Source organism: Dermacentor variabilis, chromosome 4, assembly GCF_050947875.1.
Source record: "Dermacentor variabilis isolate Ectoservices chromosome 4, ASM5094787v1, whole genome shotgun sequence".
Lineage (NCBI taxonomy): Eukaryota > Metazoa > Arthropoda > Arachnida > Ixodida > Ixodidae > Dermacentor > Dermacentor variabilis.
In genome coordinates this window covers 32,483,664-32,772,021 of record NC_134571.1, presented here as the reverse complement: position 1 = coordinate 32,772,021, position 288,358 = coordinate 32,483,664, and the positions used below count along the sequence as shown (strand labels likewise).

The window sequence follows — 288,358 nt, the reverse complement described above, 5'->3', positions numbered from 1 at the left end:
AAAATATGAATAAATACGAAACATAAATAAAACGAAATGTATCTCAAGAGATCCATGCAACGATGCTCTCTTTCTTACCCTAAACGGAAGTTCGAAGCACGGCGAACAGACAAACCAACGTGCCGTGGATCGTGAGCGAAGGAAAAATGGCGGCTCCGTCTCGTGAACCAGCGCCACCGTTTCGGCGCCAGACGAAGCCGCGTTCTTTTGCAGCAGTGGTCTAAGCACGGCTCGTATGCAAGGCTCGTCGAACACGTATGCAAGCTATAGCTAGCGGCGGCTTCAAGCCTACTTCTTTTTCCTGCCCACGCCTTGCCATGCGATGGCCCTTTCTTCAACACCAAGGGCGGGCATTGGCCCTGGTCCAACTCGACCAGTTCCTATTTTGTAGGCCCGCGCAACAATCAACTTTGGCCACTTTCGCCCGCACGTGGCTCACTATGAAAGGCTATCGCGCTTTTGCCATGTCAGTACTCTTCATCTGTCACTTTGGATCTGCCAATTTGTATCTGTGAGCTAACCTCCTGGACGGTGCCCAGAAGTGTGTGAATATTAGAAATGTCGCATTGTAATCGAATGCCTTTGCTTCTAATCTAAATTTCCGATGCGAAAATTTGATAATATTTTTATTGAAGTAATACATTGTCGCCTAATCTGTGGAATTTTACTACTATTCGAAGTATGGCTGCCATGGAAAAAGCTTCATGCATATTGTGCACAAGCCATTTAAAAGGCCTGAATAAGGCAGCTTGGAACAACGCTAAACAAAGTTTTCGATCCTACGTCAAGTGCGCAATCGAACGGACTTCCAGATAGGATTACTTCGATGAAATTAAATCATAATGAAATTTTACATTTACATTGTGAACTATGCCTCATTTTTTGTATTAAGAGCAAGAAATGTGAAGTCTTACATTTCGCGGGCACTTGAAATTTTTGTTGGGTTTACGAGAACCAGGGTTTTACCCTCGTTATAATGTGTTTATGAGCGCTTAAATCTTTCACTATCGCACTGCGGTTCACTGCCCGATAAAAAAGAACCGCAAGCTTTTCAACTGCCCTGGAGGCATGTCGAGAACTGAAACAAAACCATCAAGCACAAGCTAACTACAACCGGCCTACAAGTCTGTGCGATAGTGTTGCGAAAAAATCATAGCTTAAACAAAATGAAATGAAAATACGGTATCTTCGGCTCTTACAGTTGGTCTACAATTCACTTTCACGTAATCTGCGATTTCCTTTCGAAAAGAATCGTTTCAATTCACCGGCGCTTCTTCGTGTTTAGTTAAAGCTGGCAACTAAGGACTGCAGCTTGCATTGGTGGCGAGCCATTTGCGTTCTAATCAGGGCTCTTCAAGGCGTAGCCGCGTCCTCCCGTCTAGACAGAAGTGTCTCCGCCAAGAGCACACTCTAAGTTCTCTCTCTCTCCCTCTTTCACTCCCCATTCCCCTCCCCACGTGTAGGGTAGCAAACTGGACTCAGTCTGGTTAACCTCCCTGCCTTTCCGTCTTCCCTTCTCTCTCTCTTCTCTCTCTGCGTTCTTGTCTTTCGCCTCGGGAAGATCTATGGATATACTGCTACGTCACTGTAATAAAACTGGGTGGGCGAAGGGAGGGAAGGGTGCACTTTAGGCATGTCCGGAAGACCACTTAGGCGCATTATGTGCACGCTGGCAAGCGTCATTGACTATATATACAGCGGCGCTTCGACTGATCGAGTAAGCCGGCGCATCCTGCCTCACGCGCCCATGCTCACAGTGCAATTCCTGTAAAAATATTGTACGGCACCCTCTGGACTCGCACGTGAGCACTTCAAAGGGCGCCCGTCATTCGAGGGGGCGTGACGTGATGGTCGCACAATAGATATTACTCTGACGTTGCATAAGTACCCCCTAAAGCTGAACGACGCGTATTGTGGAATCTCAAGCCCTGCACAAGGGACCGTGGGCGAGGGTGGCGGACCTACAGAGAACAAGCGACACTGACACTGGCAGTAATGATACTATACGCGAACAAAATACAAATAGTATCTTATCAGAATCCAAAAGATTTAAATATTGCGCCCCATCGAGTACTTTGCAACGCCTCTATAGCCTATAAGGTTATCTGTTCACCACGGTTAATCTTGCACTCAAATGGCAGACATTAGTCCACTTTTTTATTACCGATGGTATAACTCTATGCGCATTAATGAAGCGATTCTGTCAACAAAACTTAAGTTTTTGCTTTGAGTGTTATAAGGCTACTTATGGCACATTCGGCTGGTAGCTTTTGAGCGCTCTAGAGTGCTGTCGTTGGGCGGTATGCATTCGCTGGTCAAAATCAACACCAAAAAACAGATTATACTGTTTCATTCAGAGCGCCACGACTCAGCTCAGAGTGCCTCGAAAGCGCTGTGCACTTTCAAGCTGGCCCCTTCAAGCTCTCTCCTTTGAATACCGATTTGTAATTTCTACAGTGGAAGACGCCAAGTGATGCGCATTGCTTGACGGCCCGCTGTTGAGCTATTTTTGCTTCTTTCTTAGTAAGAGGGGTATCCTGCGTTCTCGAAATGAAGAGCTATTACCAGCTTGCCCAAATTTCAGCACACAATATGCAATATCCGCGGAGCGGGAACCAACACCATACCGGATGAAGGATTTCATAAACTTGGAACACGTGTGGCCCGACGTGTTCTTCATGGCACAATGCTGTCAAGAAGCGTGTTGCACGTATACATGCACGAAAGGAGAACTTCATTGATTTTCTTGAAGTCAAGGGAGGTCAGCTTTCCTATAAAACTACAGACTATTACTTTTATCACAGGCAGTAACACGACGCCACGTGGAAGGGTCATGCATGCAAACTGCCTCCTAAAACGCTCACTAGTTTACCCGGCCTGCTCTAGAGGCTTGACAGCTCCGGTCAGCCACCTCGGAATACTTACGTTGCCGTAACAGGGTTCCCAGGAGGAGAGCTTCAGTGAATATGCAGGCTGCACGCTGCAAGCGAAGCCCCTTTACGTCCGCTCCTCCTTTTTGCTTCTTCTCTATCTTGCGTAAGCGCAATAAACGATCATGTAAATCCGGGTGTTCGCTGGCGCCCCTGCAGCTGTCCCGGGGTGAGATCGAATTCAACAGGCTGGGTACAGAGTGCAATAAAAGAGCGAAGCGATGTCCAATGGGGAGCAATAACGAGATGCGCTGACGCCAAAGCAAACATCCTAGCTTTAAAACGGCGAAAGGAGCGAACGTAAAAGGTGCAATACGCGCTATGCTACCGTTCTTTAAGCGTTCCCGGGCGACAGCCCCAAGCGCCATATTCTTTTTGATGTCCCACCGAGACGATGAATCCTGCTCACAGCGCCTGCTTTTGCGGCAACTGCCGCTGCTACTCGATACGTCTGAGCGTTACACGTGTTGGCCGGGCTCCGAGTTCCTCCGGCTTCGCCTTTAGATGGAGTTCTTTAGGAAATGGTTACTGTCGTACCGTTAACCGATACCACCTGCTGCAGAATGCGCAGGCGCGGCGCCTACTACGCACGCACGTGCAGTTGGGGGGAATCGATAACGGTAACGTTAGATAGAGGAGCATCTTCATCCTAAACGATGAGAAACGGAACTCTAAGAGAGAAAGCGAAAGGCAGAAAGGGTAACCAAGGTCACGCTTGGTTGATTACACGTGCGGAAGTCCGGGGTAAGAAAAATAAGAAGGAAGAAAGAGCGTCACTGTGCCCACAGCCGCGGGTTAATGTAACTGGAATTCCCAGCAGAGGGAGGTGTTTGTTATGACATCAAAACATGACTCTCACCTACCACCAACATTGATCACGCAGAAGGGAATGAAGAGTACACGTAAGAACAAAAAAAAAGAACAAGAACGACACATCGGATGAGATAAGGGCATCAGAACTTCGAAAGGGCACACATCGCAACAAAGAAAAAAAGAAAATAATATAACAGCCCCACAATTACGCTAGAGGGCACCCCCTCTAGCATAACCTTTCGGACTTCCTCAGTAAACTATGCAGAGTAACTATAAGGGACCCGTGGCTGGCACGCATTTGATAGGCATCAGCTGAAAAATATTTCGTGCTCATAAAGTTAAAGGTAGGTTACTAGACGGAAATACAAGAAGGATGCTGTCGATGAAGGAGAAGCGGTGGCATGAAAGACGAAAAACGTATCGAAAATTTCAGGTCTTTCAATCGATAATAGTAATGGACAAACCAGACATACAGCATATGAATAATTTTTACAGGGTGTCCCAACTGTCATGCACGAAGATTTATAAACATGTAAATGCCACGTAGCCGGAGAAAACCAAGGTATTGCTGTTTGCCGCGCAACTTCCGTGTGACTGGCCACTCGAGGCACTTTGCGTGTATTCGCGGGCTTCTTTCACGTTCGAAACACACTTTCAATTAGCACTTATTGAGCAACAAAAAGGTGTTTCGGGAGTTTTTCTAGTTGCTCTACAATTTTTCCATCGACACTTTTCATCTAGCTATGATATTTGAGCAGTTGATTAAGTAATTGAAACTAATTATGTAATTTGGTGGAATGCAAAGTTTCTTCTGAGTACCTCCAGGCGACGGCAAACAGCATTACCTTGGTTCAGTCCAGCTACGTGGCATTTGCATATTTTCAAATGTTTGTGCATGATTGTTTGGACACCCTGTATATTTGCCTATGTTTCTCGCTCTGCATACATTTATGTGACATGGTTCAACATAAATTATGTTTCGGCATTCCAGTTCAACGTAGGCGCCCTTTATTGGACAGGTCAATGAGAAATGGCGATAATATTACGGGTGTAAAATTAAATTTTTGAACACTAAACAAAAGAATGTGTAAATTGTAATTTGGGAAAAAATATGCAAAATAAACCTTTTATTCTGTAAGAACAAAAACAATCTTGCACCAGGCAAACGCGTCCCGACATATTGAGATATCTGACAGGCAACTGAGAATAAGCATTCCGTACTTTCTTATTTTCGGGTTTCTATTCTTGCGTTTTCCTCGCTGCGTACCATAGTGACGTCACGCATTGATTGAAATGTTCTGTCCCGTGCTGCAGCTGTCGCCACGGTTCTCCGACATCGCGCATCCCTCTCAATATTGCCGGCTGGTGTCGCTCGCGTCCAGGGTGCGCCCGGCTTGTGCGCGGCACATGCGCCTTGTGCACGGATTTGCATATTGTACGAGCGGTGCATCTTTCTATCGAAAACTAGAAGCGTGCATAATGCATCTCGTTGGCGCGAGACCACGTGACACGCACAGACTGCCAGGGTAGCTTGACTTGGGTTTCCTCAACAGCACGTGCAGCGCGCGTGTCCTGTTTAGCGTGCCTGAGTGCAAGACATGGCGGATTCCGAAATATCCGCTCAATCTGGAACCGTCTTCAACTAATTGCCTAATGGTGTAGAATGCAGAAACGCTTGTGTACTGCACCCTGAGTGTGCACTTTAGTGAACACCGAGTGGTCGGAAATTAACCGAGATCCCTTCGCGATATTGCGTCCGTCGTAGCCTAATGTGCACGTGTGAGACATTAAAACTACAAAGGTATAATGGGAACTGAAATAATGGTGGCGTTTGAAAATTTTGTGTGCTTTTGCTTCTTCATTTTCTTTCTTTCTTTCTTTCTTCCTTTCTTACTTTCTCTCTTTCTTTCTTTCTTTCTTTCTTTCTTTCTTTCTTTCTTTCTTTTCCAATAATAAAAGATAATTTCTAAGCTTGAGCTTTTTTCAATATATAAGCTCTCCGCTTTTACGGTAATGTTGAATGCGCAACACTGATCTACGTATAGTACGCACCGTAGAGTACGCACCGTATAGAATTTTACACACCGTATAGGATATTACACACGGTATAGGATTTTTCAATGTTTCCCCCATCGACAATCAGTTTAACTTCACCGCAATATACCAGCGTAGCTCGAAGAGCAGGATTTTTTTTAATGCGCTTCAAAAGATTGGCCGTCTTTCAACAAGTTTAAGTTAGCAATGTCGAGAAGGTAACCCCTTCTAATAACATACACATGTGCACCACTCAGTCGGCACTTAGTCCTGCGCTATTGCATTGTTTTGTAAGTCTCAATGCGACTCTGCTTTGTACTTGTGCAGGTAACGCTGCCGAAGTTGCTGCGCGCTTCGTTGTGCAGTTGCATTTGACCTTAGACGCTTTCTACGTAATCCCAACTTCATATATCAAAACCAAAATTTCAAATCACGTATTTCTGCACCTCTACCCTTCCAACATGGGAGGTACTATGTCTTAGTAGCGAGCACAGGAGGTGTGACGTGGCCGCTGGTCACACCAACATGTCCATGCAATAATTCGGGGGTAAATAGGTTCAGATCTGCGAGTTCTTGTGTAGTAATTACGCCATATTTTAAGACATAAGAGTATAAAACATTATAATGACATCAAATTACATGACGCATACCTGTATCTTTCTTTGACTTCTTCTGGTCTTTTGGGTAGCGAAGATGAACCATGATGGAAGTATCCCTATAGATACCCTTTGTAGCATTGCTTACTATGCATGAAACCGAGTGTTATCAAAAGAAAGTTATGCGTTGTACGTAAATTATGGACATATAAAATACCTTGCAGTATTGGAGCTTACTCAACCACTAAAGGTACAAGGCAGGTAGGCTTGTTTCTGAGTACTGCGTTGACTCGGCATATGCATATGTAGAGAAACTGTAGTGACGGAATGGACTCTGTGTTAACCGAGAGATCGATTAAGTTCAGGTAACGCCCTGGAAACAGGAAGCCGTTTTCTGAACAAATCATTCAGCATTCTCGCGCGGAAAAATTTATTCCTGGGGTAATCTTCGTTATACTTGCCGGAGCCTTGCCAATAGTAAAAGTTCAATTACGAGGCTCGCTGTTATCCACTATGGTTCACGGAGAGGTAAATAATCATCTACCCGAGAGTACCACAAGAATTATTAAAGTGTTGCACCGTCTCGGAACAGGGGGAGCAGTGAGCGACACCTTGGCAGTAGACACCGCGTTAATTTTAACCCCCTGGGTTTTTTAACGTACGCTTTTAACATTATTTTCTTTTCCTTTTTCTTTTTTTTTTTGCATTCTGTCCACAATGGAGTGCGCCACACTTCGGCCAAGAACCGAACACGTTCCCTGGTACTCTGCAGCGCAGCACCGCATATCCACTAAGCCACCATGTGTTGCCACTTTACGACTTGAAGTTAAGCGCAAGAGGGCACATAAGACAACAGAATGCGACGAGGACACAGTGGTACTAACAACTGTTAGTTCTTAGTAGCGCTGTGTCTTCGTCACCTTCTGTTGTCATAGCTGGGTCATTCCACGCCAAATCAACGAGCGTTTTTTTCGACCGTCTCAGACAAAGTAAACAAAATTTTGACGTGTTCGTTTTAAAGTTTAAAATTTATTTTTCCCGTTTATTTTTCTTCTGAAAACTTTTCTAGCATTACGGTGAAAATTTATTTTTCTTGTCCAGCTGAGCCAAAAGGCATCAATTAACATTTTTTTTTCAAAGGCACATTGTATGATTCAGCCGTTCAAATGGTGTGTCAAGGCAATGAAGTGATGTTACGGTCAATATAACCAATGTTTCAAATATTTGAATACTTCTGGGTGATTTTGGCACCCGAAAAAGCCGGAAAAAGTGCAAAGTTCAAATTTTTTTTTTCGGAAAGCGGGTAAATTCAGAAATAACGAAAAAAAAATGTAGAATGGTAGCCCGGTTGACACAATGTTGGAGAAAAACATTTGTACCTTTGAAGGATCAGCCAACCACCTGGAAAATACTTGTAAAGGTATTTTTTTAAAGCTTCGTGTTCAGGGTCAAGAAAGTACCTTTGTTGGTCGGTTTGAAAATATATGTGACATATTATTAGATAGCTCTACATGTGTGCTATTCATGTGAGAATTCACAGAAAGTTAGTATTTGTAAAAAGCGAAAAATAGATCTCTCGGAACGGTGCACTCGCGATCAGTGAGCTTGCCAAAGAAGTCGCATAGTCTTAGCTTGAATGAGCCCCAGTTGGTCAACCCTTCTTCGTTTGTGTCACACCAGGTCCGTGCTGGTCCCTTGGAGGTAAAAGACTAGATCTACGAGCATCACTGTCGGGTCCCATTGGTTGTGTGCAGCGACGGGTTCGCATAGGCCAAGCCATGCATTCTTCGACGTCCACGTCCTGGGTGCCTTTACCAGAGAATGTACCACGCAGGGTCGCGTGGATGGGTCAAGGCGACTGACGGTTGCGGCGTCGCGCACGCTGGCGACCCGGATGCACCGCGTGCTGACGCCGTGCTTGACCCAGAGGCCTGGTCATATGTCTGCATGGTAGGATGGCCGAAGACGAGCTCACTGCGGAGTTCCGTCTTGTGCTATACCCGGCACCTCCACCAAAAAATGAAGCGGGAAGAGATAAAAGGTTAAATGAGACAGTGTGCATACTCCGCAGAAGATATGGCCGGTGAAACCAGTATGGCGGAACCTTAGCCTAGCCCCACTACGTCTTCTCTTTCGTTCCGTTGGGTGATCGTCTTCTTTGTCGCCCCCGTGGCACCATGACAGTATCGGTGAGACGGGACAATAGGTGAACGTCAGGTTAAACGGACATCGCGCGGACACAGCTAAAATGTTTCCCAAAACCGTTGCCGAGCATTTCAACCAACCAGGTCATAACATTGATGAAATTAAACTCTACATCCTGCAGTCAAATTTACGCTCGGCGCAAGACAGAAAATAAAGAGAATCATACTTCATCCATAGGTCCAAAGTCATATAGGTTGAAGTCAGGCGTAAACATTTCAAAGTTAGCTTTAGAATCTATTCGCTATGTGCGAAATTTCAAGCTATAGCCAACAGCACTTAGCTATTTTTCATCGGGTTGCTTAGTGGTTTGTTTTTTTCTTTGCTTTCCTCCCTTCCTTTCGTGCTTTTATTTATTTATTTATTTATTCATTTACTTATTTATTTATTTATTTATTTCATTTTATTATTCTTTTTTCCACATGCACCATTTTCTGCCACGTCTTCTATTTTCCCTTGTAGAGAGACGATAGTTCCCTGGCCTCAAGGCAAGCGGATAATCCCCATAAGACCCCCGTCCTCCCCCCCCCCCCCTTCGTAAAGGCCCCTTCAACAAAAAAAAAGGAATCTATAATGGCACGTCAACCGACTGACACATGGTGCTACCTCACATTCATTCACCGACGTTGAACAGCACACCTTTCTTTTCAATTCTGTACCCTCGCCGCTAACACACCCTCGGTCGTTGCCTCGCCGACCCACATTACCGCCTCTTCGATTTAGAAGAACCCTGCCTATATATACTGTGCCGAGGAAAGCATATGTCACCTTGGAAAAAAGTCTTCTTGTCGTGACATTGGCTCCCGTTTTTACCTTCTTCTCATTTTGCTCATCGCCTTCAATTTCCGTCTCCCGCCTTTTTCGTGTTTTCCCTGGATCATACAATGTATTTGCGCAAAAAAAAAAAATGTTGCTTCATGCTTTTTGACGCAGCTGGGCAAAAACAATAAATTTTGGCCAAAATGCCAGAAAAATTTTGCGAACAAAAAATAGACGGGGAGAATGAATTTTGTACTCCAACAGGCACGTGGAAATTTTTTCGACTATATCTGCCACGGTCAAAAAAACGCTGGTTGATTTTGCGTGGAACGACCCACGTGGTCCCATGCGCTTAACTTCAAGCTATTCAGTACCATGGCCGCTGGATAAAAAACAAAGATGCGGACAGCCATCTCAGGCGGGCTGCAATTGAAGCGAATGTGTCAGCCGTAGTGGCATTCTCGGCCACATGGCTAGGCCCAACGGCGCTAGCTGTCGCGGGCGGGACGCGTCGATTTCCGCGGGCGACGGCGTTCGAAACGCGTTCCTCACGCATTTTCTATTCAGCGACCGTGGTGGTACCAACCAACCCACCAGTCTATTCTTTTGCAGCCATTGTAGTGTAGCCACGCAGCTACACAGGGAACTCAGACGTGTTCCCCAGGAAGGAAGCCTCGATGTTAAAGAAAAATTTGGCCTGGTGCGGGGTATGTAATGTGAGCGCTTTTCCGGAGCGGTCTCTCTGCCATCTCAACTAGAGAGGATGTCAGCAAATCCCAGGCCAGGCCAAATTAATGGACAACTAGACGCCCGGAAACATGGAATGCGGCAAGGCAGCTGTTCTGAGGGAATCCGTCCCTTTTAGTTAGTCTTGTTCAACCTTTCATTGTAGATTTCCGCTGAACTGACTTGTCATATTGGCTATGATTGCGGCGAAATTCATCCCGGCTCAACTTCGAGCACAGTTCACTGCTTCGAGCTTCTCTCAACATTGCATCCCCTCGCGTACGTTCGATCTCCCAACACGTTGGGTGCCTGACCATAAAAAAACAAGAAACAAGAAGATTAGGGGAAAATACGAGAAACGGCAATGGAATCGTTGTAGAAAAAAAGTAAAATTGGAGGTGGGCATAACGAGAAATTGGTACGGCCCTTTGGAAGCTTCGGTGTGCAAGGATTGTGGAGAAGAACACGACAATAGAAAGAAAAAAAAAAGGGAGCAACGCATTACGAGAGTGAAATGACGCACCGTTATTACTTATGGAAGCACGCGACGTGGTTTCTTAGCGGCTACGGTGTTGGGCTGCGAAGCACGAGGCCACGGGATTGAATCCCGCCCACGGCGGCCGTATTTCGATGGGGGCGAAATGGGAAAGCACCCCTGTACTTAGATTTACTACTGCGCGCTGACGAAACCCTGGTCGTCCAAATTATTCCGGAGTCCCCCACTACGCCGTGCCTCATAACCGAATCCTGGTATGGCACGTAAAACCCCTTAATTTATTTATTGATGGAAGCAGGTGGGGGGGTCCTGTTTTTTAAGTGGAACACGCTTTTCCAGCGAAGCTTTTGTTTCCATTTAAACAACCTGCTGTGGATAAAAAGCGTTGTGCCGATAAATGATGCCAAGTTTTAACTTGTCTGTTCTTTGATTTATTTCCACATTCCGCTATACTTCATCTTTCTGCGGGGTCGTCAATTAGGTGATATTGTGAGAGCGAAACTTGCCTTCCAAGAAGTAGTAAACTAGCTCGCCTACAGTCCAGTACAAACGTCTCTGGCTCTACAGAAGAAAGCTTTCGGGCTTACCGATCTTACATTATTTCAATAAATATTGATAAAAAGTTGTACTAAAATTTACTGAAAGTAGATATAACCAAAACAGACGATCAACAGCGATTTTCTCCGAATAAATAAATAATTTGTTGAAGAAACTGGCGTTCTAATCGAAAAACAGCAAACGTGATCTTTACTTGTTTCGCTATTTTACAACCAATAACCAAGAGTAATTGCTTCGATACGCTCTCTGGGAGATATTTAAGCAAAACAAAAACTCAAGATTGATTGCGTCTTGGGAAACGCTACGTGTCGAAAGAAATAATTGCGTTCTCAAGATGTATGGCAACACTACCGAGACAATTAACTTTTTTTTCTCTTTATGTTTCCTATTCTGGGCGCAGCATGACAGCGCCACGGTGGCATTAATTTGCAGGGACACCTCTGATATTTACCGGGTGTCGGAACATGAAGGACGAACCAATCCACTGAAGCGCGAAAAAAAAAAAAGCCATCGTTCTTCTAAAATTGCACATATCAATCATATTATTGGCCTGGAAATTGTGCACAGCTGCAAGTGATGTCATTCGGTTGGATCCCTAGCGCAGCATAAAAACGGGAAAATAAAGAAAAAGACAACGCGTTTAAATTGAGAAACGGCGGCGCAGAAACAAAAGACGAAGAAAATCAATTATCTAACGACATTTTGCGCGCCATACGGGGACACAAATTTGCATGTTCGACATATTATAACCGAAAAAGTTAAAGCCGAATAGCAAAACCAGTCAAATAAAAAATATTAACGAATAGAAACCTCTTTTGAAGGTGGTTTATGACACACTGTTATCTTATGCTCTCTGTTTTAAACTTTTTTTCAATATACAATGTTCAGGAGATGTTGGCGCCTTTGAGTGGTGCTGAAAACTTTCTTTCCATATAGCAACGTATGTCATAAAGGCCACAGGAATAGCAAAATCACATAAAACACACGGAAACCAAAAGTCAGAACATATATGTAAATCAAACACCCTTAATCTTAAAGTAAAAAAATTAAATTATGTGGTTTTACGTGCCAAAACCACGACCTGATTATGAGGTACGCGTTAATCTTAGTTACATACAAACTAAATCAACTAAATTCTAGAGCCAAGTCTCATAATTACGCCGTATTTTTTAACTATATATTCGCTGACTTGGTAAAATGCAACAATGTAAGTCAAGTCTGTTGACAACTTTACACTACAATGAATTCGGTGCAACATGACGTCGAGTAGTGCCTATTGAAATTTGCATAGATCCAAAATTTTCTTCAATCGCGCAAATCTAAGTACAACTTTCTCTTAAACGTAAGGGCCTCAGCGGACGCTGAAGAGTCGTATCTGCTGCACTTAAATTTAAATGGCAGCGAATCCGGAAGAAGTGCCAAAGGATGGGTTAACACGCGCCACTGACGTAGTAGCCATGTGGAACTCGCATCGTGGTACAAGCAGGCTGAGAAAAAGGAAACATTGGTGACTGCTGCCATCGTGCCTGGAACTGACGCCACCGGGACAGTTTAAGGCTTTGACCTGGACCCGCTAACGACCAATTTAATGCTCGACGTATTTTTTCTTCCTTTTGTAGCAGGGAAGCAAATACAAAGCGGGTTCGTTGGCACAAAATACGCCGAGACGTCTTTCGTCAGAACAGTATAATAAAAATTGACTCCCTCTACAAAAATAACAATAACTCACATCCAAGCAAGAAGCATCGCTTCAGCAGTCCTATATCACCTGTATGGGAATTATCTGCGTCGTTAGCGGTGGATTGGTTTGTTTGTTACTCATTTTTGTTCTTCAAGGAAGGTGTAGGTACATAGAAAAAACATTGTCTGTCTCTGTCTCTAGTTTCATAAGGGAATAATGACATTGACTAAAGTAATATTGAAGTCATTTTTCAAACTCCGCTGCAGAATATCCCCTCACCCTTCCCTCCTCTCCTTTCAAGAAAAATAAGTATCCTGCGTCCCAACAATCCTTCAACCAATCATCAGTGGTCTCCTGTCATGCCTTCGGGTGGCATCTAAAGCATATTATTTAGTAAATAAACGTTTTGCTCGCTGATACTCATAAATCTTGGTAAAAAAGACTGAAAAGAACTGCGCAACTGACAATTATCGAATGTAAATCATTTTACAGCCACGTGAAAATTCACATCAATGTAACACCTCACCAACGTGAAACTTTATTATATGCAGTTGAGTGCGCGACGCAGAGTGAAAGACTTGTGGCGTTCGTGCTTGTATTTCGGAGGCAACAGCAGTCAACACGCTCATGCGGTAAAACTGTTTAAAACTTGCAAAATAGGAATTCCCGACAAGCGATGGCGCAGATGACGAAGGAAAGAGCTGTAGTGCGAATGAGGAAGTGCGTGCCACGAACGAACGCGAACGCAGGGTCAATATGAGCAATGGTAAGGAAGGGAATTTGCCAATCAGACGATGGCCTGTGGAGGCATTGTGTAAGAGTCCACCTACTGGACTGTCCATTTCGGTCGTTCCTGATTGGATAGGGTCGCTCGTCTCCTCCTCGCTCGTACAGCTACATCCAATCAGCAGCGGCAAATACAATACAGCAAATACAATAGTTCCCCATTATCACATATGACAATATGGTGGCATACGTGATTTTATGCATTGTTCCTTATGATAATAAGGTATAATTAAAATCGCGTATAAGGTTCATATGCATATTTTCTTATGGAACACGCTCAAAGAAAAATAAACGACTGAAGAAGCAATCGAAATAAGCGTAATAAAGATGATTTTCTAGTAGAAATCTCGAAATGCACAGTTCAGATTTCTTTAAATGACTGTAAAGAATTCTCTAGCGCGATGTTATATTACGTCTTCACCACAGTCTTAGGCACTCATCCGCTCTGTCACTTTATCTTGCCACCGATTGAGATGCTGTTCGGTCCACTTCAATTATTGCTTACCAATTGACTTTTTATTAACTAATGCTCCTTGTGATGCTGCCTTTCTTATTTATCTTTTCAGCACAGTTTTCTTTGATTACGCTTCCCGGTTTGACTTGGTTGCTGCATTATACTGCTGCGCAGGTTATATCTCAGCGGATATATGCGTGGATATACGTGGTGATCATTTTTCTGTTCTACAGAAATTTAAAAAAACAATTGTGGCCGATAAGCATAATTTCATTCTTTGAGCGGGAATATTCAAAGAGGCGCACATTACTTGCAGGAGAAATGGAAACACATAATGAAATTAGTGACGAAAATTCACTAATAACTTATTGATTGAGTACGTTAGGGCACATGTTGCAATTTGCGAATTGTAGCCGGTTGAGTTGCAAGGCATATTCACTAGGAACAAATTTTGGAGATGACAGCGGTTTCAAGACCGGCGCTGTTAAACTCGCGGTAAGAATGCGCTATTGTTCCACATACTTTTTTATCAAAACGCTCTTTTATGCATTGAAGCACGAAAGCAACTGGAACGCCTATGCATTTCGTTGCACACTTTGGAAATGAGCATCCTGAAACTGTCATCATTCAAATTAATTCTAAAAGGATATGCCTTGCAAACTCTATGGCTACAATGTGTAAGTTGTAGTATGTGCCGTAGAGTATTTAATTAGGATGTCGATTAGTACTATTTTGGTAAATAATTGTAGATGTGCTTTTATTTCTCATGCAACTAATGTCCCCCTCCTTGAATATTCCAGCTCAAGGAATGCAATTATGCGACCTGCCGCCGGAGATTTATAAAAGCTCTGTAAAACGAAAATTGATCACCCCGTATTTAGAAAGGTTGTGTGTGCGATGAATGCAAGTATGAAAAAACTGACTTAGGCAAACTCTTTATGCTTGCGAACGTATTTTTGTCGGACATAGTACTGACCACAATAGCGCCTCTGTTCCGTGCAATGAAAAAAAAATCCGGACAGAACTTTAACATAATATTTCGGCCCAGCGGCATCTCCAAAACACACGGATTTATTAAAGAATCACGCACGTTAAATTAGACGGATTGCTTGATCCGTCTAATTTCATTTCATTTCATTTTCATTGCCATACCGTTAGGTTTCTGTTTCTGCCTCACATATACATTCGAGCTACAAATTCTACTGTGTTCGTCACGTCATCTACGCAGTTACTTTATCAGTTGTCAACGAGATTGTGTTACAGTGCTTTTTTTCATGACATTTATGCATATGTAATTCTTCAATCATGGTATTCATACTAAAACTTGTAATTTTTCTATGTCAACAATTTATTGAAAACTGCTGTACTTTTGTTTTATTACGTTTACCTTGTAAAGGAGGTTCCATTGCAGTCTTTGACTCCGGGACCTCCTCCTGAATATTAACAACTTGTAATCATTCTAATGATCTCAATAAAAACCGATTCTGATTCTGATTCTGATACATTGTTTTCTTTGATTTAGCCATTCGGTATGTACCACTGGGTGTGTATCCATTATTTGCGAATCTTCCAAAATGGGCATGTTCCACTGTGACGCAATAGGTATAGACAATCCCTGAATCCTGCTTGATACGTGTCGTAATTCGCTGCGCACACAGCTGTCATCACCAATTTTTCGTCGACAAGCGTCCGGAGTCTCGACCGGTTAACCTACGAGCCTTTCAAATCCCGTTTCTCTCTCGCTCTCTCTCACGCATAGCCTTCGTTCTCGCGATACTGCTGCGCAAGTGTCTCACACCGTGCACGCAGCTGATTTAGTATATACGTTTCGGCATGGCTTGCGATCGGCGTAACGCATAAACATAAAAATTGCACGAGCATAAAGTCGTGACCTGTAAGGTGCATAACCACAAACACTGCGTGAGGCTACACGCTGCATATGATGAAAGTAGACACGATCCTACGTATCACTGTTAGTTGTACGGGATTTAATACACATGGCTCGACTAAAGTCTTCTTTTTACAAAGATTACAATATGTTCGTATACGGTCTGCAAAACCTTTTCTAATTATTTAACCACGACGCCAGCTTCTTCTCCATCCATCCCAATTCAATGTGGTAGTGTATGCCTAAAGTCGCGTGTAAATCTTATCGGCCCTCCTGCTTATCTAGAGAGGAAGGTGTTTTGAGAGGAAGGTGTTTAGAGAGGAAGAAGTTTTGAGAAGTGATAAGATTGGAGAAAGTACGCTATTATAGTAGCTCGCTCACCGTGTCTTAACGGGATGCTATAACTGCCTGATCAAAACAGCGTTTGCGCTGATGTCCAATGTTTGTTTTATATTTTTTATTGTTTTGATGAGAAAAGGGAAGAGGGAAGTGCAAGTTACGTGCACACTACTGTGTACGGAAATTCGCCCAACTACCGACAAAATAAGATAAATATATTTATATATTACAGAATAATAGGCGTAAGACCCACGTGAAAATATGCACGGCCAGATGAAGCGTCTTGACTGAGCACTGCCCTAAGAAATAAGAAGAGCGCTTCTGCCTGCGGGACGGCTGCTACACAAAAAACGTATTTTTTGGTATTACCTTGATATTTCAATACTACACACCGCCGATATATCTGCGTTCTCCAGAAAGAAGGGACATTCGAAAACATAGACCCTGCATTGGCTTTTTACGCGCTCTGCTTTCTCAATGCAGCCGTCACCGTAATCCGGTTAGCTTGTTTTTGTTCTTTCTTTTTTTCCTTTTTTCCCCGTACAGTCACACCTCGCATCTACGTTTACAAAACGTTTTAAGTTCCACTTCCCTCATACGACGCGCGCTGGATTTTTAGTGTTGCGTCGCCAGAGAATCCGTCTCTTGTCACAAGAAACCGGCGTTTGGTAAGACCAGTTCGAGTAACGAATTTTTTTTTTTCAGCGACAATTCTTCGTGTCTCCCTCAGTGCTCCGATATTGCTCGCGTTTGTTCTGCTTTTGCACGCCGCCCGTAAGCCCGCTTAACGTACTGCCCAAACGTGACCCAGATTCACCTCCATTTCGTCTCCACCCTCTCCTCTTTCTACTACCCTTTCCATATTTCTGCGTTTTGTGACACTTGTGTCAATATGAGCGACAGTAGATGGTCATGTTTTCATGAAGGATACGTATTCGCGCTCACACGTGTAGGTGGGAATTTTAATTCTCTGTACACTGTCAGGAAGCGGTGCGCAAGCGGCAGCAAGGCTGCAACGCAGTCCTCCGAGCCAGAATGATCTTCTGAAAAAGCAAAAACAAACACAATAATAATATAATAAGAACTGCTACAGAGAAATGGAAACGAGATTTTTTTTTTTTTTTTTGTAACGTAGGGTCTGAATGGTCTTGTAATATATATCTGTACACTTATAGTACAGAAGGTACTATAAATAGCCTTTATTATTCGTTCCCGCGCTTCTGGTTCCTTTTGTTTCTCTCGTATTTCGTACCCCATTTCTTTCATCTCAGTAGAGGCTAGCCAACCGGAGATATTCTTTGATCAACCTCCCTGTCTTACCTCCCTGTGGCTCAGGTAACAGAAATGGGCGTGTTCTTTACCATGGAAGAACTCGAAGCTGCCCTGGCCGTTTCTAAACGATCATCCTCTCCAGGCCGTGACGGCGTCACCTATGTGGCCCTGGGACACCTTAGACAAGAGGCAAGAATAACGCTTCGGAGCAGTTTCAACAACTCATGGCATAAAGGTACAGTTTCCCGGCAATGGAAGTTAAGTCGGCTGCTACCTTTGCTAAGGCTGGGAAAATCTCCGTTGAACTTGGCGGCATATCGCCCTATCGCTCTTACCAACTGCATCGGGAAAGTGATGGAAAGGATGGTCCTTGCACGTCTAGAATTCTACCTCGAGCGTTACAATATCTACCCCGCTTCCATGGCAGACTTTGGTCGAGGTCGTTCCTCAATTGATAACGTCATTGACCTGACAACGTTTGTGCAACAGGAGAAAAGTTGTAAGCACATATCAGGTGCGCTCTTTCTTGACGTCAAAGGCGCGTATGATAACATTGTACACGACACCGTCATCAACTCCCTGGAGACTATTGTAATCGGCGGCCGCATGCTTGGCTGGTAATCCGACTACGTAACTCGCCGGTCATTTTTGTACAAACAGAATATGGCCCCAGAGCTGAATATTACACTTACTGCGGCGTGCCTCAAGGAGAAGTATCGAGTCCCACGTTGTTCAATGTGACAATAGTTGGAGTAACTGAAGTTTTGCTTAAAACAATCTACCTCTCGATATACGCAGATGACGTCTCCGTCTGGACGTCTGCGGTCATTCGCAGCAACTTTGACATCAGCATACCTTCATACACAAGGCTTAGATATATCGACCGAGAAATGTGCATTGATTCCATTCACACGTTAACCTATCACACCATACCCAGTCTCCTATAAAAGACACTATCACCTATGGAAAGACCCATCGATTCTCGGGTGTAATAATTGAGCGAAATCTTTCCTGGAGCCCTCATTGCGCGTACCTGAATAAAAGAACTGCATGCTGCATGCTTCAGTTGTACGGAGCTTCATTCCTAGGCTATTTACGCTGCAGTCTTCCAGTGTCGTCTAGTACGTGCAAGTCAAATATTCACTCATTGGTGTATCGTGGACAGTGGCACAGCAGGTGGTCGATGTTTTCTTCGGTGCCACAGACCTCGCATGCTGCACTGTCAGTCACTCCAATTAGTGTAGAGTATGCCTTTGTGAAGGCAACTCCTAACCAAAGGCGACAGAGAAGCGTAGCTTCACGTCGAGGAAGTCCGAGTGGAGATCGGAGTTGCAGGGAGTGGTTTAGTCGATGCAGTCGTGTAAGTCGTAAGTTTGGCGAGTTCCACTCGGTCAGTGTGAGACTGCCTGCTAGGTGTCGAAGCGGAATTGGAACGCTGTGCTCTTCTTGATGTGCTGTGCGAGCCGCGTTCTCGGCGGAATCATTTCCACTGATTCCACAATGGCCAGATACCCATTGAAAGACGACCTCGTCACCTTTTTGTTGGACGTGGTGGCAAAGTTTCGCGATTTCGTATGTCAATTGGTCATGTCATCCGTGTCGGAGAACTGACTGCGTGCACTGTAATGCCGGTTTTGAATCACAGAACACAACCTATTTTCTAGGTCTTTCAGAATCAATGAATTCCAGTGCTCGACGCAGGGCCCTTAGTTCTGCCGCCGTTGAGGTCGTGAAATGCAATGTCTTGAACCGCAGTGTCATTCCTCGCGTTGGTATAACCACGGAACCACCAGAACTGCACGATGTAGTCGATCCACCGGTATAGATGTGCACGCGGTTGCTGTACTTTTCTTGCAAAAGAGGTAAGCTCAGCTGTTTTAAAGCAGGAGCCGGTAGATCTGTGTTCTTCTGTAGTCCTGGGGCCCTATAACGTAAGACTATTCCAATATGTTTTTATTCAAATTTTCTGACGTCGAATTTGCGTAACTGCCGACGCAAGGCTCGGGCGGTCACCCGCAGGGTTGTCTCAACAGACCAATCAAACGCTCTTCTCGCTCATAGGAGGTCACTTTTGTTTGCTTGAAAAAGGAATAACATTGCCTACACTGAGCGGCTTGTCTTATCTAATTGGCTCAGAAGAGGCGAAGAGCACGCTCAATCGGAGAGGAACTCAATGGGGCCGAGCCGCTGCACTGAAAATCGATAACCGGATGAAGAGAGTGGTGCCAGCATCTGCGATTGGTCCGCTTCCCCTTACTTAGCTTAGGGTGGCTCGTCGACAATCGCGGCGGCATGCAACGGAAGCTTAAGAATGACGCTAAAATGGATCCTCAGCAATGAAGAGTTGGCAGGATGAGGTCGTAAACACGCCGAAAGTGCTGGAAAACTTTAGACGGCCACGCAAAATGCGGTATTACGCGCAAATAAACCTACGCTCTCCGGCAGGTGCGAGTAGCCAGTGCCTGTGCGAAAGGCGGCAGCCATCTTTTATTCCTTTATGAACGGGGCAGCCTGCAGCTATTCAGAAGAAAATTCAGTTTTGTTCGGCATATTATTGCATTTTTAATACGTGCACGTCACGTTGCCGCGGTGAATTTTCGCGGTTTTATGACATCGCGTGACGGGCAGGTGATGCGGGTGCAGCCGGAAAACTTTTGACCAATAGCCGAGGGTTAATGGCGAAAAGGCGTCGAATCAGAAATAACTATTTTTCTTTTGTTCAGTCAAATCATGCATAATCAGTGTGTACACGTCATATCAGATGGAGAGCTATCACGCTTTTCTTGACGTCGCGTGACTGACAGGTGAAGTGGGGGTGGTCCAAAAAAGTTTTTGACCAATCGCAGAGGGCTGATTGCAGAATTGGAATAGAAAATTTGGAATAGTTTTACGTTATAGCGCCCCTGGAATCATTATATGTACTTGTGGACGGCTCAAACACCACGGAGGAAACACTGGCTTAGTCGCAGGTGCGTACCCTGAAGTAAACGACGCACGATGTGCACTGACAATGCCGCTAAATGTCGAGCAGGGCCTCGTAGCAGTAAGGCTCGCCAAGTGGTGGCAAGGGGTCCTAGCATAATGCCTGAGATGCATACGTTGCAAGAAAGCTTCATACTGTGGCTAAAGCTATGAAACACAAATACTGGTCTTCTCCCAACCTCCCGAAGTGACATCTTCATACGCTAGATCGATCCTTAAAGCTACAAGTGCCATCAAAAACTTCCCGCTCTGAAGCGACAGTATTTTGCCGTCTCTAGCTCGGAGTGGCATTTACGAAGGCCTGCTCGTTCCGGATTGGAATGGGGGATACGTCCATGTGCGACTCTTGTGGAATCACAGAAATGATTGAACAGATCCTATGTATCTGTCCCCAATACGACGTCAAGCGTGAAGCTCTCCGGACAGCATTGAGCCAGCTGGACTCTAGACCATTTTCGGTAATAAAAATCCTTGGACCATGGCCGTACGCGTCGATGGCATAGAAAGCCATGAAAGCGCTGTTGAAATACCTCAAGTCGACAGGTCTTGGCAACCATGTGTAGACTCGGTGCGAACTTTCAAGTGTGCGCGAAACTGTGCGCTCGAATTCTCCTCTCTCTTTCTTCATCCCCATACCCCTTCTCCCAGTGCAGGGTAGCAAACCGTACGTGCGTCTGGTTAACCTCACTGCCTTTCCTGTCTGCTATTTCTCTCTCTCTCTCTCGATACCCTTTTTCGGTTATACGCACAAACTTGTACTGCCTCCATTGTAACTCCGGTGAAGAATACTTCAACAACGCCAATACTGCTAAAAATGTAACAATTTTTAATCGGTAAACTTCTGCAACAAAATAGATAGAATCAACGGTCAACTAACAGTGATAGTGGCAAGCACAGTAGTCAGTCATTGAATCTTAACTGGCGGATTAGGATCGTCTCCTGTAGTATGCATACATGCACGTATCATCGTACAGTCCAGCCGAATTGTAGATGCTACGGTACACTCGGGAATGTGCAACGCTATTCGTATCGCGGGTGCAGTCTGATCAGACAAGATCTGCCACGGCATAAAAATCGCCAATAACACTAAAGAAGTTTTGAATGCAGCACGTACGACTTTCATCGAGTGACAAGTACTATACGGATGTGCCAGCTACACAGCACGTAGCTTTAAGGAAGACGGATCACTCTACACGAATTAGACCAAGAGCACATTGTTCGGAGTCCATTTGAGAAACTGGCAATACAACTTTACTCTCTGACATATCCAATTAGGCGATTAAATGTAGTTAGCAAATTTTTTTAATTATGTTCTAATTTGTCAATATGTAAAATGGCTAGTTGTAGAGAGTCGCAAGAGACATAAAATTTAGGTGTTTCTAACAAAGTACACAAAGCTTGTTCGGTCGTTTTGTTCTTGTTTTCTTGTTCTTGTTTTTCTGCCATAGAAAAAGCTCGGGAAATTTGAAATATACCATCTAAATACCAATAAAGCAACGCCATTGACAACTCTCAGTGCCAAAGCACCATGTTCATTTTAGATTGTTTCTATTTTTTTATTCGATTAACGTATAACCATTCATAATTTTAGCGTTTAATCGATTAATTGCTTTTGATACATGTTTTTTCATCGATTGATTGATTCATTGAATTTTTTTGCCATGCACTCTTAAAAAGGTTTAAACGCAGTTACCGGCTATTGTGGGACTCTATCTAAATGTTTGAGAGGTAGAACCAAGTGTAAAACACAAGTGCATACACATTTGATAAAATATAATCTTTAACTTTTTGAAGACTAAATATAGGTGGTTTTTCTAAAAGATAAACAGTACATGTGACACAATGGCACTACTGAATCCCTGTATGGCACAGTTAAGCAACAGATAAGAAAAATGACAAAAGTGAAAGGTGATGTCCAAGTTAAATATGTGAGAAATTGCAATAGGCAAAGGGGAAAAGAAAATTACTGGTTTAGCACTTTAAACCGCACGTGAAGGAATGTCAATTGTCTAGGATGTTTGGGTGAAACCGACACATTCCTTGAATGGTCACACGAGCAGCATGCGAGCATAGACGCCCCGAAGCTATGTATTTGCTGGAATCAACAAACTCCATCGCTGCATCAAATACATGCTGCAAACTGGCGCGCGTGCTGTGCCACGTCTTTGGGGGACTGGCAGTGACACGACGATAAGCGACTGGGTTGCTATAGTTTGCCTTGAATTGCAAGGGCATTTCAAGCCTCCGGTTTCGGGGGGCGTGGTGGCCTGTGCGGTTTCAGGGAAGGTAAGGGAAGCGCTCGGCTCGGAATCACTCGGCACTACGAAAAACTGTCGACGCACAGTCTCCACAACACCAGCACTAAGTGACATCTTGATCATTAGAAGAATAATTGAATAGTCAATTACTTTATATAACTAATTGGATGCGGTGTACCTGAATATTGCTGGCGGCTTCTCAAATGATGGCGGTGTATCAAATCATCGACGCTTTTCACCTTCACTGAAATTCCTCTTGCATGTCAGCTGAGGGCTCTTTTAACAACGTTTCAGCCGGTTAACCTGCAATTCGGCGCCAAAATGTGTACGAACACTGGTTCTGATGCGTGTATGTGCGTACGCGTGTACGCGTGCTGTTTGGCCGCTGCTTGCATGGACAGACGGACAGACAGACAGACAGACAGACAGACAGACAGACAGACAGACAGACAGACAGACAGACAGACAGACAGACAGACAGACAGACAGACAGACAGACAGACAGACAGACAGACACCTACAGACACAGACAGACAAACACATACACACACATACAGACATAGACAAACACAGACAAACACCGACAGATGGACACAGACAGACCGAGACAGACACAGACAAACACAGACAAACACCGACAGATGGACACAGACAGACAGAGACAGACACAGACAGACACAAACAGACAGACACAGACAGATGGACACAGACAGAAACAGACACAGAGAAACACGAACAGACAGACGGACAAACAGACAGACATATGGACAGACAGAGACAGACACAAACAAACACAAACAGATGCCCAGACAGGCACAGACAGACAGAAAGACAGACACAGACAGACTAACTTTGATTTCCTCACGGCAAGCATAACCGTAAACCATCGAAAAGGTGCATCAAACAACCTGATCATCGTGAAAACAACTAACCGCACCCCAAATGTCATTTGAATATGACCGAAATATACGATAGTCCGACAGCCATTAGTAAAAGAAAAAAATAAAGAAGTGAGACAAAAAGTAGCCGTAAAAATGCAGTTTGTCAGCAGTTCTGCATGTGCCTGCCTGCGCAATAATCTTCTAAGCGGCAGGCGAAAGAAGACACATCAGAAGAGGGGTTTGGCAGCATTTCAAGGGATTACAAAATTTTTTGCACAGAAGTTAAGCGGAAGACAACATATTTGGCGTCAGCGAATGCCGGATTCGGAGGATTATTTCCTGAGGCACGCTCTTGGCTTGGTAGAAGAGTACTTATCGTTTTAGCCCTTACTTTTATGTTTCGTTCGAACAATTTCCTCCCCGTGGCTGAGTGCGCCTTTGGTAAACGGTCACACACACACAAAAAGAAAGAAATGTTACACAGCGCTCGGAGAAAAATAACGTGAGTTCGCGACAATGATAAACTACATTAGAACTATTAGAACATTAGAACTATTTTATTTCTGAACCAACGTAGGTTACCGCAGAAGCTGTGGGCGCTGAATGCTACAGGAACATTGAAAGTAGTCAAAAAATGGTTTGGAAGTATGTGGCATTGAAATGTTTATTAGGGCGTGCTCAACGATCTGTATAGGTTGAGCCACTAACCTGGTTCCGGCGTAGCTTGTCCGTTTGGGAAGTACTACTAGATCGTCAGTTACATACTTTCTTTGGCAGTGCTACCTATAGCGTTCTGTTGAGTTGAAATCTTTGCCCTCAGTGCAGCCATTGCTCCGGACAAAGGCATGTATTTATATAACGAAATATTTATAAAACCATTTGAACGTTTGCAATCGTTCATACATGAGCGAGAGGAGAACATATGCTGGCATATGTTGCCTGAAGCAACGCCAGTTCAAAGCAATGACAAGTGAGAGTATAGTGCTTCTACAATTTCTCTGCAACGGACCGGTTGTGTCATCTTTAACCGCATGACGCGTTTCGCTATGCTTTGCCAAAGCGGTCACGATAGCGTAACCATTCATTTGCAGCGATGTCGTGAGCTCTCTGTATGTGACCACAGGCTAGGCCTTTGACCCTATATATCGAGGACCAGTGTCATGAGGACCGCCAAATAACGCTCGAGCTTTGCTGCCAGTGTGTGATAACAACCAAGGCGATCTACTTTTCTGGAAGGTGGCATACAAACTAGAAACGGCTGCCTGTTCCGTCTAAATGGGCAGACCTAGGCAGCTCGGGGCCTTCCATGCCATGCTTTGACGTAATTTCTGTTGTATCCGGAAGTCAGAAGGAGACCTAGAGAAAAATCACGACTGTGGTATAAGCGAGGCAGAACTCCTGCGTCACTCTATCAAATTGTTATCGAATTATTGAGCCATTACTTTCTTTTTACTACGATGAGCAGTTAACTGCTTGAAACTTGGCCTGCTTGTGTCCTACCATCCGACCTTTCCTTTACGCTGTTGATGCCGTGTAGTGTTGACGTCAGGCCATCTTGTCCTCATCGTCAGCTTCGCCCACATCGTGAAGCAACGAAAGACAAATGCACCCCTAGTCGGCGTCTCAACGTTTATATTTTAAATATTTACGTTTAAAAACGTTTAAATATTTTTAAAAATTCGAAACTCTACCCGAAAAAAAGTAGAAGCACGAAGTTTACAAATTAATAGCTCTGCATGAAAAACAGATATCGCGGTTCTGTAAACGCATCCGTTCGATCATTGAAAGCAGTTAAATTTCATATGTCATCTTATATCTTACGTGAATTCGTTAGGTTATTAACAAGGGTTCTGCAGAAGCTGCATTTACATATTACCGAATTTTTTTTCAGATTCATATGTAATACATCAATTTTGTTCGCTTTAGGCGTATTATCAGATGCAGTTCACAGAATTGTGTAATCATCTTTCCTTAGCAAGTTACATAGTTGTATATTTGATAGTTTCTTTTACTGAAAATTTTCGATTTTCGCAAATTTTAATAAAGAATTAGAAAACAGCAGTCACTAGATTTAAAAACTTTATTTTAACTGCAACAAACCTCGTCAAATTTGGTGCAGTGGTTGCCGAGAAAAACGAATTCTCATTTTACATGTATTTAGATAGGAGCACCTGAGCTAAAGCTTCCTCTTAAACCTTATATACCTTAAACCTTAAACCTTATAATAACGGTGCTTGTAGCTGCAGCGTTTCTTGCGGTCAAAAACAGCGGGTCTTCGCAAAGCGCAGCTAAGCACGTCCTCCCGATCTTGCCTTAAATAAAGAAAAAGAAAAGCTGGTGACTGTGCTCCAGTAATATTACGCCGCTGAAAAAAAAAAGATGAAAGCAATACGACTGTTTCTTATTTTCATTTCAATATGAACGCATATATTCATTGCCCCTTCTTTTCGCCACGCTGTTTCAGCGTGCTTTGTATTTTTCCTCCAGTAAAATAAATTATCTTCACTGTTGGACCAAAGGGTGGCCCCTGAACAAGAACAAAATCAGTACCGCAATCTGTGCGCGGCGCGATCTCCTTGATTGGGGCTCCACCCACAGAATGTCACAGCACAGCCTTACCTTGTCCGACAAAACATGAATGACAAAAAAAAAATGAAGAGAAAAAACTCTGCTCAGCACAAAAAGAGGAAGCTAACTGCAACGCTCGCGTTGAGCGGTTCCAAAGCAAAGAGATAAGATGACATTTCAGCGCAGCAGGTTGCTTTCTTCTAGAGGAAGCTTCTCAAGTGAAGTGGATAACAACGGAAGCCGAAAGGCCTCTGGGGAGGTACGGTGCCCTTATTTATTGGCTGGGGACCATTGCCGACGAAAATCGCAGTCCTCGCCACGCAATTCAATTGAACTTGAGATCTCAGGCTTGCAAAAAAGTAAACGTTAGCTATGCTTCAGTGTACAATGAAGGAAAGCCCCTTCTTTCTTCCCTGGCTCCAGCGCTGTGATTGCAGATTGCCAGCTTGTGGTGATGTATGTCAGGGAGTTGCAGAAAATAACGCTGGGGAATTTTGAGCACCTTCGTTTCTTCGACGGGCACTGATATCTCCGCACATTAACCTTTCTTCAGTTTGAACAACCGTGAAATGCATAATTGCAGCTAATATGTATAGTTCCGCTTGTCCATGAGCCCTTGGTGTAGTGATTTCAATGCCGCGCTTCGATGCTAGAGGTCTTACGTTTCAGTTTTGCCGTTTCGCAATTTTAATAGCGTTTATGTAATTATTTTATAGCGCAATACTTTCTTAAAGACGGTCAGTTTGTAAAGTCACGAAGCCGTTTAAAGCCAGAAGGACGAAGTTTCGGCAAATGTACGCCCTAACAATCATTGCCACGCTTGCTCAACCGCCCTGTTTGCAGTTCCTGTAGACAGTAGTGCCGCAGTTACCTTTATTAATTGTTTGAAACTCTATGCTTGGAATGAATGGCCTTCATAACGATTGCCTTGCATGTGTTAATGTTCTCACGAAATAGTTATCTTCGCCAACTGAAAGACTGCAATGCATGCCGCTTCTTCGTTTGAAATTAAAAGCCACCGCAGCTGAATGCCCCTACAATATGGGAGAGTTGTCACCATGTTGGGTTTTGTAGAAACTTCTCGTTCCTTCCTGCCAACACTTGTCGTAATACTTGACAGATCACTTTTGTGGAATGCTTACATATATTATCTTGAAGGGCACGCTAACCGCATCTTTAGTATGCTTATATGCATAAGCAGCATTAAATGTGGAGGCAGGTCCGAATCTCTGACGAGATGACACATTGCACTTATTCGCCAAGCTATTACTTACCCCTTGTCTGTGATGCATAATTGTATTCAAGTATAATGAACTAAGACTAGCAAACATAATAGCCAGAAGTCTCAGAATATGACTGTGAGTCTCTCGTTTGACGTTGAGCAATAGCAGAGGTATCCAGACTCTTCTCGCACCGGTAATGTGCCGCCGTTTTTTTTCCGTCTGCCATCGCCACCCAGCAATCATTCGTTAGGAAGCAAGCTAATGCAGAGGAGTGCGCTATGGGGTGAGCACTACGGAGCTCATTTCCTCAAGAATACCGTACCATACTGGCCGAGTTTAATCATCCTCCTTGGAGGTTGACGACACTTTCAGTGATACTGATGGAACGTTTTGATTTTCGGCTCATCCATTGCAGGCAAAATGTTTTACTTTGCAGAAAATCACATATTTGTCTTTTAAGATGCAGTAACGACAGATGTCAGTTCTACTGCTGCATTTTACATCCCAGCATGTGAAGCCAGGAAAAATTACTGTCTTTCTCACAAAACAGTGTATTCCATTCGGACTTCAAAGCAGCCTTGCAGGCACTATTTCAATGCTATTTTCGTAGTGAAAACTCCTCGCTCTGCTACAAAATTAAGAATTTATGAATCCCGGCTTCTTATTCTGGTCATCACAACGGCTTACAATGGGTCCCAGGCCTCACTGGAATAACGGGAAATGAAATCGCGGACAATATAGCTGCTGTGGCGCATGATTTGATTGGACTTCGTGTTTATACTTGATAGCCAAAATAATCCACACATCTAAACTATTCACTTCACTCCTGCTCATTTCCTTTCCGTTTTTTTCCTTTTTATTTAGTTTTTTTCCTGATTTGTACTCTATATAAGTATTTTTGGTTTGTTCTGTTGCGAATGCCTTTAGCTACGGTTTTAATTCTACAACTACCTATTGACTTTATAATATTTTCCAGTTTACTACATTTACTTTGTATAATCTTCAACCTAGTGACTGCTGTATTGCTGTTTTATGCTGTGTATTTCCTTTCATGTGTATATTTTCTGACAGGAGGCCCCCTTTGAACCACATGCTCTGGGACCTCCTTCTGTATACTTGTGTAAGTATGTATATCTCCTCCTTATTCAAGAAATAAACTGAAACTGAAACTGAAACTCACACCTTTACCATTCGCTGGAACCGACGCCAAAGCAACACTTCAGTGACTGAGACACGGATTATCAAAGGCCATGCGGTTCGTTGAATGGACAAAATAATCTTTCTCGTACCCTATCGACCTTTTATTACACTTTTCGCGAAACTTCAAAATAGAATTAGCTTTACACACACCTTTTTATCATTTACGCCTCGATGTAGTGTACACACCCCACTTTTTGTGCCGTATGCGGGAAAGACCCTGTTCAGACCATGTAAACTGTGGCACCCCGCAAGCCTGTGTAGAACACATCCTTATTGAGTGTCCACAATTCGACCAACATGGGCAAACACTTTGAAATCGTCTGGACGCCTTCGACAGAGGTCCATTTTCTGTTAAAAAAGATTGCTCGTCCCCTGGTCCTGTCCCTATAAACAAAGAGAAGCTGTTGAAGCCTTGCTTTATGTTCTTGTAGGTGGCAACTTCATTAGTACTTGGTCAATAGCGTAATTTAGTGACAAATTTTACCTCGCAACAATTCCATGATGAGTGACATTGTCGTATCTCATTTGACATTTTGTATACTTAGGGGCTCTCTTATCCCACACCACACTTCATGAACGCTCTGCTTTTAACTAGTGTATTTAACCATGTGCAGAGTAATTGCGCTTTTCACAGGTCATACGCTGACTCTGTACAATGCATGCACAGATTTAAAGTTATCATGAAGACCTTGCTATAGTTATAGAGTGAGGCTAGGGAGTACCACTCTGCGTGATTGTGAAAGCTTCTAACCATTTTTTTATGGCTCTACTATTCTCTAACGTGGCTTTTATTAAGTGCGCGCGTGCGTGCGTGCGTGCGTGCGTGCGTGCGTGCGTGTGTGTGTGTGTGTGTGTGTGTGTGTGTGTGTGTGTGTGTGTGTGTGTGTGTGTGTGTGTGTGTGTGTGTGTGTGTGTGTGTGTGTGTGTGTGCGTGCGTGCGTGCGTGCGTGCGTGCGTGCGTGCGTGCGTGCGTGCGTGCGTGCGTGCGTGCGTGCGCGCCCACTAAATTTCTCAATTCAGTCAGGCGCTGATCAGCAACGCCCGTTCTGCCTTGTCGAGTCACACGTCTAACCTTGTGGGCTCTTAGGTTGGGCACAATGTGGGTGGAAATGCTAAAAAATCAAGTGGCTTCCTCTATTGTCGCCCGTCTTTGAATTTTAATTCGTATAATATATCAGGCCCAGGCCCGTGCGTTTACCACCAACCGACTTTTATCACGGCACCGTGGACGTTTCTTCGCACCTACAATTATACACTACAAAATATTTCACGAACAAAGAAACATGTGTTCTTGGCATACAATCCCGAATTACTTGTTCAAAGAATGTAAACGCCCTGCAGTTTCACATATTGAACCTCACCGCACGTCTACATACACAAAAAAATGAAGGGTTCGCTAACGAACGCATAAAAAAACCGACTGCTCCGGGACAGTCATTGCCGCCTGTCTGGATGCTCTCACAAAGAAACCAGGTAACATGAAATAACTAATGAGTGAAGCCGGTGCAAACATCGATTCCCACTTTGCAAGTGCGCCTCGTGTGCAGTAAACTATACCGACTGTAGAAGGGGGAACATACCGTGAATGCAGACCCCTTTGTGAGTCATACTGCAAGCCAGAAACGGCAGCCATAGTACAAAGGGAAGGGGCTTGAAAGCACATGAGCTAAAATTTCGGAGTGTGGATAACTAATGCCTAACTGAATTGGCTAATGGCTAACAGAAGCCTGCACAGTAGGCCAGCGCAGAGTGGGTCTGCTTGAAAGCCATCAACCATGCGAGTTGCTTCAGTATCTGCCTGTGCAGCTCTGTCATACTGCCACTTTTGTTTCCAAACTCGAACGCACGTGTCTACTGAACCATGAAAGCAAACGCATGCATAGTGTTTGCTGTGGGAATCGATGGCGGCGCCCCTTGAGGGCTTAGACCGTAGTGCGAACTCGCAATAGCACTGCTCACTGCACCATGAGCTATGCGCCGAGCTCCTGACAAAGTGTTCGCCTCTTCAGCTTTGAGCAATTGAGCAATAAGTCTTCTTGGAGCTACGAGAAATTGTCCTTGACTTTTGAAAAGCCCGAAGACAAAGAAAAAAGACAAAAAGAAATTGACTCACGCCTTGACTGGCCTCAAAAACGTATTATGTTACTCATCAGACGTGCAGTGGCCCACCATAATGAAAATATGAGTCGATAGCGTTTAATTTCATGGCAAAGCTTGAATTAGAGCGGGGGTGATTCTGATGCTTCCTGTTTACACTTCTAATTCGTTGGATCCCTTCATGTGTGTTCAGTTAAACCCTATGTTTTTCGGTCTTTGGTCATAGAAGTATACGTTATGGTAACAGTATATACAGTATCAATGCATAAAACTTACCCAAAACCGGGATTGGTCTTATTATAAAGATGATAAGGGCTCTCCCCCAGCAAGTAAGAAACAAACAAACAAAAATAAGCAAGACTAGCAAAATTTGGTGATTACTCCGATTCTGAACTCGTTTGCGGCGACAGGAACGCGTCATCGCAGCGGACACCATTATCTTCCTTCATTTTATTTGCTTCTTAAATAATGACGCCACTTTCCCCAAAACATTTTTTTTATTTGCAATGCGCACAATGCCATAGTCGTCGGCTGCAGTAGTGCTTGATGTTCCCTCCAAAATGCATGTGCAAACCTCACCACTTTCAAAGTCTGCTCGGTACACAAAGTCCCACACAAATTACCAAGCTCTAATTTTGCGCTATAGCTGAGGTTTCCTTACGAACGACTAATCGTTCGCATGCCTATGCCTCGATTTACTTTTGCGGGAAATCTTCCCACAGTAGTGTAACGGTGCTGAAACTTTAGTTTGTGCGCGAAGCTCGCGCTTTAGTACACGTCGTCATGTACCAGTGCTTGTTAAAAAGGCATTGTTGAAAACATTGCCAACAAATGGCGAAAGCGTGTTTGAAATATAAGGAAGGGGAGCCAAGGAGTGCCAACTTAGACCAAGAAAATTCCTCCACGCGTCTTCAGACGATTGGTCAATTTCAGTCGGAAAAGCAGAACAGGAGAGCAAGAGGCAGTCTGCATTCCTCGTGGCTCTCAAAACTTTATCTTACTTGGAGGAACTCTGTCACTAAGTCGGGAGTGCTTCCAATCGATACGCATCCACCTAATGCAGCTTGATCCGCCACCTCAAAGCGCCAAGGTTGTGCACTTCGAAAGCGCAATACAGCAGAATCAATTCAGAATCACCTTTTCCTTCACTTCAGTATGGTAAAAATAAAACTGCTATCACACTGCAGGTGCCTTGAACCTGTGGTAAAAAGCATTGCCAAGGACGGAACCTTTGGCTCGAATCTCCGGATTCACGACACGGCTGCGGTAAAACACGGCTATGAATAAAACAAGCTGCTGCGGCGATACGGATATAGACTTTTTCCGACTCGTCTGCTTTCTTGTATATCACTTATATCCCCCTATTCTCAAGCATCGACTCCACTGAATGGAGCACAGCGGCGATCCTCGAATGAACGAAACACCGCGCTTACTAAACGCTCCTCGGTGATCTCTACAAAAGCGGTTGCTCGCAGAACAAGCTTTCAGTACGGTGTATGCTTGCAATTGCTGTGAAAGGCCTGGCTACAAAGTTGTCGCTCAAGAATCACCATGCAGGGCATTGTGTGTGCGCACACACACACACACGCACACACGCACACACACAATTCCATAAGTAGGACAGAATCATTGCAAACTGTAAAATATTACTCGTCTTCTAAAGTCACGAAGTTAAAGGTCGTATATAGATTATGGGAAAATGCATTTGAAAGTATATCGATACATTTAGAAAGGAAAATTACTCAATGTCCTACGACAGAATTACCTATAAGTCATACTCAATGCTGGACAACGCGTAAGAACGGTCGCCTAAAATGCTCATAGTGGTATAAGCGCTTAAAGTCTATTCAGTGGCCGTTATCGTCGTCGAGTGTGCTGTATCGTCAGTATTTTTTATAATGATGCTCTGGCCACCACTGATAACTTGGCTTTTCCTAAAGAAAAGGCGGCTTGAAATTTTTTCGGTGTAATTTATTTTCATTATTATAAAACGTTAGTTTCGCATCACGGTAAACCTCTACAGTGGTTTCCCTCGTTCGTTGATCGGATCCACCACACATAGTGTTCGGCAATTCAGAGAACCAACTGTGGATTGATGAAGTGTTTCACACTTCCTGCAGTTACTACAGTCCTTTATTTCAAGTTCACGCTACTAGCCTACTCGTTAGTTAAAGTTATAGAACGACGTTACATGAACACGCGGTGATGTTAGCTTGGATTTACAATTTAGGCATTGCGAATTGGGGATTGTGCTGCACTGCCAGAACAGCCTGATAAACTTTTAGAGCTTGCGTGACTAGTAAGGCACGGCCATTCTTGCGAGTAGTTTCCTCCCACTCAATTGTTATCTAATGTAATGATGATATCACGGTTTTGTTGCATCGAAATATCACATTCAGAAAGCTTTCTTTTTACACGCCTTGGCTCTCATCATCATATTTGTCACACGTTCGTTCGAAGCGGTATTGCGTAAATAGTTGATTTATGGTCTCAAACATTCGCCACTAGCACATCTCTGCGTAATATTTTATTGTGATAACAATTATATGGACACGTGGGACGCGTTTGTGCCGTTGGCGCCGTCGTTGTTGTCGTCGTCGTGCTGTCACGACGTCGATGGCGCTTGTATGACCGTGCGCAGGGCCACAACGTCTCCAGAAAGGCGAGAGACCCGCAGCGCGTTTGGCTGCCTAAGCGAAGAAGTGGACGCGTCGTAATGCTCCATTCAGCCTGATCCGAAGCCGTACCAGGGCAGCCTCGATATCCTCCTCGCCCGCCGCTCCGTACCGAGTGGAGACAACCGCGGCGTCTGCTATGGCGTCAGCCACGCGAACCGCGGACGCCGTAGTACACGTCTTTCGCGGACTCCGTAGGGACGCGTTGCCGGCGCTCGTGTGTCTTGAAAGCGATTTGCGACGTGGCCAAAATGTGCGCCGGCGCGGGCCTCATCTTAAAAGCGATCTGCGGTGGTTTCAGGGTGCGCGTAGTGCTTCGTGTGAGCTGGGCTTTGGATGTTTCGTTCGCGTTGAAGCGAGAGATGCATGAAGGTCAATTCGGGCTTTGCTGCTACCGCGATTCCTCACTCTAGAATTTCGCTAGCGAGTTTCCGCGCTCATCGAACAAGATGTATTCATGTTTGCCTGTGCCCGTGTGACACCGTGCTGGCTAACTTAGTTAAAACACTTTGACTGGCTAGTTGGTTTGAATCCATGATAAAATGTGCAAGCGCGACAGAACAGGGACGTAGAAACAAGCAGACACACAAGGACAGCGCTATCTCTTTGTGTCTGTTTCTTTCTATGTCCTCGTTGAGTCACTCTTACACATTCTATCATTGCAAATTTAGTTAGTAAGCGAATGTTTCTAAGTATATACGGCCGATAACACTACCATCCTTACTTCGTACAGCTATCTACTAATTTACTATCGCAATCGATGCCTCGCCTTTCGAGCGGAACTGAGGATTTTTTCTTCTACAGCGATGCCTTTAGCCTCCTGATGTTCGAGATTTTAACGCGATTGCGTTAAGGGCCCCGTGTCGCAGAAAATCGGGCATCGGCGTCCCGTGTACGGCGCTGGACGTCGCTTCGGGAAAAAAATTTTCGGACCAAATTCCGAATCACGCATACCCAACCACTCTTCTGCCACCGAAGTTGCTCACACCGTGGACGCTATTATGGAGCGCTGTGCCAAACTTTTCTATTTCAATTATGCAATCAGCCCTCCACAATTGGTCAAAAAATGTTGCAGCCAGCACCCATGCACCTATCTGTCACGCTACATCACGAAAACCGCGAGAACGCCCTATCTGATATGGCATGTGCACGTTGTTTACGCATGATTAGAGACTAACGAAAGATAAATAATAATTTCGGATTCGATGCCTTTCTCACCATTAGCGAAAAAGGCTTTGTTTGACCAATTTCAGTTGATCAAATTTTTTCTTGCTGCACCCACTTTGCCTGTCTATAACGCGACGTCATAAAACCGTGAAAACTCACCGCGTCAAAGTGACGTGTACGCGTTAAAAACGCATTAATATGCCGAACAAAATTGAAAGTTTTTCTGAATAACCGGGCATTGCCTCGTTCCGAAAGGAATAGAAGATGGCTGCCGGCCGATCGCTGTGGCACTGGGTTCTCGGAGCTGCCGGGGAGTATGGACTTTTTTGGGTATAATAAAAGATTTTGCGAGACCCTATAACGTTATCGAGACCTTTCAGCACGTATATGACATTTTTCTACCAAGTCTAATTTGCTCAGTATCCGTTTGAGCGGAATTTTTAACCTTCCGTTGTGCGCCGGCGCGATTTTCGATCAGCCACCTCAAGTTAAGTAATCGGGAACGGACCAATCGCAGATGCCGGCACCACACCCCTCATCCGGTTACCTGCTTTCACTGTGCTGGCTTCGCCCCGTCAAAATTATCTCCTCTTGAGCGCGCTCCTCGCCTCTTCTCAGCCATTTAGATAAGAAAAATTGCTCAATGTAGGCAATGTTATTCGCTTTAAAAGTAAAAGAAGGTGACATCCAATAAACAAGAAGCGTGTTTTATTGGGCTTTTCAAACAACGCTGCTGGTTACCACCCGATGCTTGCGTCGGTGGTTACCTAAGTTTGACGTCAGGAGATTGGAATAAAAACGGATTGGAATAGCTTTACATTATATAGGGCCCCTTGTCTTTCATTCCTTACAGACTTATTCCTCGGAATTTCGAGAACGGCAGCCCAGAAACAAATGCAATGGAATAAACACCGACAGTGCATATATTTTATGTAATGTCTTCTCAGAGTGAAATATTGAAAGTGCGAAAAGAACAGGAGATCGAACCAAGCAAGAGGCCGTGTTTCTACCAGAAAGCTTGCCTTCGTGCATAGCGCTCGCTGCCAGTGTTTCCCCCTAAATGTTACGATTACAGTAGCTGCAGTTGCCGGGAAGCATGAAAAGCAGTGAGGGGTCTTTGAACGCTATCACGTTCCACTCTTAAAGGCGAAGCTTAAGCGTCCTCCAAATTTTTTTGTAACCTCTTGCTCACCCAAAAACAATACCACCACCTAGCGGCCGCAGCCACTAAGACAGACCTCAAACGGGAGCTGAAAAGGGGCTTTGTCTTTCAGTTTCCGCGTAACACAATGTTGTCTGCTATATTCGAATTACAATCTGAAGCTATCATGGCCGCAGCTTGTGTGCAAGTTGTACTTCACGAATTTCTTGCCCAATTTACTTTCAAACGATTCAATTAGTTCAAAAAGGAACTTGCGATTGGCGGAGTGCCTAGAAGAATGAGAATGTATGCTGCACTTCCGCACACCTGCGTGCGCGCGCGACGTACGTGGCTAGTGGTGGTGATGCTTGTCTAACGTCAGCTGGGGTGGTGGCACCTGTCTAACGCCGGTTGTGCTTGTCTAACGTCGGCAACGGTTTCGCTGTAGATCTACTTTCACAGCGTGGAATGGAGGGGGATTTTTACAATGGTCACTCGTGCAGCCCATCGCCCACCCCACGTATTATGCGCCATCGCTCAGCGCTAGCTGCACTGTGCTCTCTTCTAGATGATCGAGGTCCATATTACAGCACTGTGCTTTGTCGTTGCTCAAACGTCTACGCGCTCAAACGTCTACAGCTCAAGTCCCGCTCTTCCTCCACACCACGCTCTCTCCAAGGCCTTTTTATAACGAGATCCACGTCTTAATAAACAGCAACGAAATTTTGGAGCATGTACGAAGCCTAGTTATAAATATCGAAGATATAGAGAGGCCTACGTGCAAATTCGACGTTTGAAATACGAGCAGCAGCGTCACGACAAAATCTCAAAAAATAGCCGTTTTTTCATAGCGAATCTGAAAGAAAACCCCGCAATTTCCGCTCTCCGGAAGTGACGCATGTCCCAGGACGTGTGCCTTCTCAGCATGACCCCCGAGATAAATAGGCGCCCTCAGCTGCCCACAGCGAGCTGTAATATCTCGGAGGTAGAGGCCTGGGGCTTACGTCATAGCGACAACCGCCAGGTGCATGCGTCGTCTGCATAGGTGCTGTTTAAAGGCTGCCAACAAGCAAACTACACAATTACTAGCCCTGCGATATTTCAAGATTGCTTCAGTGGTATAGTACACTATACATTCGTACCAAATTTAGTCAAAGTGTAATTTCGCAGCAGTTGATCTTTGATCAAAATATCAGGAGGAAGACGAAGCAGTGATAAGAGAAATGCAGGCAGGTCAGCCCTGCTGAGCCCGGTTGGTTACTATGCCCAAACAAGGAAGAGAAAGAAGACAGAAAAGATGATGATCATTGAGCAAGAGTTAATGCACACACAACACATACGCTTAAAAGTTTGTAACATGGTTAAAACCGGTCATAAAGGTCGGGAGGTCTGAAGAAACCCAGCACTATTTTTGTGACTTTTGTGACATTGTGACATTGGATTGCAGGAGATTATGGTTGTGAGGGACTTCGTTCTTTGTTAAAACGTTGTCGTCTAAGTGCACCAAGATAGTACGGATGGCGAGCCTGTTATAGAAAAGGAAAGGATTGTCAAATAAATCATGCTTCAAGGTACTTTCAGGAGCACATGACTTGCAGTTATTGTAAGCAAGAGGACAGCGACGGACAATACCGAAGTAGCAAGGTAAAACACGGTTTTCCACCTAGATGCCCAACACTTTTAATGCGAATAACACTTTTAGCATACTTCAGACACTTTGGGTGCATCTATCTAGCCCCTTTGCGCCGCTCTTCAATAAAAAAAAATCCTTCAATATAGTGCTGGGACGATTAGAAACCCTGTCGCGACGGTTCGTCAAGTACAGCAGCCCAACACTTTAGCGCCGTGCGACGAATGCACGCTGGCAGCGACTCAATAATGCTGAGCATTAGCGCGCATCGTCACATCACACATCTGTGAAACCAAGCAAAAAGAGGTGGGCTTCCCGCGGACTTAGCCTGCCTGCCGCTAGATGGCACAATGTGGCTAGAGGGAAGCGTGAGAGAGGAGCCGGGCTGCAGTGCATGACGCGTTTGGCGGTGACGATTAGGTGTGTCACTTTCTTTTTCAGTTTCGCTATCGAAAACGAGTAATCCTGCGAGCTCGTCATGTCGCTTTATTGCTTGAATGCTAATCGCTTTAACACCGACAGTCATCATGAGGTGGGTTCTGCCGGAATTTCTTAGTGGTGGCTTAAGCAGGAGTTCCACGAGTACGGGGCCTTAATAAAGCTATTGAAATTATTATAACTTCACCGGCTAAACAGGTAGCGGTGTAACGATGTGACAATTGCACATGATGTTGTTACGCCAATGCAAGTGCCCATCTCATTTACAACTCAAAAAAAAAGTTCACTTTTTTCAGCTGCTGGCTCTGCTCTGGATCCTTTGTCTCGCGACGGTACCAGTGCTCCATACTCAATACAAGCAGTCAGTGATTCTATCCTCTTCTATATTTGCCCATATCCGGTTTTGAATGATCGGCCTCTGTTTGCCACTAAAATGATGCACCGCCTCTAAAATCCTTCAACAACAGAATTTAGCACAATCAATTTTGCCTTACATTTTAATCTTGCTCATTTCTTACTGAATAGATGAATTTTCCACAATAGAAAAGAAATGTTCAAGCGCCAGCAAAAAAAAAAGGAATATTATCCGAGTAAATACGAAATTCTTAGGCGGAATAAAAGCACGGAAAATAACCCGTATGTGTATTACCTTGCTACAAGAAATCGCCTCCCGAACCATAGCGATAGAGTTCGGTGTCAGAGTACGTTGAAGAAGTCAAAACAGTAAAATAAGCATGTACTTTAGTTGAGAGAGAAGGGGCTGGTGGGTATCTCATATATATAGGGGCTGTTTCTTCTTAGCAGGAAAAACAAATGTCAGAAGGCGCGAACAAAAACAGCAAAAATGCCGCATACAATCACGCCCACGTCGCTATATCTCCGAGCTACGTGACAATGGTGCTGGCGGGTGCACCGACCATGGCTACAGTAAGCAAAAAGTATGCGCTGGTTTGTCTTGGGATACTGCCGGCTATTCTGCTGGCGTGGCTCGAATGTCCAGGCACCAACGCGTTCGCTTTCCTGTTCGTGTATGTTCTCCGCACCATAGAAGATATGGATTCTTCAACTCCAACGTACCGCACGTAACACAGCACGTGCGCAGCGTAGAATGAATCTGCACACGCGTCTTCCTTAGGCGTGTAGGAAAGAAACAAAATGGGAGAGGCCCTGACGTCGTGTTTTTGAAGCCGGAGTTGCAGCCATGTTGGTGTGCCATCTCCCTTTGCGTCTCCAATCACTTCGCCGGTGCAGATACGCGCGAGCTTTGGACTTGCATTACTACGAGCTTTCGGAAGTGTGTGCTGCCGACGCGCGTCAGAACAAAGCCTTCAAAACTTCTGTAACAATTCTTACTGATGTAGACGGGCTCCTGTGCTTTTCCGTGGCACGTTGAAGAAGGCGCTTAAGACCGGCGCCGTGATTACCAGAGTGTCTCTGTTGCTGGCTAACACTCGCGCTCATAGACCCTAAACACAACTTTCAAGCTTACACACCACGCTCCAAAGTCAGCTTGTCTCTCGAACACAATGCTCCGCTAGAAATACGCGGACCGGAAAATCTTATCTCACTTTTCAGAGGCCAAAAGCAGCAGCCAGAGCTTCACGAGCACGGTTGCTCGTTGACGTTTGGGTACTAGGGATGGTGGATTATTTTTTTATGCTATTAACGATTAACCATTCATCATTTTCGCCTTTAATCTAATAATCGATTTAGATGCAGGTTATTCATCGTATAATTTATTATTGGAAAATTTCGCCGGGCACTTTAAAAAGGTTGAAACGCAGTTATCTACTTTTGTAGGACCCTATATTATGTTACAGATGTGGAACCAATATATATATATATATATATATATATATATATATATATATATATATATATATATATAATCACCCTCATGCAGAATTAAACAAAATACATGACACCAGTGAATCAGCATACAGTACATTCGAACAAGAAATTAGAAACCTTGCGCCCGGCCAGAGGTACGGCCGAACATCTTCTGTGGCGCTGCTCTGCCTTTGACACGGTCCGAGAAAGGGCACTACGCTCCCTGGGCGGGAACCGACCTGGAACCCTGCAGGAGTGGCTCGACCCGCCATCGCACATCGGGCTCAAGGACTCAGTCCAACTTTGGAGTGCTTTTTTGGACTTTTTCAGCGACAAGGAAGGGCCTGGCCGCCTCTTCGCAGAGCCGACCTCGGGACCACTCCACCTCGAGGAAGAAGAGAGCACCGGTCCCCCTCTCCCATAGAGCACCCCTTTTCTGCCGCAAGGCTTGGCCTATTAAACGCAGAAATAAAGACGCATTTAAAAAAAAAACCTAGCAAAAGTGAAGGGTGAAGTCGTACTAAAATGTGCAAGCAATTGCAATATGCACAGGGGAAAAGAAAATTATTGACTTAGGATATTAAGCCTCAAGTTCTTTTCTACAGAGCGAACGAATGTCATTTTGCTGTTTGAGTGAAACCGACACCTTCGTTGAATGGCCACACAACCAGCATGCGATAATAGACGCTCCGAAGCTATAGATTTGCTGCAATCAACCTGAACTCCATCGCTGCGTCAAATACATGCTACAAGCCGGCGCGAATGCTGTGCCACGTCTTTGGGGGACTGGCAGTGACACGACGATCCGCGACTGGGTTGCTATAACATGACTTGAATTGCGAGGCCACTTCAAGCCTCCGGCGTCGGGTGGTGTGGTGGCGCGCGCGGTATTGGGAAATAGAGGGGAAGCGCTAGGCCCGGCTTCGGTAGGGATTCGGAAAATGAGTTGACTGTCGCTTTACCACAGTCGCACAGTCACTGTTCGCGCGCCACCATTGTAGTAAAGCTTAAAAATGTCAAACCCTCGAAAACGATTAATCGAACATGTCTACTCGGTTAAGTCATTTAAATGAGAGGCGGACAGCGATGAATATTAGTCGTTTTGCGGGATACTTTTAATCGAGTAATCGATTAATCGTTCATGCGTATTACCAACCCTCCATTGGGTACCAGTCCCAGTGCTCCTTTGCGAAAAAGAGCCCGTAACTTCGGCCACTCTTTCTACAACACGTCCGTGTTGGCCGAGCCTTTCCTAAGCTTTTCTTCCTCCATGCCTTTAGGCCACCTTTCTTTAATTCCTTTAATTGTTTATCTTTTAGACGAATCGCTGTACTTCCTCCGGAGAAAATTAATGCAATGTAGAAGTTGCTGGAAAGATTGAATGCGTGGTCAGGCCATGCTTTATTTCGATCTTCCTTCTCTGTTTCATCTCGTCTCTCACTCTTGTCTCACCCTTCCCTAGTGCAGCACAGCCAGCCAGGCTCGGTCTAGTTAACGTCCCTGCCTTTTCCTTATCACTCCTCTCTGCCTCAATTATGGTTGCCAACCATTACGAATTTAGCGGGACAGTCCCAACTATTGAGCAAGTGTCCCCTGTCCCGCGTCCCAACTTAACCCAGTCGAGACGGTCAAATATCCCGACCTTTAATTTTTTATACTGGATGACAATTAGCAAACCACATTTCATTATTTTAATGCCAGGCAGCTTGTTAACACATTCTTCTTTCTTGCCTTCTGTTGCATCGTCGTAAATATAAAAACGATTTTATTATAGTCATGGCTCTAGTTCTGTCGTAGGCACGGCACCTAAATCCGTATTTGTAGCCATAGGTTAGCAAGGGAAATACACTTCACCTTTCTTGTTGTAAATCGCGACACGGTAGGACAAAAAAAAAATAATTTTTCACTTTGTTGAAGGTGCAGACTGCCGACTCCTGGCACTGACATTGTCGGTCGTCGACAGCCGACAACGCCCCCCCCCCCCCCCCGCCTTTATATTTCCCGACTTCGTTCACCCGAGAGTTGACAAGCCATGTTTCAATGCCTTTCCGATTTCGCCGTGCTGAACATGTCATTATTCAAAAATAATAATTATAACAAAGTGTTGCCTCTTGAAAATAGTCCATGCAGAAATTTAGAGGTGATTGATCCCTACATGCATTATAAACGTTTCCTTTTTTTTTTTAGCTTATCACTAATGCTGCCATCCGAAGCTTCAATCAGGTATGGAGAGGCTGTTGAAAATACATCAAAAGTTCAAAATGTGAGGTAATGAGCTACTCCATTTGCAAAAGAAAGGAAATAAAAAACGGCACAAGGGTCTACTTCTCAGGATTGTATACTAACACCGAAAAAGCACGTTTGCTTCCTGTTGGAGGGTAAAGCATGGGTGCAGGAGGGGGGAGTTCTTAAATCTAAATCACCGAGCAATGCAAGTGTTACGCAAGGTAATTTGTTGAATGTGAGAAAAAATGAAAAACTCTGAAAAGCACCTCTGCGCATTCCACAATTTCATCTGACGAAAGGACGACGGCATATGATCCGAGTAAATTGGTACGTTTTCCATCCTTGTTCAACGCATAGTTGTTCATTCCAGAGCGTGATGAAGGCTTCTTAATTTATTTATGTTTTTTTTTTGGGGGGGGGGAGGTAGGAAGGGGAGTGGGTTCTATCCAGCAACCCGTTCGTCCTTTCTCTCCATGTATAGGCACACATTAGAGAAAAGTTTATGCTGATATCTGGAGAGAGGAAGGCTGGCGAAACGACCTTTCTTAAAGAGCTGTATTTACGTGTGTTTTTGCTGCTTGTGGTACCAAACAATATGATGTGTCCCCTTGACGTACACGTAACGTATACGAGTGAACTGCTGTTTTAAAGTTTAGTATCCTTTGATTACTTATAAAGTCGTGGTTATGGCGATGGTTTAATATTACTTTAGATTATCTCCTTTTCATCGCCTTGAAAAGGCGATGGAAAGGAGATAAAAAGGAGCTGAAAAGGAGATAAAAGGAGATAAAAGGAGTTGAAAAGGCGATGAAAAGGAGCAAACCGTGGATAAAGGGGCTTGTTTTCCGACACCCGCCTCCAGAATAGCAAATAACCCTGCGAAGCTTACGGGGCCGTGCTTCAAACCGAGGTCTAGAGCTCAATGAAGCAATGAACGTTCAGACTTGTGCTACATAATCTCACAAATATTAGGATGAAAAGAGCAATATTTGCGAAGTAGGGCTTGATGGCACTATAATGCACCCATTTGCCTTTCGGCTTTGACCGCAAGAAAGCGTGACGAACCATATAATTAATTCCTTGTGTGAATCTTTTAGTTTTTCTATTGCTCTTGAATGAAGGTAATAAAATAAACTGAAACCAAATGACAGCAGTTTAAAGGTCAGGAAGTTGCGTGACCAAGCCTGCGGAAGAACTAATAGGGTACAATCGCCACATGCGATTTCCCTAGGTCAGGCAGTCATCTTTATGCGGCCAACATTTATAACGGCTGCTTGCATAGCTGGGAATGAACCAAGCCTGTCAACGTATCGCTGCTGCAATGAACATATTGAAGGACCCCAAGTAGCCAACGTTGGGCCAGCGCCGTCTTGAACCACTACAGTATTGCCTATTGTGGCCTTCGAAAAACACGCACAGATGCCACCATTCTTGAGCCTGCGCGACGCACAAAACAAGCGCAAAAACTGCCGTGTGCAAAATTTGTGCGATGGTAGAGTGATTAGCTCGTCTTGGGGCCCTACAACGTAAAACTATTCCAATGTGTTTTTATTCCAATCTCCTGACGTAAAATTTGCGTAAAAGCCGACGCAAGCATCGGGCAGTGACCCGCAGGTTCGTCTCAACAGCCCAATCAAACGCCTTTGGTTAGGAGTTGCCTTCACAATAGCATACTCTACATTAATTGGAGTGACTGACAGTGCAGCATGCGAGGTCTGTGGCACCGAAGAAAACATCGACCACCTGCTGTGCCACTGTCCACGATACACCCCAGAGAGACAAGAACTTGCCAAAGCTTTCTAAAAACTGTACAATTGGCCGCTTTCTGTGAAGGTGCTACTGGAACACTGCCCCCATCGTCCATCGGCCCATAAAGCGGTCAAGGCGCTTTTATGCTTGTTGAGAACGACGGGTTTGTGCGACCATCTGTGACTATTAGCAGCTTCTGTAAGACCACACGCGTCAGTCAACTCACCGCCATTTCCTTCTTTCCTTCCCTCCTCTCTCTCCCTGTGACCATTGTTTCCCCTTTCCCATTCCCCTGGTGTAGGGTAGCCAACCGGACGTTATTGGGGTTAACCTCCATGCCTTCCACTTTTCTCTTTCCTCCTCCCAATCAAAGGCACACTATTTTATAGGAGGTCACTTTTCTTTTCTTTCAAAACGATTAACATTGCCTACATTGAGCAATTTCTAGTTTTTAATTGGCTACCAGGAGGAGGGGAGAACGCTCAAGTGGAGAGGGTTTCTATGGGGCCGATCCAGTGCACTGAAAATAGATAACCGGATGAAAAGAGTGGTGCCCGCATCTGCGATTGCTCCTCTTTCCCCTACTTAGGTTGCCGTGGCTGGTCCAAAATTGCGGCGGCGTGCAACGGAAGCTTAAGAGGAAGCTTTAGCTCGGGCCCAACTCCGACGCGGCCTATTCAAATACATGTAAAACGCAAAAACGTTTTTATGAGGTAACCCCTAGACCGATTTTGATGAAATTTGTTGCATTTGATAGAGAAAGTTAAATTCTAGTGACTGTTGGAAGCGGAATTTCGATTTAGGGCTTCAAGTTTCTTAAAACGTTTTTCAAATATTTGACCGTTTGAAAAAAATAGAAGCACGAAGTTTACAAATTCATAGCTCTGCATCAAGAACTGATATCGCGCTTCTGTAAACGGCATCCATTAAAACATTCAAAGCGGACAAATTCAATATGTCATTTTACATCTTACGTGAATGTGTTACGTTGGTTACAATGGTTTTGCAAAAGTTGTATTTCCCTATGATTCATTTTTTTTATATTTATGTGTAGCATATCAATTTTGTCCGCTTTAGATGTACTATTAGATACAATTCACGGAATTGTATTATCATTTTTAGTGGTTGAGTTACGGAGTTGTAAACTTGATAGTTTCGTTTTTTGAAAATTTTCGATTTCTGTCAATTTTTAATAAAAAATTGACGACCTAACTCAAAAATTCGAAACCAACAGTCACTAGATTTTAAGTTTGTCTTTTAAATGCAACAAACCTCGTCAAATTTGATGCAGTGGTTGCCGAGAAAAATGAATTCTCTTTTTACATGTATTTAGATAGGAGCACTTGAGGTAAAGCTTCCTCTTAAGAATGCCGCTAAAACGGATCCGCAGCAAGGATGAATTGGCAGAGCGAGGTCGTAAACGTGTCGAAAGTGCTTGAAAACGTCACATGCCCACGCGGAAAGTATTTTTATACGCAAATGCTCTCCGGCAGGTGCGAGTAGCCAGCGCCTGAGCCAGTGCCTGAGCGATCGGTGGCAGCCATATTTTATTCCTTCCGGAACGAGGCAGCCTGCGACTATTCAGAAAACATTCAGTTTTGTGCGGCATATTAGTGCATCTCTGACGGGTGCACCTTACTCTGACGAGGTGAGATTTCGCGATTTTGTGATGTCGCGTGACAGGCAGGTGAAGTGGGTGCAGTCCGATATCTTTTGACCAATAGCCGAGAGCTAATGGCGAAAATGCGTCGAATGAGAAATAACTATTTTCCTTTCGTTCGGTCTAATCATGCATAACCAGTGTGTACACGTCATATAAGACGGGGGGGGGGGGGGGGGGCTATCGCGGTTCGGGCTATCGCGTCGCATGACAGACAGGCGAAGTAGGATTGGTCCAAAAAAGTTTTTGACCCATTGCGGAGGGCTGATTGCAGAATTGGAATAGAAAAGCTTGGAATAGCTTTACGTTATAGCACCCCTGCTCCCAACTGCACAGTGTAACTTCGGCCGTGGAGTCAGAATCCGATTATTTGTACGTCGTAACGGCCAAAGTTGTACTATTTTTTTCGCCCTATGGCAAGGGTGAATGTCGGTGCCAGGAGGTTGGTTGACAGCGGTGACGACAGTCGGCATGCTTGATGCAAAGAACGGATGTTCGTACCAAATCCGGTTTCGAGCTCTAGACTGCTATTGCCGTCAAATTCAGACAAAAAAGGGCCAGCTTGGATTGCGAATGGACGAGGATCACAGAAGCACAGCCTAGAAGGCGTGCGACTAGAAAGCCAAAATCAGTACTATTTCGCGCGAAGTATCTTGCTGCGGAGAACCCGAGCTCGCCTTGTACTCGTATACAACCGCTCGCCCTGAGCAAACGCACACGCGAGCTGCGGGTTCTGTGCGTTCCAGCCCCGGATGGCAAATGAAGCCGGTCCCGATGGCACAGCCTCTAAATGTGTTCAACATCCCTCATCCACCGGGCTTCGTCCCCATGGGTCACGAGCGTGCGCACCGAAGGCCAGCTCACAGCCGGTAGCTCTCCTCGGACGTGAGCGTCCTTACCGCTTGCCTTGTTGTTACCTCGCCAAAGTCTGTCTGTCTGTTCGTGCGCCCGATCGTGCCTCGAATTTCTTCTTCTCTCGGCAGCCAACTGGCTGGGTCCCGTTCCCTCATAGCCCCGAGGCACGCCACGATCCTGGCAATATTTCATTTTTGCCACTACTTACCACTCTCCTACTTCCTTCCCGGCCTCTCTTTCTTGTTACTCGTGTAGCGCGCTTACTTCTCATGTCGCAGCCGTGCCACCTTTTTCAGACCCTGTCTTGCTGCTCCTCGCCAGGGGACCCCGCCTATATTTGTGCCGCGCTTGCTCTTCATTGAATTCCTAGCGGGAAAACAATAACGCGACGATTTCTGGGCCCTGCCGGCAATGAACGCGTTTCGGGCAAACAAGTGGGAATCTTGGCATTATTTGTTTTTCTGTTATTTTGTGAAACATTGACTACTAGTGGCCGCAGGTCGATTTGTTGACCGTAACTTTCTCGGCGTGTTTGTCGTCATGTTGGGCGGTTTTATTCCGCGTTAACTGCGCTTTTGATCGTCTTGTGCTGGGGATGCTCACCCACGTTTATTTTTCATTTTGCGGCCGTCTTTATCGAAGTTAGGCCGCGATTCTTGCCTCGTCCTTATATCGCTCAATGAATTTGGATATTCCTCTTTCTACTTCAATTTCTCACTCTAAGGGTCTGACCTGTATAATTTGCTCTGAACACCGTTTGTGTCTTACAACGACAGATGGTGGTAGGACTGATGTTGCTATAGCTGGGGTTAGCTTAGGTAGTTGTTGACAATTCGTGTTTTTCTGAAAAGGCAGGAGCGGAGCTCGCAAACACAGAAGGAGCGAAAAGGACGACACAAACGCCCGAGACAATGTCACAGAAAACAACAACCTCGTAAATAAAACACAGTGACAACCGTATTCCTTCTTTCTCGGTGGCAGCTGAGGCAGTGGGCTGATTTTCGTTTTTTTTTTCGAGATGAAGAGTTACTTTCTCATCATTGGCGTTATTTTTATACTAGTTGAGGCACTTATTTCACTCACCCTCCCGGTAGCCAAGTATAGCTATAGCATTGCGCTGCTGAGTGCGAGGTCGTGGGTTCGTTACCGGCCGCGGCGTTCTCATTCAGGTGGGACCTGTTGCGTTTCGAAACGGCAAGGACATTCTTGGTGTGCTTCCAACGATGCGACCTACTTCACTAGCGTACGCCTAGACGGCGACGACTACGGGACCCGGCGCTGACAATTGACAAGTCAACAAAGAAGCGCCCTTCAAGGGGACAGTCGCCGCCGCATTCTGTGAAAGCGGTAGCAACCGTCATGACCAGGCTCCCGAAATTGCTACAAGCTGACCACCACGGAGAACCCGCTAATTGATGCAAGCTGGTCAACGTCGACGACTTCCGTGGGAAAGCGTCGACTTGAGATTCCCAATTGTCTTGTGGTTGCGTCCTATGTGGAGGCGATTGCGCAACATCGGAGACGGAGTCCAGCAAGCTGATGCGACATCATTAGATGAGTATTGCGAGCACTTCGGCCCGTAATTATGATTGGCCGGGACAGAGTAACTGTATAAAAAACATAAAAGTGTTTTTTCTAACGTGAAAGGAGGCCGCGTATACACAAAAAATTGTCGCGCGACTGGCGGCTCGAGGCAGCTTACGTGAAATCGCGGGCTTCTTTCACGCTCGAAAAAACACTTTTATGCAGCACGCATTGAGCAACAGAAAGCTGTATGGGCAGGATTTCATGTTGCCCTACAATTTTCTATTTGATACTTTTCACCTAATTATAATATTTGACAAGTTATTTCAGTAATTAGGACGAATTATGTGATTAGGCAGAATGCACAAAAAATATCTATCTCCAAGCGACGGCAAATGACATTACCTTGTTTCCGTGCAGCTATGTGGCATTTCCGTATATTAAAATCTTGGTACAGGATAGTTAGGGCACCCTATATGTACTTCATGTCAGCAAATATTTATCTTTACGTGAGGAATGGCGTGCCTGACAGTTTGGCTGAAAGCCAAGCTTCAACCGATTGCTGCTAGCGACTTCGACGTCAGCACAAACTGCTGAAATATCAAGAGAAAACCTGAAACTTTGTCAAACACAGCTCCGTTTACTGGATGCACCTTAGTGTCCTATCATTTCGGGGGTAAACTGCCGGCGCTTCAAACTGCACCAAATCGGATTGCGCAAGAAACTTCACTTTGCTGGTTGGTGGTGTAGGCTACTTCGATTGTATATTTAGATATATTTATACATAGTAAGCCAGTGATAAAACGCCCGCTAGGCTATTCACTATTGGGAGTGAATAAGATGTTCTTGCTATCCCTCAAGGAAGCCCGCGTTCCCTCGGATTAATACGTTTAGAGAAGTACTTCACGACGCGTTTACATATGGTGCATTGAAACCATATTAGGACATCTCTATAGACGGTTCATTCCGTGACATACCCCATGAAAAAGTGCTTCAGCGTTACCATAGCATATAAGAAATACTATCGAGCATAACGTTTCAGAACTTGAAACGCCATATTATAATACTCCGTGAAGGAGGCGGAAAATAGCGCGTCACATTGCTTCGGCGCGTGTTCGTTGAACCAATAAACATTTATCTACTGTTTCGCCAATTAAACAGAACGGCCATAGTGGCTTGGTTACACGATGGGGCCGTATTTTCTAAAAAGCCACTCGATCTTCTGTTCGTTTATTGGTTAGCTTGGACGAAGCCGCGCCCCTATTATCGCCTGGATCGACCATGCCGTGCTGCTTGTGGCGAGATAGAGAGAACGACAAATTCAATAGATTGCTAGAAAATAAGAACCCTAGCGCGTGACAGTTCATTTGTTAGTTGCCCCGCCGCGATAATTTTACAGACAATTGTCTCCTGTATTTGAAGACAAACTGAAACCATCGACCATGAATGATATCTAGCATAGACTTGAACGGCGACAGTAACAGACGGGGCACCGACACTTGCCAGAGATTTCGATCTATAAAGAGAAAGAGAGCAAGAACAGGAAACGCAGGCAGTCAACAAGACGAGCATCCGGTTTTCTACCCTGCAATGGGGGTGGGGAAATGGGAATAGAAAGAGGAAAAAGAGAAACAATAAGCACTGAGTGCGTGTGGGATGATGCACAGGGACACTATAAACGTTCTCTCAGGGCGGTGCACTTGAAGTATTGTACTAGTGCACGAATCGCTTTTCGTGCCAGTGACGTGTGCGGCCGCGGTCCGAGTATCTTTGACTCGGAGAGCGGTTTCGTGTCCAGTTGGTTTAAAGTTGCTCGCTGTGAGAGGTGTTGTACATCGTAGCAAGGGCAGGTACACAATAGGTGCTCGATGGCTTCCTCGCATCCACAGGAATCGCACCCCGGGCTCCCGGTTATTCCCATGCGATATAGGAGTAGGCGTTCGTGAATGCCACTCCTATCAGCGAGAATTACGAGCAGGTAACGCGCTCTCATCACCTATATTCTGACTTCACTCTCACAGTGACATATACAATGACCTGAGTGGGACGAAGCGGAAACCAATCAGCATGTGTGACTTCTCAATAACGGCTATCGCGGAGGCTTAATTGCCCCTTGTTATATATAATGATTCCATATAAAAGCAGCATACTGCGCAAGGCGCGTACCTGTACATAGTTCGCTTGACTACGATTAGGGCAGCGATCACGTACATCGCTGAAATCATAGATAACAAGGGCTCATTTTTGGCCAGAGAGCTACTGAAGCTGCAGGCCCGCACACATAGCGCGAAGAAAGCGAGTGGGCCGTAGAAGGGCGCATATTATTATTATTATTATTATTATTATTATTATTATTATTATTATTATTATTAGTAGTAGTAGTAGTAGTAGTAGTAGTAGTAGTAGTAGTAGTAGTAGTAGTAGTAGTAGATTTGAAAACATATATGCACTTGACAGGAAACGGAAAGCGAGGAGCAGGCTGCCTTCTGCCACCGGAAGGGGCGCAACGCCTGGCCACTCTTAAGAAACGAGGAGACAGAAACATGGAAATGGCAGTTAGGCAGAAGGGGACGGAAGAGGAAAGATAGAGCAAGATGAAGAGAGAGAGAATGAAGAGGAAAGGCAGGGAGGTTAACCAGATATAAGTCTCCGGTTTGCTACCCTATACTGGGGATAGGGGTTAGAAAGATGACATAGATGAAAACGCTAAAGAAAAAGAAAAAATAAAGAAACACGCACACATGGAGACACACACACAAAACGCGTTCCAGTTAAAGGCACTCGCAAAGGCCGGTAGAGCGCAAAAAGCGCAATAGCGCTTGCACGGCCTTCTTCTGTGACGTTAGCTCCCTTCGATGTTGTAGAATTCTTTTTTTCGGATAGCGGTTGGTCGTCCAGCTGGTCAAGTCCTCAAAGAATAAACTAGAACGCACACAGTACACATCACACGAAGTAGGAACGGTCACTGCAGGTTACGCTACTAAATAATGTTAAATAGAAGAAATAGTGGCTCACTTACAAACGTGAACCTAAGTTAGTTCATTTTAGAAAAGTAAGAAGAGCGCAATGAGTTTGATCACGTCGAGATGCACAGCCACTGGGTTACAGACACTCGTCGAGTGTCGTACATCGCAGACCAAATAAGGGGATGATAATCCCTAACTAGCGACATGCGCTGCACACTGAAAGCGGGACACTCCAATATCAGGTGCTGAAGGGTTTCGCAGCAACCTAAAGACGTACGCGATGGACTGGCCACACGTACTTGACTGCATATATAAACGTTCTCACTCGTTCACATAGCGTCAGCAAAGTGGCGCTCTAGCACGACGAGGCAAGCCTCGACCATGAACACGGGGCGGGAACATTCCATTTGCGACGCGCTGGTCTGGATGCTGCTTGAGTAGGGCGCGACGAATCAGCAGACGAGCGTCATCAAGCTTGCACAAAATTTGAAGGCAGACACAGATATGAGCGCAAGTTGAAGTCAGCCGATCAGCCTCTTCATTTCCTATGACGCCCACGTGTGAAGGTATTCATTGAGCAATGAGAGATACCCCACGTGATCAAATTTCATTTGCAGAGTCAGTAATGAGGCACACAACTGGACGATCAATCTGACTGTGTCGTAAACTGCTAAGGGCAGCGCGCGAGTCCGTAAAGATGGCAATCTTTGATGCGGTTAACTTCTCTTGCACGTATTTCAGTGCAACATTAATCGCTGCTAGCTCCGCTGTTGATGAGGTTGGATGGGTTATATGAATTATACATCGTACATGAGTCGATTTGCAGGAAAAAGCTGCAGAGGCGCCTTGACCATCACTGTGTACAGGTGCCCCCCCCCCATCTCTGAATACTTGAATATAATCTGGAAATCTTTCGAACTTATGCTACTGAGTCAAATGGAATATTGCCGAAACAGGCATATATATGTAAGGGACTGTCAGGCAAATGGCGAATACATGTTTGGCAATATCTTTCGGAGGTGGAGGCGTAACTGAAGCAGCACGTTCAAAAATGTCAGCAATGTTCATAAACAATGCTGCCATTTTTCCCATGTGAGAAAACGGACGGTGAATGAGGCAATCAAAGAGCGATTGACCATTCGATGCGCGGTGCAGACGCTCAGTATGATATAGGGTTCCTTGGACCGCTTGCATCCTCAGGGTTAACTGATGCGCTTTAGTGAGCAATGCAGCAGATTGTGCCTCACGAGGTAATCCAAGCATTAGTCGAGGGGCAACGCGATGATATGGTCGGCGCATAAAGAGGAACCCATAAAAACGGACGCAGCTACTTGCCTTCCGACCTCACACCAGAGGCAACTCCCTTCTGCTTGGACTTGCGTGATCAAGCCCAGTAGTTCAGAGAAGCATGACTGTCTCTCTCCTTATCTGTGTTCCATTGACTCCACTTCTCCGAGAGCTTTTCCCAAACGGTTTCGCTTCGAGGATTAAGGCCAAAGAGCTTCGTTGACGGGTGCTCCAATGAACGCGATTCTCTGCTCGGTCGGTCGTTGTGTGCATGGATGGGCGGTCACGGTATTGGCGTGGGCGAACCACGGTAGCAAACGACCATCCTCTTTCCGTTATCGATTCATTTCCCCTTGGTTCACGACAGTTCAGAGATTCTTCGAGACTGGTAACCTCCCCATTGGAACTAGCATGCGATAGAGAACGCTCGCTTTCTTTCTTTAATGCGAGAAACTGCATAGGTATCGCACTCCGGTTTGCAAAGAGGGCTGATACTGAAGGCAGCGTAAAAATCGTGAGTAGGCCGAAACTGGCACATATGCATGATGGGGGCTATGGTGTGTTTTTCTTCCACTAAAATTATGGGGTTTTACGTGCCAAAACCACTTTTTGATTATGAGGCATGTCGTAGTGGAGTACTCCGTAAATTTGAACCACCTGAGGTTCTTTACCGTGCGCCTAAATTTAAGCGCACGGGTGCTTTCGCATTTTGCCCCAATCGAAATGCAGCCGCCGTGGCCGAGATTCGATCCCACGACCTCGATCGTGCTCTTTTGTTGCAATACCATCTTACAAATCAGAACTTAGGCCATTAGCGATGTTCAACTTGCTCTCAGGTCCCACCTGGACAACAAAAGAGTGCTCCTATCCGAATGTCATGGAACTAACAACACGACAACAGGCTTCAGTGAAGTCTAACGAACGTGTAATAGGGTCAGGAGCCATTTAATATGGGGACTGCTAACAGACCTCTTACATGTATAGAAACACTGCAACGGGCATGCTAACACTACACTTATTCTTTGAGAATTCAGACCTTGAATGTCATCACTCGCTTGCAGAGCCAAGCACAGACTGCCCTCCCCCCTCCATCCCCAACCGCCTTCCGTATGCTTTACTGCGGTAACTACCACTGCTGACCAACCGTACCTGGCCACTTCATTAAAACCATTTGGCGGTGCGAGCGCACAGCAAGCCAGTGGACTTAATGTATTAATGACCAAGTATATATATAATATTTTTCGCTATACACACCATATAATGAGGGTATACCACTGCTGGCACATATGTGCGAGCAGAATATTTTCCGAAAGCTAAGAAATGATGCTGCGTAAGAAATGACGTTTCACGTAATTTTGGTCATGGTTTCTTAAAGCCGCATGCACAACATGAAATCGTGTATTTGCCAGCGTGAACCGTGCTCATGAATGTACGCAAGTGCAGTCGGCGTCAAGATATTTTATGTATTAGAGCCTTTTGCATGCGAAAAAGCAACCTGTTGCTCCTATTGATTTATTTGTACCTTTAATAGACAACGCTTCCTAATGTAATAATATAAATGTGCTAACCTTAGGAAAACTGGGATGTGAACAACGTTTTTTATTCAATTCGCTTTCCGCACTATTCGTATTCCAGTCGCTCTCAAAAAATCACTGTTCCCACACCCATAGAAGACGACGACCTAACCAAATATTTGCAGTTTCCAGTCGTGTTCCCGAGAGGAATTCCGGACCTCGCTTACCTTGCCAGGGCCCCTACTTTTTGTAATGTATTGGCTAACCAAACCCTCATTATACAGCGCCAAGCAATTTATCGGAAACTGCGCTTTTTCCCATTGTTTTCCGCTTTTACGTCTCAAGTTTTACCAAAGCTGTGCTTGGCCTTGAGAACGACAGGTGCTATAGAAGCGCGTTTCTTCTCAATTCTTTTTTTTTAAGATTTGATTACCAGCTTTGTTGCTTCATGCTTTATTCTAATTTAGATTCACGCAAATATTCGAAATATTAAATACGAATTGAATAACTATTGGATCAGCATTTAATACAACAATTTATTCTTTGAAATTGTCGAGTGTTTCTTGCTGTTCGAATATAATGGATAGCAACTTATTGAAGCCTCGAGGGAGAAATAGGTTTGCAACTGAGGACAATCGCAGTTGTTGGGCAGAGGCGCCAGTTCTTGAGCGATGCCTTGAGGCAGCATACTTATGCTTCATACGTTACAGTCGTTCAATAAGAATAACTTCTACTAACGCCATATCATACGCGCTTGTGGTGATATTAAACTGTCCCCACAATTTATTGCTCTCAGTACCATGAAGCGCCAGGCAGGGGAAAGCAGTGCTTTCTCGCACACGTGCTCCTCATTGGACTGGATGTCCAGTTGCGAACGGCAACGCTTGCGTTCATCAAACATTTTAAACAAGCCTCATATTGAACGATACAAAAACCTTGCGTGACACTTTGGTCAGAATTGTGAAAATGTTCAATATTCAATACGATAGTCGAAGGTCGTTTTTCTCGAATGTCCGCATTTCATTCGACTCGGAAACGTTGCTATTTGTACACCTCTAATATTCTTGCGTTTTCGTCTTCGCCGTCTTTACGACATGTTATTCGGGTGAAATAGCGCAAGCGACAGAAAATACAAGGCGCTGTTGCCAGAGGGAGGAAAACCTGAATAGCGACCAACATTTCGGGACATTGTTAATTCTGAGGCATTACGGGCACATAATCTTGAATAAGAGTGCTGCAACTAGCCTTAATTTTAGTGCACCCGACACCCTTATGATATTAAATAAACGTATTGTATTGTATTGTATTGTACTTTACATTTATTAGCGATAAACGCTCGTTATAGGGTTTTTTTTAATCAACTTACCCGTCACACGCAGTACACCAAGCAGAGTTTCGGTATCCTGCCATCTGTAATTGGCACTGAACAAGCGTGGGACCAAATTTTTTTGTATTTTCTAATGACCGTGAGGAATCAACGATGGACGAATATTGACCGTCATGGACAACGCACTACGCACAATCGCTAAATACCATGGACTACATATGTGCCACTACTACAAAGGCACGTTTCTACATGAATGTTTAAAACCACCTCGTTTCTAAGAACTAAATGTTTGGAGAAAGAGAAAGGAGTCGCATAAAAAAGAAGCCGAAAATCACACATAACGAAAATGGAACATAGACATACAACCAGCCTTCCGGTGGGTACCGTGCGTGCAGAGCAATATTACCTTGTCAGTATTTGTCGCCAGCCATTTATTTCGCTACACTAGTTTCCGCTGCCGCGTATTTGCCAGCTTCGATGGCCTTGATTGCTTTTTCTAGTCCAGCTTTAGAGTTTTCCCCTCCAAAAAAATAAAGAAGTATTTTCTTTCCCTTACTCCCGTCTTTCCCACGTCCTCATCGCCTTACTTTGCCCTAAAGTCGATAAAATGGGGCCCTCACTTTGCTCCAGCACGCGTGCGCGCTCGTGTGCGAAAGCTTTATGCGGATCTGTGAGCGCTTGGACGCTTAACACCTCACGGCTTGCTCTTTTTGTGCGCCCCTCATTTCTCACCGTGGGAAGAGCCGTATCGTTTACGCGGCATGTTTCAAAGGCGAACGACTTTCTGAAAAAAAAGAACGAATCGGATTCGCGAGAAAAAAAAACTAACGCATCTCGACTGAGTCACAAGAGTATAAGCACAGCGTGTCAACATTGTGCTTTTTTACAACGGACCTTCGCAAACAGCAACATAAGGAAAAAGCGAGAGGAACGTGCTTACCAAGGAGACGGTAAGAAGCGACAGTCGCCTGGTTAAAGAGAAAGTACAAAAAACAACTAAATATAACGGGGAGTCAATGTAAAAAAAAAAATGCTCTCTCCCGGGACATTCAATACGGCGCGCTCGAGTTTACTCTGCGCGACGAAGGAGGTCGTGCAGGAAAACCTGTCCAAATGGATGCAACGAGCGTTTGTGTTCATTTCCTCCCAATAATTTAATGCTCCTTTCGCAGTCGTATTTTTCTTTCTTCTTTCTTTTTTCGACGAAGTTGCATTGATTTCGTTTGCATTGGAAAGGCATTGAGATCTCTGAAAGGCGTGCGTATCGGGAACGTTATTCTGTTACTCGTTTTAAACATTTCCTGGAAAATGTGAGTTAAAAAATCGACGTGATTTACAAAAGGACACGAGGCAACGGCGAAGTGGAACGCCAAGAAAAGTCACGATGGCGCGTTGCGAAGCTCCGTACAAGTCGTTCAATGTAGAATAGCGTGTCAATGAGGATCGTATTAAATTAAGAATTCTCGAAAAATTTTTTGTCACTTACTTTAAGAGTCGCACCAATGATTCAACAGTTTTTTTTTATTTAAACAATATTCTCACAAAGCGACTGTCCGAGGATGTGTAAATTTGTGTAATCAGATGGAATGCATCAAAGGTGGACACAATCTGGTGTATATTTAATAAAATAAATGCTAGGGCTGCGCTTTGAATTTTCTGTTTAGGGCGCAGGTTGCAATCCCAAATTGAAGGTAGTCAGTGCTCGAGCAATGGCGTTTTTGCTAAAATCCCAGAAACCGACAACACTTTCAGGACATTTTCTTTTTTCTTTTTTTAATACACTTCCGATACATTGGCGTTCGACGTGGTATTTTCCCAGAAGACTTTCCTAATCCTTGCGCACTGTAAAGTAAGCCGGCGCAGAATATTGATGCATTTCGTGGCACCTTTTGAGGCATGAGAAGGGCCAGCTCGACGACAAAGCGTTGATAACAAAATGGCGCTTCAAGAGATTGAGAAAGCACTGGCTTGCTTTGACAGTGCTTTTGCAGCGCGTGCCATGAAGTAAATTATAATAAATATAGGGAAATGTTGTTTCTTAGTTCACTTGTTGTAATTAAGCTGGTTATGTAAGTTATTTCTGCCTCTCCAATATATTCAGCCGAAAAAGCCACGCAGTTACGTTGCCACCACCAGCAATTTCTCACGTCTTCAAAAGGTTCAAAAGTGCCGTGGTAGATTAGTTGCTATGGCGTTGCGTTGCGGAGATAGAGGTCACGTGTTCAAAACCGGTCACGGCGGCCTCATTTCGATAAGAGCGAAACGCAAAAAAAAAAAGAGCTCTCAGGAACTTAGATTTATGCGAACCTGAAAAAGTGCCAGGTGATTAAATGTAACCTGGAGTCCCCCACTACGGCGTTCCACATAACCAGGTCATGATCTTGGCTTGCGAAATCCCGGAATTCGTTTTTGCGACAGTTTCACAAATGCACAACTACAGTTTTCAAAACTTAGGTCGGCCAGCGTGAAAAAAAGAAACATCAAGGATAATATTGTATTAATATTTTCTTTTTTATTTTATATTGGCAGAGCATTACCTAAGGCCGTTTCAAGTTGATCGGCTTTACGGCAGCGCCGAGCATATATCCGAAAAAGGTGGTGCGCCGCGGAAAGTTTTAAGTGTCTTAATTAAGAGTCAAATCCCACAGTGGACATTGTAAGCAAGACAAGAAACTGACTGAAAAACCCCAGTAGTACCCATTGAAACGGTCATATTTTTCATGCACTTATGCGCGCAAGTAATCCTTGATTCAGAAAAAAGAAAAGACAAGCACCAATCGCGTTGTATATTGCCACGTTGTCAAGTGCACGTGCCAATATCTTGCTGTAAATGGATGCATGGACACCGAATAACAACAACACGTGCAGAAACGCAGTTGTTCCAATACCGTAAACTTTATTTAGGCTCGAGCGGGGTCACTTTGTTGCCGAGCAGACGGCAACATTCAACCAGAGCTTCTGTTCTCGGCGGGCGTCGGGTGATAAAGTATTCGGCAATCGCTTGGGACATGCGCAGTTTTCGCTGACTGGCTTGAAACTGGGCATTCCTTTCTTTTTTTTTTTTTTTGCTTGGTATGAAAGAAAAATTTGTAATGTGAAATATTCATTGATTCCCACTACATTTCTTCCACGGGGCCCAGGCGTCTGCCGGCAAGCAGCGTGTACCGAATTTTCTTTTCAATTCCAGTAATCGACCTTGTTTACAGAAACATGCCTGACGAATCTGACGGTCAGTTCGAGAAATCTTTATTTGTTCTTACTCTTCACCGTCACTCATTTTTGGCACCGTCTTTCGGTCACGCCGCCGTCGACAACGCCGGATTCTCGCGTGATGGGACAGATAATGCTTTCGCTATAAAAGATGTAAATGTAGATTAGTTTAGCCAAAAGTAATAGCTACGTTATTTGCGTAGTCAACGCGAGATGAACAGTAAGTAGCTTGCGTGATAAGAGCCTGATGCAGTGCTTGATATGGTAAAAAATTAGGAAAATGTAAAAGGCGAGAATTTCTTCTAAGTACCAAGTGTGGGGGCGAAGACAATTTTTCTGAACGGGACGCTAGCCGTGCCGTGCATCATTGGTTGCAAAATTCGTTGTACGGCGTTATCGAAAAATTGACCGCCGATGTTATGGCACCAAAATTCAGTGGCACCAAAATTGATGGTGCCACTCACGACCATTGATGGACTCGAACCCACGACCTTTGCTGTTAAGGCAAATTAAGGCACTCGAACCCTCGACCATTGGCGGAACAAAAATTCAATGGCACTAAAATTGATAGGGCCACCATTGATGGTTGATCCAAGGACAATTAGTGGGAGGCGTACCCACGACCTTTGGTGTTAATAAAGCCGAAGTTAAGCCACAGTTAAATAAGATAGAGGTAGTCAAGGCGCTATAACCCAAGACATTTAGTGGGAGTTGAACCCGCGACCTTTGGTGTTGATTAAAGCGAAGGTAATTAGGATAGAGTTAAGGCACTCGAATCCAAGACGTGCGGTGAGAGTCGAACCCATGACCTTTGGTTTTAATTAAGGCACACGAACCCACGACCTTTGGAGGGAATCAAAACCTAGACCTGTGGCTGGACCAAAATTCAATGGCACCAAAATTGATGGTGCCGCCTTTGATTTTCGAACCCGGGACCATTGGTGGGAGGCGAATCCACGACCTTTGGCGTTAAACAAGGCGAAGTTGAGGCAGAGTTAATTGAGATAGTGTTAATTAGGACACCTGCAGTCATTACCTTTGGTGGGATTCGAACCGCTGACCATAGGTGGGACAAAAATTCTATGACGCCAAAACTGATGGTCGAACCCAGGACCATTGCTAGGAAGCCAACCCACCACCTTTGGTGTAAAGGCGAAGTTAATGCACAGTTGATTAGAGTTTATCAAGGAGCTAAAACCCAAGGCGATTGGTGGGAGTCGAACCCGCGACACAGTATGTCTGTGTAATTTGTCAAAAAAGATAAGAAAATGACTGAGAGAAAAAAGCAAAAGGAGGCACAAGACACCAATTTAATATGCGTACAAACAATACAGTGAAAGAAGCGAGCGTGCATTGGATTTGAAATGTGTCATATTAGTTCTATATTTAATGTTTCTGGGAAGAGAGTTCCCGAAGGAAGTGGCAGCAAATATAGGTATGAATTTACCATAGTTGGTTTTGGGCATAGGCAGCAACAAGTTGCTTTGCGTCGCAAAACGCGTTGAACTATTAATAGCAAACTGACATCTGCTATTACGAGTACAGGAAGTTGAACAAAAAATTCAAGGCCATTCCGCCCTGCGAAGGTGGTTGACCACCGGAGCTGTAAACATCGCAGTAAAAAACTTGTGGTAAAGACTTTATTGGCATCACTCATTGTCACTAAGTAACGGCTGTCGCAATGGCTTTGTGGTCACCATGATATACGCTGATCAGCATACTCGCTACTGGAGACACATTCTTTGTTAATGTCAAATCGATGCACGTACGCCGCTGGGTAGTCGATTGGGCCGAATCGGTGTGGCACCGCAAGCGAAATGTCTCTAACACGAAACGCGTAAACCACTCCCTTTTCAATGCCGACACATCCACATTGAAATCACCGACAACGCATGTTGTACGCGTGATTCCAAAGAATGTATGCACTGTTCGCTGCACTTTGGGTGGTCGGCTGGGCCGGATCGGTGTGAAATCGCAAGGGAAAGATTTCCAACACGAAACGTGTAAACCACTCCCTTTTCAGTCCCGTCATATTCGCATTCAAATCACGGACAACGCATGTTGTATGCGTGATTTTAAAGAATCTATGCACTGTTCGCTGCACTCTGGGTGGTCGGCTGGGCCGGATCGGTGTGGCATCGCAAGCGAACTGTCTCCAACACGAAACGCGTATACCACTCCCTTTTCTGTCCCGACACATCCACATTTATTCACCGACAACGGATGTTGTATCCGTGGTTCCAAAGAATACTATGTGCACTGTTAGCTGCAGTTTTATAAGTGCTTGTAGCCTCTGATTCACAGGGCAATGAGCCACTGCATTTTATACTTGCGTACGGAGGATATGAGTTCTTACAGGGGTATGAGTCATCGATGATGCTGATTTTGTGTGTGGACACGAAAATTTTATTATACCCTAGCCATCTACAGCTCCGCTGGAAAATAGATCTGTGTGCAAGAATACCAAGGGAATGGTTGTTAAGTTTGGTAGCTGACAACATGTTATGACAGCGTAACAAAGACGAAACAGTGCATCGAAAGCTACTGAACGTTATCATTCGTATGGCCTGATTTTGAACATGCTGCAAAGGAGCGTAATGGGTTGAGTATGCATGGCTCCATTATGAAGCACAGTAATTGATATGACTCTGATTGAACCCATAATAAATGGTCATGAGGGCGTCTGTATAAGAAACGAACAAACTTTCATTAGAACCCTTACCATACGCCACTTGTTTTTTGACTAAGTTAACATGTTTGTCAAATTTTGAGTGCTTATCTAGTTCTACACCAAGGACTGGGAATCTAGTTCGTTTAGAACTATGTATTTCCGTTGACTCGAATAATACCGAGGGTAAGGTGCAGGAATTTTTTGCGACGAAGAAAAAGTTAAAAATTTTGTTTTAGCGTTAATAAATTTTAGAAAATGTTTCTTTTACCAGCTTACAACCTTATCAGCATCCCTGTTAAGTGTCATTAAATCATTGATATATTTGTCAGAACAGTAAACAGTGCAGTAACACAGAACAGTAAACATCACGTAATTGTTAACAAAAATCAGATACTGCACTGGGCACTCACATCAGGGAGCACTTTGATGCCCTAGTCAGAGGCGCACACAGATTTTAAGGCGGTATTACCTGGAACCATATTCGACGTCAGTTATTCGGCCATAACAATAGAAACACGATAATTATGAACAATATAACTATGTAAAGTAAACGCTGGTAATAGAAGTTCGAAGCTGAAGAATGTGTGTTAAGTACCGATCCTGTGCTACATGTTCAGTTAATATAACGCAGGTAACATTACAAAATTATTTTGCATTACACTGTGTGTAATGCTTACTTATTCGCTTCCTTATACATGCCAATATTGATATAGAAAGCACAGGTTGCGTTAAAGGCCCTTTTCGAGCTTTTACTCTCGGAGCATAGCTTGTTACATTCTCACTGCGTTGATATATCCCGCACGAGCGGGTGAAAAATCGCTTCGTGAACCTACAAACTTAGAGATTGCACACGTTGTAACGATGCGTGTCTCCGTCGCTTTTTCGACTCATAAAACCGCTCGTGAGGAAAGATAAAAATGCACGCTTCAAAAGTGAGGCAATCAGTACAAATGCAGCAGCTGGAGGAGAAGTATTTTTTTTCCCGTCTTCCCTGTCTGTGTCTAATCTCAAGGCGTTCATTTCTGCAGTGCATGGGTTAAGAGGAAAGAGCAGTCACAATGAATCAAGTTATCCGCTCGCCGTTTCCCCGACGAACTCACAGACGGCAGTCGGAGATGTAGAACGAAGCCGCTGGTGTGAAGGCCGTTCGTTTACGCTTTTATTTTTTGCTTTGTTGGGTCTTTTGTAGTGGGGCGAAGTAATAAGTGCGCTGACGGTGCCGAGAACGTATCATCGCTCTAGTAATCACGTGTATATTTATCTGGCACCCTTAGCGTCGACTATAGCTCGTTTCTGAGACCGAGAACTGTTCACGCGTAGCCAGCTGCTCTAGGCTCCGTAACGCTGGCGACAGAGGATACAGTTGCTCGGTCGTTAAGAGGACTTACCGACTTTCCTTCGTTCTCTGGTTCTCCTCACGTTGCGTCGCGACTTCCCTGTTATTATTTTTTCTCTGCTTTTCCCCGTTCTGGTTGGTTGTGTTCAGCCTCGGGAGAGAATATAAACGCCCCCACCGGTAGAGTGCGCCACATGGCGAGAGCATTTATACGAACCCAGAGTCCATTACACGCTTGTACTTTGTGGCTTGCGTCTCTTTGTCGTCGACTAAAGCCCGCTCCGCTTAGCGAGTCGTTGGTGCACCTTCGTCAGTGTACTAACTTTTCTAGAACGGCGTGTTGTATTCTATTTGCCGGTTTAGCGACCACAGCTGCTTTCTTTCCTGTCGCCGTCCTGTCTTTGCTTGCAATCGCCCGGGTCGACACAACCTCTTAATCACGTGTCCCTTTTACGTGCTGTAAAAATATACACGAATTTACTCATGAAACCATGCGAGTTCGCTCGGGGTATTCGAAGTAGGGTGCAATTGCTTCTAAAATAATGATTCATTAATTTTAAAAGCAGTCAATACAGTAAACAAATTTTCCGAACAACATACGGGCCACTTACATGTCATTACAGAATGAGGTTCGGCGGTTAGGAATCGTAACTGGGATTTCTAATAGCTTATTTCAAAACTTCTTTATCAAGTGCGAACGGAAAGAAAAGGAACTGTTTCTGGTTTTGTGAGGTGCCATTTGCAGTATATTGCGCTCGCATAATAAAGCGAGGTTCCACTTTCAAACATCCTTATTTCAAGCCCACCACGCGTTTCTCGAGCGCAGTCGACCTGATTCAAGCACTATACGCACTTTAGAGGCAAACACCGATAATAGCAACATTCCAGAAAAACAGAATGGCTGTGAGCGCCCAGCAATGCTCCTTTCTTTCCTTCTTTCTTTCTTTCTTTCTTTCTTTCTTTCTTTCTTTCTTTCTTTTTCTATTTCTCTTTCATTGCGATATCTATCGCTCATATTTCCTACCTCAATGATTCTTCACCCTCCTTTTAATATCCCTCCTGAGAATAATAAAGATCAGAGAAGGGAGGTGGATGACTGGAGTTGGAAAGTCAAACCAACCGAGATTCGCATGGTTGTTGGATGAGAGAAGCGCAAAAAAAAATCGCAGCCACGCTGAGAATTCGCTCGGCCAGAGCACTGGAAGGATAAAAGAAAAAAGAGAAAAAAAGCTGTTTTTATAGATTACAAGACAAACCACAACGTGCGTTTATAAAGCTTCCGGCTGACAGCCCCATTATTCTTCGGGTATGCCTTCTATCGCGTTCCTTGGTGAAACTGTAGCTTTACTCTGCCGTCGCTGGCAACTACAGCGCCAGTAATCACCTCGGAAACACGCAATGCTGCTGTCTTTCTTTTTTTAAGCAGTGTTTCGTACTGCTACCTCTGCAGGTATTATTTTGTGACCGAACAGGACTTTTAAAGCATTTGACTCGGTTAATCTTAGAGGGGAGACAAGTTATTCTGTGCAGGTTTGAAGAAGACCACTTCAGCTTGTCCAGTGCTCCAACATTACTGTATTAAAGAAATTAAAATTTATCAGCCACAATATGCCGAAGATATTGTTGCAGGAATAGTCGGTAGCAGGTCATACTGAGTACAGGAGGAAATCAGAGGGATGCGCATGAAATATTTTAAAAGTTTGTTCCTTCTTTGTGACGTTAGTAGTTGTGTTGATTTCTATTCTATGGCTTTATTGTCAAAATAAGGTCAAGAAATTAACAAAGGCTGCGTAGGCCTGCCACATTCAAGTATCGCAGGCAGGGAATATGATAACAAATGATTGGTACAAAAAATAAAATAAAAATTCAGCAGACTTCAGTGATTCTTGCGGCTGAGAACTCATTTACTGCTATATAGAGCATCAGGCTCTCGTAGCGAGCAGCGCCATCTTCCGAAGAACAAGTTCTTTGCAATGCACGCTACGTCTTCGAGGTCGACGTATTCGCGCTCTATGGGACATTGCCCACTGTGGCCTCCGAAATGCATGCGCAGACGCCTCCATTATCGGAGTCCATGTACAGCGCATTGGCTACCCTCCAAACTACCAAGCTCTAAAGATGTCCGATAGCGCATAGGTTAGCTCATGCGTCTCCCAACTCTAAGCGGTGGGGAGCAAAATCTTCATTTCGTTCGCCGTATAGCAAAGAAGAGGTTGTGGAGGTGACCTGACGTTACCTACAACCACGTCGCCGGAAGAACTGATGGACGAAGCCACTTTCAAGCTTTTAACAGACGTTGCAATGCAGTAGGTGAACTGAGTTAGAGCAGCACATCCTGCCTCACTATGAGATTAATTATTTACTTTTGACCACCAAAATGATGATATTGGGCGCTTGTTCTTGAGGTGACATGTTGAAAAGGGCTCAACGCTAACAACGTAGCGTTCGGTGCTGCTACCTCATCCCGTTATTACTTTCGTAGGCCTTTGGGAAGCAAGTGTGCAGCAAGAGTACAGGAGCGCTGTCACGTTGTCGTGCCATTCTTTTAGTGCAAACAAAACTACAAATCCATTCCGCACTATTTGCTTCACATATTAATTTTTGCAGTTTGATATGTTTGACTACTACACAACGGAGTGTTGTAAAGATTTCTTTATTACAAAAGAAAGATATTCGCAACATCGGTAGTATTGATTATTTATCTTCGACATAACATTATTTCCAGTCATACAACATTATGAAGACACAGCATATATATAAATGTCGTGTTTTGAGCTCATTCTATGTAGCTTCACCCAATTTGACGCATTTCATTGCATCAGTTGCATTGCTTCAACAGTATAGTTACATTCGCACATGTAGCACTGACGTATGGTTGATACCACGTTTCCATACTATTTATAAGTTGCAATCCTGTTGTTGTTTATCTAACGCACTTCTGTTGATGTGTTATTTTAATGCTCTGTTACCAGCTGATACGTTTCCTGTGCTCTATGTGTTACTATTTATGCAAACTTGAGGCAAAGCGCAAAAAGCACGTAGGACAACCGAAGGGAATGAAGTCCTTGAAACATAACCTTCAGTTATTCCTTAATAGATACAAGCATATGGCGACATGCACATTAACATTACTGCATTAACTATTATTTGATTAAATTATTTTCGCGTACGTTCATTTATGTTCTTATTCAGTTGCGTCGTTGGAGCACGGGCAAACTTATCCTGTTGTTATTTGTGCTTCCCGTTGTTGTGTTTTATATAATGAATAATTTCATGTTGAGTCGTATAATGTTTAATGTTTATCTAAAGCAGTTCTGTTAATCTGTTACTTTAATACTGTGTTACCAACTGATGCGCTTCCTGTACTCTCTGTGTTACCGTTTATGCTAACTTTAGGCAAAGCGCAAAAAAGCATGTCGGACAACAAAAGGGAATGAAGTTCTACGTGTTATATTGCGCTTTGCCTCACGTTATGCAGTACCAATTAGCACACCAGTCTGTATCATTGAACTTCATTTATGCTAGCATTTTTTTCACAATACGCTTACCTAGATTAGATCTAATCTTGCATACTTTATTACTCTAACACCTTTACTCTATTCTTTGTGTTATCATTTCTTCTTAGTATTTCGTACGACGTATTACACAATTCTAATTCCTGATGATTTGCCACGTTTAATTCTCTTTTTACCCATTTATATGTATCTGCTCATGATTTGGCATCCGCATCAAAGTCGGACACCAAGAGTGCATGAAGTCCTATCTGGTATCCGGTTTCTGGGCCTCTGTTAAACTACTAACCGCAGCTTTTAGCCCCGGAAACCATTCCAAACACGTTCGAAATAATAAAGAATTTTACATGTTGACGTTTTCAATTTTGGAATTTTCAAATTTTTGAAGTCTTAGGTGTTTATACGCACTTTTCGCTTAACCTACATTGGTCTGCCATTTACCATAAGCCAGAATTCAAGAAACAAATAAAGACTTGTTAAACATGTATACAGTAACGTTAATAATAATAATATTTGGGGTTTTACGTGCCAAAACCACTTTCTGATTATGAGGCACGCCGTAGTGGAGGACTCCGGAAATTTTGACCACCTGGGGTTCTTTAACGTGCACCTAAATCTAGGCACACGGGTGTTTTCGCATTTCGCCCCCATCGAAATGCGGCCGCCGTGGCCGGGATTCGATCCCGCGACCTCGTGCTCAGCAGCCCAACACCATAGCCACTGAGCAACCACGGCGGGTTACAGTAACGTTGAGACCCGGCTTATTAATCGTGTTCGGGCTGCCTGCAAATTCCCCCCACTCCGGGCTCCCGATACTACGATTAAAGACATGTCTCTCCGGACCCAAATGTGTCGCTCGTTCTTATAGATCACAGCCCTCGCCTCCCTCCCGAAGATGGAAATGAGCACCATACGCATCGCCTACGTACGTCAAGCTGACGGCGAACCACGCCACCCTGACTGTGTCGAGAAAGAGTGCCGCTGTATTTGCAAGAAAACGGAGGAGCGAGATCGGCGTGTGTGGTGATTCGAATAATGCAGAACTCATTACTGACACCCATTTAGGCCACGCACCACAGTCACAAAACTACTCTTCTCGGTAGCGCGCAGGCGAGAGGAGGAGGGGAAAGCGGGCTCATCAACTCTGCCCGGCTGATAGTGCAGGAAAGCCCGACTTCGCGGTGACGCCATGCGATCCCAATAACGAGGCGCTTTAATCGCCTCTGGCTCGCTCGAAGGAGTCGTCCGGCACTTTGATTTTTATACCCGAGCGTTTCTAAAGGAGACTCTGGATGGTTTAATGCATGCATTTAAGGGCTAAGTTTCTGAGGAGGCGGTTTTTGAACGGCTCGTCGAAAGAACTTTAGACTTAAGCAATCAGATCTTGTCCCCCCCCCACCCCCCCCCCCCCCCTGGAAACCCGCTCTAAGCGGAGTTCGCAAGTGCATAGCACAGCGTAGTACATCGCGATAAGCTCATCGGCTGCAGGCCAACATCTGTGCTTTTGCGACTATCCTTTTGATCATTGTGGCTTTGTTTGAAATGTTTCAATGAGGACTTCACTCAGAACATTGTGTAGTCACTAAGAAAAGCGTTTAAGTACTTCGAGGTTCCCGTGGGTTGAGAGATTAGGAAATGTTTGCCTCTGTGCTCATGACCTCTTATCGATTCATGAGCACTGGTTGAAGGGAACGACAGTGTTTTGTGCGTATAACAAAGAGAAATAAATATAAAAATGAACTGTTACTGCTGTGTAACAGCTTCACTACTGCCATACCAGTTCACGGGTGTTCGAAAGATCGAGCTAGTACGGATCATATATTTTATAATAAGGAAAGTCAATGCTCAGATATGCAAAGCACTCTGCAGAAGAATGCGTATAAACCATATATGCACTCTAGATATGTTCCGGACATAAGCGTTGTCTAGCACTCAATAGAAGCGGTTACAAGTAAAAAAAAAATAGAAATGGCGTCCGGCTAAGCGAGACGAAACGGGAAGGACAGGCAGCAGCCCCATGAGGAGTGCCCCATGGGGAGTGATTCTGACGTCAGTTGTGCTGCCATTCGTAGACAGGCAGTGTGCTAGAGCAGTCCTCACTCTTGCGACCGCCATCTTTGTGCTCCTCTCTGCCACATATCGCCGCGCTGGCTACTTTAGCAACCACTCTGTGTTTGGCAGGCAAGGAATATACGACTTCAGTTGAGTGCAGGGTAATCACGGCGCCATTTTCTTCTGGCGTTTGCCCGCGAATAGACGTGACGCTGCAATATGGGTTTTCGAGCTGCTCATTATGCCGCCTACATGGCTCACTGACGATGCTCGTTTTCCAAAATGGAGGTTGGGTGGTAGGGGGAATGGAGGGGGGGGGGGGGGGGGGGGGGGAGGTGCGTTGTTTACTGACGGCTACTGCCACAGTCGATCTTACTGCAGTTGCGGGTTTTAGCCAGGATTGAGTGGTAGGTAAGTTTAGTTGGGGCGTCAGGTGGACAGGTTGAAAGCCCATTTGCTTCCTGATGCTCCATCTCACTTCTAATTGCGCCAAGCTGCAATGCGTCATAAAGTTATTTGAAATAAAATTTAAAAAAAAAACTAGGTAAAAAAAACTAGGAAAAAACGAAAAGTAACCAATTGGGCAGGATGAAATTTCATGCTTAGGTGCAAGGTCGAAGAAATGAAAAAGGGGATATTAATTAAGTTCAAACACGTGTTCAATGTCAGAATTCTGAGGCTAGGTCACACGTAACAACTTATTTCTCTGCGTTTGATGACTCACACCTGGAGCAGGTCTGTGTGCCCGTGTGCTCGTGAACTCGGTGTTCCGCTTAGTCTTCTTGTTTACCGATCTTATTTAAATGTCCAACAACTGCATTTGGAATACACCGTGCGTTGTCTGTGAATTCATGTTACCTAATTCGTCGTTCGCGAAGAGCTCCAAAAATAAATGGGGTTGCACAATTCACTAATTCAAAGCTTCAGCTCACGATGCCTCTGGGAACTAGGTTTGATACGAGTTTTCCCCACAGGGATCCTTTGCATCTGACACCACTCCGAAAATTACTTCCACCTCAAACCACGCGCCTATGGTTTTACAATTATCAAGCCCGACTTCAAGTTTGCTTGACCAACTAGTCCTTCTTCAGGTGATTCTTCTCAAAACAACTGTCATTCATTGTTCCATTGTAGATAAATATCATCGAAGACATATTGCGGCAGCCGACGAAGTAGCGACGGAAGTCTGTTTCCCGCACTTATAGACTGCGCCTCGAAGAAATTGCCAGATTCGGCTTCTATTCGTACATAGCGCTACTCGAGGCAAGTTCCTTGCGGCGGCCGTCAAATATGCTTTTATTGTGCCCTTCTGGCGCCTGTATATTGTCGCACGTCTTCACCATCAATTACCTCGTCTTTGTTCTGCAGTCTTTCCCTATTAAGAATGTTTGTACCTTATATAATAATAGATACAGATTTGATCTCAAATGCGGTTGTTTGCAGGCAGCCTGTATAAGAGCAGCGCAATATTTTTTGTGACTGTCAAAAAAGAAATATGTAGATCGAACGCTCATGTTGTAATCTAAGTAAGGCGGAATGCTATCATGGTACATGCAAACGGCACAATTGTCTTTATTGTCATCCTATTCAACGTCTAATCCCACAGAATCTTCGAACTCCGATACTTGGGATCCACTGGCCTTGTGTTAACGACTGTAATAAAAACGCCCTTCCCGCTTGGTTTTCCTACCTCCTTTTCTTTATTTTTTGGGATGTTCATTGTTTCATATGCAAGAAAGATGACAAGGTAGGTATTTAATGAGGTAGTGCTGTTTGACTGTTGGATATGCTTCAACGTACAATTTAGAAAAAGAGCGCCCATTCATCTTCAACGAATACGCGTTTTCAGAGTTGAATCCGATTATATTACTTTTTGTTTAAATCTTAATGTACGAATATACAACTTACGGAAATGCACACTGGCTATTAGATGCGGATATTCACGTACGCGCAGCACGGGAGTATTTCAAAGAAAGCATCAAAATTAGGCTTTTGCAACTCTAAAAAACACGGAAATACATAACGTAATAGTCGCCAAGCATCAGAGAATTAGCTGCCCTAAAATAGTTTTAATGTGGTGATGCCAACTGAGCCATGGCTGACGTTTTTAAAACCTGATTCCTTGCCTTTTTTTTCTAATTCGATTTTGTTTGATCTTTTAAAGTCATAGTATACTGTTATTAATGGCCTAAAACAATAATTCTGACCAACTGGTTAAAGCATCCAGCTCGTACAACCATCGGAAAACTTATTATTTTATTTTTGCTGTGAGTTATTTAGCAAGGCGGCGGATGCGGAAGGTCGTGGGTACAAAAGCGCGTTGCCTCCAGTTAGCCACTGGTTATCCAAATGGTTACCACCACGAAACACAAAATCACCAAAGTCACCAAAATCAACACAAATTTGTATTCAGTGCTTAGGCGGAACAGAAGTAGAGAAAGAGGGAAAAATATACCATTCACTAAACTGAACAAGAAAATATTACCATATTGTCGACTCATGAGCAATGAAACATGAGTACAGCGTATCCACTACGGGTACTTACAGTTCCGAATACTGATTTTCCTGGGAAAGGCATAATTAAAAAAAAAGCTAAATATGTTCCCGGTCGCCGCCCAACAAATGGCGCTATATCAGATATATAAGCGATACCCTGGACAAACTCATGTATGAACCGATAGCTCCAGTTTGTCCGATTCACCGACATCCGCGTTCGTCATCCCTCACTTAGGTATACAAACAGTTGTTCGATTATCCCGAGCAACGTCTTCGACTGCGGCTAAACTGTTTGCCATCCTGTCTGCAGTCCGGTTTGTAACTTCGGCAGAAAACAAACTAAAATAGTTTAGTTTCAATGACTCGCAGGCAGCGCTCACGTTCATTAGCAACTTAAATGCATTAGATATGAAGGAACCAGCTGCGGTAATAAACGCTAAAAGAAATGACCAAAGCATATCAGGTCTTTCAGTTCATACCGGGACCCTGTAACAGAAACGGAAATAGTGCAGCTCATGCAGCAGCGCGGGATGGACGTCAAGAGAACAAGACCACCACACTTTCTATAAATACATCTTAAATGCGTTACATTTTGAGAGACGCATCAGCATGCAATAGCAAAAGAACATGGCTCGATTCAAGAGATAAGACTGCACATCTTTATAATATTGATTCCCCGTTGAATTTACCGATAGAGTGCAACAGGCGTCTCCAAAATAGTTCAAGAACACTCACTGCAAATGTGACTGTGTCACTCGATGTTGAACGTATACTTTTACAATGCAACAAATAATTTGAGCCAAGAGATTGACTGATGTCAACATTTGTGCTGCTCGAGCGAAGGCTAATGAGCCTAGAGAAGCTGCTGGGACCATGCCTAACAAGTATTCATAAAAATCGTGCCCTTACGGCTCTTAGAGAGTTCTTGGAGGTAACAGACACAGCAATGAAATAGTGAATTTCGCCCAAGATAGTGAAACATTCACTGCATGTATGCGCGTTGTATTTATGTGTAATGTATGCAATTTTCTCTCTGTATCTTTATCTCTATTCATTGTAGCGTTTGTTTGAAACAATTATAATGGTTAATTTTACTCTGACATTTCTTATGTCATTCGTGCATTGTACTGTACCTGCGGTGTCTCTGACACTTAACATCAGTCAGCATAAAGTCTGTTATTCTTAATACACTTTCTCTTAACTTTTGGGATGTATCATATTTTGTGAATTTGTTACACTATGTGATAATATGTGATGCATATCACCCATGTAGAAAGGAGTAGTCGGCACCCTGTTTTATTTATTTACACTCTTTATTTATTTACACCCTCTTTATTTATAATATCTATAAATAAGTTTTAAGAAAGCTGTGAGGTAACAGCCAGGGGGTGCAAATAAATTTAAGATGACGTCGTTACAGGCTTTCGCTGTAGCGACATTTATAACGTTCATCTTGAACAATATCTTGAGACCAAGGGATCGCTTAGCGCAGCTACACATGGCCACAAAAGCGCTGTTGCGATTTTTGAAAGCTGCAGGATCGAGTTACCGTCTGTGATATAGAGCAGAAAAGTGTTACCACGTTGGCGATATCCACAGTGTACTTTCTCTCTTTTTCTTAATTTTTCCCTCCTCTTTTCCCTGCCCCCAGTGTAGGGTAGCCAAGCGCGCTCAATCCTAGTTAACCTCCCTGCTTTTCATTTACCATTTCCTCTATCTCTTTCTATCTTTTTTATAACTTACCAAGCATCCATGTATGATAGGACGGACCAATCCGGTATTCTGGAAGTGTAATGTACCAACTTTTCATTTGTTTAACGGCCTCCTTTAAAGGATTTGCGCATGACTTGGACACGCATATTATGCCCTCCTTTCTGGACTACCTTCTGTACTCCCATAACACTACGCGAAACCAGCAACAACCTCGGCCATGCGAGCGAAACCTTACCGCCCCTTCTCCTATCTATTTGTTTCCCACATCTCTGCAAACGAGCGCAGCCAGAACCACTGTCCCAGCGGAGAATCATGATTGATGCCGGGCGGCCATGCAGCGCCAGCACATGGATGACCCGCCGTCATTTGTCTGCGTGATGTTCATGGGCGCTTCTATAACGGGGCTTTTTACGTATAAATCCACATTCCTTTTGCGTGGGTGATTTATATCTGCACATTTTGCTTTATTTCAGGGAACGTGTGCCGATTTGCGACCCATGTGCTCCATCAATGTATCTTGTTTACAGCAACATTCGTTTTCGTGCGCAATATTCTGGAACCTTACCGCTTGTTTTCATGAACACGGCTGCAGAAAAATATCTCGCTTTTTTTATGTTCTGCCTTTCCGTAAGAGATAACATTCGTCTTAGCTGTACATGTGCAAACTCCAGACTTCTCGTTGCACTCTGAACTATTTGTAACTTCAAAGTATAGAAGCAACGAAGAAGACCGAGCAAGTAAAAAGTTTACCGCAAGCACGTTAAAAATACGCATCACCGAAAAAAAAACGCAGTTCATCTACAATTTGAGAAGTATGAAGGAACAGAATGAAAAATATGGAGTAGTGTGAAGTGCGCAAGTATGTTTCTTTACTTGTGTCACAACTGAACCACGCACCAACTCGAAAAACTGTTCAACTCCAAGCGGACGTCTTTTTTATTCTTCCCGGAAGTAATCTTCAAGCGACGCTGATACATCGCACGTGTCAAGCCCTCCTCGTTGAGTTTTCCTGAGGGCGGCAAAAAAAAAAAAAAAAAAAACTGCCGCTATGGAAGGGAGTCATTCAGAGCATCTTGGCGGCTCATAACACAACCACAACTGGGGGGACGGGGGGAACTGCGATGGCCCATCACAGCTAGGCTAGCGTTATCTCGGGGGCGACGTCGCCATGGCAACAAAGATTTGTGACCTAAGTAGACACTCAGGTACGGATAGCGGATGCGTACGTATCCGAGAGCGCAGACGTGGTGATTTCGGAGCGCTCAACCGAAGCGTGGAGAAAAGGGGGAGGGGGGGCGGTATAATGTGGAATCGCGCCACGCCCGACCCCTGCCTGGATGCCGTGCACCGGTTCGTGGGAATTACCAGCTGTGAGATTCCCAAACCTGGGCGCACCCTTGAACGCAACAACTCTTACCCCTCCCCCACGCGTCTCCTTCCTTCCGAGTCCGCGAATCGAGGCGTTCGCAGAGGCAAAGAGTCTCGCGAGAGCGTCGTGCCGCACGGTCTAAGCCGAGCCAACCGGGAAATGCTTTATTTCTCTTGATCTCCGACTGTGTTTGCCTTTCCACCCTACGGCGCAACACGTGCTCCCCACGCTCTGTTCGTAAACGTCCAACCGTAGCGATACCGTGCACGTCGTCATCTGTTTACTCTGACACGCAAATACTACGGAGATTTGTTGGCGCCGAGCAATATTGGTGCGAGGCCAGCCTTTCTTCCCTCCTCCGTTCACTCCATTTATGTGCGCCTGCTTACGCTCGATGCTCGGAGCTTCCGCCATTCTTCTCGGGCCCAACAGCTGAAACACGAAATACTTACAACGCAATACTGCCCTGCCTGTAGAACACACGTGTTTTAGCCATATTTGTTTCGGTCGTGGGTTGCCGGGGAAGCACAATTTCTTTTTGTCACTCATCCCTACACAGTAAATACGTGTAAGGACGAAATAATTCTTTTTCTGAAGATCATCAGCGTACGCGTTTCTTTCCACGTCCCCACTAACAGGTACACCCATGAGCAAAAGCATACGGACTACAGGGTCGCCGAAAAAAACGTAATATTCTTCGTAATTGCCAGGCACCAACGGAAACTGGCGAGTGCACTAGAAATTCCGCAACGCCGAGTTAGGACTGCAGTCTTCAATATTAAGTTGCACTCACTGGCAAAGGAGAAAATTAGTTCTTTGGTCCATGTGATTTCGCTCACGGGTGTAAGTAATGGTTCGCACGCACGTGCGCTTCGAGGTGTTCGTGAAACAACGTTGTTACGTGGGAAACACAATAGCGTTCTCAGTCCGGCCTCCAAGCGCAAAGCTACAGATGTTCGTAGGTGTTATTCCATCTATCATCAAGAAAAAAAAAGGCGAGTGTTTAATACTGCGCCGTAGTTGTTCTCAAGCGCAGGCCTCAATGAGTTCTAATCGGCTTGGCGAGCTGCTATAATATCTTTAGTTGTGGTAGGAGGTCCACTCGGCGCAACAGAAAGCTCTTTAATTTTAAACTTTTGAGTTTTAGGTACATATGTAAGAGCCGAGAAAAGCGCCGGAAAAATTCAGAAAAGAAAGACGTTCTTTTTTCATTTTACATTTGAGAAAGTGGGGGAAAACACTAATAGTTTCACATACAGTTACGCTTTCCATTCACTGCTGTACAGCATACGATTCCAGAAACGATGACAGAAAAAATGGCAGCACAGTTTTCAAGTGTCCTCATTATATGCTTTCAGTTCAGCTTTTAAAACGCAGCGGAATACAAGACGCCATCTGGGTCTTGGTCCGGGACTGGCGTCTGAGACTCCGCAAAGCACCTGGCGACAAGGCCTCAAGGCATTTGCACCAACAACCACTGACACCTATAGTTTCTAGGCTGCTAGTTGCCAAGCCTTTGTTTAGGAATGTTCATAACAAGTTTCAGGATAGGCACGTACATAAGCAGGCACGTACCCAAGGGGGTGGCCCGGGGGGGCCCGGGCCCCTTCCTCCCCCGAACTTAAGCGGCATAACCCCCCTCCCATCCGCCCACGCCACCACTCCTCACACACATCCCTAAAGCGTCGACAAATCAATCTACTCGGTGGTCAACATTTTGCTGCTTTTTACAGCGAAAGCAGTCTACGACTAACTTCCGTAGTTAGTCTTCCACATTGTCATGTGGGCCTATCTTGGTGATAGTGCAAGAAGGGTCTAAGATCGATGGCACATATGCCTGTGGACTCGGGAAACTATAACACGCCCTTCGGAACCTTCGGGATGGACCCACGTATGGGGAGTGCTTAACGCCTGTTTAACCTCCACCGCGGGTCGGCCCGGTATTGCGCTACCTTCGGCACGGACCCACGTATGGGAAGAGCTTAACGCCTGCTTCACCTCCACCGGGGGTCGGCCTGGCATTTCACTACCATCGGGATGGGCCCACGTATGCGGAGTGCTTAACGCCTGCTTCACTTCCGCCGCGGGTGGGTCCGGTATCGCAATATCTTCGGCACGGACCCGCGTATGGGGAGTGCTTAACGCCTGCTTCACCTCTACCGCGGGTTGGCCCGGCATTGCACTGCCTTCGCAATGGAGCCACGTATAGGGAGTGCTTGACGCCTGCTTCACCTCCGCCGCGGATGGGCCCGGTATTGAAATATTTTCGGTACGGACCCACGTATGGGGAGAGCTTAACGCCTGCTGCACCTCCGGCGCAGGTGGGCCCGGCATTACACTACCTTCGGGATGGGCCTACGTATGGGTACTGCTTAACGCCTGCTTCACCTCCACCGCGGGTCAGCCCGGCATTGCACTACCTTCGGGATGTGCTCACGTATGGGTACTGCTTAACGCCTGCTTCACCTCCGCCGCGGGTGGGCCCGGTATTGCAATATCTTCGGCACGGACCCACGTATGGGGAGAGCTTAACGCCTGCTTCATCTCCGGCGCGGGTGGGCCTGGTATTGCAATATCTTCGGCACGGACCCACGTATGGGGAATGCTTAACGCCTGCTTCACCTCCGCCGCGGGTGGGCCCGGTATTGCAATAACTTCGGCACGGACCCACAGCACTTCTCGTGCAAAATTTGCAACTGGAAACAAGAGTCGCAAGGAGATGAGAACTTAAGCGATCTACTAAGGGAGAAAGCCAAGGCAACAGCCAAACAGGGAGGAAAAGCGAAAATTCTTTGTGAAAATAATTCTGAATGAACGTCTTTTTATTTAAAAAGGAAGTAGAGAAAACGCCGCCGTAAGTGGAGAGTAATTCCGTGTGTTTTGAATGACTATTCTACAGTTATAAATCGAGCCGCCTGACGTAGCCGGAGCCTGCTGTGTTAATTGGGGGTTTTTCTAACCTTTCGCGGTGGCCGCAGTACGTCTAGAACCGCTGCTTCCTGCGCTCTACGCGGTTGTACGGGACTGGTGACCACGCATCGTTACGCAACTTCCCAAATAACAACACGAGTCGGTTTTGGCACTTGGTAGAGCAGTAAAGGAGGGATCCAAAAGAACTGCGGTTGTTCCGCAAATATACATTTCTCGATAATTCTTCCAGAGATAATTCGAAAAACACTACTACTAATCTTTATTTTGCACTTTCGCTGATGAACTTGTTCTTGGCAAGGTTCTTCCTGCGCATCTTTCATGCGTGAGTCCATTTGATGTGGTTCTTTGTTTGCCAAGTAAAGAAGAGGTGTATCTCACAGGCGTATACCTGTGAGATACGCGTTATTTCAACTCTCTTTTGCGGGTTTGCGCGTCTTTATGGCGAATGGTGGGCATTATTCACATTTGTGCTAGTAATAGTACCCTCCCCCTCATTTGCATAGAAAAGTTAACTTGAAATAGCCCCCCCCCCCCCTGAAAGAAAATCCTGCGTACGTGCCTGCACATATGTAAATGCGTTCGAAACATGTTCGAAACGGCTCTACGTACAATCAAATATGCACGTTAAAGCTGCCGTAATCGATACTAGCGCGAGTATGTCATGCGAGAGAAACTCGGACACATAGTGACCTTTTCCCCAGCTATCAAATTGGCAGTCTTTCGTTGAACAGAACAAGGCATTCATTCTATTGTCGCGTTCGTTGCGCAAATATTGCATGTACTTCAGGATATTTATTTTTATTGCTTGTATTATGAATAAAAGCTATTTTTGCTTGAGTTTCAAATTTTGTCGAAAGTGCCGAAATTTCCTGAAAAAGGAAACACAGGAACAAATTCGTCTTTTTCCTCCTGCAGAAAATTTTCGGAAATATTGTATTCGTGTATTTCACCTCCCAAAACCGCAATCTTATGCCGAGGCGCGCATTTGTAGCGACTGCCGAATAACTTAATTGACCCTTTCGGGTTCTTTAACGTGTACCTCAATCAAAATATATGAGCCTTTTTGCATTCTGCCTCCATCAACACGCGGCCTCCACTGTAAAGATCGAACCCACGGCCTCGAGCTGAGCAGTGTGAAGCAATAGCCACTAAGCTACCGCGGTAGATTACAAGAAGATCGAGCTTTCCTTTCAGTCATGTTTCAGCTTTTTCCTTTTACACAACTGCCTGAGCAGTGCTACAGGAATACAGTTATTGTGTGCATTTAGTGACTTTGTACCATTCCCAGATATCTGCGAAACCACGCTTGTTCATCTAAATAGAAAGAAACAGTGCTGTAAAGCACATCTAATAGAAACTGACGCGACGCATGAAGCAATGATTCTCCGGCTTTTCTATGTAAATAAGCGCTTAGAACCACATTTCCGTGTCAAACAGGCTCTGTCATTATCTGACGGCTTCGACCACATCGCTAATGATTTGTCCAGATATTTAGGCGACCCTGAAGTTATTTTTTTTTATTATTTGGGGTTTTACGTGCCAAAACCACTTTCTGATTATGAGGCACGCCGTAGTGGAGGACTCCGGAAATTTTGACCACCTGGGGTTCTTTAACGTGCACCTAAATCTAAGCACACGGGTGTTTTCGCATTTCGCCCCCATCGAAATGCGGCCGCCGTGGCCGGGATTCGATCCCGCGACCTCGTGCTCAGCAGCCCAACACGACCCTAAAGTTAATCGTTGAAGACAATAACGAAATTCTTCAGCAGAAGCCTCAACACACGAATAATAAATGCCTCCCCTGCTGAAAGTAATTGCACGATGGCAACTTCTAGGCATGGCTGCAAAATTCAACTACATATTTGCAGCCGAAAGGTTGCTTCGACATGGCAACAGGCCACCTAAAAAACCACATTCACTGTGAAGTTTATTTTTTACCTTCTCGCCAGCATCATGCCAAGTTCAGTTCGTCCCTCCTCAGGCTAGACTAAGTTCAACTCAGTACAAGACATCCTTCCGTGATTCACAGATTGCTTACCCCACTTGCCAATCTATTAACAGGCGCACCGAATCACTGATGAAGCTGACCCGCTCTATCTTGGCGCCCATGCATCAATGTCAGTGAACGGCGACACAGGTCGACCCGTGAGCTAACAAGAAATGTCTGAACCTCGTTTCTTTCGTAACTTACTTGAAAATGTATGGTTTCCTATTGTGTCTACTCCTGTACGCAGAGATCCTTCTTCTTGCTCAAGCTGGAGTTTAGGAAGCTGCATGCAGGCGGCAAGTACCAATAGCGACATGTATACTGGCCTGCCTCCTTTTCTCCTTGATGTGATGCCACTTTCGGCTACGCTGATCGTAACTTTGATGTCACATAGATATCGACGTTGTAGAAAGATCATCCGATGCAGGTGAAAACATGGTAATGCCGATGAAGCAAACAGCAAATGTGCGTGTATAGGTGACTTTATTCTCTGTCTGCTGGGTGGGTAGGTCAGTGAGAGGAGAGTATCGTGAGAGAGAGAGAAACTGCGCGTCAGATTTTACTGCAGCCATGGGCTCGTGGTTCATCTCGACTGTGGCAGGTCGTGGACTGGAAGTCCACTGCCGCCAATTAGTCACTGGTGAAAGTGGGTGCAGGTGTCCTTCGGCCGGACATCCGGCTTTCATTTAAGGGTCCGAACAGCCTGAGAGTGGAGCCCGCACCATAAAAAATGTATAAAATTGATACGACTTCTCTACACATCTGAAATGCGGAGACACCTTCTTGTATGGGAGTATGTCTCCCTCTTCAAAGATTAAGGTACCGCATTGGCCAGAGCATTTTACATCTTTCTACCACCACGTACTACGTTCTTTTTCAATGAGAAGTGGAGAGGTTTGGCTGGTGGCACGCTGCCTGACACTCCCTCTGAATGCAATAATAAATGCTATAAATAAATAAATAAATAAATAAATAAATAAATAAATAAATAAATAAATAAATAAATAAATAAATCCAGACAAGTAACACGACATTCAACCCACACACATCATACCCAATTTAAGTATATCGTTGAGATTAATTTGTAAACAAGGATAAGGTGCTTCAGAAAGGCTGCCCAACTTTTCGATAGGAGGACCTGTCTTCTTCAAAGGGGGCCTCGTCATCCTCGGGAGGATAGTTCTGACGGGTTAGTGGAGTGACGTCACGTGCCGTCGTTGTCCGTGGTAGCTGGCTACAAAGGAAGAGACTGGAGGGAAAATTAGCGATGTCGTTTGACGTCTCTAGGCGTGGTTTCTTAGACCAGGTGACAAGAGCGGGAGAGTGGGAAGGCGGCAAAAAAAAAGGAAAAGGAAATAAATAGAGAAAGAGAAGGACATAGGACGGTCGTGTGTTGGGGGAGCGAGAGCGTAGGGAGCCTTCAGAGGTGTCGTGGGCTGCGTGCATTTGTGGTTTTGAGGCTAAACCCCATGGGCGCGATTTTGTGCGCGACGGCGACGAGCGACGGCTTCGAGCGACGGATCGTGCCGTCGCTTGAACAGATCGCTCGGTCTTGTCGCGCTGTCGCTCGGTTCTGCAAATCTAGAATTTGTCGCTCGTTGCCCGGAAGTGCTATGAGCAACTAGCCAATAGTAAGCAGCCGGAACGGGATGTACATTAGTGACGTGCTACCGGTTTGCGCACGTGCGCGCTTCTCAGTATACAACCGGAACGAGCAAACTACCAAATTTTGATATGTAAACAAAATAAACCTATTGCAAGACCTTCAGAAATGCTTTATGTTGCTTTGTACGGCTAAACAAATCAACTTAAATAATTATAGCAAGTGACACGCCAGGTTTGGCGCTAACTCGATTCCCTAATACCAGCAACACTGGAGAGCTGTCGCGCGAAGCGGTCGCTCGCTTGGAGTTTGACTTCTGGGCGACGAGAGAACGCGACAGCCATCTCCATCGCGTAGCTTGTCGCTGTTGCGCAAGAAATCGCTTGCATAGGGTTTATACTTTAGAAGCGCCGGTCAGCCGGTCAGTGTGCGAGTAACAAAAGACATGAGTTGAAAGAATGACTTGAGTAACGTAACATCAATGCGTACGGTAATTTTGAAGGTGTTAAGATGGCGACACGGAGCCTCAGGGCAATGGCTAGTGTAGTTGGAAGGCAGCAGTTTGGTGTTACGAACGATGTTAGCCTCAGAAGTTCGGCGTAGGCTTCGTCGCAGTGGCTTACAGAAGTGGCGCGACCTTGTGCGGTCGAGGTGCCGAAGAGGTATCCTGGCGTCTGGGACTTTAGAATGTGTCGATGTGGATCGTTAAACAAAAGTAAAAACATCAAGTAAAAACCTAAAGTAAAAGAAAAAGCCGGAGGAAAAAAAACGGAAGAACAAATAAGAGGGTGACAGCAGAAAAAACGGGAGGGGTGTACATGGGAAAAAGGATCGTATGGTTGATATATGCGTTATAAGCGAGGTTACATATACGCGTATGCGATATATGCGTGATTATTGATTGATCCCCATCGAGTGTAGGCATTTAAACTTGTGTACGAGGTATGATTCCGTACATTTCCTTTCGCGAAATCAACGGAAATTTGTTTGTAGCATACAGAGCCTTGCTTTATCGAATATATGGCCAAATTTATTGAAGTGGCTGGCTACTGCTTTAGTTAAACTGTGTTTTCTATCTGGGAAATGGCCATTGAATCTTGTATGAATTTGTTGTCCAGTCACACCTATGTATTCTTTGTTACAAGCGGCACATTCTAGACATTAGACTACGTTTCTTGACGTGCAGGTGAAACTCGAAGTCACCTTTTGAAGGTAATCCGACGCTGTACTTTTTTTACTGTAGTAGTAGAATGCATATGGGTTTGCATGAAGGGCACCTGGGGCGGCCACAGGGACTGCATGTTGGCTTCGTCTTTGTCTTTAGCTTGGTATGTACAAGAACGTCCTTGAATTTAGTGTTGCGTCTCTAAGCTACTCTGAGCGCGTCGGGAAAGATATTATTAATTTCTGGTTGCTGCTGAGAATAGGGTAGTATTTGTTGTTTATGTTTGGAAGTGCATTTGAGAATTTAGTAGTAAGAAGAGGCGTTGTTCTTTCTGTTTGTGACCTTAGGGAGGAGTTTGAGGACTTCAGCTTCATCAAGTTTGGTTACATCGGTGTAGGCTTTTTGAAGGGCAGTGTTCGGGTGGTTCCTGTTTAATAATAAGCCAACTGATTTTACCGCGCCGAGTGGCACAAGCTATAGAATATACATGACAGCACACATTCGCTTTTTTCCACCAATATCAAGGCACATCTGTGAAGGCAGGTATTTGCGTGGATTATAAGACCATAGCACAACCACGTCATCTCTAAAGGAACAGGCCAGTCAGCACGTGACCACCGGCCCGTTAACAAAAATTATGCCCAAGTCTGAAGTACCATGTGTATCTCTAGCAAACACCCCTCCAACTCACTTACTTTGCATTTTTCCATACAGCTATTTGTAGTCGTCAGACTTTTCATTTACGCTCTTTGTCAGAAAAGTCAGGCGTACAGACATGGGCACAAGAAGAAGGAAACGTACAACCCACATGCCGACTATCAACCGAAGGGTCGCACAGCGGCGAAAATGATGTCACACACAAAGTGTATCTGCACGTGCTCAGGAAATGTAATCACGATTTCTACTATCGCCCCTGTGCGACCTTCAGTTGATAGCGTCTGGGTTGTACATTTTCGCCTTCTTGTGTCCATGTCAGTACGACCGACTTTTTACAGCGAAAACTGTATATGACTAAACTTCCGTAATTTTCTCAGCATCGCAGGCAACACAAACGATCTTACCTATTTCTAACAAACCCATACACAGTAGGTTTCATTGTTTGCTTTGTATATGATTACGTACGGGTGCAGTGCGGCGGCGCAGGTGTCGATATGTGGAACAGATTAGAACGGTTGCCGTAAAAAATAGCGGGACGTTAAGCTTATCGCAGTATATAAGCAGGAGAGGTATGGCCGCTAAAAACATCTGCGCCCTCGATGTGGCGGACACGTAAAGTTCGCACACCCGAAGAACAACATGCGTACGAGGAGCGCCGTCGGGAACAGCAAGGAGATTGTAAGTGGCGCCGGAGCGAAACGACCACTGACGAGGAATGTTCCCGTGATGCTGAACGAACAAATGACAACCATTCCACTCTGTGAAGATAAAATGGCAGCGAAAGCACTCTGCTTTTCGTTTGAGAGCTTTGACTGTCGTCAGCTTTCTCTGCCGTTCCATCATCACAGAGTGGAATGGTTGCCATTTCTTTTTTCCTAACATGAAGCTGCACCGATTAGCTCAATTTCCTGTTCTAAGCTCTCTCCGCGTTTCATTCCCAAAGAACAACAAAACCACAAGACACCTTGTAAAATATTTTATTAAATTTTATTTTCGCGTATGTACAAATTTACAAAGTCGCGAAAACAGCCGGCGCCATCGCGCACATTGCCGCTGCTTCAACGTAAGGTGGTGGCCGTTTCGTGGAAATTACCGATAAGCAGTGTCATAACGTCAATGTACTCAACCAGTTTGCCATATTACAACGCCTGAACGTTGTGCACGTGGCAGTGAGTGCGTCAGTGACTTGTCTTTAGTCATACAAAGTACAATAGCAATTTTATTTTTTCAGTGCGCATCCTCGTCGTCGTTGTCGCTCTCTTGGGAATGTCCTACCGCAGCCTTTTTGTGCAAGGAAACAATATTTGTAAGCAAATATCACAGTACATCAACACTCTTAAGTGTGGATGTTCGAAGATAGTACCATCATACGTAAAACCGCAATATGTTCTCGTAACACCAATTGTTCATCGCGTGACATCCTGCTGGTGTTGGCGATCTCTTGCCCTCCCGTCGATGCAACAGTGTCAATTGGCTCTTATGGCATGTCGTCCTGAAGGGCAACACGGTGTTAACAAAGACGTATACATGAGCAGCTGGGCTGGTGGCGCCACCTAGTGACGTTGAGTTGAACCACAGCACATAAAACTACCACTTCAATATCGGTATAAATGATACCTAGCTGCTGGCGAAAAGGTCATAACCAACAACATAACGAATACATACAGTGGCTCTTTTTCTTTGCCTTCGACGAAAACAGAGGAAATGACTAAAGCCTTTGTCATACATTTTGGCTAAACAAAACGCCACACGATGTCGCTACTGTGGCTGCCATCCACTGCATCCGGTGTTCAAGTCGACCCCGTGAACCGCCATGCAACCCTGCCCCCCTCCCCCTTCCACCTTAACACAAACAGAGTAAACCTCTCCATTATAAATTGACTGTAGCTTACCACCGCACCCCCCTGACCCCACCTGCATCAGCTATAGGTCCTATTACGTAGTTAGAGAACCGGTTACGGTATAAGGTCCTATTAGCTTTGTTTTGTATTGCAGTTTCCAACAAAATTAGAACAATCAACAACAGGCATGGTACCGAGGCGCTCGGCCTAAGCGGCTCCTTTTTGGCAGTCGCATCCAAAAGTCGGTCGTCTTGAACGCCATGTTCGACAACCGTTGAGGGTGGGATGATGGAGCGCTGAGGATGGTTGCAGTGTACACTTGGTTCCGAATGTATCAATCTAGAAAGAAAAAAGAAACGGTAAAGCCATATTTGAATACCTAAGTGGTCTAAGAAGTTGCAGTATTCGTCAGTGGTTTCGAATATACCGGGTGCGGAACCGAACCGCACGTTGGGATAGGAATAAACTTTATTTGTCCAACGGTTGTTGATGTTGGTGCCCGGGTCTAGGCTGCCAGGGGTCCATCGCCCGCGGAAAATCTTTCGAGATCCTCGGCAACGGCCCTGGCCCGCTGGACGGCCCACTCCTGGTTTTCGGGTGCCTCGCTGAGGAGGGCGGCTTGCCATCTCTCAGCGAGGCGCCCCGCTTCAGAGGGTTGGGTAGCCCACTATGTCTACTTGGAACATTGTGTTGCTCCAATCACATATCGCCGACAGAAGACATCGCAGCTGAAGGCGACGAAGGGACTACTTCGGTTTATGAAGGAGACGGGCTTGGACAAGCGGCTGTGACAGTGATGTCACGTACCGCACAAGAGTCACAGACTGTAACCAACGATGTGTGTGCAGTGTTATGTGCTCTCTATCTCTTCTCCCCATCTTTCATCCCCCACATCCCCCTCCCATGTGTAGGGGAGCAAACCGGTTAGGCTAAACTGGTTAACCTCCCTGCCTTCCTTCTCCACTTTTTCCTTCCTTCCTTCTTTGTGTTGCTCCAAAAATAACAAGACTGTGAAGGACAGCGCATCTGACTCTCTTAAGCATCTTTGACCCAGGCGTTTTGCGGGGACTATGCCTGATAGCTTAAGACACATCTTGTCACACGCATGGTGTACTCAAAACTGTGGGAAAAAACCATTACTCGCGACTCGTAACTAAGTAATAGGACGACCGGAAACGGAAATGGGACACCGCTCACTAACAGCCTAATTTACTAAATCTTCCAGGAAGTTATAGCAGGTTTTCATGCTACTATTATGCTTATGCAGTTACTGCGCAAATTTTCTTCATCTCTTCAATAAACTTAGTCTTCGTCAGTGGTGCTTTCGCTCCAAATTCTACTGTCCCTGATGAGTTAGGTTAGCGAAGTCGGTTGACTTTTCACTATTGGCTTGAAAGAGGTTCGCAGTTAAAAACTACAGTCCCTGACCAACTCCTCCGTAAATAACTGGCTCGAAACCTCGTTGCTCCTACATTTGTCTTGCTTTTACGAAAGGTAGAATCCAAAAGCTAACTTCCATAATTCTAGAACTGGTACAGCGCAACATACATGTATGTTGCGCTTTACCAGTTCTAGAATGCAATACCAACTCGCCCAATCCTCAGCCCTAGTTAACTTCCATTAGCCTTCTTGTGCTGTACCGAGACCTCACCAATTTTTTAATGGACGTACTGCCGTTAGTATCGTTATGGGCCTATGTACTGCGCGCTTTACTTTAATGCTTGCCCAAGATGTCCTCATAAGAGACACACATAAAATAAGTTAAGTCTGTTAATGTGAAAGAAAAAGAGCTTATTGGTAAACTGTAAAAAAAGAAAGTGACCGATTAACAAATCTTCGGCCGGCATACACAGAGAAGAGATAGTGGTTTCGCAGTATAAATGAAGCTTAATAAATAATGAAGCAGCGATATCTTAGCAACAACTTACAACAATACAGAGAAAGCTAACGTACATTAGTAATAGTAGTACTCACTGATATTGGTCAGACGAGCGGTGATTATCCTTCGTCAACAATGCTCGCATTACGTCCTCCAATACAATGGTATGACGGCAGCCTGTAGTATTCACCATACATATTCAGGTTAAAATTGAGAACGGAAAATCAATGCATATCCTTCGAACTTACCACGCGTCATAACCTGTGCATTTCATCCTCGTCGAATACTTTAGATTTGCTGGACACGTAGAAGAGTTGAGACCCATCACGGCTTCTGCAACATCGGGGAAATAAAACACAATTCACTCGAGATGAGCGCCTTTGCATGGTTTCTTTTTTTGTTAAATACAGTTGGAGAAGTATTTTTGCCTTACGCAAATGAATTTCTCTCTCATTCTACTACAATACTTGTGATGGCAAACGTGAGAGAGAACTTACAGGCCCGTAGCACTCTGTGACTTCCTAGATTGAATGGCTATCTGTTCCACTGAAAGAGTACAAAAGAAAGGGGAAAAGGGGAAATGACATTAATCAGCAATTCATTAACATCATCATTTATGGTACATGAATACGGGGATCCGTGACGAGAACAAGATCGGAAATTATTATCTTGGGTAACAAATAACGCTCACGAACGCTCTCGTCAACAAACCACATTGACCACGCACGTAAAAGAGCGTGAGGCGGCCGAAATGCTGCGAGCGCACACGGATGGGGTTCGTCGTGTCGAAGATAGGTGTTCTAGCACCTACAGAGCCCCCCATCACACGAAACCACCCGTCAACCAAACTGCAAAGTGTGATCATGGAAGTCCTGCCCGCTTGAAGACCGCGTCATCACTCCATTTCAAGTCAATCCGCATGGCACTGTTTTTTAAAAACTGAAACCTGCTCTCTCTTCATTTAATGTAAATTAAGCACGCCGGACCTCCTTCTTATTACACAAATTATCAAAATATTTTTTTTTGTATTTGCTTGCGAACGTACGCAATTCGCAAGCGAACTTTCAGGTTGGTCTGAACTGGGTGCGGAAGAAACCATGCCCGAGCATGGTTTTTTGCATGGAAGGCATTGACTGAGCTATGGGGCCATAATGTCTATTTTTTGCATGGCCTGAAAAATAAGCTTCGATAACGGAAAGAAAAAGCTCGCTGGTTTGTCCCATAGCTTGAAGCAGGCGTAAGCGTGAAATTTCTTTTTGTTTATCTCATCGCTATACAGGCAGTGGCTCCCCGTGTTCACAATAATCCTACGTAAGCGCCATCCGCGATCGGCTGCTGCCTAGGCGATTGTGTCGTCATAACATCGATGGCTGTCACGGGTGACGGGCACCTGGATTTTGGGCCGAGGAGAAGACGCCCTTACGCAATAAATGTTTTGTGAATATGGGTAAGGCATTTTGTTTACGTCGTCCATATGACGGCCATCGCACGGGTGCACGGAAACACGATCACGAACGGTGCGGTTTATGCGAAAAACCTTCAAGACCACGACTTTAATATGTTGGTCTAAACGTTAATCTCAGTGATGTAATCAATCAATTTCAGGGCGTCACCTCTGCGGAACTTATAGAGACGAGGCCTCAGAACGTCGGCATTGTAGGGACTTGGAACGTCGTGATTATTTCACTGAAATTCAGACGCTTGTTGTTCTGCTCACAGCACAGTTGAAGTATTCGCCATTGATTGCAGCAACAAGTGGAACACTTTCTTGATTGGACTATTGTTTATTTCTTAGGTTGTTTCTTTCTTGTTTGCTAGTTTACTTGTTCTGAACTTCTTGTGCCTCATAAATGTCACTCACCATTACAGAGCGCTCAACACGCCCCCAACGCCCCCTTCACTAGGAAACGTCTGATAGGCTTTGTTGGTACAATGCTCGATGTGTGCATCAGTGTGTAGCTGATGTTGGAGGGCGCCTATGGCATGCCTCACTCAAAGAAAAAAGAATTGCCCGTGAAAGTGCATGCGCCTTAGTATAATGCAATTGGCCTATATTAACACGAATTCGGAAAGCCAAAAAAAAAGGATCTATATTGCACTTGGAATTTTTCGATTAAAAGTCGATTAAAATTATTATTATTATTTGTTTTGAACACATATACACATATATACAGTTAACAGGAAAGGGAAAGCGAGGAGCAGGCTGGCAACTGCCACCGGAAGGGGCACAACGCCTGCCTAATCTTCTGAAGGGAGGTGACAGCAACACAGAAATGTAAGATAGGAAGGAAGGGAGGAAAGAGGAAAGGAAGAGCAACAGGACAAATCTAAAGAGTAAAGTAGAACACAGTACACTAGCACGTTGTTCCGCTGAGTTTCGACTCTGCAGCCGGAATTAAAGTGACGCCGCATCTAACAGCCTCCACAATTATCAATCACATCCATGGCTAGTTTGCTATGCGGCTAATTGTGCGCTCCACGATGAGACGCCAAGTATAGCTGCACGCAATCACCGTTTCACTGGTAGTCGGTTCACAATATACACTACAAGGTGTTTGAACCGCCACCTCCCATCTTCGAAGGAAGAAGCGTTAGGACACAGTACAGATCACACACAGTAGGGCCGGTCACTGAAGGTCACGCTACTACAGAATGTTGAACGTTCACGCTACAAACGTGAACCTAAGTTAGTTAGCTCTAGAAAGGTTAGTAGGGCGCGATCGATTAAAACACAGGTCGCCGATAAGGAAACAGTTATTCCGTAGCGTCAGGCTACCTGGCCTTTTCTGGGCGTAAGGCACATCGTAGACTCTGTGTGGCACCGCGTACGCTGACGACCCTCTGGAGGAGCCACCGCCGCAGTAAGTGGGCTCCGCAGAGCTCAGCACCTCGCTCTTGTAACGCTCGCCACACACGCTGCCTGCGGGTAAGAACCAGAAACGCAGGTCAAGACAGAATCAGCGCTCGTCGTCTGTTTCTCGCACTGTCTACGAACGCTTACTCCCGCCGTAATGGAATCGCCGATAACCTGACGTGCGACTCCTGTCGGTGCGAGGAAACCGCAGTGAGCGCCTACTGTTTATCTGACCTTGCTGCGATGCTCAAGGCCTCGCTCTCAGGGCAACTTTAGACCAGCTCGACTCGAGGCCATTTTCTGAATCAAGGATACTCAAAACACGGCCACGTCTGTCGCTGGCACAAAAAAACTTTTCGAATAGTGGAGTACTTAACAGGGACAGCATGGTTACATGAGGTTACATGATGCATTCTAATAGTGGAGTTCTTGAAATGCACGGCCTGAGTGGCCATTTGAGTCCTCGTGTGCATCCTCCAGCGTGCACATAGTTCTTCCCCCCCCCCCCCCGCTCTCTCTGGCTCTGTTTTCCTATTTCTAGACCCCTCTTCCTGTTGCACCAAGTGTAGGGTATTAAACCGCACGCTAGTCTAGTTGAACTGCCTGCCTTTCCTCTCATTGCTGTCTCTCTCTTACTCTTACACTGCCGTCTTGAAAGAGAGGGTGAATTTTACGACAACTCGAGGCACAGCGATCTTATAGATCGCGCTGAGATCTGCTAACCTCCTGGTTAGTTCAGATGATGGAGCCATTACCCCGGAAAGGCGCTGCTCCCGGGCTTGAGTCGTAGACCAACATTATTTTTTTTTCCTCAACTGTGAGGGTTTCTATCAGAGAAGCTCATCTGGGTTTATCTTGTACCTTCTTTCTACATTCAGGTAAGCACAAAGTCTTCCTTTCAAAGAAAAATAAACTTTCCGAAGTACACTCAGCCAGTTTTAGGCGAATTGTTCTGTTCTCGTATAAATTGGTTTCCGTGAAGACATTGATATAGAAAATACTCAGCTGCTTCATTTCTCTCTGCTCTACAGTAAAGAAGCAATCTTTACTGATGAACTAAAGAAAAACAAATGTGGCTTTCGCGAAACCAATTTTAGTCAATACTTAATTTGTGTCTACGCTACTTCGAAACCGCGGAATATGCATTTACATATTTTAACCTTTGGTGAATGCTTTCTCCTTGTAGTAACATAGTGAGAAATGAACTTCAGCATTGCTGTGTGTTGGACGTGTTGGTATAGCAATTTGTATAATATTTTAGTGCCAGATAACAAGAAAAAAAAAAGCGGACGTTGCGCATCATGGCGTCTGTCTTCCTTTTGCCCTTGTCTGATGGCGCTAAAATGTTATCCTAGTTTGAACGTTTAATCAGATTGCTCAATTCGAATAGACTACGTCAGGGTGAACATCGTGAATAGAAATGATACATTGTGTGACCCGCCGCGGTAGCTTAGTGGCTATGGCATTGCAGCGCTGAGCTCGAGATCATGGGTGCGATCGTGGCCCTGTGACTGCATTTCGATTTTCGATGGGATTTTCGATGGATTTTCGATTTTCGATGGATATGCAAGAACGCTCGTGTACTTAGATTAGGCGCACGTTAAAGAACCGCACGAAGTTAGAGTTATTCTGGAATCTAACTCCCACTGCCGCGTGCCTCATAATCATATCGCGGTGTTGCCAAGTAAAACCTCAAAATATTTTTATTTTTTATACATTGCGTAAGGTTTGGCTCTGCGGAGTGTGCTCTTATATAACGAGAATTCATGGCAATTCACTGTGGGAAAGCACATAGAAACAAAATCTCGTACCAACTATTCGGCGTTTTCGCATTGAATATTCTGACGTTGTTTGTTTCATAGCCCACGTGCGTAAGAAAAGTCGCTCCCTCGCACGCGAGCTAACGCCCAATCTGTGGAACACCAGTGAATTTACGAACGCACCTCTCCACAGATTGGATCCACGTCTGCAACTCCATCTTCCACCAGGATTACCATGAGCGGAAGCAACCCTTCTGTGCCGCCTGTGGCTCGGCGTGGCATTCACTAACTCCTATTCCTTCCGCATTGAAATGGCCGACAGCTCTAGTTGCGACACCTGCGGCTGCGAGGAGACGATCGAGCACTTCCTCGGTGACTGTCTCCGTTACAATGTGCCAAGAAAAGTGCTCGCGACCGTGCTCGAAAAACTGGACGATCGCCCCTTCACAGAAGAAAAATTTCTAGGACACAGGTCCAGACGAGTTTCGGCACTCAAAGGCTTAAGGGCTTTGCTGAAGTTTTTAAGGGCTTGCGAATTGTGCGACCGTCTTTGAATGTTGTAGCGCGTAGCATCGCGCTACTGTGTGAATTTTTCTCAATTTTCTTTTCTTCTTTCTCCTTTTATTCCCTTTATCCCTTTTCCCAACACAGGGTAGCCAGCCGGTACTTACACTGGCTATAACCTCCCTGTTCTTCACTCCCCTTTTGTCTCTCTCAAACAGGTTACGCTTGCCTCCACTTTTCTATGGAAAAAATATATTATCAATCCGTGACTACTATCCGTGACAGCCCTCACTCACCCTGAGGTGTGCTTTGCGCACCAGTAGCGTCGTCCGCGTGGCGGCGCATCACGCACCAAAGCACCGCCAGCACCACGACGAGTACCAGCACTGAGCTGCCGATGGGCAGCGTCACAGTGAGGTGCCGGTAGAAGGACGCCATCTTGGCGTCAAGCAGGTGAGGCTTGTGTGAAGGCACGTCTGAAACGCCCGCAACAAATTTCGATACTCTTGAATGAAATAGCTCCGCTCAGTAATTGTCATAGTGAAATCGCACTATAAACATCTCCCCACCTTCCGTAATCTATGCTCTGGCTTAAAGCGAGGACATATTCCAGTATTGATAGCAACTTCAGGCTCGCCTGCTTAAATGAACATGGTAAGTTCCTACCAGGCATGCCAAGGGCAGAAATAATGGACATACCATTTATTCAACGTTTTCGTACCAGTGTGGCATACGTTCGCGCTTATAAAATTTTGTTAGAATTTAGCAGTGTTACTACCACAAAAAAAAAATATCGCTTAGCTTCACAAAACGAACAACAAGGGTTCTTAAAGCAGATACCAAATAGCAAGTTTGCGAGCACTTCGACGTGATTCATCTGATCATGTCACTGGAATAAGAAAGGTCAGCTTGGTCTTCACAGGAAAAAAAAAATTCAAGTGAGAGGGATCAACGCTCCCTCCACTTGTTCATGCAGATATTTATCATGTTTCGTTGTTCTAACGGCAATAATTGGGGTGTTCTTTTTTTATATTCTTGCTTCTCTTTTCTGTGGATACTAAATGCGTCAGCAAGACCGGATGCGTGAGCGTAATTAACTAACATGATTCATCGTTTTGCTGCCAAAAGACTGCAACGTGATGCGCAATCCATTCATGCGACGAAAATTAGCAGGCGGCGCGTGAATTAGTCTTTCAGGAGGCTCGTCTCTACGGAGACTCCTTTTTATGGCCTCTTCTCTCGGTGCCGCCGTGTCGCCTTCAGTGGTACTTGCAGCTAACCAATGTGCTCACGCGGTATTAGATGAACTTTACACAGCGCGAAATGTGCCCCCATCTTCAAGCTGGAAACTTTGACGCACAGAAAATTGGAGCGGAAGCCTATGAAGGCGTGCGAGGAAGTTCAGCACGTGTTCACTGTAGCATAGATAAGCTAGATGTACGCTATATTCACACCTGGCTTTTACACAAGTTACAATAACAAGCAATTCGAATCCTCACTTTATCGTCTAGGTTATCACCGCTTTATTCTCAATTGAAGATTTTACCGTTTCTCAGGTAATATCTGCAAAGCGCTGCTATAGTATATTTTAGCCTTTATTGCCACCTACTTACTTTAGACATTGTAAGCCACAAGTATCGGCGGACCTACTTCTCGTATCTTTTATTTTAATGGATGCATGCAATAAAATATAATTACAATATACTGTTATATTTAGAGCTGATTTGCTTTCTATTCCTAACATAACTGGGCTTCCGGCGATGCACAACTTTCTTTTGTCAAATATGAATACTATCTATGGTAAGCACACTACACTTCATTCTTCCAAATCGTTTTGGAATTCCTAAGCTGGTGTTAAAGACGCTACACCTATTCAGCTGCACGCTTAAAATTAAATTGAAATCGTTGTTTGATGCACATTTGGTTTTCTGTTTCTTTACCTGAGTGATTGACGGTTATTTCTCGCTAATATTTTATGCTATTCTTATTTTTATCAATGCACTTGCAAATCTTTTTATCACATAAGTGCTCTATTTTTATTTTACTTTTTTACTCCTCTGGCAGAATATCCCGCCTACGCTTCTTGAAACCACTGGGCATCCTTACTCCCCATTTAAACTGCTTTTAAATGTTTCGTGAAAGTGAAAGCAATTACTTAAAAAAAATTAAATAAGCGTTTAGTTCGACAAAAAGCGGACGGCTACGGACCTCCGTCAGGCGTCAGTGTGGCGAAGTTGACCTGCGCCGTGGTGCTGCCGGCGTCGTTGTGGGCCACCATGAGCAGCACGTACCACGATCCCGACTCCAGGCCGGAGAGCACCAACGGTTCGTCGCGCCTGTAGGGCAGGTGGCTGGTCGCCAGCGTCCAGTCCGTCTCGGCGCTGCGCCGGTAGTGGACGGTGAAGTGGCTGATGGGGCAGCCGCCGTGCCACCACGCCTCCGGGTGCAGCCAGGCCGCGCTGGAGTTGCTCGCCACCAGACGGTCCGGCTGCTGGAGCACGGGGCCTGCAGAAAGCGACGAGTCGCTGCGACAAGCGCGCTCTTCGCGGTGTCCATCTAAGCCTCGACGAACTTCACAGTAGTGCGGCCACCCTGCGATTTATATAAGGCGTCCTTGCCATCTATGCGTTAGTTAGGGCTGGGAGCTTCTTAATGTTTCATTTTTTTCTGCACCTTCTTCGTCGTGAAACATGGGATAAGACGTTATTGAGGCTTGACGTGATGGAGGGTGCAATTTGCAAAACGCAACTTTGCCGAGACCGTGAATGGTTTGGCTATTTCTCGACTCCTAATTGTGGTGTCGTTACCTTCGGGACGATTTCCGTGAGACGCGTAGAACCGTTGGGGCACATACCCCACGAGATAACGCGCAGTCGTCGCTTTCTGGGTCGTTCTGAAAAGTGTCTATCAACATGAAAGCGCCATTGTCATGATGCGCAAAAAGGAAGTTGGCATGACACGTTCGTCCGGGTCAGATAAACATGTACATGGCCTAAAGTGACAAAGGGACATGGAAGCGTTGCTGCAGTTAGAAACCACGATGTAGCGACCTTGAGCAGTGCATTCCTCAAGCTCGTTAATCTGGACAGCCTGGGTCGTAACCGGGGCCGTAACCAGGCCACTCACGTTATAGCCGCAGCTTCTTTTTGGCTATTTACGGATGTTCATTACAGCTAAGCATCGGATGCCTGATATCTTCCAAGAGATGCAATAAACTGTACAAATGCGCAGCAGCATTGACAGGAATACGTTTTAAACTTTCAGTTTGCTACGAGGCGTACAGCCAGGGTGCCAGTTATTGTTTTCTTTAATAGCGCACTGCAGTACCCTTAAGTATACTTGCACCTAACGTTTCTGTAGAGAAAATTACTAAGTTTCTGCTCTTAGACGCTTCTACAATGTAGGTTACTATAACAGCGACGACATCTAAGACAGTCATTCGGAAGCCTAGTGCTCCTGCGAGCGCAGAGCTCTTCGAGTGGGCAATTTCTCCCCCCGTTTACAGTTTCTTGACGGGAATTAGTGGGAAGGTTACAGCGTCGTCTAACCCACATATAACTATATCGTACACGGAAACTTGTTTTAAGGAGAAAAAGAAATATTTTAATATATAGTAGGGAATACTAATAAACTAGCAGGGAACAAAACAAACAAAAAAGATTTGAAGTAGTAAACACAAGTGACCCTCAACCTTAGGCTTCGCAAAAGTATACGTTTGCTGAAACGGAGAGTAGGTTCTCCCTCAGGAGTACGCACTGCTCGTGGTCTTCCCATAGTTGTAGCTGGGGTGGAATGTGCGGAACCACTGATCCAAAGCTCCGTATATTGGGCACAAGGCCCACTACTGGAGATGCTGGCGCCGCAATCGTTCTGACTATTGGTCGGATTGGTTTGACAACTGACGTGGCCGCCTGCCGGCAGACATCCGCTCTTAGTATCGCGTTTCAATCGTGGGCACTGTTAGTTGGCCACAAACCGCCATTATAATATTTGATTCTTTCTCGACAGGGTGAGATTAATCGTTAATAAATTCGATGCCGATCTGGCTCGATCGCCGAAAATGCACCGTGTGACAACCGTATAAGATCCGTATATAAGATAGCATTCTCAAAGGGGGAAAGGGGTCACTCCAACCCCTTTCCCCGCGTTGAGCTTTTCTTTTCCTGCCCTGCTAGGTCAAATGGCCCCTTTTTAGTGAAGTCCTACAACGACGGCACAGGGTCCTTCGCTGTAAAACGTATCAATAACACCGGTTATCAAAGAGAGAACACTAGGCTTTAAAGAGTTAAAACATAGAGAAACGACAAAGGTCTAGTGTGTTTCCTATGCCTTATCAGTTATCAAGTTACTTCAACGGGATGGTGGCCTTAATGAGTCATACATAGAGCGCCCATGGTTCCTTTGAATGTGCCCCATGCGCACCTTAAGTTCAGTTCACGCAACTAACAGTCCCTTGCCGTAACATCAGTGAGAAGTAAAACTTACGGTTCCCTTCGGTGGAGGCGGTGACGACATTCCCTTCGGGTCCCCGTCCAACGTCGCTGGCTGAGCGCATGCGCAGTTGGTGCCTCGTGCCGCACGCGAGACCGGACAGCGCAAAGCTGGTCCTGTCGCTACCCAATGACTGCTCCCGCCAAGGGTGCTCGTCGCCTTCCAATCTCCACGACACATAGTAGCCTGCGAAAGAGAGAGAGAAAAGGAGAGAGAGGCAAAGTTAAACAGAACGGAGAGTATTCATAGCTTAGTGATGCGGGTAATTATTTTCTGTTGAATTTTTACAGCTGCCTACTTGCGATGAAGCTTGACAGAACGCTACCTTTGTAGCGTACAGCGCGTCACACGATATGATAAGGTTATGTGGGCACATTCTAAGGCCCAAGCGCTGCAACCAAAAGAAGTTCTATAGTCGCCAGCATGCCATGCACGGCGCTGAAATAAGGGAGAAATAATGCCGCACCGTTTCACATGTTCTTTCTCCTGTTCAGTATAGGTTGACATATATCATATATGGAAACCAGAATTCTTAACTATCCGGAAAAGTGCCGTCCGAGGTGCTGGTGTGGCACATGTAGACTACTCACGCTACTTCTTCGGGGCTCGGAAACAAGCAAAACAAACAAGGCAGACATCTATGCTGTCCACTTCAACTCGCGCAGCATTAAACTGTACATTCTTCAACACTTATATGCTTAACGGACTTCGTAAAATATTCTCCTTGAAGAGTGCACCTGAAGGATACTGGGTAAGCCACACCGGGGATTACTCATCTTAGCCATAGGGTGGAGGGGGGGGGGGAGAGAATCTTGTCATCACGTAGTTAGAGGCACATATCATATATGCATTCAAACGATCCGAAGCATTTTAAATTATCCATAAATCGACTCGCAATTCCATCTCATCCATATCCATTTTATCGCAAGTCACAAGGTTGTTCCGTCGTTGGACTATTTCTTTCCAAATAAGCGAGCAGAACGGGTCTCTTTCGCCTCCTGCAACGGGCCACGTCATCACTGGCGGCGAAGCAGCCTACGCTGTCAATAATGCAGCGCGTGGGCTTACTTCTGATTGGGGGATCGTCGAAAGGGATGACCGGCCTCTCCCAAGCCAGCGAAATGGCCCGAGCTGAGGTGCCCACCACACGGTACGTTGGCGGCGGAGGGGGATCTGCAACATCAAAGATGCGCAATCAGCTATGGCTCACCGCTGTGGTGAACGAAGATGCCGAGGTTACTTCATTCAACGGTAACACATTGCTCTCGTATGCATTGAATGGTGGATCAAAGCATTAATTATGTCTAACAATACCATTATGGTGCATTGCGATGTTCTTGTATCTTAATTTGATGCACCTCATTGTAACCTCCTGCACTAAGCAGTGAACGAGAAGAAAGGAGGTTAACCGAGGGGCCCGAGTGATGAATGGTTCGTTCCAAAAGGCTTTGCTAACTATAAGCTGCGCGCTTATGCTTAGGCGAAAAGCTCGTCACCAGGTAATAAGCAGTGGTGTTTTGCCCTGGTTACGAATCTACTTACTTGAAATAACTAAACAGAGATGATCTGAGCTAGACAATCCTCATCACCCGTGCCTCTTTTGCAAAAGCGAAAGCGAGTTTTCTGCAAATCAATATCCCGAGAGTGTTATGACACATTGCAAACACCAGAATTGTTTGCATATAGGAAGAATGCGCCTTGATGATCCGCAATATAGTCACAGAGCTGCAGTTATTTGAACATCCAAAGTACCACTCAAATATACGCATACCCTCGTTAACCAAGTCACATGGCTTCTAAAGGAACAATACATTTAAAACCATGTGAGTCAGAGGTTCACGTGTCGGAATTATTAAAAATTTATAGGATATACAAGCATTCCACTATATAGGCTATAATTATCAGCTGTCATCTCCATTTTCTCGTGCCTTCATTACTTCGGACAGCTTGTTATCGAAGAAGAAGAAGAAGAAGAAGTTTGGAGGACGCAATGAAGCTTCGCCTTTAAAAGTGGAACGCAATAGAATTCAAAGATCCCTGACTGCTTCTCACGCTTCCCGACAACTGCATCTTATGCAACGGCAATGTTTACCGGGAAGCGATGGCGGCGAACGCTACGCACGAAGGTGAGCTTTCTGAAAGATCCCTGAGGCAGTGCACAGCCGCGCCAAAGAAATTACATTATCTTCAAGTTTATGTTATGGTTTCGCGCTTTTAAAATTTAAGTCTGAGAAGATTTATCATAAAAGGCACGCGCTGTCGGTGTTTTGTTTCATGACAATTGTTTGTAGGCTGTCATTTTTAATATCCCCGAAGCATACCTTCGTCAAGAATGTAGTGGCAATATAACCCGCATATACCGCATGTCATATAGCAAAGCGTGGCGCATATATATAAATATATATATATATATATATATATATATATATATATATATATATATATATATATATATATATATATATATATATATATATTCGCTCACGGGGACGCCGGCGCCGGACGCCGATACCGTATAATCTGCGACACGGGGCCTTTAACACGCTAATACATGTAACGTAAGCGAAAAAAACTGACATCGTTTCATACGTTGTCGCCGACAGCTGGTGAAGATAAAAGGAAGAACTCTCGCGCACAGTAATTTTGGTGAACATGAGTTGCCTTGGAACGCTAAACGCCGTGCTACAAGTAAAGAAACTGCAGTTGTAATACATATACCCTGATCAGGAATGGTCAAACGATTCTAATACTATTATATTCTTGTGCGTATAAGCGGCGCTCCGATAAGTTCTCATTATGATCGGCTGGTCGTGAACGGTAGATGATAGAAAACGAATAGTACAGAGCAATAGGAATCCCTAGACTACACCAGGTCCTGCTTCCACAAATATCTTCTCAAGATTGATGAATGGTTCGTTCCTAAAGGCGTTGCTACTATAAGCTGCGTGATCTTGCTTTGGCCAAAAGCTCGTCACCGTACTTCACCTTCCCTATAACTTTGCGTGTTATTTCACGCCACCCACAACTCTGAAATAAATTGCACTCTTAAAGGCTAACTTAACGGCGCACATGCCCATGGACGCGCGACCTTTCTGCTCTCACCTGCCGCCAGGGTGCGCACGACATGCGTCCCAGAAGGGGGCCCCGGTCCCTTGGCGTTGTAGGCCTGCACGATCACCTCGTAGCGGGTGTCCTTGTCCAAACCGGAGAGGACACCCTCTCGCTCGTGCAGCGTGTGATAGCGCAGGGGTTCTGACGAACCCTGTCGACGGTAGGCAACGTAGTAGCCATCCACTCGTCCACCACCCCCATCACTGCTTCTGCTGCTGCCCGGTGGGCTGGGAGAGGACGGGTGCTGGTTGCGTGGGACGGGGAGGGAAAGAGACACGCTCGTTCGACTCCACGTGCAGCTTTTCAATATACAATACTAAACGAGGACGTTCCACATTTTCTAAAAGATTATGCCATGTTGCAAAGACAGAGCAAGGACGCAGTTCAGCTGGACAGCCAGTGCAACGCCGGCGCCGAACACTGCGATACGTGCGGCCACATAATTGATATTCTTAGCGCCGTCGCCCTTGATACTGAGGGGCCTTCGGAAGTGGCTCTATACACCTTTAGTCGTGGCATGACCAAGCCGCTGCCGGGGCAATGAACCACTCGTTAAGAGCGTTGCCCCCAACCTACTTTCACGCAAGGTCCCCTTCCAAGGTAACAACTAACAACCGCCAGGGAATCGAGCCGAATATATCATATGTTTTTGGAGCTTACCGAAGTCACCCCTGTAGAAAGAGTCTGAATGATTCCGAAATACTGAATTTCTGCTAAACCTTTTTTGAGGGGAAGGGGGTGATTGCTTGATTTGTCTAATTTCGAGTGATGTTATGAACTAGACTAAATGCAGTCGAACATTCACTTTGGACGGTGGAAAGACTGACAGGTCCTTTTGCTACACCTGAGCAACTGAAATACGATAGCATTATGGCATTCTATCACAAGAGTATTGTCAATCGACATCCACATCAACGTTGTGCCATGGTCATCCGTGAACTACGATTACTTTATGACATACAGCTTTTATTTTATTTTATATTTATGATGCAACACGCTCAAAGCACGTGATCAAACACCACACTTATTTTGCAATTCTCGACGTTTCTGTAGTATTACAAACCTCGGGTTCGTTTCACCCATTGCTTTGATTAAACTGCCTCCGTTATCGGCCTGGCGGGAGTATTGTGCCAACAACAGCAAATGTCGGTGACTGTTTTGTACAATGCTATCACGTGGATACATCAGCCTTCCGCTTAGTATATTTTCTATAGTATGTCAGGATGACTTTAAGAAAAAGGGACATAAAGACATCATGAATTTCGAGGCGTGTACTACGCGAAATATATTACGGGTCGTATTTTATTTGTGAATATCTCATTTCTCATCATTTCCCCCTCTACCTTTCTTTTTTCTTAAGTGTCCGCTAGCCAACCGGACAAGACCATACTGAACTTCTCTGTTCGTGGTTTTTCAGCGTTAGTTGCCAATTTATTTTCTACTTTTACACATCATTCATGCGTAATTTGGTTGTACTTCTTTATAAAATTATTATAATACTCATTCTTCTAGTTCAGCTCAATTGTTCTATTGGTAACTATCTGTGCGCTCAAACCGTTCCCGATTCTTTTTCTGCGAGAACGCTTTCTACGATCGTGCTAACATGATGTTTGAAGCTGTTGATGGCTCTTTGCAACGTTGCTGATGTCCATTACGGTGAATAATACATCGGGTGATAGGCTAAGCGAGGAGGTTCCTGGTTTATACATAGCCCACATAGATGTTGACAAGCATTATAAGATGTATTCGCAACACTTGTACGTGCTTTAGCGGACAGAACTGTCCAGCTCCGACGGCCGGAGCAGGGGAAAACTGCGTTGCTGCGGCATCTAGTGATGATGATTCACCTGATTCAAGATCAAGAATGAGCGCATGCGCGTCTACTGGTTGCGTGTATTGGCCGCAAGCGTGTACTGGCTGTCGCCTTCACGCGAGTTTCTCTTTACCCGCGAACCTTGCGCGAGATGCCGCTATGACGGCACCGGTTCAAAGCGTCTGCTGCGCGTGCCCAAGCGTAAAATGAAAAGTCATACGGAAATCACGGGCCACAGCTAACAACAATCACGCTGCCGATAAAGCCGCATGTGCCGTGCGTTTATAAACTGGATTGCAAGCAAGTCACGCTCCCAGCCGATGCCCACACAGCGGCATCTCGCGGAAGGTTCCCGTGCGACGAGCAACTCGCGTGAAGCAGCCAGCGAGTATGCACGCTTGCACGCAAACCAGGGCGCAAGCTCTGTCTCGAACCAGGCGAACCATCACCAGACGGCGCAGCGATGCAGTTTTACCCTGCTCCGGTCGTTGGAGCCGCGTCCTGCGCAGTTCTGTCCCCCATGGTACAACAGCTTATTGACGCATGACGGAATAAGCTGTATGTCAGCAGGCCCCACGAGGCGAGTTACGAAAATTTGACTTCAGAAGTGCACAAGAAACAAAAATTCAATAGGCTTTCTCCGCTTGGCTTACGCCTTAGACCGCTTTAAAGGGGAAAAGATAATTGCAGGTAGTGTAAACAGGATAAAATTTATAGCAATGAGGCAGTGCACAGGTACTCATGGCATTTTTTCTGTTTTTAAGAGTGGCTTCATTATAGATTACAAAAGGCACTTGCACATTTGTGACGCCTAACGTTGTGAGTATACAAACTGCAAGAGTTCTGGTAAATAAAATAGAGAGGGACGGCTGCTTAGATATTTGACTGGCTGCTTATATACCATAGCTGGATTCACTCGAATGAAACAAACGCTTTTTTATGAAACAACATTTTTTCCGATAAAATAAACTCTACGTGTATAATTTCATAATAGACCCTGGATACCTTATGCTCATGATTTTCGTTGCTCAGATTTTTAATCATGACGCACAAATATTGAAAATTCTCTTGTCCATCCGCTGCAGGCAAGCAGCATACTCTTGTTCTACGAGGTTAGTGAGCTAGCATATTTAGTAGACAGACGGCACATACTCACCTCAAATTTTACTGCTATGCTTCTGGAATCGATAGGTGTGAGATGAATGTTACTCGGCGCATTTCGAGGGGCTGCGAAGACCGCAAGAAACAAGAAGACATTTCAAACGTTGTACATGTGTAGCAGCATTTACCGTAACAAAAATGCATACTTTCCCAACTTTTAATTTTTAGTTGAGAAAGATTTTAAATTGCAATTAAATATTTGCTAAGAGACACGCAAAGCCGCCTATAAAATAATATTCCCGATTTTATCCATAGTCTACTTCAGGGAAGAGTTCAACTGATTCAAAAAGTCAGTACTGAAGTCTCTTTCGGTAAAGAAACGCATGCGAAATAAGGCGCCTGAAATACTCCTATAATATATAAAAATTAAACTCCGTAATATAACAATTAATCTCAGCTTAACATCCTTGATGCATACTTTCAAATGAAGTAACTCGAGGCAATCCCGCTCAGGTCAAATCCAACAAGAATACATGTTGCATTTGCTAGCAAGAATGCTTGTTGTAGTTTAAAAAATTATGACGCCCGGAGGAAACAAGTCCTCCGAAGAGCAGGCTATACCGATGATCAAAAATAAACTCCAGCGACTAACGAATGTAAAGAGAAAAGTAAAAAAAGAGAGGTTAAAAACATTGAGGCTATTATCAGTTCTGAGATGTTCGTCCCTCAGAATGCGTAGGCTAATAGATTGCTGGCTTTCCGCGTAGTATGTGATGTAATTCTATCAAGGAGATTCCTGGCAAAAAATGATGCGTAGAATACCAGTTTACGAAGCGGCGCAATTATGATACGAATGCTTATACGAACCGACGTTAATCTCTCTGGGCCCCTCCTGCTGGCTTCAATTCCTCGGCTGCGAGGTGTGCATTAACAGAAACGCTTTTAAGGCTAAGTGCCGTATTCGCCGATTAACCCAGGATGGTATGACCACGTTTGCGTGTCGCAACTGCATCCACACGCAGTCGGGCAGCACCCTCACCTGCCTCCGAATCACCCTCACACGAGATACGATAGTTGCGTAATATATGTCTGGCGGCGCAGGGCACTTAAGCGTTGTGCTCGCCGTTTGTTCAGCGGTTGCCATCCGCTTGGGTGAAAGTAGTCACCAAGGTGTTCGAAAAATAACGTGCGGCGGTAAGGCTTGGGGTCGCCGCCGCTGCAGCAGCTGACGAAAGTTGTAGAGGGAATGATGGAAGGATCAAGTAGAAACGTCAACGTAGGACAAATACGTAAGTAGAGAAGAAGGCGATGGCTAAGTGAGAAAGAATCAAAGCGTTCGAAGATACATCAGCAACGATCAACAAGAAAAAAGACTCCTTCGTCTTCACGCATATAGCGGTCATATTAAATCAGAGAGATATCGCCCCAAATATTTTTTTCTCGCGGAATGAGGCACGCTTTCTGACATATGTTGCCACGAATAACCCGTTGCCGATAAAAACATACCTTAAGCGTTTACAACGGCACCTTCATCATCATCATCATCATCATCATCATCATCGTAAGAAGATCATTGCTTCAACATCATAGCCGATGCTATGGGGGGCAGAAAAAATGCAAATGTGGTTTCACTGTGCCTATTCAACGCGCGAATGACAGTTGCAGTGCAACGTTAAGTCAACAGAAAGTAGTCAGGGTCGAGTAGCAAGATGCCTTACGCGTATAATCGATAAGTAGATGCACATACATACATACATACATACATACATACATACATACATACATACATACATACATACATACATACATACATACATACATACATACATACATACATACATACATACATACATACATACATACATACATACATACATACATACATACATACATACATACATACATACATACATACATACATACATACATACATACATACATACATACATACATACATACATACATACTTACATACATACATACATACATACATACATACATACTCAGTTAGCTCTAGAAAGCATACGAATGGTACGCATAAGCAGTTTTAAATACGTGATAATGCAGCTCAAAAGTTAATATTAATAAGTCCTTCATGTACAATAGGGTAAATAGGCCCTCACTAAATGGTGCGTGCCAGACCACAAGCTATACCGAATCGGGCTTGCGTAACAAGGTGCTCTGGTTTAGCTCGAATGGCCTCTTGTAATGCTTCAATATCCGTGCGTTTGCTGTTTGCAGATGTCGTCATTTTGTTCATTTTGAAATGCTGAGCACTGCAATATCAGACGCAGCAGTATTGCGACGCATAAATACAAAATATGCCTCGACTAGGAGCAATAACACTTGTGCCCCTTCTTTGGTCGACAACGGTCTGCTATTTATGCATGATGCTTGAGGTAGTGGCCGTATTGGCTAGTACTTTATTGACGAAGATTTCTTGCGATCTGCATAGTTTCAGGTCCTCAAATATGTCTCTAGGAGTTATCCATTTCGGTCTCTCCGCATTGTGGTACTTCATGCAGCTGCATACTCTGGACACCTCGAATCGGGAATTCAGTGGGGGAAACGCACGGGCATGATGCATAAGCATACATAAACTATATTCCTCAACAGCTTCTTCTACCTCAATCTGCTTCCAATTTTTCTAAAGTAGCAATTACCTTCCAGAAACTACCAGTGTATGAGGACTCCGTTCCAAAAATCTGCACTTCGGTGTAATCTGGTCTTTTCTTTGATTAAGGTGTGAAATCTTGAGTCATAGATTGCGTAATGCATCAGCAGGTTCACTTACGTTCGTCATCGGTGTGGACTTCCAACGGCGAAGTGTAAGCACCGGGCCCTATGGCATTCTCCGCTCTTACGGTGAACAGGTACGAAGCGGAGGGCTCTAATCCCCGCACGGTCACCTTGGTCTCGGTGCCGGACACCGACACGCTGTCTTCCCAAGTGCCTGCGGTAAGCAAAAACATGTCTCCGCTCAGCATAAGGCACCTCTTAGAGCGCAGCTCTTAATAGCCCACCGTTGTGGTGAGCGTCGGTGGCGTCATCGTAACCGAGCGAACGAGTACCGCGAAGAATGAAAGTAAACGCGGACCGCAGCGGTAGATGAAAGAAAGGCCATAGCGAACAGAGGAGGAGGGTGCAGAGAAACCATGAGGCGGAAAGCAAAGGAGGAGCGGAGGGACGACGGACTGCGCATGCGCTGAGTTGCCTGCGGTCACGGCATCCGCAGCTGCGTGGGCGATCTCATTTGCGCTTCAGAGGGGCGAGGGGGGGGGAGGTGCCGTGAGGTGGGTAGGGCTACGCTCGTTCGGGGCGTCTGCTGCTGAGGTCAGTCCGCGGTACCAGCGTGTGTGACGGGGATCACTGCTCCTGGAAGCGGCGATGGCAAGCGGCGATGGCAAGCGGCTACGAGTAAGGCTCGATGGGATGCTCCTTTGGGCGTTGTCCCCGCTGACACTGGTGGCACGACTTCCCCGCGATGAAGAGCCTCTCTCGTCGTTGGTGGAACGAAAGCGTGGGAAGAAAAGCGTATAGCGGCGCGCAAGACGGGCTGTGCGCCGACGATGGCTACGCTATGGCACCAGAGTAGTGCGCGTCGCCTTTATGGAAACAAAGTGCTGTAAGAGCGGAGGTCTGTGCGGCGGCTGCTGTGAATCGCAGCCACGCGTCACAAACGCACTGCTTCTCGCGATCTCCCGATTAGCGAGACAGATGCGTCACACCTCGCTCCGTTTGGAACATGGCACACGAGAAAGATTGTCCGCGCTTGCCAATGTATCGGGAAATGAAAACTCGAGCCTCGCTCAAATTTCGCATTAGGGAGTATCGCAATCGTCGGTGAATATTTTCCTTCAGTAAGTTTGGTCTGTGATTTCAAAACCAGCCACTAAGCAGTTACGTGCGTCTTTGTTTAAAGGGACAGACCAATTTTCATGGTATCCACTTTTTTTAGTGCAATCGAAAGCTTAAAGTAGTAACGCGTAAAATGCCCTGGGACATTTTTTATCAGAATTTGTCGATCTGTTGTGAGGATGAAGTAGTTCACTGGAAGCATGCTGAAAGCTGTGATAGGTGAGCGCCATAGCGATTAAAGGCCGGCACTAGTGGGAAGCAAACTACAAGTGCGGCCGTATATAGGTGTGAGAAAGTATTATTTTGTTTATCGAGTCGATGTTCCTGCAATTCATGTTTTCCAAAATGTTAAAAGTATTTCTGCGATAATAGCTATGTGTTCTTGCGGTTTCCTGTCCATCTGCTTTGGTATTTGTCTAGTCAAATGGAAACCACGCGCAGCGAAATTGACATGACGCTTTTACACGTGATACGCGGTTCGTGTTGCTGTAGCCAAGCGTGTGCTTCTGATTTCCGATGTCGGCTCTCGAAGACCTGAGCGAGCTGGAACAAAGGATTTCAGCTCGCATGCGTGCTCAGAATTTAGATCCTTACGAAGTAACACCCCAATGTCATGCTTCGATGGACGAAAGCGGCAGCGGAAGCGACAAATCCGACTTGCACGATAGGCCACCGTCCCCGCCACAAGCAGCGCGCCTGACAAATGCCGGCTCACTCACAGTAGGACGACCCCACACCGATTTCGGTCTGCCAACTGTTAGCGACAGCGTTTCTTCCTTCGTGTGGGCCCCTCTGTCACACTGTGCCGGCGCCGACAACCTGAGGGGGGCCGGCGGAGAGTTCGGCGTCGGTACAGTGTGACAGAGGCGCCGACACGAAGGTAAAAAACGTACCTATTTACGGCACAACTCGTCGATGGCATCTTGTATCACAGGGAGATCATAAAACTCGAGGTGCTTGCCAAACTCGCGCTATACTCGCCCGCTTACAACAGTATATGTGCGCCGCCATGCATGTGGGGCGACGCGAGCGCCGCCCGTTAGCGTGGACTTTCTTTACTTCATAATACGCATAGAATAAAGCGCAAGTGTCTAATAATATACTAACTGCAATTTTAAGCAATAATTGTACTGTACTTAATGACAGTCGACTTATGTACAGTAACCTCTTGACTACATTTCGAAGTATCAAGATTTCCACCACCAGGCCTCGCCACAAACTGGTATTTCTTACTTTTTTTTTGTATTTCCTACTAAAATCCCAAACAGCCCGTGCTGTTTCTATCACTATAAATTATGATCACTTCATTTCCATCAACGTCTCACAACACATTCTGGCCAGTGGGCAGTCACGTTGAGTGGCATGTCGTAGCTACATGCATATTTGCCAAGCGTCACCGCCCTCATCAGTGCGAAATGTAGCGTTCGTTCCAGAAGAGAAGCAATATTTAGCATAAAGGTGAAGACGAACCTTCCTTGTTTGTCCATCGCAAAAGGTACTGCGTTATCGGCATGTTTCCGCTGAAGGGCTCTGTCCAGGCGAGTCGCACGAACCTGCTGGACGCCTCGCTGGCTTGGAGGCTGTCAGGTATTCCGGGAACATCTGTCAGAGATAATATATACTACTGAACAATACCGCTGCTAGGTAACGCGGATGCCATAATTTGTTTTCTTGCCCCGCATTCACAAAGCTTCCCTTGCGTAAGGGCGTCTCCTCGCCGGTCCGCGCTCGGGTTCATGCCACTAATGACAGCGATCGGCCTAATGAAGACCTATCACCTCGGTAATGGGCAATCACTGACGCTGCTTCCATAAAAGAACGTCCACAGATGTGGGTCTTTCTGATGAGAAATTCAGGACGCGTATTCTTTTTTTTACGTAAATGTTGTCTACGATTGGCATTTGCGTGGCGATCGTCTTGTTATCATGCCGATCGCTCTCGTCAACGGCGGACGCAAGAGCGCTAGCTACTGAGCAAAGGTTGTTACGAAAAGGAAGTTTCATAATTAGATAGAAGCTACGAAAAAAGTACAAGTTGACTTTTATGTTTTAACCTAAGGTTTACGGAATTTCAGAGTTAGGGAGGCAATGATACCTTTTTGGCGGTCTGACTTGCTTGCATCGACTTTACGCACTCTTTCTCTAGTGGAAAACCATTGGCTGGTTCTTTTCCGAGACGGCTTACCTTGAACAACCACGTTTATGTTGATGGTGTCTTCTCCGAAGTCGTTGGATGCGTGACAGGTAAAGAGGGCGTTATCCGACTTTTGTATATCCGTGATGGTCAGCGTGGACCTCGCCTTGTTGGCGTCAGCGTGCTCGACTTGGGAATACCTGCAAAGGAAGTAATATGCTTGGCCCTCCCGAAACCTTAAAGTGCGGTGCAGCAAACAGCTTTAAAAGCTAAGATTTAGAGTACTTGTCTCTATTAAATTAACAACAGCTAATCCTAAAGCTTCGCATAATATCAATATTCTCCCTTCACTTACTCTTCTAGAAACTTGCTAATAACATTTTTCTGCTTTTCTTTTAAACAATGTACCACGGTTTTTAACAAATATATGCGAACAAGCATAAACATAAGAAACGTGTTTTCTAAGCTTTCGTGAAATAGTTGCATGATTTTTACGTGGCCTGGGCTCACACGCGAAGGCGCAAACCAATCTCTTGCGTCGATAATGACCACGCTGATAACGCCACATTCAAATGGGGCATGAAGCCTAACGTTTCCTTTAGTAAAGTACCTCACTGAATTCCCCTGAGCTTGCAAAGAAGGTTATGAATTAAGCAAGTGATGCAACTCGTATAGCAACGACAGAAGTGAGTGTAAGTGTAAAATGGCTACCTTCGATTCTGAACCATGCCAAAGCTTTGACACAGCATATAAATATACGATTAATTTGGGGAGGGGGGGGAAGAAGTAATAAATTCCCTTCATTTCGTTCTCCAGTGTTATTGTGCCTGCGAACAGGTAACATCAGACATGTTAAGTGCATTCCAATCGTTTGCTAAACGGCACATTTATGCCATATGTATTTGCAAAGCTTCATTCTGATTATGTGCTACCAAAGGTAGTGCTGCCTGCACTTTTCAAAGCGCACATGGCGGTACTGCCTTGCACAGTACCACCCATCGGCGATTGGGCTGTAACTCACATAATCCCCATCAATCATTAGGATGTAAAATGGAGGAACGCCGTCACACTTCTGCAGCACTAAGAGCAGAAGGGTATAAAGGAAACACGTCGTCAAGTTTTCTTTTTTAATCATATTATCAGGAAGATGTTATTCCGAAACTCCTGTTTTATTAAGTTGGAAGTCCTTCTTACCGGGCGGTGTATTTAAGCAAGCCGAATGTCCCTTATGCAAGCACTCCAAGCAAGTGACAATTAATGTCCTGATCCACCAACTACCCCCACAAAAATTGTGCTGATACGCACGCCTTCTCGCTATACCTACTTTGCTGCTGACAGAAGCTTTTTTAACTTCATTTAACGATGTTAAACCGGTGGCTGCAGCTGAAGGTGATCCAGACGAGGGCACAGGTGCCAACGAGCAGGCGCTTACTACGGAAGCGCCGTCATAATTCCTTCCCGCATGCAAACTGACAACTGCTCGTCCGGGTCTTATGGTTCTTGAGCTTTCACAAGTGCTTGAAGTAGATAGTGACGGGTCTTGTAGATGCGTTTTCAGATTGCAATACCCTGAACTACAACGCGCTAAAAGCTCAGCAGAACATGGGGGACGTGCGGCCAGTCTTAGGAGGTGACAATAATCCGTCAATGCTACGTTTCTTAGCCATTCTAAAGAGTTGAAAATGGAAGATAGCTCACGACGAGCACGCCGATATAAAAAAATCTAAAGAACTCAGCCTACTACTGCAACTCAGCCTATCGCTACTGCACAATATTCGTACGCTGGCAGCACCGACACCGGCGTTGGCGACTCAAGATAGGACGGTCAGCATCATGATTGCGCTCGTTTAGTCACGATTATGGAGACGTGAAACATTATTAATTAGACTGCCTAGGGGGTACGTCGCAAAGCCAAAGACTATCTTTGAAAGGTCGAAACGTAGACCGGTTCCGTGTGCGACCATGGGTTCTATTGACTCTAACCATAGAGGGCATAGCCTTCCCACAAATACACTGGAAGGGAGGCGTTTCGTCTCCTATTGAAATTTCTTATGTGATATTAAGTTTCTTATTGTTATGTTGTGAAATTATTAAGTTTTTTATTAACGTTACCTAGTCCATCCGAATCCTAGCGGACCGATTCAGGAGGCATTCTAGGTCTAAGTAGAAGTATTGCGCCCACCTAACGGCCAGCCGCTCTTCGGAGCAATGGCAGGGAAGGAACCGAAAGGTGAGGCAAACTTCCAATAACGTGACCAGCAGTTGCGATGGCGGGGATGGATGGCAATCGTCATTGTCGTGAACTGAGTGAGAGTGCAACCACGGGCACGGGCGAGGTCACTTGACCGGGAACCGGCCAGATCTGGAGATGGGCGAAGGGGAAGGACCTTCTGAATTTAGCCGGAGCGCCGCTCTCGGAGAATTCGAGCAATATCAGCCTTTGGGAAGCTCTCTAAAGTTCTCGACAAACAATCATCCGAAGATCCCATTACAGATAGATTTTTTTCCAGCGAGTGTTGGCGCTTAGCAAGATTTTACTCATAGCCACCGCTTGCTTGACATAGCATGATTGGAATTAGTGGAGCGCATAAGTCCTACGTGTTCTCCGTCTGGCCGCCTTGTTCGTTTCCTCTTAACAGTGTTAGTAACAAGCGACATGCTTACATCCCATGTAACTCTGTGGCATATTTACCTAACAGAAGGTAAAACGAGACACTTGGGCGGTGCAATAGCCCGACGTGCCTTTGCGAGACTAGATACGCCAGTGGCCGGCGCAATCTTCATCCTCCCAATACCTGTGGTCACCGATGGCCGCGATGGGCACGCCGTCTTTCAGCCACCAGAAGCGCATTGGCGTGTCACCATGTGGTTCGCACTGGAGGTGCACCGCGCTTGCCCGCTTCGCCGTGGTTGTGGACTCCTTGGGCGAGAGACGGGGGCTGCCTGCATTGCGAAAAAAAATAATAAACGAGTGAGAAAGAACGGGCCAATCCTAAACTCTCTTCCTGCGGTCTAGGCAATACAGAAGTTCTGAAACCACGTCGTTCGGAGAGCTTTAGCATGGCTTTGCCATTTTGTTTTGATCCAGGGCACAGGTATACATGAGTGACTCGGTATCATCGGTTGTGAAAGGGCTGTGAAAGAAGTAACGTGATTACCAGAAGATCGAACCTTGGAGTACATAATCGAAGCGGTGCTGCTTATGCCAGTGGCATCTAGAGCCGTGAACACTATTTGTTCCGTTCGTGCACTCCTAGTGCTTTCACGAGACTAGCTCCATTTCTCTGTATTCATTTATCACGTTAAAGATATTTTAGCGAAAGGCGAGTTGGAAGAGAAACTTCCAGAGACACGTACGAGCTCAAATGTCGAGAATTAACAAGGCCATTTGCTTTTCTACGTATAAGTTCCAGTCCAGAGCCGCTCCAGCTCGCGCGACAGAAATTCAAAGACCTCGGGATCGCCTCTCCCTTTTTTATGGGCTATTCCTTTAATAGCTCTGATCAATCTGAATTGACATTGCAACTGGCAGGCTCCAAATCACTGACAAATTTGCACACATAGTGGAACTCACAAAAACGGATAATAGACAAACAAGCCTAATTTACTTCAATCTTTCTCAACGGCCTAATCTCAAATTATGACGAACTGAGCAAGCTTAACTAGCACAACCACGTCACGCATCCCCAAAACAGTCCGCGCAGGCTAAAAAGTGTTGCTAACAACAAGCACAGGCCACTCGTGAAAGTAAACATATTGTTAGTGAGGGCAGTCGCGGGATCACAAGCAGCTTCGCGAATTCCACCTCAAGAGTCAAATTCAAAAATGTTTTCATTCGTAATAACTTTTTATGATTGGCAAGCGGCCTTCGTTAATATGTTCGCTGTAACTATTAGGTTTCTTTTTTCTTACGAACTTCGCTAGCGTGAGAGCGTTTCGTGAATGCGGGCCCAGATGGCGCAAGAAAGAGCAATGCTTTATGTCGCTCCTGCCACTCACTGCGCACTGTGAGCCGGACCACCTTGGAGAGAGAGCGTTTCGTGAATGCGGGCCCAGATGGCGCAAGAAAGAGCAATGCTTTATGTCGCTCCTGCCACTCACTGCGCACTGTGAGCCGGACCACCTTGGAGAGCTCGGCGCCTACGCCGTTGGAGGCCTCGCACAGGTAGAGGCCCGCGTCGCCCGTCTCCAGGCTGCGCACGCTCAGGGAGCCGTTGACCAGCACGTGCACCCGGGAGCTGCTCACCAGGGCGCGGTACGGGCCGCCATCCCTGCCTGCAAGCGCAGACGTTCAGCGCTGTCCACTGGTAAAGCAAGCGCGAACTTCCCCCCCCTCTGGCAAGCTATATACAACCGCGCGGAATTGCAGCAGGTGAGTAGCGCCGGCACATTTCTCCAAACCTTTTCAATGCACTGGTGTAACTTCAGCCGGAACCAGCAGCTAAAGCACGAGCAATGAGAGTGCTGCCAATTACAGTGCTTCCTTCAACTGTGGATCGCAAGTCGACATAGCGTTACTGCGGCACGCAGCTAGACAAATGGATCGTTTCGTTGAGCTGCGTACGGTGCACTTCGCAAGTTCTACTGGCTTCGATTTATCTCTAGCAGTAGGGTAAATGTTACATGCCCCCCCCCCCCCCGCCCCCCATAACGACAGGCAAGAGAAATCTGGGACATGCGAAGTGACAGTTAGTCGACTGTTTCTTTACGTGCTTGATTTCTAACCTTTCTACTTTTTTTTTTACCGGTGCAAAATGTTTGTGCAATATTTACGGGTGATATCCATACAATGAACTCGTTAACGTGTAACTCTCGTTTAACACAAGTAACGCGGGAAGAGGACGCTGGATTTTTTTGCACTCCCTACATGATGATAACTAAATGTTCATTGCCTCGCAGCACTATATACCTAGTGCGAAATTTTCCGCGTATAGTATTAAAACTGCACCGTTATGGTTCAATCAAGAAGTACGGCTGTTTCGTATCGCTCTTTGGGCATATTTACTTAAGTCTTAATACATGTACACCTTATTGGCTCGTTATTGACATCTAACACATCTTTGCCTTCGTATACATTTGACCTTTAGGTTATTTAAAGCCCACATAATGCAAAAGGGGGACTTTATAGACTGATCACCCATATAGTGCTTAACGACAGCGCCCGCTTACAGGTTTGTTTCCTTTAGCTTTTCTGTGGCCATTAGACTTCAGGAGGTGGTAAAGCAATGTTCTAAAACAAGGCTTTCAAATCACAAATTTTTCCAAAATGCAAAAGAAGACGCATACTTCAAAGAAAGGCATATGTACAGTTTATGTTGACAGTCTGAAGAAAAAAAAACGTTTGTTTGAATTTCTAGCTTTAGATAGGTACTCCGTTATCTTGCTTGATTGCCCCGAGTGGTGCCACGAAAGCTAACGCTGCTATACCGCGTGCATCGCAGCGGATCCAATCATGATGTATCCCTGGCCAGAATAAAAAAGAAGAAACACAACTTTCAAAAAGAAAAAGTAAAATGCTATAAAGGCTGTTTTTCTCTAATTACAGCCATCCGTCTTGCTAAGCCTCAACAAGAGAGGCAGGCACCTGCGAACGATGGCTTATAACAGGTCCTCCGGAGACCATTAAAATGCATCACGCTCAGAAGAATAGCGAATGTAAAGGTAAAAATAACAGCAACAGCCAAATGCGCCCTTACTATACGGCAGGTAGGTTGCATGTCGAACGCAGGCATGCTACTTGAAACATTCGCGAGCCTAACACATCGTGCGACGAGGTAAGAGTGCAAGAATGCAAAAATAGGGAGCAAGCGAAACAAAAACACTAAAGCGCTTGTATGCTGCAGCCACGGGGGCGGCTGCAGCTTTCTTTTTTTATTGTCTCTCTTTTTAACAAAGTTGGTATTGGCCTCACGCCAGGTAACACGTAATGATTCTTATTAAGGCTCTCGAGAATGTCGCCTTGTATTCGTCGCATAATGAAAGTGTTTTCTATTTCTTTTATTATCGTTTCCCTTTTATTATTGTTTTCCTTTAGTCTTTCAAGGGAGCACAAACCCTTCCGAGTCCCGGAGAGACGCCAGCAAACACTTTCCGCTCCGTCTCTGTAAACACGCTTCCGCTAAGCTCCCCTGTGTGCTGCCTTCACTTCCGCTTTATACATCCGTGAAACGTACGCCCTATTTTTCATCCTTCACCTTCCGTTATTCATTTCTTCAATTTCCCCAGCGTTGCGTCGTCTTCCCCAAATCAAATTCCGCACCCGTGCGTAGGGTGGGAGATGCAAAATTTATGTCGGCATATGTCCTTAAGAGCAAATCGATGCGCCGGAGTGTAACAGCTGTGCCTCCAGAGGGGCGAGCCCGCTATTCCTCCCACGTTTTATTCCGGCACCGTCATGGCCATGCTCTCTCTCTCTCTCTCTCTCTCGCTTTTTTTTTTTTCGTCAGATGCTTCTTCGTCTGCTCGTTCTCATCTGTATTATTACTGCATATTTTTTTTTCTCCTGCGGATATGCCCCGTGAGTTTCTGTGTTTACCGGGCGTTGAAATTCGACTGTCGTCCTCGGACCTGTTTCTTGTTTTCTTTTTGTTTTCTGTCTTTCTTTGTGTATGTTTCTCATTGCACGGATTCACCTTGCTGGTTGACCCAGGGTCCCGGGCTTTCGAGTCTCGTAATGGCGCTGACTTGCCCGGTTTTACTAGTCACGTCGTCGCGCCTGACTTCTCCCAGATTTGCCGATTTCGCAGATTTTTCCATCTTTTTCTTCCTCTCTCTACATCTCTCTCGTCTGATCAACGCAAATCACGTATGCGCCTTTCTTCTTTCTTTTTTTTTCTTTTTAAGCGGCGCTTGCACTCGTTGTTTCTCCGCTAACACTGTCAGATCGGATTCACGGAAGTTGTCGTTTTGTCACTGGAGTCCCACGCGTACAAGTTCGCGCTGTCGTGCCGCAGATGTCACGAAAGTTGTATAGCAGTCGTGAAGCACCCCGTCGCGCTTTTCTTTTGCGAACGAGTGACGGTGCTGTAGCCCGTGCCTAGGAAAAGAAAAATCGCGGAAATGAAAACTGAGATATCCAAATCCAGTAGTATGCGCACAAAAGCGGAACGACGTCCATTTTGCGAGGAACGTCCCAGTGCAGCAGAAAAAGCTAGAAAACGGAAAGCTATGGGCATTTCGAGAAACGACATCCTTTCGTTTTCCTACACGGCCGCACTTTGAATAATAAGCACTACGCGAGCAGGTGGCCCACGTGTTTTGATGGCCGCGGTGGATTCTCGCAGAATATATGTCTTCGTACAAGACGCAGGTGGCTCACTGGCTTTGAATGGCTCCTGTGCTATATGGTGGGTCGGTCGTTTCGTTCTTACGTTTCATTTTCCTTTTTTTTTTACATTTACCTTCTTTCCGTTTTTTTATAAGAAGGAGAAGCAGAAGGTAAAACATCGCGTGCTTGAGCATGGCCATGATTGGAAATTACTTTCGGCGCAGTCGTTTTGTTGCTTATGTCTTGCTCATCGCTTGTGAAAAACAGAAAAAGAAAGTAACTCTAGCCCTTTTTGCAAGATATATTTATTTCTTTAGTCAGGACCTTCATGTATTCATGTATTCATGTATTCCAGCTTCCTTTCAAGCTTTGTATTGGAGCACATTTCTATTTAACAAAACTTCTTGCTGAGCTAGTTGGTTCATGACTTAAAAACAAAGGTTACGGCGCTAAGCAGACGAGGACGAAGTGAGACACAAGCGACACATACGGGCGCCAATTTCCAACTGTTTATTCACCAGAACCCACACAAATTCATACAAGAAACCAAAGTGAAAAGTAATCACAGTAGAGATAGGCAGGGGTGATAGGAATTAACACTAGGCCAGTAATCTGTACTGAATTGTCATGGCAGGTACGCATGAGCACGCGTGCATTATAGGCGTAATCCGAGCATCCAACCAAATGTGGCAGCTGCACGATCTAATCTTAGCGGCTTTTACAGGCTATCGTCCTTGTCTGCTTAGAGCCGTAACCTTTGTTTTGGAGTATTTCTATTCATTCGCCAGTTGAATGCATTCGTGGAAAGAGTTAAATCTCCAGAATTTGTGAACATCTGTGCAGAAAAGAAACATGATTCTATTAAATTTCAATGCAAATAATAGAAACGATTCTATTTTCACAAAAATTATTTTCATATCATAACCAAGATTTCTCATCGCATAGCAATGTTATCATTCTTTTTTTTTTTTACTTGTGGCGTTCTTCAGTTCGATCAGCATAGTACGGTCGCTTGCTAAATCCACATGTAACGAAAACATCTTATACTACTATCGCCTATATCTTTGTAAACGAACTACCCCCGCGCCTTATTTTGGTGTCGTTGCGCAGACAAAAGAAGCCACAACTCTATCATGCATGCGTCGCATGCACATATATGGTGTTGTCCTTGCGCGACGCATGATAGAATTGGAGCTAAATTTAGCCTCTCGCTCGTCATTCAGAGAGGCATAGCTCGACAGTACATCTATAGATTCGAGCAGGAGTGACCGAGGTTTAGCGAGCTCACTTAGCTGTAGTATAGTATATTGCATCCAACTAAACACTGCGGTTATCAGAAGTTACAACGTCTACAAGAGCGCAATTTGTTCTACAAATTCGATGGCTGCCCTGATATAGCACGCACACGATCTACAGATGTGGTCCAGAAATGGCGTGAAGAGACTCGGGCAGCAAAACAGAGGCATGTCAAGTCACGCCCGCCACCTTTGACCGCGGCGGACCTACTGAGAATCGACCGCGAGCACGATTGCTAGATCAGGCCATAGGATCCCCACTACCGTTAGCATAGCGTAGCACATAATTTTTGTAATGCGTGATTTATAGTCACCTGTGTATTCGCTTACGTGATTTCTGTAGTCTAGTTACAACCTCAGCAGCACGCACAAAACGTTTTATGTAACCCTTTGCGGCTGCATCCCCGATAGAGCGTATACCCGCTTTTGGTGTCATTGTTTTGTTATTTAAGGCAATTACTCAAACACAACACACCCGCCGTGGTTGCTCAGTGCCTATAGCGTTGGGCTGCTAAGCATGAGATCGCGGTATCGAATCCCGGCCGCGACGGCCGCATTTCGATGGGGGCGAAACGCGAAAACACCCGTGTACTTAGATTTAGGTGCACGCTAAAGAACCCCAGGTGGTCAAAATTTTCGGAGTCCTCCACTACGGCGTGTCTCGTAATCAGAAAGTGGTTTTGGCACGTAAAGCCCCGTAATTTAATTTTAAAACGCAACACGCATATTTACTTCTTCAGTTCCAGATAGCGGTCCACTAACATTGGCAAGCGAAGAAATCATTCCAAAGAAGGAGCCTGTCTTCCTATTTGCGTGCACCACTATGGATGATATAAGCATGATCGTGGCCACAGCATTTTCAGCAGCAGGACCGTTTCACGCACGTCAACGCGTGAAAGACAGGGTCTACCTGACGTGGTTGCTTAGTGGCTATGTTGTTGGGCTGCCAAACACAAGGTCGCGGGATCAAATCCCGGCCGCGGCGGTCGCATTTGGATGGGGACGGAAACATCCGTGTACTCAGATTTAGGCGCACGTTAAAGAACCCCAGGTAGTCCTAACTTTCAGAGTCCCCCACTGCACCGTCCCTCATAATGAGATAGTTGTTTGGCATGTAAAAGCCAGTAATTTAATTTTAAGGACGTGGTCTTAACTTCTTGTTTTCCCCTTTTTTATTGTTAGTTTTTCAGTATGCGCTCAAAATGTCTCTCCTAGTCGCTGTCGGCTTACGAAATCGAGGGGCTCTGAAAGGGAAAAATTGGCATCAACCCGAATTGTAGCACGAAGCTACAAAAGGAACCTCCACCTTGCGGGATTCCGCAGAACCGATTTGCCATATTCGAGGGACTGTGTTCATCATTCACGTAATGTGGATGATAGCAAACCGGACGCTCGTTTGGTTGACCTCTCCTACCTTTCGCTGTCTTTTATGTGTGCTAATTGCTACAAACTGCTTTAACAGACAGGGGCCGAATCTACAAAGCTTTTTGCAGGTAAGCGTACTTGCCTTTGGCCGACCACCTTGACTATGTGCATTACCAGGATTGGTTGGAATCTTCGCTTACAAACAATTTTGTCGTAAGAGCTTTTTGTGAATACAGGCCCAGATGACTACTGTGGCTATCACCACAAAAAATTCATGTATTTTGTATCTGAAAGCCTGCAGACGGTTTTCTGAGAAGTATTGAGATAGTCTACATAAAACATCCGCGGTTAAGCCCTTACATGCTTGGTCGCCTGACTTCTACAGCCTTCCTTCAGACAACGCAATCGAATATCACGGAACCTAATGAACGGAAGAAAATGTAGTTGTTGAAACGTTTTATACTTATAAAGATTTTATACAGCCACAAACACACATATATAAGAAGGCATAACAATCAAGTATACAGGCAATCTTCAGACTGTCCAAATGCATGTGCACAAGGATAACCATTCAGACGTGTTCAAAACTTGTAGCCACCTACCCGAGGCCGTCTTCCAGCGTATGTGTGGTGGTGGTTCCCCGTCAGCCTGACAGTCCACGACTACTGAGTGACCAGTGACCGCAACCACATCCCTAGGCTCGGACAGCCAGCTCGGGGCAACTGCGAGACCGTATGGTAGTTGCTTTCGACAGCACAATCCATGTTGCGATTGATTGATTGATTGATTGATTGATTGATTGATTGATTGATTGATTGATTGATTGATTGATTGATTGATTGATTGATTGATATTTTCCCTTTTTTTCTGGTTGCCTGAAATATGCAGTTTAACTTGAGAGGAGCGCCACAGGAGTGTTATAAAATTCCAGGACGCGCCAGCATAGTTTATTCTAGTAGTCGTAATCTGGTCGCCAGTATCCTTAATCCACAAGTGTCATAAAGTGAAACACTTACAAAGTAGCAGAAAAGAAAACAGAGAGAAATAACCTCTAGGAAAACAAAGCGGTCTAGCTTATTCTCTTAAAAAAATTTTTCTACTGTCTATTTTTCACCGGACTATTGCACTGTATATCATTGAGCACGTAAATACAAAACTGGGCATGTCGGAAACTGTTTGGCCTGACATGTTCAAGTTCGATTATATAGCCAAGTTGTAGCGCTATTCAGTTCGAGTATCACGGCTCGCAGTATGCACCGGCCAAATAATCTGCGAGGACCCAATATCTAGACCGAACTTAAGGGGGGATGTTACCCGGACAGACTGCTTTAAAGTTTTTGGTGAATATCTCAACTTCCACTTCTTAGAGACAATCCAAATTCCCACATCTATTTAAATGTGTCTCTTCTTCTTCCACATGAAAACTAAAGCAAGAAAGTTGAGTAGTACGGAATTTATAAAAAAAACATATAAGGAACACATTTGTTACTTTGGTAAAGGAACATTTATAAAATAACGATTCCTTCTAGAGCGACGAAAGTGCTCTCACATCTTCCCAACAACTCGGGGATTTTACGGAACTAAAAGAAGTACATAGCATAATTGCAGTCTTGAAATAATTTTTAAATTTACATTCTAACTAGGCGATTTTCGGATGGAGAAAGTTGTAAATAAAAAGAAGTATTCGTTGAAAAATTATGTTTTAGTTCAGTCTCTGCAACGATCACTTAGCAATTACTGAATGAAATTTTAGAGAACAAGTTTCATTCATTGCAGGGAAAATGTTCCTTAAATAAGACAAAACGCAGTTTTCAGAAATATAGTTTTAAATTTTAGCTATTTGGCCAACACGACTCTGCAGATGACTTTGCAGCGTCATCTGCATCAGATTTCTTTACGAAACCTTTCCTGACCCTTGCCATGGCCCTCCGTCGTTTTTTGCATTGTTGTTGCACTGCTTTATTTATAGTGAAAATTACAACGTAAGCAACCTCTTTAGAAGCCACGCCCATTTTCACCATAGGGTATGCATCAGATGCGCGATTTTTCGAATAGCTTGTGGTGCAACTACGAGCACGCCACTTGCTGGCCATGTTCTCCGTAAGACGAAGCATTTATTGAACCTACTTTTTAAAAACGGTGTTCTGGACAGATTTTGGGTACCATCCCCCATTAATGCCACTACGAGATTTAAAGCATCTTATCATTTCGCAAAGTACAAATCTACAATAAAAAATATATTGAAAGAACGAGACATGAGCTATTGTAACTCGATAATGTAAACGTGAATATTGCGACTAATTCTCATGGCAGTGGTGTCCTCCGAAGGTTTGTTAGAATACATAGTGAAATACATTGCTGTCTACGACAATAAATTATGTAATCAGACGCACATAAGAGAATCAAAATGTCGCAAATCCGGAAATTGCAGCAACTCCACCATGGAGAACAATGAGCACACTTTCAGAAAGAAATTCAAGCTTGCGGCAGACATGCCATACTGATTTGTAAATTTAACCGTCGCATCACCTATATAGGCGCCGGAATTTCACCGAAACAATAATTTAGAGGTCTTGATATTTTTATACCGTTGGTGTATGCCATTAAGGTGATCGTGCTCTCGCATAATCACATGACATTGAATATCTGAGTATTATACAATGTGTGAGAAATTAGAAAGTTTATAAAAGGTAAGGGCTTCCGATCTAAAAGCATCAGGTAGCCACAAGCAGCCCTTGAGACCTGAAATGTAGCTGTAGTGGCAGTACAGTCGTTCCGGGTTCCTCACACTTACTATGTATACTATGGCATTGTCGAACGAGATCCGGTGTATTCAGCCTTGTATGACCGATGGTATTGCCAATCGAGGGTTTTCGCAAGTTTATCCATAGTTCATTCGAAATATTATTAGGTCCTCTGACCGCTCAAGTTCAATGGGCATTATAAACCGGTAGCACCGAACTCGTGCATTTGGTCTATCCTGCTGGCTCCAAGAAAGCCATTCGACTTATTGATTTTCTTTTTCTAGAAACGGAGAATGCAAGTTCCGACCTTTGACCCTGAGCACGGCGCTGTAGGTGGCCGTCGCCCACGCATTGGAGACGCGACAGGTGTAGTTGCCGTTGTCCTGCGACGACAAGGATTCCAGCGAGAGCGTGGACACGAACCCGTCCTGGCGAACAGGACGCGCGAGGGGCGCGCCGTTCTTGAGCCACTCGATGACGATGGGCTGCTCGCCGGCGTGCACGAAGCAGCTGAGTCCGGCGCGCATTCCTTCCTGCAGCTCGTCCAGCCAGCGGAAGGGCGTGATCTGCGGACCGGCTGCGTTCAGACGTCGGGAGAAGAAAGAGGAAGGCTTCGTTTGAATTTGCAACTTCAACGCAATTCGGGCCGAGAGGCGAAGCGAAAGAGAAAGACGAGAAGGTGTCAACCGAAACGGAAAATCCGCTGTGCTGCCCCGCGACAGTTCGAGCTAAGCATACGCTACAATATACAGGAACAGCCATTCGCACCACTATATGACAGACTTATAAAATCTACTGACTAAACGATTCTGGTGATCAGCAACCTTGGCGATTCTATTGCAAATACAACTGTGTGCACGCAACTATCTTAATACGTCCCTTAAGGGTCTACAAGAATCTGCTCCCAGGCGTCATTATATTCAGGTATGCTGGAATCAACGAGTGCGTTTGCTGTGTCAGGGGTTTATAAAAGCAATTGTTCAGACTGAAGCCTGCGGCCACTGCGCGATTAATGCACCGAAAGAGCGTGCCGTAACGAGAACAGTCATACAGCAATAAAAGTACTGAACTACCCTCCTGTCTTTGTCTTCGCACTTCATTAAATTTCAACATGAAGTACTACTCTAGAAAACGGACCTATTCCTCTATCTTTATTTCAAAAATATCCCTAAAGGCCACCAGAGAAGGCCTTTAGGCCCCTCTGTGGGCTTAATGAGGGCCCTACATAGGGGGTGGAGATAATACAATACATGAGCGTTACTGCAATTAGTAATAGTGATTAATAGTAATTAGTGATAGAAATCTAGAAATCTTAAAACTAATATAAGCAGTGTGGAATAATCAATATAAAAATATAAAAATATCGTTTACAAATACCAGCATACTACTAGCGTAACACAAAATAACTAATTGGAGAAAGATCACGGCAATGACAAGGCGAAGTTAACTGAAGATAAAGACAACACTAATGTCAACATGTTCACACATTTATAAAGTTTAAAAGAGAGGGAGAGAGGATAAACGGGGATAGGCATGGAATAACATGAGCGCTAATGTTAAGAAAAGTTCGGCTTGAAACGTCGCGAATACACAAGTCGTTTTCGTTGACTGGCACTCCTTATTTTTCACTATAAAATATAAAATGTGGACTCTTTGGCCATAAATAGGGTCAGGTATCTCAATATTTTGGATAAAAAATAACTAAAAAAAGTATAATGAAGATATAAAATACTCTCGAAAGTGCATAATGAAACGATACATTAACAGAGCAAGCCCGTGGATCGCTGAGGAAGTAAAGAAAACTGGTCCGCCAGCCCAGCAAACTTTATCGTAAGTGCCGCCACATGGCCGAGAACAAAAATAGGTCACGTGATGCTTAACGTCCGAGAGCGGGAACTCGTGCGTGCGATCACAGGCGTCATTTCAGGAGACGCCATTTCACGGATGCCATTTACTCCCCTTTGCCTACTGCTCGGCGGCTCATGCAACCCGCTCTGCTAGGCTGACGTGAAAAGCAGCAGAAATGTATGACGCTGCCATTAATCAGCTGGAAGGGTTATCTAAAAGCAGGGGTCATAGCTTACTTCTGACAATGACCCGAATGAGTTGCTGAACAGAGGTCCCATCCAGGCTTTCCACGACACAGGTGTACTCCCCTTGCTCCTTGGTCTTAGTGAGTGTCTCCAGCAGCAGTGTGCCATTGGAAAATACAGTCTGCCTCTGGTTAACGGGCAGTTCACTTCCATCTACAAAGAGAATCGGGAATCCAGCAGATCAGAACTGCCCAACTTTCATTGCCGAATTATCAAACGCGCGTTCAAACACGGTGTTTCCACCTTTGCGTTTGCGGTAACAGCTGGGCCAGTTCTTTCCATTCGTTTTATTCAAGATTTCAAACAGAATTCATGCGCAGCGTCTTCAGAAATTTCAATAAAGGTTTAGGTTTTCTCAATATGACATGATGTTTGATGAACCGACGGGCTGAATGATAAAGATAGCTAACCTTGCAATGAATGCTAGATTTCTTACAAGGTGCGTACACATTCTGTTCAGTTTGTTTTCGAGGTAAACCCGGCTGAATCAGTGCTTCTTTATTATTATAATACTTTTTTATGTTGTAACATACCAAAATACGTGAGTGGTAATGCATTTCCAGTGTTTAAAATTACACCTCTCGTAACATCACTTTTAATATTAGCTTGTAGGAAATAGCACAAGTTACTCCTCGAGCTGGATATCCTGAAAAGGCACACATTGCGTGCACGAACAAGAAATAAAACTGCTCTTCTTCGTCACTAGGCTGCCTGACAAAGTGTCTCCTACACCATCTTCCCGCTTCCGTCACCGTCGTACATAGGCGTTTTAAATGTGTTTGCCGTTTTTTTTTTCGTTCTGCTTGAAGACTTGGACTGTGTACCTTTGAACCAGCTGATCTTGTCGTACGGGTATCCCCCGAATGGACACTGCAGCGCCAGCGAGTGCCCTTCTAGCGCCGTGGCGTTGTACGCGGGTCGCGTGAAGAGCGGGCCCCGCACGTCCAGCCGGAAGGCGTGCGCCGCTCGGCCAGCGACATTGCTCGCCACGCACTGGTAGTGACCCGAGTCGGACGTCTCCACCGACGTCCAGTTGAGGAAGCTGACCGCGTCGCCCGTGGCCGAGTCGCTGGTCGACCAGAGACGCAACCGCGGGCCGCCCCCGGACACGGGCCACGCGCCGTCCAGGGTCCAAGTGATGGAAGGAGCAGGGTCACCGGACGCCCGGCACCCTAGGCTCGCGGGAGACTTGGGGTTCAGGCTACTGCTTGAGGTGCTGTACGTTCGCTCCATTCTGGGGGCACGCTCTGAAAAGGCGCATATTGGAGCAGGCGTAATTGGAGGATAAGCCGCAGGGCCGTAATTCTAACAGAGAATACGCAAATCCAGGACAAGACTCGTTGCCACCGATGTATTACGTGAAGCCTCGTACTTTAAAAGATGTGTTTTGCTTAGAGAAACGGCGAGAAGTCGGACCGAGTTTGTGCGCTCTAACCTGTTACTCTGGGCTGGGAGAAAAGAAAAATGGGAATGAAACAGGGATGGATGGTGGTGATGCTAATAAGGGTAGTACGATGACTGCTGGTCGTTAACGAAGCAGCATGCTTAAAATCTTGATTACGTTGCCTTGTTGGGCAGAAATTGCGCTATATGGCTCTCACTGCTTACATAGCACGTCTCGTGTGGAGCCCAGGACCCAAAATAAGGTAATCCGAGAATAATCTGGCGTTTATCGTTGCCAGTGAACATGCTAAAGCTTGTGCACTGCTGTCTGTCGGATGTTGGGCAGACGCAAGGTCAAAATACATATACATCAAACAACGCAAAGCAATACAGCGCTCACTATTTAGGCTAACGCTTTCTCAGCTATATTCACTGAATTCGTAAAGCATGTCACTTTCACACGCGCCCTCCTACGATTAAAGGAACGAGCAAAGTGGTTCTCTCCAGAAACGGTAAGGGTGCAGGACTGGACACCGGGCTTGGAACCAGCGACCAATCGATTCCGATGCTCACCCCCTACTACGAGCTCGGCCGTGGCCTGCGCCGCCCTGCGTCCGTCCCTGGAAGCAGCGAAGCACTGCAGCATGCCGCCCTGGTGCCGGGCCACCGCTGCGACGCGCACGAACCCGCGCTCGAGCCGCTGGAATCCCAGCGGAAGCGGCGACCCGTTCAGGCGCCACTCGAGCGACGCTTCGGCGCTGCTCGCGTTGCACTGGAACGACACCGGGTCGCCGGCCTCGGCACGAACCAGTCGCGGACGGATGCTGACGGTCAGCTCGCCTGCGGACATGTGCCAAACAATTAACCCACACGAGCAACCGGCCATAGCTGTGAGCAGACAAGATTTTGCGCAAGTGCGCTTTTGTTGGATTCACTACGTTCCCAACTGCACATAGACGCGCCTCAGTACGGATATCTTGCATGATAAATGATCAAAATTAGTGTGGCTACTTCTGGGGCAGAATTCAAATTGCTTTTCCTTTGTAAGTGTTCCTTGTCACTCGCTGACATCCCTCGCTAGTAAATGCGTCCAGCATCATAACTGGCTGGAATTTTCTCTCGCGAACAATTCTGTGCAATGACTTTTAACGCGATAGCGCTAAGGGCCCCGCGTCACAGAAAATCCGGTGTCGGCGCCGGCGTTGGTGTCCCCTGATGAGCGAAAATTACCGTATATATTTAGGCATATGTACACGCCACGCCTTGCTATATGGCATGCGGTATATTCGGTTTATGCTGCCACACCATTCTATGACTAAAGTTTCTCATACCTTGTCTTACATTCTTGATAAAGTTATTCCTCAGAATTTTCAGAATGGCCACCCACAGAAAAATCTCATAGCACAAAACACCGAGAGTGCATGTCTTCTACAGCGAAGCTCTATATGGCTAAGGTAACGTGCATCTTTCTTCTCCGTGAACAAAAACTATCATCATCAATGGCTCATACCCCTGCAAACATTCATGATCCCGTAAGCAAGCAAAAAATACAATGGCTCATAGCCCCGTAAGGTAGAGGCTACAAGCACTCAGCAAAGTGAAACGAACAGTGCTTAAATTCTTTCTAATCATGCATACAACATACAGAAAACTGTCATCATCAATGGCTCATACTCCCGTGAGCAACGGCTCATACCCCCTTAAGCAAGCAAAAAATGCAATGGCTCATAGTGCCGTAAGGTTCATGGCTACTCCCTTTGAGTGAATTAGCTGCGATGACACTAACCCTGATGTCGTTGTTGGTGATCGCAATGTGGATGTGTTGGCACTGAAAAGGGAGCGATTTACGCATTCCTACCAACCAACCACCCTAACGGCGTACTTGCACCCATTTGACATTATCAAAGAATGGAGATTGAACTTGCGAGTGAAATAATGACTACCGATCAAGACAGTAAATGAGTTCGTACCTTTGTTAAAAATTATGTGTCTCCCTCCGTGTCGTCTACTAAACAGCTTCGCTGGTCAGCCACCTTCAAAGAGTTGAATGGCTCATGATATTTTTTTGTTAAATCTTCTCCCACTTAAATATTAAAAGTGCGAAACAGTAACAGAATCCTGAAACTATGTAATTTCTTGGCACATTTTTAGCACTACCTCCGGAATCGGCCCACGCAAGAGGCCGAGTTCCTTCCAGAAAGTTCGCCTTCGTGCACAGTGTTCGTCACCAGTGTTTTCCGGTGAACATTACTGTTACACAAGCTGCAATTGCGGGAAGCGTGAGAAGCAGTCAGAGATCTTTAAATGCTTTCGCGTTCGACTCTTAAAGGCGAAGCTCAAGCATCTTTCAAAATTTTTTGTTAATCCGGACCTTGGCGCCACGCATCGGAAATGGGCGCGTCCAGCAGGCATGAGCTTACAAACAGGCCTGGACTGGTGCATTAGTTTCTATGGGACTAATGAATGTTATTTTTCTTTGCTATAGGAAACGTAAGCGCGCCCTTGTAGCGCACCGTGAACTCTTACGCACCTTCTACCACTAGCCGGCCCAGGATTTCTCGCGTTCTGTATTTTTCTTTATCTTCTTTTCAGTAGCGTCTTTTATCAGTGCTTTCTATTTTCGCAATGCAAACGCGAAACTCCTTCTTTTGTTTGAGTTTTTCTCTCTTGCAATTACTGAGCAAGCGGCTGGCGCACTTCTATACTTCAAAACGAGTGCGGCATTTACCACACGGGTTTAGCAAAACTTGGCTTTCCATACGCCTATGTTTGGAAAAGAACTTCGGGCATGACATCTGTAATGCCTGGTGGTTTGTTTTCTATCACGTATTCTTTTTTTTTCAGAGGTAGTATTGCGAGAAAGCTGCCTTCATTGTTATAATTATAAATGTGCAGAAAGAACCCTTTACCGTTTTGATCTTGCCTTTTTTTTTACTACGAGTGAGCCGACAACATTGCTCTGGCGGCGCGTGCTTAATTAAGATATCAAAAAATGTATATCTAATGATGCTACAACGCGCCGGTAGCCACTAAAATAATCTGTCGTGCTTTTGTCAACCGCTTGTGGAGCGCAATATTCTTTGACAAGTTGACAAAGCTGCTGGTCAGGCACACTTGAAAGCGAAAAAAAAAATTAATTCCGTTGTCTAGGGAACGAATACAACGCGCCATGTCAGCGATCGTGCCCATAGTATCCAACTTAAAGAATCTAATACACAGGAGTTCACTAACAGGCGCCCATATGCAATGCACCCGTAATTAATTTACAGCTTTCAACCTGTTTTGTTCGACTGAAAAAAACGTCACTGCGAGCATGTTGCCTCCGAATAAGAGTTACTTTTACGACACCTACTCATTCCTTAATAGGAATGCCGGACAGTGCCGATTGTAACACATGTGTCGTAGGAGAAACCATGAAACACTCTGTTTGGGACTGCCCATATTACGAAGCTCAGAGGCCTAGCCATCAGACACTTAGATGACGCGCCTTTTACCGAATAAAAGATCCTGGGACCGTGACCTCGCGCGATTACGATGCGCAAAGCCATCAAAAGCGCTGCTGTGCTTCTTGAGGTGCATGAGCCTGTACGATCACCTGTGATAAACTGAACGATGAAGCGTTAACTTCTCTCCTGCTTCTCATATTCCAATCAAATTTTCTCCTTCCCCAGTGCAGGGAAGGCAACCGGAGTCAGTCTGGTTAACCTCCCTGCCTTTACATTATGACCTCTCTCTCTCTCTCTCTCTCTCTCTCTCAATTCAAGGTAGTTTGCCTCCCCTACGTTTAACTGGGCTTCAGTACCTCGACTTTATTGTCCTCGTTGGGCTTCACCGCGCGCACACTTCTCTCGTTCCAACGGCCGACTAGCTCTTTGTGACCTTTGGCGCGTGTGTAAGAGGCCATGCTCTGTCTCTTCTTGTCGGGTGTCCTGTTTCCCAATCTGGCGCATTTAGCAATCATTCATTAAAATCAACCAACTAGCCCCTCAAGATATCCTAAGTAACAGGCCAGTTTCTCGTATTCTTTCTTCGTGGCAGCTACCACTCTGATACGCGTTGTTAGGCAACACCAACTTCGGGATCGCCCACATTCTGCAGTATATTTACCATAGCAGCTAACGCTGCGTAAAAACTGCGTGATGGTGTACTGCCTTCTATACTGGCCCACGTCGAAGACGTATTGACGTTTCTTCGTCGGAGTACAAATGTCATCGTTATTTTAAGACAGACCGCACCCCATAGACTTATGTACGGACGACTGTACGTGCAACACTTTGTCGCAGTTTACATCACAAACAACGTTTCTCTCCCTTTGCTCACGCGTATAGCGCCTGAGTAGAACCCAGCAATAGGCATGTCATAAATTGGCGTCGAACGGCCGGCGTAGAAATAATAGCATCGCCGTCATACGATCGTTACCACCGCCATCGGCTTTCTTTTTTCCTTGCTGCTGTCGCTAAACACAAGCTTGCTTGACTTACACAAACACGTCAATACACCTAAGAACGCTTTGTAGAACCTCAAACTATGCTAGTTACCAGCCTACCTGCAATTGGCTTCGTATAATCTCGATTTCCACTGTGAATTGGATCGGTGCACTTTTTTTCTTCGCTCTCATGCATTATCGAGGTGCGACGTCCGCAACAACACTGGAAGCACTGCTCAACCTGCTAGTGTTCTAAGACGTCTTCAGCGCAACGCTAAACATTGTTATCGTGTTCAATGTTTCACTTTCGGGGGAAACTGCTTTTTTTTCTTCGTTTGGCCTTAAGTGTGCTCTCTTTTGGTCTTGTCGCACAAATGCAAGGGCGTACATAGCATGCTACGCCGAATACAGTTAGCGGGTGGTCAGCATCGAACGCGTAGTACTCGGAAACGAAAAGAGAATGTTTAATCAACACTCGGCAAACACGCGCTATTCATTACTGCCACAGGTGGATTTCACTCACGTCTGTTCGTTCGTCGTCAGCCCGAGCCATCGCATTCCAGGCTTTGTTGTGTTTGCGGTACCAAAACAAGCCCACCGATCTTTTCGTACCATATCAGGAAACCAAATAAAGAGTTTTCTTTGCTTAACCTAGCAACAAATAAAAAATAACTAAATATCACATGGCTCCGGAGAATGGTTCTTTGGAGAAGCGAATTTGCAGAAGCGCCTAGCGAATTCGGATATTGCTCCCAGCACAATGGCGTTGCTATACAAAGAGCGCCACACCTTGGTCGTGTGTATATTGTTTTCTCTTTCTTTCTTTCTTTCTTTCTTTCTTTCTTTCTTTCTTTCTTTCTTACTTTCTTTCTTTCTTTCTTTCTTTCTTGCCGGTCGTTGAACCGACGGCGCAGCTGAAGTTCAACATGAAAATAATGGTTATATTGTAATGTAATTCTGAGAGGAGGAAATGGTGTTCTTCTGTGACATCAATCAGTGATAAGACAAGACTTCTAAATTGCGCGCGTTCGCCATAATGACAGTGACCGTTCACTGACGCTTAATATAGGCGTGTATTATTTAAGAGTGCTCAACAGAGCCTACAGTTCTTTTTTTTTTTTTTGCTCTTCGTTTCGTATAAGCTAGCAACAAGCTACTGGCAGAGACATAAGTTGTCTTAGTGGCGCGATTTTAGTGTGTCACGCATTGATGCCCAGTCGCAGGAAATTTGCCCTGGTTTACTAAAGAGAGAGGGAGGGAGACCGCTTAATATCTGAGAGGTCGGCTTCAGTCGGTATAGTGATTCAGCATTGGGAAGTAAAATGGGAGTAGCATGAGAAAAATAAATTCACTGACGATTGCGATACTCGCTAATGCGAATTTTGAGCGCAGGTGTTTAGGTGTTTTGAATTCGCGATATACGCATATTGTGACAAAGAATTTGATTTTGAACTACAGGGTCCTCTCGGTGGTGACGCTTATCCTCTGCTAGCGTAGCTAATTTAGCAGCTGCGGCAGACGAAGCACTCCCACCGGTTTCGCCGCTCATCGTTCAGAACGAACTGCCTGTATTATAATTATACTGTCATGTGGTAGTGACAGTGAAGAACGGCACAGTGTGGAAACTGTGAGTTACAAATATAACTTTTTATTGGGCGAACTTGTGCCCAGAGAAACGAGTAACACTAAAGCACAACGATACAGCGGCCAGCAGAGTCGGCGATGGTGGGAAATCTTATCTGCGGGTCAAGTGCGTCGGCTTTTATAGGTGACTCGTAGAAGGTTCCAGTGTGCTGGTGCGTGTCTGGCTTCCAGAAAGTACTAAACGATTCGCGCCGTGCATACAGTCACATTTTAAAATATGCAAACCATGACTACCGAAACAAACGCGAATGATACCAAACCAAGCAAACCAAACAACCGCGAGCGAGGGCTGATGCAAGCAGACGATAGTACGAAACGGGTGGTCGGGCGGGTCCGCATGGCACCAGCTTCCCGCGCATACGTCACAAAAGGGGCCGCTCTCATTGGTCTCCATGATTCGCGGCTCGCGTCTTTGACATCCTGCTCTGAGTTCGCGCTTTCATCTTTCGCTGTGCTCGTTCGCCCGGTTACGCAGCCGACGCCACCGACACCGACGCTCGGCGCAAGAACGGGCGCCTAAAAGCTGCGCTCTAATATATGGGATGATGAAGAAGACAATAATGGCAATAACAACGAAGTTTCATCGCAGCTGCATTACGCTAGCGTATACGCCACATTACAGGTTCATGGAATGGGATCAATGGTCAGTGTCTGCACCTGCCTGCCTGTACAGCGGCATTGTTCCTCTGAACGACGCCTATAGCAAGCCTTAAAACACAGGATCGTCCGCTAATCGTAAAGCATAATGAAAGCTTTCTTTTCGAAATAAACTACTTTGTTTTTCTGCGCAATATCGACCCTTGCGTTTAAAACAGGGACAAGCGTGATTGATGGACACTCAGAAAGGACCGAGGAAAGGAAACATATATATATATATATATATATATATATATATATATATGCGGCGAAGAGCTTAGGAAGCAAACGAGAAGTAATGACCTATTCCCAGGTTATCGGCAAATGACCTCAAACTGTCTGGTTAGTTAGTAGTCCTAGTTGACACGAAAGCAACAGACAGTGCGTATTTTGCCGTTCACTTGGTGCCTCGTCTTCCTCGTGGATGGTGCAGTGCCATCGTCACGCAAGACATGAAAGAAATTCTCTGCGTACATCGAGGTGAACGGCGAAAGCCCCGTCTTCCTCCTCTTATCATTTGACTCTTTCTATTTGCCTCTTCTCTTTCTCTTCTTCTTTTCCTCTTTCTATTCTTTGTCTTTCTCCTTCCATCTCCTATTCACCTGAAATCTTTTCTTCTTTTCTTCTTCTTCTTCTTGTCTTCTTCTCTTTACCTCAAATCATCTCGGTAATCCCAATTCATATGCAATTAATTACGGGTCATTAGCAGTCATTATTCATTATTAATCATTACTACTCACTACTAAGCATTTTTAGTCATTTATACGCAATTGCAATTCTTGCAAGTCATCGTTAGACATATTGGTCCTTTCGTAGTCATTACAAGTCATTACAAGTAATCTCAGTCATTATTAGTCATTAGTGCTCGCTACTAAGGATTCTTAGTCATTTGTAATCAATTGTGGTCATTAGAAGCCGTCGTTAGACATGTTGGTTATATCATAGTCATCAGTAGTCATTAAACGTCATTTCAGTCATCTTAATCATTACTAATTATTACTAGCCATTCCTAGTCATTTCTAATCAATTGTGGTCATTACAAGCCGTCGTTAGACATATTGGTGATTTCGGTGTGTTAGTAGTCACTGGAAGTCAATAGTAGTTATTATTAGTCATTACTAGTGATTATTAGCCTCTATCAATCTCTATTATACCGTTATCATTGCCTAACTGTCACTATCAATCGTTTTCCATTCTTTAATGTGTCTTTAATCTGTTCATATGGCGTGATGACGCTTCGGCGGACACTCCTGCGGTCAGGTCTGCTCAGACAAACTCCACCACGAGCCTAGAAAGGCTTTAGCCTTAAAATAGGTATTATTTGCCCTTTTGCGTCAAGTTCAAATTTCGTCTTATTTCATATCATGTGCTGTCGTGAAATATTAAATCAGCGCGTTTCCTTTGCAACTTTTGTATACAATTTTCCAGATATAGCTGTTTTGATACGCGCCTTTATTGCATTGCAAAGCAATGTGGATCCCTTTTCACGTCACTTCATTACAAGTGAATGATGACGACGACATACTGACACATTTCTTGCATTCCTATCTTTGTAATACTTCTTGCGCCTATCGGGGTTTCTCCCACCGTACAAATCACACTTTATTGCGTTGCTATCGACTCAGCTGCCATCTCTGCATATGACGGAACGTCACAGTCACTGTTATTGAAACTGATGAAGCAACGCAATGTTTTGTATATCGTCATCACACGTTCTGCTAAGCAACGCAATAATAAATATGATGATGGTGATGATAATGATGACGATGATTAAATACAGAAATAATATCAAGGGCAGACACGACATGTCACCACCGAATTCATTATTGACAGAGACCATATGCACTATTGAGCTTTCATGGACAAGGACAACGGTAACCAATGCCTGAATTTAACTATTCGCTGGCACCAACTGCGTTGCAGTGGCCTGGCTTTTTATGACCATTCGTCCACGTTGTGCTCAGCGCATCCGCAGAGAATAAGGTAAAGGGAAGCGCGAGAGATGAGCCCGGCTACAGTCATGCATGACGCGTTTCGGCGGTGGCAGTACGGCGTGTCGCCACATTTCTCTAATGCTAATCGCACTGCCGCCGACATTCATCGCAAGATGGGTTCTGTCAGTATTGCTTCCAAGAATCAACCTTATACATAAAAACTCGGCAAGTTTGGTCCTTAAGTCGCAGCTTTCATATCTCGGCTTTCTTTCTTTTTTTCTCTCTCTCTCTCTTTGCACCAGTGCGTGAGGAGGATGTGAACGACTGAAACACGGCAACTTGAATCGCATGGTTTCAGATCGCGGCCCTCTCATAAATGTTGTGCCGTCGGAGGTCAAGCTGCCGACCGAACCGCAAGCCGTAACATCCTGACTGAGCGCTTTCGTCGACCCGAGGCTCCCCCAACCCCATCGTCGCCGACTGGTAGAACGGTCGATTAATCGATCGGTATATCGCTGAATATTTATGCCCTCGAAACATAATAGGAAACTTGTTCAAAAAGAAACATTGCAATTACGACGCTAGGCCCGTCGTTTATTATTCATAATGTTTATTGATTAGAAAGTTGGAAATAAACCAGGGCTTCCTGCGTTAAGAAACAAGTGCGTTTTGACGATGCAGACAACAGAGTTGTGGAGTGGGGCCCTCTCCATTCCATTCCCACTACTGGAATGGCTGAGTTGAACCATTCCATTCCTCCGATACCAGTAAATGAACGCTTTAGCAATCATTATTTACTATTTGTGCTTGCGTGCCCACATAACCAAAAAAGCGTATTTTTGGGGGCTCAACAAGGTTACTAACAAATGTTACGTAGATTTTCTTTTAGCATAAGAAACGTGTTGATGCCTCTAATCTCACCACTATCGGATTTCTTTGCGAAACCCCCGGAATTTCTTCACCATGGCTTGGATGCTGATGCCTTGCCGAATAGCTCACGCATAAAGATAGCTGAATTACGTGCCCGATGGTGGGATGGAGCCTTGGTACGGGGTACCGAGGTTTGGTACACAGCAGCCCGGTGCTTTAGTAATTAGGCCACAATCGCATGTACGCTTCCATCGTGCTATCGCCTACTAACTCTAGGAGATGCAAGCAGTGTGTAGTCATACTGTGTAGGTTGGGTGCGCCAGAGCGGATATGCGCATGCCAGTTCTGATTACACCATGACGCAAGATTGAAATGCGCAAATAAATAATATTTCCCTAATGATAACGCTTCATGAAATCGTCGCTTCACAAAGGTAGAAATATGCGCGCAGGACCCGCATACATGTTTTTAAGTAAGCTTTTTTGAGGATTTTGGTGTCTTCAAAAATGTTTTTGCCTGTGTGCTGCGAAAATGATCATCAGGCCTCAAAAAAATTATTGCGAGGAAACTGGGATGGTATAGAGCACCTGCCTCGTCAATACAATATTCCCACATAAAAACATTTTTTTCGCCAACAAGATGGCACACTCGATACAATTACAAGTATCATAGAACTAGACGAAGAAATTTATAAAACAGTATTACATCAACTTTATTGCTTTGCTTATCAAATAGCGTCAAGAAACAAGCTAGCTGCATGGGTTAGAAGTCATGAATATGTGATGTGATTGTAAAATACGTTGAGTTGTGGCGATCATATTATCTTGAAAGTATTTCAGTTTGGTGACAGTCTGAACCGTGGTCCATTTTTCGAAGCACCATCTTCGTTACATCGAAAAATGTGACGATACAAGCAAAGGCACACTCTCTAGGCTTTTTCAAATCCATAATTTCAAAAATTGTCTATAGTAATCAAGCCGTTCATAAGTGAAATGATGCCTCGTCGTGTTTACGCGGTATTTCTTCAGTTTAGGATTAAGCCGCACCTCACACCAATTTCCGACATCGTGGGGCACCGATTGTTCATATAGTATAATATAGTATAGTATAGTATAGCATAGTATAGTATAGTATAGTATAGTATAGTATAGTATAGTATAGTATAGTATAGTATAGTGTAGCTGCTAGCTTGTGGCCACCGAAGTTTGCTTCCCTTTAGCTGCACATGTGTTCGGTGTTTCATGAATACATCCTACACTGAGGCTTAAAGGGAAGCTGAAGAGTCTGTGGAATTCAATAAGACGCTCATATACGGATGCGGGAACCTTATAAACCATGTAGGTAAAATTTGGGGGTTTTTTTTCAATTAGGAGCGACGTAATCGTCGGTTAAAATTGCGCTGTAGCTCCGCCCCCCGTCGAATGCCGCGCGCTGCTGCTGACGCTGACGATGCGAGCGGAGACCGGAAACCGCGGTGTTGTGACGTCAACTTTAGTGTTTTGTTCCTTCGCAGCCTGCGCGACCGTGCCTGACCGTGCTTGTTTCTGCGTGCGTGCCATCGTAATCTGCTTTGATCGACCCTGAATTCCTTTGTTGGTGCGTCTGCGTGTATGTAGAGTGGTAGTCAACGTGCGCAGCATCAACTGAAGTGGTGGGCCGATCATGCCGGCTTTCTGTGCAGCCTACGGTTGCACTAGCACCAGCGACCGCGACGATGTTGTCTTCCATTGCTTCCCACAAGACAAGTAGCTTTTAACGAAGTGGGAGGCTGCTGTGAAGCGAAAGAATTTCAAGCCCTCAAGAACAACAGTGCTGTGCTCCAACCACTTCTGTGACGACGATTATCACGAGAATTTATCATTAAAACGTGCGTTGGGTTTGCCAGTCAAGTCGGCTCGTCTAAGGCCCGGCGCAGTGCCGTCAGTGTTCGCGTACACAAGGAGCGTACACACGAACTCGCCCAAACCTGGATTTTGATTTACTGCGAGCTCCTTCGTGTTAGCACGCTGAACGGAAGGTGCATGTTTATCCCCCGCCCTTGACGCAGGTATCGTCGCAAAGCGCCGCGAATTTTCTATTTGCATGTGTGTTGTAAAACAGCCTGCATGCAGCTACCATAACGCAGTGCAAATGTAGAGTTTGCATGTGCTGGAAAGCCGGCGCACGCCAGGACGCTACGCTCCCCCCTTCCTTCACGCACAGCGAGAAACCGACCGTCTCACGTAGCCGACGGAATTCGCCGCCTTTACGACTTCGGTTACGAGTAGTGTACGGATGGCGCACAGATGAAGGTCACTACACGTACTGCATGAACCGGGAAGCTTTTCACGCGTTTAAACCGTCTTTGTAGATTGCCGACAGCTTTGGACAGCGCACAAATGCCGACGATCGCATCCCCGCTTACGTTCCACGAGGAGGCATGCAGGAACACAACACTACAGTTGTTTGAGCGGAAACGAGCTCACTAGATCGGCGAAAGATCGGCGAGATCACTAGATCGCTTTGCAAAAGACATACTCACCAAAGAGCATTTCCAATACGAGGAGATCCCAAGACTTCGCTTTCGTTCGCGTCGAAAGCACTGCTCGCACCAGCATCGTTTGCTTCTTCGAGAGGCCGGCTCTTCGCAAACGGCTCGTACATGTAGGGAGTAACGCCGAACTCCTCAGAAAAACGCAGTCTCTCTAAATTTTCTATTACCGTCTCAGAAAAACAGCACCAAACTACCTGGCACCGCGCTTCATGTGTAGCAGCAGCGGTCGGTCACTAGAGTTGACGTCGCGAGGCGCCCGACCAATCACAGGCGGAAACGAGACGCGCGAGCTGGGCGTGTCCGCTGCTGCACTTTTCGTCGAAATAAAATTTATTTGCGCTTTCTTTCGCTCAATTTCGATACGATATTCGAATTCGGAGGGTTGAAAACCATTATGTACACATGTTCACTCATTTTTTCTGGAGAACCTTTCAGATTCCCTTTAAGCAAAGCTTGCACTCTAAATAAGGCCCACCATATCCTAAACTGTAATTCGTTCGAACCTACACTGCGCAAGGCAAATGAAAAAATAATCTTACACCGCTGCGTAGGCCATGTACTCAGATACATTATTTTATAAATTTGAGGACTAACACAGAAGCGAAATGCGTTGATATTTGTTGCAGCGCAATCTCTTTTGTTTCACATTTACTGGTACATTAACGGGCACCAATTTTCCCGGGGCATTTGCCTGACTTCCTGTTGTCGCTCCTTCTGTATACTCAACCATCTCCCCCCCAAAAAAGTCTGTCGCGCGTTCTAAATTGCCGTAGACTCGTGCAGGGTACAACCATTAGCGACATTGCATTTGGCCTCCATTCTTTTGTCGTAGGGCAAGTGTGCTCTCACTAAAGCGAATCATATTTCTTGGCAACCAGAGGTTGCTGTCTTTAAAGCTAATTCATTATTGTAGCGCGGGATGGTTTCCATGTCTTCAGAAGTAACTTTTGTAGAATAATATGGTGTTTATATTTACCGCGGCCGAGGTAGTCACTGATAGGTAGGTACTGAAAGAGCCGGTAGAAGAAATGCAATATGCGCCGGTTTGGTGACCTCGCTCAACATCAGCACTTAGCGTAGCAGGACTAAGTGCACATTCGATTCCAGCTTCATTCCAGAATCTCGGGTTCGCCTTCTGTTCCCATTCCATGTGTCCAACTTTTGCCATCATTTCATGCCTATTCCATTACACGTGTTTAAAGATGTGGAATGATTCCGGAATCAATTCAACTCCAGAGTTGCCACTCCGTAACGCTGATAGACGCGCCCATTTTCACCCACTCAAAAATCATAAGGAATTGAGGAAAGCCATTCGATTCGTTTAAATGGCCGACTTCGGGGAGACAGCAACCAAATTAAAGTGGTCAGGAGTGAGTCAGCTGCGCAATTAGACATGGCCCCACAGTCGGGTTATGATAGAACACTCAGCCAAAACACATAAAATTCTGTAATGCCTTAAAGCGGTACGGAAAGTTAGGACAAACACGTGAGGTTCATCGAGGACCACAAGTATGAGTTAGTGACGACGGTGTAGATGCGTTGACGATCTGAGTGAATAGTGCTGAAGCAATCGATCAATCGAATAATTACTGGCTTTTCATGGACAGAGTGCGTCTGTCGCCGACCGGAAGAAACCGAGGTTGAGTTTGTGAACCCAAATAACTAAACGCTGCTCAGAACGACCAGGGGGTAGGTTAGCTCCGACATGCATTCAGACCGAGATATTGGTGATCCATGAAACAAAGCTAGCTCGCACTGACCGATCACTGAAAGCTGAAGCGTGGCCTTGGCATCTCCCATAGTGTTTGTCACCACGCACACGTACTGCCCTTCGTGTTCGGGCTGCGTGCCTCCGCTCCAGTGCAGGACACCATCCAGCGCTGTGGGTGTGGTCGAGGTTGGCAACGGCACCAGCCTCTGCCCCTGCTTCCGGTACCACCTGTGACCGCAAGAGCATAAACTGGATGTTACCCTAGAGGTGGTCATCCATTACGCGCCTCCGACGAGGCTGCCTGTCATTCGATTTACATCTCTGAGAGTCACGTATCTCCTGCGACCAAAGATTATATATTAGCTAAGCAATGGGCATAGCAATAGACTCAAAGGAAAAAAAAAAAGATGGATCAGGTGTTGTGCAATACGAAGGGGAGCAGATAATGGTTACGTAATCAGTGATTACAAGTGAGTGAGTGAATTTCATATACGGATGCACCCACCGACGCCCACACATTCATGAATAGCCTTCTTAATCCATAATCTGGCACGTCATATTTTCTAGACTGCGACGTTGAAACGTGAGAAATGAGTGGTATTGAGTGGTATTAATTACACTGTTTTGTGTGCGTGTGTGCGTGTACATGCGTGCGCGCGTGCATGCGTGGGTGCGGTTGTATGCAATATAGTAATTTGGGAGCAGCGAAAGAACTTGGAAAACAAAGCCACCGTACATACAATGGTCGATAAGTATCTATCACAGTTGTGCGTTCACAATAGAACAATTTATTGTACGCTAAAGCTGTAATGCCATTCCTAAAATATCTTTATGTCAACCAATGAACGCAAAAAATAAGCAGCAGAGGGTAATATCCAGACAGTAATGTAGTATCAGTACAGTGTTATACAGTTTTGTATACGGATATATTATCATATTGTCTACAATAAGCTTTATTTGACCTCTTTGAATTACACACCTGAGTGCGCACCTCGCGCAGCTGTTTGACTCAGACAGAGTAGGTTAATTAACAAGTACGAGAAGCCATGAATATTTTACGACGCTCACTTGTACTTGGGTGGCGGCCAGCCTTGGGCCAGGCAGACCAGGTCAGTGGGGCGTCCCTGCTCAACAGTCACGTGACCCGAGTGGAATGTGATAGAAGGTATCTGACTTCCTGCTGGTTCTGCATAAATGGAATGGAAGAAGGGGAAGGCTTTGATATTAATAATTTGTTTAGTCGAACGAAGCACCTGTTTGATCACAGTCAAATTCATAATAAACGTTTTCCAAGTTATTCAAAGAACATGATTTATTACAATTTTCTTTTAGCTTGATGAAGACTTCACTGCTTTCAAATATATTTACCTCTCCTGGGCATGTTGAGGAAAAAAGCCATCAAGAGGTGTTTTTATACACTCCCAAATTGCATTGCCATTTATAAAATGTTTTGTTACTGACTGCAATGTTACGATGGCGTCAACAAAAAACGAACAGACACTTTGTGCATCTTGCACTAGGAGCACTAGGAACGTGCAGGCGCGTAGAGAAGCATTTAAATTCTATAGGAGGCGTATAAGCAATCAGAAGGCTCGACTTGCAAATCTGTTGCTCGAACTTTTAAAAATAGGCGTTACATAAATTTGCTAACATCAACGCGAAGTATTGTTCGAAATGACAGGCTGGGGCGCGATGACCTGGTTTGTTGCTGAGGCGATGTCACGCTCCAAAGAATTGTTGATTGCGTGATTCGTCACGCCAAACGCTTAATTTACGATTCTAGCATTCGCTCCGTCATAACCTTTTACGTCTAATTATCTCTCGCTTCAGCTTAGTAAAAAGCTAAGTGTTCTGCAACTAGGTACAATAGACATAGCTTTTTCTTTCTCTTTTCTCTCTGTTTGCACATTGGCCCACCCACCTCTTTCGTACTAAACACCTTTCTTGAAATGAAAATAAAGGAAAATTTGGTACCCATGTAATCATAAATACTACGTTTTATTAAGTATACATGATAAATATGAGAAATACTGTGAGAAAGAAAGAAGCGTGGCACATTTAAGAGGAAGCTTTAGCTCAGATCAAATTTCGATGCTGCCTACTCAAATACAGATAAAACGCAAAAAATGCTTTTCTGAGATAACCCCTCAGCCAATTTTATTATTTTAATGAAATTCGTTGCATTTGAAAGAAAAGGTTGCATTCTAGTGACTGTTGCAAGCGGAACGTTGATTTAAAGCCTGAATTCCTTAAAAACTATTTTCCAAAATTGGTAAGTTTTAGACATATATAAGCACGAAGTTTACAGATTTGCAAAAACTTTGCAACAAAACAGACATCGCAGTTCTGTACGCTGCATAAGTTGCACCATTGAAAGTGGTCAAATTTCAACTGGTGTGAATTTGTTACGCTGTTTACGCGTTTCGCAGAAGACGTGCACACATATTAGTGCTCTATCTGAGAGCCATGTATAATGCACCAATTTTGTTCGCTTGAGATGTACTGTTACATGGAATATACAGAATTATATTATTTTTCATTGCCGGGTTACTTAGCTGTAAACTTGATAGTTTTGTTTTCCGAAAATTTGCTCTTTCCAGCAATTTTTATTAGGCAATTGACAGCCTAAATAAAATATAAGCTACCAACAGTCACTACATTTTAACTTTTCCTCTTAACTGCAACTAACCTCATCATTATGGTTGCAGTGGTTGCTGAGAGAAACGATTTCTGCTTCCCCATGTCCCCGAGCTAGGAGTCCCCGAGCTAAAGCTTCCTCTTACGGCAGGGTCAAGGAACCCTAAAGAATATTACACGAGGTTCCGCGTAGTCTGAGATACGTGAAAAGTCGAGTAAGTCAAACCCGAATTCACGCTGGGTAGAACGAATGAGGTCCTGGTGTGCTCGAAGATCTACAGTCGGCGCCAAAAGTTTATGCACTACGTGATGTGAAACACAGATAAATATTTCCCCTGCCTGGGCACGCAGGTTGGTATTCGGTTTTCCAAGTTTATGCGGATATAGGCGAACAGCATAGCGTCGAACGGTGTCACTGGCTGTAGGGTCACAATCGTTTCCATAGATCCAGTGGTTCGTAAAATCCTGACGCCGACTGTGTACAGCTGCTCAAGGTAAAACACGAGAACAACCGTATAAGCAGGGACAACAGCTGAGAACAGGCTGGGTTGCGCAACGCTACACCCAGCACTGGGTACGTAGCGTTGCCTATAGCACTGGAACAATGGGTAGCGCAGCGGCTACCCAGAGCTGCAGCGTGCCGCGTGGCGTCTAATAAAGCGTCGAGAGCTACTCACCCGTGGCGTGGTAGTGTGCGTAGTTGGCGCTCGTCCTGTTGCGACGAGTGAGCACGTCCTCCGTGTGGCAGCGGAAGCGCGCCGCCTGAGCCAGGCTGCGCACGTACAGGTCGCCCGATGACGTCATCACGTACTGGTCTGCGAGAGGTCGCGAGGTCAGACAGTCGCGCACGTGACGGGTCAGCGATGAGTGAATGGAAGGAAAACATTTCTTGTATGCGCACTTTGCACGTTTCTCGAAACATTTGCAATTGTAGTGGTGATACATTAGTCACATATACTTGTCCTTTTTTCTTTCTTTTTTGCATCAGGGTGGCCGAAAGCTAGGTCGAAAGTTTGAAGGTCAGTTTTGACACCTAAATGAAAGCAGAGTGGGGCTCATGAAATAAAATCTTTTTTTTTTTAAGAGGATTCAAGTTATTTATTCCTCACACTCGCCGAGTGTTACAAATAGAGGAGCCACAGTGCTTCGGCGACTGGCGAAAGAAGATATTTGGGTGCAGCTGAAGGGCGAAAGAACAATCATACGTATAGTTGTTCGAGAAGCATCCCATAATGTGACATTCCCAATTTGACGACCGGCCGTACCTTAACTTATTTCTCGTGTACTCTCACAAGTTATTATTTTTCAAGCTACAAATTCCCGTAACAGCACGTCGAGTGGACACAAGATCACGCCAGTCTACCATTCTAAACTATCTTATTTTGTCTATTTAGTTTTTTTATGTAGAAGTAACTTTGTTACTTCTACATAAAAGAGAATGCGCAAATAGAATCAGGTACACCTTAGACTTCTTTCAATTAAAGGACCAGGCAGGATTCCGTAAAGGCTACTCAACAATACACCATATTCACACTATCAATCAGGTGATAGAGAAATGTGCAGAATATAACCAACCCTTATATATATCTTTCATTTATTACGAGAAAGCGTTTGAGTCAGACGAAACCTCAGTAGTCATGGAGGCATTACGGAATCAGAGTGTAGAGGAGCCGCATGTAAAAATACCGAAAGATATCTGTAGCGGCTCCACAGCCACCGTAGTCCTCCATAAAGAAAGCAACAAAATCTAAATAAATAAAGGCGTCAGGCAGGGAGATACGATCTCTCCAATGCTACTCACAGCGTGTTTACAGGATGTATTCAGAGACCTGGAGTGGAAAAAATTGGGGATAACAGTTAATTGAGAATACCTTAGTAACTTGCGATTCGCTGATGATATTGCCTTGCTTAGTAACTCAGGAGACTAATTGCAATGCACGCTCACTGACCTGGAAAGGCAAAGCAGAAGGGTGGGTCTAAAAAAGTAATCTGCAGAAAACTAAAGTAATTTTTAACAGTCTCGGAAGAGAACAACAGTTTACAATAGGTAGCGAGGCACTGGAAGGGGTAAGGGAATACATCTACTTGGGGCAGGTAATGACCTCGGATCGGGATCATGAGACGGAAATAACCAGAAGAATAAGAATGGGCTGGGGTGCGTTTGGCAGACATTCTCAGATCATGAACAGCAGGTTGCCATTATCACTCCAGAGAAAAGTGTATAACAGCTGTATCGTACCAGTACTCACGTACGGGGCAGAAACCTGGAGGCTTACAATAAGGGTTCTACTTAAATTGAGGACGATGCAACGAGCTATGGAAAGAAGAATAATGGGTGTAACGTTAAGGGATAAGAAAAGAGCAGATTGGGTGAGGGAACAAACGCTAGTTAATGACATCTTAGTTGAAATCAAGAAAAAGAAATAAGCATGGGCAGAACATGTAATGAGGAGGGAAGATAACCGATGGTCATTAAGGGTTACGGACAGGATTTCAGGGGAAGGGAAGCGTAGCAGGGGGCGGCAGAAAGTTAGGCGGGCGGATGAAATTAAGAAGTTTGCGGGGAAAACATGGCCACAATTAGTACATGACAGGGGTAGTTGGAGAAGTATGGGAGAAGCCTTTGCCCTGCAGTGGGCGTAACCAGGATGATGATGATGATGATGATGATGATGATGATGATGATGATGATGATGATGATGATGATCTTTGTTACGGCCGCCTACCATTTTACCGAAGGGAACTCTTTCCCGCTATGAGGTGGTGAATTAAGCGCGTTAGGAAATAAAACAGGGATATACGTGCATGGTGTTACCATCACTAGTTTCTAAGCTTCACTCAGTTTCGAAAGAGCCGGAAATATGTCTAACATTCCAGTGGTAGTCATTAAGGTAGTTTTATTAAATGACAGTTTCAACATTTGTCCGTCATTTAAACTTGCAGGGAAATAGTTCAAAGAATTAGCCATTCAAATGCGAGACCAATGTACGTGCAGTACAAGAACGGCAAAAAAGAAAAGACGAATACGTCGTCATATCTGTGAGCCATCAATTTTCAGGAAACATGACATAAGCTTTTTTGTTATTTGACGCATTATCTGTCCTAGTAGATCGCATATTTCCATTAAGAACAGCATAACAGCGTGAAACGAAGCGAATGTGATATAGAGCAGTTCTTGGCTCGTAATGTGCACATGAAGAAATTAAAGACATGAGATCCCGTGACAAGAAAACAGTACCAGAAGGCACCCAGGCAAGAGAAGATGGGTTGCACTCTTGTTTTGGTGTGAGGAGACTGCTTCCTCGTGTTAGATCGTGGCTGTGTGTACCACAATGAATGACCGCTGCATCTTGCGCTGCGATAGGTTCGACCGAATTGAGATATCTAGCTTTATACAGACAGGCGGTCGCGGGTAATCAATGAATGCCCGAGGCGTCGGCACCTTTTATCCGGTATCTGACACCTCCCGTTCTAAGTGCAGCATCATTAGATTATCACGGCTGCTGCGGCTGTGCCAATTATCAAAGCCAGGAGCAACGTGGACTTGCCTCTCCATGGCACCGCACTGATCAGGAGCCACATCACGGACTGATTGAATGCTTTCTGTGTACCGGCCTTCGTTGCAACCTGACCGGCTAAGCAAGTGAAAGTGTATCTGACGTAAGCAAAGGCACATCTGACAGCTGTGTAATATTCACGTCGTGTCGGTCCAATGGCACTGCCGGGCACTTCAGAAACTCCCTTTTGCGCCCCCACCCCGCCCCCGCCCCGCCCCCGCCCCGCCCCCTGCCCCCTACCCAAAAGGTCTTGCCCAGATATGTCGAGGCTGAGCTTGTACGAAGAGCCGCCTGTAGCTGCGCACTAAGGCTTCGGCGTGCGAATAGTGGTGCAACTAATTCGGCCCCACGTTACATTCGCTAACCTGGGGCCGAATTCGCAAATATTTTCGTTCGGGATTACTGTTTGCTAATGGGTCGGCCGCCTTCGCTAATATAATTTCCTTACATTAATATTGGCTATTAGGTGCCCATAAGAGCCGATCTAGCATAACTCTTTTTGTGAACGCAGTACATGGCGACAAAGATGCTTTTCCAAGAACACCGCGAACAGCTGTCGGTTGTAGAAGGCGGTCGACAAGAGCCTCTTATTGTTCTGGGCGTCTAATCTTGAGCAGATCTAGATGTTATTCTCGACCTGCTAAGACACGTGTGTGCGTGAGCCATGACGCGTATGACTGGTGATATAACTCCTTTAGTGGAACTACACGCGTGTGCGCTTTGGTGTATGTTTGACACAGATCGCAATATTTTTGTACGTGGATTGTGCAGAGCTCCTTACATGATACCGGATTCGTTTTCACCATCTCACGCTTTGTACGGCTAGCTTACCATGTCCTACGTTTCGGCGTGGCATGAGTCACGCCGAAAGAAAAGGCACAACCAGAACACGTATCTGTTATCTTAGATCTCACTAAAGAAAATTTCGGAGAAGTTTTCTTCCGAAAAGTACGCAGCTTATCATAACAAAGCGAGTCTCGATTAAGCGCTCGCCTGGTATAAATTAGCAGTTTTATTTTTCATGGCTTATATTAAACATATAAATAAGCTAGGAGACGATGAAGGAGTTGAGAGACTGCACTCGATCATACCAGTTTTTCCAGTTGGCTTGGCTTCAAAGAGAAGATCTATATTGATTTGAATGCGAAGTAATTCAGCCTTCTATGTTTCGGTGTCTGTGCTACAGGAGCTTCCGACAGACGCTGGTGTGTACCCTAATAATGGTTTAGGTTCACCGTGCTACTACAGCAGAGCGCTAATGTTTTACCGAATTACAACTGCACGGAAACAAAAGAATAATATAAATAAAATAAATACAAGAAACCCAATCAGCAACGGCTCACCGATGAACTAAATTCGCGCTTTCCAGGCAAACTTTATCGCTTTTGCAAGCCTTCGGGTTCTCACTGTAATGCCATGTGCTTCCCTGTGTGTGCTACAAATAGGCAAAACTTCAGAGGAGTAAAATAAGTACTCTAACTATTGCTGACAAAGGAAATAAATATCTCGTGCTCATTCTCGCCATTACGCGTTCTTGAAGAAACTTCACATTGCTTTTCTTTCTTTAAATTTCTGTTTATTATAGCGCCTGTTTGCTTACTGCATTCGATTAAATTTCTGTTTGCACAGCGAGACTGATTCGTTCCTTCGGCTAGCAGTCTCGAATATCTATTAGGTTTTAAAATGGGTGAATTTCCGAAAACCGAAATGACTTATTTGTGCGCCAACCCCAAGTGGACTGCTTGTTGAAGCCGCCTTTTAGTTCAGGCCGTGGAACGATCAATAAAGGAGCTGAAAGACGACAATGCAAGTTTTACTTTAAGCGGAAACCACACGGAGCGTATTTCTGGCTCATTTCACACGCAGTATCGGGGCATTCAATTCGTACCTCATGATAAGGCTTTTGTTTTTATGTAGTGAAATGACGCAATTCAATCGAGAAATTGGCCACGAATCTGGCACAGAAAAGAATATTTCATTGTTACCATTTCTTTCTTTCTTTTTTTATTCCTAGAATCTTCAGTCTTCGACGTCGTCGTCGTTGTAGTCGTAGTTGTTGCTGTTGTCGTTGTCATTATCGTTGTCGTCGTCGTAAATTTACCATCATTTGTCGTAGTTCTTCTAGAACTCAGCGGGCAAATTTTTTGCTTCAAACTTTGAATCGTTCTACGACTATCAATTATCGCCCATGAACGAATACTGCAGGCGCTTGCCTGACAATGCACCTAGCGTACTACTTTACATAAAAGAAGTTACGCATCACATCGCACTACACACACAAGCATGCAAGTGCATATTCTCAGACACACGTGAGCAAGCAAGCAATATGATATAGTCCCAGAATTTTGTTGCCTTCTGTCATGCAGATATCATTGCCTAATGTCATTAATGTAGTCATGGTCGTTGTCGTCGTCATCTGATCTCATTCTGCCACTTTTGAAAAAGCGCAGGGCTGTGATGACATACATCTACCTTTTCGCATCAGGAAAACTGAGACACTACAGGCGCGCCTGCATGCAGGAAGTAATTGATCCCCGGCATAGCATTTTCGAGCCAATGCAACTCGCTCGCCGCGTTCTGTACGTGCAACAGCTCAGAACCAAAAGGGAGCACAATGCATCGCTGAGATCGCCGTACACATTGCACGATCTTCCAAGGAAAATTAAAATCACAATAATGCTGCTTGTCCCCATACGTTTATTAATATCAAAGCATTGCTATTTTTAATAAAAGGGGCACATGATCAAGATCGCACAATACAACCAAAACTGGATTGAGGACCTCGTTCTATAGGAAGCAAGCATTGTTTATGGCGCAGATAAAATATCAAATTGATAAAGGAAGGACGACTGAATTTTACTTTTATGCCTTTAGCACGGTTCTTTTGTATTTATTTTATATGTAGAAATTAATGAGAAGTCATGCTTCCTTAGGGCCGACAATCCCGTTATTCCGAATGCACTAGTCAGGCATGTATAATGAATAAAAAAAAATAAATTCGCACTCCCACCCAAAAGGCTAACCACTGATTGCGATAGCAAATTAGTAGATAGCTTTACGAAGTAAGCATAGTAGCTTTATCGGCCGTATAGCATTGTAAACATTCGCTTAATAACTAAATCAGCAATGATAAAATATGTAAGCGTGACTCAATGAGGACGTAGAAAGAAACAGACACACAGAGATAACGCTGTCTTTCTCTGTCTACTTCTTTCTATGTCTCTGTTCAGTCGCGCTCACGCGTTCTATCATGCATTCAGCCCGTGCAACGCATCCCTATGGCGTCCGCCAAAGGCGTCTGCTACGACGTCCGCGATTCGCGTGGAAAACGTCGTAGTAGACGCCGCGGTTGTCTCCACTCTGTACGGAGCGGCGGGTGAGGAGGACATCGAGACACCGCAGCAGCCGCCGGAGAACGCCCCTCCTACCTAGCCTCACCCCTCTGTCTCGCGCGCCACAGGAGAGGGCACGCATCCGGGCCGCGTTCCTCGCTCGCGCACGCGAGATTGAACGTCCTTCCCCGGCTCACCCTCACAAGCTTTCACTCATGCGGAACCTCACGGCGACACCGACGGCGACGGCAGAAATGCACCTGGAGTGTCCACATAATAGAATAAATCTATTTCAACCCCTCAAACACAAAAACTCGACTCACAAGTTCCATATATATATATATATATATATATATATATACATGGGGGAGATGCGCGTCCTGGCCGCTACACTATTTGAGCAGATCCTCGTTGAAAATCGCGAAATGGTTGAAAATTGCAATATCGCGAAGCTAGTTTGCAAGGAAGTTGTAGACAGAGCAAAAAATTTGCGTCAGGACACAGAGTACAATACAGAATTAAGAAGATAATTAAGAAAAAAAAATCTTACGATACTCAGCCTAACATAACTCCCTAGTGAGCCAAGCCATCATCGTCAGGCATGTGCTAATAGGCGCAAAGTAAACGTATTTCCGAGAAATCAAATTACGTACACACAGTATACGTTCTGGAAGTGTAGTAACACAAACACAGGCTTACAGATATTCAAAAGATATTATTTTCCAAAGACATGTTCTTCTATTGATCTACGTAACAAAAGGCAACATAGCATTGCTCCTTCGCGGCGCTTCTAGTTACGGAGTTGCAAACGCCGCCGTCTCCATGATGAGGCGACCGCTAAACGACGCATAGGAAATGTACACATAGGAGACACACAGGAAGTAAGTACAAAACCTGTACTGTCATGATTATATAATTACTTCCTGTGTGTCTCCTACGTGAAATTTTCCTATGTGTCCGTTAGTACGCGCTGTACTTTCATGAATTTATAATTGCTTCCTGCGTCTCATATGTGTGAATTTTCTATGTGCCTGTTAGCAGTCACCTGACGATCATGACGCCGGTGTTCGCATTTTTCTATTGTAATTGGTATCGCAATATAGGTGCAATGTTCTATTGCCTTTATTTGTAGATTTTTAAGAGGTTGTGGCTTTAGAATGCGCATATTAACGCGGAAATGTCATCTGCCGGGCTCCAAGCATGATCTGTTCCCTGTATACAATCAACCACAAATTTTTAGGCAACATGAGATCTGAGAAAAAAGCTTAATATCTGCGCAGGCTTACAATGCAGCCTATAGTATTCGCATTAATAGCCTCTACTAGCACATGTGAACAACATTGTGATGTTCGGTTTTACTGACTACTGTTACAGGTTGCTCGGAAATTGAGCGTTTCTTCAGAGCCCGTGGTTCGCAAACTTTTATGGTTGACTGTATCTAGGTGATGCAGTTATCAACACGCAACTCTGAGAGATTGGGATGCTTTGCCGCTTTGTCCTTACCCAACGTCTGCAGAAGTAGGCATAGAAATGTTGGAAAGGTTATATTTACTAATGAAATTGCGTTCTTGACATATATTTATTGCACTGAGCATATTTAGGTATAATTTGTTCTATCGCTGAGTAGTTTTATAGAAAAAAAAAGATAGTCGACAGCCTCGACACCTATAAAAGTAGTAAGGGCGGTAGTGTTGGGAAGTGTATTGCGCCTAACACAGTCGGGGTCTAGGGGCGGCGGCGTTTCAGGCGCGTTCCTGGCGCTTTCTTTCGCATGTGACCCACGGCAACCGACACCGGTCAGTGGCGTTGCGGCGACTGACAGCATTCTTCTGGGTCTGCTCACCTTGAGCGAGCGCAATGCCGCCCTTTAGCTCTAACGGCGTACTGTCGCCACATACGCACTCACCGTCACGTGGGGTATGACGCCCGGTAGCCTCCTGGAGTGCTCTTTATGCTGCGCAGCAGCACAGGCCTCGCGTGCTTGCTGTGGCTCCCCCACCATTCGAGTGAAGCTGTACATACTAAAATGACTGTGCACATTCATGGATTTGTATTTGCGAATGTGCAACAAAGATGTGACTACTTTATAGAATACATGTTTCGCTTTCACCTTAGTCTCGTTCCTCTAATAAAAGGAATTGACCAATCAACTGTTTCGAAAATATGCACGCCCATGATTGCCATTCGACTTCCGGAATGTCTTTTGTGTTTTTGGGGTTACGCTCCTGGAAATGCGTTTCCTCTCTATCCTGTTACTACACGCATGTCGAGGGTGCCTTGGCTCATGAGGAAGTTTACTGTACTGTCTATCATCGAATTTTTTTCATTATTATTCTGTATTCTACTGCGCATCCTCACACTTTCAATGTTGTTCTTCTTATAACTTCTCCTTTACAAGCTCTTTGCGCAATGTTGTAGGAATACTCTTTCCAAAGTGCATAAAAGACCTATCATGCGTCTGTAAATCCATTCTTGATGAAGATCGGTCCCTGGCTGCAACGTGGAAACAAACTTGTGTTACATACAAGGTGCCCAGCGTAACTTGTGTCTAAATGTTAAAATATGGAGTGCCATGTTGCAGGGCATACAAGATAATTTGGTAAAATTTATTTTTTAATGTTGCGTAATTGCATGTTTAGGTATTATTAGTTATTTAACTTCTGAACTATTATACTCGGAGAAAAATTAATTCAAAAATTGCCGGCCATCATGAAAAATACCCGATCCGTCTTTCTGTTGGTCTATACGTACTACGTAAAAGATTTTTCCAACCATTAAAGAAATCCTCGAAAGCCCACGAAATTTGCCGCGTGACTAGGTGCGCGGGATTTCTGAAATTCAAGGAGGTGAAACACAAATGAAACACAAGGGCGTGAACCCAGACCGGAAGCCATCGGTCCGTATTTGTGTTAACTTTTGGTGCCAGTTTCACACTAGAGAGAAGAGGAAATATTGAGTTAGAACTGTAGAAAGGAATACATTTCTAGGAAAGAAATGAGGCTATTGGGGTCGTGTTGTTATCACTGTTGTAAAAGAAACTTACGAAAAACCGATATGATACAGGTATTCACACAGCGTATGTAAAATTTATGAACGGGTAATGTCTGGCGCTAGGTCACGTATTTGTACTTTAATGAGAACTAACTTACATTGCCCCCTGAACAAGAAGCTAGAACACAATATGTCAGCTGGTTGCTTACGTCATGGGTAGACGCAACCAGTAATAGGTCTCGTCTCACAATGGCATGATGATTGCACTCTCGCCGCGAAATTCACTTCATTCCTGGAAAGACGTCAACCAATAGAGAGGTCAGCAACATTAACTCAGGATTCTCCTATGATTTATTCAATATTTTTTTATCGAGATCTAAATTTTGCACTATATCGGCCGCTTGACACAACATTTCAGCGCGAAGTCATTGATGTAGGCCTGAGGGCTACAAGCACAGCAGGCGATCCCTATACTGATCTTTCATGAGTAACCACTAAAAAAAAAAAAAATGACGCCCCTGTATAGCGCGACGCTCTCTCCCAAAAGTCATATCTCTTCTTTCACTCTCGCCTCCAATTCATTCACCGCGACGGTGGATCCAAAAACTGGCGTTCCTCCCCACCCACCCGTTTGCATCCTCTGTTCGTGGTAGGTCTCTTCTGCGATTGCAATGCTATAGGGTTTTCGAGATCTCTTTCCCGACAGGCAGTGACAGCTAGATCACTGCATGCGCTCGCAGAACGTTGTCCCTGTTTCCTAGTTTCCTCATTTGTTTGCTGTTCTACCTCGGAAGTGTTACGGTGAATACATTTCTGAAACTGAATAAGGGCCGAAGGTATTGGAGTAGGGAAGCTGAGAGCACCGCCGGTCTCGCTTCGTGGAAGAACGAAGCACTTGGGTACACAGAAGAATGCATGCGCGTTTTTCGTGGCGAGCGTAGTATCGCCCCCATCTTCTTTGTGCTTCAGGAAAACACCATTTGCCGCTGTTGTGCGTCGCCCGGATTTCAAGTGTATAAGGTATTGCGAGTACTATTTCCGTTTCCTTGCGGAAATAGCTCGCGTTGCCTCCACTCGCGTGTTATTCAAAAGACTCCTCTACATCTCATTTTTCTCATTTTTATTCGCCTTTCTGTGGCCACTCCCCCGCTTTTTCTCGGTGTCGGAGGCACCAACTTCTAGCACATAAACAACGCTGCCCTCTCTCGTGTTCTTCGCAAATGTTCCAGTTACGTTACCACCATCTCTTTTATACTCCTAGCGTGTTCCTTCCCTTCTCCGGAACGAGACCTCGAGCAAGTGGACGTATTTTTTTTTACTTGTTGCTTCTTGCTTTCTTTACCCACTGCTTTTCTTTTGGCGTTCGGCTTACAAGTCAGGAGATACTCCTGTCGCATTCCTTCCACCTATCCCGATGGCGTGAACGAAAACAGGGAAAGTAAATGCACGCAGAACATGGGACTCTTCCAACGCCTAGTTTAGGCTTTATTTCACTCACTTCGCAGAACTACCTTTAATCTTGTTTCTGCGCTACATGCGGAAGTTGTTAGACATCTCTCATTTGTCTTTTCGTTCACTGGGCTGAACACATACGCAGGAAATTGATGCTGATAATTGAAAGAATAATAAAACGGTACGCCTTTTTTATGCTTGCATCAAATGAAAAGAAAAATACCCTTTTATTTTTTTCAACAACTTCACGGGCGATTCTGCGGATAACAGCTATAACTTGTGGATGCAGCTTGAGTCCGATCACTGAATGGGAAATAGACGAGCAGATCTAGTCTTCACCCCAAACGCAGATAAAAACGTCATTGAATTTCATTATATATAGGATGAATTATAAGAAACACTGAGGAACTACAGGAAAAAGCACCTCGCAGCAAGCGATAAAAAGAATTATAGGTATGACGGGAAGAGACATAAGTAAAGACAGCAGCGCCAAATCAAACGTGCTTACTCCATGTGCCATTTGAAGTTAGCAGAAAGCAGTCATGCGATATCTATTAAAATGACCGGGTGACAGAGCAATGCCAAAGAGTGGTTCTCAAGAGCAAAGAGCTGCAAAGGAACACAGCAGCGAATTAAACGGGCCTACGAGAGTAGAGAAGCTGCGCATGCATGCGGGTTTCCTATGACGCAGAACAGGGCAATTGAAGATATTTTTGACCTTCTGGTTATTAGGACCAGTCAAGTAGCTTTCTTTAGCAACGTTTTTTCCTGATGCCATGGCACATTGTACCACTTGTTTTCATGAATAAAGGTATTATTATTATTATTATTATTATTATTATTATTATTATTATTATTATTATTATTATTATTATTATTATTATTATTATTATTATTATTATTATTATTATTATTATTATTATTATTATTATTATTATTATTATTATAGTTATTATTGATTGCAGCGGTATTAGTATTGCTATTATTAATTGTTGACTACAATGAAGATGCTGATGATGACCACGACGAGCATAATGAATATAACGCTGATTACAAGGTTGTCTTAATGCTATCGCTCGCGCCCCTTCCCCTCCGAAAGTCTTTCTTGCTACGAGCACCTACATAACTTCGAGGTTCCTCGTGATTTCCATAAATTACGTCTTGGTTTAGCCAACGTGTCCGACCCATACCTACGTCACTCTCGACACATAATCGCGGAGCACAGGAGCAGTGTACAGAAGGCGAGTCATTTGCATGACAACTAGCACTCTCGCATTTCTAAGCCTGAGAGCGCCGTTGTCTTGCATACGTGTGCTTCTCGAATTAATTACCTTCGTCCCGGAAAGGGGATCCGCGCTGAATTGGCCACGACGCTGTAGCGTTAGCAGCCCGAGTGCCCCTTGGAGCGTCGGTTAACGGAGATTACAAGAAGGCTGCATTATCGCAGTGATGCAACGACCCGCCAAAAGATGGGCAGTTTAGAATAGGGGACGCGAAACTCAGCGAACGCTAAGCCGTTTAACATGGTGTGGTGCGAGGGAGTTCTAACATATACCGTATGGCGTACCGCTCAGAGATCGAACGTCTGGCTGCGTGTTTGCTATCTGCAACGATACCACGGCTGCTAAACTGAGCCTTTAACAAAGCGATCCGCGCTGATTTTGTCTGCTAGTAATTTCACGACGTAGACGAGACTAAATGGCATTAAGTTCTGTGTCATCGGGTTTCGTACCAGAGCAATGCACATTTTAATGGTACTGATTTTAATGCTACAGCGCCGACTAGCGCAACTGCGCTCGCTCGCTTACCACACCACCGTCAAAAGCATGGCATAGGAAGTGTCACGGATTCTTCTCACGTTTCTGCGAGAGACAGGGCTGGTGGACACATGGTGTCATACATGTCCCAGAAAGAGAGGCTCAGGTGGAGCAATTGTCGTCCAGATCATCCAGGCTAACCCCGCCTGTGGCAACATCATCACCGCCACCGCCACATATTACAAAGCGACTAAATGTCTTTATTTCAACATCAATTAGAGAAAGAAAGAAAACTGCATATTCAACAGTTCATACGGCCTCAAGACAGAGTCAGCAGCACCGGCACGTCCATAGGAATGGCACCTAATTACGCTGCACGTGGTTGCAGGTGTGGTCCCAATGCAGTGGACTGGCTCAATGTCTGCCACCTCGGCACCAGGTCCCGTCTAGCACGCTGGTCGACGATGTCGTCAAGCGCTAAGCTACGACGGAACGCGCACTCCCTTCGCATAGAAACCTTGTCGAGCGCACGAATACATATATGAAAGCAGCCATGAAAGACAAATGTAGAATGAAGCCGCGGTTACCGACACTGTCAAATATATGAAAGAAAACTTTGCTTCGGAACATCCGTACGTGCAAGTTTCAATGCCTATGAAACTTTGACGCCGCATCTGCGTTCACTGCCTCCCCTCGGCTTCTCCTCAATTGATAAAACACGATGACCCCTCGCACCAAGTCAAGAGTTCTTTTTAAAGCTCAGGGGACTGCATTCTGATAGAGGCGAAATGCGCAAAGGGGCGCACACTTCAATTTTAGAGCCCGATACCAAATTACATGTTGGGGACGTCAAGTACTGGCCCCCCTAACTACGGTGTCAGTCATAGCCCAACTGTACCTCATAGATGTCAAGTCTAATCAGTAGCAGGTTAGAGGGCGTTAGCTCAGGCCGACCTCTCTGACTTCTTTCAAATAAGTTATCTCTCTCTCAGTCCACATCACCACAATAATAAGCGCCAATGTACGTTTCCGTATATTTCCCAGCTTCATAAGATCACACGTTCAAGGCACGTCAGAATCCTACGCCGCGCACAAGGTGCATAACAGTTGAACACTCGAGCATCTTTCGGATCAAATCAATTAAGGTCGTTGTGATTTTGCTACACCGACGCATTTTGTTCGGAGCCGTCGCTGCACATATACTCGTACCACGAGGCCAAGGTGCATGGGGGTGGTGGTGGTATCCAAGCGGTAGCAGACACCGTTCTGCAAGCATGTGAATGCGGCCTCACAGTACGAAGCGAACTGCGGCTTCATAGAAACGATGTGTGAAAATTACGGGCGCACTCTGCATGTTGTAAAGCGTCACCAACCTATTTTTACATCCACTGCAGCACGTAGGCCTCTCCCAGTCGTCGCCATTTACCCCTGACCTGCACTGGCGGATTCCAAGTTGTGCCTGCAAGTTTCCTAATTTCATCACCCCACCTAATTTTTCGTCGTCCTCGACAGCTCTACCTTTCCAATAGCACCCACTCTTCCGGTTACGTACCTTCCAAGTTACGGGGCCGGTCCAACTCCATATTTTCCTTTCATTGTCAACTAGAATATAGGCTACCTCCGCTTACTGTCTGATCCACACCACTCTGGACAGATCCACACCACTCTTAACCATAGCCAGCCGGTCTGAGAACTGCCTAACCTCCCTGTCTTTCCGTCTATTCCTGCTTCCTTCTTTCCTTAACCTAACGCTTAACATTTTTCGTTCCATCGCTTTTTGCGTGGTCCTTAACTTGTCAAACGCCTTTGTTAACCTCGAAGTTTCTGCGCCGTATTCCAGCGCCGTAGAATGCAATGATTGCACACGTTTTTTTTTTTTTTTGATGACCACGGTAAGCTCCCAGTCAGGATTTTGGTAATGTCTGCCGTGTAGTTGTCTACATAGATACAAAGAAATCCGGCGAGAAAACGATGACGCGCATCAGACCCTGGAGAAGCGCCAAATAAGGTTTCGTTTTAAAATAATAATAATATTTGGGGTTTTACGTGCCAAAACCACTTTCTGATTATGAGGCACGCCGTAGTGGAGGACTCCGGAAATTTTGACCACCTGGGGTTCTTTAACGTGCACCTAAATCTAACCACACGGGTGTTTTCGCATTTCGCCCCCATCGAAATGCGGCCGCCGTGGCCGGGATTCGATCCCGTGACCTCGTGCTCAGCAGCCCAACACCATAGCCACTGAGCAACCACGGCGGGTATCGCTTTAAAATAATTCTAACGTTCCGGTTCAGTTCTGATTCACGCAAAAATAGCGTGCTTTCATTTTTTTGGTTAGGTTACCATTCCATACGCTATTTGGCACGCTTCATTTGTCTTCTATCTCTACTATCGTAGCTGCGCCAAAGACAGCTTTGAAAGCATAACATCTCGGTTAACAGTGTTAACACGCTGTTAACTTTGGCCATTCTTGACCCTAGTGCCAGAAAACACCACATATCGTCATCAACGTTTCGTCCTGTGTAATATTACTTACGTAATATTTTTTAGGCCTTTCTTACACGGACCGGTGTTTTTTCTTGTTTCAGATAATTTCATAAGGAAGCAAGAATGCACTTCTCCTAACGCGACTGCGTTGCGTGAAATGAGCGGCTTTCTCTGTGCGTTGCCTTCTTCACAAAAGAAAATATCGGGACGTCTTAGTGAACTTAACAATCCTTAGCAATCACTTTTCTCCTCATGTATACGCTGCAGAAGCTTAGTCTATAGTCAAGAGAAGCAACCAGACTATTCGGTCTCGCCTAAAAAATTGAACGTTTATAAACTGAGGAACAAACAAAGAAATGTCTGCATACCTTTTTTCGCCGCTGAATGAGGCGGTCAACGAGCGAATAAAAAAAAAGAAAAGAGCCAGACAGGAAGGGCTGACGAATACAACGGACAATTCAGTTAAGGTCGATGTGACATTCATGGGAGCGAACGGGAGTGGTCCCTCCACATAACGAGTTTTGCCGATAAAAAATGCACACGCGAGGTTACGACGAGCCTGGCGGCGATGCGAAAGAGGAGAACATAAAGTCCCAAGAAAGGCCGGGCGGTTAGAAGAACAATGCTAGAGTGAAGTGGACATTCTGCGGTCCTTGTTCTACTTCTCATTTTCCCCCGCACGCTGTTCACGGGCACTTCTTCGCCATTTATAAATGTAAAGGTGCGTCCGCCTTCGTCACACAATATTTCTTTGTTTCCTCCCGAGATTACAAAACCCATTGGTTGATGAGAAAAGGCTTCTTTTGACATACCGATTTTTGTTTTTTTGGCCTGCCATAAATCTGTTAATCTCAGCGCCGTCGATTGAAGGAACTCAGCTCATTCTTTTGAAATCCTGACGGGGTTTACACACACACACACACACACACACACACACACACACACACACACACACACACACACACACACACACACACACACACACACATATATATATATATATATATATATATATATATATATATATATATATATATATATATATATATATATATATATATATATGGTTGCTCTTTACTTTACCCGTTGCTGTCCGAGCCTGCTTGTCCTACATGTTTGGAAGCTTCATAAGATATAAATAGCTATTGCGTACAGTTTGACCATTACTTGTTTCTTGAACACTTTTCGTGGTTGCTACAATCATATCCACGTAGCCCGCGGTAGTGCCGTTATTTGCAGGGGTTCCGCGGTTGTAGGACCTTCCGAACTCTGGAGTACGGCCATAATTCATACAAAAAATTTGGGAGATCTTTGCTCTGCTCAGTGAACTCTACGCAGAAATTAGCGGTTCAGGGAGTAGTGACATTGAGCGAAGGGGATTTCTTGAAAATCCCTTCAACGAAGGGGACAGACGAGCCTCGGGTTCTCAGCCGCCACGACCATGAGCCTTATTGGCATGGCGTTGGTTACACAAAGCCTATATTGCTGCAAGCTCTTTAAAAAATGAGCTTTTTTTGTATAACGTGGAATTCACAGTTGTCGTAAACCCTGTTTAACGTAAAAGGCATCTCCTCTGCTAGTAAACGCGTACAGATTAGGCTTGCAAACATCCTTTGAGCCAGCTAGAACCTTGGACAATCTCCAGTAATTGTATGACGCGGAAGCGAAATATTCTGAGTAGTGCGAAACAGCCAGATATATATAACTTAGAGCGTCTTTTCCACCCGCACTGACAATAATTAAACCACTATCAGTGTGCTTAGAATTATATTCAATAGCATACAGGTGAGGCTGTAATTCACTATGTAGATAACGAAATTTATGCTTCTAGCATGGAAGCGCGCGCGTCTGTCCTGTCATGCGTTTTTACAAAAAACAGCGCATATAAAAACCAGAACAGATACATGGTTTATTCGTGCCTTCATATATATATATATATATATATATATATATATATATATATATATATATATATATATATATATATATATATATATATATATATATATATATATATATATATATATATATATAAAGACTCACGAACAAACACGTCACAATAGTTGCCCCAGCCGTCCGATTCAGTTAAAGTTAACGAAATATCTGCAGCAGAAATATCATTTATTTGTCATGCAAACCTATAGCAGTTTGGCTGACATAGTTTCCCTTTTAACCTTATCAGAAGCCTGCGGCAACTGCTGTCTGGGGTATGTTCGTGCTTGTTTCTATATGTGTGGATGCATTAACAAACCCTCGAGTTCCGAGTCAGCGCCGGTGGTGTGTGTCGTTCTATATAGCCATCCTGGTTTTTACTTGTGCTGTTTTATATCAAAAAGGAACCTGTCCGAACTGAATTGCTGTTGATGTTGTATTTCCATACTCGTGAACCCCACTTGTCGCGAATGACAAAAAAAGAAAAAGAATATTTTACTCTATTTTTCGCTAGGTGACAGCAACATCAGAAACAGATCCGAATGGCTGCCGGTGCAATTATTAGGCATCTCAGTGCTCGTACTGAGACGCCTAATAATTGTACGGGAATGGTGCGCACGCACGTGTGAAATTAAAGTACTCGTGCCGTGTCCCGTGACAGCAGCCCCTTCGTACTCTTCTTATGCTTCCCCGCGTTACACTACTGTACGACGGCTAAGCTCACTTAAGAAGACCGGTCATATGCAACGCACAATAGACCTTTGCCCCACGCGCACTCTTCAAAGCATGTCTCGATTTGAAGCGAACTGATTTAAGCCTACCTTACCTACACACAAATGGATTGGGTCTAAATCTAACTTCGGCCTGCTACCTATCGCGTAATGGCAATTACAATGTAGACGCTGGTTGTGAAGCTGCGGAAGTTTTTCGGGAGGTTTGTGGCCATGTCCGTGAAATCGGTAGGATTTGTCGGGATTGGAGAGTCAACCGGAAAAATTGGGAGAGTTGGCAGGTATGTTTGCGATTTAGGAATAGCGTTGGTACTTTCACTTTTGGGCGCTAGATGGCGCTGCAAGTGTGATTGTATCCATTGTCAAAGTACGCACTGAAATGTGACCGTCAATTTATTGTTTTCCATTTCCATCAGATGAGAGAGTGCACCAAGAGGTTTGCTTCAAATAATCCGTGCTCCACATTGCTATCGTTCTTATTTACTCATTCCTGAATAGACTTCGGGTCCTTGGCTTTCAGCAACTTAAATCTAACAACGAGTAAACCCGCTGTGGTTGCTTGAAGAGATAACCTCTAACCTCAAAGTTTCCTTGCTCCATTCTTCTCTCATTTTACTTTCTTCCCACCCCTGCTGGTCGATTTTCACGTTGAAGCCCCAGCTAGATGTTTACGGTAGGACTGACAGTCTTTTATTATTATTTTTTATTTACTCAGCCGTTGTTCCGTCCCGCAAGTGAACTGTGTGCATGGCAAGTCCCTCTCACCGTTTGACGATCGCGGCGTGATGAGTGCGGGGCTGTTGTGCTCCTCTTCCCAGGCGGTGACGATCACGTGGTGGCTCACGTGACTGGGCACTGGACAACGCAGAAGCAGGGCACTGCCCCGTGGCACCGAGCCCGGAGCGGACCACATGCGCAGCTCCCAGTCCTGGGCTACCACTGCACAACGAAAACAAGAGGACCGGCGCAAACGTCACAGCGTGTTCCAACTGAATCTCTTTGCCGAACATCTGTGTTGACGTGCAGCACGGCGATGCTGAGAAAGCGTTTGCAAAGAGGCAATGATAAGGTCGCAGCGCTACCGCTGATTGTAAAGTACTGAAAGTTTGAAATGGGATCGTAAGACGACACAAAGTTTCACTAAATTTGCATAGGTCAACGCAATATCCACGCGAAGACTACCCTGTACATGTCGGTCACAGCTGCGCCTGCAGTCTGTCGCCATGATTGATGGGGCGTGCAGGGGACTTCTGATCTTGCGCCATGTCACGATTTTGCATTTGATATCTCGGCGGACAGAAAAAAAAAACGCCTTGCCTGTTCGATTTGTTTTAAGGAAAGAAAAAGAGTGCGCGAGACAGAAAAAAGGAGGCGGCAGGGAGGCTAATCAAAAGGAAAATTCTGTTTGCTGCCCTGCGCTGGGGAGAAAGTGGAGGGGAAGGTAGATAGACAGAAAAGTAGAAAGAGAGAGAATGAAAGGGAGCACAGCAGGTCGCTATCACCACATATTATTACCTCGCAGTAGCACAGTAGCGCTTGTAGCATTATAAACATCAGTTGAGGCTACAGCCGCTTGGGCAGGTCTGTTGTCCTTAAGAAGTGCAATAGTGCACTCGTCTCCCTCCGCTGAGATGGTTTTTGTGATGTCAGTATTCTAATCGTTTCGTCTGTTAAATTATTTTAGCAAAGTGCACTATCGTAATTCTGAGCGATCGTCACTGTCAATTGTAGCGAGAACAGACAATGAGACAACGTTGAAGAGTCTCCTCGCTACCAAAGTCATCACACGACGCGTCGTCTGCCCATCCTGTTTGCAAATCAAAAGAACTTGTAAAAGTTACTCTTAGCCATATTCGACTAAGCAGGGTAGTCTAGCGGGGATGTGAACGCGAAGAGGAGAGCCCAAACGGTGCTCTGAAAATCTGGGGCTTTTCACATGGCGAATGTGATACCCCGTGCTACATTCAAAGTTTCCTAGCGGCATCTGTCCTTGATAACGCTATCGATTCCTCTTTGCTGCCTGGAAGAGCCGACTGAGCAGCGTTATCGGCATGTTCGTTACCTATGACGCCGCAGTGACCTGGAAGCCAGTGAAATGTCCCGTGGTGTCTTTTCAGCAAAGGTTTGTATTAGTTCTCTAATCTCGAATACCCGTTGTTCTTTCTGTCTGCGTCGCAGGGCTAATAGTAAGGACTGCAGTGCTGCCTTCGAGCCGCTGAATATTGACCATCTTCGAGGTTGTTCTTGGCTGATGAGAGGAGCGCAGCAAGTTCCACAGCCGTCAATGTCGTTGGGTGGCAAGTCTTGAAACTGACAGTGGCCGCTCTCGATGGAAAAACCGCGGCTCCATCCGAACACTGGAGAGTTGCTGATCCATCACTGTCGTACAAGAGGTACGTGGTCGGTGTACCTCTTGTGCAAAAGAAGTAGAGATAGTTGTTTAAGAGCAGGAGATGACAGCTCAGATTTCTTTATTCCTGGTACAGTGAAGTGCACTACATGTCGAGCAAAACACCATGGATGAATCTATGGCTTAGTTGCGAGGCTGAAGCCTAATGAAAGCCTCTTCAAAAACGTAACAAAAGATGCTGCCTGCGGCCTTTCTGACGGCAGTGTTGCAAGATGGTAGGAACAGGCGCGAGTGAAGATCCTAATGTGCAGTCCCTGCACCTACACGTGCATGTGTGTTTGTATTGGTTGGCCCTCAGCCGATTGCAATAGTCGCCTCTGTTCACGCACATATTGAAACCAAGACAAACTCTGAGAACCCGAGCTTGAATAGCCTGTAGATAATGAAGATTTGTCCCGCAACTGTTGGTCAGTACGGGCAAACTGCATCGCAAAAAGCCAAGAAAAAGTGTTCTGCGTAATTCCAGCAATGCATGCACTGACATTCCCAAAGTCTTTCCGCCCAGAAACTTGAAAAACTGCGAAACTGCTGTCAGGTGCTGCTTCAAATAGGTCAAGTGCGGGCTCCGTGAGAGGTCTCTATTAATCTTTATTCCAAGAACTCTGTGAGTGTTCTCATAAGATAGGATCTGACCGTTTATAGAGACGGCGTAGGGTGTCATTGGCTTGCGAGTGAATGCCGCCAGTGCACATTTGTCTGATGAGATTTTGAGACCTTGGTTGCGGAGGTACACCTATCAGTGTAGCAGCTTTCTGATACCTCGCACGTATCTTAGGACGTATCACACCCGAAGTCAGTACGCATATATTGTCTGCATACATTTATACATTGATCGCTGCTGGCCAATGAGTGTAAAGTTGGATAGGGTGGGGCTTAGCACTTCAACTTGAACGCCTCGGTAGATGTAGAGTCGCGTAGTTTGGCCATTGTCGGTACACAGAAAAAGCGACCTTATAAATAGGTAATTAGAAATACATTGAAGGAGTCAACACCAAGGCCCACCATCTCAAGAGGATTCAGAATAGCCTCGTGAGATACGTTATCATATACCCCCTTGACATCGAAGAAGAAAGCTGCAGATAGTCTTTCACGTGACTTTTGATGCCGGACATTCGCAGCGAGATCAACAATACTGTCTATTGATGAGCCATCTCGTCGGAAACCAGTCATGAATACGGTATACATGGTGTGGTTCTCTAGGTAACATTCCAAGCGGGCAAGGATCTACTTTTACGTCACCTTTCCCCCACAGCTGGACAGTGCTAATGGGTGGTATGACGTGCTTTCGAGTGGAGACTTGCCGTGCTTAAGGGGCGGTACCAAGCGGCTTGCCTTCCATTCTTCGGGAGTGATGTCATCTTGCCAGGATACGTTGGACAGATCTAACAGTTCTCTCCGTGTGCATTCACCCAGGTTGCACAAGTAGTGGATAAACCTGAGTGGATATTCCGACTGGTCTGAAGGACGAAAAACGCCTGCGTTGAGCAAGAGCCGCCTCACGCTCCTCCATTGCGAAAGGAAGGTCCATGCGGCAGTAACGCGAAACGGGGATGTCATTGGGAACTCCAGAGCCTGGACAGGTTGCTTGGCCAGTGATCATCCTACAAAAGTCTTCTGCAACATGAATACCAAGCCACCCCTGTAAGAGTGCAAGCACTTTGAATGGGAAGCGCTCTTCAGGGACAGAACGCAGATCACGTGCGGTTCTGCAGATGTAGGAAAGGGGCCTCCGAGTGTATAGTGACTGTCTAAGGGTTGTCTAACGCTGAAATGCTAGTCTGTTTGTTACGTCTCTACAGCCGCGGTAGGCTGCCGACGATTTATCAATTCAAGGAAACAGGATCATAGTAGCAGACAGCAGTTCAGGCGTAGGATCCAGCACTGGCGAGGCGTTCGTTCCGTGAGGCGTGCTCGTGCAATAAACGCAAGTACCTTCGCACGCGCACTTGATTGTTGTCGTCTTCTGGCAACATATCACCATTCAAGCGACGTTGGATTTTCGTTTGCATTCTGCTGGCTGTCCTAACGTCATAGATGGACTTTGCACACCAGTATAACTGCTCCGCACAGCGACGGAGCGCGCGAAGTCGCTCCAATTCGATATGCAAATCCTTGTACTTAGATGAAACCGTGGGCGGGCGCATGGCGTCTCGCATTGTACACGTCATTACTTTCTATAATCCAGAAGATAAGCCCTCTCGGCAAGCACTGTCCATGGCAGACTGAAAAATATATTTTAAGGAAATCGCTGAGGATGTGGCAAAGGTGAAATACCCTTAGGCACATTTATGAGGCAAGCAGGAGCGACCTGCCGAGTTTCAGCACGGCCGTTTGACAACGCCACAAAATGAAAATAAATTTGATATGCATCTTACATCCAGACGAAGCTACAAATCAAACGCGTTATGGTTTTCTCAGATAGAAAGTCATCAGCCCCGGAGTCTTAGTGGCCATGACGTTCGTCTGCTCAGTACATGGTCGCGGGTTCGGCTCCCGCCCACACCAGCCGCATTTCCACGTGGTCGGAGTGCAAAAATATGCTCGTGCTCGTAGATATGGAAGCACGTTAAAGAAACACAGCTAGGAATAATTAAGCCGGAGTTTTCCACCGGGGTGCTTCTCTGAGCACTAGTGTTGCTTTGGCGCAGTCAAGCAGAAATGTTCTCAAATGAAAAAAAAAATAGAAAACGGCAAAAGAAGAAAGAGAAATATGGTGATACCTCTTTCATAGGAATCGGCCGTAACACGAAAGTGAAATGTGTATTGATAAATGTAGTTGAAGCTTTGTTGGACGTTCAGAGATACAATCGAGAGGTGGCAGATAGGTAGGATGCGCAGGGCCACCTTTGGTCGAACGGCGGCGCCGAAGGTAGGAACATTTTGGTCCGGCTTGGAAGTGTCCTAGGCAGCGCGGTCGCCGTTGAAAACGAATCGGTAGGCGTCGTGCAAACAATGCTGCGGCGCCTTGAAACTCCGCTCCCAAAGCAAGCAGACGTCATATGCTAATCCGACACGGAAGAGAATTCTTGTGCGGAACTGCGTCGTCGCTGCAGTGCCGTCAGGGAGCAAAGCTCGGAGAATCGCAATGGTGACATCTTGCGCGGATGCTAGAACTAGCGCGCTGTTTTAGTGACGTCATTTCCGTGACTTGCATAATGCGAGGTAATTCTTGGTGGAGTGGAGCTCGGCATAAAACATTTCCGTGTTAAAAAAAAAAGATTGTACTCGGACGGAGATTGAAGCCAGGACCACTGCATTTTGATACATAATTTTACGGTATTTAGTAAAAAAGTACACAGGAAACAGAGAACGCGCGGATGAACCAGCTGTGACCTTAAGACTCTTAACCTTAAAAAATATGTTAGATTAGCACTGAAATAAGTTGCTTCGAATCTACTTTCCTACAAACCAATGGAAGGATGGATGGAAAACCGTTATTGAGTGCGCGTTTTTAAAACAGTAGTCTGCGTATTTCCAATGACTGCCACTCTAGTTGAACGATTGTTGCACCAGCAATACCAGTGGTAACGTAAACAGTGGTAAAGTAAGAAACGTAATGATTTCAGAAACAGGCGTTACAAATATTCCCATTGCACCGAACTTTCTTTCCTAACCCTGTTGGACTTAGTTGAGCGTGATGGCCCTGTGCTCGATGCAGCTGCTGTCTTTACGAATAGATCAAACACAGGACAGCACTCGCATAACGAATCGGCTTACATATCTAGCCCACCTGTACTACCTCTGCAGACGTGCGGGTGGCCGGCTTTGTTCTACGCGGAATTAGGCAGTGAAACAAAAAACGGTACCTAAATGTCCTCACTGCAACAAATGTTCACCTTCATGCGCATAATTCGTTTATTAAAGTGTAGCTTTCTGGACGTTCTTTTGCGCGATTTGGCGAGTCTACCTCCCTCCCCCCCCCCCTTTTTTTTTCGCCAACCAAAGTGGGCCGATTCCGCAGACAAGGGTAACCTGCGGTCGCATGGATCACGTGGGTCACATGGTGGAGTCTCTCCTTGACAAGCGTGCACGCATTTTCTATGCTGCAAGTCGCGGTGCCGAATGGGAACAGTTTTATAGGAGTTAATTAACCGACTTGACGAAAGTTTCTGTTCATGCAGAATCCAACGTGTGCGTTGGATCTGCAATATTCTTATTCTTATTTTGCTTTATTTAACGGGGTTCTCTGCCTCAAATCTGTAATGCAGAATGTGACGGGCGCCGCGCCGCGTGTGGGCTGAGGTTTAATTTTGGCTGCGTGTCATGCTTTAACGCAAATGTTAGTTGTTATACATAAATGTTTGCCGTTTGTGCATTGCGTGTCCGTCTGGACGCAGCCATCGTGAGCGGAGATCAAACTCGCATCCTCGATCATCGCAGCGGAACACCATTTAATAAATATCAGTTGTAGTAGCGAAAAGAACCACAATAATGCACCACTTGAGAAGCAATACCATGTCACTACCCGAGAAATTGAGATGGTCAGTCAATGAAAAGGAGCTCTTGAGAGAAGTAGAGCAATGAACATTCAGTTTCACACGTAAATAATACACAACCGAACGTGGAAGTGCCAAAGATAATTAATAAAAAGATGACAAAGAGCAATCCTAGCGTCCTTCAAGTCGTGGCAGTATAGATTTCCGGAGAGCTATAGCATTGCTTCCAAAAATAAAGAAAAGCGGACCCACTTCAGAGCCCTCTTGGGCCTGTTGCCGAGGTGATTATGCATTCCTAGTAATTAGAAGAGAGAGACAGCATCAGCCGGAATTTGACGGTAAACAAAGGGATTACACAAATCCCGAGGACCCTGCTATTTCCCTTGGGGCTGAGAGTTTAGCGTCAGCGAAACGATCGACATTGGAACGTCACGCAAACGCCCCTGTACAGCAGTAACGCACGCCCGTTATTCTTCGTTTTTCTCGCAAGGAAGCCGTACCCAGTGAAGAAAACTTTTTTTTTTCTTTTGCAGGCAGCAACTCAACAGCACATGCTCTGACTGCCTTTATTTAGTGAAAGTTCCTGATAAGTTCATAATCCACATGTGGAATATTGTAAGCAGTTTATTAATGCCTTTATAATTAAAGAAATACTACAACTCTTCAGATGAAAAATATTAAAACACTGATTCCACAGATAAGGTTGACGACGCTGAAACCTAGCCGAAGTAACTCATGCTATGCAGCTGCCGTTGTCATCGAAATCACCAAAACCAATGGTAACACGAAACCAGTGAAGGCAAAATGCAATTCGTTCTATGTGCTTAACGCACTCTTAATATATCAGCAATTTGCGTTTAAAGTCGACAGCTCCCTAAAAACTACGTCTTTTCTGTATGTATGTATGTATGTATGTATGCATGTATGTATGTATGTATGTATGTATGTATGTATGTATGTATGTATGTATGTATGTATGTATGTATGTATGTATGTATGTATGTATGTATGTATGTATGTATGTATGTACGTACGTACGTACGTACGTACGTACGTATGTGTCCAGATTTTTTTCTAACCGAGCAGTACAAATTAGAATTCGTTAATGTTACACTGCACAAGACAAGCAGAAAGCCTTTTTCTCGAACCAGAGTCGCTTTCTCTACATCACTCGCAGACCGGTATGTGATGACGTCATCAGGCGATCTGTTTGAGCGGAGTCTGACAGAAACTGTACGCTTCAGGTGCCACAGGGAGGACTTGCTCCCCCCCCCCCCCCCCAAAAAAAAAAAGTTTACCCTGGTCTACTTTCCGAGAGAGAAGCAAGGCGCTGAGACTGAATAGGGGAAAGGCGTCGAAGATGATTTATAAGTGTGCCTGTGGCGACATACGTACTGATGGGATGTTCTCTAGCAATGGCAATTCTTGCAGCTGTTGAAGCGCATTGCGGCAGACTAAGACAGATTGAACTTGTATGCTCTCAAGCACTCGGAGATTTGTCTTCCGGGTACTTCACAGCACCGGAGTGCTTTAACGCAAGAAACCCATGAAGAGCGCTTTGTATAGTTCAAGCATAGAACACAATAGCGGTTCCCATATTTTTGCAGCGATGGCTTTGAAAAGGTGACTGATCGCGACGAGGCTCTTCTTTCGGTAGGATACACGGGTACTTCAGGAGATGTCGCAGTCGACAATGATCCCTGAAAATCGATGGATTGTCTTGTACAAGATAGGCCGGCCATTAATAGACACCGGGAACCCAGTCATTGATTCCAGAGTCATCAATGCGGATTTGGCCGTCGATACGCCGAGGCCTTTTCTCTGAAGATAAGCAGACGTCATCGCTGCAGCTTTTTGTAATCTTGCGCAAACCTGAGGGCGAGTTACTCCAGGAGCCAAAATGCAAATGTCATCCACGTAAATTGACAGACTGACCGACTGTGGCAGGGATTTCGCCAGCCCAATCAGAGCTAGGTTAAATAAAACTGGGCTCAAAACGCCACGTCATGGAACTGCACGGATGGTGTAGTGGACGGCTTTATGACCATGCTGGTGAATAAAAAGAAGCTCCTTCGGGTCAGGTAGCTAATCCCCTAAAAAGTGGGGCCTCCAATTTCAGCAGCCACGACCGCATCAAGGATAGCTTCATGAGAAATACTATCATGAGCAGTCTGAAAATAGCGCTACAGAGAGGCCAGAGCGTTGGCCCAGCAGATGATTCCTGCTGTCGAATCGAAGACCCATGACCATGCCATACGTATTACCGTATTTGCACGATTATACCACGTCGCCGATTGTAACGCGCAGTTATATTACCCCCAAATATATAAATAAGAGAACTTGGTGCCGACTCTAGCGCACACATTAAGTAACGAAACCGGAGTAGGCTTGTATCATGTTGAAACAACTTTGTGAAACACACAAAGGCACACAGATGCATACTCAGCTGAATCTTAGCGGATATTCATTATCGGAGTCTGACATGACCTCGCTCTCCTTTTATACCGACCATAGAAAGTCATGTTCAGTTCCATGTATTGCATTACAGATGCCATACGTACAGTACACCGGAAAGTGGCGACCGCAAACCTAGGCATAAATAAACAATGTCTGTTCGATGGCAGTATTGTTAGCTACTTTGCACAGAGCTTCTTTTCTAGTAAGAACCAGTTTTCTTTTTTATTTTGAATAGAGTTAAATACTATTGTAGCGCTAATGCAAATTTGAACGCACTTTTTATTCAAAAATGCTGCGTGCTAGGATTTTGAAAATACTGTATAAGTTCTAGGTGGTTCAACAAAGGAGATACAAGCGGCGGTCACTGTTACCACACCTTTGATGCCGCGATAACAAAGACGTAGAACGAAGGACGTAGACACATGATACACCAAGAGGAATAAGATATGAATCAGATGCATGCTCAAAACTCTCAAAGATTATTACAACGTGACTGGCGTTAAACGTAGCCTACATTTATTTATTCTCAACGATAAGCGAACTTGGCCGTGTACCTGTGTTTCGCAAACTTACCGAGATCAAGCAAGATACCTCAATGTGTACGATTTGTTATGAGCGTAGCAGGAAGCCAATATTGTCAGCTTTCCTTTATACCCTTTCTTTTTTTTTTTTTGCTTGCTAGCAAATGCTCGTAGGGAAAGAGCACTTCGGGACTTACGCTGACAGCCGACAGTGAGATAGCATCGCCAAGCGTACAAGTGGCAATGTTTGTCTTAGCACAGTAGTGAAACTCTTTTTCGCTCAGTGCTTTATCGAAATGAAGCGCACATGCTGAAACAGTTATTAGTGCATGTCATAAACTCACTGATTTCGGCGTACAAGTTCTCAGAATGGCAAAATATTTTCGTCTGTCCGCGTTTGACGTAGTACATGACGAGAAGTCGTACTTCTTTAAGCGACCAGAAATCTTTTCGCGTGACATAGACGCTGACTGACCCCGAGGAAAATCTTCACCAGAGCGCTATGTCCCTCCGAAACGCTCTACTTAATACTTCTAGAAATACCCGCCTTTATTTTGTACCCTAATTCTCCGAGAACCAAAGTTCGCCCCCTTGTGCTCCACTGTGCAATACATCTAGGCCTAATGGACAATCGCGCTGCCATATTATGACCCCATTGGCGGAGACTCGCAAGGTCCCGCGCTTTGAGGGGCGTGTCCTCGCCTCGCCACGTGCCCGATGGGGGACCGCAATCGCGATGAGCAATGCGAGCTCGACACGCCGCCGTGAACTCAATAACGGTCATCATCGAAAACCAAATCACCTGCGCATCGTGTCGCGTGCGCTGTCATCGCGGTCGATTGGATAATTACAGGTTTCCAGAGAGCGCCATGGGCGTGTACCCGTTCTGCGTCCATGCGCGTGTGCCAGAACATATTCTCCGCGGAGCTATTGCGTGGCGCCACCCCGGGACAGAGCCACCGCGTAGGGGTTGAAGTCGGGTAGAACGGAAAGCCTTCCAACGCACGCGCGAGGCCATGGCGAGAATCTGGGGCACTTAGTCAAACTTTTGCTCGTTTAGGAAACCGTTGCGTGCTCCAGGCTCGAAACAACGTATACATATATAGCAGTGGTTGCGTATCTAAGACATCACGGCCTTTATGGCCACTCACTCGCGTCTGCATGTACATTTTCTCGTTTCCTTTCATCTCTTGCCACTGCTTAAAGAAATGAAGTCCCTTCGTTCGCAACAACGCCGCCTCTCCGGCTATCACGGCTGTCGCGAGCGATAGCCGATATTCACTAAGCCTGCTTCCTGCCGCATTAAATTCACCAAAAGGCAAAGTAATCACTGGCTCGCACTCGAAGGCGCTGTATACGCTGAGCGTTGTGTGCAAACGAGGTCACATTTATATGGCAGGTGTGGGGACACCACTGCGCGCGCTAACGTTTTATTTTCACTTCTATATTCCGACACACGCCATGTTGAGTGGACCAAACGAGATGTTTGGCACAGAGAACTTCAGGAAACGATAAGAGGCAGAATAAAAGCACGGACAGTAAGGTTAACCAGACCCACGTCTGGTTTGCTACCCTGCGCTCGGAGGAGATAAGGAGCTGAAAAACAGAATAGTGGAGAAGACGCACACTAACTGCGCACACGTGAGGAGGTGCACACGAAGGGCGTAAACAGTACTGCAGCTGTACGCCTCTCGAGATGAGCAACTACAGCAACGCATTCTTGTCTTTTGCGCTAGCGACGCACATGGTCATGTTCTAAGGGTCCTTGCCTCTAGAAACGGTCTATCGAATGTCCTCTGCGCTTGCATAATATATATTATAAAATACGTCAAAATTGTTGCGTAGAGTGGTAGCTTAAGTTTATTTCTCGTAATATGCACCAAAAAAGAAAAAAAGATATCCGAAGACAGCGAAGGAATTATTACGATCGAGTTGCGAATGCGAGAGCGTTAAGGTCCAATTGAATGCTGCTGATGGTGGTGATAAACTGAGCCGTTCTTCAAGCTATGGGCTCCACGCGGGCGAACGAGCGCGTTGAGCCGCTTGGCCAACGCCTCCTAGATAGCGCAAGGCCGGTGCACTTTGATCTGTGACGTGATGCTACCTCGACTGTCATAGAATCTAATGGGGACGCTCCAGCGTAAGCTTCGGTGATTTTGACGTCACCGCTTGCGTACGCCGCGCTTAGCAATGCAAAATTCGGTCCAAGTAGCACGATGTCATAAAACAGAGTGCATAGGCCTGCTAGGAGTAGGATGGCGCCGGTTCAGCCCAGTGGGCTTCTGAGCGTCGGATCTTAGGTTCGAAACAGACGACTGCCAACATTTTTCCCTTCGAATTCATTCTGTTTTTTCATATACTAATTTTTTGCAGTGATTACCGAGGGGATGTTAGAACGCAGGCGATAGCTTGCGCGCATAACGCGGGCTTCCGAGAGCGAGGGTGAAGTGAGTCGCGGTGATGCCCTCGCCCTTCACGCAACACCTGGGACCGTATAACGTAAAACTATTCCAATATGTTTTTATTCCAATCTCCTGACGTCAAATTTGCGTAACCGCTGACGCAAGCATCGGGCGGTGACCCACAGCGTTGTCTCAACAGACCAATCAAACGCTCTCCTCGATCATAGGAGGTCACTTTTGTTTACTTGAAAAACGAATGACATTGCCTGCGTTGAGCGGCTTGTCGTATCTAATTGGCTCACAAGGGGCGAGGATCATAGTCAAGTGAAGAAGGATTCGATGCGGCCGAGCCACTGTACTGAAAATCGATAACCAGATGAAGAGGGTGGTGCCGGCGTCTGCAATTGGTCCGCTTTCTTTTACATAGCTTGCGGTGGCTGGTCGAAAATCGCGGCAGCATGCAACGGAAGCTCACGAATGACACTACAACGGATCCTCGACAAAGAAGCTTTGGTACATCGAGGTCGTAAATGTGCCGAAAGTGCTCGAAAACATTACACGGCCACGCAGAAAGCTTTATTATACGCAAATAAACCCATACTTTCCGGCAGGTGCGAGTAGCCAGTGCCTGAGTGAGTGGCGGCAGCCATCTTTTATTCCTTCCGGAACGGGGCAGCTTGCGGCTATTCAGAAGAATATTCAGTTTTGTTCGTCATATTAATGCAGCTTTAACGCGTACACGTCACTTTGACGCGGTGAGTTTTCGCGGTTTTGTGACGTCGCGTGACAGGCAGGTAAAGTGGGTGCAGCCCGAAAACTCTTGACCAATAGCCCAGGGCTAAGGTTGAAAGGCATCGAATCAGAAACAACTATTTTTCTTTTGTTCGGTCAAATCATGCATAATCGGTGTGTACACGTCATATCAGATGGAGAGCTGTCGCGGTTTTCGTGGCGTCGCGTGACAGACAGGCGAAGTGCGGTTTGTCCAAAAAAGTCTTCGACCAATCACGGAGGGATGATTGCAGAACTGGAATAGAAAAGTTTGGAATAGATTTACGTTATAGCGCCCCTGGCACGCCAACGCAGTAGCATATGTTTCCTTTCACCCACTGTGCTCCGGCGTGGCGCCCACGTGACGTCGCATTGCAGCCAATGGGAATTTAGGTGCCGTTTCGCAGCAACAGATGCCGGCTTTTTCGTTCAATGGGCCCATTTGAGGCTTTCGCATAAAAAAAAAGGCTCGGTAAAGGTAGGAAACGGGATACTTAAGGTATAGGTTGAATGAGCCCGCATTTATCACAACAGGAAGCGTAGGCGTGGAGCGACCAAAGTAAATGCCACTTACAGAACGCAACAACAGATGGAATTAAATTTTACACAATACACGACCTCTGAGGTCCTACGTCTTCTTCAAACAAATACTGACCGCTGTCTGGCAGGCACATTTTGAGAGACCAATGTAACTAGTCCGGTCGATGAGATCAACGAGACCCGAAATTGGCGTGAAACTACGAGGTTATCTCAAGTTCTATATGGGCACGGGGTGACTCTTCGAATCTTGCTACAACCATATTCACATCATTTTATGAGTTTATGCTTCACAGTATTGCTGAACAAGAATAAAAAAAAAAGAACGCAGTGAAGTACTGCTAGTTGCACGTTTCTCCTTAAAAGTATTACGATGATGATGACGACTAAGAAGTTGCCGTCCTAAAGATGGCACAGACCCACTGTTGCGGATAGACCAAGAATCAGGTCGGACAAAATAAAGAAAGAAAGATAAAAATACAAACAAGCCAACCAAAACTGAAACAGATGGACGTGCAATAGAGCAGGTAGCCTAGCGAGTATATAAAGAAAGCATAAAGGGAAAATCAGACATCCACCCGTTCGTAGCAATTGCTACAAAGGAAACCCATACGGCTTCCTCGAAAGAAAAGAAAAAATGCTTTTCTTTCGAGGAACCCGTATGGGTTGCCTTTGTAGCAATTGCTATACGAACGGGTGGATGCCTTATTTTCGCTTTATTCATTTCTTCTCTCCATCTTGCGGGTTTCCGCAGAACTGCTCCGTCAAACATAAAAAAAGAAATCTGCAGAATCAACTTCAATCAAGTTAGAAGAGTTGACGTCCCAGATGAGTACACTTGTTCCGCGGGACGCAGACTACGTGTGCTAAATAATTTTGACATTTGTGTGTTAAGTACTTTAAATTCCAGTATAACTTCGACTACTGGAGTTCTTTGAAATTCACCTATGTCTAAGGAGCGTTTTTGCATCAGTATGCGGCCATTGCGACGGGCACTCGAACCTGCTACCTCGTTCTTAGCTGCAGAATGCCATGCATGCACTGAGCCACCCGAATGTTGCGGTAGCTCTGGGGAAAGAACAAAGGGGTTGTGGGAAGCCTGTATCTCAGGAAGTTCGAACTCAACGTTTAATTCCTGTTTTTAAAACTAGAATTTTAGGAAAGAAAAGATAAATAAATCGTGACGGATGAGACAACCTTTTCCTCAATCAGGTCAAACCACGCTGCAAGGGCAAATTTCTAATCTCGAGCCTGTTTTCCTTTCCAGTCATCGCTCAGTTTGCAGAAGCGCGTTCTTGATTTCTTTTTTCCCCGCTATCTTAAAGCTCTTTGCCTTTTTCTAAGAACGGGAAAACCCTTTCAACCAATGTAACTCAAGTGCGTCTGCAAAAAAATGAAGTGAAATTGATACCACATATCCCGAGCGGTGTTTCTCCCTGCGATCAGCCCTGATTGGTGCTCCACCCACACAACGTTAGGGCCTCATCTTGTCCGACAAGGGTACCGACAAGAAGAACCCGGAGGCACAAAGAAAGACCGACAATTCCAGACGTCCTCCTTCAGGAATCAAAGGGCAAAGAAGATCCCCTTTTCAACTGATCCCATTACTTTTCTTTAAAGAAAGTCTCTCCAGTCAAGAGGAAAACACCTGAACTGATTGAGATCTTTGAAGAGGATGCAGGTCTTCTATTTGTTAGATAAGGCAAGTCCCAGGTGTAATTAGAACCCACCAGGTACAGCGACAGAAATGTACTCGAGATTTTTTGTCTCGAACATAGGAAGTGAAATATATGAGCTTTGAACAAAGTTATTAACTTTTTATGTTCTTTCACTCAGTTGAAAGACGACCGGTTACTTCGGTAGTATTTAACTTCCGCGTGTATTTCATCGTTTGTTGTGTGCTTCCTTTCGCTCTTGCTTTTGCTTTTGCATTTGGAGAGTTTCATTCTTATTATGATCCCGCTTGTCGCTTTGCGGCCCGCAACTAGCACCAGACCTATGCTGATGTTGCGCCAGTAATGCAGTTTTCACGGAGACGGGCCCACCGTAATTGCATGTACGAGATACATGTAGTACATTCTCAAATTGTTGCCATTAGCCAAACTCTCTAGCGTGCAATGACTTTCTAATTGACATCAATTGTAGACCGTGTGATTCGATTTTACGACCAATCTATCACTAACTAAATCGAGTCGAATATACGCGCCTCGATGATGATAGCAAAAAAATTGCGGCACACCTATTCTTGCGATGACTGTCAACGGTAATGCTTTAGCACTGAATCAATATAGCGACACAACGTATTGACACCTTCGGAACGAATTGTGTATGAGGCGCGTACTGCAGCGGCACCCCTCTTTCGCGCCTCCCTAAGAACACTCGGTGCCATTTAGCCCCGCTGACGCGAAGCCTGCGCATGGCCTCCAAAGTGCATGGCGGACCGGTGCGTACGAATGCCGAAAAACGCGTCATGTGGCAACCGGGCTCCTTTGTCGCGCTTCTTTCCGGAGGCAATGCGCCATCTGGTGGCACTGCCTAGAATTACGCGCTTGGCCTCCGGAACGAGAAACGTGGCTCGCCGGTGCCTTCGAAAGCTGAGAATTATTGCCTCGCCTGCTGAACGCTCAGAGACACATACTGAGTGACCCAAGTTGACGAGAGGTTCATTGAAGAGTGGCACAAACCCACTGCATTTGTGGCGCAGCCTGCTAATGCGTCGGGTTGCTGTCCTTAACGAACCCTTGTAACGTGGGCTCGATTCCGTTTAGCATCGAAGAAATGTGAGGGATATTTTTCGTCATTGTAAAGCAGCACATTCCCTGCGGCAAGTACATGTTACCGCAGTTGTCTCCATACACGTTCATTGAAGAGTGGGACGGACATACTGGCACACGCCCAGTGGCCTAAGCTGACATCAAAGCTGTTAATTGGAGACCAGCACAGACCGAGTGACATACCCAGTACTCCAAGTCGGCGCCATAGCGTTTCTCCCAACAGCAGCACATACCCAGGCCTACGTCTACAGCGACCGATGTTGGCGTATTAAAAGCTCAGCGGTACGTATATCCACACTGTCACGTACTCAGTCACCCAACTTGGTCCAAGGGTTGGCTTCGAACTCTGCCACCGCAACACAGCAGCCCTTTTGACCACTGCCTACCCAGTGACCCAGGTAGCCGGGAAAGCGGTAAGATAGATAGATAGATAGATAGATAGATAGATAGATAGATAGATAGATAGATAGATAGATAGATAGATAGATAGATAGATAGATAGATAGATAGATGACGAAAGTGCGTTATGCACCGTAATAATGCAAACGCATTAAATATCGGTTTGCTGTTTATTTTATTTTATTCACAAGACTGATTGATTGAATAAACGTGTATTCAAGCGGCTCTTGCATTTGTTCTCGCCGGCTTCCTTAGTTCCAGAAGCCGCGGTTATTAGCTGCCCTCGCCGCCACGAGTAAAAAATAATAATTACGGCGCTGAACGTCTCTTAACTACACAGCATGTTATAAAGCATGCCTTTGTGGAGAGCATCGCGGAACATGCCTTCCCCCACACAAATTACTGCCTAAAGAGCAGGAAAGCTTCCTCCGAGCTCTAAAAGTCATACATGCCCCTACCTAACACGGAATCACCTTATAACCCTTACAGCAAACCGGAACCTCTTCTGGTTAACCTCCTTGCCTTTCCCATCCTGTTTCTCTCTCTCTGTGTAATGCCGCTTCTGCGGGGAACCCAGGTCTCTTAGTCATATAGTGGGGGAGTTGCAGGCAGGCACCACTAAAACTTCCAAGCCTTTATCACACCAACAATTTTTGAGAAGTGGCTCTTGTGTGGAACCCCGTTTTCTACTGTTCTCTTTTTGCGAGTATTTTTGCGTGTTTTCGGGAGGCGCCGCTTCCGAGACCTTCGGCGAAGGAAGCGGAGTCAGCTAGACGTCCGGAGGAGACCGACGTCACAGCGTCGAGCGCTCCGAGGAAGCGCAATCACCTGATGAGCGACACAGGCAGCGAGGACGCCCTGCTGTACTACTCTGCTTCCGAAGAAGATCTGTCGGATGACGGCGACTACTTGACAGTTGTGAGGCAAAAAGGAAAGAGGAGAATCGTCACTGCCTCCTCGTCTTCAACAAGGACGACGGCGGCAGCAAAGGCCCATGACACGGCTCATACCATCCTCTTCTTACCCGTGACGCCGACCGACAACCTGAATCGGCTAAACAGGCAAGCCGTATCTGTAACGCTAGAGGCTGTTGTTCCAAATGAGATCACGGATATGAGAGTTAACACCCGTAAGAACATTCTCGCGGTTGATGTCAAGAACAGGGCAGCATTGGATATCTTGAGTACAGTGAAAATGTTGGGCAAGATAAATGTTCGCACCATAATACCACAGGACAGCAATACTATATCAGGTGTGATTTATGATGTCGATGAGTCAATCGACGACAACGATCTGCCTATTTTGGTCAAACCCGCCACAGCAGATGTTCCTATTATTGAAATCCGTCGCCTAGGAGATTCACGCTGTGTGAGGATAACTTTCAAGGGAGGTAGCTTGCCGTCCCACGTGAAAGTTGGATTGTTTCGTCATCCAGTGCGACCGTTCATTCCAAGACCACTTCAGTGTCGTAATTGTTTGCAGATCGGGCATGTCAGCGGCATATGCAAAAATTCGACCGTGTGCGCGAGATGTTCTGAGCAGCACAGTGCAGATGCTTGCCGTGCGACTCACTTCAAATGTGCCAATTGCTCCGGTCCCCATGAAGCATCGTCGAAAGACTGCCCGAAACACAAGACAGAGCGGAAAGTCCTCAAACAAATGGTGAGATACAACTCAACTCACAGAGCGGCCGCCGCCAAAGTACGACGGCGTAGTGTCCGCCGTCACCGTAGACGATCCTCGTCTACAAGAAATGCTGATACCGTCGCGAGACAGCCGATACTTCCTGAGGCTGGTGCTCCCAAGGCGCTCACCCACACTAACAACACGGTGTCTGATGACGCAGTGCATACCTCTACTGCAAACGACTGGCCTGCACTTCCGACATTAAGTCCTCCAGCCCAACAAAGGTCGACGGTGGACTACCGACGAACCAATGAGGGCACAGACCATGTGCGAGGTCAAGACAAGCAAGTAATCGCCATAATAAGATCTCTAATGAATGTCATTCGCGTGTTGTTAAACGACATGCAGACGCCATCTGCTCGAGGTGCACTACAAGTGCTGGACGGCCTGGATCCGGTTCTTGCGAGCCTCGAGTAGCAAGCACAATGGCTCTACCGCGTCATGCGGTACCTGGTCATATGGTCATATGGTCATATGGTACCTGGTCATACATATGCGACACCTGGTCCATGGATTGTTGTTGGGGACTTCAACGCGCATCATTCACTTTGGGGAAGCAACAAGATAAATTCGAAAGGAAGAAACCTCGTGTCCTTTGCTTGCGACCATGAACTTTGTTGTCTAAATGATGGCAGTCCCACGTTTCTGCGCGGCCGGACATACAGTAGTTGTTTAGACTTAGCATTTGTTTCGCGATGCCTCACTCGCCGCGTCCATTGGTTCGCAGATATAGAAACCCACGGAAGCGACCACATTCCTACCTACCTGAAGATAAAAGGCCTCACCAAATCCGTTCCATCAAATTTTAAACAAGCAATAGATTGGCCCGTGTTTAAATCCCTTATGGAAGACGCATGCCACGAAAGCATTTCGTCCACACTAGAATTTGAGATCGCCAAGGCTATGCAGGATTCTTTGCGCTCATTTCGGCCATTACAGAACTACACGGATTTTGATTCGGAAATACAGAGCCTCCGTGCAATCCGCCGGCGAGCGGAGCGACGGTACCGACGGACTAAATCACTCTACGACCTTAGAGAGGCCAGACGCATTCAAAAGAAAATTCAGCGTCGCCTTGCTGTACTCCACAATCAACGCTGGAAGTCGTTTTGTGAGTCTCTCGACCCACGTAAACCTCTGTCGGTTGTCTGGAGAACAATCCGTGGTCTTCGAACAGCTCCTCAACAGCGTCGTCCATTTAAGTCTCTAGCCCTACATCAAGGACGCCGAGAAGTCGAGGTACCCGAAGATTACTGCGCAAGGATTGCGGGTCCGGCGCTCACGTATTCACCTTGCGCACCTATTCCCATTGTGCCCCCTTGCTCCCGGGATCCTCGTATGGACGCTGCTTTCTCCATCGAAGAACTGGAGGCCGCACTTGCTGGTTGCAGGCGATCTTTGTCACCAGGACACGATGGCATCACATACTCTGCGCTTGTAAACCTTGGTCCAGAGGCCAGAGATGCCCTTCTTGGCCTATACAACGCATCATGGCGTGACGGCTTGGTCCCTACAACGTGGAAATCCAGCCGGCTTGTTCCACTCCTCAAGGCTGGCAAATCCCCGTTGGAATTATCATCTTACCGTCCAATAGCACTGGCCAGCTGTGTCGGCAAGGTAATGGAAAGAATGATACTTGCACGGCTAGAATGGTACTTGGAATTCTACAACGTCTATCCAGAGGTAATGGCTGGTTTTCGACGTGGCCGCTCGTCAATAGATAGCGTTATCGACCTGGTAACATACGTACAACACCAGAAACATCTGAAACGAATCACTGCGGCCCTATTCCTTGATGTTAAAGGTGCGTACGACAATGTAGATCATCAGGCAATTCTGGACGCCTTAGAAGCTGTAGGGATTGGTGGACGCACCTTTCGCTGGATATGCAACTATTTGCATGGAAGATCTTTCCTTATTTTGACTGAAGACGGACCAACGCCATCTAGCTATACCAGTCGTGGTGTACCGCAAGGCGGAGTACTCAGCCCTACCCTTTTCAACCTGGTGCTCGTTGGTCTCGCTGATTCGTTACCGCAAACCGTACAGCTCTCCGTATATGCAGACGACATTTGCATATGGGCTTCAGGCGTGACACGTGTACAAGTCCGCGCACGACTTCAGAAAGCCTCAACGGCTGTGTCAAGATACCTAAGAAGACAAGGCCTGGAGCTTTCTGCTGAGAAATGTGCAGTCGTTGCTTTTACTCGTAAATCTATGTCCCCGTATGCTTTGCGGATTAATGACCAAATCATACGATATAGACGAACGCACCGATTTCTTGGCGTCATCATTGATAGAGACTTGTCTTGGAGCCCTCACATCTCGTACATGACGAAGCGTTTGGCCGCCATTGTGGACCTTCTTGCGTTTCTCGGCGGGAAGTCCTGGGGCGCAACAGTACCGTCAATGTTGCAACTATATCGAGCACTGTTTTTGGGCGTCCTGCGGTACAGCTTACCTGTAATAGGTAATACTTGTACTACGAATATTCGCAAACTCCAGAGCGTGCAAGCCCAAGCACTCAGGACTTGTCTCGGTCTTCCCAAAACAACGTCATCGATTGCGACAGTGGCCATAGCCAGAGACGCGCCTTTGACAGTCTACATTGATACAGATGTCCTGAGAGCGCACATCCGACACCTGACTCGGATTCCCTCACACCATCTTGCTTGCTTGCCAGCAAAAAGGCCACTTTCAACTTTTGCTAAAACTATTGTAAGACATCAGTCGTACTTGCCATCAGAATTTACGCCCGCTTCACGATTGTCAGATCCATTGTGGTGTCTGCACCGGCCGCAAGTGCAACTGACAATTCCAGGAGTCAGAAAGAAAGCTGGAGCGCCACTGCAATCTTTGAAGCAAGCAACTTTGGAGCACATTCACAACGTGCACAGATTCCGGAAACATGTATACACAGATGGCTCAGTAAAACTCAACAGCGCTGCTGCTGCAGTCATCATCCCGGCACAATCTGAGGAAATCAAGTTAAGAACTTCATGTGTGACCACATCAACGGGTGCAGAAGTCGCGGCGCTCCGTGCTGCACTTGATTTCATTAAGCAGAAACCACCGCAACAATGGACAGTCTTCAGTGACTCCAAGGCAGCCCTTCAGTGCATACGAAGCCCAATGCGCCACGGACCCAATGAACAACTGGCCTCAGAAATTCGGCACATATATCATCAAAGCTATGATAAGGGACACAACACAATCTTTCAGTGGCTTCCAGGACATTGTAACATCAGCGGGAATGACCAAGCCGACGAAGCCGCCCGATCGGCACATGGAAGTGGTCAAGGAGTCTTCATTCCGCTTTCGCGAACAGACGCTGCGGCTGGGCTGCGATTGATGTCCCGTGAGTGTACTTTGCCCCTGTGGGACTCAACTCAAATGTTTTCACCATGTGTCGGTTGCGTTCGTTGTCTCCGGACATACGGATGCACCTCCCGCCTGGATTACCACGACGTGAACAGACCATGCTTTACCGTCTGTGGCTAGGCGTTGCGTTTACAAACGCCTATGCTTTCCTCATAGGAATGGCCGACAGCCCCACGTGCGACACATGTAACATCGACGAGACGCTCGCACACATTATCTGTGTCTGCCCGCGATACAGTGCTGAGAGACAAGTGATGTGCAGGGTACTGGACAAGCTGGACAATCGTCCACTTTCAGAACTAAAAGCTTTAGGCCAATGCTCCGAAAGAACATCCGCGTTGAAGGCCTTATTCGCGCTATTAACGTTCTTGCGGTCTACGGGGCTTCACGACAGACTCTAAGAATGCCGCCCCCTACCGTTCTGTAGTGTACGCGCTTTGTTCGTGCTTGTCTCCCTTTCTTTCTATCTCCCCCTTCCACTCTGTTTCTCTTTTTATCCCTCTTAACCCTTCCCCCTGCGCAGGGTAGCCAACCGGAACTACCTCTGGTTAACCTCCCTGCCTTTCTCTGCATTATTTTCTCTCTCTCTCTCTCTTTGAGAGACAGCCTCAGCCAGCTCTGACCTCGAGCATCAGCAACGGCTCATAGCGAGGGTCCAGGACGCTGTTCAAACTTAAGACAATCTGCAATGAGGACGCCTCTCCAAAGTTACATTCACATATTAAAGATGCTTATTCTCTCTCTTTCTCGCTCTCTCTCTCTCGCTCTCACTCTCTCGCTCTCACTCTCTCTCTCTCTCAATATTCTTGACCTCCTACGGTTTGTTAATGTGCACACGAAGCAAGGTACACGAGCATGTTCGCGTCCCACCCCCACCAAAACGTGGCCTCCCGCAACCGAACCAACGCAGCAACGTATTGTCATAGTTATAGAGACATCACGGCGGGTAGCGCACTGAAAAGCTTAAGTTTCTTTAATTCGTCCTCAGCGCCGCGTTTTTCCTGGAAAAGGCGGACGAGACCACATAACATAGCACTGCAAAATGTGCAACAAGCAGGAGCGAGAAATAAAACATGCGTGCTTAATCTCAGGAACCGAAAGGGATTATACATAATTAAATATCTTGTGAGTTCTCATTGTTTCAATAGCTCTGTCATGCGTTCTACTGTGCCAATTAGTCCCAATTGCAGGCAGCTTTCGGAAAAGACTATTCTGCAATGCCGAAAAGACCGTTCGTGCCAGCGCAATGCCAGCGCAATGCCATGAAGGCGCTATTGTAAAACCCTTTCAGTGTTCAATTGACTTGTATGCAGACACACACGTGCACAAATAAGTGCGTGCGTGCGTGCGTGCGCGCACGTTTGTGCACGTGTGTGTTTCACTATCGTTTCTTTTTAACCCTTTTAAACGGTCTTACAAATACAAATTGATAGGTTTAAGTTAATCGAATCACATAAGCATTCCGGCGGCAATAAACGTACTATGTTAATGTCTGCAGTGTCGGTTGAGCCAATACCCATAGCTGTTGCTTGGTTTGTATGTTGTGGCGGCAACCCATAGTTCGTGTTTTTCACAGTAAAACTTCTGCCCCGCCACCCCCACGCCTTCAGAAAGAAAGAAAGAAAGAAAGAAAGAAAGAAAGAAAGAAAGAAAGAAAGAAAGAAAGAAAGAAAGAAAGAAAGAAAGAAAGAAAGAAAGAAAGTTGTGCCGACACTCTGCATTTATCGTCGCATCTCTCAATTGAACATACCTCCCAGAACAGTGAGCCTTCATTGCACGTTTACTTTTTTTTTTTTCCACTTAGCAAAAAGAAGCCGCCACATTTCGTCAACGGACGAAATATTCAGTTTTCCGAGGAGCGTAGAGTGATTACACGTCGAGGAAACTTCGATATCGACAAAAGTGAATGCCAGGCGAATGCCGAGCGAGCCTGCGCATCGTATCTGACAAACATAGCACCTTTAGCGAAAAAGCACACGCGCGTGCAAACATCGTCCGTAGAAGATTGCTCCAAGAGCAAGCTAAACACGGGAGGGCCTTCTCCAGACCCACCTTACTGCGGCGCTGCAGATAGTCATATATAGGGTTTTCTGTTGACGCACATCTGGAACCTGCTGCGAAGCGATGCGCGCACGCCAACACTACGGGAACTCCTCCTTCAAAAGCGAGATCGGTTAACCCGTTGTATTGGACGTACTGGAATAGGATGCTTCGCCGACGGCGTACTCCTGGGTACTGTGCCAGAGGTAGAGGAGGGCCTTTTTCTGAGATAACGAGTTGGCCCACAAGTCTGGTGAGTGGCTGATCCTCTTAGTCTTGCTCTCCAACTGCAGTTCCCGTTGTTGGTTCTTGTTTCCCTTCGTTTATCAGTATACTGGAGAAGCCCTTGTCAAAAGAGGCACGAACCCCGAAAGTCCCACAGGGAACGAGAAGCGATCCACCCCCCTTTTATAGACTAGACTCATACGTGGTGCCTCAAATGCCAAAGGGCTTTCCTGTCTCCAGGGAGCTCGGCGTTCGATATCCGAAAACCCGATCGGTGGCAATGAAGGAAAGCGAGATGGTAACTGCCGCCTTCTGTTTTACTTTGTCGGTTTGGCCCCCCAAAGGCCCACAGTTTTGGGCGACGAAGCGACGATAACGCGCCTCGGTGAAAGCACACCCCATAACCATTGCAGCTTTCTGGCAGCTTCGGATCCTTACCTTGCCTTCCGACAGCGTAAATGTTAGCGCAGATCAATCACACTTTTCATCAAAACGCTGGTCGGCGATTACTCAAACCGATGCGCATTCACGCAGTTTTTGGATAAGAAGCAGATCTCCTTCACTACGGGAGTGCTACGGAGTGGCGGAAGTATGCTATAAACTATGTTAGGAAAAGTCGCACGTAGGAAAGGAGGAACACAGAAAAAAAATATGTAGACGGAAAGAGCGCAACTATTCCTAACATAGCCATGCACCAACGCGCCCAGCAAGAAGTTCTTCTAAACAAGCTCTAAACTTTCGGTACGATTTGCAATATGTGAGGCTAGTAGAAGACGACGGCAGCTACATCCGTGCAATGTTTTAGTTCTTTCTTAATCCTATATTCTCCCTGTCAGCCGCTGCTAGGAGAGGGATACGTTTCTATGTCATAACAAAAAGGGTTGTTTATATTGCAGAGATATACGAATGCATCTACCGCCTGGGTTACCACTGAACAGACCATGCTGTACCATCTGTGGCCAGGCGTTGCATTTACGGACTCATGTGCCTTCCTTATAGGTATAGCCAACAACCCCACATGCGACACATTCAGCAGCGATGAGACGCTCACACACATTATTTATGTCTGCCCGCGATATAGCGCCCAGAGGCAAGTTACGTGCAGAGTGCTGGACCAGTTGGAGAATCGTCCACTACCAAAGCTAAAAGCTTTAGGTCAGTGCTCCCTAAGAACACCCGCACTGAAGGCCTTATTCGCGTTACTAAGGTTCCTGCGGTCTACGGGGCTTCACGATATACTTTAAGAATGCCGCCCCTTACCGCCTTACAGCGTACGCGGTTTGTCTGTACTCGTCTCTCTTTTTCTATCTCTATCTCCACCTCCCCCTTCCACTCTTCTTCTCTTTCTACCCCCTACTCCTTGCCCGTGCAGGGTAGCTAACCGGAACTACCTCTAGTTAACCTCCATAAGTTTCTATGCATCCTTTTCTCTATATATGTTGCAAAAGGTAAGATTGTGTTGTTGGAGGATAAAATTATGTCGTCTAGCGTAGTGTGGTCAGCGCAAAGTGCAAGTCAATGGTTCATTACACCGAGAAAGTGCTGTGAAACCACTGTGTACGTTCATCACAAACTAGGAGCGAAAATAAGTATCTCTATGGAGTTTTACTTGTCGCTGTGTGAACTTTGTGATCCATGCGAATTCGCGTTAACTGGACTAAATGCACCTGTTCAGACGAACATGTTACAAAAAATGTAAGAACCTCCTCGGCAATGGAGAGCAAGACAATGCACTTAATGTTTCTAACTTCACTGAAGATAATCGGGTGCTAAACAAGAAAGAAAGAAAGGAACGTGAAGGTAAATGATATCAATGTATATGTACCACGCAGGCGTCCTCTATGAAAGAGAATTCAAGACAGTTAAAAAAAAAGCTTTGCAGGAAATTCAAGCAAATGCCAAGTTGAGATTTTAACTTCCATTCTAGCCGCCTTCTTGGTGCAATATATGCTCAAGAATTTCGCATTTCATTGTGTCATTCACCTGCCATCCACGTGACTCTGCGACCTGCCCAAGACAAAACGTTTTGCGGAGTTATGCCATGAAGAAATTAACGTTAAGCGTGACCGTTAGCCTTATAGCTCTGTTGGTTTGAGTGAAATGGTGCGCTTCTGGATTTTTCGACGCATTGTGGTTTCGCAAAAGTCAGGAAGCTTCATTGTAGGGACCAGCGCTTCTTGAACATTATTGCTTTCACGTATGCCATAATACGGTCGCTTTCAAACTATAAAAGTTTATGACACTGCTACCTGTATTCGGCGTCACGTAAGCATAAAATGAAGCGCTGTCGTTCCTTATTGTTTATTTAACTAGCAAAATTACGTGATATTGCCAGCGCGAATGACATAAATTCCTGCGAGAACAGCGATGAAAATCTCCAAGCCGGTACTTTCCCGAGAACTTGCGCTTCTTAGAAAGAGTGAAAGAAAGAAACCGAAGGAAGGGCAGAGAGATCGATTCCACACGAGTCCCGTTTGTTGCCTTATACATTCTCGAGCTGCCGGGTGTCGCTATACGGCTGCTTTTCTTGAATTAAAGGTGCCTGTGTTTGGGACTGGGTGGCAAGCTCTCTTGGGAAAGTCACTTCACAACTTTTGCCAGAGTTCAAAAATATGCAGAGCACACGTAGCTGGCCAGAACAAAGGTAATGTTTGCCGTTGCTTGGAGATACACTATTTGTTTTTCATTCCGTCTTATTACATAATTAGTCCTCAATAACTAATCAACTTCTCAAATATTATAATTAGATGAAAAGTGTCAATAAGAAAATTGTAGAGCAACATGAAGAACTCCCGATACAGCTATCTGTTCCTCGATACGTGCTACATAAAAGTGTTTATTCGAGCGTGAAAGAAGCCCGCGAATACACACCAAGTGCCTCGAGCGGCCAGTCGCTTGGCAATATTGCGTGATTTTCGGGCTTCTTTCACGCTTGGAAATACACCTTAATGTAGGACGTATTGAGCAACAGAAAGCTGTATCGGGAGTTCTTCATGTTGCTCTACAATTTTCTCATTGACACTTTTCATGTAATTATAATATTTGAGAAGTTGATTAAGTAATGACGACTAATTTTATAATTAGGCGGAATGAATAAATAGTGTGAGTATCTCCAAGCGACGGCAAACAACATTACCTTTGTTCTGGCCAGCTACGTGTCATCTGCATATTTTTAAACTCTGGCTAAAGTTAGCTGGGAGACTCTGCACATGCAGATAGTTACCCTTCTAGCTTTAACCCTCCTGCTATTCTTTCTCTATCGCATTTCACCCCCCCCCCCTCCCACCTGCTTATACTAGCGACCGCTATTGAATTGTCAGCAACCACCATGATCGGTCTCTGCAACGCTTATACGTTAACACTGTGCCTTCCGATCGACCTAGCCGGTTGTCGTGCTATTTCCTGTCCTGGCTGAATGTTCGACCATTGTTCTATAGCTTATATAAATGCAAACTAAGTAGGTGCCACTAACCTGCACAGTCCAGCTACTTCTTTCTCATGTTACTCTTTTTAGTCATAATACAATTTAAACCACTACGCTCAGTTCCCTCATGCCGGCCAGCACGCCTGAGTTAATGCCTCGCAGCTAACCTAGCACCTGTAAATAAAGCTTGTTAGCACAGGTTATATATCGACAATTTTAATCCGCGTCCTTTCACTCTACAAACGTTATTTATGCCGAGAAATAAGAACATTTCGTCAGGGGAATTCTCGCGCTTTGTTCTATAGCACAGGCCAAAAAAAGTACCTGCCCCTCCTCCTCTCCTCTTCCAGCCAAAGAATGCAAATAGCAAAAGATTTTCGGGCCCGACCGGGCGCAGAAGACGGAAACGCAACGATGTACAAAGTTGCATCTGTTTCGATTCACACACGAGAGTTGCGTTACCGATTGCGACAGGCAGGCGGCGCGCGGAGCGCCGTGCTCTGCAAACATCTTCCATTCCGTTCGCAGCGACCACGCGCCCGCACAGAAGGGCCCCCTGTTTCGTACCGTGCGCGTAGACAAGAATATCACAAAAACAAAGGCCACGGGACTGACAAAAAAAGAGCACTTTCTTGCCCCAAGCCGGCGCGCGTTCAATTTAATTTCCCTTGAGCGGACGAGTGGCAGGCCCGCACCCACATCGTCGGCCCACTTACCTTATCGCGCTGCGAACGTCCCTTTAAGCCACCGCTTCTTTGTCCGCACGCACGCACGCCGTGCGGTGCGGTGCCTGGAACGAACAGACCGACCCGCTGCGCGGCACAACTACGGCCTCCGCCGCGTTCTCACGGTAGCTCGCGCGCGTTGCAGAGAAGCGAGCTAGGTTGCGCGTCGGGTCTATATACGAAAACAGAAGCGCCTCCGACAAAAAACCGTTGCAGAGAAAACCGCGCCGACTCCGAAGACAATCGCTGTGCCCTATGCCGGATTCTACCGCAGAAATAACGACGGAGACGCGGGAAGGGGGAAAGAGGCGCAAAGCGCCCCCGACCGGTAACAACATTTATTCTCGGGGCCAGCGTATTGTGCCGTAGCCGGCTCGTGCGAAAGATTTCCGCAAACAAGATTCGGCAGCGCGAACAGCGCGCGCGAAATTCTTTCCGGGCTAGACAAAAAATATATATAGTTTGGGATTTGTCGAGCAGGCTGCGTAAAAGGCTCGAGCACTGCAGCGATGGCCGCCAGGAAATGCGAGGAGTGTGATGGGGGAGCGCTTAAAAGGGCCGCCGCCAACGCGGCTAAATTTTTCGCAGCTTAGATAATTAATAGGAAATTGCTGCTCGCAGCGCCTCGGCGCGGCGTGCGTTGGAGCCACTGCCCATCAGCGTTGGCACAAAGCAGCGTGCCTTTGCTTCTGCGGCACGCCGCCGCTTTTGTTTGAAATGGACGAGTCTTCCGTTCTCCGAAAGTGCTCCGGCGCGCCACTGGCGTGCGCTGCGTAGAGAGCGGCGGCGCTTAGAGGCTTAGTCCGTATAATGAGGATTCCGGAGTAAAGCTCGCGTTACAGGCGGGTGCTGCTGCTGCGGAGAGCCGACGCTAAAACCTCGTCTCCAACGGTGACCGTTTTGGGCGAGTTTGGGGCATTAGCCTTAGTGGGTTGCCCCCGGTTCGACGCATCAGAGAGGCAGAGACAGGCGCTCCCTGGCGGGTGCGTCCTGTCGGCTGTTCACGGCATCAACCTGGCGGTGCATAGGCCACGTCGTTCGTCCCGTTAGCACCCGCGAAACTTGAAGCTGAATCCTATAGTCAGAACGTCGACACCGGCCAGCTACTACATATCGAAGGCTAAACGGCGCGAAAGATGGGTGTTCGTGTGGTTCAGTCCACTCCCAACAAAGTAAGCAGAATGGGCAGGCTTTTAAATTCAGTAGAGTCCATAGCTTCACGCTGCATCGAGAAGCAGCGCACCAAGTCTACATCACCTGCACCGCTGAGGTCGTCTACGAAATCTCGCTGTTACGCGGGCGGTCCTATGCATTGGACAGACTGGACGCTCCATTAACGGGCGGCTTGGGGAACAACTTTGTTCCCTGAGGCAGGAACCTCGCACCCGATGCTCTCCAGAGCTGGGCGATACCCCCGTTCTAAGAAAGTAAGCACAGCAGATAACAGATGACACTTACGAAGCATTCATGATGATGAAGAAAGGCGCAGCGTGTTTAAAGCACACCGTCAATTAATATGTTTGATAATAATAATAATAATATTTGGGGTTTTACGTGCCAAAACCACTTTCTGATTATGAGGCACGCCGTAGTGGAGGACTCCGGAAATTTTGACCACCTGGGGTTCTTTAACGTGCACCTAAATCTAAGCACACGGGTGTTTTCGCATTTCGCCCCCATCGAAATGCGGCCGCCGTGGCCGGGATTCGATCCCGCGACCTCGTGCTCAGCAGCCCAACACCATAGCCACTGAGCAACCACGGCGGGTAATTAATATGTTTGATAAGGGCTTTTTAGATGATCAATTTTTAGGCCAAAGTTGATCGTCTAAAGACTATTCGTAAAAGAGATTAATAAAACATAGTCATCATCATCATCATCATCATCATCATCATCATCATCATCATCATCAGCCTGGTTACGCCCACTGCAGGGCAAAGGCCTCTCCCATACTTCTCCAACAACCCCGGTCATGTACTAATTGTGGCCATGCCGTCCCTGCCAACTTCTTAATCTCATCCGCCCACCTAACTTTCTGCCGCCCCCTGCTACGCTTCCCTTCCCTTGGGATCCAGTCCGTAACCCATAATGACCACCGGTTATCTTCCCTCCTCATTACATGTCCTGCCCATGCCCATTTCTTTTTCTTGATTTCAACTAAGATGTCATTAACTCGCGTTTGTTCCCTCACCCAATCTGCTCTTTTCTTATCCCTTAACGTTACACCTATCATTCTTCTTTCCATAGCTCGTTGTGTCGTCCTCAATTTGAGTAGAACCCTTTTCGTAAGCCTCCAGGTTTCTGCCCCGTAGGTGAGTACTGGTAAGACACAGCTATTATATACTTTTCTCTTGAGGGATAACGGCAACCTGCTGTTCATGATTTGGGAATGCCTGCCAAACGCACTCCAGCCCATTCTTATTCTTCTGATTATTTCCGTCTCATGATCCGGATCCGCCGTCACTACCTGCCCTAAGTAGATGTATTCCCTTACGACTTCCAGTGCCTCGCTGCCTATTGTGAATTGCCGTTCTCTCACGAGACTGTTAAGCATTACTTTAGTTTTCTGCATATTAATTTTTAGACCCACTCTTTTGCTTTGCCTCTCCAGGTCAGTGAGCATGCATTGCAATTGGTCCCCTGAGTTACTAAACAAGGCAATATCATCAGCGAATCGCAAGTTACTAAGGTATTCTCCATTAACTTCTATCCCCAATTCTTCCCAATCCAGGTCTCTGAATACCTCCTGTAAACGCGCTGTGAATAGCATTGGAGATATCGTATCTCCCTGCCTGACGCCTTTCTTTATTGAGATTTTGTTGCTTGCTTTATGGAGGACTACGGTGGCTGTGGAGCCGCTATAGATATCTTCCAGTATTTTTACATATGGCTCATCTACACCCTGATTCCGTAATGCCTCCATGACTGCTGAGGTTTCGACTGAATCAAACGCTTTCTCGTAATCAATGAAAGCTATATATAAGGGTTGGTTATATTCTGCACATTTCTCTATCACTTGATTGATAGTGTGAATATGGTCTATTGTTGAGTAGCCTTTACGGAATCCTGCCTGGTCCTTTGGTTGACAGAAGTCTAAGGTGTTCCTGATTCTATTTGCAATTACCTTAGTAAATACTTTGTAGGCAACGGACAGTAAGCTGATCGGTCTATAATTTTTCAAGTCTTTGGCGTCCCCTTTCTTATGGATTAGGATTATGTTAGCGTTCTTCCAAGATACCGGTATGCTCGAGGTCATGAGGCATTGCGTATACAGGGTGGCCAGTTTCTCTAGAACAATCTGTCCACCATCCTTCAACAAATCTGCTGTTACCTGATCCTCCCCAGCTGCCTTCCCCCTTTGCATATCTCCTAAGGCTTTCTTTACTTCTTCCGGCGTTACCTTCGGGATTTCGAATTCCTCTAGACTATTTTCTCTTCCATTATCGTCGTGGGTGCCACTGGTACTGTATAAATCTCTATAGAACTCCTCAGCCACTTGAACTATCTCATCCATATTAGTAATGATATTGCCGGCTTTGTCTCTTAACGCATACATCTGATTCTTGCCAATTTCTAGTTTCTTCTTCACTGTTTTTAGGCTTCCTCCGCTCCTGAGAGCTTGTTCAATTCTATCCATATTATACTTCCTTATGTCAGCTGTCTTACGCTTGTTGATTAACTTCGAAAGTTCTGCCAGTTCTATTCTAGCTGTAGGGTTAGATGCTTAGTAAACATAGTAAACATGGTTAAATACGTTTAAACACGGAACAAGTAGCTAACTTCGCTAAAGGAATTGTCAGCGCTGCATTCGTTCTTAGAGTGTATACTGCAGGACAACCATCAGGGACAATAATGATGATTGTCCATGTGCGTAGCTTGGTGGTGAGAATCGATATGAGTTCCCTTGCGATGACGTATCCGACATTATCTGTCTCCTGTGGCTTATTAACGTTGTTTCGAGATCGTTATTTCAAGATTAGCGCTTTGTTCTTTGTATTTCCTACACTTTTTCGGTCCTTCGTGCTCTTTAGACCTAGCTAAACCTTAAATTGAATCTGTCACCAACAAACGCACTCGGTTACGACAGCTAGCTCCTACAGAGTGCGTAGACTTCTTTTCGATGCAATAAGAAAAAAATATGCCACAGACCACTCCTCTGTACGGCTTCTCCCGTATTGAACTCCAGTTTCGCTATTTGCCATATATATATTCCTCGATGGAGAGCTCTCGCTCTCCTTAAGCACAACGAGAGTAAATGTCACTTTATCGGGGTGCAGGAAACCTTCTAACAATTGGGCTAAATATGTTTAAATACGGAACAAGTAATTACCTCCTCAAGATTAATTGTCAACGCTTTATTCGTTCTTAGAGTTTATATAGAGTAACCTCGGCTGAAAGTACATAGTCGAAAGTGCTCCGCAGCTAATGCCACTTTAGTGCACCTCTCGAAACAGTCGAATCAAGCACATATTCAAAGTGTACATTGGAAAATAATGTCCAGTTTAGATATGTTTACCTTTGTTTCCCTAATCCCATCTATATTGGCCCACTGCTATCAAATGTCATCAAAGACCCTGACATCCCTAGCAGCAATTACTATCTGGCCGCTTACAATGCTGTCCCCGCGATCTTGTTCCATGCAGGCGCGCTCAGGCAGTTCCAACTTTGCACGGAGTACGAGTGGCTTTCATAGCGTTAGAAAACATCCCGCATTCTTTCGGCGATCAAATATTTTGTCATTGCTTAGTCACCTTGCTCTCTCAGCGTACTACCGAAAGCGTTAAACGACTCTGCCACAACACCTCAGCAGGCAAGACTCGCTTCCGAAACATTAGGTGCTTTCGTTTCGAAGGAGGCAATGCGGCAATAGCGCAATTGCATGCATACGTATGGTAGGTTGACGAGTCGGTACAGGTGCGTAAACAGGCATGTTCAAATGGGGTACAGAATGAAGGAGCTGAAATCAACAAGCTTGTGCCTACTCCCTTTCATTTTCTAGGCAATTCACATGCCTCCTTTAGGTGGCAATACGCTTATTCCACTCTGACCGTAAAGCGGGAATGGTCAGCAGACTTTATAGGGCTCTGTGATACGCAAGCCTGACTACTACACTTTGCACAGACATGTCGTCGCGAGAGCGAGTGCGGATGAACTTCTGATTCAACGTCGTTAATGCAGCTGCTGATTTTCTTACTTTCCTTTTTGTTTTCGTTTTATTTTTTACTAAGGAAAAGGAAAGCCGGTATCCCTAACAACAGAGAAAACATTGATCCCCATAGGAAATCTCAGATGCCGCGTGTAATACTACGTAGCCGTGCGAGCCTCCTGAACCGACCAAGGCTATGCATTGCTTTCATGCGAAAATAATTGTATCGCATACAACGTGGGGATTTGCCAGACTGTGATTTGTGCAGGGTGCCTCAGAGCTGGAAGCAGATATTGTTGCTCACCCGCCGTTGTGGCGTAGTGGCCATTGCGCTGCGCTACTAAGCCCGAGGACGCAGGATCTAATCCCGGTCGAAGCGGCTGCATTTCAATGGGGGTGAAACACAGAAACACCCGTGCACTGGATGCACGTTGAAGAACCTCGGGTGGTCAAAATTAATGCGGGGTCTCTCACTACGGCATGGCTCATAATCAAAGCGTAGTTTTAGTCCATAAAGCCCCTGAATATAAATTTATCATATTGTTGCGTGTTCCAAATATGACCGTGAACGACAGGCATTGTTCTGTTCATTAGCACCAATTGGGGAGCAACAGGCTTTTGAGTGAAGGGTTACTGGGCTCTATGCCGGACGCCATATCAACCAAGCAAGCCATCAAGGGCCCTCATAGATTCCTTAGCAACACAGTTTTCATTACTAGGCTATGAATAGGCCCTCGAGACATACGTTCACATCCTAGGACATATCTTAATTGTTATTCATTATAGCACTTCCTTTTTCTCATCTTTTCCTTGTGACTGAACATAGCAGCAGTTTAGAGGACTTTAACCCGAGGACGACCTCCCTGCTTTTCCTCGTCTCTCCGAAAATGAGTTATTAGCAATATTTGCAACGACAATATATTGTTATTGCAGGCCCTCTGGAGTCATGAACAAGCCGTAGTGACTCATCGCTTGAGAAGTGATGAGTCACTTCTCAAGATATATATATATATATATATATATATATATATATATATATATATATATATATATATATATATATATATATATATATATATATATTGAATTCCCTGAAAGGCGTGTTTCGCTCTGCATTTTTTTTTTTTTTAAAAGGACGCTATCTGATAATCTGTCATAGACGTTGAGCTTAAGTCTCACCGGGTAACGACAACTAGGCCTTAGGACAGAAGAGTACAGGTTAGCTGTGTGTGCGCATGGAACAATGCACGCAAATGAAGTGTGCATGTGAGCCAGAACCATTTCATGTTATTTGCTGGTCCGTCTGCCGGCAACAAGCGGGTCAATAACGTGTGAGGGGGCAGGCAACTTTTTCCACTGGCCGCAGCATATAGCGCACGAATACGGGATGACTGTAATTTTATGAGAAAATTCTGAATGTAAAATACGGCCTTCTTTCTTTCCAGAATGGAGTGAATTGCGTGGTTAGCATCCTCTTACAGCTAAAAACAAGAAAAATAGGGTTCTGTCCATGCGAGCCTAAAAGACATGCACCGAGGAAATACAGACACACGCGTTTCCGGATTCATTTTAGAGCGCAGCTCCCGGCAGACTAAATCTCTCAGTCCCGTCGTGGGATTAGCCGGGTGCGTGTTTTATCGCGTTTTGCTGGACCCAACAAAAGTTCACTCACTCACTCACTCACTCACTCACTCCCTCACTCACTCACTCACTCACTCACTCACTCACTCACTCACTCACTCACTCACTCACTCACTCACTCACTCACTCACTCACTCACTCGCTCACTTACTAGGCGCACGTTCGCGGGCTTCGCGTCACCGTCCGTCGGCGTAACCACGCGAACGCGCTCGTGCCACTCCTCGCGTGCTCGTCGTCGCCTTCTTCCACAGCTGGCTCCGATATCGCTCATCACGCCAGCACTCCCATACTGCCCCTCCCTCTACAAAGGCGCTGATGGCACTGGCCCGGTGTCAGTCGATGAGGTGAAATCTCAAATTCTTTGCCTCAATATACCGCGAAATGAAAAGACGCATACAGCTGCGCTCAAACTTCGCACTAGGGAGTATCGTAATCGCGGGATGTTTCTTTGCAAACAGAGACTCTGAGAGAACTAAAAATAACGATCATAACAGAAACATAAGGATGAAGTGAAGCACTCACAAATCATAAACATGAAGCGCTTTTTTTAAAATCAATCAACCACTTCATCCTTTTCAATTTTGCCACTAGTGCAGCAAGAACCTATGAGAGTGAACCAGTTGTTTTTGTTCTCTCGATATTGCCTAAATATAATGGACGACAATGGCTATACAACACTGTGAACTTCAGCTTTCTCGAATAAATTGCGTCTGCTGGGCCTAATCTCCGTCTCAACAACGCCCCGCACTGTTGCGACGGCTACCTGTTGTCTGCTAGGAGTGAGAACCGGAACAGCTCGCTCACTATCTATCGCTGGGCGTCGCCACCTGAATAAAAGGATCACGCCAGTGTTAGCAGTGGTACGCTAAGCCCCAGAAACTCTCGAAAGAGATCAAGGAAGGTTACCGGGGCATCTTTAGCCAGGTGTCGCATGACAGTATTGTATACTGAGCACGTGCTGGTGGGCGAGTTGGTCCGTTGCTTTATTTGGTGCCTTCGCTGTAATCAAGCATTGCATATTTAAAGGCACAGTTGGAGCAGTGGCAAATGCGACCACTTATCTCAACCGAGCTGCGTCCTCGAGATTTATCCCGATGCAATTGAAGGGAACAAAAATACACGCTTCATATTGAAAACGGCTTGCGAACTCGGGCTACCTAAAGCAACCTCGTTTGGCATACATCCTCTTCTGTTTCGCCACGATAGTTTCCATAGGTGACATACAAGGCACTTCACCCTGTAATATTTTGTACTTTAAACTAATACGTCCTTTTTAGGAGAGCATTGCTAGACCGTTTTTCCTTCCCTTTGTGATGTTTGTAGATGTGTTCGCATAATTAATAATCTCAATGTTTATGTGATATCCGTTTTCCTTTGCTAAAGGAAGCGCGCACGACGAGGTTGCTGAATGATTTGTACTGTGGACAAATGTTCCATGGGAGATTAATGTTTGATAACTATTGCGAGGACTGTAGCCAGTTGCCGTTCTTGATTGGCTGACACTGCTCGCCGCATTGGCTGCTCTGCAGGAAGCTAGCGACACGGAGCATCGAAGAGCTCCCTAAGTCGGTCGATACGCATTCTCCAAGTGCACCTTGATGCGCGACCCCCAGTAGGCGAGTACCTACGTCGTGGAGATCTCAGAGGACGCTTCGGAAAGAGACAGGCCCCATTCAGAGCTTTCTTCTTTCCAAGTTGGAGATAGTAACACAAAAATGTCTGCGTGACCTGCCTGCTTCAAGCAGGCTATTTCGCCTTCATCATGCAGCAGGTACCTTAAACTCGAGTAACAAGTCATGATGAGAAGCTAACTTTTTGCCGGGAGCACTGGATCCCCCATGTTCGTGGTAAGGAAAAGGTCAACGTCTCGAGCATGAATAAAAGAAAACCAGCTCTAAAAGCAGTAAAACAAACTTCTTCCGCATCCTATTTTTTTTTTGTTTCCCAGCTTCCAGATAGACTCTTAAAAAGCTACCTTGCTGTGGCAGCGAACACTCCCTAATCTTTGCCCGAGGGGATATCTGCAAGAAAATGTTGGTCCGAGAAACGAGATCAGCGGCCAATCGCCGGAGGCCACTGCTTCTCGCTGCCCGGCGAAAGTTGGTAAAGCTCCGCTGCTTTCCTGCTTTTCCTCACTCGCCTCGCGAAGCTCTCGTCTTTCCTCAAACTTTCTCGTTCACACTCGAGAGCCTGGCTTCTCAAAGTTGGGGAACTGAATTATACTTTTTTTTCTTGTAGCCTAACTTTCGTGTGCGCACGTAGGTGTGTAAGTACATGTGTGTGTACGTGTATTGCGTGTGTGTACGTGTGTGCATGTGTGTGCAATGTCAGCGTGTGTTGGGACTTGTGTGCCTGTGGCTGCGCGCATTCTGTACGTGCGTTTGTAGTATACTACCGTCGCGGAGATAGCTCGCGTTTCTTTTGGTTTCTGCGTGTTTATTTGCTATACTCGAAGCATGACTTTGCCATAGTAATTATCTCGTCTGTTTAGTACTTTTCATTTCACTTTACAAGCATAAAGACCCAATTGCATGTTTTCGTGTTTGTGTGTGTGTGAGGGGGGGGGATCACATATACATAGAACAAATACAAGTGTTTAAGTCATGACGCGAAGCACCACATTCTCCATAAATGTATAGAGAGAAATGTAATGGCAGCAACACCGAATGGAAGGAGCTTCCATTCGTTGTCAGAGTTCAGATGCAAGCGAAGCAAGCGAGAAAAAAATATAGGGTTTTACGTGCCAAAACCACGATCTGATTATGAAGCACGCCGTATGGGAGATTCCAGATTAATTTTGACCACTTGGGGTTGCTTAATGTGCACCGAAATCTAAGTACACGGGCGTTTTTATATACTCCCCCCCCCCCTCCTCCATAGAAATGCGGCCGCCATGGCCGAGGTTTGATCTCGCGGCTTCGTGCTTCGCAGCGCAACAGCAAATCCACTAAGAAACCACGGCGCGTGTGCAGCACGCGAAGCTTGATATATGACTGTCGGAGGTAGAGGGTGAGTAGGTGACATAGGGGACGCTTGAAGGGTAAGTTATGTGATATAGGCGATAAATTCCGTTGCAAAGAAGAAGAAAAAAGCTAACGAAGAAAGGCTAGAATGACGTAGACTTGAGAGAACTGCCGCGCTAACCAATGCTCAACATAAACAGCCCCGTTTTAATAACCTAGTTCCGCCCTCGCCATCGGCAACAACATCCGCTCGAACACAGCTACTCCTGCATTTGTGTTAAAGGACTTGCCCTCAATCCGCGCTCATATTTAATATCCTAAGAGCTTAGGTTTCAGCGAATCGAGAGCTCAGCACAATCAAGAAATATCAAGCGTCGCTTCCCAGCGATTTGAGCTTGCCCTCATCGATCAAGGTAGAAATAAAGATAATAAAGATGTGCTTCGAAACAGAGATGCCTTTTGAAACTATGAACTTCATTTCTGCCGAATGATGGATAACTGCATTGGAAAGTTAGGCAGTGGGATTAGGACAAAACTTGCTCCGCCTCAATCACGGTAGATCTAATCGATCACGCGTCAAATTTGCTCAGTAAGCACGGCTACCCAAAACAGATGCCTGGCTTTTGACCCGATTAAAACCTCTTGGAAACATGCACAATAAAATGGGCGCAGCAATGTAGTGACATTAAGAGAAAAGAAATTAGCGACGACTACACGCGTACGTGACTAACATCGCCTCTGTGTGGCATGTGGTGGGAAAAGCGTAGCTGTTGGCTACACCACCACGATCACTGGAAAGCTCCCTTTTCCCACTGATGTCAGTTGTGTTCTCGTAAAGCGCGTTGGTTAATCTGTCACGATGAAGAAGCATACTGACTGAGAAGTCAATCTGAGGGAGCAGTGCTCAGTCAAGCTGCTTTTTTTTAGTGGTACAGCCTCTTCCTTTTTTGGTGTATCACTCTCATAATTGTTTTTCTGTTATGTTTCCTTAGAGAAAACCAATACATGTCAAATTTCTATTTGCTAATCCCAATTTTCTTCTGCTAAATTTTAAAGCGCCTCTTTTTTATTTTTTGAAATTACACAGTGAGGGCTCTTCACTTTGTTGTATAGCTTAACGGCTTTGTATTTACCCCCTTTCTATGGCACCTGTTTCTTTCTTTCTTTTTTTGTGCGCTTTGGTTCGAACATTTTCCTTTTTTTTGCCTGTGACAGATGGCGCTGTTGTGTCTTTTGAAGTGCATTTATGGAATGGGCAGGAATTACTTGCATGAATAATTGTAAAACCCATGGCAGATAATTTAAAAAATTAGCTAATGAGGTTTCTAGCTATTCACGTCAGGGCACATGTTGCGATTGACTGTGAAGTCGATAAACAGTAAAGTCACGTTCGTTTATCAGAAATCAGATGACTATCGCCAATTTCTAGATGTGTGCTATTTCAAAAATGTGGTACAACATACATCGACAGTCCAGCCAATAATTTCTGAAAAGCCTGAATCAAGCAGCTAGGGATGATACTAATTGTAACACCAATACATTATTTAGCGGATTGGGGAAATTGGTGCTAGTTTTAGGGCTTCTACTAAAAAGACATGGCTTCACTAATGCTCGGTTTCAACATATGCCCTAAGGTGAATGCCTAAAAAAATAATTACGCATATATCTTGCGTGAAAATTATCAGGCTATTCGTTTACGAATATACTCCCAGAATTGATTACGCCGAGTCGATCCGGAAATGTTTGCACTGTTTTCTTTTCTTTCCTCTTTCGCTGTACAAGATAGCACCAAACGTATGTCCAGTTATCAGCTAACTGAATATCGAGAGTAAGCTCACGAATAAGATTCAGAGCCCAAACTCAATCAAGTGAAACGCAAGGAAGCCGATAAGCAGCAGCTGGGTGTCTCCGATAGTGCAGGCTATTGCTGTCACGGTTTCAAACTTTGGGTGAAAGTGCGAAATGTTTGTTTTCTCTGTTATGACCTTGCAGCCGAAAGAAAATATAAGTAAGGTTCGAAGAAATATCGCGGATGAAATCACGTCCACGTCGTTTTATCGCCGAGCGACGCGACATTTGCCATCACGCTGCCCAGCAGGGACAGGTGCGAGAAGACAAAAAGAAAGGACTCGGTTGGATTACGAGAACTCTGTGTGTATCTTCGCAGGCGTGGCTCGAATACGAAAGTAGGAGGGCGCCTCTCGGTGTACGCGTGTCTTCACCGACGTAGCAAATATGAATTCCTCTGAAACGCTATGCTGGAACACGAGACGTGCGTGGCATGAAATAAATCCGTCCCTCAACGCGCTTATTTTTTTTATTCCTTATTTGTTGAAGCGCTTGGCGAATTTATTGCTTCGCTTTGCAAATCCATGGTGTGCGCACTTCGAATGAAGCCTGTACTGTAAATGCGGCTGGAAAGAAGGGACGGAGGAGGTGCGTTGGGTAGAATTCGTTTTATTTGCGTGTCGTATACGACCTCCCTGCGCGACGGGTTACCGTACAAAAAGATCAGATGGCCTGACAGGCTCCTTGAAAGGCTGCGATGTAAGGAAGCCAGGAAGTTTAGTGGGAGCGGCCTGTTGCTTGCATTAGTATTGTTTCTTTTTTTTTTTTCTAGCATCCAGACACAGCGAAGCGGCCAAGATTAACTAGTCTCAGACGACAGGCTAGCGCAGGCGCGACCGCCTTATCATTCCCTATTCATTGTGCCTTACCAGTTGTTTATATTTCTTTCCTTCTTACACTCGTGTTTCTTTTTTATTTTTTAAACACTGCCGTTCTAGGTTTATCGTTTTCAAATACTTCACTTCAGTATTGCTAAAAAGAAAAGAATGAAATGGTGCTGCAGCGTGGGGTGGCACATGTATCACAGTCCTCCCACATATTGCAATCTATTCTGCTCTTCTGGCCTTCGTTAAAGGTACGCTTTTTCTCTGCGCAGTATAAATGCAATACAATTCAGAGCCCGCAGTGCAACCGGCAGAGTTAATCTACTAGAGTTTGTCTAACCCCCTTGCGTCTCCGTCAAAGAACATGTTGTGACTACTGCTCCGCATGTTGCTTCTTCTCTCTGTGTGGTGTGTATGCCGCACTGCTTTTCACTCTCTGTGCTCGCAAGGCCTCACTGAATGGAAGGAACCAACAGTAACGCTTGGCTTGTGGTTTATACCGCCGAGCTCTACACCAAAGTTACGTACGAAGGTTCGCCAACTAGTCAAGTAACTAGTTTTCCCCCTTTTCACCCTAATAGCAATATGCGTCTTTTTTTTATTTATTTACCTGAAATATTCACAAGGGCATTACATGGGAAAAGGGAGAGTGGGGAGTTGTTTGGGGTCCAATGTTTTATTTCTGACTTGTTTTTTTTTTAAATGGCGTTGCCTTCACAGTGCTTTCTTTTTTCTTTCCTCTCTCTCTCTCTCCCTCTCTCCGTCACTCTTTCTTTCTTTTTTTTCTTTTGCTGGTATAGCTTGCAATATTGTTGGCTTGGTTCTATTTATTCCATTGTAATCGTCAACCATCCCGACAGGCCATAGCGCAGACAATTTCCGGCTACTGATAGAGTTCCAGCAATAGTAACAGGAATGCAGTATTCGAACAGAGACACAGATTTGAAACAAATATATATATATATATATATATATATATATATATATATATATATATATATATATATATATTTTTTTTTTTTCTCGCTGGAAGCCTATAACACAGAAAAATGTCAACTTTAGAAGACTTATATTTTGTTTTCAATATCAATCATTATATATTGACTGCACATCGGATATACAAAAAGGAAACGCTTTTCTTTGTTTGAAGTGAAACAGTGAACCGTCTAGTTTATCACCTGATCACGATACATTTTGTTTAAGGCGCACAGACACACGTGCTTGAAGAAAAAACAACGCAGTATTGCTGTGTAAGTGCCAATGAAGCCTTTGTGGGGTAGGAAACACCACCGCACTGCTAGAGTACTTTATGACTCTTGTCACGTGTCATTAAAAAAAAAAAAGATCTGGGCACGTCTCCCTCACTGCTGTTAAGTTTTGTGTTTTGTCCTTTCGTCGTCAATTAATAACATATGTTCCATATAGAAAACCTGCCCCAATTTACATACGTTACATGTACTCGGGCGATAAATTACGCATGCGAGCTTGTTACTTTTCTTTATTAAAGACAGCAATTTTTTATTGCAACAAATGTATACCGTAGGAATGTGAGGAGAATTCATTATTGGCTAGCGCTCTTCCACGTCATCCTCCTCCCCCCCTACACCTCTCCCCCTGCTCCCCACCCCCAATAGTTGTTTGGGAAACACCAACCAACCAACATACTCCTTTTGTCTGCAATTACAGAAAGATTTCCCCAGGTTCACACGTACCATCGATTCTTGTTGTGTGACGATTTATATCTGAAAAGGTTAACACTAACCAAGAAAACGAAGTTCGGGTAGTAGAATGGAACAAGCATTTTTTTGAAAACGCTTCCTATATAAAAGAATATAGGGTTGGTACTTTATAAATTACTGTCGACGTCGGTGAAGCAGCGAAGATCAGAATAAGAGAGCATAATCGATCGAGAACTTTAAATGAAGAAACATGAAGTGCATAAAGAGCAACGGCTTCTTTTCCAAGTCTTGCTGACAGAAAACAAGACTTATGGACAAGGTGGTCGTTGCCAGCATTACACATTTATTTTAAGAGCGGCGGCTATGAATTAGGTTCCGACATTGTCTAGCGTTACGATAGACGACCGGCAATGTGTTGCGAAGGGAGCTGCGCAGAATTAGCCGCGTGATTCCTTTTCAGTCCACATTCTTATCATATGAGAATCCAGATAAAGCTTAGTCTTGTGGAAATGCCGTCGTAAAGATCCAGGCGCCTTTTTACGCAGCAAACTTTTCATGGAATGCAAAATCAGAATGACTGACGCTGCGCTTCGCTCATATTACTTGCATCACTTTCTGTAGATGGTAAGAAACTAAATCAGTGAAGCTTGTGGAGAGGTCATTTACGGAGACCTAACTAAATTGTTGATAGATATGGCACGCTGCTTAAAAACTTGCAATTTCCCTTCAGTGCTGCAAAAATCAATACACTTGAAGCATCGCTGGCCGCATTTATAGAAAAGTGCTAGAACTACTGTCTCAGAAATATAGTTGGGGCTTGCTTTTCTCATAAATTGCGAACATGACCGCTGGTATGTTGTTCATTAGAGCAGAGCGCCTTCACCTGTTGCATTGTGCAGGCGAAAATTAAAAACGCGAACAAAAACAAGCATATTTCAATATGTCACGTTGACCATATCTCTTACTACGTTTAAACAAAGCGTTTGCCATAAGTTCAAAAGCTACTGCGCTATTAACTAGACGTAACCTCCCTCCCCCTTTTCGTAAACAGGTCCCTACAGAGTTTCACTTCTTCCAAATCCAGACATAATATGGAAGGCAGTGGACATGGTTGTTTTAGGCTATACTAGTACCGTGCGGTCTATTATAGTGTTGCAAGATGGCCCTGAGACAGATCTTGTACGCAGAGTTTGTTCCAAACTTTTGACTAATACTGGTGGTAAAAGTTGATTTGAAGCAACATTCCAACGTTATCAGCCTAAACTGAATCGCGAAAAGCTGAAAATTTATAGCGCGTTCTTGCGGTGTCACGACCCACAGTGGGCACAGTACAGACGTACTTCATGCAGACTTTGTGTTGTCCAGATGGACCAAAGCAAAATATGCTGCACTTGGGCATTGTTCTTTGAAGGTACAGCGCGCCTAATAAGAAACGTCGGGCCTTAATGTCTGACAAGTCTGATCAATGTGCACCTTCACTCCCGTACAAGAAGCTGCCTCTACAATCTCAAGCATTAACTTTCCTTAACGGCACCATCACTCTATCCTGCGAGGACAGATTGGGCGACCTTACATCTAATGCTTTCGGACAATTCCCTAGTGTGGCGCACACGTGCGACAATTGTCAACCAGCCAATATTTATCTCAGATCATGTTATCGAGTGCCTGCTCCATCCCTAACCCCATTTCTTGGATCGAGCCGGACCACACGCACCAGACACGTGCTGCTCCTGGTGCTGGGCGTGCCTCACCGAGAGACGACCTCGAAAATCGTGATTATTTTTTGACCACAAAGAATCGCCAGCTGAAGAAAAACAGATTCGCTCTTGAATAAGGTTTCCGTTGCTCTTGGTTTCTGTCAAGCTTGTAGAATTTTTTTTTTCGCTATTAGGGTGTTTTAGCATAGCGCTAACGTTTTAACACTGCCGCTATCAGAGCGGCGCCTACAGCTGACCACACATGCGCTTTAGACCCCACCCCTACCCGTTCGGTGCCAGGCAGGATCGGTAACGGTAATTGAAGAGAAGTAGCGCTAAAGCTAAACTAGCCTGCTCTATCGAAGTGTGACAAGCACATGTGCTAAGCAAAGCAGAAAAGATGTTTGTTCGTATATTTTGCCCTTCTCAGCTTTTATTTCTGCCGGCAGTACGTTTTCGACTTCCGAAAGACAGTGGGGGAGGAGAGCTGGTGCTCACCGGCGTTGACGTTCACGGCGGTGCTCAGCACGCTGCCCCTGGCATTACGCGCCCGGCAGCGAAACGATCCGCGGTGCACCTCGGCGCGGAATTGGTGCTCGCGGAAGGGCAGGAAAGTGAGCGTGCCCTCGTGCACCGTGAGCAGTTGCGGTCGGGAAGTCGCGGCCGGTAGGGCGCTGGCATTCAGTCCGTCGGTCGCGCTCACCCACCACGCGTGAGGGCGCGGGTCCCCGTCGGCCGAGCAGCGCATCGTGGCGCCCGTCCAGTTCGAGAACAGGAGCCACGTGGGAGGCTCGCTCAGCCAGCGGGGCCCGGAGGATCCTTTCACGACGTCCGGAAGGTTCACCAAGAGGCACACGGTGGCTGCGAGAAACGAGAAAGAGCAAGCCCTGTTTCAGTTTCAGTTTCAGTTTATTGATGTGTTTGAAATGTTTTACAGAAGTAACTCTAGGAGGTCCCATAGTCAAAGACTGGGACCTCGCCCAATGAAGAAGAAAGAACCATGAAACGTTACGTGAGGAAGCTTATCTTATGTCTGTGGACTATTTCATTGATTGATTGATTGATTGATTGATTGATTGATTGACTGATTGATTGATTGATTGATTGATTGATTGACTGAATAAACTCCACAGCTGTGCCTGTTACTATGTTCCACAACTATCCCTTTACACTATGGATGACCAGTTATATTTAAAATATAACTGATATAAGCATCCATTGTTTGCCGCTGTCTTGTTCTTCACTGTCCACACAACGTGACACTCTTCCTCATTCACTCATTTGTCACAACACGGCAGTGCGCGGTTGAGGTGTCCTCTCCTGAGAGACAGTTACTGCGCTGCACTTTATCTAATTAACCCCTCCCCCCTTTCCATCAGGAATTTTCTTGCAGGGCTGCCCAAAACCAAAGTGCTGGGAAAGCTTAGATAAGATTTGACTTAATTATGATAAATACAGAAACGAAGTAGCGATACAAAAGCAGAATAATTTTATTAGTCAGCCGCCATCTGGACGGTAGGAGACGCCAACTTTTTTTTTTTTTACCTGCAGTATATTTTTATATTTTTAAAAGGAGAAGAAGCCACCATTCTAAGGACAGCTGTGCGAGCTGTGTGCAGCCCTGGATAGGAAAGTTCGGATGTCTGCCTTCCGGCTAACCTCCTCGCCTTACCCACCCCATTTCTCGCTATCTCTCTTTCCTGTAATCCCCCAACATATAACAGTTTTGCCGGTAAAGGACGAGGAGAAGGGGGGGAGCGTTGCTTGCTGCAGGCGGACCCTTGCCGGCAACTGCTCCACCTGAACCCACCTGTCAACCACGATATGGTCTTAAACACTTTATTGTATAACTAAGCTAAAAACACCAGGTTCAGAAATAAACTTCACTCGGAGCCCAACACGTTGCGCGCTTTCCGAACCACGACTACCCATAATATTCACCATTCACTTCCCAACTCTGTATCGCGGAGGAACTTTAGGAGCAGCCGACACACCTACCTCCTGAATATCCAACCTCCTCGCGGGAACAAAATGCGTTTGCATTTGAGCGTGGCGCCATATTACGCTTGAGTCCATCTATTTATTTATTGCGTTCTGCTTCAACTTCAGGACACTTTAATATATGATGTTCAATGTGACCAACAGCTTGACAATAGACAAAGGACGATGATGGGCTAAGTCCTGTCTTGCACCGCCAAGCGAGAGGGAATTCACGAGGTGTATCACAGGAAACTAAATCGTCGCCCCTTCTGTTTAATGTGGCTTTGGGGGATTTTCCAGATGCCTCGAAGAATACATGCAAGACAGTGCACGTTTCAACATATGCAGATTATATCTGCGTTTGGCTATCCGGGTACCTGCACAAGCGCCTAGCAACGATGGCTCAACAGGCAGTCGTGCCGGCACGAAGCTGCCTTTGATCGCTAAAAATAGCCACCTCAGCAGACACGTCCGGTTTTATGTCGTTCCCGGGGTTCCGGTATTGTGTAACAATTATTTCCCAATTACTTTCCTCTTCGCGCTTCATAAGCGGCCCAAACGCCGTCTACGAATTAGTACCGTCTACGTTATCACCAAGATTGACCGGTTATCAGTGGTCTATAATAAAAAAGCAGGAAAACCAAACGAAAGGAATTACTGCGTCATACCAACTCGCTTGACAATGACTTGGCGATAGCACCTACGCTACTATTCCCGTTTGCGGCTTTTGACGTTCTTCTATCGTTTTATTTTTACGTTTGAATATTCCTTTACATATCTTGCATTTCTCTACTTATGCACTCATACACAACTATTTGTGAAGCTATATATTGTCCTTTTTTTTTGCGAAAGAATCTTGCTTATAAATCATCGCTGTTTCTGTGTAACCGATGAAATAGTGAATACGCCGACCAGAAAGAATAGGTTGACATGTTTAAGACGTTTCGGCTTCCACACGGAAGCCTAGTTCACATACTTTTTTTTTACGAAGCCGAGACATCTTAAACGTTTTTAACCTATTCTTCTAGGTCGGCGTAATCACTATTTCATTCGTTCAACATGTCTCCACCCGACCACACGAGTTGTCGTCGAACCATCGATTTCATTCCAGCGCTGTTTCCGCGTTTCTTTCTGTCCGCTTTAAATTTGTGCCTCTTGCATTAAATATAGATTAAATACGCCATTCCTTCCCCAGGTGTAGCATCTGAGGCGTGTAAACAGGCAAGATCTAGTTTTAACCGCCGAGCCTCGAACATTTGCCTCTCAAAAATATTTGGCAATACATATTTCGTGAAAGTCAACGCAATAAGATCATGCGCAGCGATATTATTGCATCTGGGCAACCAATGGTAAATTCGCAGCATACTTATGGAAAGTCGTCAAGTGGAATGACATCGCCTATACTATTCCGGAGACCAAAAATCCCCTTGCGCGTTCCTTTGCTTCAGAAATATAATAATGCGACGGCTTTGAGTAATGGCACATGACTACACTGCCGCAGCACAGGATCCACATACATCGTTCTCCGTTTTCATCTTTCTTTGAGGAGCAACACAAGAGTTTTCTTTACGAGTCCCGAGTGGCGCGTCTCTCTTTGAGTCTCATGGTCGGAGATCACGCTGACGCAAAAGGAGCGGAAATCGATGCTCTACACGAATACGCGCGCCTCGATCGACTTCCGGCGACTCGCCCACTGGAAGGAAATCTTTTACGTCGATGGCCGCGTGGCTCGCATAAGCTTCGCAGAATGATCTGCTTTAATGGAGCAGCCTTTAACTTCCTTCCGGCCTCGACGACAACCGACCAGCGGCACAGCCTTCTTGCACACGTGGCTGATGGTTGACCGGTAACTGTCGGATAGATTCCTAATGTATGCTTCTTTATATTTGCATATCTTGGTGGTTAGTTTCATCCTCATGAGACCCCTATACATTATGCACATAAATTTCAACCCTTTTGAAACTCAGCTCGTTAGTTTTCACGTGAGGAATTCTGGGATCTATCCGTGATGCAAAGACGCATGTATTGTCGAAATGTATGGAAGTGGTTTGGTAACATTATTGGCCCTCAACTATGCAGAGAATTGGTGCTTATTTGTTGTAGGGTGTTCCATGTTGCGGTATAGGCTCCGTAACATCGGCACTAGAGGAGACAGTCACGCCGCTACAATCTAGTATACACCTACGCCGTCATGGACGGGGAACACCATCTACGGAGTGCCTTCTGAATAACGAGACCTGAGATGAAAATTTGGTATGCAGCATCAACATGCCAACCTACCAGGCACATACCCAGGATATTTTTTCGGCGGCGGGGGGCAACCCAAGGTAACTTTTCTATGCAATAGAGGAGGGGGGGTGCCATTACTAGTATAATTGTGAGTAATGCCCAGAGTTTGCCATAAAGACGTGTAAACTCGCAAAAGAGAAGTTAAAAAAGGTGTATCTCACAGGTACGCCTGTGAGATAATCTCGCATTTTCTTGACAAACAAGGAACCACATAAAATGAACTTGCGCAGGAAAGATGCACAAGAAGAACACTGCCAAGAACAATCAAACAAGCGAAAGTGTAAATAAACATCTCTAGTAGTGTTTTTTGATTTAGCTCTGGAAGAATTATAGAAAAATGTGTATTTGCGAAACAATCAAAATTCTTTTGGATCTCTCGTTTACTGCTCTATCAAGTTAAGTGCCAAAACCGACTCGTACTGCTATTTGGAAAGTTGCGTAACGGTGCGTAGCCGCCTGTCCCGTAGAACCGCGTAGAGTGCAGGAGGTTGCGGTTCTAGACGTACTGCGCCCACCGCAGAAGGTTAGAAAAACACTCATGCACGTAAGCACAGCAGAGAAGTGGCTACGTCAGGCGGCTTTACTATTAACTGTAGAAGCGTCGTTCAAAACACACGGAATTATTCTACGCTTCCGGCGGCGTTTTCTCTACTTCCTTTTTTAAATAAAAAGATGTTGATCCATGAATATTTGCACGAACAACGGTTAAATTTGTTAATTTTCGCTTTTTCTTCCTGCTTGTCTGTTGCTTCGGCTCTCTCCCTTAGCACATCGCTTAATTTCTCAATTCCTTGCGACTCTTGCTTGCAGTTGCCAATTTTGCACGAAAAGTGAGGTAACGGGCGACATTCATATTGCCTATGGGTTTAACGGTTATTGCATGGTTTGGTGAAGGACGGTGTTTCGCATGATTTTATTTTCAACCTTATCTAACCCATATCACGTGTAATATGGTTCCGAGGATCCGCCAGCGTCATGGCGAGCCATCTCTCGAGGAAATAATGGAGCAAAAGGAAAATTCTAACGCAACTGGCGTTTTTTTTCCGGCCTCAACTTGTTCCACGAACGTGCAGACCAGCTGACTACGAGCCGAATCCATTTCCTTGGATTCCTTGGTCATTGGATCAGTCTAAACAAAGAAGGTTGAACTAACGAAGCAACAGCGATGCGCGTGACCGTTGCAATAGCTGCTGACAACTGAACGCATCTTGAGTTAATCGCGCGGGTAACGAATCAATGAGAGAACTGGCCTTCACACCTCAGGAGATGCCAATAACTATATCGCCGCCCATATTGAGGGAAAAAGGTAGCAAAATGTTGACCCCCGAATAGCTGTCTAGTCTCAAGATTTATTTGGCGGCGCTTTAAGAATGTGTGTGAGGGGTGGTGGCGTGGGCGGGGAGGGGGGGGGGGGTATGCCACTTAATTTCGGGGTGGGGGGAGGGTAGGCGGACTCCTCGGGCAACCCCTCCCCCCTTCCCCTGGGTACGTGCCTGCAACCTACCAGGCTCTGTTACACCACCATCTCTCTTAGACGCCAAGAAAAAGTGCTTTTACGATAAAGAAAATGGGGAGGCTTCTCCTTTGACTTCCCACACATGAAGATGCTGTCTTAAGCTTCTCTCCGAGGTATTAAACGAAAAATAGTTTGTTTCTTTCTGGTCTCAATAAAAACAGAATTAAGAGGGATCACATCCTGAGCTGCTGTGGAGATTATGGAGTACAATAACTGCTTGTATACAAGTTTTAAGTTTAATTCTTAAAATGTGTAGACCTAAATTTCTGTCTTAAAACGACACATGTACGATGAGCTATCAGTAAACTAGCAGCTTATGTGTTTTTACTGACCATTGCTCTTCAAATTCAGCAGAAACTAGGTAGCACTACAACATTTTTCATGCGCCCTACAATAAGGGGCACGCGACCTAATAAAGCTTGGAATGATATAGCGTTATCATCAACTTGCCGAAAAAAAGGCCCGACGTCACTTTTTAATAGCTTCTAGGCGACTGTGCAATAACGGGCGAAGAAGATGCTGGTGAAGTTGCTAGGTGCGCGTGGAAATATGGTATGCAGAAGCCCATCTTGCTGTGAAAAACAGATGCGGCAGCAAACCACACACGGTGCGCTTGGAAGGCGTCAGGTTTACGGCAAACTTTTCTGCATCACCTGGACCCTTGGCTCCGACTACGTATTCGAATCCTCAATTTTTCCGTACCGAACAAACAGAGCACGTACACTTAGGTGTGGAAGAACGCATAAAACATCTCCTCTGTAACTGCCCAACACAGGAAAATGAGAGGATTGCTCTTCGGATAGTTTTAGGACACTTAGGTTACACTCCTTTAACGGAAGAAAATATCTTAGAACCATGTCCTCATGCGTCTGCGATGTGCCAAGCCACATACCGCTGCTCCAGGCTGTATGACCACCAGGCTGTATGACCGCTTGGTTTGAACTGAACGATGAATAGTTCATTGTGTATGTACCGATGCAAAATATCAACTTCTTAATTTCTTTTGAACTTTCATTCCCCTTTCCCCAGTTTTTTTTTTATTGAAGTGAAACGTTAGGAGAGGTTGGCGCCTTCATGGTGGCACCGGCTACTCCTTGTCACTTGACAAACGAAATAAATTTGCGTAAAAAGGAAGAATAGCGACACAAAATATAGCACTCAGTAGAACACTGGATGAATAAAAAATATACAGTCCAACAGTACATGAGTCGCAAAGTTTTCGGTAGCCAACCGGGCTCACTCTTGATAATTTCGATCCCTGGTTTTCTCTTACATCTCTCTCTCTCTCTCTCTCTCTCTCTCTCTCTCTCTCTCTCTCTCTCTCTCTCTCTCTCTCTCTCTCTCTCTCTCTCTCTATCTCCACGAGAAATTGAGGGCGTTGGGAAATCAAATATTAACCCTCGGGAGTATACTTGGAACGTGAGTGGTTGTATGGCCTCAAAGAAGAAACTTCACTGCGTGAAACGCTTCAAATTTGGTGCGGACATAATTTCTAAGTAGTCTGACAAGTATATATGTCAGAACGCCCGTTTATGCTTGTTTCCGCTTTTACTAAATTGTTCAGAACTCTTTTTTGTGCTTCCAACTACATCTAAGCATTCGCAGGCGAGAGCGCGCAACCTATTTTGTTTTATTTTTACATATCCCTATTTTTACCACAAGTGAAAAGCGGTAGTCGGAAGCATGCCACTTTCTAGCTCCTTGCATAAACAGCAGTTAGTGTTACCCTGCTGTGTAACAATAATTACACCCTTAAAAGTGAATAAGGGCGTAAATTCTTTTACAGGGTGTCCTAAGGTCGCTGTATTTCAATACTTAGGATTTTTTGACCAATGCATGAAGGGCTGTTCAAACGTAATCTCTTTCTCGTACTCGAAAAGTTTCTGAATCCGTATTCATGAAAACGTTCGTACGCTAAATCTGTTTATAAGATCAGATTCCATTCAGTCATGATGTTGGTAATGCTATTAGAGATGTTGGAATACTAATCGTGATGTTGAAACTACTATTAGGGTTGCGCCGAGCCAATGGCAAACAGCACTTTTGAACAAAAAGCTTCCTGAATTTAGCCCCGACCCTCCTGGCTCCTTCAGCTTGGCATTATGATGTGTAGTATAATTGAACCTTATTAACACCTTATGGTCATATAGCGGTATATCGCTTATAGCTATCTACAGTCCAGTAACATCAAGTTTCGCGTTAACAGAAATATGGAAATATGCTGGATATAATAATGCTATTAAAATACGCCATGCACACATCTGATACAGGGACGAAATTTGACTCTAAAAGCTGTTTTTTTCTTCTTCCTTTCTTTCCCTCTTTCTTTCTTTATTATTGCCTTCTTTCTTTCTTTGGAGGGGTGTGATGGAGGTAAATTAGGGTCCATGTGGAAAGTATTGGCAACCTTTTAAGGCATCGATATTGACGTAACCTGGAGTAATCTATTTGCAGGTAATTTCACGCAGTCCTAAGAAAAAATGCCGTCAGGGCTCGTAAATCATCTATGTATTGGAAAAACTATGGAGTTGTCGAGCCACACCTACCGCAGATACAAGCACAGATCAAGCAGGCCTAATTAGGTCACTTGATGTATATATACACCGTTCTCTGATAGCTTTTCATCAACAGTGGGTGAACGGTGGAAGAATCCTACTACCGGGGCCAACCTTTCTATCAAGTTGTCTTCTGTAGCATATCTCAAATGTGTGCAACTTTAGTACACCGCACATTATGCACATTGATTTCAGCGCTGTTGAAGTATACGTCATTAGCTGTCACGTAACATATTCGGGGATACATCAGGTTGTGAAGTTACGTGATCGCAGCCCGTGCAACCACCGCCCACCATCACAGCACAGGATCACGAGTAGCAGCACTATGAACGCCAATACAGTCTAAAGGGAGGTCAGCAGGTCCCTAAATACTTTACCAGTATCCTCGTCGCCTTCCGCTGTAATGTATCAAGATCAGCATTCCAAAATAACGGCCTGTGATCAAAGCGAGCTAACGCAGTAGCCTGCGATCGTCTGTGCAGACTGTGGTGACGACAGTCACGCAAAACGTGTTGAAGGGTCTCTGGCTGTCCACAATATTCACACATAGCTTTGTCGACCACTCCAATGCGAAGAACCTTTGTTCCTGTTGCGAGGAGTCGGCGCTTAACCATTTCTAGTGCCGACAACTTCTGTTTGAGAGACAAAAAATATGACAAAGCAGCGTTTAGTGAAATAAATGTTAGTTTCAAGGAGGAGTTTCGGAGCCCTGCAGGATTGCTCCAATATTTTTATCACCAAAGGTACCAAGTACCGACATAACTAATACCCGCGTTGTCGCTAATCGCTCGATGCTAATTAACTGCGCACGTATGAACGGAGTGCCGATTTCGATCGAACTAAACGCGATTTTAATAGAAAACCTTCCTGCTTTGGTAAAGATCTTTAAAAAACGAAAGAAAAAGAAAGACGAGATTAGCAATGAGGGTTAACACAGCCAAACAGGAAAAGTGGCAATGAAATAAGAACATGATGTGCTCACACGGAAGTGCTTTATGGATATAAGCAAAAAGAAATATTGATTTACACTGCTAGGCGCGACGGTAAAATAATGGGCTCGCTACTCTAACTAATTCCCTCGGCACGTCTGTGAATGTTAAGGTTTTCCCACACCTGCATATGGCGCTGGTTGAAAGTTTCAAGTTCGGGATTCCAATTACTGAGATTTTCAGCGCCATTTTTTTGTGGCGTTGTTTCTTCTTGTTTCTTTAAACTATTTGTCGTCTGTTTTCATCAACTGGTAGCATGGGTGATAAGGTTTAGCCAATCTGCAAAACATGCCGGAGGCTCGAATATCCCGTGGCACATTGTTTATCACTAGCTTTTTAAACAAAAGCAAACATGTTCAATTTACTGCATGGCTGCTGTAAAGGAACGTGGTTGATTGGTTTTGAAGTCCTAATTGCAGGTTACTTTTTTCTTCTACAAAATGTGGTGCATATAAATGGAGGCCATGGAAGCTAGCGCGCTGTAGATGTGAAATAATTTTTCTCGCAAACGAACGATTAAGTGGTAACGAATGCAGCTGTAGCCTTCACTGGGCCCCATGTCCAGTTGTAATTATCAAGCTTCCGACTTTTTTTTTGCACTTGAATCGGATCAGGTACTGAAAGGCCTTTGACGTCACAAAATTATGCTGAACGCAGACAAAGGCTGCAAGCCTTGCGCAAATGAACCACCGTGCACGTTTCACGCATAATGTTAACTTATCAATCGCGAGAGTAATTATCATCTCAATTCCTTTGCGATTGCCGCTGTACTTCAGCGCCATGAATTACTCGTGCAACGAAAACTTCACAAATCGCAGAACACTGCCCATTTAGATAGCAATTTATGCTCAACATACTCAACCACGACACGAAATGCGGCAAGTTCTGGTCCTGTGGACGTCGTCATATGCTACGTTCGCAACTTGGAAGTGACCAACCGGGTTGAAATGAGGACAGCGGCCTTGAAATGTGCAGCAGTGGCCCGTCCACGTAAATATGAACACGCGGTCCACGTGTACTTCGTGTAAAAGCAATAAAGTGAGCTACTTTAGAATTGTCCCTTACATCTAGGACTCCGCATCGTCGGTAAAGGACATACTATATTCCAGTGGCTGCCTGGTCATTGCGGCATTTTTGGCAACCGACTAGCTGATGGAGCTACCCGACTCGCCCTAGATAACGGGCAAATTAAAATGCCGTCGAAACCTGCACTGGATAACGCGCAGTCCACACTCCTACCACTATCAGAAACGCACGCAGCTAAGCAATTACGCGAAATTGCTCGCGTCATCACGTTGGATTTTTGAAAGACCCCGGGGTATTTCAACCGTCGTTCATGTCTTCTTGATCCATCACTGCAGTTGTGACTACCATCAGCCTTCGTCCGCTGTGCTGCCTACGAGTGGGTGTAGCCTTCAAAATCTCGTACTCCTTCACTGGAATGACTCCCCTCCCTCATATGCGATCGCTCCAACTATCAGGAGACAAACGAGCACATCCCCTGCCGCTGCACCCGCTTCGAAGTACAGCGTCAGCTTCTTCAGGGCACTCTCGGCCAACTTGACGGTCGGCCCTTTGCGAATGCAAAGATGCTATGTGCTTGTCCTGGTGCATTATCAAGGCATACAGCTACGCGAGGTCTAATAATTTTCCTCAAATCAATGTGTCTGACAAGGCGTTCATAGACACCACGTGTCTACAACTGCGCACGTGCACTTTCTCTCCTTTAGCGTTCTTCTTGCTTTCAATCCCAATTTTTCTTCGTGTATGATAGCTAATCAGACGCCAGTAATGTTAATTTACCTGTCTTTTCTTATTTTTTTCTCTGTCCTTTCACAAATTTTGAATTTCGGCCCTTTACAATTAGAGTTTATAGGAGTGCCTAGAAGCTAGAGCAGCATTGATATAATGCTCGAATTTAAAACAAATGAAATTAGCCGTTAAAACTACACCCATCAGAATACTTTATCTCTGAGATATAAGATCTGCATGCTATATGATAATTATACTTTATTTATCAGATATGCTACCATGCACTGACACAAACCTCACGAACAGCAATGAAGACACTGGCGTTTCACCAATCCCAGAGTAAACGTAGTGCGTTTGTACATCACTTTAGGCCTTTATTAACATGTAGGAGGGAAGAAAATAAGCAAGATTTCTTTCAACAGAGATGTGCCAGAGAAAAGGAAAAAAAAAACAATGAAAAAACGCATACGGTCCTACGAACGACTTGTGACTGCTGAGACAAGGCAAGGCATACGTGCAGCCAATGCGTCCAGTGGCCTCTCAACCATGGATTATAAACAGCTGAACGTGACTGTAGGCACCGGCGCTATAACCGGCAGGAACACGAAGCTCTACGTACTGCGAAGAATTCCCGAGCTAAAGTTTCGCTGTAGAAGAACAGCAACAAAAACTTCGCATACCAAGTCAAGGCGGTGAAGCTGAAGTAAACAAGCTTTGGAACAGAAAAAGAGTTCCTCATGACACCGACACACAGAGGGGGCGAATGCCTGGACAGCGCACTACAAGTGAGAAAACTTCTCGAAATCGGGTGTTCTTCGTCCCGAGTGGAGAGAGGGTTGCTGTTGTTGCTGTTGTGGTAGTGGTGGGTCAGTATACTGATGGCTTGGCTCCGCGAAGCCTCGCACATGAAGGTACTAGGCGTCTGTTCGTTTCTTTACCGGAAGACAAATGGGAGTGGGTCCCGGTGGCACAGCCGAGAGCGGCATTCCCAAATGTGTTCAACATCTCTCATCCGCCGTGTTTCCTCCCTTCCCCGCTGGTTACTGCGCTCGCTGGTTTCGACTGCCGGTGCAGCACCAGTGAGGCGCTACTGGGACCCTCCGAGCTGCGACTTGGCTCTCTTTACCGTTCGCCTGACTGTTGCCTCGCCAGCGTCAGTTCGTCCGTCCCCGTTCGTGCGGCCGTGCGTGGAATTTGTTCTCTTTTCCGAAGTCAACACCGAGGGATTCCGTTCCTTCGTCGCCCCGAGGCCCAAGACGCTTTTGGCAATATTTCATTTCCGCACTTTTTACCTCCTTCCTTTTCTTCCCCTCCCTGTGTCTCTCTTTCTCTCTGTCTCTTTCACTCTCTTCATTTTGCTTCTCATCCAGCCAACTTCCTTTCCCGCTGGGTGTTTTTTTTTTCTTTTCTCCTCTCATCCACCGACGCTTACTTTTGATGTATAGGCATATAGCCTTTTCAGGCCCCTTGTCTAATTTTACTCTCCGATAGACGAGCGCCTTTTGTTTGTGGCAACCTTACTCTTCAATTGATGCTCAACGGAGAAACAATGACACCCTGTTTTTCTCTATACTTTTCTGCCATTCTTTTCTCTCTCTGTTTCTTCTTTTCAGCCTAAGGCTACAAGGAGTGTAGTCGGAGAGGGAACATGGTCGGATGAAGGCCATTCTTGGTTTGTCCGCAGAGCACGCAGGTCGTTTGTTGGCCCGTTGGGTTCCTGCGCGTCTGGCTTTTGCCGCTTGCTTGTCACCGCCTCAGAACGTAGTGCACCTTTGCCGCTTCCAGCGCACCTCGATTCTATACTTGTGCACAAAGGAAACGTGCGCCGCCACGCCCTCGTTGTCCTCCTTGCGTGTTTTCTTTTTCTTTTCATTTTTTTCCTCCCCGTCGGCCATATACCTTATAATTCGGGCATCTTTCGCCAGCACTTTTCCAGTGTTCTAAGCCGGGCCTACAGCCACTCCCTCGCGCTCTTTCAACACCCCTCCTGTCATCCACAAAGCATGTTTCCGCTCTTCTGGCTCTTTCCTGGTTTGGCGTAATGCGTTGCACCGGGTTTGTTTCATTTACTTTCTTTTCTTCGGCAACGGCGCTTTTTTCCACATTTCCGTTCTCTCGGTCACCTATGTCAGCTTCTGTGGGTATGTGTTTATTAATGCGTCATTTACGCAACTTGCTTCATTGTGCTACAGTGTTCTATAACGCGCATTCTGAGGCATGGCGCTTGCAGAGTATTGTCTTCTAGCTTTTCTCTTTTAGCTACGGCTGGCACTGTGTGAACCATGCCCCTTCAAGTGATGTTGCTTCTGAGCGCGGTAATTCTTCTCTGTAAGCGCTCTTTTTGTTCTTCATTTGTTGTTACTTCGTTCTGGCTTTTTTTTATGTTCTCATCTATGTATTAATTAAGAGTGCACAATAAGAGACTGGAATGATAAAAGAAAATATATGCCTTCTATGTGTACTGTTGTGACATCCTGGCGTCCGAAATTGGCCCCTGTGGTTGCACAAGTCCTTCATTTATATTCATTCATCTTTGTTAAAGCTCTGTAGGGGTCTTTCTTTGCTTCTTTTTGTATTTTTTGTGAGCGTTCACGGCATTTTCACTGTCCGATATAAAATCAAGTACCGAAAGAGACATGGTCATGGCAGGGCTAAAGTATTTAAGCGAAAAATGAGAAAAGTGTTCTCCGCATGCAATACACTAGCCTTCTTAACTTTTCTCCGCCGATAGCGTAAATGTTTTTACAAACTCTGCGCCAAGAATGCCTACTGAAATGGTTTATAAGCAGCCAAATTGCTTTCAGTAAAAATATTGTTGTATTTTAGAGTTCATTTATTAACTTTTTACTTCAAAACATTCATCGTCTCTGCTGCGTCAGGTAGCGCATTTCTGTTGCCCATCATGGTGTACCACAGATGTCATTTTTCTTAGTGAAAGGCCATGTGTCACATTGGCCAAGTCATTGGCATAAACGAATGATGAGAGAGAGATATAGAGAGAGATATAAAATAGGTGAGAAAGGCTAACCGGAAACTAGATATCCATTTTTCTATACCGTGCAACGGGGAATAGGTAAGGGGTGAAAGAAAGATATTTAAAAAAAGGGGAGAGAAAAAGTGCACACATATGAAAAGAGTGGGAGAGGGGAGAGAACGATAAAAAGCACAGATATCGTATCACTCCAGAATGCAGAAAGGCATTTCACTGGCTGCATGTAGACGTTTCTTTTTCACACGGAAGGCTCGAACTAAGGAAAATGCTGAACGAATAAAAGACAATTAGATTTAGTGGCCCTACGCGCATCAAGGTAGTGGCTACTACCACATTATTCATGATATTGGGGCAGTCGTGAGGCCACTTAATTCTCGTGTGCAACAACAACACGTCTTTTCACGAACTGTCAGCCAACAGTGTGCGTGTGAGTTAGGAACGGGCTGCGTGCCAAAGGCGAATTTTCGAGGTTAGGTGTGACCACCAGTAATCTTTTCACGTCAGAATATGTGGCCAATAGAAAAAATGAAGAAATAGAAAACAGAAATCTGAGGACCTAAGAAAGCGTTTGCGGCAACTTCCCAAGGCAGCTGAGGCGCGATGGTCTAGCTCTCCTTCAGAAAAACCAACAACGCACAATAGCCAATGCTGGAGAGGCTGTGCGTCGGACACACGTGCAGACACTGCCCGTAGTAGAGGATGCACATAGCAGGCGCATGCGGAAATAATGTACCTGTCAAGTCTAATACGCTGTTTTTTCTCGACACAAGGTGATTGTGGAGTGGAAGTGTGTGCAAGAAAAAAAAATTAAATAATGAAATGTGCAATACGTTTATCTTGCTTTCAGATTCCACTCGTGCGTTCGCGAAGGTTCACTCAGGTCATGCTGTTTATGATAATGTGTCGACCCGCGGAAGAAAACGAGAGTTGCACTCTTATGGTAATGGCACTGCGGTGAGGTCATCACTTAGGTTTATCGCTGTGCATGTACACTGATGTAGCACCACCACGTTTGACCACACTGATGTAATTTTCAGCGAAGCACGCATAGATGGTTCCAAATTCTCGTTTATATCTCCTTTTTGGGGCAGTTAGTTAGTTAGTTAGTTAGTTAGTTAGTTAGTTAGTTAGTTAGTTAGTTAGTTAGTTAGTTAGTTAGTTAGTTAGTTAGTTAGTTAGTTAGTTAGTTAGTTAGTTAGTTACTCGTCGATTATTACTTGATTGTTTGTTTTATTAACTGTTGTTTTAGACTACTGCGTGGGGTCTTGTTGATGCGAGCACAGTGAAAGCGGTCTTATATACGTCAAGCTCTTTTATATGAAAAGAAATTTGTTTGGAGAAGTCACATTTCCTCGCGACCAAAAGCACTTTGTCTCGCATCCAAACTGCCAGTTTCTGAGAACCCTTCCTATAGGAGCATCCAGTAAGCACTTCCGAGAGAGCATGAGCTTTTTCTCATCTCTTCGGCCGCACGTAGCTACGAACACGTCGCTCTTTTCTACGCCAGAACAGTGGAGCATTACTATGAAAGATTCAGAGCTTGTAATGTCGCACACGTGGGTGCGCTATATCTAAGGAAGTTCCACACTGTCAATATTTCATCTACATCTCGTCTTCCGCATTTGCCGTATCTCTGGAATTACTCTGGAGGCACAAACGCTGCTTCAGGCTTCTTGGAAGCAGCCCTCAATTTCTTTTCTGTGGACGATTGTGCCTTGCCTCGATTTGTTTCCATGGGTCATTCGGCAGAAAACGAAAATTTCCAGTTTCGAACAAAATTCGACGAAACTATGACAACAATAGCCCGTGCCATCCTGGGCATCCGACGTTTCTGAACATTCAGAGTTTCTCTCTCTCTTTCCTTCTCGCCTTTCGCAGTGTTAGCGCACAAAGTTTATTTTGCCTCTTTCAGTCTTCTGTTACATTATACTTTTTTATATCGACATCTTATGCGTGTTGCATCGTGGAATAAATGCTATTTTCGCGTGTGTGTGTGTGTGTGTGTGTGTGTGTGTGTGTGTGTGTGTGTGTGTGTGTGTGTGTGTGTGTGTGTGTGTGTGTGTGTGTGTGTGTGTGTGTGTGTGTGTGTGTGTGTGTGTGCGCGTGCGTGCGTGCGTGCGTGCGTGCGTGCGTGTGCGTGTGTGTTTGTCACGTAACTGGTGCAAACAATTCAAAAATTGTATTGCATAATTACATAATTCGTAATTACTACTTATTCAAATGTTCAACTATTATACCCAGCGCAATATTGTCAACCAGCATGTTGCGCGGCATCAAGAAGAACTCCCTATACATCTTTCTGTTGCTGAATGCATGCTACATATATGTAATTGCTGGAAACGCGGGTTGCGTGTCCCAGCGCCCTGCCGCCCCATTCTAAGCCTTCGTTATGCGTTGAACGTCTGAAAACAGACAAATAAAGTGAGTCAGCACCACACGAGAGCTATGCTTGTAAAATTGTCTCTGTCATTAGCGACAGAAGGAAAACGCGCACATGGATATACAGTGGAGCAGGCTTCCCCGGTGCCTCGTGCACCAACAAGCGGACGGTCATATCCGAGGCAGAGAATGTTGTAGTTACTGGACAACAGCGACTACTGCATTCTTCCTCCGTGCTTCTTCAGCTCCGTCCTGCTACGGCTTTGGAGAAGCAACAAGGCGGGCAATGTGCTCTCGCCCATAGCGTGCCGATAAAAAAAAAGGACATGCATTCTCATGGGTTGTGCCTCCGTTTACCAGGTATTGCCCTCTTAAAACATACATTAGATTTCTACGGAAAACGTTGTCATGCTTGGAGAGAGTCTAAGGGCTGAGAAGGTAGGTTATGCACATTTCCTTTCACCCATAAAAAAGGTTGAAACTTGGAACACACGCCGTCAGCCAACCTGTCCGGGGGCGCGCAGTCGCGATAAAATAAAAGCGAGACACCTAACAACTGGAAAATATTATTGCAGGACGTGTAAAGCAATATTATGACATCCCCGTGCCGAGAGAAACGCCGCTGCATCTGTTACTTGCTTTGATAAGGTGCTGCGAGCAATTAACCTACATCCTCCGGTATGCATTCGTAGTAAGCGCAGTAATAGCGCTATCCGCAGGGCGTTTGCCTCGCCTGCCGGACGTCGCTGGATAGAGCGAGTGCGCTGCTACCGTCGACCGCCTGAGGAGGAGGCGGTTGTTAACTGGTACTTTTTGGTGGTCTTCGAACACGTCTACCTTAGTCGGAAGCACATCACGAGTGTTGATGAGGAGCACCCTCGCTCTGCAACTTCGCGAGTGCCGAAACTTGATTAACATTGTTCGTAATGATGAAGCATGTCAACCACTTAAGAATTAGAGGCACAAACGGCGGCGAGCTGTCCATCTCGCGGAATTAAGCAAGCTTCCTCAAACCGGCAGCCGCTACAGAAACGCATATCTTGTCCGTGCTCATGAGAACCGCAATAAAGGTGGTGGGCTCCTTCTTTTCTTTAACGGGATGGCATATTCAGTATAGCGGTAAATTGGGTTATTTGGTGCTCTTTAATGTTGTAATACGTGCAATACAACTTACAACCACGAGAGGGCACATCAGACAAGGACGACCTGGTCTTTGTGCTTTGTGTCATTTCATGGTTGTCAGTGGCATTCAGCGCATTACAAGAGGAGCAATAGCATTTATTTGACTCATATCAAAGCTTGCGTTTGCACACTTCTCCCCCAGAACACACTGTGCTATGACGCCGTTATCTAATTATGGATCGGAACAAAGTTTGTACCCTTAGAGAGATTCGAGCCGCAAACCTCGCGGCCAACGTATACGTATAGGTACAGGTCACTGGACCATCGCTGAAATGTTGAAGCTGTGATTGATGGTCGGCGTGAAACACATGCGACGTCGACCAGTCAACGACTGATCCAGTGCTCGAAGAGCCTGCGCGATATATTTCACTGGCAAAAAAGAAGAAACATGCGCATCTATACCGTGTACGGCGTAATATGCGTGAAGAAACACGGGGCATGGATTTGCACAGAACATGTAGAGCAATGTCGTTTGATGCCGCAAGCAAGGAGCACCAGAGATACAGTCACCTGCCACGTCAGGTACCGGTAGAAAAGTAAACACTATCGATGCCACAGCTCTGCTATGTTAGAGAAGCCGATGATAATTGAAACGCGCTCATTGTATTGAAAATTCACCTCCTCAGCAGACCATTGTGATTCCTGCCTCTCAGGTCAGAAACAGGGACGAGTGCGCAAGCGTAAGCGCAAAAATCAGCCTTTCCAACCTTCAGCCCAGATGAGGCTGAGCACGAAACTGCGCGCAGGGCGAATGAATGCAATAGGGAACACGCGCGCATACGCACCATCCGTGATTTAGACCCAATGCGGCGCCTTTCCCTGCCACCGCTTGCACCGCGGAAACAGTAAGCAAGCGCTATAGTCATCAAGCCACGATTCAACCATACACCCGCATAAATGCCAAGAAGGAATAACTATTTCAGCGAACAGCACTACAAGCAGGACGCAGGAGAAATTGGAGGGGGTCAGACCCTCAAAAGAAAGAGCAGCGCTCATGCTGGCCATGTTCATGGCACAGCGTGTGCTCGGCTAAGCGAAGGTCTTACACGTACTTGCCCAGCCAGGGCGGTGAAGCCCGATCGTTTCCTTCCTCTCTCTCTCTCTCTCTCTCTCCATATTGCACGGGTTCAGCCACCCTGAATCTTTTCGCCAAGCGCCCCGGGTTCACGGATTATGGTGAAATAGCCTCTTCAGCGCCCGCTTCATTGCTCGTGAGATTCTGGGCTCGGTCGACCCGTGAGTGCATGGAAGGAGGGCTTCACTGCCATGGTGTTAGCGAGCTACCACAGCTGCAAACTGCTGCGGTACCGCAATTACCCCTCACCCCCTCACTTCCTTTCCCTACCGTTACTGCATCCACGCTTATGGTTGTTGCGAGCTTCTCCTTCGGTGAGCGGCGGCCCATTGATGCACGGTGCTTATAGCGGGCTGTTATTCCGGCCACTTCACGATTACTGCAAGTACTTCTCGCCTCCTCAGATTCTCGGCCACGTGTGATACTCCTTTCGATAACCTTAAGAGGCAGCCTAAAGGAACGTACGCACGCACCCCTGGCCATGTTACTGTGGGCCTGGGCAGACATCGCCCGCAAACAACTTGCACGTACCTTCCGTTTGGTGAAAAGAAGCAAGTTCCTAATTTGGGGATCACTTCTCTCTAAGATCCACTTATTTTGAAGGTGGCATGTTCAATCCGGTATGCATCTCTCCTAATACCACTTTTTTACGGCAGTCTAGGTTCTCACATTAACCACTGCGGCAGCTTTAGAACTTGCACTTGGGAAAGATGGCTAAGCGCATTTTGGAGAAGAAACCGAACTAGAGAGGAAATAAAATGATGGAAACAAAAGCAACTGCACAAATAAAAGGAGCGAATGTTGCAAGAGTCTATGTTCTACAGCTCTTATAGATTATTTTCGCTTTGGACGGTATACTGATAGCAACAAATCTCCGAGGAGACAACCCTAATGACCTATGCAGAGGCTGCAAGAAGTGGCATACCGTTCTCTCGCTTTTACGCGCAAGTTCGCGCGTAAGGAACAGAGTGCCGCGAGGAAGGAAAACCTGTCGCACAGTTCACTCGCTCCTTGCCACGTATAACACTCGCAGCCTTCTGCCGAGAGACCGTGAGAGCCGCACCGGTAGCGCCGCCTCACCCCCCCCCCCCTTCTTCCCCCCACCTTTTATCATGCCAGCGCACCTTCTTCCTGAATCGATTGGCTAATCGACCTGCCCCATTATACAGTGCCGCCGAAATCGATTGCAAACTGGCCCCCTTCCCGCTGCCATCGTTTTCCGCTTTCTCCTCTCCAGCTCGCTTGCCTCCGAAAACTCGACTCGCCAAAGACGGCTTCGCGCGCATCGACTCCGCATTGCCTCTTCGTGAGAGATCTTCTCGGGTGTTTTGTAAGCTCCTCGATTTATTTTAAACTTATTTTTCTTCCCCTGACGGCTCCGTTTATTCACTGTCTTCGGGGAATAAAGTAGGTGGCAGCAGTGCCGCGACCGCTCCCCTTGTAGGAGCTAGAAAAGCAGACACCACACTTCGAAGCGGGTGGAACTAGCGGAAGATAATGCGGTAACAAAATGTAAATCATAGATTGTGAGAAATAGATTTAAAATATTTTTGTTTTGTTTTGTTTTGTTTTATACCTCTAGTGCGTTATCCCCCTGCGTTTCAGTGCGTATTCCACAAATACACAAACTGCCTCACTTCGTAAGCTTGCGTACCACAGTCTGTCATAGCTGTGAATTACTATAGAAAAATACGTTGAGTGCGTAATTGAACAAATTGTTTGAAAAAGCTGCTTTCGAGAAAGAGTTAGTACGGCTGCTTGCTTAAGCAACCGCGTGGTTTTTAATGTTTTCTATGTTGTTTTTGTTGTTATTCAGCACTCTTCTTGTGAGAAAATTGAGTACTGGATATGTCCTACTCTAAGTCCGCGTAGAAGAAGAGTCACTCCACAAAGCCTAAAGAAAGCAGCAGCAGACGGCCATGAACTACTGTAGTAGTTCATGGCCGTCAGCATAAAAAGTAAGTACAACAATCTGGTTGTGTTTATTTGTGCTTATTTGTGCTTATTACATGACACAGAATAAAAAGATGTTTGGATTTAGCTAGAACCAAACAGCAACTGGGAGCAGTGTTTCATGATTTGAGATATTCAACTTATTATTCAGTCTCCGAGTTATGCTAATCGCTTGCTAACCAATGCTTTGTCAGTGAGTTTGTTCGCTTTTTATTTCACTGGCTGCGTCGACACACCGGCACTGCTGGTAAAGGTCTCGTCGACGGCGATTTTTCTCTCCATACATGAAGGAGCCGGAATGGTTCCGAGCCTCCAGCATCCAGGAAGGAAGATTCAGGGAAATTTGATTTCGTGGCTAAAGCTACATGCGGCGCTCAAACATTAGTCTTCTCCTGACTTCTCGAACTACCATCTGCATACGCTTGATACATCTCTAACGCAACAAGTACCATCAAAAGTGCGTCGCTTTGATGCGACGTTGTTGTGCCGCCTCTGATTCGGGGTGACAACTACAAAGGCTCACTCGTCCCGCATTGGAATGGGTGACACACGCACTTTAAGGCTCTTGCGGAAGAAAGAAACTATGGAACACATTTTGTGCCCATGTCCCTGGTACTGCGTCGAACGTGAACCCCTGCGGACATCATTAAACAGGCTGTATACTCGAAGCCCATTTTCAGAAACGAATATCCTTGGAACATGACCGTGCACGTCGCTCGTGCAGGAAGCTTGCTTGCTTGCTTGTTTCTTAGCTCGTGGTGCTTGCCCACAACTGCGGATTGGCCAATAGGCCGGCGGTAAAAGATTAAATGGAACGGGGAGAGAGAAAACTTAAAAGAAGTAAATCAGGTTGCGGTAAAAATGTTCGATAATTAGAATGTAGACTTACATGGTAGATACCGAATCAAAATTAATTATTACTATATATAAACAGTAAATTTGGTAATATTAACACTAAATTTTAACACATGATGAGTGATTTAACTACCTGTCCGATAAGTGATTCAGATAATTAACATGGTGTCCCCTTTGTGTCACGGAGATACTCGCAAGTGGCATTCCGATGTTCCTGTGGCTAAAAATTGATAAGGAAGCCCCAAAGGAGAGAAGATTTTGAGCATTTAGAGAATACCTAATTTTCCGAATGCAAGTTAAAATTTTGTGCTGTGATTTATACGTGCAACGGGGTCATTACTGTACCTGAAGTAGAACAGCACCTGAAGTCGATAAATCTCGGTGACTGTTTATAGACTTGGCGCGCTCCTCCAAGCGCGCGCGCAACTAATGTTCTTTCTCTTTTTCTCTCTTTCTCTCATATAACTATCATAGCCCCTTCTCCCAGTGCAGGGTAGCAAACCGGACGTGCGTATGGCTAATTGACTTGCCTTTCCTCTTTTTCTTTTCCCTCTCTTTTTTGTCGGCTTTTACAAAGGCCTGCTCCTTCCTTATTGGAAACGCAGTCGCACCTATGTGTCGCTTGATCAACTGTATAAGGTGTTGAACAAATATACGGTGTTTTTGTCATCATTATAGACGTCATGCTCAAATTTCTTCGGAGTGTGTTAGACCGGCTATATCATAGACCGCTTTCTGAGACAAAAATCCTTCTACCGATGTATCGTAGACACACAAAGCAACGCGGGCATTGCTGGAGTTTATGAAATCGACCGATCTCAGCGACTCACGGTAGAGTCGGGCACGACGGGCTGTCCCACGTATTTGCGCTGTACAATGCTTCCCTCTCTCTGCTTTCTTTCAAAGCGGGCGCATGTCTCGCTGACCTCCCTACTTTTACTTTCTCGCGTCTTTTCCCATACTCCTTGCCTGTGCGCCCAAAATCGTCTGCTGCGTATCTTTTACTGAGAACAGCAGTCAAGCGCTCGAAAGGGGATTTACTGCAGCCGCACATCCTTTCATTATGCCGTCGCTACTGCGTCCTTCTCGACAGGCCCAAGCCCCTCTTCAATTTCACCAACTCAGCAAACTCAAACTCGGCATCACCCTCACCACATGTTGCGAAGACAAATAGAGCCTTCATTCCTACCACTGTCACTGAGAACCGATATTTTCTACCCCCTGTGGCAAAATATGCACTTGAGAGTAGGACGCATTATTTTCCTCGCATACGATGCTCTCAGGGAAGCGTCGGTTAGGGATTTAGTGGGGATAAGTTGTAAACGTTGGCAACTATTGTGTCGCAGACTTCTCCACAAGCAAGAAATTGTTCGGTGGTAACGTGATATGATATGGAAAAACATTCCGCTAATCTAGATCTAGTAGATTTCGTTGCTAGTCAATAGTCAACACTCAATACAGTAAAAGAGAACAGCAACCAAGCTGCAGGTTTCCGCACTTTCTGCGTTTAAGCCCGAACCAATCAATCAAATTAGTCGAATAATAACAAGAAATGAACGAACAAGGACGCCCTAATTCCGAAAGGGCCCCTCACCAGGTCTGGCCATGTTGAGCTGACAAGCGCAGAACATACATTGCGCGATAGCGATAGTGTCTGCAAAGTACATCGCTACGCGCCGCGGAAAGATCAGAAATTTCAAACCGAACCCCATTTTTCATTCTCCTCGCGGCGGCCGCGCTCCAAGCCGGACGGTGACGTAGTCGTGCCCCTGCGCCTACGTAGTTGTGTCCGCAGTGTGACGTCGCTCGTGGTGACACGTGACTTCGAGAATTATTCAAGACAACATCTGTTATCTGTGCGATTTGCTGCTTGAATTGACGAATTGAAGTTTAGAGAAATAATAAAACACACAAACGGAATGTCCGGATTTTTTTTTTTACTTCGCACCGAAGCAAGAGAGATGTACTTCAGCTTCGTCTGCTTGTTCCCACGGTCGTGCGGTCACGTGCGCAGGTACCGAAACTATGCCATTTTCGACGGTGTTCCAGCGCGGGATCATGATCTGCGATCAGCTTGTTTTGCCTAAGTATTCATGTTGCACTGAATAGTCATGTTTCCTTGTGCACAGCGCGCAAAATCATGCGATGCGTGAACGAGACAACTCGTGCGCTACGCCGTTGGGGGAAGTGCGTAGCGCCGACAAGAAAAAGCGAGAAAAAAAAATAAAGGTGCGGTCCGGTATGGGAGAACGCAGGGAAGAAATTTCGCTTGCGTAGGCTTATGGAGGAATGCGTAGGCTAGACAGGGGGAGTGGAGAGACCGCCTTGCTTGGCAGTGGAGCCCGCCCGCTGAAATCATGGGTTCGCGGCATAGAAATATTTCTATCTCGTCTATTATTGAGCTGATTTGAAAAATATTTGCGGCAGAACTAGAGGACACATAACTTCCAGCGTTTAATGAAAATTTGCTAAGGGGACTGGTGAAGGGCCCTTTAAAGCAGAGCTTCAATGTGACCTTCAGTACAGAATGTTAATAAATCTTTAATTGACAGTTTCGTGTATTATGCATATCGTGTTGAAATTTAGCGGAACATTGGCGTATTCTTATTTTCATCTTTCCTTGGTTACTTTTTTTATTAATTTATTGTGTTGTTTTTGTCGTCGTCGTCGTCGCGTTGTGCCGTCGTCATCGTTTTTGTTGTTGTTTTAAACACGCAGTGTCACGATTATTACTTTCTTTTGAAAGATCGGTGCTTCCTAATGTACCTGAGTGGCGGCCATAAGTGGGTGCTGCGCATGAAATTGCACCAACCGGGCGGACCGTGCGAAACATCTAGCAGAGAAGCATATTATAGTTAGATAAACTGTGCACTACACCATTTCGCCGCCGTAATCAGGGGCTATTGCACGTGATCTACCTCGATCTACGCAAAATTCTCAATGGGCACTTAAATTGTTGATCGCGTAAAATGTACATCAAATCTTTAGCTTTTCTGTCAGAAATCGCTACTTTTGCTTTTACCGGGGGAACAGAAGTGCTGCGACCGACAACGACGTAGAGGGAAAGAGAGCGCATTGTTGGGCCACTGGGTCAAGCGTCTCTCCTGCAATCCAGAAGAGTGGCTTTCCTGCGCACCTCGGATGCTTCGGCGCACAAGATGCCGGACCGACGCGTAACGCTGCCTACCGCAGGAGGGGAGCAGTGTTACTCAGGGGCATCTCACAGGCATACGCAAGGACACTAGGACGCACTAACCACTGAGCTACCGCGCAACATACGCCCGTGACAATTTGTACGGGGTTTTGCACGCCGTGCCTGTTCCGAGGGTGGTGCACGGATTTCGGAGGCCAGAGCAGGCAATACAGCAACGAACGAGGATGAAATCGTGCGCCTCGCAAAGACGTACTTGTTCTAGGGAAAATGGCAGTGTCTGATGTGGGAGCATGCTGATGTCGCAGCAGTTGAGTTCTTAATCGGAGGGATCGCTTAGGTTTACTGATTTCTTGTTAAAATTAAAACGTGTCTTCCAGAAAATATTGCGCTAATAGTACCGTTTCTTTTTTGCCCAAAGCAAGGTGTAGTCGTGAGCCCTAGCTAGCATAATTCTACGCGTATCGTATAAGGTTTTTAGAATGTCACTAACGAGAGGTCCACGAATGCACATTCCAAATGCGCTCGTTGAATCGGAAAACCTAATTCCTAATTCCTCCATTTATATATGCGAAATTATTGCACGGAAGAAAGTCTCGCAGTCCTCAGTACTTTACGCTCGTATGCATTCGCCAAGGTATGTAAAGGTATTCTCGCCGACGGCGCTTATGGTCACCTTATTTCGCTTTAAAAGCAAATAATCACCAAAAATTCTGCAAATCCGACCGCGCATGCTCAACGACGCTGGTCCAGCCAGCCGTTATTACCTTGTCAGTATTTGCCGTGAACCATTCCCTTGCTAGGGATGCGCTTATTTCTTTCCTCCGCCCCCTTATGCATACGTTCCTCTATAGCATTGCAGAGTCTTTTTCAAGCCACTTCGCTCATTATTCTTTTTATTTCCTGCCCTCTACGCTTCCTATGCTTTCAGATTCTCGTCGCCGTCTCAGCAGCCGATAAAAATGGCCCTCGTTTCGCGCTCTCATACGCATGCGCAGTCATGTGCGAAAGCCCCGTCCGGAGCGTGCGAGAGCTTAAAGGTTAAATGCCTCGCAGCTCGCTGTTTGAACCGCACTTTTCGCTTCGTTGAATGAACTGTAGCGTTTTCGTAACATGTTTCATATGGAACGGTTTCCAGGAAGAAATCGAATAAGAAAGAAAGAAACGTAAAAGCACGGACATACTAAAGTGTAAAGTAATACAATGAGATTATATCAGAATAAGGTTTCCGAACATAAATGGATAAAAAAAAATAATAAGTATATGTCTGGCAACAAAAACGGAGCGTATAAAGGAAGGTGTTAGAGAAATATGTACGAAAGAAATGAAGGAAATTTCGAGAGAACCAACAAACAAAGCCTTTAAGATACGGAAAATATATGCAGCATCGAAAACTTAATGCGGCACGCAGTCCTGTTTGCTTTTGCACTGCGAAGAAAGTCTCGAGGAAAATCTGTTCGAACCAATGCAGCCGCTGTCGCTATTCATCGCTTTTCAGCGCGAGACTTGTTATCGTCGCCAGGCGCGGCCTTTTTCTTGAAAATGTGCTGCGCTCGTTCTGCAACAATTGTGCCAGAAGTTTGTTTGAGTTCTCCAACTTTTACCGACGGCTCGGAAGAGCACGCCATTATTAAGTCCTTCTGAGACGTCTGTAGCGCGTGCAATCAAAAAAGGATATGTACGAATTTAAAATATCTCTATGCGCAAGAAATGAAAATGTGTGAATAAAATAGCGCTGATGAAATTCTTCAATGCGAGTTGTGCAAACACGTTGTATTTTTTGTAGACAAAAAGGAGGCAGTGTTCCTAGAGTATTAAAAATGGAAATTCGGGACGCCCTTTTAAAGATCCCTGAAACATGCGCATTTGAAGACACACCGAATGTCTGCTGAAATTTTTTTTTTGCGTCCCATTAGCATGCATTTGTTTGAAGTCATTTGCATCATCGCCCTTCCCGCCGGCATGTTTTATTTTGCCGCAGGAACTTCCAGTCTCTAAACACTTTAAGTATTACGCGTATAAGCTGACTCTCGAAAAGACCTGTATATTTAGGAGCACTATAGAGTGCCTCTTATAAAGCACCGGAACCAAGAAAAATGCGCGGCTCTCATCTTGAGTCAGCGCCCCGCGACACTAGCTCTCGTTGTACCCTTTCTCCCACGTTGTTAATGCTTAAAAGGACAAGTTTCCATTCTGGCGTCATTCTTCGGAAACGCTAGCTGCAGCCCGTAAACAGAGCGCAGAGAGCGTTTACCTGGCAGCCTAATCCGGCTTGGATCGAGAGAAACGCTCCTCGAATTCTTTGGGATACCTCGACAAGGCAATAAATAAACGGGCTTGAAAGAGTTGCGGACAATAAAATTGGCATTCGACAGCGTGAAAACAGCCATATCGTTTCATTTCACGGTGTTCGTCCCTTCGGCGAAAAAACGTGGAAATCGCATCGTACCACATTTTTACAGACAAGCCTGAGCCGGAACCATGCGGAAACCACCCATCCGCATGCTCACACAAACGACAAACACACACGCACATGAACACGCGCAAAAAGCGCGCTCAGATCTTTGATTCGGGCCAACGCGATCTCCTCTGTTGTTGAGCAGACCACAGCAATTCAGACGCCGCTTCCAGGCTGGTTGAAACGACGCGCTATAAAACATTTGCCGACGTTATTGGATCGGCGCTCAAGTTTTTCGCGGGGACGTGCACAGGCCGGTCCATGTTTGCTTTCTTTTTCTTTTTTTTCCTTCACAGCTTGAACAAAATCCCCAGTTTTATTGGCCAGTGCGGCTTTTCTTGAGCAGCGCTAAGGTGTCCACCTGCACACGTAGCAGCATTTCGCGGGCTTAGCTAGATATTGTCCAGTGTTTTCTTTCGTTCTGCCCAATTATTGTTTATCGAGGACGATGAAAAGGGCTTCGTAGATCTGTAGGTGCAATCTACCTAACAACGTTCTGAAGATGGAAGTTTTTTTTTGCTTTTCATGACGCGTGACTCTTTGCTATTGCGAATCACTCTCAAAAAACTGCTCGTGCAATCTCAAAGGAATGTGGACATCCTCTCGATATTATTGCTTCTGCCGTGGTGCAGGCAGAGGAGCATTGTGGTGAGCGAAGGTGGGCTCAGTTTTCTGTTCCCTTTCATAACCGCTTCTTTCTATTTTGTGGAACAGCTACGGCGGCAATGGGGGGATAAAATAAGCCCGTGACTGCCCGGAATGGAAACTTATTTTTCGTAAAGCGGTCGCAAAGGTAGTGCCGGCTCCAGAGCTCCAATTCGCATCGTGGTGCAAAAGCAGGTCCGAACAATGCAGTAAACCAAAAAAATACTGAGTACGTATTTTGTCGCTTCCTCAAAGCAATTGGGACCTAAAAAACGCGGGCAACCCGACTTGGCAAAAAAAAAAAAAAAGAAGGAAAAAGGAAACTGAGTGGCGCTCGTCAAGTGAAACGCGCGCATAAAACTGCTGGGTCATGCGTTTTAGCTGGCGCAACTCTGGGTGTTTCTTCAACAAGGGATTGTTCCGTTGGCTGTTTCCTTTGTCTCAGCTTCATCCTCATCGAGCAAATGCTGAGCCCTGTTTCAAAGCTTGATTGTGTTTACACAAAAATTAAATAAAAGAAGAACAGGAGCAAATTTGGTCATCAAACAAAAATGCTTGTGTGCTCCCGTTCGTTCCCACGCATTAAACAAAATTCAGGGCAACTTTGGGCCGTCCAGCGAGCCAAGGAAGCCGCACGGGAGCAGCAGCTCCCAGTGGCCATCTAGGCGGCCCCAGGCCCGGGCCTCCCAATCGCCGGATTCCAAATAAAGTTATCACACACACACACACACACACCTTCGTGTCTGCATGCACGCCGGAGCCACGCGTAACACAAGTAAGCGAATTACTGCACGTTGTACCGAACTGGTGCGAATATAAAGAAACTTTCACCACACACGAGGAATCGCCAAATCAGAAACACTCACTTCCGCTGCACCTTCGCGTTCATTTTATGAAGCATGATCCGCAGCGTTTTTGGCGCCATTTGTCGCATAATAACAAAGGTCTAAGTGACATTGTCGCTAATGGCAAACTAGTGTCGGACAACTCGCGTATGGCGATATGTTATTATGATTTTTTTTTCAATCTGTCTGTACTGACATTTCTGCAGATGGTTTTTCTTCCCACTCACTAGAATCCCCGTACACATCACCAATGCCTAATATTCAAGTTTCGCATGAAGGCATTGTAGCACTGCTTAAAGTTAACGATAAGAAATCTGTAGGTCCAGACGGCATACCAAATACCTTTCTGCGCAGATATGCGAAATGGGCAGCCCACTATCTAGAGATCATTTTTAATACTTCGCTAACACAAAAACAGGTTCCAGATGACTGGCTAGTCGCAAAAGTGGTTCCGGTTCACAAGACTGGTGAAAGGCAACATATTAGAAACTATCGGCCAATTTCACTCACGTGTGTATGCTGCAAACTACTTGAACACATAGTTTCAAAGTCAATCTACACCTACCTTGAAGACAAGAAAGCTTTTTTTTCCCAACCAGCACGGATTCCGACAGTACCTTTCGACTGTCACACAGTTGATAGAGACGATCAACGATTTTTCAGCTTCCTTGAAAGCAGATCGACGCTATACTTTTAGATTACTCGAAGGCTTTCGATCGGGTCGTACATAACGAATTAATTAACAAACTGATGAAAATTAACATAAATTATGATCTTGTTATGTGGATCCGCTCATATCTTACAGATCGGACACAATACGTTGAAATATGTGTTAACAAATCTAACCAATTAAACATAACCTCAGGCGTTCCACAGGGATCCGTTAAGACCACTTCGTTTTCTAGTTTACATAAATGATGTTGCTCATCACATAAGTAACGACATAACAATCCGGTTATTTGCAGACGACTGTTTATTATATCGTGAAATCAATAACCAAAACGATCAGGCGTCACTTAGTCAAGCCCTTAAAGCTGTAGAAGTCTGGGCCACGAAAAGTAAAATGAAAATTAGCGAACCTAAATCAGTCATGGTCAGAGTTACAAACAAAAACAAGGCACGTTATTGAGTGTAATTATGAGATGAATTCAGCAATTCTAACTGAAGCTGAAACGATAAAATACCCAGGTTTAACAATTTCGAAAGACTTAAGCTGGAAATCACACGTACCGACAGAATTTGTGGAGCTGCAGAAAAAAAAGTTATGGTTAAGCTAGCGACCACACCCATCAAACTACTTGCATATTTAACTTACATTAGACTGACGTTACAGTATGCCAGTGTCATTTGGGATCCGTTTCAATCAGGATTAATAAACCGCATTGACAAGATACAGAGAAAATCCGCAAGGTTCATCCTTTCCCGGTATTATCGTACTGACTCTGTTTCTGAAATGCCTCGGTTGCTTGATTTGCCTCTACTGGCTCAACGGCGGAAGTTGGCTAGACTTAAATTTCCTTTTTTTTTTTTGTTATCGAAAGGCCACTCCAATAGTGAAACCATACCCTATCTTTCTCCCAGGCAGGCTAGAAACGTCAGGCCAAGCAATCATTGCATGTTCTCAATTCCGAAAGCATATCTGGACATGTACGCTTATACATTTTTTCTGCGAACGATTAAGGAATGGAACTGTTTGCCAGCGTCTGTTTTGCAGTCGAGTAGCATTAAAATCTTTGAGGAACGCGTTAAAACCTTTGATGAAATTGAATCTTAGTGGTGTCATGCAAACGTTGTCACAGTGTTCTAAAATACATACTACAGTCTTTCTTGCATGCTGCTTCTTATATCACTGTCACAATGTTGTAAACCTGTATTTCTTAGCCAAAATATTGTATTCGTATTTGGTTATTTGTTTTGCATTGTATTTCCAACATTCATTGATTCATGTCCTATTTACGTTTGTAAGGCGTTTACATTTCTTACGCTACGTGCAAATTTGCTGTACCGCCCCTGTTACGGCCAAGACGGCCAACAGTATTTGAAAGTAAAAATCAATAAAAATCAGGCATATAGCGCAATTCACCACTGTGCACTAGAAGGTTGATAAAGGTATCGCGCCTCTTCTCTCCTTTCTATGGCTGGGAGCAGTTCCGTCTGGTGATTCGCTTTTCTTTGGAAATGCGTATTTTAAGGCGACAGCAGTTACAAACTCACAACTGTGTTTGCTGCGTCAGTCCATTCTTAATTTCATTTACGCGGTCGTCGTCTCTGTATCGTGCCGTTTTCCGGCCACCTTCACGCACTCAGCTTATCGCTCATCACAAAGTTTTGGTGCTGTCTCACTCACAGTTTTGGTACTGTCTGGTTCTTCACCATCACTAAAACGTGGCAATATCGTAGCGAATGAAGACTACGTTGCGCGCATCGAACGAGGAGGCTGTCATTTAAAAGACAGAGCCATTATTTGAAGCAGTAAGAAAGCATGCAAAATGGTGGTCTCCGCCATGACAGTCCACTGTTTTCGCAGTAAATGAATTCTTTTTTTTTCGTTTTTTTTCCAGCCACATACGAGAACATTTCTTGGTAAATTCGTTCAGCAGGAATATACCCAAGGGAGATGGGGGAGGGGATGGAGTTGAAGAACATTTATTTGACGATGGATGTGAGAATGCCCTATTGTAGGCGAAAAAGATTGAGATCGTCGTTGGTGTCATAACTATGCTATCCTAGGCTTGGGATTTGATTCGATTCGGTGTCCTATAGGCTTGAAGAAAAATTGATTGATTGATTGATTGATTGATTGATTGATTGATTGATTGATTGATTGATTGATTGATTGATTGATTGATTGATTGATTGATTGATTGATTGATTGATTGATTGATTGATTGATTGATTGATTGATTGATTTCGTGGGGGCAGAGCATGAGACGCTTCACGTGATACACAGCTTTGATACAGGTCACACTGCCACGCGTTTAGTGCCAGTTTAAAATAAGAGCATTCTGCTCTTTGCACATCGTCGATTGCCAAAATAAGGATATACTTCGCAAACTATAACTTACTAGCTAGCGCTACGCCGTGTCTCAATTCACACGAGTCGCGGTGGCGTAGCGCGCTCGATGACAGAGCGGCTTGCACGGATGCTCTCCGTGGCGAAATGAACCTGCCCAGTGGTAGTATCAGAACAATTTTTTTTTAATATTCTGCATTCGTTTAGAAAGTGCGGCTACATCTGTGATTAAAGTGAGCTTACAAAACCTACTGTTCCTTTATTCGCTTGATATTGAAACGCATGTCGCATGCCAGCCTGCAATCAACGTGTCAACCTTCTCGATTCACGCCACTTTCTTGTGCACGTGTGTACACGCCATGTACTGGTATGTAAGTAAGGGTTTAGAAGTCCAGGTTACCCGCCAGCAGCGAAGTCACGACTCGTGAGCGTCGGCTTTGAGCGGCACCTCTGGCCTCACTCGTGGGCACATTGAAGCACAATCTCGGAGCACAAGGAAACAACCCTAGTTCAGACACACTTCTCGTCTAAGAAGAAGGTAGCAAGTATCTGCGCCACCAGTTTAGATCACTCGTAGATTAAATTTATCCTGCGTGAAATGCTACAACTAACATAACCTAACTTGATGATTTTTTATGTCTGCCAACACTAATGATAACTCGGCAAGAGCTGTTGAACTTCGTTTGTTGGAGCAAACGAAAAACTATTTTTCTTTGCTAGATCACCGCATAAACTTTTGCAAAAGATCTGACGTTAGTTCAACCAAAATTAGGTTAGCTAAGTTATACTAAGACGATATGCACGATCTGGCATACACTCACGAGTACTTAGACTAGCAGGTGCAAATACCAGCGACTGCAGTTTGCGCTCAAATCCCACGTCGCTGTGAATGCAAGCTTTGTGTACGATCGAAAAAAGAAGATAGCATTTTCGTAGCGCGGCTAGAAAAACCTCGTACACAGGAAGAACAAAATTCAAGAAGGATATTCCGGTGCACTCCTCATTCGATTAGGAAGTTTACAGACGTCATGAATATTTAACCTACGCTTAAGAAATACCACGCCACGTTTGCAACTTCTCCTACACGTAATGGCAAGTGGCAGTTTTAAAATTATCAAACGATCTTCTAGGGCCATCGCGTCTTGCTTTCTTCTACGCCCTATTCCATTACGAACCACATCTTCGAAGCGCCGCAGTATCTAGCATCCATGCGACCAAACCCGCAATCATCAGCTTCCACTTCCAAGCAGCACGCCCATTAAGTTTCAAAATCAACCAGCACTGCCTTGAACTCGGTGCTTTCTTACAATGATTAGTATGTTTAGCATTAAGGCAGCAAAGGAATGATATACTGAAATAAAGTGGTCTGAATGTGGAGAGAAAGGAGTGTGCGAAAGGACGTTGGAACCTGGTAGCTTTTATCGCTGCGCAAAAGTGTTCGAAGGGCGAAGCAGCCCAGATTGCAGGTTCATTTATCGAGGCCGGCCTGACCGACGCTGGGACGGACGTTGACCACAATGCAGCCAGCATCGCTCGGAGCAGCACAGATGGTGGCACAGGCCGTGTGCCCCTTCTTTCCCTCCTTGACGACCATTTCTCCCTCTCGCACTCCGCCGCTCACCAACACCACCCGAACCCCCTGCACCAGGACGTCCACGCGACTTCTCTCGTGGCCTCCCCTTTCGATCCCTTAAAAAATGGCCGTCCAATGTCAGAAACCGCAAACCCGTGAGACGCTGCTGTCTGGTACAGGCGCGTGCAGTAGGGAGGGGCGGGAACGGGGGGTGGGGAGAGGAAGGGGGAGAGCGCGAGTTAACGACGAAGAAAGAGCAATCAATCCCCGAACGACGATTCTACGTCTTCGTTTCGCTGTGGCGTGGAAAATATAAAAAAAAAATGGAGTTGAGAAGGCTAGCCGGCCTTCAGCGCACGCACAAGAAAGCCTAGCGCGCGCGGAAGTTCTTCCGCCGCTTCAGACCAGCGATGACAAAAACGCACCGCACTGATCAATCAATCGCTAAACACTGGTTCTCTACTTCCCGTTCGGCACTGCGGCGCAAGGGTTCAAAGAAAAAGTGCGCTGTCTTTCGCAAGCTTATCTCCTGGTATGATTAATTTCGCATATTTGCGGCCAGCGTCAGTCAAGTGCTTTATTCACCAAATATACGTTTACTTATATCCCAATTCTTGAACTTTGTTAAATTATCATTCGTCGTCGTCGTCGTAGTCATCATCATCATCATCATCATGATCCCCCACCAGTGAATTTTACGTCCACCGTGCAGAGTGAAAGCCTTTCCCGCAGCTATCCATTTACCCCTGTGAACTTGGCTTATTTCCGCCCGCTTTATTTTGCCTTTCTTACTAAATAGAAGCGCCATTGTGGTAGTGCGCTGAATTGAATGAAAGCTGACAAAGTACGGACATTGCCTTACTACAGCTACTTTTGTTTGTTTTGACTCCGTCATGAGTTGCGGCCCTTCAAACGACTCTTGATTCGCGCATCTGCCGCAGTTTTTAATACTCTTCGAATGCAGATACCGAAAATGGCGTTCGAAAATAGCGTTCTTGCGAAATTTAAAATGCACTAATTGTTTTCTAAACAATGTCCACATGAGAATGAGGATGTAGAAAATTCATCTTTAAGGATTTAGGACAAGGTATCCCGCTACTTTGTGAATTTCTCTCGATGCACTAAAAGTAATAAATTGCAACTTCAAGGTGTACTTTTCCGCGTAAAAGTACAATTAGCAAGCTTCAAAACCTAATTCATTTGTTCACCTAAGAACATTTCCGGCTTCTTCTCATTGTCAATTTTTGTACCTGCAAAGGAATCATTCTGCTCGAGATAAGAGAATAGTCTGCTCGCACAACAATGTAATCGCTACGTAAGTACGAATTTCATAATCGGCATCGATTAAGTTAGGTATGTAAATACAGAAGCTTTCGAGTTATCTACCTAAAGAACAAGAAAATAACACAACTTTAGAAAACTTGCTGCTTTCACGACATTTTAACGACATAGTTGGATACACTCAATGCATCGTTTACAGATGCATTTATTATTTCTCAAAAATGCTGTGAAACAAAGAATTGAATGCCTTTGTGCTGGTAGCCACAATGATTTACTAGAATTATCTCTTCCTGTAATTTTTTTTCGAGAATTTGGAGATTCAATTGAAGTTCTTCAAAACAACTATTTCCTTGATAACCGCGGAGCAGGTGTGTTGCATTTCTAAACAATAAACTTTTTTCAGAAACTTCCTATATCATGCTGGCAGCATCACCTCACCGAGTTAGCAGGAAAAAATGTGTCGGGAATCAACGTTATACGCACGTACAGTGTTTTTTATCAATGTTGTCCTTGGTGAAATAATAGCCCAAATAAAAACGAACCCAAGATCGGACACTATATACGAGGGTTTGTGTTCTTTGTGTGCGTTTACTATTTGTGTGCCACCAAGTGCCAACCAACTAGCCTAAGAACAAATTATGAGCACCACATTCTCATACCAAAAATTGTGGCCATACCTTTCCTTGTGCGGCCTCACAATTTACTTTCTCTAATCGTGGATCATGATGATGAAAACATTTTATTGAAAGGAAAAGGGGAGGGGAGATAGGAGAAGGGTGGCCGGGTTCTTATGCCGGAATTCGGTTGGCTAAGGCCGCCACCTTTCCACGCCACCTCTTTCCACGAGGGCTGGCTGATCCTCGAGGGTTGAGCTGGACAGGGCTACCTCCCATCCTTCCCACGTTGGCTCTTGTATAGAATATAAGACACTATTAGCCTGGCAGGCCCATACCATATGGTACAAATCTGATATCTGCCCGCAGAATTTACACTCGGCCGAAAAGGATTGTGGCTCAATAGCACGTAGCTTGACTGGGTTATTAAATGACATGGTTTGTAATCTTCGTAAAATACACTCTTATGATTTGTCTAACCCCTTGGTCGGGCCCGGGTATTTTCGTCGCGATAAGCGCAAGTGCTGTAATACATCTGTGTACGTTATTAATGGCACTGGGAAATCCGAGTCTTCGGCGAGAGAGGAGGAGGGACCCCGGGGGAGAAAAGCTCGGGCGGCAGCGTGTGCACGCTTATTTCCCTCTACACCCTCGTGATCTGGCACCTAAATCAGCTCTTTGCGCGATGCGAAGGCCCCAGATTGTTTGAGGATCCTGCAATTTAGCGGTGCAATTCGGCCCCGCGTGTAATTTCTATATGCAGTTTGCGAGTCTGTAATGATCTATTCGGAACTAAGATGCGAAGCCACCATGCCGATTGCCAGCTCTTCCAATTCTGCAATTTCCCCGTGCCGAACAGAAAGTCCATTGACCGTCTGCCTTTGATACACCACCAATATTGTGGAGACTTCTCCCACCTGACCCGCAGCATCCACGAAGAAGGCTCCCTCTAATTTAGACTAGATCTGGTCCATCTTCTTGGCTCTTGCCCTCCTCCTTGCTTGATGATATTCTGGGTGCATGTTTTTAGGAAAGGACAGTGTCGCGAATTTGCCCCTCCACTCTTTCGGAATGTCTTGTCTTGTTGCCGTACAGTAAGGAAAGCTGATATTCAAATCCTTCAGTAACTTGAGTCCCATTTTCGTTCCTGCCAATCTGGCATATTGACTTAACAGGTGGGCCTCAATTATCTCATCTGTTGTATTGTGCACCCCCAAATGCAACAAGCGCTCTGTAGATGTTTTGACCGACAGTCCTAGTGCCTTCTTATATGCTGTTCTGAGCATGACATCGAAATGCTTTAAATCGCACCTCCTCATCCGAAGGTACGGAGCCACGTACACAATTCTGCCGAGTATAAAGGATTTGACCAACTGAAGAGTGTCGTTCTCCATCATCCCTCTCGTCTTATTGGTGATACATGTGATCATTCGCATTACTTTTTCGCATGATGTACGGAGTTGAGTAATCATTGCTACGTTGACACCCTTGTTAACCAGTAGTCCCAGGATACGAACTGTCCCCACTTCAGGGATCGCAACGTCGTGCACCCTAATTTTGACAGGGGTTTCATTTTCTCGTCTGCGCATCATTAGAAGTGCCGATTTTTCCTGAGAGCAGTGCAGTCCCCACTCCTCGGCATAGTGTTGGACTGTCGAAGCAGCCTCTTGGAGCCCCTCTTCCATCTGCCCCAGACTGCCCTTCGTCACCCAGACCTGGATGTCACCTGCATAGAGGGCGTGCCGAATTCTTTCTATGCGATCGAGTTGTTCAGGCAAATTTATAAGGGTAATATTGAAAAGCAGAGGGGAAAGGGCTGTTCCTTCTGGCGTACCCCTAGTACCCATAGGGATTGCCTGAGACCTAACATCTCCAATATTTACATGAGTATGTCTGTCTAGTAGGAAGTCTCTGACGTATTCAAAAGTCCTTCTTCCACACTGTGTCTTCTGCAGGTTCTCCAGGATGTTTCAGTGCTTCACATTATCGAAAGGGCCCTTGAGATCCAAAGCTAAGACGGCTCTGCTACTGCGTTTGTTGGGTGGGTCAATAACTTCCATCTTGAGCTGCAGCAGTACGTCTTGCGTGGATAGGCGCTCCCAGAAGCCAAACATGGTGTGGGCTGAAAGTCTGGCATGCACAGCTTTCTCCATCAGTTTGCCGGCACATGAAGTGGAGAACCATACTGCCGGCTTACAATGATTTTCTTTGATTTCCAAAACACAGATTGAAAAACCTTCCACTGACTGCGATAATCGCCTGCACACTACTGTTCATGCCGTTCGAAGTTTCCAGAAGCTAGCTTAGAGCACTTGGTGATGACGCAGTTCTGTAAATGTTATATCACCTCAGAAGGTAGGTCTAGAAGTTCCCGAGAACAAGGAACAAAAGAATATTCACGCGTGATGGTAGAAAAAGAACTGTTTATATTCAATGGCAATTGTAGTGAACATTTAAATCAATCCCTCGTCATCAGTTAGCAGCCCCTTGGCAGGTAGTTTCAGTATACGAAACTGCTTAACCATTCAAATATTACGTGCTCTGCAATTTCTGTTCGCGTGCGAGCGTATTATTTAGTCGATACAAGGCGTAGGCACGGGTATTATTTTATAAGAACCTAAAACATTATTCTAAAGTGCCATATTGAGCTCAAGTCATAAAGTAGAGCTCCAGCGTCGACAGATTTTTGGAGAATTTGTCACTGAGTTGCTTAAACTTGGAATAATAAGTACTATGTCATGCAAGAGAGGAATCTATAACAGCCCAGTCTCAAAAACGATAATTATTTATCTTGTTAACACGGCTGTGTGGTTACCTAGAAAAAAAGATAGAGAACTGCTTTTGAGTTGCAATATTAACAATGACTGTTCTTTATCAGAGGTCAATTTCTTGAATGCGCTGAAAATAAATTGCCTAAATTTGCGCAAGTTGTCCTGTCAGCACCATTATGACATTTAGCTTTATTACTTTATCCCAGGTGAAACTACCTCTCAAAGTTTTTTTGCTGCTTTAGCTGATTGCTGAAAGAGCATGACTAATTCATGAAAAGGAACAGGGCACCCTGTAAAACTTGACAAACAGACACCTATAAAACTTTTCGAAACGGCGCTGGCTCATTACTTGAGCCGGCTTTGCCTCAGGCATATGATTCAAGTGGCAAAGCATGCTTTACAAAATATTCACGTGACGGATTGAATTAGTTTGAGAGAGAGCAAATGATAAATGAAAGGTAGGGAGGTTAACCAGACTGAACACGGTTGGCTACCCTACACTGGGGAAAGAGAAAATGGGACGACAGATTAAAAGAAGAAGACAAAGTCCACTGGGGATGTCATTCAGTGACTGAGTCCAGATCACAGATGGTGACTCACTCCGGCAGTTTTCAAATATCGCAGCAGCGCTTGTGTGACTTTTACCGCGACAGCGTGAAGGAGCTCGTTCGGCAGAAAAGCCAGTGTCGTCGGCGTCGTCGGCGTTGGCCGTGAGCGAAAAAATCCCTAAAGGCAATTCATAAATAAAAAGAACTTGCAAGATGGGCTGTGAATCGAACCAGGGTTGCCTGAGTGTGAGACGGAGACGCTACCACTCAGCCATGAGTTCGATGGTTCAAAGCGCGACAAAATCGCCTCTAGTCAATGCGGTGTTGCCTTAGAAACGTGCCGTAGAAAGTTATACTGCGGTATATATGGGTAATTATGAGCATGTAAATTACAGAAGTCGTAGTTAAACGAATAGCGAAGTACGTTTCCGCTACGATTCTTCTGCGCTTGGCGCACACGCAGAGCCATCTTGCGGCAAACACAGAAGACCCCCTCCTCATAATGTACGGCGCGGCCCCGACAAGTGGCGAGCCACTCGCCCCCTTCTCCCCTTCGTCTCGTTTGAGCGCATTGGGGCCGTGCGCGGACCAGTGCGAGGATGTCCCAATACCCTTGGGTTTAATAAGTTTTCTCGATCTCTCCCCTTCCAACTTCCAGCGTGTGTCACTCGAACCCTCGTGTTTAGGCGACGTGGCTCCTCTTTCCACTCACAGCGCGATTCCTAGGTGCAGCGTCCGATGCGGGACGTTTCTGACGTAAACACTGCACCGTACCGCGTCTGGTGGGAAAGCGTCCCCTGCGATGTGTGCCGTGCTGCTGGCGAGGAGTCATGCGTCTGCATGGTGCTCCCAATCGAGATAGAGGACGATCCCATCGAGGCGTCAGTCCCATGATCCCTTTCACCTTCACGGCGCGTCGCGGCCCGGCTGTCCGTGCCGATCACGACATTTGGCTGGCGTAGATCGTTTCTCCCTCGGAGACACCGAGTTCTTTGGTTCGTTGGTGCACAACACAGTGCGGTAATGCAGATTGTGAAAAGCACTTGTTAGAACAAATAATTAGAAAAAAGTTGTGCTGTGGACTTAGAAGTGTTGTATATGGAAACTATGTCTTTGTGTGACTCAAGAGCATGCCGAGCGAATAAGTTGGCGTTGCGAACGGGGTGCGATAACGCTATCGCGTTCCACTCTTGAAGGTGAAGCTTAAGCGCCCTCCAATTTTTTGTAGCTGCGATATGCGAAGCCATAGTCCCAAGATCTTGTTCAAGGTGAACGGTTTTCTAACTGATTGAGAGCTGTGCAGAGGTCATGTCTTTCATTTTCAAAAGATGGGCAGTAGCACAGTAGATGTTCTATAGTTTCCTGTACACTGCAGGCATTGCACTTGGCGCTATCAGCCATTCCAATCAAAAACGTATATGCATTGGTGAATGCGACACCCAAGCGTAAGCAGCACAGCATTGTATGCTCACTACGCGGAAGCCCTGGTAACAGCCGCAGAATGCAAACGATGATGGGTGAATTCAGATGTGTGCCACTTCTTCAATGTCATACGGTGCGCTAGCTCGTTTAAGTGTTGGACTGCGTTTGTCCGCGATAAAGGCACAGAAACAAGGGTTGCTCCATCGTGTGATTTGCTAGCAGCTTCGTCAGCGAGGTCGTTGCCGGAGATACCGCAATGGCCAGGCAGCCACTGAAACAGGACGTCGTGTCTTTTCGCGATCATACGATGGCACATTTCTTGTATCTCCGACACGAGTTGTTCACACGACCCGCGACGAAGAGATGACGGAAGAAATTGTAAGGCCGCTTTCGAATCGCAGAATATTTCCCACCGATTAGCGGGTTGGTTGTCTGTATAATCACCGGCACCTGGGAGGACAACAAGCTCTGAACCGGTTGATGTTGTCAAGTGAGAAATCTTGTATCATGTGAATTATCATGTGACAAGGGGATAGAGAAGCTTATGTATTAAGCTGTACGACTTCGCGAGTCAGCCAAGTGTCTCTAGAACCAAAATAATCACGATATATATTAATATTTGCCTCTGTGCAGCGAATTCATGTAGCGGCAGTATTGTGTCCAGACATCTTGCAAATGTTCACTAACGTTCTCGAGTAGTGCTTGCGCTCAGGACATTTAGATACATTTTTAGACGTCCATGATTTGTAAACTACAGTTGTCGCTCCGAAAAGACTTTCGTAAAGGGAGACATATTCTTTCTTTAATTAGCGTAATTTTGTTAGTATTACTATACTACAAGAGTACTGTCAAGAGGTCCATATTTTGTGTGCTGACATAATTTTAGTGCATTTAACTCTCCTTCGTTGCTTTATCTCCTTTCGAACTTTTGCTCACAAATAAACAGCCTCTTCATTCTACGTTTTATGCTGGCTCATATTAACGTGGTTCAAAATGATAAAAAAGAAGCGAAACTAGCGTGAAAGCAGAGTTTCGCCTCATTTTGCGTAATGGCACGCCAACTTGTTCTCATTATTTTTGAGCTAATGCGACACGATAATAAATTTTGTAGGTACACTAACTGGCGTGTTCAATGCAACGCGAGCACACACATATAGGTGGTCTCCAAATCCGCACCTGTGACGTCTTCCTTCGGATGACAGAAGTGGTTCTCAAAGGTCATGCTTTTGCTGAGTGCAAGCGCTGGAAGCGATTACGGAGCCGGAAATACGTCATAGACACCACACCATGTTTTAAACATAATTTATTGCTCCCGGATCGATCAAAATGGTCTACGGTTCATGCGAAGGTACAAGAGATATGCGAACATCTGCGCAGTTCACTAAGTTTAAAGGAAACAAACTAGTGAAACGCAGAAATTCCTAACGGTGTTTCAGTCGTTTCCTTGGTACTGCGCTGCTCTCAAGGGTGCCATGAGTGAAGAAAAAATAATATGACACCTTGAAAAATAAAAAAAATGAAATGGCAGCTGCAGCAACTGAAGCAGAGGAACTCTGCGTTTTTCAGGTGATATCATGGGCTTCTTGTCCTTTGGTAGTTTTCTTTAACGCTGCGTGGTTTTAGAAACGCAGACAATAAATCAAGTTGGCCACTTGATGGCACTTGGTGCTGCGGTCACAAAAACAAGAAGCGGAAGCGAATTCGGGGTGTGAAGGAAACTGGTTTACCCGTCCGCTTTCTTCTACGATCTTTTTCCCCTCTCAATATAATTTTTTTCCCAGGCCGCGTAGTAATAAAAACACCGATGGTGCGGGCGAAGTAGCATCGCTCTCGCAATCAAGCGTATATTTATCTCTCACTGTTGGAGGTGAGCACGTTTCTGAGAATGAGAAGCTGTTCACGCGTAACCGGCTGCTTCGCTACAGTGGCATGCGCTTGGAAGGTGGGAAGCAGGGGTGCAGTTCCTTGGTCGTTAAGAAGCCCGGTACACCAGCTCCTTTCTCTCATTGTGCTACAATCATGCTTGTGTTTTGTTTTTCGCGCAACCGCTCTGAATTTTTGTCTTAGTTCGTTTGTGTTCACGCTTGCGAGACAATATAAACGGTCGCACCCTAGTAATGGGCCAGGTGGCGAGGGTCATTTATACGACGCCTGCGCCGATTAGTCGGGTCCATTCTGCGGTTGGCGTCGCTTTGTTATCGCCTACCCAGCACTCAATGATGCGGTGCCTGTACACTACACAGAGTGCTGCGGAAGTGCGAGGTCTACTGACTGTCTTGCCCCCCACCGGGTTTCTTTTCTTTTTTTTTTTTCGTACTTCTACTGTTTCAGCCTCTCGCACCGGTAAATTATTGCAATTAGACGTCTAATAGTGAGAACGCAGAAAACTAACACCGGTTCTAGGTTAATAATCCGCCGGACACGTGCATGAAAGCGTGCAAGCGCCTCTCAGATATAAGGTTGATATTGTTAAGCGAGACTTCAGTAACCACCACTTCCGGCAGATTCCAGGCACCTTGGCTGAATCGAGCTGGTTTACTCCAACATTACCGTTATCGTAACTGTTCAAGCAGCAGTTGGGCCAGCTTTTAGCAAAGTATTGTGAAATATGTGATTTCTAGAATTCATGATTTCCGACTTCCTTGCCGCTGTCCTGGTTTGCGCACTCTATGCGATGTTTCTCATAAAAAATATGAAGTGAGCGTGCAAGTAGCGGCTTATACGAATAACTCTAGTGCTTCCAAATATCAGACAACCGTTTTGTTGAAAGAGGGTCACTTGATTTCAATAGGAAGAGAAGTGAGTCCTATTTGTGTTGTGTTGCTGAGCACGAGGTCGCGGGATCGAATACCGGCCACAGCGGCCGCATTTCGATGGGGGCGAAATGCGAAAACAACCGTGTACCTAGATTTAGGTGCACGTTAAAGAACCCCAGGTGGTCGAAATTTCCGGAGTCCTCCACTACGGCTTGCCTCATAATCAGAAAGTGGTTTGGGCACATAAAACCCCATAATTTAATTTAATTTGTGTCCTATTTGGCTCTCAGTGAAAAACGTAGATAAAAGGATAAATGAAAGCCAGATTAACCAGGACTAAACCAGGTTAGCTAGTGTGAACATGGGAAAGGTAACATGGGATAGACTAAGAGTAAGAGAGGAAGTCAACAGTTCATGTGCAATGGAACCGCCGACGCAATGAAAGTTTTCAGCGCCGTCTCCCAAGCGGTCGCTCAGTCCGGATACCTTCAGGAATCGCAGCAGCACCTTGGTGGCCTCCTGCAGCTGTGATACATTCGAGACTATGGCTCGAAGATCTTGTTCAAAGAGAAACATCTGTAATCTCGTTGGTTTTAGTGGTCCAGAGGGCAGAACCTTGCGTTTTCGAAGGACGGGCGGTAGTAGAGAAGGTGCTCTAGTGAAGCTCATGTCTTCTTATATGAGACTGGGTTCTTGCTGAAAGGTTACTGTGATCAAACGACCATCTGAGGCAATGGTAGCTGTAGCACGCGATCATGTGTATGATTGGCTTTCCACGAGTGGCAACAGCCGAACCATAGATCATACTTTACACTTCTGAGTTATATCTATTACGCCGACTGTTTCTCTCTCATAAAAGAGGATATAGACGATTTTGATGTCATTAATAAACGTCTTGTGGACTCTTCTGACTTGCTATGCCAGTTTATATGGCCTTGTGAAATCAGCATACAACTTGCATACAAGATGAACTAACTCGCCCAAATCAAGGTATACGGGCTACTGATAAAAATTGTTCACAAGTTGGTTAATCAATTGTGCTACACAGACAACGGAGCAGGTTGTGCGAGTAGTAGTCCATAGACATTAGTTCACTACAAGAGTAGGGCCTTAAGATCACAGGTTCTCTGTAGGAACAATCTATAGACTTGGCTGAAAGACGTCTATGGACATTCGACAGACTTAGTGCGTCCCTGGCTCTAGCTTCCCCTACTATGGTGCAACGCTTCTCCAAAGAGAGATATGCGAAAAAAAAATCTGTATGACATTACGATTAAATCACGAGCGCAGATCACCAACATGGTTTGTGGAACAGTCGCATTACAAAACACAAACTGGACACTTTAATTCAAGACTACGTGCAAATGCAGTGAGGAAATTCAGGTTATTTAGCAGTCAAGTAATTCGCAAGTACGTACACGTCGGTACTAAACGGAAAAGCCCCAAAAGCTGCTTCTAAATACGTAACCAATGGCTCGGATTTCGTCTGGCTGCGGAGGTATCACGCACGATCTCGACTGCCGCAAACTGAACGACCTCAGCAAGTGTACAGGACGACCAGTCATATGTTTAATGTAATTTTTTTTAATATAGCCTCTTGCAGATAAAATAATTCTAGTCCTTGAGCTGGATTATTCAGAAAGGCGGACATTATACTTGCACGAGAAATCAAAATAAATATTCGACTAATTAGCACGGATTCACTAATCCCGTTCTGAATTAGTTACATTGCGGCACGTATTGCAATTTACGAACTGTAGTCAGTAAGTTGAGGCCAGTTTGGAGATATGCGTGATCAAACTTGCCCCAAAAATGCACCGTTATTCCACTTTTTCAGCAAAACACTCTTTTATGCATTGAAGCACACAAGTAACTGGAACGCCCATGTATTTCGTTCCATACTTTGGGAAAGAATATCTCGAAACTGGTGTCATCCTGGGAATTCATTTCAAGTGGATACGTCTTGCAAGCTCAACAGCTAGAATTCGGAGACTGCTATATGCACCGTAAAGTAATTAAATAAGAAGTTAATTAGTGAATATATGTTATGTAGTAGAATATGTGCTTAGAGTTCTCGTGCCCGTACTGTCCACCTCTTGGAATAATCCTGCTCAGTAACAAGAATTATGCTACCTCGCAAAGCCGATTTTTAAAAATTCCATAAAATTCGAAATCGATCACCCTGTATAACCGGCCAGTCTTTGCCATTTTGCCTTTTAACTAACGCTGTATTCTTTCTCGCTTGAGGTTCGCTTCCGCTCCCTATGTGACGTGAGATCACTTGAGGCTCGACTCGTCTAGGATGAAGTCTGATCGCAAAAAGTAAAAAAAAGTATTTTAACAATGACACGAACGCAAAGTCAACGAGGACGAGGTGAAAAAAGAAATGAAACTTTGTGGTGGTGCATTAATGCATTCGGAAATTCAGAGAAGCATAATTTAGAGAAGGGTTACTTCTCCGTTCTCTTCGAATGAGCGCAATAAACACCAAAACCCCCTTGTTAATGACGTGGACATGCCAAGGAAAAGAAAAAACGAGCTTCTTCAGTTCGTCGCGACGTAAACAACTTTCTCCGCAAAAATGAGCTCGCAGAGTGTCGCCGGCATGGTTGCAGAACTGTACACAGCGGACCCGGCCAATAACACTAGCAGGGAATAAAGGGCCAGAATTGGATCTTGGGAGTTTCTATGCCGTCGCGTCTCCCTGCGTCGGCGTGAATTCTTCTCATCCTTTTGATATTTCCTCTCTCTCTCTCTCTCTCTCTCTCTCTCTCTCTTTGTTATCGCTTCTTTTTTTCCTCTATTTTACGCTTCAAAAAGATACAAAGGAGTGCATAAATGCGAATGACTGGTAGTGGAAACGAGATACGCAAAGAGACAGCGTAGAAAGGGGGATGTAATTGAAGAAAAGAAGAAGCGGTCGAAAATTGGAACCAAGCCGAGACGTCGCATAGTTTGCTCAAAAGAGGCGGCGGAGGGTAAGAAAACGTAAGCAGGAGAAAAAAAAACGAAAAAGAAAGACGTCGTTCAGAGATTACTAGATAAACCGCGCTCCGCGTTTATAATGCTTCCGCTGGACAGCTCCATTCGTCTTCCGAGGCCACCTTCTATCGCGTGCCCCCGGCAGCGTTGCCTCGCTTATATCCTCTGCCGTCGTGGTCAACTGCTGGGCCTCTAATCATTTCCGGAACACGCCATCCAACCTCTTTCTTCTTTCCTGCTCCTTTCTCTCGCCCTCTCATAACGCCGGCTTCAGTTCTTCCGCCTGCAGCCGCATTCCTTTGTGAGCGAGCAGAAAGCGGTTTTAACTGAGTTACTCTTCCCGGAGCCAGGACTATTTCGTCTGGTGGCAGTGCACCCGTTTTTCCAGTCTTACCTAAGCAGCGCAGAGCTGGCATCAGGTGACCAAAACGACTGTCTACCCTTTTTTTTTTCTCACTTCTCAAGAAACCCGTCACATGGCAGACAAGCGACTATCAGATGATGCCTCTAGAGAGGCAACAGCAGAGAACGCACTTCCCGCCTTGTACATCCCGTGGCGTTCCACATGCGTTCATTTAAATCTCCGCTTTGTTGAACGCGCTTCTATACCGGCATGGAATGTGTTTCCTGTGGTTGCCGACCGAAATGAAAACATCACCCTTTTTTCATAACTTCCTTGTTTACTTTTTTCACAAAGTAGATGCTCAAGATATGACGACCATCCTCATTATTAAAACAGCAATTGAGCTTTAAACACAGGTTGTTAACCGCATGCAAAGCAATTCCGTGTACTCTACGTGCACATGGCTTATATATATAATTTTTGTTTAATTAATTTTGTAGTTTAACCCACTGTTAGTTGTCTCAGATGTATGTGTTTGTGTGTGTGTGTGCGTGTGTATGTGTGTCGGAACTCGATAGGAACTTCTTCCCACAGACCTCTCGATTTTAAAGCCGGTGATTTAACGATCGTGCTGCACACAAGTTGCACACCATATCCTTCCGTAAAGCCACACAACGGAAAGTTCAGCGCTCCTGCCAACAACGAGAAAACGTGTTTAATCGGCGGCCTCGCAGGCGCGCCACTTCAGGTTTCCGAGCCTGCGGGCGGGCGCAGCGCTTAAACTCCGCGACCACGCTCATCTCACCCTCGTCCCCCACGGAGACGACTTGCCTCGCCCCCCTCCATCCGCAGCCCGCTCGTCCCCTCTGAAGATGCAGATGAGAACCACGCGACGCGGCCGTCTAAGCGATAGCGCCGGGCTCTACCAGTGTCGCCGAACCACACCGTTGGATTTGCGCGGAGAGGGGGCGAGAACGAGGAAGGCGCGAGTGGGGAGACCCGAATAATGCCGAGCTCATTACAGAGGCCCATTTAGGTCGCGCGCACCGCAGTCACAAAACTGGCTGCTGCCTCTCTTGCTCGAGAGAGACAGAGGGAGAGAGAGAGCGGGAGAGACGAAGGCCGGCCGAGGAGCAATGCATACATCCTGCGGGAGCGATTGCACGACGGCTCGCTCCCCATTTTTTTCGCGGTGAGGTCGTGCCATTCTCCGTATAACGAGACGCTTGAAACCCCGTAGAGCACACTCGAAGGGAGAGATCCGGCGCTTGATTTTTATGCGTGGCTGTTTTGGACAGAGGCTTCACCCCCGCGACCCCCTCCGCTGCGCATTTAGAGCCTAAATCATGTACGGGGTGCTTTCTGGACAACTTGGCAGAAATAAACATCTATGCGAGAAATTCGTTTATAGCTCGCTTAGGGCGCCCTGAGTAGTTCGTAGAATGCGTACTTTACTGCTGTAGTTGGTGGTCCGGACTTTTCTATAGAGTGAAAAGATCACGCTCGACTCCTGGCCAAGACAACATAGGGACAGTAAGTAACGTTCTTGCTCGTCACTGTTCGGAATAGTGTGGCGAACACTTCTTATTCGAAGCTATGAATTGATCTTGCCTGTAAATACATATACTGCAAATACAGCTGAAATATGGGACATAAAGATAAGATCGGCGCACGATATACAGAATGAATAGTAGGCCGATGTGTGTAACAAGTGACGCGCTTGCTTACGTATGGTGATATACTAGTAGCGCTGTTTAGGCGACAAACACACTTTAAGGTTGGACACATGGGCTGAAAGTACATTGGTGTGTGTGCGTGTGTGTGTGCGTGTGCGTGCGTGTGCGTGCGTGTGCGTGCGTGTGCGTGCGTGTGCGTGCGTGCGTGTGCGTGCGTGCGTGTGCGTGCGTGCGTGCGTGTGCGTGCGTGCGTGTGCGTGCGTGCGCGTGCGCGTGCGTGTGTGTGTGTGCGTGCGTGCGTGGGTGCGTGCGTGCGTGCGTGCGTGCGTGCGCGTGCGTGCGTGCGTGCGTGCGTGTGTGTGTGCGTGCGTGCGTGCGTGCGTGCGTGCGTGCGTGCGTGCGTGCGTGCGTGCGTGCGTGCGTGCGTGTGTGCGCGCGCGCGTGCGCGCCCTAAGACAAACGCTGCGGCTCGTGAAACGATCTGTTCGATCTTTTCGGCAGAACCCACAATCGCGCACAAAGCAAAGCCTTTCTTGAAGGCTCTTTTGCTGAACGCACCTTTGTTGAAGGCTAATCTTTATGTAGTTGGCAAGAATGAATTGTGCTTCTTCCGATCTTTGCCGTACAAACAGCTGCTACTTTCTTCAAAGGGTTTCTGTTTCCTACCAGACAGAACTATTGATTTTCTTACATATCGGACACTTATCGATCGCCTTTAATTGATTGTCAGTTAGTGTCATATGCGTGGCTCATCGTCTTCCGCATAAACCTTCCTGCAGGATAAGACATAACATGCGGAAGCTCTACCTGAAATATCTGCTACCAGAGCCCGAGAATTATTTACCAAACAACTGTCGCAATAAATCATAAAATTAACCGTCCTACTGCAGGTAGCGCTCAGAACCAATAAGAAACAGAGAAATGGTGTCCCACAAACCATCCCAGCAGCCAACGATTCACAGAAATGTTGTCGCAGGGCTTTCATGGACTAGCATTTACAGTAACCGAAGGCAGTGTCCCAGAGGGGCGATATACTGACCGTTCTGGCTAGCACTGGCTACCAGTAATGCAAACTCGTTCCATGCAACTCTATTTATGAAGCCTTACTGCAGATCGTAGACCTGAGTAAGAGTAAGAACCTAAGGAAGGCTTTCGCAAGACTCGAGTATCAACTGTCACTCGGACAGGCCGAATGCAGCGTCCCGCATATATAGGCGATAAATTATCCTAATGCGCTCAACGTTCTGAGTCGAGCGTGGCCTACGGAGTAAATAAGTTCTGTACCCTAAGGTTGTAAACAACTCCACCCATAAAGCCTCGCTCCGAAGGTGAAACCGAAGAAGTGTACAAAACCCAAAGGAATGCTTTCGTGAGACGGGTATCGGCTGTCATCCGGCAAGGCCCAGTGCCTCCCGCGGGGGCGATCCAGCGGTCACGTAGTGGTCAGCATCTTCATCGGCCTCTGGTGCCGTTCAGACACGCATTTGCAAGCCGCACAGTCTGCCAGAGACATCGGCGGTGACGGCGACAGGGACGACAATCCGCAGCGCGTGGAACGACATCGCCTCGGGGGATAGAAATGCTGTCCGACTAAGCAAGACAGAACGGGAAATACATGCAAGACGGGACGCCGAGAGTCTGCTGCTGACATCGACTGCAATCACGCTGATGGGAACTGGACTTCCTCAGACTGCCCTTCGGAGACGGACAGCGTGCGAGCGCCCAATCTGTACCATTACTTCAGTTTCCTCTTTCTCTCTACCTCTCTCTATCTATCTCTCAGCTGCCTCTGATCGGGATCCGCGGAATGTTTGGCGAGAAACCAATATACGACCGTCTGTTGTGCAAGATCAGGCTATTGTGCCAGGCAAGCCGGTGTTCCGACCGATCGAACAAAGGCCGACGCTATGGATTTTTAAACAACTCGGTACGTTCGTCCTTCGCGTAGACGTCGATACCATTCCTTCCAAGGTTGATAGGAGGAACACGAAGACACAGCAAGGAATACTGTAGATCTGTTCTAATTCGTGCCTTTTCATTTCTACCTCGCGTGTCTTCCTGAATTCCATTATTTCCTCACTAGTAGAAGAACGGCTCTGTCCTTTAATATAATATGTCGTGCAAGCAGTAGCCAAGTAAATCGAACAATACGCAACGCGTTCACGACATGTTGTTTACTATTGGAGAACGCCTGTAAATTTGGCAAGTAATTCCAAGAGTTAGCCTCGTATATTTTGTTTGCCGTCCCCTCATTCAGTACCACTTTCCCTTACGCGTGATGCCCCGCACACGGGATCAGAACACTGCACCTAGTTACAGCTATAGATTATTGCCTATTCAGTACACAGCAGCTCGTGACAAATATATATCCTTATTTATAGAGTATATTAACTAAAATGCGCGATCATTTTGCTGCCCTGTACGTTTCTCGACGTCTAAACAGTGAAAGTTCATCTAGATAAACAAGGTTCTTATAGTGTAAGTGCCTCTTTGACGTTATTTACTTAAACGAGACAGTTTAGTTTCTATACTATGACGTGGTAACGTGAAATTAACTTTGACAGTCAAGGCACTGTAGATTATGAATAGCACAATTTACTTACTCGAACGAGTTCGTGTATCGTAACACAAACTTTAATGTGGCGTCTCTACACTCTGGTTCCAAAAAAAAAAAAAATAACACGCAGCGAACTACAAGGCTCGTGTTACGCCGTCCTTTCTCGGCTTACGTGCCTCGCTTAGTGGGCTTTACCGACAGAGCGTTGCCAACGTACAGCAAGTTACCTCTCCCCCCCCCCCCTACCACCTGCCCCCACCCATCTTCCCTACTAGGCGTATATCTCCCTCCCACGGTATAACCCTGGCCTTGCCAGAACCGCTGTCCCAGCGGAGGAGAATCATGATTGATGTCGGGCCGGCATCCAACACTGGCACCGCGATGCCCGGCAGTCATTTGTCTGCGCGACGTTTATGGGCGCCCCGCTCCCGCTGTTGTCTTCATACATGCCTTCGCAGTAAGTGATTTATACCTGTACGCTGTGTGTGTTTCTCCGCAGAACACGTGCCGATTTGCGACAGGCGGAGGAGTCTGGGCTGCCCGTATTTTCGGCACTTCGCGTTCTTTTCTCGTTGCGTCGTCTTCGTTTTGATTTCGGTGAGACGCCTTCAGAAAGAGATTGTCTTTCTTCTGGCCTCTTACGTTTTGATTTGAGCAACAGGCAACATTCGTGTCAGCTCTCTGTTCGCGTCCAACATGCGAACATTACACGGCGTGGCCACCGGGGTAGCGGCGTTACAGCAGCAGCGATTTCTAGCTTAACGTTATTGACATTCTAGGAGCTGACGAGGATAGCCACGATGCTATTGGGGGGAATCCAGCGAATAGCATCCAAAAAGCAGACAATCCTGCGGGCTGTGTCACATAGCTAATTTGTTAAATAGCATGCCTAAATGAAATGTTCGAAGAGGGAAGAGAAGAAGGAAAAGAATGGATGTCAACCAGACGCGCGTCCGGTTTGCTACCCTACACAGGGAGAAAGGGTTGAGGTAAGTTAGAGGAAAGAAAGCAGAAAACAGTGAGGGCATCGCTTCATTCGGAGGTGTACATCGTCCCCGTAGTTAGTCACTGAGGTTTATAGTGGTTCATTTCTGATCTTGAGGAATTTGTTCTTGGTATCGGGCTGCACTGCATAGGGAACATATGTAAGGTCCGTGCAGATATATATGAACAATTTCTTATCAACTCATCGACATCCGGTGCGCACAGCAGCGGCTATTTGTACCTACACAGACCGCTCTTACGTTCCATCAACTCTTCTATGCGGCAGAAAGCCTGTTTTGTCTGCAAAGAATGGTAACAAAAATCACCATCATCAATTACGTCAACAGAATCCTGTGTGACGTCAGTAGTAATGCAGAATTAAACTTAGAACAAGTTAGAGTAAGATTACTTCAGGTGGAGTAAAGGAGATTAAGGTGAAGTAAAGTGAATGAAGCCGAATGAAGGTGAATTAAAGTGGATTAACGTGGATTATGGATAAAAATTAGTGCAAGAATGAGTAAGGTGGATTGAAAAGGATTAATGTGGAGAAACTGTTGGTACAAATGAGAGTAAGGTGGATTGAAGTGGATTAAGATTGATTAAGGTTGGTACAAATTAGAGCAAGATAGATTAAAGTGGTGTTGCGGCTCGAGATGGCGTTAGGGCAAGGCATCCACCAAGCCCATCGACGAATACGTCCAATTGTAGGAATGAAGGGAAAAAGGTTTATTTGATGGTAGTAACATGGCTTCCGTTACGGAAGCCCTCTCCATGCAGGAGCATGTTGAACGTCCGAGTTCACATCAGGACCGTAGGCCCTCCTGCACGAAAGGTATCCGCTTTTTAATACCATCATCTTCCCTAGGTCAGTTGACTGTGGAACCTGAGGACTGTATCGCAGACAATCACAACCGTCGAGTCGGCCGCGATACCACGCCCATGCTATCGCAACGCTCCGCCGCACCCCCTCTCCGAAGCCTCCGCCGCTCACCCAACGTATAGAATAAGGGACGAGATAGCAACCTGGGAATCTACGATCGGCACCGGGCTTCGGTGGCATTTGGCGTGGGCCCTTTTCATCATTCGTTAAGGTAGTGGTGGGAGTGGGTGCCTTTTGTGGTCCCTTCAGCCGTCGGTGTCATCGCTACGTTGACTTCTTTGTAGGCGCTTGATGGATGTGTGGGGGTTGCCGAGTGGCAAACGTCTAATTACCGCCTCTGGCCGTGTTGGGACGTAACAGTGGATTAAGTTAGAGTTGTGGAGGACATGTGACAATGTATGACGTCACGTATCATGGACGTAACCAATTATTTAGAGAAGTCATTATGATTTCGCATTCAAATCACTAAGGATACTTAATTGACTGTCAGTTTCTTTAGATCGCTATACTTTGCGGTGAGTAGTGATAATTGTAACTCTTATGGGCGCGTCTTGTATATGTTGCGAAACTTACGCACTTAGAAATGCTCTCCATTAGGAAGCGAACGAAAATTCTGGCCAGCAAAAACGCCCACGATGGCTAAAAATTAGGTGTTAAGTTACCATTCCTCTTAGCGAAACAGCGAGAAAGTGAAAGCTTGAGATCTGCCACGAGCTACCGCAGTATTTCGCAGAAGACATTCCAAAACGAGGCAAGCTCGAAACTCCTTACAGTAAGTGAAGCTAGCTCAAAGAAAGAGAGAGAGAGAAAAGAAGAAAGGGGAAGGCAGGGAGGTTAACTAGATGGGTAGCTCCGGTTCGCGACCCTACGCTGGGGAGAGAAGGTACATTAAAACCCAACTGTACAATAAAAAGCCGAATATAATAGTGGAAAGCAAATGTGAGAAGCTAAAAACAAAGAAATAACACACGAAATGGCGCACTTTGTTTGTTCACAATACGTCTAAAGAATAATTCGGTTTTTGGTCCTGTCAGGCCAAGTACACTTAAATCCAAAGAACTCTGGTGGTCCTAGCATAATACCAGTAAAGTCTGGCGTTATACGCAAGATTTTACGGTAATAATCCTGCAAACTCGACAGCGACGCCGTGATGATTACTGAATGCTCAAGTGAAAGCTGGGCGAGAGGGAGGCGGGCGCGTGAGGAACACGAGCTGGCGGAAGCCGTTCGCGCGTTCATCAGAGTGTTCGATTTCCGAATGAAGCTTAGTCCTTTGCAGCTCGCACCACGTTTCCATTTGCGTCGCAGGAAACCACGATAAAACAACACGTTATACAATGGTCGAAAGGACGCCTTACAGGCCCTTGCTTTTCTTTCACACTGGGAAGCCTATGCAGTGAACAGCTAGCTGCCCACAGTGGGCTTCCTTTTGAAGGCACGGTTCCGTCGCTAAAGCAGCACTGTGGCACTTGTTTACGTAGGCGCGCGAATACGAAGGGGGTTCGTTTCCGATGAATAAGTGTCCTGTGACGCGAATTAGTTTACTGGCTTTCTTTCTGGGGACGGGTCTGTGTGATTTCCGCTTTTCTCTTGCTTATATACCTGCTAAACCGGCAGAGATCGATGTTTTCTGGCAAGAAAATGGCTCCAAATACAAGACGCTTAGAACCTTCTACAGCAGATCTGTGGAAATCCGTGAAGTGAAGCAATGTTCATGAAAGGAAAAAAAATGTTATCCCCCCGACAACAGCACGAAGGTATACGAATGAAACATAACCGGTTTCTCAGAAAGAAAGCTTGGCAGTAGAAAAAGAAGCATTTGTTCTGGTCCTGGGATCGAACCTGTAACCTACAACTTCTAGGTGCGGTCGCTCTATAACACCTGAGCTAACCATGCAAGGTGCTAACTTGCTACAGAGCGTGAACGGCTACTCGAAGGTCAAGGACACAAATAATATGACCAATTCATTTCTGCGAAAATCCTCAGGGAAAGAAAGATTCACGAAAAGAAATTGTCATGACAAAGTTTCCAGTTCAAGAACCCCACGGTGTTCCGTTGATGGATTAGGCCTTATGGAGCCGCGTTTAGTCGGAAATTGTTAGGTAAGCACAAGAAATATGGCAACTTACATTGACTGTAAGCGTACTGAATATATTTTTCCCTTTCCTTTTTCGAAAATCTGACGACTTCATGATGCGAGGAAAGTTACACTGCATTTGGCCTGATTGCGAGGACCTCACATGTAGAAAACATTGAAGCGTACAAAGTTAATATTTGCGCACGATTTGTTTAGTCATTACTGGCTTCTTTATTGGTTTAGTGGCTAACCTAAATCCCTAACACTCGATATAACTTTCCCAAACTCGTAATTATTGCAAAAAGATTTTTTCTTGAAGGGTACGATCATCCATCGCCTTTCTTTCTCTTTCTTTTTCTCCCCGATGTGCGACTCCTGTAGGTGCGAGGAAACCATCGAACGGCTATTGTGTACCTGCCCTCGCTACGGCGTACAACGCCACTCTCTCAGGACAACTTTAAACCGGCCGGACTCGAGGCTGTTCTCTGAGTCAGATACTCGGACTGTGGCCACCAACCGTCACTGGCACCACAAAAAACGCTATTCGTGCACTAGTACACTAGTTGAAGTGCACCAGTTTAAGAGAACGCTTGTAGTGGGCCACGTGCATCACCCCACCTGCACCCAGTGCTCACCCGCTCCCTCTTTTTCCTCTTTCTAGTCCCCCTTTCCCTTAACCCCAGTGTAGGGTAGCAAACCGGGCGCTCATCTGGTTGACCTCCCTGCCATTCCGCTCTTTGCTCTCTCTTTCTCTTTCTTCCATTCTTCTTATCTTTATTTTCTTTCTTTCTTTCTTTCTTTCTTTCTTTCTTTATTTATTTATTTATTTATTTATTTATTTATTTATTTGTCGCTATCTTGCTTGCATACTTGCTCTTTTCTTTTCTTTCGGATGTGGGGTGGGAATAGGCATTGACCGTTTATATAATAACTAATAAAGGACACTCTGTGTCCCCTTATGGAAATGGCATGTGCCATATTTTAACGCTCCATGTTCAATTTTAAGCACAGCCTGTTTTCTTCCGTGACGTGTACGGTGAATAAATGATCAAAAGCATTGCAGTACATTAAAAAGAAGGCCCTGAAATGAACGAGTCCAAATACCTTCATTTCCAAACGCATACACATTCACGCTTCCACGCCAGATGCCTTCAGGCAAAGTCACGAGCAACAGTTCCAAATGTTGCAAAATAGGCGAACGAATAAATTCGCTGCTGCGACACGAGCGCATCACGTTGGAGAAACCGCGCGCCCGCGACCAAGTTTATTGTTTTTTGACTTCCCAGCGGCGGTGTTTCGGAAGAAGAAAAAGAAAAAAAAGTCGCGTCTCTTTCATCACGCCAGACACAGCTCAATGCATGAGCCAGCGCCTCGCGTCGGGGCTCGAAAGGCGGTTTGCGCCACTTGCCAATCAATAGGCCGGCCGAATTCCCGATGAGCCTGACCCGCTCTATCTCAAAGGCCATGCATCAACGTCACCGACAGGAAGCGTGTATTGCCCGTGCCATTCGCCAAACAAGCCTCCACCACCTCGCTCCTTTCGCAACTTCCCTAAAGAGGAGCTCCTCCCCCGTTCTTTCACGTTTTCACCGTGCTCAAGTCCTTTCTTGCGACAAACCTGAAGAGACGTAAGAAAAAATAAAGATGACAAATATACGGAAAAGGAATAACACGCGAACGAAACAAGGACGTGACGCCGTTTCTTGTTTTGCGCGCGGTGTCGTCCCGGTGGGTCAGTATTATCGCAAAACACAAAAATACACAGCGAAAACACCCTAATCTGGGAGCCAATCGCCGGAGGAGCGACGAGCCTTCGCCGAAGGGAGCGGAAAAGGTGAAAATATGTCTGCAGTGTGCACCACTTCATTATGCCTCGCCGGTGTGTAGACGCGTCATTAGCACAAGTACGTGGTGAAATCGATCAATGGATCGCGATACATTCGTAAGGGAAGCCGCCAAACTGTCGGAAGCAATGTTGAGTCGGCTCGCGCCAAGGAGACTCCCGCTGCAAGCAGTAGGGGAGAGTGGGCAACGGAGAGAAATTTCGGAAGTTTGGAGAGGGTGGAAGTTCGGGAAGGCGATGAGCGCGCGCGCGGAGAACAGAGGAGTTCGCAAGTCCTATAGTTCGGGGAAGGCGAACAGCTTGGAAGGCGGGATAGATCACAGGAGTCGAACGCTTCGGGAAGCGAGACGTTCGGAGAGGCGAAGACTTCAAAGAAGACGCGAGCGATTCAGAAGACTGAGAAGGTATAGAGTGTCATGGGTCAGGAAGGCACTGCTCCTAGATCGGTCTGTGCCATCTAAGGAGCAGGATACATTTTATGAGTAAGGCTCATTGAGGAGTTCGGTAACCGAGTGTTTTGACAGGTGAAGGCTTGGGGAGGAAAAAAATTAAAGTTGTGGAAGAGACAAGTTCGTCGCTGTGACTCACCGCCGACGGAGAATAGACCTTGTAAGGATACCATGGCGTACACCTGCCGATCACTTCGGCACTCGCTGGCCCATTGAGTGCGGCTTTCATGCACTGGGAGGTGGTTTTCACCAGGATGTCTTTTATTTGTAGTGCTTCTCTTGCTGCTGCTCAAACGGGTGGCTTCTCCTGCTATTGACAGCACAGCTTTAGTCGCTGCTTTCGATGTTTTCACGTCTGCCAGGTCCGACGTACGGGCATTCTGCACAAGAAGAGGACAACGCTGTTATGAAACCCAGTGCCCTTTTCAAATTTCTCGTTACACGTGTCATTTCACTTCGTAATGGCAAGTCTAGTGGACGAAATGAGATCTCTAAGCGAGAAGACAGGAGAGAAATATTGTTTCAAAAGCGTCTTAAAAGAAAGGCGTTGTTGTTTAATACTTCTTTGCTGTTCACATCAACGTCCGCTGTAGCTAAGCCATAACTATAACCAGTCTTTCTTTTTTCATTTAAAAGATGCGTTTCATCGTTGGACAACAATGCTTGCGAATAATGAATAAGTCATGCTGGATCTTCCACGTTACACTATATAGCACATGTGTAGGTGGTCTGAACAAAGAAGACAGAGCTTGCTTTATAGCTCAAAAGCCTTATGCCTTATCTCAGGCTATATTCATTGTTGTTTGTTTGTTTGTTTGTTTGTTTGTTTGTTTGTTTGTTTGTTTGTTTGTTTGTTTGTTTGTTTGTTTGTTTGTTTGTTTGTTTTGGAAACATGTATACATTTGACAGAAAAGGGAAAGCAAGGAGCAGGCTGGCAACTGCCACCGGAAGGCGCACAACGCCTGCCTACTGTTCAGAAAGGAGGACACACAAACTTGGAAATGGAAGATACGAAGAAAGGGAGAAATGAGAAAAGAAAGAGCGAGATGACAAATGTCAAAGAATAAAGTAGAACACACAGTACAGGTCACACACAGTAGGGCTGGTCACTGCAGCTCACGCTGCAACAGAATGTTAAATAGAAGGTATAGTGTCCTTGCTACAAACGTGTACTTAGGTTAGTTAATTCTACAAAAGCAAGTAGAGTGCGATGAACCTGATCGCATCGAAATGCACAGCCACTGGCGTACAAAGATTCGTTGAGTGTCGTACACCGCGGGCCAAGGAGATGATAGTCCCTCACTAGCGACATGCACTGCGCATTGAAAGCGGGACACTCCAATATCAGGTGCTTGAGTGTCTCGCAGCAACCGAAAGACGTACAAGATGGACTGGCCACGCGTCCTTGTCTGTATAAACCTTCGCACACGTTCACGCAGCCAACCCTTAGCTTGAGTAGTTGCGCTCTAGCGCGACAACGCAAGCCTCGACTACGAACAAGGGGCGGAACAGTTCCATTTGTGACGCGCTGGCCTGGATGCTGCTTGATTAGGTGGCGACAAATCAGCAGATTAGCGTCATCAAGCTTGCACATCATTTCAGAGCAGACACAGTTGTCATGAGACGAAGTTGTCATGTCAGCCGATTAGCCTCTTGATTGCCGGCGATTTCTACACGTCAAGGTACCCATTGAGCAACGAGAGATGCCCCACGTGATGAAATTTTGTTTGCCCTTCTAAGTGTAGTTTTTGGATTATCGTGCCCTTTATCAAAAGTGATGTAGCTGTTTAATACCATAACTAGACTGCCATCGAATAACTCACGCCACAAGCTTCACATGCATCGTAAATTATCGCACTTAATTATCAGTAAGTTATTTAGATTACAAGAGTTATTTGCGCAGCACTTCTATTTAAAGTACAATTGAATCGACCAACGCCTAACTACGCAAAAGGTTGCAAAGTCACGGACCTACGGAGGGTTCTCGGTACTTTAGCAATGACGTGTAACCTACGTCGGGGCTTTAGCACGGACAGGACTGCTGTCATCAAATGGACTTTTCTTCCTCAATAAATTTTGTTTTCCTTCCGAACATTCCTGAGCTGCCGTCCGCCAGGAAATTTTTATGTAGAAAAGAACGTCCCTCATCTGTTTTATGAATGAAATAGGAGTCCCCACTGTTTGACAAAAGAAGATCATGCGTGGATGGCCTGCAAGTCACTAAACTTTCGCGTCGCCCTAGAGGCTCCATAAAGCGGGTAGATTAATTACCATTATCTGCCCTTCCAGGCACTCGAGGTGTCGCGCGAAGCCGTGTCGTTGCCTCTTCGCCAAGGGCATCTTTAGGGAAACAAGGACCCCCTATAGGAAGCCAGCCTACTCTTAAATTTCCCCAACGTAAAAGGAATCCCGCAGCCCACGCAGAGCCTCAACGCCATCCCGCCACGGCGATCACGGCAGGGTCGCGCCCGGGTCCCTGCTATATCTGCTTGGCACCACGGCTGAATGGGGCTCTAGGCGTGAACAGGGGGCCGGCTCTCCTGAAAGCACTGCGGCCGCCTCTCGCTCGAAAGCCGCAGCGCAAAGAAGGGCTACGCTTCCTGTCCGACCGCGCCCACATTTTTTTTAGGCTTTAGAGCGCCGGCGGGCGCGCCGAGATGCCCGCGCGCTGGCTCCGGGGTGGAGGAGCTCATTAATTTCGGCGGCCTCAAAAATGACCTTCCTTTCGCGCTTCCCGGTTCGAGAGACAGGCTCGGTTGGTGTGTGCGACTATGTGCGTGTGTGAGGAGGGAAGGTTAGAGAGGGGGTTTCAATGGTTTCCTCTTTCTCCTCTGCAGCGTTCACACACTTCCTGCACGGTCCCGTCCGTGACTGAAAGAGGGGCGACACTGCATGCCGGAGGACGACGCGAGTCTAGGGCATGGGTGGGGAGGGGGCAAGGGGTCACACACTTGGCCAGATTAATGAATGCGCCCTTAGCGACGTATATGCTTCTCTTCCCTTCCCATTTCTTTCCCTCTCTCTATCTGTCACACTTAGCTAATTGCGCGTGCATATACATTTTTTTTTTTTTTTTGCACTGACAACACGTGCGCAAGTCAGGTTTGGTTGGAAAACCGAGCACAGTGTCGACGACGGGAGGTCGAATTCGAAACAGAATGGAGATGCAGGAAAGGTATCGTAAGATGAAAATGTGAACAAAGGAAAAACAATTTGTGTTGAATACCTCGGGGAAGGTTGATGAAAATTACTAAATGCTGCGCAGTACGGAGTTAAAGCGGTGTTATACTTTTATTACATAGCATTATATGGAGAGTCGGTCCGAAAGTTCCATGTGGATCCAGAAAACCCCTTTCCCAACAAATAGCGAGAATGCGCAGATTAAGCCTATTGTGTACGCTGTTGATAGCTGCCATCGGGAGTACAGTGATAAACGACCTATTGTACGCGATAACAACAGGCGGGCCAGCGCAAGAAGTACACGAGCCCGCCCGCATTCACCTTTCCACATACCTACACGCAGAAAGGAGGCGTTCAACACAGGCCAGAGGTGCCTCTAAGTCTATACTGAAAGGGGGAAAGCAAGCCATATGAGACGCCCTGGTAACCTGGTAAACACCCGACTAGGAAGGATGGAAGGTGACTGAAGGAGACCCGAAGCTATAGGATGCGTTAAACCGATGCAAAGCTACGTTAGGCAGCGTAAATATTGACACGCATGCTTGTTTAGCTTTATCCGGTGACCGCAATTCATGGACTAACAAATGTTAAAGGTTATCGCTTAGTGCAAGGCGCACCTTTCTGTATCAGAATTTCGAGAATGTTGTCTATGGTTCTGCATGTTGCTTATGTTGAACTGAATTGATTTCAATTGAATTTTATTTCTCGTTCATTCAAACGCGACCCTTGTGAAATCAATTTCTGTGCGCGACGCGAATGCTGACGTAGTACATTCTCGAACTTACGCCAGCACCAGCGATTAAGCTTGAAGGTTCATTGGGCCAGGCATAAATAGCCGACGTGTCTGATCCGCAGATCAAATTTTCGACGTACGCCGACTATGCTCGCCGCTATCGTTGATCTTGATTGTTACTTGTTTTTCTGGGCACTGGTTCTCCCAATGAAGAGTTAGTTTCGTGATTCACAGTTTTCGCTACTGTGTAGCGAAAACTATGAATTTCTGTCCCTGTCCCTTCAACGTGGAGATACCTGCATCTCTCTACTCGTGCTCTTCACACATATATAAGTAAATAACCCGTACTACCATAAGCATAACCACACACACACATCATTACAACGCATAACACATTCCGCAGCACACCGACTGGCATATAATGCTACGCATATATCTTGTGCAGTTCCAGTTCAGGAAGTTCCCGCTTAATTTTTGACATTACGCGTATATCTGCTTTTATAGCACGATAAGTAAATAGCTTCTACATAGGTTTGTCGACGTACCATTTCATTAGTGACTTCAATTCATGCTTAATACCACTTGATTCTCATTGCATATACTATCGCTTCCCTTAATTATGCGGGCGAAATTAAATGAAATCGCCGCGATACCTGTGCACCCAGAGTTTCGTTCTAACAAGCCATGCACGTAATCACCTGGGCAGTCAAGACGTTTTAGTTGCTTTTTTTTCTTTTTCTTTCTCTCGGTAAAGTAACCGACCTTCCTTAATCTTGCATTGTTGTCTGTGCTCATAATACAGTCATAAAACCCTCAAGCTCTAGCATCGAATTCGATATATCTTTTCCCGAACAGGGATTGGAAGGTTATTGCTGGTGACGCCGTAGTGATTCGTGTAAGTACATGAAAGCGTCTATTGAAAACTAAGGGGTCCAGCAGCAGGGAAAGCACTGGATTCAATTTCCCAATAGGGGAGCCCCTTTAACTTCTGTCGGAGATGCAAAGTGTTTTCTGGGGCCTTTTCCGCGCAATAGGATATATGACTTAGCTAATTCACATCGTCAATATGTGCTTTCAGTAATATTGCCAGCAGGGTCATATTAGAAAATCTTTTGCAAAATAAACTTTTCGGCGATCCCTGTATTGGGCCCTTTATGTGGTGCTGACATGCTCATTACTCACTAAGAATGATAAAGCCTTACTGGTGCTTGAAGTTGCACCGTCCCTTATACGCATGCATACATTTCACCCTTAAAGCTAAAAGTTTATCCATCTTGCCACTGAATCCAATTTGAGAATTGCATTGCATCCGCCATGCTTTTCTTTAGAACAGCAACATATTCTTTCAATTGTTGCCAGCAGCAGCAGACATAAGTTTCCCTCCACCTCGCATACCATTGTTTTGTTGGTATTGTCAGTGACAAAATGAAGTTACAGACCCTCTCTCAAGCGAAGAGTAGCACTGCGCTATGCACTAGGTACACCTACTATGTTCGATGCTCACCATCCCACGGGCATACAAATCCTCGGCTCCAAACTTGGCCTCCAATACAGAGAGACACACACGCACACGCCACCATATTTCGGAGGCCATGCTTCAAAAATAAAAAAAATGTTAACCTACCAGTACGACCGTCAGGCCTTTTAGAGATGCTCCAGTCTCCAACACCGCCACGCATCTATAGTGCGAGTGGTGCGAGTCCTTTAATGCATCTCGAAGGCTTCAGCCTAACATAGCAAGCCTGTACCGGCTACAGCCGCGCCACCGTAACTCATTACACGGCAACTCTGGTATCTTTTTTTTTCACCATGTTAGCAAACATTTTTTATTTTATAATAGCACTGATGCTTTTGTCACATGTGGGGCGATTTTATTCCCTTACAAACATGGAAATAATTTTTTTATAAAAAGAAAATCCCGACAGAACCAAGCTTGGATTGAACCTTTGTGAGCGATAGCTTACGCATTAGAACAAGAGATTCACTGCAGATTGCAGTGACCAACGTGCCCCTCAGCCACCATGGTAGACTTTGAAGATAAACTTGCATGGCACTCATATTCAGCAATAAAAATTGGAGGACGCTTAAGCTTCGCCTTCGAGAGTGGAACGCGATAGCGTTATCGCACACCGTTCCCACCGCCCACTCATTCGCTCGGCATACTCTTGAGTCACACAAAGACCAAACGTGCGCCTGAGCAAGCAGAACGAACCAAAGAACTCGGCGTCTCGGAGGGAGAAACGATCTACGCGAGCCAAACATCGTGATCGGCACGGACAGCCGGGCCGCGACGCGCCATGAAGGCGGGCGCGATCATGGGGCTGACGCATCGGTGGGATCGTCCTCTATCTCGTTTGGGAGCACCACGCAGACGCATGACTCCTCGCCAGCAGCACGGCACACATCGCAGGGGACGCTTTCCTACCAGACGCGCTACGGTGCAGCGATCACGTCAGAGGCGTCCCGCATCGGACGCTGCACCTAGGAATCGCGCTGTGAGCGGAAAGAGGAGCCACGTCGCCTAAACACGAGGGTTCGAGTTACACACGCTGGAAGTTGGAAGGGGAGAGAGCGAGAAAACTTATTAAATGCAAGGGTATTCAGGCATCCTCGCACCAGTCCCCGCACGGCCCCAATGCGCTCAAACTAGACGAAGGGGAGAAGCGGGCGAGTGGCGCGCCACCTGCCGGGGCGGTGCCGTACATTGCGAGGAGGAGGTCTTCTGTGTTTGCTGCAAGATGGCTCTGCGTGCGCGCCAAGCGCAGAAGAAACGTAGCGGAAACGTACGTTGCTGCTCGTTTAACTGCGACTTCTGTAATTTACATGCTCATATTTACCGATATACACCGCAGTATAACTTTCTACGGCACGTTTCTAAGGCAATACCGCATTCACTAGAGGCGCTTTTATCCCGCTTTTAACCATCGAACTCATGGCCGAGTGGTAGCGTCTCCGTCTCACACTCCGGAGGCCCTGTTTCGATTCCCACCCAGCCCATCTTGCAAGTTGTCTTTATTTATGAATTGCCTTCCGGATTTTTCACTCATGGCCAACGCCGCCGACACCGGCTTTTCTGCTACGCGAGCTCCTTAACGCTATCGCGTTAAAACGTGTTCGTTCACAAAACGCGACGTGCATGATCTTGCAGAAATGCATCGCGGCGCCACATTTCAATGAGAGACGCTTAGTGAATTTTGAGGATGAACGCGTCCTGTAATTTCTTTCTTCATCTTCAGATAAAAGATGCACGCGCTCACTTCTTATAATCAAACTGTAATTATGTGACGCGCTCTGTGCGCCATGAGTCTCAAGCGCTAGCTTGCAGGAGTCTATTCCGCCTTTTCAGGCATGCGTTCATGACCTAGTGTTTTATTGCGATAGCACCTATACGGACACTCCATGCGCATTTGTACCGTTGCCGTCGCCGTGAGGTTCCGTATGAGTGAAAGCGTATGAGGGTGAACCGGCGAACGCGGTTCAATCTCACGTGCGCGGGTGAAGAACGCCGCCCAGATGCGCGCCCTCTCCTGTGGCGCGCGAGGCAGGGGGGGTCAGGCGTGAGAAGAGGGGCGTTCTTCACCGGCGGCTGCTAGGGTGCCTCGACGTCCTCCTCGCCCGCCGCTCCGTACAGAGTGGAGCCAACCGCGGCGTCTACTAGGTGTTGACCACTCGAATCGCGGAGGCTGTAGTAGACGCCTTTGGCGGATGTCATAGGAACGCGTTGCCGGCGCACGTGTGTCTTGAAAGTGATCTGCAACGTGGCCAAAGTGCGCTGCCGCGCGGCCCTCACCTTCAAAGCGATCTGCGATGTTTGCAGAGGTCGCGTAGGGCCGGTAGCTTCGTATGAGCTGTGCTTTGGACGTTCGTTCACGTTGAAGTGACAGATGCAGGCAGGACAATTGGCTCACAGCTGCTGCCACGATGCCTAACTCCAGCGTTCTCACAGTCTCCACTGTCACCGAGCGAGATGTGTTCATGTTTATCTGTGCGCGCGTGACAACGTTATGGTTAATTTGAGCCACGAGGTGGCGCCACTCTGGTTATCTGGCTGCATATCGTGCTCCGTTTTCACCTGTCCTTGGCCCGGTCCAGGGCCTTGCCCGCCCCTGGGTCTACTCTTCATCTTTTCACGAAGACTTCCGCCACAAGTGGGCACCATACGACTCCCGGTCCGACGCCAGGCTGGCCCTCCAGGCCCCTCCAAATCTACGAAGCGGCGCGGCGCCGCGCTAACCCTAACTCGCCGCGCCTGCACCTCTGAAATGCAGCGTCTCACGAAGACCCGGCAGCCGACAGCCACCAATGCCCCGCTGGCCTCCTCTTCTACCGCCGCCGGTGCCACTGTGCCTACTCTGTCAACGCTGAATGTTACCAGCGACGTGACTAATTCTACGCCGGCAGCCCTGCCTCAACCGGCTGCGTTCCTGCACTCCGCGCACGCCATCGTGCATATTCCGGCCACGTTCAACGCTGTGAGCAACGCTGAGAGCTCTGACTCGACCGCCGCGTCGCAGTCGGCGTTCGTCGCCTCAATGTCTCCTACGACCAAGCTCCATGCTGTCAGCGGCGCCAAGAGTCTCGGACCACTAAACGTGTCGCAGCCAGCAGCGTTCACCGTCGCCTCCGCGGATGCCGCCGCGTCTATTCCGGCCACATTGGCGCCTGTTGTAAAGAGCCGCAATCAGACATCAGAATCGCAGCTGAACGCGCTTGTTGCAGCCGCTCCCACCGGTTCCACCACATCTGCCGTGTTGGACACTGCAAGCTCTATGCCCGCCGCTGTCATTCCCAATGTTTCTGTCGCGCCTACCTCCTTGACCACCGTGTACCCGGCTGACGACTCGTCGGCGGAGATGGATTTCACGTCGTCCCCAGACAACGACCATAATACGCCATCATTAGAAAGCGGCTGGAGCACCGTTAGTACCAGCCGTAAACCTGCCTCCGCCGCCCGCCCTCGCACCGAGCTCATCTCAGTTGGGATCCAACTTCCGCCCGGTACCCTCACTCCCAAGCTGCCTCTTTACGACTTGCTTGCCGCCATCATCTCAGCCGCACATCTCTCCTCCAAAACCAGCGCAGAGATCACCCTTCAGGCCAAGCCAGCTCAGAGCCTTGTATTTCTGAAAACACACTCCCCTCTCACCGCCCAACTCCTACTTTCTCTCACGCATCTTCAGCTCCACGGTAAGCCAATCACCGTCAAAACATATGCCCCCAATCCTCCCATTTCCTGCCTCGGCGTCATCCATAACGTCGGTGGTCACTTTACTCCTGCTCAGCTCATGCATGACCTTGAATCGTACACGACTGATATTCTCGCTGCTCGTATGATGGGCAGCACAGAATCAGTGCTCATAACCTTCGCTGGCACCGTCATACCCCACTTCGTATATTTTAAACGCGTCGCTTTCCGATGCCGCCCTCATAAGCCTAAGCCCCCCACATGCACCCGTTGTCTTGCTCTGGGACATCGTGCTCACCAATGCCCTCAGCACAACGTTCCGGCCAAGTGCCGCCGCTGTGCTGCTCCCCTACCCGCAGATCCTACCGCTCACGCGTGTGCCCAACCATGGTGCATTCATTGCCAAGTAAACACACATCCCTCTCTCGACCCCACCTGCCCCTTCCTCCTCGCTAAACAACGCGAGTGTGCCAAAGCCGCGTTTCTCCGTCGCACAGCTTTGCGCAGGGCCACGCAGCCCACCCCTTCTTCCGCCTCTTTCGCTATTCATGCATCTCCTTCAACTCAGACTCCATCACCTCCAGGCTCCTACGCCGCTACAGTGAAAGGGGCCTCGGTGCAAGCATCCCTTTCTTCCTCTACTATACCCTCGCCATCCCTGATTGACGAGAACCGCTCCTTCGATCTCCGGCTCACAATGCTTGAGCGTCACCAGCGCGAACAACAGCGCATATCCCAAGATTTACAACAGCAAATCCACGCATTGACACAAACCCTCAAGACAACCACCTCCTCTCTTACATCCCAGCTTAGCAAGCTAAATGAGCACCTTGCCACGTTCATCACCCCGTCCCCTAACGCCCAGGTCGCCCCATTGGCTGACCTGGTGGAAACCACCACCACCGCACACCACACTCGCTTGCTTCAGCTCGAAACTTCGATTGTCCAGATCCTCACCACCCTCCAAACCCAATCCAAGCAATTGGAATCATTCGCTTCTATGCTGGGCTCCCTCCAGGAGTCACTGCCCCCGGCCAAAAAGTAGGAACGTGTCCCCGCAAACTCTTCTACCTCTAATCTATCGTAAACATGGCGCGTGGAGAGGACCTCGAGATTGTACAGTGGAACTGTCGAAACCTTCGCCACAATAAGACCCCCCTCCACCAGTATCTCCTCACCCGCCCTTCCCTGCCCCATTTTCTCCTTCTCCAGGAGACGCGGACGGCCCGCACCGTCCCAGGTTACCGCGCCTACCATGCCACGACGGGCGCGCCGCTTGCGTCCATTTATGTACGCAGCGACGTCCTCGTCGAGCCACTTGATATCCCCTCCAGCCTCCAAAAATATTTAGTTGGTGTGGTGTATTACCAACCTTCATCGCGCATCTCACTCGCCTTTATGTCTTTCTATAATCCCCCTGCCACATCCTCTTTGTTCACTGCCTTGGGCAAGTTCCTTCATTCTGTTCCCGCTACCACCCATCTCTTCCTTGGTGGCGATTTTAACGCCCCTCACACGCTCTGGGGCTACTCCCAGACCCTCAAGCCCGGCCGCCTGCTCCACTGTCTTGCCCAGGAGCGCCACCTCACCCTTCTTAATACCCCTGGCTCCCCTACTCGAGCGGGCACTGTCTCACAGCGCTCCACGACACCCGACCTCTCTTTCTCTCGGGGCTCCCTTTCCTTTCACTGGCAGGTCACAGCTGAAACGCTCCTCAGCGACCATTTCCTCATTCATATTAGCGCTTCTCTTTCCCACATCCCTCTATCGCACTCAACCACTCACACTGACTGGCACGCATTTCGCACTAATCTCCTTTCCGCCTCCTTTGAATCTTACGACGACTGGACGTCGCGTATCTCCGCAGCGCTTTCGACCAGTAGCCGTCGCGTTCGCTCACGTCACCCTATCCCTGACCCGGATCCTCACTTTCTCCGTTTATGGCGTCGGCTGAAACGTCTCCAACGTTCCTTGCGATCCCAACCCCAAAATACCCAGCTTTCCTCCTGGATTGCTGCTCTGCGGGCCGAGATAGTTGCCCATGGCACGTCCCTCGAGCATTCTCGTTGGAATGCGCTTTGTGACGGCCTCGATTCTGCATTACACTCGCGATCCACGTGGTCCCTTTTTAAATCTTTCTTAGGTACGAAGCCTGCCCTTGCTCCCACTCTAGCAAAAGCCCTCACTCAGGGGACTCCCTCCGATGTCTTTGACAAGCTCACTTCTTTGTATCTCCCACCCCCTCTCACACCTTCCTACCCAACCTACTCTGGTGATCCTAACCCAGACCTCGACCGGCCTTTCACTCTCCGGGAGCTCGAAGCTGCCCTGGCTGCTAATGCTTCTCGCTCGGCTCCCGGTGAGGATACCATCACATACACTACACTCCGCAACCTCCCCGACCACTCCAAGGAATTCCTCCTTCAGACTTTCAACAATGCCTGGGACACCGGCTGCTTGCCGAGCGCTTGGACATCCTCCCTTATTTCTATGATTCCGAAGCCAGGCAAACCTCCCTCCCTTTCTAACCTTCGCCCTATCTCCTTGACGTCGTGTGTTGGCAAGACCCTTGAGCGAATGGCTTTGACTCGCCTCTCCGATTTTATTGAAGCGAAAGAGTTCTTCCCCCATTCTCTTATCGGCTTTCGACGGCGCGTCTGTGCACAGGACATGTTCCTGATCCTCCAGCACACCTTTCTCTCACCCAATCCCAGCCAGATCCACGCTCTTGTGACTGTTGATGTCCGCAAGGCCTTCGACGGTGTGTGCCACGACCATATCCTGTCTCAACTCTCCTCCCTGGACTGCGGACACCGGATGTACTCTTATCTCCGCTCCTTTCTCTCTAACCGAGTGGCTCGTTTCCGAGTGGACACCCATCTGTCCGATCCCCACCCGCTCACCCGTGGCACTCCTCAAGGTGCTGTTCTCTCTCCTATCCTTTTTAATCTTGCTATGACCCCTCTCGCCTCCCAACTAGCCCAGATTCCTGACCTCCAGCACATCTTTTATGCCGACGACATCACCCTCTGGTGTTCATCTGGTTCTCCCGGTCACGTACAGGACACCCTGCAACGTGGCCTCGATCTCATCAACTCCTTTCTCTCCACTGCTGGCTTGTCACCTGCTCCGGAGAAATCCGAGCTTCTCCTTCTTAACTACTCCTCATACCAGCGCTCCCACAACGCCCTAATCTCCCTCCATCTTTCCGGCTCTCCCATTCCTATTGTCCCCCAATGCAAAGTTCTTGGCTTCCCGTTGCATGCAGCCAAGAATGTGCAAGCCCTACACCATGCTGTCAGGACTTGTCACTCGGTAACTCACCTCCTGCGGCGCGTGGTCACTCGGCGCTCGGGCCTCCACGAGGCTCATGCGTGCCGAGTTGCCCATGCGCTCGCCCTCAACAAGTTCCTGTACTTTGTGCCTTACGTTTCCTTCACCCCCACTCAGCTTAACACCCTCAAGACCGCCCTTGTGGGCCTCTACAAGGCAGCTCTCAACCTCCCTATCACCACCTCCACTGCTAAGCTCTTTGCCACAGGCCTCTTCCATCCTCTTCGTTCTCTTCTCTCTCTCCACCGTGACTCCCAGCTTGCCCGGCTTTCTCTTACCCGTCAGGGTCAGTGGTTACTGGCCCAGGCGGGTATCTCTCCCATTCCCGTTTCCTCCTTTACCTCTCCAAAATCCACCCCGGCGCCCAATCTTCGCATTCTCCCCCTGCCGTCCAATATGTCCCCTGTCCTGCATGCCGGCCGTCGTCACGCGGCCGCGCAGCATCATTCCCCCCTCTTTACTACCCAGGGAGTAGCCTACACGGATGCCTCTTTCATAGCCCCTCGAGGTTCCTGCGGCTACGCTATCTACCATCCCCACCTCCCAGCACCTGAAACTCACACGAGTGGGCCGTACCTACACCCTCCGGATGCACTATCTCTCGAGGTCCTTGCCATTGTACATGCCCTACAATCATTTCCCTCCCTGCCCTCGCTCCCAGAGTACACGATATACACCGATTCCCAAGCCGTCATTCGCCACATACAAAACCGCACCCTACCCCATTCACTCCAACAAGAGGTCGAACGAGCGGTCTCCGCATTGCAACCTTCCACCGTTTTCCTCCGCTGGGTCCCTGGGCATTCGGGGATTGACGGCAATGAGCTGGCCCATCAGCTCGCCCGTGACGTTTTTAACCGGGCACCGTTGATCCCCTGGTCGGGGCCCTCGCAGGATTCTGGGGGACTCTCCCTGCGCCGCACTATCAAGGAAGTTTACCTCCAACTCCGTCTCGACAAGCGCCTCTACCCTCCCCCTTCATCCATCACTCACTGTGCCGGAGGCTCGCCTTCTGCGGCACATCCAAATGAATGCACTGGTAACCCCTTCCCGCCTCTTTCTCTATCGCTATCGCTCCGACCCCTCCTGTCCCAACTGCCCCTCTACTTATGCAGACCTATCCCATTGCCTATTCTACTGTCCGGCTGCTCAGCAATCAAGTTCCTATCCTCCCCCTTCACTTTCCATCACCACCTGGCTGGACTGGCTTGGCGCTGAAGGTGAAGAAGAACAGCGTCGACTGGCCACCCAGGCGGTCGATATGCTCGGCCTGTAATTTTTGGCTGAATAAAAGTCTTATACTACTACTGGTTAATTTAGTAAGAACACGTTGACGGGCTAGTTTGTTTGAATCCATAATAGAATGTGTAAGAGCGACTGAACAAGGACGTAGAAAGAAGCAGATACACAAAGACAGTGCTTTCTCTATGTGTTTGTTTCTTTCTGCGTCCTCCCTGATAGAGACGCGGAATGGCCTTCGCTGTCCTCTTGACCCATGGCCATGACAAAGGGTCCTTGTGGTCCTCTGCGACATGAAGCCAAGAAGGAGAGTGCCAATGAAACCGGTGACACAACGGGCAAGTAAGGAGATGAATATAACGCGAAAGAAAGAGTTCAGAAAATGCTGAAGCACCTGGTAGAGTCAATGCGCGTGGTTTTCTGTGGTCTCCAGAATTCGGCCGCCAAAAGTTCCCTGCAGGTGCTCGCCGTACTGGAGCTGCTTATCGTAGCTCTTTACAGGCTGTAAAGCTTTTGCTTGGTGCCTGTGCTGCTCACGCAGGAGAGGCGCACACACCAGCTTTGTCTTAACGCCTTTATCTGAAGGTTCGATTGAACTAGTTACTACAGCCAAGATATGGAACCCTGAGGTGGCTTCAAGGATGACATTTATCAATGTTTATCCTCAGAATGTTGAACTTGCTTTCACCATTGTGCATCCCTCTTTGTATGTCATCATCATCCCTCATCATACCTTTATGTCCCCGCTCCCCCTCCCCCTGTGCAGAGTCGCAGGCTAGAGCGCGCTAGCTCAGGCCGACCTCTCTGCCCTCTTTCAAATAGATTCTCTCTCTTTTGCCGTCGGCGCCGCCATGTTGCTCAGCATATACTGAGGTATATACATGCGATATGTTTGTCGATGCCATATATGCGGAGTACATTGCTACGCCATTCAATCACTAAAGTTGCCCATGTAAAGGGCGCTGCAACGTAAAGCCATTAATTAAGCCAAAAGCCCTCCATGATTGGTCTAAAAATGTCCGGGCAACCCCCACTTCACTTGTCTCTCACGCGACGTCACGAAAACCGTAAAAACGCCTCATCTGGTATGGTGCGTGCACGCCGATTATGCCTGATTAGACCGAACGAACGAAAAATAATTATTTCTCATTCGACGGCTTTTTCGCCATAATACTCTGCCGTTGATCAAACTCTTTCCGGCTGCGCCCGCTTCGCCTGCCTGTCACGCGACGTCACAAAACCGCAAAATCTCATAGCGTCAAAGGGACGTGTACGCGTTAAAGACGCATTAATTTGCCGAACAAAACCAATTAATTTTTTTCTCAGTAGCCGGAGGCTGCCCCTTCCGTAAGGAATAGATGCCTGCCCACCGATTGCTCTGGCACTAACTACTGGGAGTGGTTGCGGAGCATGGATTTATTTGCGCATAATTAACATTTTTCCGGACCAGGACGAATTTTTCTTCAACTGCGAGGCTTTTCTTTCGAGGAAACCGTATGGGTTTCCTATGTAGCGATTGCTACGATTGGGTGGATGTCGCATTTCTCCTTAATTAACAACTTCTCTCCACCTTGGGGGTTTCCGCAGAACTGTTTCGTCAAACATTTTTCCTTAGTACTATAACGTCATCGAGCGCTTTCGGCACGTATGCGACATCACTTTGCTAACTCTTCTTTGCTGAGGATCAGTGCTCGCGGCATTTTTAACGTTCCGTTGCACGCCGCCACGATTTTCAACCAGCCACCGCAAGCTAAGGGCAAGCGGATCAACCACAGACGCCGGCACCACCCTCTTCAGCCGGTTATCTACTTTGACTGTATTGAATCGGCCCCATCGAATCCCTCTCTACTTGAACGTGCTCCTCGCCTCTTGTCAGCCAATCCGATAAGGAAATCTGCTGAATGTAGAAATGCTATTCGCTTTGAAACCAAAGAGAAAGTGACTTTCTATAAACGAGGAGCGCGTTTGATTGGGCTTTTTAAACAACGCTGCGGATTACCGCCCGATGTTTGCGTTGGTGGTTACGCAAATTGGACGTCCGGAGATTGGAATAACAACACATTGGAATAATTTTACTTTATAGCGCCCGAAGTCCTACGTTTCTGAATAAATTATTCCTCAGAATTTGGGAATATCAGCCCACAAAGAAATGTCACGAAACGTAACATTCACCGCTCATGCAGTTCATCTTAAATCTACTGAGATTATTTCAATATTAAAAGCAGGAAACAATGTCAGTGCTCAAATCTGACAGTGGTGTACTTTTACTGGCGCAGCTGTTTAGGTGCAGCGTAGTGGCGCCTGTGTGATGTCATTACAGGCGATACACGGCGTGTTAAAGTATTTAAGGGTGCCAAAAATTTTGGCGCAAACACGTATGTCGCGTCCACTTTAGTCGGACTCGAGTGCAGCTTCAACAACATCCGAGGTAATCAAGCGCAACGCAAAACCGTGCTATCGGAGTCACTGCCATCTTTTATTTGTGGCCCCATAAACGGCCAGCAACATATAAATTGCAAAGTGGGCAAAAGAGCCAGAAAAGGCTATCGCTTTAAAAGCAAACCATGAAAACAGATACAGAATTGGGTAGCTTAGAAAGATGTTTCGTATGATGACCTGAGCACATACACTTCTTAAATACGAAGAGGGTCGCCACAGTGTCCTCTTTTATGCGCGTATCATAGTTTGCTTTCGGCAAGTTTGAAAGCTTCTAACAAACCCAAATATAAAAAACTATTTAAAGATTAGTTTATTTCTGCATCAAAGTAGGGTCACCGCAGACGCTGTGGTTGCTGAGCGGGCGATAAGAGCCGTGAAAGTAGTCACAAATAGAAACAGTTTTCCAAGTATTATATTGCATTGAAATGTCTACTAGCACGTGGTCGATGAACTGCATAGTTTGAACAGCTAACCCAGTCCCAGCGATACAGTTTGGAAGGTCCTACTGCATTGTCAGCCATGCTCTTTCTCTTGCAGTGCAACCTACAGGATCTTCGTTGAATTATATGACGTCAATGCAGCCATCGCTCCTCACAGAAGCATGCGGAGTTGCCACACACATCCCTGAAGCATAAAGTGGATTTTAGCCACAAGAAGACCAGACATGCAGAATGCGTTAGCGAGTCGTGATTTGCAAACAAAACCAATCTGACGCGTCCAATAGTTGATGCGCGAACGAGAAGAGCATATAATGTTGGTGCTGTTTGGTGTCTGCAAGAAACGAGGTATCGTCAGCGTTTGGACGTGCATATTCCTACAGCATGAGATTGGCGTCTGAAGATGTCCTTGATGTTAGATAAAGCTAAAATCATGATGAATCATTGAGTACCATATGCCGTATTAGACGCATAAACAGCCATTATCTACAAACTTGCTTTTCGGTCGAACGTTCAGATCTGCAATTTCGCGCGAAGGAAAATCTTTCTTAATAGTCCAACCAAGACGTCACGGCACTGTTTAGAATACGTGACAAGGTTTGAAAAGCAACATACAGTCCAGTGCCACAATACATTACCGTTCACAGACACCTGTGCACAACCAAACTCGTTATTCTGGGAAACGATGCGCAACTGCTACAACTGTTTATAACTACACCTTCTGCTCGATTAGCACGTTCTCATCCGTTTCTCGACGTAACATTTAGTTCAGCCTCAAATTAGATAGTGGAAAGTTTCAAATTGTACTTTTATTATTAACTGCACTTTTAGTAAAAAACTGAGAGGTAGCCAGAGTGACTATGGAGATTCCGCGAGAGATTGTTTAGCTGCACGCAATGTCCACATCACCGTTAATGTGGTGACAGATACGCCATGACAGGCGATGGCAGATAGATGACACACACGGAGACCTCGACTATAGAACTTAAGACGACTTTCTCGAGACATTCAAATATATATTTAACTATCTTAAGTACTGAGCGCGGCGAGCTTCAGCACTGAAGTTAACGACGCCTCATCATGTGGGCAGTTTAACATCGCTAAGTCTGCCCGCACCCAACGGGCAGGTGTTATGCAGCCTTGGTCGTTGCCCACTGCGCCAGACTATTCCATATACAAACCACAAAATTAAATAGTAAAGGGAGTCATAAGGGAAATATTGGACAGCACGGTTAATACACACCGTTCACACTATGTTTGAGAAAAAGACACACCATCTTACGACGACTGTCGACGGTACAACGAGTGACATTCAAGTAGTGTAGCGACACACCCTGTTGCTGGAGTGACGTCTATTTAAATCACTTGTGGGCCATTCTGACACTTATGTGGCTTCAGCTTTGAGCGACATACACTGTTTCGCTATCAGCCCACTTATGACACTCGCTTGACAAGGTCGCCCATGAGCATGACGCGATGACCATGACTGTATGACGGCGATGGAGTGACGACGATGTAATTACGAAAAAGGAATGATGTTGATGGATCACCAAAGGCGGGTTGTCGACGACAACATGATCACAATGAGATAATGACAAGCGTATGACGACAATGACGTAACGGCGACAGTATGACGACAACCGAATGACGACGATGGCACTATCACGACGACATCACGACGGCGGTATGAAAACAGATGCGTGACAGCGACTGTCTGGTAACGATGGCATGACAGTGGTTGTATAATCACGATTGAATAACGACAGCATGACTGCGGTAGAGTGATGTCGATGCACCGACGAAGGCCATATATGACGACGACGGCATGACGACAGTGGGAGGATGTTTCTAAAGAGATGACGATTGTATAACGACAGCATACTGACGACGCCATGACTACAACTGTATGACGACGTTGACGTGACGAAGGCGGCATGACGACAGTTGGATGAGGAATTTAGAATGACGACGAAGGAGTGACCACTTCGTCATCACGACGACGGTATGAAAACAAATGCATGACGACGACTGTATGACGACGAGTTAATGACAACGATGGTATGACAACGGCATGAGGACAATGAGATGACGATTGGTCTATGACAACGATGACATGACGATGACTTTATCATAGCTGTATGACGATGACGTGAGGCGGTTGCGTGACGGCTGTATGACGACGATGGCGTGAGAAAGACGGCCTGACGAGAATCAAATGAAGAAGCTGGAGTGACAGCGATAGAACGATCACGATGGCCTGACGACAACGGTATGACAGCGAAGGCATGATGACTGTACGACGAAGATGGCGTGGCGACGACGGCATGACGAGAGTCAGTGACCAAGCTGAAATGACGACGGTGCAGCGATCACGAATGGAACGCGACTATCACATCCCTAGTGACCCAGGTTACTGGACAAGTTGTGTCACTGAGTCGACGTAGGTGCCGCGACGACGACAAGGCGGCAGGACGAGAGTAAGATGATGAAGCTGGAATGACGACGATAGAATATATACGGCGGTATCGCGACCACGTATGTAGTGGCCCAAGATGATAGACAACTTGTGCTATCATGGCCGGCGTAAGAGGATGGATGGATGGATGGATGGATGGATGGATGGATGGATGGATGGATGGATGGATGGATGGATGGATGGATGGATGGATGGATGGATGGATGGATGGATGGATGGACGGACGGACGGACGGATTCAAAACAGCTGAAGTAGGCTAGAAATGCTAAACGCATTAAAGATAAGCCAAGAATGTCAGAATTATTCATCTAGGTCGCTGAACGTAGACAGGAATCTTGGAACCGCTTAAGGCAGCATTTGAAGATTCCGTTCTATGTTTTTCTCCCTTTGCCCCTTCCTCAGTGCAGTGTAGTAAACTGGATATTTGTGTTCCGGTTGACTTCCCCGCTTTTCGCATCTCATTTCTCTATATATACTTATATACTATGTTTGAAAAAAGTCGGTCAATAAGGAGACTGATTACGACCATGCATACATGGTGCATGTATCTCCTCAACAAAGGTTGACCTTCCTGCCTTTCCTCTCTTTACTATCTCTCTCTCTCCACAACAAATGGTCGTTGTATGAGCCTCGAGCACCCAAGCATGCCTCGATCGTACGTCCCGCTCCTTTGCTACATCTTTTCAAAACTTACTTAGGTGTCGGGCCATCTTATATTAGACGTATTGAAAACTCCCAACCTAGACTTGTCAGGACCTCTGATAAGCCCACGCGGGACTATTACGGCAGTTAACAAATTTCCCATGCGACTACCGTGAAAGTGGCGGTGATCCTAACTTTTGCACAAGCTAACCGACTCCACGTGCTGTGATAACCTTAATATATGAATGTGTACTACATGATCGCTCACCAAACACTGAGTCATTAATCTGAAAAGGCCGGCTCGTAAAGTTATGTACCACCAACCGTTACCTTACGGACTGTGTTAACGCGCACGCTGTCACGCTACGTGAGCTCCCACGCGGTTAACTTTTAGACTGATTGCATCTTTCGCTTTTACGACAGCGCTTGCGTTACATCACATCGATCACTTCCGCTTTCCTTTGTTACTTCCCCGTTGCTGTATACTGATTCTTGGCTCTTTGTAGCGTGAGCTTGTTGCTGCAGGTGGATATCAATTAGGAAAATGACTTCTGATTTAATGTAGTTCTTGTCCTCAGATCGATCGTCAGAAACGCTGCAGCTGTAGCGATGTGCCTCTCTTGCAGAAATGTTTTTTTTAAGCAAATCAGCGAACAAAAAAAAACTTTCATAATGAGGCGAGTGACGGAACAGCATACAGATGCTTGCTTTGCCTGCATAGAGAAAGCAAGAATTTATTCGGCTACCTCTGGAGTGTATGCATTCTAGACACGATTCGAAACACAGACTGCCGTTGATGACCTTTCTGTGTAAATAAAAGATGGTATGTAGACGACTGGTTAGCTTAGGTGGTTAATTCAGTTCATTAGCAAACCATGCAGGTTGATATGAGAGGCCACAAAGGACACAAATTGACATGCTAACAAACGCCACGCGCTGAACCTAAGATTTACCTGCAGCATCTACACTCCAAGCAACTTCATACAAAAAAAAAAACGAACAAACTCCTAATCACATAAAACTGCGACGGAAAGGACTCGCGATAACGCTTGTACTTATCTGTTGCAGACGGCACCGCTGACGCGCGTGCTCGTATTAATCAGTTGTTGTTTCAGCTGCGCGTTTCACGCACTTGCTCTAGGAAGACGTGGATAGCACACGCCTAGGTGAAGCCACTCTATATGCTGCGGTGCGGTATTGTGTCGCCACTTAGCAAGCATTGGGAGATTGACAAGCGACAGTTGCTGCCCCCCAAAACGACGGCGTACACATTTTAGCCATCTGCCAACGTTTGTATTGTCTTTGTGTTTTTCCTCCCTTTGCGCGAATGACGTATCACACACAAGAGGCCTAAGAGAGAGTGGCGGAAGTAAAATTTTGCGAGATTACTTGTCTAGGAGGCACATATTTCATTTCATTTCATATGACGCAAAAGAGGCTTTATGGACTAGCGCAACCAAGGAGGGCTAGTCCAAATGTTTATTTATATTTAAACAACCTCCTTCAACGCCGCCGCCTCCATAGGCACGACGAATATTTCCGTGTGAGGACCAGAACCACTGCTTCAGCCTCCTTAGTCCCTATATATATACATACTGACCAGATATAATCGCTTTTTTAAGTGGGTTATTATTGCCGACATGGTATGTTAGAATTATGTAAAAGCCACTTTATTGTTCAGATAACATTATAGGATTCTCCATCTCTTTGCACGCGGAGAAAGTAACAACCGTTTCTTTGTGTTCGTTATCATAAAAACCATATTTCATTACACAAACGCAGAGATGAAGATATCAGATTGTGTGGTGGATTGGAACGTTCATCTCGAATTGCGGTATTCGAAACGCATGCATTTCGGACAATACAGCGGTCCACGTCAAATTAGCGTCAATTTTAAAGTTTGACAGCAAGAATCTTATTTAACCATTTTCATACAATTCCGCAAGCAACCGACTTTATATCATTGAAAAATATTTCACGAAACGACTTTCGAATTAATTTTGCGCAGGGTTGAAAGCAATGTGCACTATAGTGTACAAGGGATCTCTGGAGGACAACCTCCTTTAATTATACTTTATTATATTATATTATATTATATTATATTATATTATATTATATTACATTACATTATACTATATTACATTATATTATATTATATTATATTATATTATATTATATTGCTCATTGCAAGACGATCTACATCGATCTCTTTTATCAATAGCGGCCATAGCAACCAAAAGATAGCACATAAAAGAAACGAGAAGTTTGACATACAGGCTGAAGAAAAGAAGTTGGCGGCAAGTTGGCATTTTTTATGGTAAATATCTGCAGAGCTTATGACTGCAGTGTTGAGGCTTTGCGTGATATCCTCACACGCGGAACAGATGGTCAGGGCCGTCAGATACGGCCTCGAGTGCTTTGCAAAAATATCCCGCGGTTGATTGAGTATTGGCAGATCGCTTCGCGGATGCGCTGACCTCCTGTCACGCGCCATGAGTTGGTGAAAACTGCAGGCTTTGTTTGCCAAATAAATTACAGTTTACTTTGAAATGAAGCGGCAAGACGTCGAGCACCATGAACTTGGCAAATATAGTAGGCGATGCGGCAGCTGGTGAATCGGCAAAAAGTTCGAGAGACCGCGGAGATGGAATGCGCGCATATAGAAATTTTGCGGCGCGATGGCGAGCGAGAACAAGGTGTTGTGCTGGCATGCAGGGCGAAGTAAACCTGCTCAGAGAAGTTCCCCAGAAGCTTGTGCCTTTATCGCAGCCAAACCTAAATTGCCTCGTTGACTATAAGCATGCAGCAAATAATTGATGAACGCATATCTGCACCTCTGTGCGACGCACGCAGCGCAGGGATCAGCCGAACAATCAGGCAGCAACAGTTTTCAACTTCTCGTTCATCTTTCTTGCAGCAATGACTATTAAGGAACTCGTTACTAATTCGCACATTTTCGTAGTCATCGTCCACCGTTGCACTATGCGCAGGTTTTCTTTAAAAATCAAAACAACCTTTGAAGGGCAGTGTATTTTTACGCATGGTTTACCGTGCACAATGGTTTCTTGACACAAGAAGTGAAATACCTAATGTTAATCATCCCGAAATGGTAATATATACAGCCAAGAGGTCGTTTGAGCGTATGCGAAACAGTATGAACAATCTCCCGTTCTGGTTCATCATTCCTTTGTTGGTTCGACTGCCCTGCTGCAAGTACACACAGATATAATCGCCATATATATTATTTAGAACGCAGCCCTTAATAGCCCGTTCCTGTGGCGAGCGTCGGCGGCGTCGGCGGCGTCGGCGTAACCAAGCGAACGAATGCCGCGAAGAATGAAAGTAAACACGGAGCGCAGCGGTAGATGAAAGAAAGTCAATAGCGAAGAGAGGAGGAGGAGGAGCGCAGGGGAGACGGGCTTTCGCATGTGCTGAATTGCCGGTGGCCACGGCATCCGCAGCCGCGTGGGCGATCTCATCTGCGCTTCCGAGGAGGGGGGGGGGTGCAGGGTGCCGTGATGTGGGGCGGGCTACGCTCGTCCGCGGAGTCTGCTGGTGCGGTCCGTCCGCAGTACCGAAAATTGTAGAAGTCAGCCACAAACAAGTGAAGAATTTGGCATCATTAGCAGTCCAGTATGTAAAAAGAAGTGAAGTGAACAAAATGGAATCGGAGCGTGCATTAAGCAAAGAGCACTGAAGCAACACTGTGTTTGAGCTACATGGAAGCAAAGGAGAGGGGAAGTGAAGGTGTTTCAGTAAACATCAAAGAAAGCTCTTCGCTTAGTAACCGACCCCCCCCCCCCACATATATATATATATTCGTAGGATCTCCCAATGTTTTCCTCTCGCTCTCTTTTCCTGATAAGCACTTGCTAATTTGACAATTCACTGTAAAAAACAGCGTGACAGAGCGCAGAAATTGGACGAAGATGAAGAGAGGTTCAAAGAAGACACACACAGCGCTGCTATTGCACCGTCAAACAGCGCTATTATCATAAGATACCTATCTCCTGTGGTAAAAGTTACTTCGGCCAAACCGGTCGATTTCAACACGATCAAATTGAAGAACACTTTCTCAGAAGACCACATGTCAGTTACCCAACACACCACTTAACAAATCAGCGCTTACCAGCCTGCCGAAATAGCAAGTGCGGGTAGAAATTGTGTAAGCTGTGCATCTGGTAGCCTTCGGTGAAGAGGTGTTGACGTTCTTAGAGACCACCGACAATACACGATAGTGACACTGTCTGTGCACTTTTTTCTTGATTTGTTGCACTTATCAGTACAGCGCTGTGTGTCTCTTCTTTGTGCCTACACACCTTCGTCGGAGTTCTTCGCTGTTACTCTTGTGGGTAATACCTACTGTTAATTGGTGTTGTTTCCATTTTGCATAATGTTTCTCTGTTATCTTTTATGTTTGTGTTTTTATCTTGCCTCTTGTACGTGTCCTGCTTGGACCGATTCTTGGTCTGCAGTATGAAATAAATAACTAAATAAATAATGAAGAAGACGTGAGCCACTGTACTGGCGCTAGCGGCGAAACCGAAGAAAAAAGAAGACGCGAACGACTGTGCTGATGTTGGCCGCGAAACCGAAGCTCGTGCTCGCTTGGGCTTGGACTGGTTTGTGCTTACCGTAAACTGATTTGCATCAGTGCGAGCAAACCATGTAAAACACTACGGGTAACAACCAACAAGGCCAACTGCAAGCGCCAATCAGCAAGAGAAAGAGAGAGAACCTCTTTATTGGGAGCCAAAAATTTTTGCCAGCATGCACACGACCACTTACATGCTGCGCATCGGTAAGGGGGGAGGGGGATTAAAAGATTCCCAGAGCAGAAAAGAATGAAACTAAAAACAAAAGTAAAACGAGGTAGTCAACCTTTGAATAATATTTCGAGGCGAAACAATAGTTAAAAAGTGTACTTTGCGGAGTTCATCCTGTATAATGATGTAAACGGGTCAAATGAATAAAAATAAAAGGGCAGTGAATGGCTGTGGGCGATCCGCCGCCGTGGCTTCTAGTTTTTCTTTTCTCTTTGCTTTCATTCCGTGCACCGACTGTGTTTAGAATGACGAGTCCACAAATGCTATACAGCGTACGAACGCCATGCAGTCTTTACCTGTACAGTTTGATGACCTGGGTGAATAGGTTAGTTTCGCGACGCTGATTGATAGCGGAAGTAGGCGGGCCTGCTGACTTTAATTGACGCCGTGCGGGGACATTTTAAATCATGTGTGCTACCTAAAGAATTGTGTAACGAACAAACCTTAAGTAGCTGTTGCGGAAATGACAAAGAGGTTATTATTGCTTTTTTGCGCGTAATGAGGACGTAAACGTGCGCCCCTCATAAATAGTTGCAGTTCTACAGCATGACGCTAAGTAAACAAGGACAAGGGCGCAGCGTGTCATGTTTCATCAGGACACATAAAGTTTAATTGGTTGATTGACTGATTGATTTTAACGTCCCAAAGCAACGCGGTGGCCATGAAAGATCTCGTGTTGGAGGGCTCCGGATTCGCATTGACCATCTGAGTTTCTTTAATTCGCACCGGAAGCTGAGTACTCAATCACTTTTGGCATTTATGCTCTCACCAGAATGCTTGAGCCGTATAGTCAAGAATAGGACCTAGTACCTCGCGCGAAGCAGAACGCCGGTAGCTGTGGTCCGAATGTACAGGCAGATCTACGCACTGCGTAACACGTGCGTTGAAGTTTAGGTGCTCGTGTCCCCCTTGCTTGTGGTTCCACGGGATTGCACTTGTGCATGAGCATTGTCTTCAGAACACAGAAGCTGCTGTCTACTATCGCTTGGCTATAATTATGCTTTTCTTCCATATTGATTTTTTTTCTCCGCGGTGCATCCATTTCTCTGTGCAGACGTGGCAGCTTGTAAGAAATAGAAAACAGAACATGTTTCTGCGATGAAACCGGGAGAGGATAGGCCTTCACGGTGTTTCTAGGATAGGTGTAGAAGCGCTTCACTGTCACGTTATGTACTACATGCATAAAAATTAATGTTCAAAGGTCGTGAAACTGCGTTATGATTGCATTGGGTTCTATACGCACCGATCTGTGCACTTCAACTGTATTTTTCAACCACGTTTTGGGTACTTCTCTCTCTACTAATTTCTCAAATATAGAGGAACGGAGATTTGTAGTTCAGCAGTGAGACTTAATTATCCGCCGTACTGCGCGTGCTCTTTTATGCCCGCTCCATACCGCTGCTATGTGTCAAATATCCTCACAGACGATAACAGACGAGAATGGGAACTAAATTGCGACGTTCAATGTCTAGAGACTGTGTACGAGTTAAAAGAATGGTTACAAGTTATAAATACGGGTTACAAGGTCCGCCGCAGGGGACCGCTTATATACTAATTTCGACAACTTGACCTTGCTTTTTCTTTTTTTTCTTTTTGAACATGCACTCACAAAGGACTTGCGTCTTTTCATTCCGAAATCACGGCCAGCAACCAAACCAGCGACCTCGTGCGCAGTAGAAGAACGCAACCACGGAGCCACGTACACAGTGGATGAAAATTAGAGTTATAAGCAACCTGCGCTAAAAGTTTGCGTGGCAGCAGCAGTCACGTAACACACAGCCTCGTGAGCGGAAAAAGCAGTTCTCAGTACAAATATGTAGCACACGCTTCAATTTCGCGTCAGCAAACTCACCACTCATATAGAGGCACATGTGTCCGGCTATACCGATCTGGCTGGCCACCGTCATGGTAGAACGTATGAGCGCATGCGCTCCTCAAGATGGGCCTGGCCACGGTCAGAGTTTGGCTGGACGCATCGATGTATCGGGCGAAAGCAAACACTGATAGTGGCCGGCGACTGTTATTGATCAAAATGACATGCCACATTTGTGGCCTCCCTACCGGACGCTGTCAGCGTATTTCGGTTTCAGAGTCAAATTGCCCTAGAGCCTGTAGGCGAGCGCTGGCATGTACAGTGGTCCTAATAGCTATAGTATAAATCTTTTCCTTTACCTGCTACCCATGGTACTCTTTTGTTTGCGCCATTTTCAGGTAGCAACAACAACAACGACGTTTCGAAACTGGAGGGCTTCAACAGCGCGGATTCAATTTCTTTCCGAGCGAGTTACGCCGAAGCGAAAGAAGCCTGCTAATACCGATCCGGGTGTCGATATTTCGGGGCGCGCGAGAGAACGCTCTAACGTGAAAAATCGATGAAGAAGCTTCGCGCTATGGTATTTCTCAAAAGCCAGATTTTTGCTTTCAAACGTAGAATGCGGCTTTTCTCTGTGTTGACAACAGGATGTGTCGTTTCCCTTATTTTTCAATTTATATATAGGTGTCTGGTCCGTTCGCGAGAGGAAACTGCGGGCACGTGCTTTATTTTTCTTTTGCTTTTTCTTTTCTTTTTAACAACGGTAAACAACCAGCTTCTGTGATTAACGAGTCTTCGCGCTATTCCAGGGCGTGGTTCCGTTACTCCCAGTTGCGTCCGAACACTTAATTGGGCGCGCGAGCCATAAGAGGTGTCGTTATATGCCCGACGGTAAATCACTGCCACATTGTTTCTAATAAGTTTGGTCGCGGGCTTCAGGACTAAGCTTTTTGTCTTCGATGGGCGGCTGGTGATGTAGCGTTTATTTACCGTGGTTTAAACTGTAATCTGAATTCGGCAAAGTCACAGCATGTTTGCGCGGAAGCATTACAAGCGTGTAAACACAGTGCAAGGGGGTGCCCTGGCACTTTCTTTGAGAAAAAAGGTAAGCAGCGTTATAGTGTATTACAGGCTGATGTACAGCACAGTTCTTTCCTCACGAGTGCGCGCTACCCGCCTCTTCAGGTCAGCAGTTGTGGCGTTCTGCTGCAGAACACGGGGTCACGGGTTCGACTCTCAGCCTAAGCGGTGGCATTTCGTTAGAACAGCCATGCACAAATAGACGTGTAGCAAACGTTGAGTGCATGGTAAAGCGAACACCAGCGAGGAAGAAAAAGTTGAGGTCCATTTAGTAGCAGGGCTGATTTCCTGATTGCTTATCTCTCCTTGCCGATTGTTTGTACCGGAATTGTGATCAAGTGTTGAACTGTACCCCATGCTTCCCTCCCTCCAAGCCCCTCTGGCAGCCCGTGAGCTAGTCCTAAATGAAATAAATAAAAAATAACCTTATATACAATATCAAAGAAAGGCGTGCTGCCATAAGATAAACGGCGTGGCAAATCAGAAACGAGGTAAGAACAAAATACTGGTGGCAATGACCCCTCGGAGTTCCTGCACAAAATCGCCGTGGCGTCATAGATGTTGACGGTGTCAGCTCAAGCCTAAGTAATTTTTCACCGGTAAGAGTACTGTATTACAGTGTATTCTAAGATAGCCACAGGCTGAACTTCGCAAGTTTCAAGAACTTTCATTGAGCTACGACGGGCCGAAATACGAGAAAAATTGTGCCAGATGCATGACGTCATACTGTCATACTAACGTTCGGTTTTTGACCCGTAGTTCGAAAACGGGGAGTTTGCTTTTCATATTCTGTTCAAAAATCAAAGCACTACCGCAAAATTAGCGTAAATAATTTTTCAAGGAAACGTTTTTTAGTCTAACCTGACAATGTTTCTCTTTCGTGTCTTTTAAAGGAACTCTCATAACTTTAGAGTTGCCTTGGGGATTTGAACCACGTCATTCAATCAACTGCCCTTCAGCAAACCACTTTCCGTAACCCCCACTAACCTTCTGGAAATCCTTTCGAAATGACATCGATTCTAGCGACAAAGCTTATGCATGTATACGACAACACAGCGAGGCTGGCATCTTGTTCACCTGACTCGAGCTGCATTTCTGAACAGTGACAAACTGTCCTGGCCTTTCTGGTGGAGTGATTGGCGGCATGCCTTAAAAGGCTAGATCTACCCAGAACCAACAGCATCATCCTCCTTCTCCTTCTCTTCATAGGCGGCAGAGTTCACAACGTCATATCTGCCAACTAGCCCCAGGCGGTGCAAAAGATTTTTGCGCTGAGGTGTTCAAACGAAGAGGTCGTATACTGTTAAATTATACAACATCGGACATACCCGGCTGTGGTAGCTTAATTGCACTGCTGAGCTCGATGGCACGGGTTCAATCCTTGCCTCGGCGGCCATATTTTTGATGAGTGTGAAGTGTAGAAATGATCGTGTACTTGGACTTAGGTGCACGGTAAAAAACCTCAGCTGGGTGGTCAAAACTCATCCGGAGTGCCCCCACTACAGCGTGCCTCGGAATTTTTGGATCGCAGAATCTTTTTTTACTAAAATTAAGCTTTCGGAGCTCCATATATATTTGTTTACGTGCTTCCTTGCGTTTTCGTGTTTACGTGGCTCATGTGTCAGTGTTCGAGACTGTTGCGCTTGAACAGTGTCGCACTCGAACGGTACTTCATTTGCAACTGCAGAATAACATTTATGTTTCTACACGTTAACTTTGGAAATGACGCCCAGTAGGGTTTATCTTTTCTTTTCTTATCGTCGGTTTTGTTATGACGATCGTGTTGAGCCGAGTTCCCACGTCAGAGATCAGGAGTAGACGGCACCGCCTGTAGGCACCAATCTATGTCCTTGGATATAGTTAATAATAAAGAAAGACTACTGAGAAGAGTTAACGTATAATAATGCTTTCGTCAGGTCGGCTTTACAATATTGTGCGGACTCGCTCAGTATCACGGGCGAGTCTCACATTAAAAACACAACGCTGAAGTCCAGTTACAGATCCAGTTATAAGAGGAAAACTACAAAGTCCGCCTGTGTCGCAGCTACTAAGTGTTGCAATAAGTAGAAAAGGAAAAAAAGGAGAGGAAAAAAGTATTATTTTGACACGATACCTCAAAGAATACTTTCAGAAAGTGGCTGGTTATTGAGACGTGCCAATAATTTAACCATCGATAGCCATTAGTTCAAGAACAGACTTGCAAGCATGTCTGCGCATTCGTTCTCTAAATAGATAGTTTTTCCAAGCGGCGAAACAACCTTGCTGTGCCGCTTGCACCTGGGAGCGGCATTCACGAACGCCTACTTCTATCGTATCGGAATGGCCGAGATCCCGATGTGCGACTACTGTAGGTGCGAGGAAACCATCCGGCACTTGTTGTGTACTTACAACGCTTCTCTGTGAGGACAACATTAAACAGATTGGACTCAAGACCGTTCTCCGAGTCAAGGATACCCGGACCGTGGCCACACCCGTCACTGTCACGAAAAGCTATTCGTGCACTAGTACACTACTTGAAGGGCACCGGCCTAAGAGACCGTTTATAGTGTCCCTGTGCATTCTCGCACACACACTGAGTGCTCGCTCCCTCCCTCTTTTCCACTTTCTATTCCCCTTTCCCCCACCGCCAGAGTAGGGTAGCAAAGCGGGTGCTCGTCTGGTTGACCTCCCTGCCTTTCCTGTCCTTGCTCTCCCTTTCTCTTTTTCAACCCTAACAAGCTCCCGCGTTATCCTAATTCTAATTTTACAATCCCAACTTGGCTACACTGCCGAATTTTCACAGTTAAAAGGTGCTAGTTTAGTTTTCTCGGTGTCTGTCTCACCTTTTTTTTTCATTGTTTATTAGTTTTTCATAACTGAGGGGCCTCCGAGGTATTCACTTTTTGTATAGTCCGCTGCTTGTAGTGGAAATAAGAAAAAAAATAATTTAAATTGCATTCTTTACTAACGCAAGCTTTCCTCAATTGCGCGCACGGATCTAATAGCCCATACTCACACTATTTCTCTTGAGGTTTCATATAATCTTGCGCTGAATTTATGTCAACGTT

The 288,358-nt window shown here is 45.8% G+C and overlaps 1 protein-coding gene and 1 pseudogene across 1 annotated transcript; one reads left to right on the top strand and one right to left on the bottom strand.

Moving 5' to 3' along the window:
* Window positions 1–82,401: 82,401 nt before the first annotated feature.
* Window positions 82,402–258,302, bottom strand: LOC142578893 (cell adhesion molecule Dscam1-like). The gene is made up of 27 exons (XM_075688563.1): window positions 258,068–258,302; window positions 202,041–202,403; window positions 158,322–158,495; window positions 139,995–140,132; window positions 137,749–137,866; window positions 136,730–136,908; window positions 123,500–123,766; window positions 122,368–122,790; window positions 121,535–121,696; window positions 119,758–120,027; window positions 117,309–117,428; window positions 110,881–111,054; window positions 109,575–109,722; window positions 106,831–106,979; window positions 106,117–106,248; window positions 103,583–103,741; window positions 100,844–100,914; window positions 97,866–98,118; window positions 95,832–95,936; window positions 94,758–94,949; window positions 92,481–92,777; window positions 90,569–90,748; window positions 87,931–88,074; window positions 85,652–85,700; window positions 85,403–85,487; window positions 85,250–85,331; window positions 82,402–83,614 (listed from the first exon to the last, which is right to left on the bottom strand). Exons 1-25 carry the CDS (start codon window positions 258,099–258,101, stop codon window positions 85,409–85,411), a joined length of 4,380 nt encoding a protein of 1,459 aa, XP_075544678.1. The 5' UTR covers window positions 258,102–258,302; the 3' UTR covers window positions 82,402–83,614; window positions 85,250–85,331; window positions 85,403–85,408.
* Window positions 258,303–269,119: 10,817 nt separating this feature from the next.
* Window positions 269,120–271,660, top strand: LOC142578892 (uncharacterized; annotated as a pseudogene).
* The last annotated feature ends 16,698 nt before the right edge of the window (window positions 271,661–288,358 follow it).

Bases quoted from the DNA above. Each gene is read 5' to 3' on its own strand.
- LOC142578893 (XM_075688563.1), bottom strand. From the start codon at position 258,101: ATGGTATCCTTACAAGGTCTATTCTCCGTCGGCG. The intron at 121,697-122,367 runs GTACACAGTCCA...TTCTCTTTGTAG, and splicing joins CAAGATCAGCTGGTTCAAAG to ATGGAAGTGAACTGCCCGTT. The intron at 106,980-109,574 runs GTATTGGGAGGA...CTTCCTTTGCAG, and splicing joins GCGGCCATCGGTGACCACAG to GTATTCCCAAGTCGAGCACG.